This window comes from Schistocerca piceifrons, chromosome 2 (genome assembly GCF_021461385.2).
Source record: "Schistocerca piceifrons isolate TAMUIC-IGC-003096 chromosome 2, iqSchPice1.1, whole genome shotgun sequence".
Taxonomy (NCBI): Eukaryota; Metazoa; Arthropoda; class Insecta; order Orthoptera; family Acrididae; genus Schistocerca; species Schistocerca piceifrons.
In genome coordinates, this window is record NC_060139.1 from 884,146,539 (window position 1) to 884,434,896 (window position 288,358).

Here is a 288,358-nt window from a genome sequence, read left to right on the forward strand (position 1 = left end):
GAAGTGCTTACACAAGCAGGATTCAAAATTCTGGCTTCCCCTCTTTGCAAATCACCGTTAGCGCTTATATTCCCGAGAGTCTCGCCTTTTTATGGAACGAGCCCTATTTCCGAATCACCGCTTTCGCCTTTACTGTTCTTTTCTTTGTTTCCCGAAGTTCGCACCCTACATTCTTCCAATAACTGTAACAGGAGTTTCGGAGAGGGAAGTAATTTTTGCAAGCGACTGTCAATAGAAAACGGAGCTTTACACTGTTACGTATCTCTCTGCAGCTTAAGATCCACGTATTTATTTTCTTTGTACGATCTATATTTCCGGAAAATAATATTATCCCCAAGGACTGCTGCCTGAAGTAGTTTAACTTGTCGTGAAATTGAAGTAGATACTTCCTGTGAGTTAGTATGGGCAGAGGTCATTGTTGGTAACTGGAATAAAATAAAACTGCATCCTTTTATCGACCTGAAAATTCAGATGATACAGTTGCTGAAAGGTTCTAAGAAAACGTGAGTTTGATGACAAACACGTACTCCGGTAGTTGGTGGTGACTTTAGTTTACCCTCGATATGTTGGCAGAAATACATGTTTAATTCCGGAGGTACGCATAAAATATCATCCGAAATTGTACTAAACGCATTCTCTGTAAATTATCTCGAGCAGAAAGTTCATGAGCCACGCGAATAGTTCAAGTGAAAAATGGTTCAAATGGCTCTGAGCACGATGGGACTTAGCATCTGAGGTCATCAGTCCCCTAGAACTTAGAACTACTTAAACCTAACTAACCTAAGGACATCACACATATCCATTCCCGAGGCTAGATTCGAACCTGCGACCGTAACGGTCGCGCGGTTCCAGACTAAAGCGCCTGGAGCCGATCGGCCACACCGGCCGGCACACGTGAATAGTAAACGGTTGTGAAAACACACTTGACCCCTAAGCAACAAATAATCCTGAGTTCATAACGAACATCAAAACCGAATCAGGTATTAGTGAGCACAGGGCTGTCCTAGCGAGATTGAATATTGTAATCCCCAAATCCCCGAAAAATAAGCGGAAAATATCCCTGTTCAAAAAAGCAGATAAAAATTCACTTGACGCCTTCCTGAGAGACAATCTCGAGTGATTCCAAATGAATAACATAATTGTAGACCAGATGTGGCTTAAATTCATAGAAATAGTATCGGCAGCAATTGAGAAATTTATAGCAAATAGATTAACAAATGACGGAGCTGATCCTCCTTGGTATACAAAACCGGTTAGAACACTGTTGCTGAAACAACGACATATACATGCAAAATTTAAACAGACGCAAAATCCCCAGGATCGGCGATGTTCTACAGAAGCTCGATATTTAGCGGGGACTTCAATGCGAGATGCCTATAACAGTTTCCACAATGAAACGTTGTCTCGAAACCTAGCAGAAAATCCAAAGAGATTCTGGTCGTATGTGAAGTATGTTAGCGGCAAGAAACAATCAATGCCTTCTCTGCGCGATAGCAATGGAGATACTATCGAAGACAGTGCTGCCAGAGCAGAGCTACTAAACACAGTCTTCCGAAATGCCTTCACAAAAGAAGACGAAGTAAATATTCCAGAATTCGAATCAAGAACAATTGCCAACATGAGTAACGTAGAAGTAAATATCCTCGGAGTAGTGAAGCAACTTAAATCACTTAATAAAAGCAAGACTTGTGGTCCAGACTGTATACCAATTACATTCCTTTCTGAATATGCTGATGCATTAGCTCCTTTACTTAACATACACAACCGTTCGCTCGATGAAAGATCCGTACCCAAAGACTGGAAAGTTGCACAGGTCACACCAATATTCAAGAAAGGTAGTATGAGTAATCCACTAAACTACAGGCCCATATCGTTAACGTCGATATGTAGCAGGATTTTGGAACATATATATTGTGTTAGAACATTATGAATTACCTCGAAGAAAACTGTATTGACACATAGTCAACATAAGTTTAGAAAACATCGTTCCTGTGAAACTCAACTAGCTCTTTATTCACATAAAGTGTTGAGTGCTATTGACAACGGATTTAAGATCGATTCCGTATTTCTGGATTTCCGGAAGGCTTTCGACACTGTACCAGACAAGAGGCTCGTATTGAAACTGCGTGCTTGTGGAATATCGTCTCAGTTATGTGACTGGATTTGTGATTTCCTGTCAGAGAGGTCACAGTTCGTAGTAACAGACGGAAAGTCATTGTGTAAAACAGAAGTGATTTCTGGCCTTCCCCAAGGTAGTGTTACAGGCCCTTTACTGTTCCTTATGTGTATAAACGATTTGGGATACAATCTGAGCAGCCGTCTTCGGTTGTTCGCAGATGACGCTGTCGTTTATCGACTAATAAAGTCATCAGAAGATCAAAATAAACTGAAAAACGATTTAGAAACTATATCTGAATCGTGCGAAACGTGGCAGTTGACCCTGAATAACGAAAAGCGTGAGGTCATCCACATGAGTGCTAAAAGGAACTCATTAAACCTCGGTTACACGAAAAATCAGTCTAATCTAAAAGCCGCAAATTCAACTAAGTACCTAGGTATTACAATTACGAACAACTTAAATTGGACGGAACACAGAAAATGTTGTGGGGAAGGCTAACGAAAGACTGAGTTTTATTGGCAGGACACTACTAGGGAGACTGTCTATGCTACGCTTGTCCGTCCTCTTTTAGAACACTGCTGCGCGGTGTGGGATCCATAGCAGATAGGACTGACGGAGAAAAGGCGGCACGTTTTGTATTATCGCGAAATTTGGGAGAGAGTGTCACACAAATTATGCAGGATTAGTGCTGGAAATCGTTAAAAGAAAGGCGTTTTTTGTTGCGACGGAATCTTCTCACGAAATTCCAATCACCGACTTTCTCCTCCGAATGCGAAAATATTTTGTTGACACCGACCTACATAAGGAGGAACGGTCACCACAATAAAATAACGGAAATAAGAGCTCGTACGAAAAGATATAGGTGTTCGTTCTTTCCGCACGCTATACGAGATTGGAATAATAGAGAATTGTGAAGGTAGGTCGATGAACCGTCTGCCAGGCACTTAAATGTGATTGGCAGAGTATCCATGTAGATGTAGATATTAATGGACCATTGTGATATGAACACAAGAATATACTCATCAACCGAGGTACATATCAAGGTGCTACACTGCACGGGGTCTGGATATGAAATTAATAACTACAAAGCTTATTCCATTCCATGTTACGCGCCGGCCACCGTGGTCGAGCGGTTCTAGGCGCTTCAGTTCGGAACCACGCGACTGCTACGGTAGCATGGACGTGTGTGATGTCCTTAGGTTAGTTAGGTTTAAGTAGTTCTAAGTTCTAGAGGACTGATGACCTCAGATGTTAAGTCCCATAGTGCTCAGAGCTAATTGAACCATTTGAACAATGTTAAGCTGATGGGTACGGCAAACGGTTTACATAATTACGTAATGAGACAGTCTTCATTGCAGGCGTTTCGTCTGGTTAAGGCCTTTTCAGAAGTATCTAAAAGAAAAGCAAACGCGAGGATATAATTATATAAACTTTTCCAAAGCAAATTAAGTCTCACGAAAGGGCATCAAAGCAAAGCATATTACCGGCTTGTAGGGCGGTTAGTAAGAACGATGGTAACAACCTTATGAAGGAAGAACCGTCGAACAACTGGAACAAAACCAGATATATAAGCACGAAAAATACGAACCAGAGAAAAACTGATGAAGGAAAAAATTAAATGTAGGGGGACCAGGCAAATAAAATAAATTACTTTGAATTAGTCATAGTAACTTAGAGTCACACGTACTTTGAGTAAACCTGGAGAGCAGCTGTGGAAATGGTCTAATGGACGGCCGCAATGAAACTAGAGGTGCCACCTCATCAGCTTTACTTGTTTCCTGTAGCTACTTTCCATAATATTGCGCCTAGATTAGTTTTTACCGACACTGGCGCCTTATGTTGACGTACTGTCCTACTAGCGAGGCAACCATCGTTTTCCTCTGCACTGCACTTTCAATCTATTAAACCGTTTTCGCACCTGCTCTCTACGTTCATTTAGTGTCCCACGAACACGTATACGGCAAACATTACATGCGGAAACTTTGTCCCCATTTCACATACTGTATTTCAACAATGTTCACATTGACAGGAACGCCACACGACTTGAGTTTCGTCACTGGTTAAATGAAAATTGTTCTTGCTTCCATTAAACCATTCACTGATGAAACCACATTTACACCGAACTGAAACAACAACATAGGTAATAGTTATCGATGGTCGCAGGAAAATTCACACACTACCATGGAAACTAATTTCCAAGTTCATCTTTCGATCAGTGTTTGGTGCGGCGTGATCTTTAACATCTCGGCATGTCCAGTGATTTTAAGAGAATGAATGGAAGGACAGTAACATTTGCATTTCGTTTGTTCAACACCTTGAGGACGTTCCTTTGGTTACGTGGACTGCAATGTGCTTCGAGCAGCACGAAATCCCTCTCCATTTGCCAGACTTGTGAGGGGTCATCCCAACCGCACATATCCTAATAGCGGGATTTGTCGTCATAGTACAATTAATTGGCTACCAAAATCGCCAGACCTTACGCTAGTAGACTATTGTTGATGGGATTGGATGGATTTCGAGGTGTACAAACAAAAAGTGAATACGAGAGATGAACTGCTTGGTCGCATCGTCGGCGCTGCTGCCCTTCTACATCTACATCTACATGCTTACTCTGCAATTCAAATTTAAGTGCTTGGCAGAGGGTTCATCGAACCACAATCATACTATCCCTCTACCATTCCATTCCCGAACAGCGCGCGGGAAAAACGAACACCTAAACCTTTCTGTTCGAGTTCTGATTTTTCTTATTTTATTTTGATGATTATTCCTATCTATGTAGGTTGGGCTCAACAAAATATTTTCGCATTCGGAAGAGAAAGTTGGTGACTGAAATTTCGTAAATAGATCTCGCCGCGACGAAAAACGTCTTTGCTTTAATGACTTCCATCCCAACTCGCGTATCATATCTGCCACACTCGCTTCCCTATTATGCGATAATACAAAACAAGCTGCCTTTTTTGCACCCTTTGGATGTCCTCGGTCAATCCCACCTGGCAACGATCCCACACCGCACAGCAATATTCTAACAGAGGACGAACGAATGTAGTGTAAGCCGTCTCTTTAGTGGACTTGTTGCATCTTCTAAGTGTCCTGCCAATGAAACGCAACCTTTGGCTCGCCTTCCGAACAATATTATCTATGTGGTCTTTCCAACTGAAGTTGCTCGTAATTTTTACACCCAGGTACTTAGTTGAATTGACAGCCTTGAGAATTGTACTATTTATCGTGTAATCGAATTCCAACGGATTTCTTTTGGAACTCATGTGGATCACCTCACACTTTTAGTTACTTAGCGTCAACTGCCACCTGCCACACCATACAGCAATCTTTTCTAAATCACTTTGCAACTCATACTGGTATTCGGATGACCTTACTAGACGGTAAATTACTGCATCATCTGCGAACAACCCAAGAGAACTGCTCAGATTGTCACCCAGGTCATTTATATAGATCAGGAACAGCAGAGGTCCCAGGATGCTTCCCTGGGGAACACCTGATATCACTTCAGTTATACTCGATGATTTGCCGACTATTACTACGAACTGCGACCTTCCTGACAGGAAATCACGAATCCAATAGCACAACTGGGACGATACCCCATAGGCCCGCAGCTTGATTAGAAGTCGTGAAAGGTGGCTACACTGAGCCACTGTGCCAGAGATTGCGCCAAAGAGTATTATTAAGCCGCCTACACAGTGCCTATCGAGAGCTCGTAGTAGTCAGTGCCTGTCGAGGTCTCGTGGTAGTCTGTGCTGAGATGTCGTAGCAGAGAGTGTTTGTTGAGATGTGCTAGTAGGCAGTGCTTGCTGAGATGTGATACTGAAGAGTCTTGTTGAGATGTGGTAGTAGAGAGTCGGTGTGGATATATATTGTAAGGATTAGAGTGATTTTCATCAATATAAATGAGGTAACAAACTCCGTTTCTTTTTTTTTTCATTATTTCAATGTCCTGAATAATGCGTCATTACAGGTTCAGTCAACAAAGCATCTGGCGTGTGTTCTTGTATTAGAGTTTAATTCTGCTTTCCTTACGCAATTATAGTATTTCTAATTTTGTTTTATCACGTCAGTAAAATTGGTATTTAAAAATTCTTGTCTTGTTGAAGAAGAACCGTGCCAGATGTGCGTTGAGTCATACTTCCACATACAGAACAGTTATACTTGTGCTTGGTTTCGTAGGTTTCATAGTTGCTGGGGACTTAATTAATTAATTGTGTTAACGAAAATTTTCATTTCATTCTTTGTTGTTGTTCTTTGTAGTCAGATAGCGTAATAATACTAGTCAGGGCCAACCGTTTACGAAACAGCGTAATCGGACAAACAGCTACCAAAAAATATTTTCAAACTAAATAATTAAGCCCCCATGCACGTGGCGACCGCTGCTTCGGATCGTCCCTTGGAATTCTACTGATTGTAAAAATAGTAAACCGTAGTATTGTATTTGAGTTTAGTAATTGTAGTCTGTATTGCATGTGTAGATTTGGTAATTGTCATTCTTCTAATGGTATTTTTCAAAATTTAAATTTTTGTCTTGTCTACGGGTTTGACAATTTAGTGCAATTATTTCAATTGTTCGATTAATCGTGTTTGAGGGAAACTTTTCATGTAAATGGTATTGTCGGAGATAAAGAGTCATTGTGTGTAATTTTCGTACAGTGACGAGTTTTGTATATTTTGTAAATGATTACGCAATCGATGAAAAAGGCAAAAATGATGAATAGTGAGAATGACGAAATTGTTGACATGGCGAACTCGCCAACACAGGACAACAGTATGATGAATAATGGAGTTGAAAACAATTTAATAAGTCGGGAAGACAGTCCGGAACCATTTCAAAATTTTTCTCAATCAGAAAATTCACAGAATACGAGATTAACGATAGAAGATTCTGAAATAGTATTGAACACAGATAGCCTTACAGCTATGACAAAGGAAGTTGGTTTTGTGGGAAATGTTAGGGGCGAAAAGAATTTCGAACAAGTTAGTATGGAGCAGTTGATGAATGCAATATTAAATTTACGATCGGAATTAAAAACAGATAGGACAATGGAAACACAGTTTAGATCTGAATTAAAAACACAGATGGGAACAATGGAAACACGGTTAGACTCATTGGGATCACAAATAGGAACAATTAAAACCGAGATGGGAACTTTGAGATCTGAATTAAAAACTGATATGGCAACACTGGAAACACGGTTAGACTCACGAATAGGGACATGTTTCAAAAATTTGAAAGATGAGTTAAAGAAAGAAATCAGAGAAGAAGTACAACCGATTTTGAATTCTCACAATAATAGATTAATTGCAGTAGAGATTAGACAAAGGGAACAGGATAGAGAACAGGAAAGAGATCGCGTGATAGTACAAAAATTTTCAGAGTTAAATTTACAACGTGCACACGATAAGAAAGAAATATTTGAGAGAATCGAGGAATCCGTACCAAATGACAGAATAAATAATCTAACACAACAATATGAACAGTTAACTACCAAATGTGTCAATACTGAAACCCGAGTCGCGATACTTACGGAAGACGTAAATAAACAGAAAGAAAAAATAGGTGATTTAGCGGAAAGAGTTGAGGAGATATCAGATAAATTGACAAATCTTAGTTTACATGGGGACAGAGATTCGGATGATACAGCTCCATTACCATTCGCAGAAACCGAAGAGTATCAGAACATAAATAAACATGTTGAAAATCAGGGAAAATTTAATGAACGCGTTATAAGGGAAGTTGAGGCATTACGAAAGCAAGTCAAACAGATCGAAGGCGAAATTGTAGAAAAAGACAGCAAAAGAAATTTGGAATCACAGATAGCAGAGGGGTTTGAAGAAAATAATTTGTTTCATTTACGGGATGCAACAAGAGAGCATCAGGCGCGCGAACTTGACAATAATCGTCATTGGGACTGGGACAGACGCGGTAGGTCTTTGTCGCCACGAGGTGAAAACTTTGACTATAAACACTTTTTGACTGTTCGGAAATTTAAGATCTTTCGGAATTCTAAGAATGACATACATCCATGTTCATGGTTAGATCAATTTATGTACGCACTTCCGCCAAATTTGCCACTAAATCACAAACTAGAATTTATGTGCGGCCATTAATGTCCTCAGGGGATTCACTACACTAAGTGAATATGTGCCGTAGCGAGCATAGGGCCCCGAGCTGTAGTGGTGCTATTTCCCTTTTAGTTTTCTGCACCGCTGCCTACTCTTTTACTATTCTTTGCATCTGTCAAACCAACTCTTCGACTATCAATCTATCTAGTGAGTAAGTAAACAATAACCGGATATGACTATTTTACCTAAAAGTGATTTCGGAAATTACCGATTGGACTTACTGTATCTTCAGCAGCATTCATTCGTAGCTTGAATGAAATTTTACCTGTTTATATTCGTGACAATATTATTTCATATGTTGACGATAATCTTATTGCTAAACATTCTTGGAGTGAGCACAACAAAATTTTGGATTCATTATTACGTATCTTTGCAAGAGTTGGCATTACAGTGAACTTAGAAAAATCTGAATTTTGTCGTTCTCAGGTGAAATTTCTCGGTCACATTATTTCTACAGAAGGTATTCTTCCTGATCCAGAGAAACTAGATGCTATTCAGTTCGCAATGACATTCTTTTTAAACGAAAATCGGTCGACAACTCTGTTTGGTTAGTTTGTATTCCTGATGAGTGGGTTAATAAGCTGATTTGGTATACGCATTTTAGTTATGCACACTTTGGTCCCAGAAAATGCTTTCATAAATTACGAGAAAATTGTTATTTCAGTAATATGGAAAAACGTATTCGATCTGTTCTGGCCAAATGCAAATTATGTCAAAAGGCTAAGCCGCCAACAATTTCTCACAGAGCACCGTTGTTTCCTATCATTCCAGCGAAATTAAAGGACATGGCTGCAGTTGATTTGTTCGGTCCAGTGGTTCGATCTACTAACGGTTTTGCTTACATTTTCGTAGCAGTGGAGTTGACATCAAAATATGTGTGTTTTACACCGTTACGCAAAGCAACAGCTCGTTCAGTATCTAACGCTTTCATCAAACATTTTCTTAAAGAAGTTGGTCACGTTGATAAGGTTATATCAGATAATGGATCACAGTTTCGTTGTAAAATTAGGCTTCGTACTCTACGGCGTCCTAAAATTAAACCTATTTTCATTTCACTTTTTCACCCTCAATCTAACGCTTCAGAGAGATGGATGAAGGAAATCAATAAATTGTGTCGCCTTTATTGTCATCAGAATCACAGAACGTGGGATCAGTATCTTCATATTTTTCAAAACATTCTGAATGAACTCCCTAATGATTCAACTTCTTTACCGCCTATACTGACATTAAAAAACAAAGCACAGACAAATCGCATATCTGAAATCGTTCCTTTTCCGCCTTTACCGAAACTGCGGCATTCTGAAGTTGTGAACCTGGCTCTACAAAATATTGCATCTGCGGCTGCTAGAAGAGAGAAATCATCTAAGCGTCCTGGTCGTTCAAAAATCTTGTCAGTTGGTCAGAAGGTGTTAATTAAGTCTCACCGTTTGTCTCACAAAGGAAAAGGCTTGTGTCGCAAATTTTTTCTGCTTTATTATGGTCCATATAGAATTCGTAAAATTATTCATGATAACACTGTCGAAGTAGAAACTCTTAAATCTCGACGCTCTAAAGGAATACATCATATATCTAACGTAAAAATTTTTGTGGAATGACATACTTTAGAGAAACTCACAGCTACATGTAAACATGCAGAGAGTACAAGGATACCGCGCTGTGTTTTGGCGGCGGCACATACTCAAAGCAACAGTTAAGTCTGCGCGCCGCACAAGGCAGTCGTTGACCGCGAACAATTGCTTCCAACGTCACACGCCTACAGCTGATCGAGCGCTCAGTGCGAATGCACTGACAGCCGTAAACAAATACACAGTTTAATTTCTCCGATTAAATTCAGTATAAAGCTATAGTGACTTGATGAATTATGTTATTAACATTCAGTATTTTTCAGGATACGGTTGTATAAAATATTTAAGAACTTCAGGTAAATTCTGTGCGTGTCCGACGTGAAGACGACTTGCTATCGAGAAATTTTCAGGAAGAATGTAATTTCGAAGAAGAAACTAATAAACTAAAAAAAGGTAACTATTAATTGAGTTCATTTTTTAGGTAACAAATTTCCACTTAGGTACGTACTTTAGACGAAATTTGCTGCTCGCGATTACATGATTCATACTTTGTGCTAATTTCATGTTCTATGAAATTACTTGTGAAGCGACGTGCTTGCGTACGTTAACTGATTTTGACAATGATTATTAATGAACTGGGTTGTAACTTGTGTATATTATGCATCGCTTGGCTGCACTGCTTTTTCACTGATGTCATATTTTTTCTATTATGTGCCTGCTGTGATTATTTATTTAAATTATAATTGTCACCTGATTAATTGTGCTGACTGTGGTTATGTATGTAGGTTACACTTTGTTATTTATCTGCTTGCGCCTTCATGTTTACTTATTAAGATTACATATGAACATTTATTTGCTTATGCTGATATGATGCTAATGACCTGTTTATTACGTAAGATATATGTTTACTACTATGCGTAGGGATTGCATATTTACACATTTCTGTTTTGTCGTCACAACTACTCTTTAATTTGGTATATAGAAATGCTGATGTACTGTGTACGAACAGAGAGTTTAGGTCACACTATGGTATTAATTATAGATTGTTCGCTTGGCAGAGCCTCGTTGTAAGAATTGTGCTGCATCCACTTGTTGACATTCTGTTCTCTACTGGTAAGAAAATGAACTGCTATAATTCGATGAACAACATTAGTACAAGAAACTTCATAGAAGTCACATGAGCTGGAGGTTTTATGGAAGCTGTATAAATTTATGCTAATAGGAAGGAAGCTAACGACATGACATACCAACACTAGGTTTAGACCATTGACAGTCATTACACTGCATTTTTCGTGAGCAATTGAAATAGTAAGTGACACATGACACAAAAAGTACTCCACATGTTTGCTTCTGCCATAATTCTTGAAGTGATGTACACACTGTGAAATATTATGATCATTCACACTCCGTTATCGTACTTAATTACTGAGAGTTATCCGAACTAAGTTTGTCAGAGGTCATGTATGCATTTCTTTGTTTATAATTCATAATGAGTAGAAGATTTGGGTCAGATGGATTACACAGAGGTTGTGTGTTGACAATGTGTCTTCGGATTGTATGGGATGATGAGGTTTGCATTAGGATTTTATCTGTACTTGTTCGAGGAGACTGACTAGAGGAGAGAGTTGTTATGGAAGTGAAATGATATTGGTAATAAGGTTTATATGTATCGACGTATTGAAGAGGTATTATTGAGGTAATATTGAGATTATGTAAAGTTGATGATTATTGGAGTTTTGGTGGACAAGAGGTAAGGTAAATGCTATTAATGATAAGGTTTATATGTATCGACGTAAGAGGTATTATTGAAGTATTGAGATTATGTGATGCTAATGATTATTGGAGTTTTGGTGTATAAGAGGTGAAGTAAGTGAGGTGCATATTTTTTTTTGTTGGTCTATATGGAACAAGGAAGATGAAGATAGCAGACTAGAATACTAAAGTGGAAGGAAGATTGTCTACACACACTTTGTTAAATCGCTAAGCGGTATATACTTTTTTTGGAGAGAGGAAGTAATTGCATATCTTGGCTCACTGACAGTTGTTCAGCAACCATACATTTTGATCTGGCTTGGCAAACATTGGTCTTGACATGATGACTATGACGTTGACTTAACTATTGTTGACTGTTATACATTGCTGCCACTACTACTTGATACACATGATGAACATCAAATTTTGACAGAATTGCATTTACACAGTTAACACTATTCAATTACACAGTAGTACTTAATGTGGATGAAAGATGAGTGAGTGTGTTTTGTGTGTTTTCCTTTCCTAATCTTATCCACCTATCTCCTAAATATTATTTTATTTGTTTGTAGTGGCTTGCACTGACACCCATAAATATTATAGGTTTACTGATATTTGAGTATTTGTAATAGTTAATATGACAATTATCTGATAGCATTTGTGTGTTTATTAGGATTTATATGTCTAGTGTGTAAAAGCATTTGTATGTGTATTCAAACTATTGTTCATGCCTGAACTGTCTTATTAGTGATGGTGAATATTATGAACTGTTACCTGCACCTCTTCAACATAATGGGTGCCACTTAGAAACGTTTAATTTCTGTTGATGAACTGTGTGATCAGTGATAGTGAATATTATGGAGTGTTACTTGTACTTTTTCTACTTGATTGGTGCCACTAGGACATGTTTAATTTCTGCTTATAAACTTTGATGAACAGTGTGATCAGTGATAGTGAATATTATGGACTGCTCTCTGGACCTATTCAACATTGCTGAGTGCCACTAATGGAACTGATTCTACTGAAATGATGTCACTTGTTGCTGTTTGCACCTGCTCAACATTGCTGGGTGCCACTGATGAACTGCTTCTGCTGAAATGATGTCTCTTGTTGGTGTCTGCACCTGCTCAACATTACTGGGTGCACAGATGGAGCTACTTCTATGGAAATGATGTCACTTGTCGTGTCTGCACCTGCTCAACATTGCTGGGTGCCACTGATGAACTGCTTCTGCTGAAGTGATGTCACTTGTTGGTGTCTGCACCTGCTCAACATTACTGGGTGCACAGATGGAGCTACTTCTATGGAAATGATGTCACTTGTCGGTGTCTGCACCAGCCCAAATTTACTGGGTGCCACTGATGAACTGCTTCTACTGAAATAATGCGACTTGTTGCTGTGTGTACCTGCTCAACACTACTAGGTGCAACAGATGGAACTGTTTCTACTGAGATAATGTCACTTGTTGGTGTCTGCACCTGCTCAACATTGCCGGGTGCCACTGATAGACTGCTTCTACTGAAATGATGTCACTTGTTGGTGTCTGCACCTCCTCAACATTGCTGGGTGCCACTAATGGAACTGCTTCTGCTGAGAAATGTGACTTGTTGCTGTGTGTACCTGCTCAACACTACTAGGTGCAACAGATGGAACTGTTTCTACTGAGATAATGTCACTTGTTGGTGTCTGCACCTGCTCAATATTGCTGGGTGCCACTGATGGACTGCTTCTACTGAAATGATGTCACTTGTTGGTGTCTGCACCTCCTCAACATTGCTGGGTACCACTAATGGAACTGCTTCTGCTGAGAAATGTGACTTGTTGCTGTGTGTACCTGCTCAACTTTACTGGGTGCCACTGATGAACTGCTTCTACTGAAATAATGTCACTTGTTGCTGTGTGTACCTGCTCAACTTTACTGGGTGCCACTGATGAAACTGCTTTTACTAAAATGATGTCACTTGTTGGTGTTTGCACCTGTTGACCATCGCTGGGTGCTACTACTGGAACTAATCATTGAAAGCATTTTATGTGAACATTTGTATAAACTGATTTTTTGTGTATTGTGTAAACTATTATATAAAGCCACATGTACGAAAGAATTTGTATTGCCTACTGTATTTTATATATTAAGTTATCGAAAGGTCAGTGCAAAGCCAAAATTTTAACTAATTATGTGAAATTTAGGTATTAATATTATCTTTTATTTTTGTCTGTATTTTTGTGAACGAATTTGGTAGTATTTTCACCACCAATGCTGGCAAAAATACCATCAAATTCTGGCCTGTGGAGGAGGGGCATATGAAAGGTGGCTACACTGAGCCACTGCGCCAGAGATTGCACCAAAGAGTATTATTAAGCCGCCTACACAGTGCCTATCGAGAGCTCGTAGTAGTCAGTGCCTGTCGAGGTCTCGTGGTAGTCTGTGCTGAGATGTCGTAGCAGAGAGTGTTTGTTGAGATGTGCTAGTAGGCAGTGCTTGCTGAGATGTGATACTGAAGAGTCTTGTTGAGATGTGGTAGTAGAGAGTCGGTGTGGAGATATATTGTAAGGATTAGAGTGATTTTCATCAATATAAATGAGGTAACAAACTCCGTTTCTTTTTTTTCATTATTTCAATGTCCTGAATAATGCGTCATTACAGGTTCAGTCAACAAAGCATCTGGCGTGTGTTCTTGTATTAGAGTTTAATTCTGCTTTCCTTACGCAATTATAGTATTTCTAATTTTCTTTTATCACGTCAGTAAAATTGGTATTTAAAAATTCTTGTCTTGTTGAAGAAGAACCGTGCCAGATGTGCGTTGAGTCATACTTCCACATACAGAACAGTTATACTTGTGCTTGGTTTCGTAGGTTTCATAGTTGCTGGGGACTTAATTAATTAATTGTGTTAACGAAAATTTTCATTTCATTCTTTGTTGTTGTTCTTTGTAGTCAGATAGCGTAATAATACTAGTCAGGGCCAACCGTTTACGAAACAGCGTAATCGGACAAACAGCTACGAAAAATAAAAAGAGGTATTTTCATTTATATATAATTAAGCCCTCATGCAGTCGCTTGTGGGGAACGGTATCAAAAGCTTTCTGGAAATCTAGAAATACGGAATCAACTTGAGATCCCCTGTCGATAGCGGCCATTACTTCGTGCGAATAAAGAGCTAGCTGCGTTGCACAAGAACGATGTTTCCTGAAACCATGCTGATTACGTATCAATAGATCGTTCCTCTCGAGGTGATTCATAATGTTTGAATACAGTATATGCTCCAAAACCCTACTGCAAACCGACGTCAATGATATAGGTATGTAGTTCGATGGATTACTCCTACTACCCTTCTTAAACACTGGTGCCACCTGCGCAATTTTCCAATCTGTAGGTACAGATCTGTCGGTGAGCGAGCGGTTGTATATCATTGCTAAGCAGGGAGCTATTGTATCAGCGTAATCTGAAAGGAACCTAATCGGTATACAATCTGGACCTGAAGACTTGCCCGTATCAAGCGATTTGAGTTGCTTCGCAACCCCTAAGGCATCTACTTCTAAGAAACTCATGCTAGCAGCTGTTCGTGTTTAAAATTCTGGAATATTCCATTCGTCTTCCCTGGTGAAGGAATTTCGGAAAACTGCGTTCAATAACTCCGCTTTAGCGGCACAATCGTCGGTAACAGTACCATCGGCACTGCGCAGCCAAGGTATTTACTGCGTCTTGTCGCTTATGTACTTTACATACGACCAGAATTTCTTCGGATTTTCTACCAAATTTCGAGACAATGTTTCGTTGTGGAACCTATTAAAGGCATCTCGCATTGAAGTCCGTGTCAAATTTCGCGCGTCTGTAAATTTTAGCCAATCTTCGGGATTTCGCGTTCTTCTGAACTTCGCATGCTTTTTGCGTTGCCTCTGCAACAGCGTTCGGACCTGTTTTGTGTACCATGGGGGATCAGTTCCATCTCTTACCAATTTATGAGGTATGTTTTCGCAACCATTTACAATTCGCGTGGGTTCGTGGACTGACTGCTCGAAATAATTTTCGGAAAAAGCATTTAGGACAATCTCGGAAGTTGTTTTCTGCCTACCACCGGTTTTGAACAAGTATTTTTGCCAACATATCGAGGGAAGGTTGAAGTCCCCACCAACTATAACCGTATGAGTGGGGTATTTATTTGTTACGAGACTCAGATTTTCTCTGAACTGTTCAGCAACTATATCATCGGAGGCTGGGGGTCGGTAGAAGGAGCCAATTATTAACTTAGTTCGGCTGTTAAGTGTAACCTCCACCCATACCAATTCGCACGGAGTATCTGCTTCGACTTCACTACAAGATAAACCATTACTGACAGACACAAACACCCCACCACCAGTTCTGCCTAATCTATCTTTCCTGAACACCGTCTGAGATTTCGTAAAAATTTCTGCATAACTTATTTCAGGCTTGAGCCAGCTTTCTGTACCTATAACGATTTCAGCTTCTGTGCTTTCTATTAGCGCTTGAAGCTCAGGGACTTTCCCAACACAACTACAACAATTTACAACTACAATTCCGACTGTTCCTTGATCCAAGCACGTCCTGTATTTGCCATACACCCTTTGAGATTGCAGCCAACCCCGTACTTTTCCGAGGCCTTCTAACATAAAAAACCGCCCAGTCCACGCCACACAGCCTCCGCTACCCGTGTAGCCATCAGATGAGTGTAGTGAACTCCTGACCTATTCAGCGGAACCCGAAACCCCACCACCCTATGGTGCAAGTCAAGGAATCTGCAGCCAACACGGTCGCAAAAACCGTCTGAGCCTCTGATTCAGACCCTCCACCCGGCTCTGCACCAAAGGTCCGCAGTCGGTTCTGTCAACGATGCTGCAGATGGTGAACTCTGCCTTCATCTCGTAAGCAAGACCGGCAGCCTTCATCAAATCAAATAGCCGCTGGAATCCAAAGAGAATTTCCTCAGATCCAAAGTGACACACGTCATTAGTTCCGACATGTGGCACCACCTGCAGCTGGCTGCACCCTGTGCTCTTCATGGCATCCGGAAGGACCCTTTCCACGTCAGGAATGACTCCACCCGGAATGCACACGGAGTGCAAACTGGATTTCTTCCCCTCCTTAGCCGCCATATCCCTAAGGGGCCCCATTACGCGCCTAAGATTGGAGTGTGCAAAGATACTTAGACGAGTAACACAATTTGTTCTCCGAACACTGCACGAATGCACTGAAGTTGACGGTGGGATATTTGAATATTTATTGTGAACTGTACAATGACTGTAATATGATGTGTACGATGATGCTTGGAGATTAATGTGCTAAAAATACATGTTTTGCAATCGATATTCTGTAAAACGATTGTTGTAATGCTTACTAAACGTTGTACATGTTAATGTGTCAACACGACACCGTATTGAATAATACAAAGAATAAATAACAGTTTACATTAAATGCTGTTATGGTAAATCCCTATAAGAATGAATACGAAATGTAAAAAGCCGAAGCGGCTGAGCGCTCGTCTTGTTGTGATATAAAATGCACACGGCTGGATCAGTGCTCTTGTTTTGACGTCTAGCAAGAGAAAGCCACGAGGCTCGGATCGCGGATTTACTTCAGATTCTGTTGACTTCTGGTAGTCCATTAAGACAATAAAATGTGTATGTAGTAATGCATACTACATAGTTGAGTTCGAGGAAATCGCAAGAGAAGTTTAATGCGTCATTGACGTACCGGTACGTTGAGGTTCTGACCATGAGATGGCGGCGATCTTGTGGATGATCAGTGACTCGCTGGATCGAGTCCCGCTATCGGTTTCTTCAAGTTATATTTTCTTCTACTCTATTCACTATGATGAAAAGACAAGAGTATTTGCACCAACTTGTGCTGAATTTCCAAAGTATTTGGTTGTTTGGTTGTATTTGTTATCACAACAAATATTAGATGACAGGTAAACGATCAAGAGTATCAAGTTTTCCCGAAAATGCATGCCCATCGTGATTTCCAAAATCTCTCATATCTGCAGTTAAGTAAAGCATCGAAAACTGTATTCCACCTGGAAGCTTCGTTCTGCAGTCACAGGTTTGAAGGACGAGAGACTGGCTTGGAAAGCCCAAATCTAACACCGATAAATGTAGGTGTAAATAACTTTATTCGGTATCACAGTGAATTACAAAGTTGACAATACACGACTAAATGTATTTTAATGGCTTCTTCAGTGCAAGCAATTCCTCGTTCGTCTTTAAACAAATATGTGGGTAATGTACGATTATCGTCTGGTGTGCTTTCGACATTACAAGCTGCAAGGTCATATTTTTCATACAGTAACGAAAAACATAAATTAAAATGGCATCTGTTACATCGAATAAATGCAATGTTTACGACTGCCCTAGGAATCTTCAGAGTTTCTCAGGAAAAGCGAAGCTCGCTGACGTGATGAAAAATTTTTTTTTCTTCCGACGCTTTGGATGGAACACGTGTCAACGTAACGTTTTCGTAAATATCGGTGCCGAAAGTTAACAATATACGACTAAATGTATTTTAATGGCATCCTCAGGACAAGCAATTTCTCGTTCGTTTTTAATCTAATATGAGCAAGTCTGAAGACGTTTCATAAAATATTTAACTTTCCTATGGAATTAAAATTCGCTTAATACCTGCTATAACAATAAAAATTAGTAAGCAAACAAATAACGTGAGGAATTCAGTAAAAGTTCATATAGACAGACGTGTCTTTTCCTCGTATTTCATGTGTAATATGTACGAAGTAACAGGAATAGTGTTGATAAAATATAGATTTAAAAAAAAACTTGGATTCAGTCCAGCGACCCACCAAATTTGGAGATCGAGCGGCAACCACATGACCGCCGCCAGCTGGTGCTCGGGTCACAACGCACTATTACTTCCCTGATGGCTAAACTTCTCTTTCGATTTCCTAGAAATTGTCTAAGAAGTAGACCTTACTACTTACGCTTTTTTTTGTCCTAATGGACTACTAAAAGTGTACAAAGTAAATCTGTGATAGGAACGTCTTGGTTTCCCTTTGCAATAAGGCTTGCCAGCCTTGGAAGACTGTGCTCAGTGAGCCAACCAAGTTTCGGGGAGTCGTCGACAGGTGACGGCATCTACGAGTCCTAGTGACTGTCGCTCACAATGAGTATGAGAAATTATTTGAATGCGCAGCAGTGAAATGAGGTATTTATATTGAAGGGGGTCACTGCTTCAGTGGGACATTAAGCGAAGCGCCAACAGCGGCGACGAGCACCGGGATTCGAACCCGGGATCTCCTGCTTATTAGGCATGTGAGTTAACCACTCCGCCACCTGGGACACGGGGTTATCGTAACTGCACGGACTATCTCGGCAAGTCTCATGGCTGATCCACATTCTCACAGAGCGCCACCTTTACGCAGTTTCTGTCCATTATACTCCCTTTCACTACTCTGAGAATCCCACAGTATGTCGAACCCATTTGTGCATCCGCACCGTAGAAGGTATATCCGTTGTGTGGCGTCTGTTCTTTCGGTTCCTGGATTCAAATCCCAGGCCAGTACTTGTTTTCGCTCGTCGCTGCTGATTCCGCGTTATGTCCCTCCGCTGCTGACAGCAGTGACCCTCTTCAATCTACAGCTGCGGATTCTGCGTAGTGTCCATTCTTTTGGGCATTTCTGAAAGAACAGGCATCACGCATTCATGTAATTGATATGTCCAGCTGGGCATGGGGTCTACCTTCTTCAGTGCGGATGCATAAGTGTGTCCAACCTCCCCTGGGAATGTCGGAGTAGCGAACGGGAGAATAATTGACAGGGGCTGCAGATAGATGGCGTTCGGTGGGAATGTGAATCGGCCGTGAGGCTTGCTGAGTTATCCGCGCAGTTGAGATGACACTGTGTTGAGGATGGTGCAGTCTTTGATGCACCTGCCTATTAGAGGAGATCCAGGTTCGTTACACATTTTCACCTATCGCCACTGATTCCGCCTAATGTTCTGCTGCAGGTGACAGCAGTGGTCCCCTTCAGTTTACACAGTATGGGAAATAGGCCTACCATGTCTGCAAGAGAAAGGGCAGGTAATTGCACTCTCGGACAAATGAGCCGTCAAAATCAGAAGATGTTGTTGACTGAATACATGGAACGGGAAACCGCCACCATTGCTGAACTGACTGACAAGCTTAGACCTTAAATAATATTCAATAAAATCTGATCCCCTCTAGCTGCAGAAAAAATAAGATGAGTGCGTGGATGATAACACACTGTAGATCGAAAAAGGAGTTCCTAAATTGTATAACACGAAAGGTTTAGCAATAAAAATGAACTGTGCAAGTTAATATAATTAATGTATGGACCTCAAAACAAGAAATTTGCCTGAGTAGCTATAGAGCAGTTTCCAAACGGTATTGACACAGCGTTTTGCATCCATTTAGCATAGGGAATCAAAGAAAGAAATAAAACACATTACATTGCATTTACTCCCTGTTCCATGACAAAAATAAATTATTTGAAGAATATCCTGTGAAAGGAAAAAGAACAGGATGTGATGCTCTAATTATAGCGCACTGGATCAGAAACAATGAAATTAATTCTGTGCCACATTGATTTATTTCATACTAGTGTAATACAATACTCATCAAATAAAAACGGTTTGTGCCTCCGTTGCTACCGAGTGTGAAACACAAATTGTAGACAGGTTTTATGGGTCACCACTCAACAGCATTACACCATTAAGAGTGAGGAGTGGAGCAGATGTTATCGGCAGAAGGTGAGGCAGTGCAGTGCCTCAGCCCTCCCCGGTAGGCAGCAAACGGGTCCCAGAGAACTCAGACGCATGTGGTGTTCAGAGGCAGATAGTCACACAAGAAATCTCTCGCTAAAATATTGTCGAACCAAACTGTAATTAACAATGTGACAGAAAGTGAAATATATTGTAGATTCGCTTGAATTACATTCATAGCTTCAGCACCGAGAGGGGAGGGGCGACGTGTGCTTTCGGTTGCCAGATGTTGTATTAGCTAGTCTCGCATTTTACCTAAAGACTATTGTCATACTCAAGAGTGATGTACTCAGACTGCAGTCAAGACTTCCTCCGGCAGGTGCTGCAGTTTTCAGTGTTGCCAGTTCGACCATATTGCTGAACATAGAAGTCTGAGGGGAGCACGTCTATGTTGTCCACCTTACGTGAACGACTTGATGTTCAATGTTTTTGTCTAAGGCTGTATCTACAACACATATTGCAGGCTGAAGGCCCAGAAGAATAAAAGAAACAAAATTAGTTTATGAGAGCAACGTTAACTATAGAGTTCGAAGTATTCATAGTATTGTATACGTATGTGTAAACACCTTCCAATGCCAATTCAAGACAAGGATACACAGTCTAGCTTCAATATTATAAACACGCCTCAGATTTTGGATGAACTAAGACTTAGGTTGATAATCATTTTGAATATTTAGGAGTACTGTACCCATTGGTGTTAAACTCGTTTTCAACCAATGATTCCCACAGCGACAGGAACACTACTTGTGATACTTCTTAGACAAAATACTTATACAGTGCTATCAGAAGTAAAGATCGACCTGACACCAACTGTGGAAAGTTTGCTTCACAACCTTCATACCTGGATAAAGAGCTTTTCCTATTTGAGATATCTGTGTACGTTGCTGCATAAGACGATTTAAGCAGAAACTAAATTCCTTCAGCTACGACAATGTTTTAAGATATCGTCTTAACGGCACTAAATCGCGGTTTGTGAATCGTTTACCGGCCGTACTATGCCGCATTTCGCTGGTTGGAAGGCAAAAAGCTTACTGACAAATTTCATAGAAGGAAAAGGAGGACGAAATGTCTCCCACTGGAAGGTCGTGGGTGTTATATTTAAATGACTACAAAATCTGGTAAAACGAACAGTGAGGTTGACAGTGCAAGCACATTACTGTTGTCAGTATGATGTTACACTGCCCAGGGCCTGTAATGATAAAGGGCCGGTTTAGGTCAGGCATATTGTATACAGAAGTGTAATTCTACAATTCGTATGCATTGCATACACACAGAAATTACTGTTATAGTGTACTTATGGAGCCCAATGAGTGAATTGCGTATTTTCCGGTGAGAAAGAGCAGTAGCAAACAGTCTTCGGTACGTTAGGTTACTTAAACTGGTGTCACTCTGAGGTAGAATTTACGGTCTGCGACTAAGTGTAAAGTCAATGACTCGGATGCGGGTTCTGCAACTGTGAAATACTTTTCTACATTATAGAATCGAATATTAAATTTGAACTAATATTGCGAAAATTTTGAACTCGGATGGCTTAGAATGAAAATCTTTATGTTTATTGCAAAGAAAAACAATTGATTTTGTGAAACATTCTCTGTCATAAACAACTTGAGACAGGTTACGTCGACCAAATCATATGGAAGAACTGACAGCGACATACATCGGAAGGTAGTAAGATCCCTTGGCTTTTGGTTTGGCAGTATTCGACAGCCATTTCTAGGCGCAAGTAAATGAAGAAAGGCAGCTCGTTTTTATTATAAAATAGCGTCTTCATCAACTACTTCAGTTTTAATGTAATCTACGAGTAATGGCTTATATTTGATATTAACGTGAAAAGAGAGAGAGAGAGGACCTGTTCTCGGGCAACTACTTCTATAATGACCAAAAGGCATTAAATGATCTTCAAGCACATGTGTTCCAGCAGCGGCATGAAGAAAATGATAGTAATAATGACGGTAATAATCGAAATATCCCGTAGCTTCACCCTTCACACTGGATTTTCTCGAGCTAAGAAATTTTCTGAATTAGTGAAAATTGTAAAATGGCTTCACATCGAGGCTCTGATGCCTAGAAGAGTCTTTACATCCCGCTGACATGAGAACAGCATAATCTTCACGTCAAAAGCTTGCTTCTACTTAACCATTTAACAGACTCGCATTTTTTCCACCGTGACTAATTTTGTAAGCTAAGCACATCATCAGTTACAGCACACTCCTGGGGCTGGGAAATGTGGCCACAATGGTCTGGTGGATCGAACTATCACAGGTGCAATGCGTGGGTTCAGGCATTTACTTTTAAGAGGCACAAACAGATTTACTTTACCTCTGGTAACCTCAAGGGAAAGACGTAATCCAGAATCCCTATCAAACATCACGTTCCTTCATTACCAACTGGGCAGAGCCGGTTCACGTTGGGAAATGACATAGGCGGAAGTCATGGTAAGCATAAATATTGTCGGCAGTAAACTTACTTACATTAGGATATTTTATTTTATTTGATGAACCGATAGCCATTTAATTGAACATTGCTCTTATTTTACTTGTACTTGATTGAACTAGAGACGTTGAAAAATTTGGTGCTGGACTGTGATTTGAATTCGTATCTCCTCTTTCGAGGATCTGAATCTCTCGGAACAGTATAGTTCAGTCATATCGTTCCTTTACCGAAGACTGCAATCTTCTCTAGGACACCTCCAGAGGTAAATGCGTGGGTCCGAATCCTGAGCCAGTACAAACATATTCATAATTTCATTTCAAGCCCTATCACATGCACACCGGCCTGCTAGTGAAAATTACCATCCATTTTTAATGTCTGTTCATGTATTGCCAACAATCGCAATAGGTGTCGTTATTTCCGGTCAAACACAAACACATCTTACTGTTGGTGAGTAAGCAACTGATACTTAAGCTATATTCGTCGATGATAAAGGACGGTAGGTGTGCGGTTCGAATGTCGCTCAGGCACAAAAATTTGTATCCTTACTTTAGAGTCAAACGTCTAGCACTTGGTAAGAAAAACCGATACGTAACATTTGATTTTACTTAGTTAACGATCCGATTATGTGTTGGGTTCGTATCTCCGTCACAGAACTCCACATCTTGCTCTTCATCTTTAAATGTGTGCATACTTTGTTACTTCTGAATGGAGGTATATCAGACATCTTTCATGGACGAAACGGTATTAACAGGAGTCCCGGTTCATTACAAAAACTGTCGTCTTTTATTTTACAAGTTTAGATTTGGTTACTGATATTGGCGAAAATTTCTGTAATTCATGACTCTTCATGGCTAGTCAGCAATATGATGTGATTATATTAGATTAGATTAGATTAATACTTGCTCCAAAGATCGTGAATACGACATTTCATAATGATGTAGAACGTGCCATTTTAATGAATGATTTCTTTACATACCATGATCCAAATTCTTTACAACATTTTTTTTACTCTCTCTCTCATTCCTTTTTATTTATCTCCCTTTCTCTCTCTCTCTCTCTCTCTCTCTATCTCTCGCTCTCTCGCTCTCTCGCTCTCTCGCTCTCTCTCTCTCTCTCTCTCACACACACACACATTTTTTTTTAAATTTTTATTTGCTAGTTGTGCACGACTATCGGCGGCGCACGAAAACTGTGAATGGGTTCCTTAGTTTTGAGTACACTTACCAAAGAAATATAAAAACAACTATGAGAGTTATTGATTTATGATTCTTAGTTTGAAGTCAGTTCTGAGTATTATTAGTAACTACACTCCAGTCCCTAAACCTAGTTACAGAAATGTGAATCAGATGCATTACGTATTCCAGGCCGTAGCAGCCGCGTCTTTGAGAAACCAGCTATAGTTACTTCCCAGCCCGCTGTAGGATCTCATCGATTCTTCTTCTTCCTGGTGGTACTGCTACTGAGAATTGGCAAAAAGGCAAGGTATGTTTGACAACTCTGTGATCGACGAGTTACTTCCTGGTGAGCACGGAATTAAGCCTCAAAATTCACTTGTTTTTTGCTGTCATTTACATTGAATAATCTGAGTTATTATCGCTTGAGGTGTAGCACAAAATTGTAAATTTACGGGTTTCAGCCCAGGAAAGTCGTTCCAAGTGGAAACTAATCTCGTCCTTTAAAAAGCGGTTTACGAGTTCTAGCCACTATTGGCTTGTTAGAGAAACCCAAGACACATACCTCTGTGGTAACGTGCTGACCTTTGAAAAGGCATCTTTCATGGTTCGCGGTTCTAGTCTCGTTGACTGTAACGTTTTTATCCCTTCTGTGAAAGAGCTACAAGCAGTCAGATCAGACATCGATAAGTAAATCCTAATGAAATACTTTCGGCTCATAGTTCAATGGTGAAAAACTTACAAAGATGCACACCAGGTAACGCCTCTTTCGGCTGCTGACATGCAAATTTTGGGTTTCTACGAATACATAACTTTATTTATGAAATGCCACATTTGCATGCCTCTTGAGTATGACACAGCATACCAATCAAACACAGACACAGTCGAAATGTAAGTGAGTAGTATTTTACTAGTTTGTGTCGATAGAGGCATGATTGTGTACAGATACTAAGTTTTATTAAAACAGAAGTTCTTCGCAAGGTTATCGTGGGTAGTTTTATTTCATTTCTTATAATACAGGGCACAATTTTCTACAGGTTTCTTTGAGTGTTGTTAAAACAATACTAAACATGAGAGAGAAATTAATCATCAACGATATATGTGAATTCTCTGATGTTATCTATAAGAGCCTGACAATGGACATACAGTTTATTGATTACATGCATGTAGAAAACTTGTTCTGAGTTAAACCTATCAAACAAGGTTTGAAGAAGAATAAAATGCCACTACCACATGACAGCTAATGTAGAAAATACTTTTCTGACGTATTTTGGCACGATGCGCTCTCCCCATACATGATACAAAAGTTTCGAGATGCATCTGCTGCTTGGCCGTCTATTAAACCTGAAAAGATCAAAATGTCGCGGAAGTTAGCTCTTTTGCCACATGCGGCTATTTTTCGTAGAGAAGTGAAAGGAATTATGTTCAGAGTTCTATTAGATTGATAACTTTAGCTGACAGTACGGGACACTTACCATTATGCTACTAGCTGACACGTAGCTAGAGCAGCTCCAGAAATCAACAAGAATTCTTCGAGAACTTCCGTAGTCCACAGTGCTGTGAGATAATGGATATGGCTGGATCTAGAATTCTGAGAGACAGACAGTTACAGCTTTTCTTTTGCACTGCACGGCGTTTTCAACAAACAGATAGCGCAATAGAGTAGCTCAAGTGGAAAAGAACTCTTCCTATATAAATTTCTGCGTCCTACACTGTTGGCAGTTCTGCGTAGGTGTCAGTTACGTGATTTTATTTCGGTGATTACCAAACAGAGTCGAATGTATGCACTGGGTAGCCGAGGCAGCTAGTTCATGGCGATTCGGTCAACCAAGCAAATGAATGTACTGAGCATGCTGCAAACCACTACAGGGAGCCTATGTGTCAGAATTCTCATCCAGTGTGGCGCAATGGTGTTATGATAGAAAAATGAGTCACAGAGAAGAGGATTTGGTTGAGTTGTTGGATTGATGATAGGTTCATTTACTTATGTTCTGGGTCAATTTCCAACTTCCCCTGATGAATTTTGGTAGGGAGAGACAGATTCTTTTCTCTTCTCACTACGCCAAGTGAAGAAGGTATAATGGTATTGTAGTGTGAAATTCACATTAAACACGATATTCCTTCTCTACCAAGTAGACGTTAGGTTGAAAGGCAATCAAGTCAGGACTGGCGACATATAGAAACAGTATTACCAGTAACCTTTCTTACACTATTTATTTATTGATAGTGACGAAACAAACGCTATGTAGGGTCACAGGAGACTTATTCCATTTTTATTTGGGCTTCCGTATGTCGATAAAATTGGTTCGGAACTGGGAATGCAACTCAGACCGCCATTAACGCGGAATTTGATCCCTTCGTGGCAATACGGCTCGAATACAATGTGTTGTTTGTTCAAAACTGCAGATTCCTCATCTCCGCATATTGCGCGAGAATTGATTAGAATCCTGGCCCGGCACTAAAGTTTTCATTATGTATTACCAAGCTCTAGCATCAGAACACGTATCTGCTGGTGGATAATAATTTTGATTTTTAATGTATTTTCATTCGTAATCAACACTAACGATATCTGACATTTTTGACTCCCAGTGAGACATTGAACTATTTGCGAAATCACTGTAAGTTCGAGGACGTTATTCGGAGCTGTGGTGGAGAATAATTCGGTAGCGGACGTCTCTTTGTGTGTAGTCATCAACGACGGATTCCCAGTCAGCAATGAACTCTTCGTGATATTATTTCTAGTTCATACATGCTGATGGTGCAACAAACTCATATTTAATGTTCGTTTTTTCTCTAGAATGTAACAGCGATAGGTGCCGGGTTGGAGTACTGAAAAGGACTTTCAAATGGTTCAAATGGCTCTGAGCACTACGGGACTTAACATCTGAGTTCATCAGTACCCCAGAACTTAGAACTTCTTAAACCTAACTAACCTAAGGACATCACACACATCCATGCCCGAGACAGGATTCAAACCTACGACCATAGCAGTCGCGCGGTTCCGGACTGAAGCGCCTAGAACCGCTCTGACACCGCGGCCGACCCAAGGACTTTCAGATTCATTCTGTCATTGGTCTCCTTACGTTGACATATGCTTCGTTCAGCTCAAATCTGGGAGGAAGGTGTCTTTGCTTCCGCAGTAGCTTTGGAACACGGCTATTAAACCACGGTGGTTCCTCACCGTCCCTTAAAACATTGCTCGGAACATACTTGTTTTAAGGATGTTGAAATACGCTTTTCCAATTTTATTCATTTGCACTCCACATCTTCGTCCTCAGACCTGAATAGTTGTTGTTGACCACTCAGGTATTCTGCAGTACGGATCCTGTCACTCTTAAATATTTTCCATCGGTCCTAATATTCCTTGTTACACTCACAGTCATTGATGCTCTCTTTTACGTTAACTGATTCGTAAAGTTTGGGTCTCTTTGCGGGTAGGAGTTCTAAGATGGGACCCTCTGTCTGCTCGAAGTAATTTTGGGACAACAAATTCAGAATAACGTAGCCCCAATCCAACTCCCTGGCAACCTGTTTTGAAATGCAGCACTGTCGAGTTTCGACTAATAGCGGTTGGCAACACTGATTAGATAACAACGCTCTCAACTTTTCTGCCTGTCTCCGTATGCGTTTCACAAAGTTTATGTTTTTTGAATATTTTTTAATTTGCCATTGTCTGTAACAGCGATGTAACTTACATGGAACAAAGAGGATGAGCGGTACGCCAGTCTGCTAGTCTTGGCAGTTACCTCAGCGTCGCTCAGTACTGAGTCCCGGCAGCTGTGTAGTGGCGGACAGAGGGGCTGTCTTAGAAGATTGCGAGCAATCTCAGTAATGAAGCGGCCGCGCAGCGCCACGCCTGTCGGAGGCCCACACCAGAGCCACAGAGGTCTGCGCCCTTCTGGGTCCGCTATTGGCGGCCGGCGTTTGAGGTGGCTTCCCGCGGTGGCCCTCCGCCACGCACAAGTTCGTAATTTTCTGCGGACCGTTGCCAGCGCCGCGCACGCGGCAGGCGGAAGGACGGCAAGAGCCCTCCAGGCTTCCTCCGTCCGACATATCTCGGCTCCTTTCCAGCGCCAAACCGCAATAACCAACTAAAAGTGGAACACACTGTTATTTACTCAGGTGTAATTAATCTACTCCCCAAGTGCAAAGTGTGATGAATAATGATTAAGAAGTAAAGTTCTTGTAAGGGAGTCACCGTGTAGATTTTTAGGGATTTTAGGTTACCCTTCATTACTCCCCTGATTTCTTATGAACTATATACTGTGGTGACCTTGGTACTTACGGATTCTAAAGCGCTTAGTAGTTTGTCACTGGCAATGCTATTTCTTAGACTACCGATTTGCAAGGGACAGATCCCTACAACGTATAGTCTCTGCCACTGCGTTAATAACCGCCGCCTTTGACCGATGACTTAATGGTAATGACTGCTGTGACATCCATTCTTGGTGATTTTGAATTACTTTCGTTGCTTTCGAGAGAAATTATGTTACACTACCTGCCATTAAAATTGCTGCACCAAGAAGAAATGCAGATGATAAACGGATATTTATTAGACAAATATACTAGAACTGACATGTGATTACATTTTCACGCAATTTGGGTGCATAGATCCTGAGAAATCAGTACCCAGAACAACCACCTCTTGCCGTAATAACAGCCTTGATACGCCTGGGCATTGAGTCAAACAGAGCTTGGATGGCGTGTACAGCTGCAGCTGCCCATGCAGCTTCAACATGATGCCAGAGTTCATCATGAGTAGTGACTGGCGTATTACGACGAGCCAGTTGCTCGACCACCATTGACCAGAAGATTTCAGTTGGTGAGAGGTCTGGAAAATGTGCTGGCCAGGGCAGCAGTCGAACATTTTCGGTATCCAGAAAGGCCCGTACATGACCTGCACATGCGGTCGTGCATTATCCTGCTGAAATGTAGGGTTTCGCAGGGTTCGAATGAGGGGTAGAGCCACGGGTCGTAACACATCTGAAATGTAACGTCCACTGTTCAAAGTGCCGTCAATTCGAACAAGAGGTGACCGAAACGTGTAACCAATGGCACTCCATACCATCACGCCGGGTGATACGCTAGTATGGCGATGACAATTACACGCTTCCAATGTCCGTTCACCGCGATGTCGCCAAACACGGACGTGACCATCATGATGCTGTAAACAGAACCTAGATTCATCCAAAAAACTGACATTTTGCCATTCGTGCACCCAGGTTCGTTGTTGAGTACACCATCGCAGGCACTCCTGTCTGTGATGCAGCGTCAGGGGTAACCGCAGACATGGTCTCAGAGCTGATAGTCCATGCTGCTACAAACGTCGTCGAACTGTTCGTGCAGATGGTTTTTGCCTTGGGTGGTTCGTGCAGATGATTTTTGTCCTGCAAACGTCCCTATCTCTTGACTCAGGGATCGAGACGTGGCTGCACGATCCGTTACAGCCATGCGGATAAGATGCCTGTCATCTCGACTGCTAGTGATACCCTCGAATCCAGCACGGCATTCCGTATTATCCTCCTGAACCCACCGATTCCGTATTCTGCTAACAGTCATTGGATCTTGGCGAACGCGAGCAGCAATGTCGCGATACGACGATAAACCGCAATCGCGATAGGCTACAATTCGACCTTTATCGAAGTCGGAAACGTGATGGGAAGCATTTCTCCTTCTTACACGAAGCATCACAACAACGTTTCACCAGGCAACACCGGTCAACTGCTGTTTGTGTCTGAGTAATCAGTAGGAATCTTTCCTCATGTCAGCACGTTGTGGGTGTCGCCACCGGCGCCAACCTTGTGTGAATGCTCTGAAAAGCTAATCATTTGCATATCACAGCATCTTCTCCCTGTCGGTTAAATTTCGCGTCTGCAGCACATCATCTTCGTCGTGTAGCTATTTTAATGACCAGCAGTTTATTAATATCTGCTGTGTATGAGAAGCAAAATATTACCTCCTCTATTTCGGAACGAAGGAATTATGATATTTAACCTTTTTATAGCTCTTTTTCTACGGTAAGATTCTTTTAAAATTCCTACAGCTTTACGTCGTCCCTAAATAATCGTAGTGTGTTTTTTATTTTCTACAATACTCGGATCTTTTTCTTTTTCTGATAGCCCGGTTTCGATATACTAACATACACACATATACTTGGTGATTCAGCTATGGGTTTTATTGATCTCGCAACATCTGCCAATAACGTGTGGAATATTTTCATGTTCCCTCGGCCGCCATATGCATATTATTAGTGCTAGAGAAAAAATGAATGGAGCCTTTTTTGTAGAAAATTTAATACAGTTAAACTTTGTACTAGGGTACGTTTTCGCCATAGCCCGTAGATCTCGAATCTAAAGAAAAAGAAAAAGAAACTAAACCCAGTACCAAAATATAGCTTCGTTGAATTCCTACTTGAAGGTACCTACATTTTTCCCATATGACTCAAAGATCGCACTTAGCGAGTGAGAGAATATGAAAATCTCGCAGGTGGAAGGAGGTCCAGGCTGTATAAAAGTCATGTATAGGGTTGTTTAGTTTTAGATAGTAGTGTACGTCATGATTTATGTGATAACGATTTTCAAATACTGCTCAATAATACATATATTTATAACTGCTTATCGTAGTCTCCACTTGGGCTATATTGTTGAAAGGTACTTTTTGGTCCTACTTTAAATTTTTCACGAAACATATTTTATTTTCAGTTCGTGCTGCATATAGATACCTACACTACAGCTGCAGGCCTTCTTCTACGGTACTCGATCCGGCTTCTATCCAACAAACAGTTCTTTTCAAAACCTCTTCTATCTACTATATCAAACTATTACATCAATATTCGAAACTGCGTGTTGCAGACGGCAGTTTAGTTTCACAGGGTAATGGTAAAACTATCAATTTTAGGTCAGAGATCCTCGTCCGGAAACAGCCGAGTCGTAACTGGTAAGAGAAAACCGTTCTGATTCCTATGACAGTAGAACACACGTACTGGTGCTGCTCTTGCTAAGATTATGGAGTAGACATCTTAGAGGGATGGTAGAATGGATCAAAACAAGAAAAACTGTCCGGTAAACATACGCTCTAAAATGCATACCTAAAGAGCTATGAGCACTTGTTTATCTTCGATGCTGTGAAATATATCTCCCCTATTGCAAGCTCCTTGGTGTCATCTTAGGAGGAGCCAGTATGAACCAAAACAACGACAGAGTGTCCAGTGAATATTGGCTTTAAAAAGCTTGCCTTAAGGAGTACGACCACTTATTCACAGTATCGAGATGACGAAGTGCTTATAGCTCCCAAGATATGCAATTTAGAATCCATGTTTACTCGATATTTTCCTTTTTTTTCGTATACTACCACCAGGGTTGTAGCCTCTTCCCGATGTTATTCAATCTGTATATTGAGCAAGCAGTGAAGGAAACAAAAGAAAAATTCGGAGGAGATATTAAAATCCATGGAGAAGAAATAAAAACTTTGTGGTTCGCCGATGACATTGTAATTCTGTCAGAGACAGCAAAGGACTTGGAAGAGCAGTTGAACGGAATGGACAGTGTCTTGAAAGGGGGATATAAGATGAACATCAACAAAAGCAAAACGAGGATAATGGAATGTAGTCAAATTAAGTCGGGTGATACTGAGGGAATTAGATTAGGAAATGAGACACTTAAAGTAGTAAAGGAGTTTTGCTATTTGGGGAGCAAAATAACTGATGATGGTCGAAGTAGAGAGGATATAAAATGTAGACTGGCAATGGCAAGGAAAGCGTTTCTGAAGAAGAGAAATTTGATAACATCGAGTATTGATTTAAGTGTCAGGAAATCGTTTCTGAAAGTATTTGCATGGAGCGTAGCCATGTATGGAAGTGAAACATGGACGATAACTCATTTGGACAAGAAGAGAATAGAAGCTTTCGAAATGTGGTGCTACAGAAGAATGCTGAAGATTAGATGGGTAGATCATATAACTAATGAGGAGGTATTGAATAGGATTGGGGAGAAGAGAAGTTTGTGGCACAACTTAACTAGAAAAAGGGATCGGTTGGTCGGACATATTCTGAGGTATCAAGGGATCACCAATTTAGTATTGGATGGCAGCTGGAGGGTAAAAATCGTAGAGGGAGACTAAGAGATGAGTACACTAAACAGATTCAGAAGGATGTAAGTTGCAGTAGGTGCTGGGAGATGAAGAAGCTTGCACAGGATAGAGTAGCATGGAGAGCTGCATCAAACCAGTCTCGGGACTGAAGACCACAACAACAACAACAACATCCACCTCTGCATTTCCATACTGTACAGTCTTAGCAACAAGGATTCCGGGAAATGTCTCCCGCTGTCAGAGCTATCATAACGATTTTCTCCTGTAATTTAGGAGTAGATCGTTTTCAGACCATGGTCCCTTACCTACAGCTGATACATGTATCTTTCTCATCGTTCCTGAGTGTTTCTAACATTCACAGGTATCACGCTGTACACCTAAAGCTTTTTTCTGAGACCACCTACAATCTATTCACGATACATAATGTTTTAGTTCGTATTGCCTTTTGTGATCTCCCTACAACTGTAGAACTTGTTTTTACTATGTTTTATGGACGCCATGTTGTTTAAGACGTTTTTTGCACTTTGACTGTATTACTGGTAGAAACTGGCGGTTAGTATTGCAATATCTTCTTTCTCCGAGTTATGAGGGCAACCGAAATCTGCAGGGAAGTTTAACCGCACATTCCGCTGTAGAGTGATAATTCATTACAGAATATGAAATACCTGTTAAAATTACTGCCCGTAGCAATGATGTCTAATGTCTACCTCACTGATGGAAAGATTGTACATACACACATCAAAAAAGTTTTGCATCACCTCGGTTCCGAGAGCTCCGGGACTTCTACAGAAAATTGGAATAGAGATCAACATAAACATCATTTCCGCCCACTTTATTGTTCATGAAAGCCACACATTGCATGTTCTACCACCATGCATCGAGACCTTCAGAGGTGGTGGTCCAGATTGCTATACACACCGGTACCTCTAATACCCAGTAACACGTCCTCTTGCATTGATGCGTGCCTGTATTCGTCGTGGCATACCATCCACAAGTTCATCAAGGCACTGTCGGTCCAGATTATCCCACTGCTCAATGGCTATTCGGCGTAGATTCCTTAGAATGGGTGGTGGGTCACGTCGTCCATGAACAGCCCTTTTCAATCTGTCCCAGGCATGTTCGATAGGGTTCACGTCTGGAGAACATGTTAGCCACTCTAGTCGAGAGATGTCTTTACCCTGAAGGAAGTCATTCACAAGATGTGCACGATGACGGCGCGGACTGTCGTCCATAAAGACAATTGCCTCGCCAATATGCTGCTGATATGGTTGCACTACCGGTCGAAGGATGGCATTCACGTATTGTACAGCCGTTACGGCGCCTTCCATGATCACCAGGGGCGTACGTCGGCCCCACATAACGTCACCCCAAAACAGCAGGGAACCTCCACGTTGCTGCACTCGCTGGACAGTGTGTCTAAGGCGTTAAGCCTGGCCGGGTTGCTCAATACACGTCTCCGACGATTGACCGGTTGAAGGCACATGCGACACACATCGGTGAAGAGAACGTGATGCCAACCCTGAGCGGTCCATTCGGCATGTTGTTGGGCCCATCTGTACCGCGCTGTTTGTGTCGTAGTTGCAAAGATGGACCTCGCTTTGGACGTCGGGAGTGGAGTTGTGCATCATGCAGCCTATTGGGCTCAATTTGAGTCGTCCTGTGGCTGCACGAATAACATTATTCAACCTGATGGTGTTACTGTCTAGGTTCCTCCAAGCCATAATTCCTAGGTATCGTTCATCTATTGCAGTAGTATCCCTTGGGTAGTCTGAGCGACGCTTTGGTTCACTCCGAGACGCATGGACACTTCCCTTGTTGAGTGCCCTTCCTGGCACAAAGTAACAACGAGGACGCTATAGAACCGCAGTATTGACCGAATAGGCATGGTTGAACTACAGACAACACGAGCCGTGTACCTTCTTCCTGTTGGAATGACTTTAACCGGTCGGCTGTCGGACCCCTCCGTCTAATAGGCGCTGCTCATGCGTAGTTGTTTACATCTTTGGGCGGATTTAGTGACATCTCTGAACAGTGAAAGTGACTGTGGCTGTGATACAAAATCCACAGTCTAGTCTATTTCAGGAGTTCTGGGAACCAGGGTGATGCTAAACTTTTTTTGATGTGTGTAGTTTTTTCTAAAATGGGATACACACAACCAATCAGTTTACAGATACGTGCTATCGGTGAGTGGTTTCCATGCACAGGCTGTTTTTAATATAATTAAAAAACACGGCGTAAAGAGTCACTGAACTTCAAGTTTTTTTTTTTTTTCAACATTTGTCGGACGCTTTTCTCAATCATCAGGTGGCAGTTCAGCTGTGTAGTTGGTGAATTCTCCACGAAAAGCAACGATGTCGAAATATCTGCAGTCCTATGCATTTTCACCGTGCACGTTCCTCGAGAGCACTACATTTAAGAAAATATCAACAACGCTGACTGAACGTGAACGCAGCTGGAGATTAAATAAATCAGACTCCACCTTTGATGAACATGTGCTCAAAGAAGGACACAAATATCTAACACACACAGAAGTGCTACATATAGCCAAGAAAGGCAGAAACTCAGCCTACTAGAAGCACTTGAAATTAACAGACACATAGCCCTAAATCCCCAGCTGGTCCTAAATGACCATTTGCAACTGAGCATATCACCACTCTTAAACTTTACACAACACAGTAAACCCCGCTACTAACCACAAAGTGTCTCAATAGTAAACAAATGCATACCCTAATGTAATGTAATATCCCTTATGTGTTCACATTCCTAACTGTAACTCAACTGTAACAATGAAGTATTTGGTATTTATTAATGCACAATTTTTCTAGTAACAAAATGCAACCCCCAAAGAAAACATCGCTGTTGTACAACCAACAATTAGTGTCCAGTGCAACTGTTCACAACCAATACAAAAAAATTGTAATTTTGTAATAATGTGTATTCTAAATATTTCTAATTGTTGTCATACATGGTACTCACAAACGATAAAATTTGACTTATTATGTTAAAGAACAGTTTTACAGAACAAAAAGTCAAAAGACTTGTTTGACAATTCCAAAGACAATACCACAACTAAAGATCGTATGTAAGTGCGTTATATCTTAGTCCAGAATGTTTGGTCCGTAAGTACACAGGCTGCTTGTAAACAATAGCCAGTAGTTATCTGAAGATGGCCTAATAAGCCGAAAACTAGTTCATACAAATAAAAATCGGCAGAACAAAGAACCGCTTATGTGTTATTCAACCCTCAACATTAAGTTCTCTGTGTTGGAAGTATCATTACTGAGTGACCTTTCACACGAGAGATCATGACACGAAGGAGGACAGGCTATGTGTCGCATACAATCCCTGAACGTGGACGAGCCAGTCCCGCGCCTCTCCTTTCCACAGTCGGCTGCAGGGTTCACCAAACGCAAGCGGGCCACGGCGAACATCGTTGTATGCATAAGCCAGGCTGCAGCGCCAACAGCAGACTGTGTGTACAAGCTGCCATTCTCATTTGCCAGTGTAAACTAAGCAACGAGCAGCCTTGACCACATGCAAAGTGTTTTCTGCCACCCACAGATCCGAAACGCTGATCGTAAGTACTTCCGGCGACCGTGGAGTAGGGGGTTAGAGATGATTTTCCCAGTCCACTGTAATTAGAAAAACTGTATTTGCTTTCGATAGTCCTATTTTAATGTTGCTGTAGTTTTATGCTCTGTGTCTCAGAACCACAAATCTAATGATCCGAACTTAACGTCACGATCCCAGGGAATCAGACCATCAGCAACGTCACATGTCCTCGCTCTTTGGGACACTGCAGAGACGAAATTTAACTAGACACGACGAAGATTTTTAATATCATATAAGAGACGACGTAAGTAGTTATATAAACACAATTATTTTGTCACATTCTTCGACGTAAATAGACTGTGGCAAATTGAACTTCCTTCGGTTATCATTTTACTGTTCATTAGCTGCAACGTAATCTGCTACATACCACTAAAACAGCAATAATTGGTCGCGTCTGAAAAGTAGCTACTAAAAAATCGAGATGCTCCGTCGTTGCTGTAAAGACAATATTTCGTGCAAACTGTTTATATTTTTGGCGTGTAACTGTAATAATTTCTAAACTACACTTAGTCTATAAATCATGTGCAAGAGGAGAGCGGAAAAATGTACCTCACAAACTACTCCCACGAACACAACACAGGATTTCCAAGATTACAACACCACTACCGAAAGAAAAGTGTACATTTGCAAAGATCCTGCAGTAACAGAGACTGCACTAATTTTACATAGTTACGGCACAAAAACATACATTAGGGACAAATAAGAGATTATGTAAATGATAAGCTGAATGAATAGATGTAATATGAATATATATTAATAAGAAAAGAAAATTCTGGAAAATGTCAGCGCGAAATATCTAGAGCTGCTCTCATTCTGAATGTTGTGTCAATTATGGAATGCTTTAATAACCTTGGTTCTGTTAAAGATAGTTCGCACCTGCCTTTCGCCCTTCCTACCCACCCTGATACTGAAGTGCAAACTGGCATTTTCCTCGTATTACACATAATTATCAGAGGTAACAGAAGCGCTACTTTACCGCAAAGTAGTGAAAACCGGCGGCGCTCTAGGTTGTTAGTGTGGTGCCTAAAACCAAACATCAGAAATACGCGAGGAATGAATGAATGAATGAATGAATGAATGAATGAATGCGTAGGTAGTTGGGGAGTCCTAAGATACAAAATATCGAATTTTTGCCAGTGAAATCGAATAAATGTTTTTATTTGCCCCGACAACGAGAATGACTACAAAAAATGGTTCACATGGCTCTAAGCACTATGAGACTTAACATCTGAGGTTACCAGTCCCATAGACTTAGAACAACTTAAACCTAACTAACCTAAGAACATCACAGACATCCATGCCCGAGGCAGGATTCGGACCTGTGACCGTAGCAGCATGTGCTGTTCCGGGCTGAAGCGCCTAGGAAAAAATTGAAGTTGTCTGTTCTATAAAATGGAAATAATTTCTCCTAGAAGCATATTGAAAATAAAGAAAATACAACACAAAAGTTTTAACCAGGTACACAAATTGTGAATACAGTATTTTAAAATATATCAATTAAAATGAGATTACCATTTTACAGTGGGGCAGTTCAGCTATCACGACTAATGAAGGCATCTATTTCATGAAAAAAACGGTTAAACACAGTCGATAATTGCTTTATAAATATAGGATTGTGATACCATCCAATGGAAGACAAAGTCATAAAGCTGTATTCAGTATAAAAGCATACATACAAAACAGTCATTACATCCTGTCTGTAAATTAGCACTGATGTATTCTTATATTTTACTGTTTACAATATACTGTACATTGATCAGGACATTCCAACCATTCTCTCAAAGTATAATGTGATAGTTTCTGAAAGAAAAACCGACTTTAACGGTACAAATGTATAAAAGATTGAGATATATCTAAATAATAGATTAATGGGACACGAAATAAGTTTTACATATTATGTTAATAACATATTTCGTTGCACAAATTTAGGAAAAATATTAATTAATATCAATCAAATGAAATAGAACTTTTAAAAGAATTACAGATGAACAATTGAAAAGTAATTCCAATTTCACTTAGTAAACTCTTCGCAAAACATTCAATTGCCCCTTCTGTTTATTGATTGTATAGCCACTGAATTGCTATTTATTTATTTAATGGGATAATAATAATTATTAAAAGGTGGCAATTTTATTTTAGCACCGCTTTTACTCTTTCGACTGTTGCGAGTCAGCGATAGTGCAATGCTGCTCGCTTTCGATAATACACATTTTATAAGAATTATTTGGTCCAGGAAACACTTCTGCGATCACGGTTGCGATTTAGACGGTATTCGCGTAATCGTACTGATTAAAAGTTATCGTTTCCGAAAGACGCAGGTTCGATTAAAGCTGTGTGCACTTTTGCGCGTATAATGAAAATATTCATAACACGTCGCGTAACAAAAAGAAACATGCGAATCACAACCGTGGTCAAACGAAGAAAATATATGATAACATAAATGTTCTTCGCTATTATTCAGGACAGGCTCAGATTAGACCTTGCAATTTTTAGTTATAGGAAATGACAAGACGTTACACTTGGGAGATATTTGTTTTGAATAACTAGTATTTTCCTTCTCTCTCTCTCCTTTTTACAGCCTTTCTACCTTCACATCGATTAAGGAACTTTTCTTTTTCTACCGACCAGTACGAGAACAAAATTCAGACTCAACAAAATGCCTTACATCGAATTATTACATGCTTAACCCTTAACAATCATATATAGTTTCGTAGCACAAACAATGCTAATTTATTCCGTGCACTAGAAAGTCTTTGATACACTGAGCACAAAAATGAAAATAATAAAATTATAATTACATTTTTAATATCATGAATACTTCTTTAAATCATGAAAATAAGGTTTGACATCGTCGTAATATTAATTTTCATAGTTGTAGCACTACAACACATAATTCCCGATTATGGTTAACTGAATTAATTGTGAAGTCGCTTAATGGGATGTAACTAGACTTGGCTTACGTGAATAGGTAGTCACTGTTCAAATGTACAAAATAGAAAGTTAACTTAGTCTTTAAACAAACAAATTCGCTATAACATCTTAGAAGATAAAAGTAATTTCATGTGTCAATTTTCTATCACTTACTGAAATGGTTGTATCCATGTCGTGAAACTTTTGAAACCTTACTAACACACACCGACTTAAATCACCCTGTAGTACTTCAGTAGAAGGCTTTTGTGGGCTACACACAATCACTAATTTTCATAAAACGGTAAGATACTAGAGTAAGACGAAAATCTGTCGTGCAAGGACAGACAAGCGAAAGACTTCTGGGGCAACAAATAGTTATAATCATGCTCTAAAAACGTCATAGGTATTTTACAACTAAACAAACAACATGATAGAAATTCATAGGTCGACAAATATCACAACTGACCAAGACTAGGCAATAAAAGAACTAAATAAAGACAACAAAAGTACACTGGAATATTTATTACTTATAACTTTTGAAAATAAGACAACTTACTTTTTGTAATCGGTAGCCTGATGACAAAGCACTGTCCTTGCACTTCTGACTTATCAGAAGTGTAATTTTATGATGTGCGTAATGCGTGAGCCCACAATAGGCATCTGAAACTAACTGTGTGACGATGAGCATTTGTCTACTTTGTAATAACTCTACGTTTGCATCTCTCTTTACTTACAAAATCGTGATAACGATGCTTTTCCTCCCAAAAAGTCAGCCATATACACTGGGGCCGTGTACAAGAATGGTTTATGCAGATACAGCAAATATACAAAAACCTTTAATTTTTTTCGTAGTGTTTCGTATTTGTGAAGGATTCTAGTGTCACCTTTTAGCATGTAAGGAGAGCGATTTCTGAAAAGTAAATGTGACGTCGAACACGTAGCTGAGTAGCCAAACTCATTAGCAGATGACCTATACTTCATTTAGCTGATCAGCCTAGAGACAATACGCTGTAAGGCACTTTCTGCCCAGAGCTCATCACTGCTATGGTTGCAAGTAAAAACGCAAAGCAATCAGTGCAACTCAGAAACTCGATATTTCACAAATGTTTTGATAAACAAGTACGATTTTGCTACTTTGTCTAAAATTGACATAGTGAGACCGTGGCTGTGAACAATTAATGCAAGTTGATTCTTACAAAGAAGAAGAAATATACTTAGAATACTTCGCCACGGTGGAAGAATAAAAATCGAAAACTGACGATTACGTAAAGTGTATCTTGTAAGTCATGTGAACAGCCGTCTGATGATGAACTTGCCAGTTCGAAACCGGTTACGGCGCTATTTACTTAAATAAATAGCAGTATTAATAGTGGCTGGTTGCTGTCTTCTTCTTTGTAAGAATCAACCTACATTAAGTACAGTTTTCAAGTCTTGGTTAAATAAATTACATGTTGCCTTAATTCGTCTGGATAATTCATTGATCAGATACACAGTACGTTTCGTATTTCAACTCTGTACCCTTTATACTTCTTAAAATGAATATGTAGTAAACCATAACTCCTCCGACTAACTTTCATGGTGGAAGTACAAAACAAGAAGAGAACGTCGAATAAAGATGGGCTCTAAAATGCAAAGCGTAAGAGCACTTGTGCGTCTTCGATTCTGTGAAATACATTTCGTCTATTGAACAAGAGCATCTAGGCCTTAACAAAAGCATTTTGGAGCCCAAGATTTCTGAACATTTTTTTCCTGTTTTGGTCAATGCTATCACCTCTGAAAGATTCTGGTGGAAATTCTGGTTCACCCTGAATATGACATGAATTTGGTGATCAAAAATTGAAAGAGGATATTATTGGAAATACCGTATTATAATTTTTACAGAAATGTACAGATAGACAAATGACCCTCATGGGGAGCATATCAGCTTTGCGACTGGAGGAAAGACTGTTGAATAAAGGCTTTTTTTTAGAAACAGCTGTCGAATATGTCTGGTGCTCAACACTGTTAATAATTCCCTAGTGGTGCAGAAATTTTTGTCGGGGATATGGGTAGCTAATATAGTACAAGCGAAGGTTACATCACATACATTACCTTTTTTTTCTATTTTGAACGTTGTCAGTCAAGAAATTCAGTAACGAGCTGTCATCTCTGCATACCTACTACGCTCTTACATTCAACGTTATCAGTATTCTGTTTTACATGTTCCACTCTTTTATTTGTTCCTGTGGTTTTCCCTGTGTGTCGGTCCATTTAAAAGAAGCTACCAATAAGCTCATTTACCTTCCCAACATTTTAATTGAAGAGTAGAACTCCCACGTGCAAAACAGCTCTGAACTTCACGAATGAGTTGCTGTTTAAATATTTGATGTCAAGCATGAAAAAGTATAGGAATTATTTCAAATCATGTATAAATTTTGCAGGAAGTCGTCATATGCTTTCATTATCAAACAGTGGATGAGTGTAGTCTGGATTATTGGAGCTCCGTTTTAAGCAAAACCTAGTTTCTCGCCCAGAGATGTTTATGACGTCACAGTCCCTTAACTACAAGTCGTATAACGATATAATTTTGTAGGTATGTGCAGTAGTACAGTGTGTGCAAACATGTGTTCTGAATAGAGTTAGTACTAAAGAAGTAATAAAGTAATATGTCATGGCACATGCTCAGATCTGACAGCAAGAACAGCGAAAATGTAATAAACTATGAACTTCTTTCGTTTCATCATTTTGTCGGGCGTGTCCTCATATATGTTAATACTCTGCTATTCACAATTAAATGTCCGGTCGAGGGGTCATCGAACCATCTTCAAACTTCAAGTTTACTACTCTTGAACAGCGCGTGGGAGAAACGAATACTTTAATCTCTCCTTGCGAACTCTGAGTTCTCTTGTTTTATTATGATGACCAATTCTCTCTATGTATGTCGGAACCAACAAACTATTTTCGCATTCGGAGAAGGAAGTTGAAATCTCGTGAGAAGATCTCGCCCCCAACGGTACGTCACATTGTCTCACCTATTTCACGATAGTACATAATGAACTGCCCTTGTTTGAACTCAGACCATCTTCCCCGATGCGGAATCCATACCGCACAGTAATAGTCCAGAAGAGGACGGAAAATCTGTGTGACAGTCCCTTTAGTAGACATGTAGCAGCTTATAACTGCCCTGCTAATACAGCCCAATTTTAGGTGCGCTTTCCTCACAATACTATCTGTGTGATCGTTCCAGTTTAACTTATTGGTAATTGTAATCGCTAAGTATTTAGTTGAATTCACAGCCTTTTTATTTACGTGATTTATAGTGTGACTGAAATTTAGCGGATTCTTTTTGGTACTGATGTAGATGAAATCACAATTTTGGAGTCAACTGCCGATAAGCGCACCATATTGTTCTCTAAATACTTTTGCAATTAATTTTGTTCTTCTGTGGTTTTTCGAGACAGTAAAGCACAACAGCATTCGCATACAATCAAAGAGGGTTGCTCATATTTTCTCTTAAATCGTTCATATAGATTAGTAACAGCAGAGAGGTTATAACACTTCCTAGGGGAACGTCAGATATCACTTCAGTTGTACTTGATGACGTTGTGTCAGTCATCACAGACTGTGGCCTTTCAGTCAGAAAATCATGACTAGAGTTACACAGTGACTGTACTCCGTACGCACGCGACTTTATCAAAAGTCGCTTGTAAGAAACGGTGTCAAAAGCCTTATGGTGGAAAATTCGTTTGAGATCCCCTCTCGATAGTAACAGCCACAACCCTGTCGATAGCGAGAGGAAGTTGTGTAAGGGTTTGAAATCACGTGTAAAGTTTGTTGGAAGTCGCTAAGTGCTCACATTCTCAATACCGGATGAATGTAGTCAGAATAACCTGCTACCCCGTGAGTTGCGCGGCCTCAAGACACGTCCTCTTCAGTTCCGAGTACATATTAAAAGTACAAGTCGACTACTATAGTGTCAATTGCTGTGTGTTAATGCTAGTTAACAAAGAATTAACCTTAAAAAAATTTCTTAAATCTTAGATAATGTTTTATAGATTGCGTTATACCTCGGGACTGAAGCAGGAGAATTATACACACAACACTGCAGCTTAATGTGGCTTTATTAAACAAAAACTGTCACATACGTTACACATATTACTCATATCTGCCGTAGATTTCAAAATATGTCAAAATATTTTGCATCAAAAGTTTCAACAACTTTATGTCTTCACCTTTTTTCGCCGAGCGATGATGTGCAGTTGCAGTTTTCAATCGGTGCTGCGACTTAATGGTGCTCGGCAGAACAATGAACAAATGAGTGAACAAGTGGACTGTGACTAGTGCCATGTGTATTGTGCATGATACGACAGGCCAGGAAAGGTTCAGCTGCTGATGCAGCAGCGGAAATGTAAGGGCCTGGTAGTATCATATATGATGCCTCGGGAATGAAATACAGTTTCTGACACATTATGTGAAACTTTTAACGTAATGTAACGTATATGCAGCTAATACGTAACGTTCCTACAGCAAATATGCTTATGTTAGTCTACGAAAATGGACTAGATAAGCAAGCTGAGCTATCAGTAAACGGAATCTAACCTGTATAACGCTGTTTGCGTGTAGTACGAGTATCAGTTTCAAGCTACTGTTTCACCAAAAATGCAGTGTCTCCAGACACTGTACACACCGCTGCATAATTCTACCACACTCTACGTTGAGGTGTTAGTGATATAGACACTAAACACACCTGTACACACAGTTTACAATATTGCTTCTCCTCACATATTTCTACAAGCGTGCAAAGTACGAAACAATACAAAACTCCCTGTGCAGTGAATATTCCCTTTTTCACAAAACAATACCACTGTACATGTTTTTCTCTGGACTTAGCAGGTTGAAATTTTTCGTGTATTAAAATGTGCCTAATTAATGAATTTAAATGGCTCACAAAACGGTCACGAGATAATTGAGCCAATAATGAACAGTCCTAACATTAATAGAACCTTTACATTTTTTGTATTTTGTCTAAATATTTGAACATTTTTAGTAAGCAAGAAATGCTTAGCTACATTCTTTGTAAAAACAATATTTGCGGTCTAACCCACATGCTTATATATACATATCTTTCATAATTAAGAATTTTCAGCTCCTTTTGTTCTATTTGTACATAAGTCCCGTTCAAATTCTTAAAGAAGCGACAGGGATTCTATGTAAGGAGTGTGTCAGCACTCTCGGTTACATTGAAAACAATTTAGTCAACCAAAATCAATTGTTTGCATTGTGTAAGAACTCAGATATCGATAGCAACAATCTGAGGGCGAAACTTGGGAGCGCGATTCTAAGCACTGTTGTGAGACGAGGTCTGTCTCCAAGAGTAGTAGTGTCGGTCGAGAGCTCGGAGACAGAAGACGTGTCATGCTGCCCTCAGGCTGGTGACGGCACATCTTAACACATTCTAGGGCTGATTTCATTTATATAGCCGGGAGCCATTTAGATGGCTTATCTACGCTTGAAGATGCAATTCAAGGTAAAAATTTCTCAAGCATAGCGCAAAAGCAGGTGCACAGTTAGGCTCGCCAATGTTAGTCCGAATTTGCAAAAATCCCATGTTCTGCCTGTCAGGTAAGGAAACCTCCTCCTCCTCCAAATAATAGTAATAATTGTCTACATCTAATTAATAAATAAATACTGTGATTAGTAAATGTTAATGGAACTTTGACATTGAAGTAATTTGTTAATCTGGCTCTCAGCCATCATTGATACTTATACGGTCATTGTGAGGCATTTCGCCATTATTAATACTTCGTCACTGTGTCTGTTAAGTTTTAATTAGACTTAATTTATGAAATCCTTTTGCACAAGTTATTTAGTAGTTAACAGAACCCAACCAAACTCCTTTTGGTTAAATTCATCCTTAGTAACAATAAGCTTTAGCTGCTGCTGCTGCATCCTGCCGCGAATTGCTGTAAACCACACGGAAAAAGACAGTCATCTTAAGACGTGAGTGCAAAAACGTAGGGCCAAAAATGAGAAAATGACACACCACAACATGTCATGTACTCTAAGCCAGTAAATCCTGTTACATAAGTCAGATTCTGTATCACTTGCAAATTCGTACTCAAAAACGCAGTCATATAGCTTAGGTGTTCATTGTTACAGGTTCATTTGTTCCTGTAGATTTTTATATTCAAATATGCAGTCAGATAGCTTATCCAAACGTTAGTTTTATGTTTTTCAGATAAAGATCTGTTGAGGGCTTAAGGGACAGTGAAACTCACACTCATACAACACGCACGCAGTGTTGTGCAGGTTAGATTCCATTTACTGATAGCTCAGGTTGCTCATCATTTTCACATAGGCATATTTGTTGTAGGAACATCACATGTTGGTTGCATATACATTGCAATAAGAGTATAGCACCTTATGAATGGATTAATAAAGCAATTAAAATTTTTGAATTAGATCAATAATTGTCTGAAACTTAAAACAAATTCTTCTTTTTCTGGAGTCCGTTAGATAGGCAACCTGCCATTAGTAATGTGCCTCGAGATAGCCGTTTAGTAATATAGTTATTAAACTTCCTGGCAGATTAAAACTTTGTGCCAGACCGAGACTCGAACTCGGTACACAGTTTTAATCTGCCAGGAAGTTTCATATCAGCGCACACTCCGCTGCAGAGTGAAAATCTCATTCTGAATATAGTTATTATTTGCGGGAATAAACACTTCCGCTCATGATGCAATACGTCAGTCTGGAGCTTACATTTATACGCTGCTCTTTCACATACGATAATGGACGATTGCACTCGCTCTAGTAATGTCCGTACATGTCTGCAGCGCCCAGGCGTCAAAACTGCACGTCGTTGAGCTCGCAGCCGCTACATTGGCGCAGTGCAGCCACGCAAGATCGACTGCAGACCCAAATTGCCCTGCAGCCGGACGCCGACACGTGTCGATGCGGTAATTAGCGACACAAATCAAGCGCTCATTTCGCTAAAACGAATTTATCTGTTTAATCAGTTTTTGGAATGCGCTCTCTCGGCAGAAAACAGGTATTCCGGGGCGTTACGATCTCTTTTCGATGGGTCACATTTGTGTACCGCAGCGGCAGGAGGAAAAAAAAAAAAAAAGAAGAAGAATTGCCGCATTGGCCGAACGGGAGGCCAATAAAAATTGCCCCCGTGCGGCGTTCTCGATTTATGCCGAGCGGCAAACGCGTTGCTCGCGTGCGGCGGCGGACGCAGTAACTCGGACTATCGCCGGACGACGGTGGCGCCGCCGACGGTGGTCACCAGACACTACCTGTCGCTCGGCCCCACGCAGCAGCGGTTTACCGTCGCAGGAGCGGGCTAGAGGCGAGCCGGAGGCGCGCGGCCAGAAATTTATTGCTTTCGCAATGCCGCAGGCAGTGTGCGCCGCGCGGCGGGCACGATTGCTGTCCTTCGCGGTGCAATATTTCACCGATATTAAATCTCGCGCTCCGTGTCGCGTCCCCGTCCTAATAAAATTCCCTCTCTTCTTATTTGTTTGACGGCACACACGTTGCAGACAGTGACCAACTTCTGAAGGATTACGACAAAAGTATAATGTAAGCTATTAGGGAGATTTTGGTTCCGGGAATCGCTAAATTTAATGAATTCTAAGGTATAATGTAAAAGCTATACGCAAAATGTCGCACAGTTTTTCGATATTACGGTAATACGTGCCAGGATCAGGCAACATATGTTACAGGGATGATGTCTTTCGCTTCATTGCCCTCCCCCCTCCCGTCCCCCTAAATCAAAGGAGATATGACTAAAGTAAAGTTCAGGAGTGGGATAAAAACTGAGGTCGAAAGTACATCAACGAATCACTGATACCATTGCTGTGGTGTGCATACTGTAAGACCTTCGGTACACACACCATCAGATAATTTGACTTGTCGCTCTAGCGAAGTAGGCGAGTGTCAGCAATATGTCTCGTGGTCTTATTGTAGCGCATTTATCTTCTGCCGTTAGGTCACACGATAGAAATGCCACTTGCACGCTTAGAGTAGCAGATTGACGATGACCAACTTCAAACAGAACTTGATTAATTTTCACACACATTTATTAAAATAATAAAAAGCATAGATATTACGTAACTTGATTCTGGATGCTGTTTACAATTGACAATCAGAAGTTCCTTTGGTCTTGGTACGTTAATCTTATTCTCACATATCTCTGATACTTGACAAAGTGTCTATACATTTCTCTTAATGGCTATGTACAGGAATATGATAATCTTACTAGGTGCAGACTGAAACTTGACTATAGACTGGTGCAGACAAATGCAGACTGATGCAGACTGACAAATCGGGGGTCTGTACACTCGTTATAATACCTCGAGCGTTCAGGTACCACTGCGCGAGTGTGATCCGCGAGGAGAAAAGGTTCTACTTTAGCAGCAATCTCATTGGCTGCGTTACATATTAATACGCGGATCGGCGGAAGCAGAATTTGGTCCGTCTCGTGTGCGGAGACGGACGAGAGCTGCGCCTGCGCTGTTGTGCTTAGCGAGGCGCGCTCTATTGGGAAACTTGTGTACGCGCTGACTACTCGGAACTATGTACACAATTCCTTTCCTCAGTGAAAGTAAGGAAGAATTTCAGGATGTGTTAAATGGAACGAATAGGCTAATGAGTACACATTATGGATTACTGGTTAACCGACAAGAGGCGAAAGTAGCAAGGGGTAGAAAAAATGTGATTAGTCACAAATTTGACAGAAAATTTGGAAACACGAAGTAGACAAATTATGCTACTTTGGAAGCAGAGTAAAACATGAAGAAGGAAAAGTCAAAGACTGTATGGCTGGTCCCGGTGGAGGTTCGAGTCCTCCCTCGGGCATGGGTGTGTGTGTTTGTCCTTAGGATAATTTAGGTTAAGTAGTGTGTAAGCTTAGGGACTGATGACCTTAGCAGTTAAGTCCCATAAGATTTCACACACATTTGAGCATTTTTTTTTTTTTTTGGAAGGAGGAAACAATGGATATACACAAAGCGTTCCAGCACGTGCAAAGATGACATACCTGACTAAAGGAAGTCTGTTAATATCAAATACAATTCTTAATTTGAGAAACAAATTTCCGAGAATGTACGTTTGTAGCACAGCATTGCAAGGAAATAATCGTGGACAGTGGGAAAATCGAAGCGATCGGGAAGGGGTTAGTAGGTCTAAAAATTCTGTAAAACAGTTTCGATCGTAACAAAAGTTTATTTGGGTTCTTAACAAAATGCTCAAATGTTTATGAATTCCTGTGGGGCCAAACTGCTGAGGTCATCGGTCCCTAGACTTACACACTACTTAGACTAACTTAAACTAAATTATGCTAAGAACAGCACACACACCCACGCCCGAGGGAGGACTCGAACCTCTGACGGGAGGGGCCGCGCAGTCCGTGACATGCCGCCTCAAACTGTGCAGCCACTCCGCGCGGCGGGTTCGTAACCTGTTTGGATCTGCAACTTAGATGGCGGCTGGTGGCAGTGGACGGAGCGAGATCCATAAGAATAGGAACTATGAGTCGTATAACACGGAAATTGCCCTTTGAACTTATTTGTATCCCGAGAGAATTAGTTATTTTAAAGACAAGTGCCACAGCCAATCGTTTTAGCAGTAATGTGGTTGACCCTTTCTTTCGTAAATTACAGCAGTCCAACACCACTCCTGAAGTCCATGGGATCTATTTCAGACAGCATATAGATTATTTAAAAAAACATTGCATTCACTACTAATACTCTAATACAAACTAAACTGAGGCAGACGATTGGCGTACAATAATAAGTATTCAAATTTTCGCCCTAGACTGTGACGAGCAGTTTACTGACAACATTCTCATATCTTTTGGGCCACAGTCATTTAATAATGTTTGAACAGTATTTCCGCCACTTCAGTGTACAAACTTCAAGTAATAGAATGGCCCTACAGGAAGAAATTTTGATTTGCGTTTTAAGAAATGTGCAATTGGTGACTCTCGCATCTAATCAGTATTTCGTCAACAGTTGACGCAGAATAAGCATTCAGAAGCTTCCATGACAATAGCGTGAGAATTCTTCATAACACACCCAAGTGAACAATAGTTTGAGGATTCTTCATAGCGCGTCCAACGTATTACGACTTAACACCTTCGAGAAGAATGATGCGTACTTTAAAAACAAACCACTATCGCTATTGAATAAACAGCTTGATTTTAGGGAAAATTAGTTTTCTTAAGCCTTTGACGATTTACTGTAAGACTCCTACAGCCTTGTCTTTATTCTTTTATACTAAAGAAATCAAAAGCTTCATTAATTATCACTTACCCCTGCAACTAACAACACTTGTAAAGAATGTTATTGTTGTAAGTATTCCAGTGACATAGTTATATTCATAGATCGTCACTTAATTTTTCTCCCCTTTAGCAGAATATTTCATGATTTTGACAGTTTTAATATAAATTCTACACGGTGAACTACTACAACTGTCATAAACGCACAGCATGTGACGTGAGTGAACTTAGAATGTTGTTAAATACCCTGTCATCAGCCGCCATCGTGGTTCTTATGGCCTGAAGGTAGTCGAAATTGTAGACCCTAATCGATTCACAGCCAAAATAAACGTCTTTTGCGATCAAGACTGTTTTACTGATTTTTTTACTGTTTTACACCGATTGCTTTTCACTCTCCATTGAAAGAATGCTTCCTAAAATTCTGTAGTAGGATGCTCACAATTACATGGAGTGTTTTATGAAATGATTTATCTACAAGTAGGAAATAAAATAGATTACAGAAACATTTAACGCGCGTTTGAATGGTCCTCAAAATCACATGCAGGAAATGTAGAGCTGACTGGAAATTTAAATTGGAACGTCTAATGCAGAATTTCGAAACTGACAAACTGCCTACTGGTTTCTGTCTCGGGTTCTTCGGCCGCCGTTCATCTAATGATTTTTCTGACGTTTCGCCAGCACGAGTGGCTGGCATTGTCAAAGCTTCACCCTCCATGTCCAGTTCACCACCGGCAATGGAGGGTGAAGCTTTGACAATGCCAGCCACTCGTGCTGGCGAAACGTCAGAAAAAACATTAGATGAACGGCGGCCGAAGAACCCGAGACAGAAGCCAGTAGGCAGTTTGTCAACAAGTGGCCCCGAAAGCCTCAACAATTTTGGATTTTGAAAACTGCTAGAAGATACTTTTCTGGCGGATTGTGTAGCTCGCGCAGCCTGATGTTGTGTGGCCTTGAGATAGACTATGCGATAAAAAGTATCGGGACACCCCAAAAACATACGTTTTTTATATTAGGCGCCTTGTGCTGCCACCTATTGCCAGGTACTCGATATCAGCGACCTCAGTGGTCATTAGACATCGGAAGAGAGCAGAGTGGGGCACTCCGCGGAACTCAAGGACTTCGAAATTGGTCAGGTGGTTGGGTATCACTTGTCCCATACGTCTGTACGCGAGATTTCCACATTCCTAAACATCTGTTTCCGATGTGATAGTGAAGTGGAAGCGTGAAGGGGCACGTAAAACACAAAAGCGTACAGGCCAACCTCGTCTGTTGACTGAGGGTCATAATGTGTAATAGCAGACATATATCGAGACCATCACTTAGGAATTCCAAACTGCAACAGGATCCACTGCAAGTACCTGACAGACGGGAGGTGATAAAACTTGGATTTCAAATAAATAAATAAAATAAAATATAAATATTAATTATTGTATATGTATGATAGTGATTAGTTGTAATTAATATTTGCTTATCTGGAACGTGGACGTTTAATTATTTGGTATCAGACGCTTGACAATGGCTTTTTCGTAAATGCAATGTTATTCGTAGTTGACCGTGAAATGTGATTCGAATAATCGGACTTCGTATTTAAATCGTTTCCAAAGACTGCTGCGGTAGGTGCGGACTCAAATCTAAATCTCAATATTAGATTAATTTGCCAGCCATGTCAATACGTCGTACACAGGTGACTGTCTACTAAACATAAAAATGTTTCCACAGTTAGTTAAATCAGATATATTCAACGAATAAGCCTACAGTTAAATAATTCAACTTACTTTAATAAATATAAATTCTTTACAGAATCGAGTGCCTAGTAAGATTGCAACTCGCAGTGTTCTTATATAACATCAAATATGGCGGTGTGCCAGTTAATAAAATACACGTGCTTCCAGCCTCAGCTATGCTCCTCGACCTCCTCCTTGTTAATCAAATATAAGAGTGTCATAATTGTATTTTGTTTTATCAGCGGCATAGCGTTGCAGTTCTGTGCCATAGGCTTTATTTATTTGTCAGAGATTAATTATTTAATTAAGATTTCGTGTTTCCGAGGAAACTCACGCACGGCATGCAAATGTGCCTTTATACTAGGTCCGCTGTTACCGATGTGATAGTGAAGTGGAAACGTGAAGGGGCACGTAAAACACAAAAGCGTACAGGCCAAGCTCGTCTGTTGACTGAGGGTCGTAATGTGTAATAGGCAGACATCTATCGAGACGATCACTTAGGAATTCCAAACTGCAACAGGATCCACTGCAAGTACCTGACAGACGGGAGGTGATAAAACTTGTATTTCATGGTCGAGCGGCTGCTCATAAGCCGGTAGGTCAAACGACCCTCCCTTGGTAAAAGGAGCGTAAACAAATGACGATAGAACAGTGGAAAAATGTTGTATCGAGTGACGAATCACGGTACACAATGTGGCGATCTGATGTCAGGGTGTGGGTATGGCGAATGCCCGGTGAACGTCATCTGCCAGCGTATGTAATGCCAACAGTAAAATTCGGAGGCGGTGGTGTTATGGTGTGGTAGTGTTTTTCTTATATGTAGCTTGCACCCCTTGTTGTTTTGCGTGGCAATTTCACAGCACAGGCCTACAACGATGTTTTAAACACCTTCTAGCTTCCCACTGTTAAAGAGCAATTCGGTGAAGTCGATTGCATCTTTCAACAAGATCGAGCACCTGTTAATAATGAAAGGTCTGTGGCGGAGTGGTTACACGACAATAACATCCCTGTAATATACTGACCTGCACAGAGTCCTGAAATGAATCCTATAGAAAACCTTTGCGATGTTTTGGGACGCCGACGTCGTGCCAGGCCTCACCGACCGACATCGATACCTCTCCTCAGTGCAGCACTCCGTGGAGAATGGGCGGCCATTCCCCAAGAAACCTTCCAGCACCTAACTGAACGTATGTCTGCGAGAGTGGAAGCTGTCATTAAGGCTAAGGGTTAGCCATCACCATACTGAATTCAGAATTACCGATGGAGGGCGCCATGAACTTCTAAGTCATTTTCAGCCAGGTGTCCGGATACTTTTGAACATATAGTATACTATTTTCATGTCAAGTCAACCGGTAAAATGTTTTAGCAGTTGAGATACAGTCGCTATGGAAAGTCAAATGTTTAAATATATCTTTAGTAAATGTCATGTACGTATACAAACAATCGACTGCAATTTCAGAAAAACTTTATGTGTTATTTAAGAGAAATATTTCACAAACTGAGCAATTCAATAGCGCGGTTGCCCACCTATAGCCATTATGCGAGATTGACACTGATTGACAGAAATTCTGAATGTCCTCCTGAGGGGTATCGTCTCAAATACTGTCCAACTGGCGCGTTATATCGTCAAATTTCGGGCTTGGTAGAAGGGTCCTGCGTCCTCATTTTGAGGTGAGATCCGGCGACCTGGTCACGTCAGGGTTTTTAAGTGCGAAGACGAGCAGCAGAAACACCTGCCGTACGCAGGCGGGCCTGATCGTGCTGAAATGTAAGCCCAGGCGGCCTTGCCAGGAAGGTCAACAAAATGGGACGCAGAATATCGTCGACGTACCGCTGCACTATAAGGGTGCCGCAGATGACTATGAAAGGTGTCCTGCTACGAAATGGAATGGCACACCAGACAATCACTCCTGGTTGTCGGCCCGTATGGCAGGCGATAGTCAGGTTGGTATCTCAGCACTGTGTCCGGGGCGTCTCAGGATACGTCTTTACTGGCCATCGGGGCTCAGTGAGAAGTGGATCTCGTCACGGAAGACAATTCTAATACAGTCAACGAGACTCCAGGCTGGATGTGGTGTACAGAGGTCAATGGTGGTCGGTGTGAGGAGCACCCTGATATCAGCTAGAGTGTTACTGCCTACTAATGGTGCCTGTGGTCAATGTTGCACTTCATATCGATGATAATAATGAATCCGGAGCTCTGACTGTGTCTCTGACGATTGCTCGGGCCACTCATTCTGTCGTCTCTCTAGATCTACTTCTTCCTTCTTAACGTCGTGTTTAGCCATGGTTCACTCATTCTTACCAGCACCGTCGAATAGCGACATCGCTCTTACCCAAATGTCGAGCAATTCGCCGTTTACTCCAGCCGCCTTCCTTGAGCCCGACTACAAGTCCTCTTTCAGGTGCTGGCATCAAACGTATATTGTTCAGGCGCCTGTTTGCGAGGCACAATTACTGTTCAGCTCAGTACATGGAATGAAACTCGCAAAGACCTTATGCCCTCGTATTAACATGCCCATGATTACTATCTTTGTCAGCTGCGCGATGAAACTGCGCTGCAACTTCACACATCTATCCACCGGCCACCAAAGCTCACCAATTTTGCGTCTTCCGTCGATACCTATATTGCATGAATATTGATTTGCGACCAGATTGCAGAACTCCTTCGTGGTGCGCTACTTTTTATTCTTTATTTATTTACATATTTATTTATTTGTCTGCGGGTGTATTTTACCAATAGGGGAACATTAACCAAAGCGGCTGAGATCCTCGTACGTCAGCGACCTAAGGATACTACAGAGTGTCATTCGGTAATCGATTCGAAATGCTGTCTGATTGAAGGTTACAGTTTTAGTGCATTTTATCTATTAACACTTTTGTAGTGTCAAAGTTTAGTGAACAAGAATAATGTTGTCAACACAGTGGGATTAGTGATCTACCACCAGAAGGAGGTTATTACTCATTGGTCTGAAGATGACCACAGTAGTGGTCGAAACTGGTCACCGTAATAAATAAATTGTGATCAAGATTGTTTTTGATAGTAAACAGTGGGAAGAGATGCGCTACTTCTCTAACTTCACGTATCAATTTTATGTTATTTATACGGTTCCGTAGGGAAAAGTTTTTCACATCTATTGCTTTATATCAAAGGAAAATGTCATACCCACACAGTAGACTTGAGTATTACGAATAATATCCAGGAGGCAAAAATTTCCAAGAACCCACGAATATCACGGTTCGAACATATGGTTGACATTGCTGTGAAAAGTCAAGTATTCAAAAGTTTAAGATCAGACACAAAGTACCTTGCAGTTGGAACGCTCACACCTTAGTGATGTAGCAAACCACTAAGTACTGTGGTCTCACCGCCAGACACCACACTTGCTAGGTGGTGGCCTTTAAATCGTCCGCGGTCCGTTAGTATACGTCGGACCCGCGTGTCGCCACTATCAGTGATTGCAGACCGAGCGCCGCCACACGGCAGGTCTAGAGAGACTTCCTAGCACTCGCCCCAGTTGTACAACCGACTTTGCTAGCGATGGTTCACTGACAATATACGCACTCATTTGCCGAGACGATAGTTAGCATAGCCTTCAGCTACGTCATTTGCTACGACCTAGCAAGGCGCCATGTTCAGTTACTATTGATATTGCAAATAATGTACAGACAAGAGCTACGTTCAACATTAATGGATTAAAGTTAAGTATTCCACCATCTGCGTTCGTTTTTCTAAGTTCTAAATTCCTTGTCCTGTTCCAGACCTCATGCCATCCTGCGTGAGCTTAAACGCGTGCCTTTCGGCTTCCTCTAAATTTAGTGGGTTGGTCTCCTGCCAGCCCACAACAAGTACAATGTACATAACTGCTCTCTGATTTACGTTTCCGATTTTATTCTACTTATTATACTTGTGTCGGGGAAAGCGAGCGTGCAAGGTCAATGATGTCCACAGCACTTGCAAGGGAGACGTTTCTTCTTGCGCTACACTCATTTTTTCGTGACATTTAAGGGGTTCTCTACGAAAAAAATTTTAAACTGAAAAGTTGTTGAACTCTTTTTCCATTTTCATGTGTAGATGATAGAAATGATATGGCCACACATCAACCCATTGCACGATCTACATCTTCTACCACAGAAATATCGTCTATTAGCATTTAAAAAGACGAACATTGAGCTTTGAGTTCTCAATCGGCACTTCATCTGCTGTATATTATTTTGAGCATCATTCAAAGGTGTGCCCAAATATTTATCTAGGCTGTTTTATTTTTTACTTTTCGACAAACCATTTACATGTACATCCACATCCATACTCCGCAAGCCACCTGACGGTGTGTGGCGGACGGTACCTTGAGTACCTCTATCGGTTTTCCCTTTCACAGAACATTTGACCGTGTTTCATCATCGCTTTTCATATTTAACTTTTGTTCACTGTGCTGATAAGAGTAATGGGCTACCTCCCAGTATCGTGTCGTACCACCTTTTGCCCGGCGTAGTGAACAAATCGACTTGACGTGGACTCAACAACTCATTGGAAGCCTTCTGCAGAAATATTGAGCCATGCTGTTTCCACAGTCGTCCATAATTGCTAGAGTGTTACCGGTACAGGACTTTGCGCACGAACTGACCTCTTCATTACGTCCCATAATTGTTCGATGGGATTCATGTCGGACGATCTGGGTGGCCAAATCACTCGCTCGAATTGTCCAGAATGTTCTTCAAACGAATCACGAGCAACTGTGGTCCAGTGACGTGGCACAATGTCTTCCACAAAAATTATATTGTTGTTTCAGAACAGGAGGTCCATGAATGACTGAAAATGGTCTCAAAGTAGACGGACATAGCCATTTACAGTCAACGGTTCTGCTGAATCAGACAACCCAGTCTGTTCAACGTAAACGTGGCTCACACCATTATGTGGCTACCAACGTCTTGCACAGTGCCTTGTTGAAACTTTTAGCAGCTGAAACTGGGATTCATCCGACCAGACAACGGTTTTCCAGTCCTATAGGTTCTAACCGACATGGTCACGCGCCCAGGAGAGGTGCGGCAGGCTGTTTCGAGCTGATAGAAAGGCGCTCGTGTTGATCATCTACTGCCATAGCCAAATAACGTTAAACTTCACCGCACTGTCTTAGCGGATACATTCACCTATTCCCACGTTGAGTTCTGCGGTTATCTCACTCAGTGCCTCTTTTCTGCCAGCGCCGACAACTCTGCACAAACACCGCTGCTGTCGGTAGTTAGGTGGAAGCAGTCTGTCACTTCGTTATCCGTTGTGAGAGGTAATGCCTGAAATTCGGTGCTCTCGGTACACTCTTCTCACTATGGAACTCGGAATATTGAATTCCCTAACGAATTCCGAAATGGAATGTCCCATGCGTCAAGCTCCAACTACCATTCTCGTTCGAAGTCTCTTAATTCCCGTCGTGCGGTCATAATCACGTTGGATTCAGTTGCCATGAATTAGCTGAGTACAAATGACAGCTCCACCAGTGTACTGCCCCTTTTATACCTTGTGCACGCTATACTATCGCCATCTGTATTTGTGCACATCGCTATCCCATGACTTCTGTCACCTCAGTGCGTATTTAAATATCGACCGCTATTGAATTATTATTAGGAGTATAGAGATTAAGATAAACCTGAGAAATTTCAGTTTATGGTGTCATTTGATAGTAATCTAATTTTTCAGCAGGAAAATTCTCACTCTGATCAGAAGTGGAATTCTGGAAATTCAGTTCGTTGGCAGCTGTCCTTCAGTTCTACAGTGCTGCTCTGCTTCAAACGGTGGGAAGTCTCTCAAAAGTGAGTGCTCTTCCACAGCTTCTGGTCGTGCATCGCTGTAGAAAAGTCTGTTTTCGTCAGTGTCACCCAGAATGAAGAAAACAGTCCGAACATCGAAATCTGCTCAACATCAGATAGACAGTACCAGCATTATTCGTCTGCTCAGTTAGAACGCACCTGTTGGCAATGTGACGTCTTGTGGCTTGTGAGCAGTTATTGGTCAGCTAATCGTTAAATGCAGCTGAACTCTGTTATACCTCATTGGCTTTTCTAGTATCTTATGTTCTCGGAATGTCTCGAATTTTGTACTAGATTCGAAGGTAGCAATTTGACAGTTGAATATTACATCACCGCAACACTTATTTTCAGGCAAAAAATACTAGGCCTTGAAGGGCTGAACTTTTTGGCACTTCAATTTCATAGATCGTAGAATCTGTTTCTAAAATATATCAGATTTTCCTTGAAATTACTTATTAAGTTTTTATTAACTACTGTGATCAGTTTCAGGCAATTAAATCTTTTTTTTCCAAAACTAAACCTCACGCTTCCATATTTGATACCTCATTTGCCCATTCACCATTCTTAGTTTAGCTACGAAAATTCGGACTAGACTTCTTTGTCAAATCATTAGCAAAGTCTCTCTTAATTACCCTGAATACATTCGAGGAATTAAAACATTTTTGCAAAGCTACAACACATTGTCCTACGAAAATTTGGAAAACATGTCCATCGTGTAATTTCTAGGGAGCCGAGTTTTCGCTCTGATCAATCATTTGGCCGATGAGAAACGAAGAGATCCTTCAGAACATCAAAGAGGAAAAGAACACGTGGAAAACATGGCAATCATTGACAAGATGAGGGGACACAACTAATGTACAAGGTACGTCGAGGAGTTATGGAGGGTAAAAATTGTAGGGGTAAGACAGGTACTGGGATATATATGACAAATAACTGAGGAAGTTTGGTGCGAAAGTTACTATGTAATTGGAGACTAAAAGAAATAAATGTCTTACGTGCTTTCTGAACCGTGTGTGAATACTGCTGAATAAAATGGTGCAGAATTATTGTGCACTATGTAATGTGGTATATTTCGCTCATATTCAGGGATTGGCGCATTCGATTCCTAATCGGGTAAGTGGGTTCGTTGTTCAGACTGAATTCATTGTGGGGAATAGGATTTGATCATTGTTAACTAACAGATGTTCGTTGACTAATATAATTCGTGCAGTGTTTAAGAAAATGGGAAATTCTGCTCCGATTGACACCTAGACGCACGCGCCTGATCTTACTAATGTTTTCAACGTGGAAGAAGAGATCGCGTCAAGTTAAACGTGGTCTGCATCTTTGCTGGGCGGAAACAGTGCCGAAGGCATATTCAGGTAGTTCGATTATAAAGTTTAAATCAGGTATGTCAAACTTTTTCAATTGGCTCATCCGCAGCCCTGCTGTTGCTGAAGTTGCAAGGAAACTTGAGAAGTATGGCAGTTTGCTAAATCCAGGCAGTGCACATGACAGTCAAATATCCAGTTTCGATCTCTGATCTATCGTACTGTTATAAGTGAAAAACACTGACTTTATATCAACCGGAAACACAAATGCCCCTAGGCATTCTAGAAACTGTAAAGTGTGTAGAATAAGTATGTGTTGTAAATACAACTGGGAAAGGAGCCTGTGGTCACTGTTTCCCAGAAGTGTACATTGAATACAGCCACACATGATTAATTGACTCTGATGCTGGACGCATAATACGTAAGGGAACGGAAAAAAATGTGACTTGCTACAGGAAATAGTATTTGGTGAGGCCTAACATAAAATGCTGCTATTTATAGCTAACCATTTTATGATTTATTTCTAGACAGATGAATCACGTAAAAAACGAACTGTTTGACGTTTTCCTTCTCAGTAACAATGGTGAGGTCGTGGAAAATCTGTCCGTAACAGATTAATTTTCTCATAGGTGATAACCCCAAGCTCTGTGCCCGGCTGTCTGCAGTGTATGGAGAGAACAAAAAGGAATCAACATAACGCATAAAAATACAGATACGGTATCCAGTAAAGAAGGGAAAAACAGAAAGGGGAGGAATGTAGGGAAAAATACGAAGAGGATAAAGTTACTGACGCTACCAAAAGGGAATTGAGATTTTCGAATAAGGGATCAATAAATTGAGTGTACAGTGAAAGTGAAAGGGTACACGCTAAGCTGATGAATAATCACACTTAGATAGGTGCGTCAGTAGAATTTAAAAGATGATGAAGAGCAAAAAGTATTGCAAAACACAACTGCGTGAAAGAACTGAAAGTGATATGAATGTTTGAATGCCATGTATACCATGCACGATAAAAGATGTAAACAAAGAACAGAGAAGGTATGTTTATAAGCTTCTGTGGTACGAAATACGTAATGGATGTGTTGTAACTGCAGCACAAGGGTAATGGATGCGTGACGCCACGCTGCGGTATCTCGACGCCGAGTCACCTCAGTTAATAGCACCTGGGAATGCACCAGCAACGGCGGTCTCTGTGCAGACAGCGTTACGTAACGGCTTGAGGAAGGTCGTCACGCCAGCGGACGTACCATCCGTCACGCATGCATAGCCGTCGCCAGCACCAGGGAAATCTGCGTTTTAGACCAACTACCTGACACAAAAGGCTTCAAATGTAAAACGTATAGGGGATTTCCTAACGTTTGTAGTAAAAGCCGAGTGGCTTGCAATATAAAGAAACGTACCCGGTGGTTACATTTAAAGTGAAGCTACTCATGGAGGTTCAGTGTCGGTTGTAATTGTCGTACGGCAACGAAACTAGGTAGGTATTTTAACGCGTTAATATGGAACCGATTTACGCTGGAAAAAATTGGTTCCAGTTATAGGCACCAGGTGCAAATCTGGCGCTGTACACTGTTGTATGACGGTATGACATTCACGCTGTCAGTTCAAAAGCCATAACGTGAGTTACAGTATGGCTATTGAGAAGAGAGACAGTGCACTGTCACTGAAACTGCTTTATGTGATCGGCAGCAATTACAGTGCTGCGTTGAGAGAGTATCGCAGACTGAAAAGTCTGAGTAGAGGTCCATTGCCATTAAAAGGTTTAAAGATTAATAAGTCACGGCTGCAAAATACTAACGCGTATTCTGTACAGACGAATGGAAAAACTGGTAGAAGCCGACCTCGGGGAGGATTCCGTAGGAATATTGGAACACGTGAGGTAATACTGACCTTACGACTTATCTTAGAAGATAGATTAAGGAGAGGCAAACCTACGTTTCTAGCATTTGTAGACTTAGAGAAATCTTTTGACCATATTGACTGGAATACTCTCTTTCAAATTCTGAAGGTGGCAGGGGTAAATACAGGGAGCGAAAGACTATTTACAATTTGTACAGAAGCGAGATGGCTGTCAAAAGAGTCGAGGGGCATGAAAGGGAAGTAGCGGTTGTGCATTGAACAAGCAGTAAAGGAAACCAAAGAAAAATTTGCAGTAGGAATTAAAATCAAGGGAGAAGAAATAAAAACCTTGAGGTGTGCCAGTGACGTGATTCTACCAGAGACAGCAAAGGACTTGAAAGAACAGTTGAACGGCATGGACTGTGTCTTGAACGGAGGATATAAGATGAACGTCAACAAAAATGAAATGAGTGTATGGAATTTAGTCGAAATAAATCAGGTGATTCTGAATGAATTAGATTATGAAATGAGACCCTTAAAGTAGTAGATGAGTTTTGCTATTTGGGTGGCAAAATAACTGAGGATGGTCAAAGCAGAAAGGATATAAAATGTAAAAGGGCAATGGCAACGAAACCGTTTCTGAAGAAGGGAAATTTGTTAACATCAAGTATAGATTTAAGCGTCGGGAAGTTGTTCTTGAAAGTATTTGTATGGAGTGTAGTCATGTATGAAAGTGAAACATGGACGATAAATAGTTTGGACAAGAAGAGAATAGAAGCTTTCGAAATGTGGTGCTACAGAAGAATGCTGATGATTTGATCGGTAAATCACATAACTAATGAGGAGGTATTGAATAGAATTGGGGAGAAGACTAATTTGTGGCACAACTTGGCTAGAAGAAGGCTTCGGTTGGTAGGACATGTTCTGAGGCATCAAGGGATCACCAATTTAGTAGTAGACGGCAGCTTGGAGGATAAAAATCGTAGAGGGAGACTATGAGATGAATACACTAAACAGATTCAGAAGGATGTAGGTGGCAGTAGGTACTGGGAGGCGAAGAAGCTTGCACAGGATAGAGTGGCAAGGAGAACTGCATCAAACCAGTCTCTTGACTGAAGACCACAACAACAACAAAGAAGGTCATCATGAAATACGACAACGTGGGTGAGCTTGGTGTGGTACCTGGAAGAGGAAGGCGTCCTATCCCGGTGGAAGTTATTAACGAGGTTGCTGATGCTGTAATTGACCATCCAGCACGTGCTTCGGATAGTGCTAGTGGTCATGCGGTGTCAAGAGACCCATTCCATGCTCTACAGTGCGAAACTAGTTACGTTCTATTTAGCGCTGGTACCTGTAGAAGATCCAGACGGTGCAGCAATTGAAACCTCATGATCCAACGCAACGTTCTGAATTTGCTCTTCGGTTTCTGGCAGGGATCGTAGCTGGTAACATGCGTCAGGGCAAAATTCTATGAGGTGACGATGCTCATTTTACACTACAGAGTGCAGTGAATACACCCAACTACCGAATCTGAGGTATTGTTAAACTGCGTGCTCGTTTTATGTGGCTATGGCGTGGATTCATAAGCACCTTTATTCTCAGTCCGTTCTTTTTGGGATAAAAATATACTCAGAGGGTTTATGAGGTGTGCCGTGGCATCTGCACATGACGAGACCTCGTCGTACAGTATGTGATTTCTGCTTTGTAAAAGCGAATCTCTGCGGAAACCACCGTTTTGATGCAAGATGGAGCAATACTTCTTGTCGCTCGCCCTGTGAAAGATCTGCCTGATGCAACCTTCGATGAACGTGTTATCTCCAGGTGTTTTACAGATGCATGGGTTCCAAGATCACTTGATCCGAATCAACGTGACTTTTGGCTCTGTGGATATCTAACAGAACGCGTTTAATAGGGACACTTTCGGTTTCTACCTAATCTGAAGCCAGTGTACAGGAACACGTGGCTCAGGTTGCACGGGAACTGCTTCATCAAGTCGTTTTCCGGATACAGCGTCTCGCCCATGTCTTCACTGCTCGTACTGCACAAACTGTGTAAGCGGTGGTTAATGATAAAATCAACATTATTCCTTACTCACTTGTCTGACCTTTTCTGCCCACGTCCTGTTCCTAGTCCCTTCAAAACACACCAGGAAAATGACGGAAATGTTTTTTTTTTTTTGAAAGGGCACGGCTGACTTCCTTCCCCATTCTTTCCTTATCCGATGGGACCGATAACCTTGTTTGGTACCTCTCCCCCCCCCCCCCCCAAAAAAAAAAAAATTCAACCAATGTACCGACCAACCCTAATCCACTGCATAATCTTTCTTGATTTCACAGCGCGATGTTTTCACCAGGTGGCCAAAGTTCGATCTAATTTTTTTCTGGAGTAATTCGGTTTTGCATTGACGCATTAGTATATCTACTAAGTTTCACTATCGTACGATAATTACAGCCCATCATTGACTTTTGTGAGTAGCTGCAGTGTAATGATAACCACCCCGTATTCGCCTGGCAATACGTTGTTAACGAGGTACAAGTTCTGCTCGAAGTGAAGCGCCGTGCATCCACACCGTATCGTTGTCTTCTGAGACGAGAGCACATCTGGATGGGATAGCATCGCATAGTTATGTGAACAGCTCTGGTCAAATGGTAATCATACGATCGTTCCTAATCTGTGGTGTGATAAAGCTTACCAGCTTCCTGCCCCTAAAGCACAGAACCTTTGGCTGTGGGAACACAGCAATCTGTGACATACGGTACGACAGTCACTGTCACCGTTGACTAGAAACAGTATGCCCATGACAGCAGTGGTGGTGTTTCACTAGACAAAGGTATCTTCGAGAAGCTTCGGCAGTCCATGCTTAGTTTTCAATGAAGCATTACTACTCATGAGCCACACTTTGAGCATCCCCTGCTAAGAGTTTGTTGTACAGAGAACAGAAGATACTGTAACGATCATTTTCACAGTATCATATTGTTTCGATTGGACCCTACGAGTTACACCCTTAGCAATGCTAGCTATAACCATAAATAATAATACACTCCGCCTCATTTTAATTTCATAATTTTTCAACGAATAAATCTACGGTGAAACCAAAATTCTGAAACACACATTCAAATTTCGTAATTTGTGAACAAGCAAATGGAGATGATAGGCAGATGAAAACACATTTTTCTCAGTTGTGCCACAATTTTTGAAATATACGACGGCAGCAGGGAAAAATCATGGCACAAAGTAACTATAGATGTCTGTTTAACCTTTACTTTCTGGATGTTCAGAGATTCAGCAGGTTTACTGGACTATATGCGAAGGAGCTGAAATGAATCGTTGACAAAAGACAAAGAGTTTTTCTAGTCCTTTCTATAGATGGAAATCTTATTCCTGAGATCTACAAAGTCAATCAATTTTCGGTTCATATTTGTCCCGCAAAGGGAGAAAGTCAGGTGCCGCAGCGAAAAAAGAATACCACATTAGTCGTAAAATTCAGCAAACAATTGGCCTTCTCGAACCTGTAAGGTACAAGATAAGATAATAGGCTATCCAGAAAGAAGGCGTACATCAGTAAGTTGAATGAGAGAAAGAAAAGTATACCAAGGAACATGCGAATGGTCTAGGAGTGTACTGTCTACAAAAAGTGTACATCGTGCATTTAAACTTGGCGTAGAGCCTGAAGCGCTAGGAAATGCGGAATATTTCGACCTCCGTCTCAGCAAAAAACTGAAACACTTTGCTCAAAATGTCCATTTGTGACTGCTGCAGCAAGTAAAAATGAAGATGTATTAGAAGCGAAGGTTCAAGAAATCATTTTGTTGTGAGTTTCGCCCATGCTATTTTCTTGTGATTTAGGATCGGCCGTGACACAGTTGTCAGTTAATCATCATTTATTCCAGGGAAAATCTGCATGGTCATCAACAGTAACTGTTCTTTCGAGAACAAGTTACTGTCTTCGTATATATAGTTAAAGGCTACCCAGCCATTGACCTTCTTCTGGGCCGGCCGAAGTGGCCGAGCGGTTCTAGGCGCTACGGTCTGGAACCGTGCGACCACTACGGTCGCAAGTTCGAATCCTGTCTCGGGCATGGATGTGTGTGATGTCCTTAGGTTAGTTAGGTTTAAGTAGTTCTAAGTTCTAGGGGACTGATGACCTCAGAAGTTAAGTCCCATAGTGCTCAGAGCCATTTGAACCATTTGAACCTTCGTCTGTGCGAATGCGCACAGGTTGCCCAAATTCTTACGGGAATCGCCAAAGTGTGCGCGAGTAATGAGTGGGTGGGCAAATGTCTATAAGTTACAACACATATGTAGTATTGTGGACTGTTGGGAATGTGAGTCTCACGGGAAGCGTGCAAGGGATAAGTCTCTGCAGTCGCGCTATTCATCTGTGTCCTCGGTGGCTCAGATGGATAGAGCGTCTGCGATGTAAGCAGGAGATCCCGGGTTCGATTCCCGGTCGGGGCACACATTTTCAGCTGTCCACGTCGACCTGTCGGCAGCTGAGGTTGTCAGTTAATCATCATTTATCCCAGGGAAAAGCTGCACTGTCATCAACAGTAACTGTTCTTTCGAGAACGAGTTACTGTCTTCGTATATATAATTAGTCTGCTGCCTAGACACACTGGAGCTACACCTGTGGTTATGGTCGGGTGTGCGATTTCGTATGACACCAGGAGCACTCTCGTGGTTATCCCACGCACCTGACTACAAATTTGTACGCCAATCCGATGGTTCGATCTGTTGTGCCACCATTTTAGTAGGTGTTGTAGAGCAGGATAACGCTTACGCACATACCACTGTTGTAACAAAACATGTTGCCTTGACCTTCTCGATCACGAGGTTTGTCTCCAATCGAGATCATACTGAACATCATTTCACTACATCTCCAGCATCACCCACAACCACATTAACCGTCCCTGTGTTGACCGGTCGAGTGCAACAATCATGGAACTACATCTCACGAACAGACATCCTGTACCGTAACAACACGTTTGCATTCTTGAATGCAACATTCACGCAGTTACACCTATTACTACTGTACCAGCATTTCACGTTTGCAATGGAGTATCTCGCGATTGCGTTAATCTATTTTCTTGTAATGTTAATGACTTACATTTGGTAACTAGACAGATGTATTCCGGAAATTTCATTACTCTACATTAATTTCTTTGTGATATTTCCCTCAGTGTAAGTTTGCCTGTATAGAAAGTGTCAACTAGTATTTTCTTGTGCAGGAACCGAGGCAAAATACGTGATTTACGGTCAACGTTTTATGTTAATATGTATTACATTTCATTTAGAGAGAATACGTTTCTTCAGTATAGCATTCTTTTGCATTTAATACACCATGTCACAAGAACTGGAAACCTCTGAAAATTTAGCAGATATTCAAAACTAATACTTTCATATAAAAGCGTCTGTGAATATGCGTACATTGAAATGAGAAATTTAAATAAACAGGAATCATCATACTGATTTGATGTTGAGAAAATGTGGGAACATTATGCTGTTCATCCAGAAAATTAATAGTGCAAGTAGTTAATATCTCTCTCAGCGTCAGTTACAGTGGGGACTAAAGTGAGATTTTAAACTCGAGTATTACCAACGAAATACACAAACAGCTCTACGCGGAATTTCGTTCTGTATTAGATATTTATTTAAAATAAGCGTCTGTAATTCATGTGAAGATGTTACCCAGAAAAGTTTGTGGCCGTCTAACCTTTGAAAGAAATTCCAGTTGGTATTTGGAAACTGGGAAATGTGTTTGTTGTGTTTGTAACATTCTTTGTCATTCATGTTCTCCAACGTAATTAGTCCTATTAATTTTATTGAGATCAAATTTTGCGTTTCAAAATAGAAAATGTAGATAAATGTGGGCTTTCTGTTGTTTTATGAATGATTTGGGTCCTGTATTTTATGTATAGATTTAAATTGATGTGTCTGTTTTGTGGGAACATGTTTTGGAGCATATTAACAATGGTTCGTTCAAAAGACTCAGAAAGTGTAACAGCTTTTTTAAACCGCCCTAAAATGGTAGAGCAGCTGCCGGGCTCCAATGGATTGAGATATTCAGCAGAGGCAGAGCCTCTGTATGGTTTAGGAGGGTGTATCAGCGACTGCTCTAGGACATCAACGTGTGTGGCGGTTCTCTCTGGGATGTCTGGTACCTGTAGCAGTGGAACATTCAGGGGATTTCCATTTTTTGCTAGCGGTATCCAGGGACAAAAACATTGGACTGCCGCTACAACGTGGTAACAGATGGTGATCTCTATGAAATAATGATGTACGTTTAAACGGGATGACATTGATATTAGCTTTCTGCGCCTAGAAGAACCGGAAGCAAGTATACGATTTTGGTAGTCGGAAGGTGTACAACTTCGAGAACCTCGTAATATGAAAGCGGTTGATTCCATACAACAGTCTCAGTGTTCAGCCTCCAGAATGTATGAGATAAATTTCTAACAATCTGCGTGATGTCTGTTTGTTCTAAGTCGTGTCTCCCAACCACTTTCACGCAACGACGCTCTGAGCGTGTTTTTTAGGGAGTTGACTAGTTTGAACCTGGGACCTGTCGCTGGTAAGGAGACGCCACACCACACATGACATGAAGAGTTCAGAAGAGTTCAGTGAGACTAGCGATGATATAATCAAATACTTAATGATTTCAGCGTCAGCTCCACTGCACTCCCTGTAAAGAATCTTAATACTAACTAAATTTAGTGGAAGGGGTTCAAGGCTTTCCTATTTTTAGTTAGCTGCTAAAATAACGTCGAAAAAGCAGTTAAGTTTACTATTGGAATTTTTATTCTACTCACAAAACATTGTTTATAAATTGCACTATTGATAAAAGGAAATATTTTAATACAGGATGGTAAAAACCAACTGTGTTCAACAAAAATGTGAACGAATATTCCCTGAATGGGTTTCCAAGTTCTACAATGGATCAAAGGATGACCTATGCCATATCACATCTATAATCTAGGTTTAAGTTAAGTTTCACAAGAGAGAAAACTATCAAAATGGTCTACAGCGACCCTCAATTATCTTTAATTACTTACTTAACTTGTCGTAAATTACAGTGGATGATGTGGCTTCTCAGTAATTATATAACAGAAAAATCAACGCGTTTCAGATTTTAACTTCAAGTGGCAAATGTGAATACCATGAAGTTCAATTGACGATCAACACTAGTATTACGTAAAAAGGGGATCTAACAGATGAGACTTCTGCAGTTATAAGTGAACCCTTATGAGCTCTTATGCCGCATCCCGTGCGTTCATTACCTTGTCAGTGGTTAGGCAGCGTCAGGTCGAAAGGCGGCGCAGCTCCACACACCTCGCCGTCTCGGTAGCAACTCTCTCGAACTTCTCCTTACTACTGTTTACCAAAGTTGGTTTGAGAAAAAGGTATCTGGCTGTGTTTTCAACTAACCAATCAGTGTCCCAATGTTAACCTTAAGCTCCGTCTACAAAAATTCTGTCTATCCAATGAGAAACGTTAAACTTTTCGTGGTGGGGCAATGTTTTTTAATGTTTGTTACGAAACAGAGACGCATATGGTCTCACGCGAAAACTTGCAGCTGGTGTGGCCCTTTTAGTGTTATCGTAAGAGCTGTACTGTTGTTCTGAAGGGCTGTATCTTTTAACATGGGCTGGGGATGCTCTTGGCGTTTGGCCGGCGATGTGGGTATCCCTTATCGTAGGGCCTTCTAGCCTACACGGCTCTGCCCTCGGCTTCTGTTCTCGTTTCTCCCCTCAGAACTGAGTCTGTTTCACGGCGGGAAGGTATGACATGCATTTAGGCGTTCTTGTGTTAGTCTGTGGTATTCCATTTGCTCACTCGTTGATCGTATTACTTTGGTTAATTTAATGTCAGGATTTATTCGGAGCTATGTGACATATTGCCGAATTTGCTATAATGTCAGGGTTTTCATGGAAGGTGTTGAATTTGCCTGACACCTTACAAATTCCTCGGAATATGCTGTATTGATATAAGTGAAACTAGAGCGTAATAGTGAGTAGACGAATTTACTGAAGTAAAAGATTGTTTTTTTGTGATGTCAGTATGGAACTGGCATAATTTTTTGGGACCTTTGCACTTGGATTTCAGTTTTAGTATGGGATCCGCTCTCGATCGCTGTGCAATGTCTCAAACGCCAAATTCGTTGTACCCTTTCGAACACAAGATGACATTTATGCAGATATTTCTACCCCTTCTGGTGAGGTATAGCACAGAAAGAGACTATTTTTTGGCCCGTAATACCACAGAGGAAGATGCGTTTATAGCATAGACATATTCTCTCGCCAAAAAGTACTCATGATATCGTCGCACACGTCATACAACCACCAAGTTAGCTGTGTTTATACAAGTTACGAAGTCACTTCTGTAATCGTGTATGCTGTCTGTATCTCACAGAAGAGGCCAATTTACTAAACATCTCTTTCCGAAACAGTTACACAGAGGAAGGTCACACTGTAGTCGCACAAGCTGCTGAGTTACAAACACAGAAATAAATTACCGTGGGATAGGAAATCAACCAAAATCGCTCCATACAGGAAAGGGAACAGGGCCTGCCGGGGTACCAGTTATACTCTACACAGAGTCTGTTAAAGAACTTGCTCTTCTTCTAGCAGCACAGTACAGTAGGTCTCTTCAGGAGCGAAGACTTCCTAATGATTGGAGAAACCGCTGGTCAATTCCGTTTTCAGGGACGGTCGTCACACAGGCGCATAAAACTATAGGCCTCTATCTCCCACTTCGGTTTCTCTGGAATTTTTGAACGTGATTTATGCTCACGTATTATGACAGTTCTGGAGGCTGAAAAATAGGAATTATGACAGTTCTGGAGGCTGAAAAATAGGAATTAACATGGGTTCAGAATACAACGACCGTGCGAAACCCAACTCGCTCTGTTCATCCGCGAGCCCCAGAAAGCAGCAGTTACAGGCACACATGTACCCATGTAGATGACACATTTTTTGAATTCAGCTGTGTGACTGGGCTGAAGGGTGTCTAGCAAACTGAACATGGCACTTTTCTTCTTTCTTTACGGAGAGAAGTTTTCAGACGTAAAATAACTTCAGACTTGCCCCAGGGGAGTGTTATACGACCATTACTTTTCACAACACACTGATAAGACAGGGCACTATGACCACCAACCCGCTATCGATATAAACCTGTGCAGGCGATAACAGTGTCATCTGGTGAGGAATGACTGCTAGTGTGACTCATGCACGGTGCATGTGGTATCACCGAGTTCGCTGTCAGTGTGTGGAATGGGGAAGGCGCGCTATTTATCTGAGTATCACAACGGCAGGTTCTGATGGCCTCGAGGCTCGGTGAGAGCGTTTCGGAAACTGTCGGCTGTTCGAGGAGTGCTGGAGCGCTGTTGTGAGTGTCTTTAACCCGTGGTGAAACCAAGGCGAAACCACGCCCGTACGTTGTGGCGTTGGGCGGCCACCCCTCATTAGGGTGTCGGACGTCGAAAGCTGGGCAGGCTGGTAAAACAGGACAGGAGGCAGACTGTGGCGGATGTACAGCTGTGTGTGTGTGAACACACACTGCACCGAACACACCTAAAAATGGGTCTCCGCAACTACGGCCCATGCACATGCCAATGTTAACATCACGACCTCGACAACTACGACTGAAATGGGCACGTGACCATCGGCACTGGACGGTGGTACAGTGGTAGTCGCTACGTGGTCTGATGAATCCGAATATATTATTCATCATGGTGATCGGAGGACGCGAATCTGTCGTCTTCCAGCTCCTAGAAACCTGTACTGTGGACATCATATGCCTACAAAGTGTGACACCCTGGTGTTTGTATGAGATGGCCAATTCCAGCAGTGTCTCATTGCTATTAAAGTCGTAGCGGCGGCTCCATTATGCTCAGGAGAACATTCATGACGACATCCATGGGCCCGGTGGAGCTCGTTTAAGGTACCATGACGGCCAAGGAGTGTCGTACACTGGTTGCAGAGAGTATCGCACACTAGTTGCCGACCACGTACACCCTTTCATGACAATCATGTGTCACGACAGCAGTAGCATTTTTCAGCAAGACAATGCGCTATGTCGCAAGGCAAGAAGTGTGATAGCTGGTTCGAGGAACATAGTGGCGTGCTCCAATTGATATGTTTGCGCCTCAACTCGCCACGTCTGGGCCACACATCTGGCATGTGATTGAACGTGGCGTCAGAGCTAATGCCCCTCGTCCACCGTCCCTGCAATCAAGTGACTTGTGTGTGCAGATGTGGTGCCAAAAGAGAAGTCACGACGCTAGAAAACTGTAGCGAAGTGCAGGAAGACTTGCAACTATTCTTCTGTGTAATATTCTTGTCAGCAAGTTGGATGTATGAGTTTTTAAGATGATTGTGCGATAATTCTCGCGTTTTTCGGAATTGTATGGATGTATTTTCCGAAAGTTTGTTGGTACATCTCCTTAATCACAGACTACACACCTACGTGAATAATATTTTTTCCCCATTTCCACCAATAATATCGGAAATTCTGATGGGATGTTATCTATTCCTACAGCCTTATTCGACCTTAAGTTTTCCAAGATCTTTTAATTCTGATTCTACTACTGGATCCCTCATCTCTTCTATATCGACTCTTGTTTCTTCTTCTGGCACGTCAGCAGACAAGTCTTCGCCCTCATAGAAGCCTTGAATGTGCTCAATCCGCCTAACCATCCTCTCCTCTGCATTTAAAGGTAAATTTCCATTGCACTTTTTATGTTACCGTTCTTGCTTTTAATTCCGCCGAAGGTTACTTTGACTTCTCTAGCTGCCGAGTTAGTCCTTCTGACAATCTTTTCTCATTCAGTTTCTTCACATTTTTCATGCATTTATTTCGCCTTAGCTGACTTGTGTTTTTGTATTCCTGAATTTACCGGAGCGTCGATTCTTTCGTCGATTAGCTGATATATTTCTTTCGTTACCCGTGGTTTCTTTACATTAACCTTCCTTGCACCTATGTTTTTCCTTCCAGCTTCTGTGATTACCTCGCCTCTTCACTTGAACTGCCCCCTGAGCAATTCGCAGTTTCTATAGCCTCAGAGAACTTCGTTCCTAAGTACTTCTGTAACCCACTTCTTTCTGCAACGGTTCTTCCTGATTAGTGTCTTAAACTTCAGCCTACTCTTCGTCACTACTTGATTGTATCTGAGTCTATGTCTACTCCAGAATACAGCCCAGAACCCAATTTCGGAATCTCTACCTGACCATGATGTAATCGAACTGTAATCGTCCTGTACCTCCCGGCCTTTTCCAAGTACATCTCTTCCTGTTGTGATTCTTGAACAGAGTATTCTCTATCAGTAGCTACAATTTATTGCAGATTCATTTAGACTTTTTCCTATTTCTAGTACTAAGCCCATGTAACCCTTTCTTCCATTTCTTCCCCTACAAACCAATTTCAATCACTCATGACTATTATATTTTCATCTCACACACTGAACTCCCCATTCAATATCCTCATAAACTTTCTCTATCTTTTCATCTTCAGCTTGCAACGTCAGCATGTATACCTGGACTGTCGTTGTTGGTGCTGGTTTGCTCCCGATTCTGATAAAAACAACCCTATCACTGAACTGTTCACAGTAACTCACCCTCTGCCCTACCTTCCTATTCATAACGAACAATAATGCAGTTATACATTTTCTGCTGTAATCGTTATTTCTCAAGACTCATCTGACCAGAAATCCTTGCCATTCCATTTCACTTTAATGGGTCCCCGCTATATTTAGACTGAGCTTTAGCATTTCCCTTTCGGAGTTTCTAGCTTCACTACCACGTTCGGACATTCTACACCCCCACTCATACAATGTTATTCAGTCTTAGGTTATTCCCGTATCGCGTAGTAATACTTAATCAGATTCAGTTTTATCAATTGTAATGTCTTATCAATTGAAAGAAAGGCGAGCAGGCGATCAACGAAAAATAAAGGGGGGGGGTCTTCAAAGGCTAAAAACAAGTGTTGCAAGATGGCATCAGGTTGCTCGTATGGGTTCCTTCAGTTGGTCGTGGAACATGAACAGTTGCTGAACATGGTAAAAGTGCGGAAAGGAGGGAGGGGGAAAATTTGCACCATAGAAGGGAAATGGCTAAAAAATTTGGTCCACTAGTTTTTTCTCAGTATCTTTACGAAATCAGGAGTACGGACCACGAAGAGTATGAGGGTGACGAGAGAATCTTGGTGAGCAGTGGTCATGAGTAGCAGCGTCCGAGAAGAAAGACCTGGGGGCACTGAGTGGGGAAAGGTGATTAGTCGTGAATTATCAGGTAGCTTAATTTTTAAGAGAACACTGATATGAAATTCTACGTTATTACGGAGAGCAATGGACAGTGAATATCAATAAACAAGATTTTCAGTTACAGTATGAGACTGAAAAGGCGGGAGTTAGCAAGACGATGTCTACCCGTTGCTAAAGGGGCGTGGTGAGACCTGACAAAGGTGCTTAATAATGCTGATTTGAAAGGAGCAGGAAAGCATTCGAAATAAAATTAAGAAGCTTTCGCGCTGGACTATAGAGTTGCAAAATACATTTTCAGTTACTCTTATTCCTTTGCGTATGTAAGTTGCCGCTGCTGTTGCTACGCGTATTATGCTTGTAGGTAGCTAGCTCCATTCCTAAACTCCAAACTTCTCGATGCAGTCTAGGAAAAGACCAGTAGGAACCTTAGTCAATAGTAGTCAGTGGGCGTGGTCTAAAATAGTATCCAGTGCACCAAGACTGAATTGGCATTAATTCGTAGTTGAATGTGGTGACCTTGGTATGCGTAAAAGAAGGAAGTACCGTAAGAATATAAGTGAAGGCTGATTATTCATTATCATCACTAACATTACCGGTACTCGAAGAAATTCACTTTACAACCATCACCTGCTTTCAGCGAATAATGAGCTCACTGTAGCTTTTTATAGAACGGACTAAGTATTTTCCTGACGTTTCCTTATTTTATGCCGATAACACTTTGCTCATGTGTTTCGTGTGAACACAGATAACATTCTTTTTATGTATTACACAGTGAAATTCCTTTACTGTAGCTACAAACTTTCAAATGCAAATTTGTAATATTCACTTGTGCTTTGTGTAAGCACATTTTATTCCCATGACGGAATGTTTAGATCCGCTTGTTGTAAGCTATGAAATTTTTATCATATACTACTTTTCACATAATGTGTGAAACGTATTCATTCTCTTGTGATACGAAATTCAGTGTAAAACACCAAACGTTTATATCTGTGTCAGAGTTCGCATTACAGTCAGTGGGCAGTACCCTCTTTGAAATACTCATGTTTGTAACAGAGCTGTTGTCACGTTTGACAGCAGAAGCCCCATTTTCAAATTTTGGACCTATTGATGTGCGTCGCATTACTGTGCCAGATCTGTGTTGAAATGTGATGTGGAGAACGGTAGTACAGAAAGTAGTTTGTTATTTTACGTAAAGGCATAGTGGCCATTGTGTAACTGATTCAACGGCGCCAGTCGACGAATTTAATAGAGATTCGTTTCCCATATATGTGGTGCAGTGCGTACATATGCTGACCTCTGAACGATGGTTTCTTTCAGCTTTTGATGGAAACTGTCCTGACAAGGCAGCTCTTAACTAGGATATGACTGTTAATGTGTTACTCTGTCGTATCAAAACGTTTTTTACTATAGTGTATTTCTATGTGAGCATCTACATGTAACATTCGGTACGTTATTGTTATGCTTAACCTACACATATTACTAAATTGAAGTCCCCTATCGCGTTTTTCTGCCTCTGTGTGAAGGCTTATCTAGGTAACTGGTGTAGAGATTTTGATATGATTTTCCCTATGAGATACACTGACATACGAGGAAGATTTGCGTACATAATTTGTAATTATAGTATTTACGACTGTGTAATAAATACACTCCTGGAAATTGAAATAAGAACACCGTGAATTCATTGTCCCAGGAAGGGGAAACTTTATTGACACATTCCTCGGGTCAGATACATCACATGATCACACTGACAGAACCACAGGCACATAGACACAGGCAACAGAGCATGCACAATGTCGGCACTAGTACAGTGTATATCCACCTTACGCAGCAATGTAGGCTGCTATTCTCCCATGGAGACGATCGTAGAGATGCTGGATGTAGTCCTGTGGAACGGCTTGCCATGCCATTTCCACCTGGCGCCTCAGTTGGACCAGCGTTCGTGCTGGACGTGCAGACCACGTGAGACGACGCTTCATCCAGTCCCAAACATGCTCAATGGGGGACAGATCCGGAGATCTTGCTGGCCAGGGTAGTTGACTTACACCTTCTAGAGCACGTTGGGTGGCACGGGATACATGCGGACGTGCATTGTCCTGTTGGAACAGCAAGTTCCCTTGCCGGTCTAGGAATGGTAGAACGATGGGTTCGATGACGGTTTGGATGTACCGTGCACAATTCAGTGTCCCCTTGACGATCAGCAGTGGTGTACGGCCAGTGTAGGAGATCGCTCCCCACACCATGATGCCGGGTGTTGGCCCTGTGTGCCTCGGTCGTATGCAGTCCTGATTGTGGCGCTCACCTGCACGGCGCCAAACACGCATACGACCATCATTGGCACCAAGGCAGAAGCGACTCTCATCGCTGAAGACGACACGTCTCCATTCATCCCTCCATTCACGCCTGTCGCGACACCACTGGAGGCGGGCTGCACGATGTTGGGGCGTGAGCGGAAGACGGCCTAACGGTGTGCGGGACCGTAGCCCAGCTTCATGGAGACGGTTGCGAATGGTCCTCGCCGATACCCCAGGAGCAACAGTGTCCCTAATTTGCTGGGAAGTGGCGGTGCGGTCCCCTACGGCACTGCGTAGGATCCTACGGTCTTGGCGTGCATCCGTGCGTCGCTGCGGTCCGGTCCCAGGTCGACGGGCACGTGCACCTTCCGCCGACCACTGGCGACAACATCGATGTACTGTGGAGACCTCACGCCCCACGTGTTGAGCAATTCGGCGGTACGTCCACCTGGCTTCCCGCATGCCCACTATACGCCCTCGCTCAAAGTCCGTCAACTGCACATACGGTTCACGTCCACGCTGTCGCGGCATGCTACCAGTGTTAAAGACTGCGATGGAGCTCCGTATGCCACGGCAAACTGGCTGACACTGACGGTGGCGGTGCACAAATGCTGCGCAGCTAGCGCCATTCGACGGCCAACACCGCGGTTCCTGGTGTGTCCGCTGTGCCGTGCGTGTGATCATTGCTTGTACAGCCCTCTCGCAGTGTCCGGAGCAAGTATGGTGGGTCTGACACACCGGTGTCAATGTGTTCTTTTTTCCATTTCCAGGAGTGTATATTGTTATCTGTTCCATATTTCATTGGCGTTTTGAGTGACACCTTGTAACAGTGATGGCACCTATGAGCTGACCAGCTACAGAGGTGGTGATATCCGAAGGAAACATTGTCAAGGCAACAGCCACCACAACTCCAGAGGGCAGCAAAGCCGGGCCGGCATCTATACGCCGAGGGGACAAGACATATGGAACAGCGATCTGCACATATACAGACGGCGGTAGTATAGCATACACAAGGTATAAAGTAACAACGCATAGTCAGAGCATTCATTTGTACTCAGGTGATTCATGTGAAAAGGTTTCCGACGTGATTATGGAATCACGACGGGAGTTAACAAATTTTGAACCCAGAATGACAGTCGGTGCTCGATGCATGGACCATTCCACTTCGGAAATCATATGGAAATTTAATACGCCGAGTTCCACAGTGTCAAAAGAGTGCCGAGAATACCAAATTACAGGCATTACCTGTCACCACGGACTACACAAGTGGCCGACTGCCTTCACATAACGTCCGAGAGCAGCGGCGTTTGAGTAGAGCTGTCAGCGCTAACAGACAAGCAACGCTGAGTCGATCAGTGTGGGACGGACGACAAACGTGTCCGCTAGGACAGTGCCGGTGAAGTCCGGCGTTATTGGGCTGTGACAGCAGACGACCTACGCGAAGTCCTTTGCTAACAGCACGACATCGCCTGCAGCGCCTCTCCGGGGCTCATCACCATATCGATTGGACCCTAGACGACTGGAAAATGGTGGCCTGGTCAGTTGAGTGTAGATTCCAGTTAGTAAGAGTGGATGGCAGGGTTCGAGTGTGGCGCAGATTCCACAATGCCATGAGCCTAAGTTGTCCACGAGACACTGGCTCCATAATGTAGTGAACTGTGTGTACATGAAACAGACTGTGTCCCCAGGTCCAACTGAACCGATCATTGATTGTAAATGGTTATGTTCTGTTATTCGGATACTATTTGCAGCCACTCACGAATTTTATGCGCTCTGTCATGGGTATGCAATTTTTCGTAATTGGTGTGAAGAACATTCTTGACACTTGGAGCGAATGATTTGGCCTTCCACTGATCATTTGTGGGTCAGTTCGTGCACAAAATCCTGCACCGAGAATACCTTTCCAATAATGGACGGTTATAGAGGCAGTACGGCTCAATATTCCTGTAGAGGACTTCCAAAGACTTGTCGAGCCCTTGCTACGTCGAGTTGCTTTTACTGCGCCGGGAAAAAGAAGGTGCGGCACGATGTTAGGAGGTATCTCATGACTTTTGTAACCTCAGTGTAAATTATTGCTGTTTACACTTGAATACTCAGCCGGTCGAAGTGGCCGTGCGGTTAAAGGCGCTGCAGTCTGGAACCGCAAGACCGCTACGGTCGCAGGTTCGAATCCTGCCTCGGGCATGGATGTTTGTGATGTCCTTAGGTTAGTTAGGTTTAACTAGTTCTAAGTTCTAGGGGACTAATGACCACAGCAGTTGAGTCCCATAGTGCTCAGAGCCATTTGAACCTTGAATACTCATTTCAAGAATCACGGCTGTGATTTTGATACGGATTACATCACACTGATTCGTGTGGCTGGTATGTGGCGTTTACTGCGGCCTCACAAGACAAAGCGTCCGGCCGCGGCTTGGTGCTATCAGTGCGATGCTGGGGCGATTCGCTAGTCTAAAAATAATTATATAGAGATCCATACCTAACTGTGATGGTCTTTTGGTAAATAGATTGACTTGAAAATAATCATCAATAAAGCTTTATTCACTAAAAGCAGCAGACGATGATTACACGAATTTCTTAAGCTATACTAGAGCTGTGGAGTACCTTTAAAGTAACTGATTGCTGTATCATTGGTATTTAAGGCCCCCTACATCAAATTTATACCTGCTTGTGGTATACTGTTCATAACAAGAAAAGACGATGCACCGTCAAGGGTACTCCGAAATTCTTTTACTGTTACACAGGAACGGAAGGCCAGGGTACGGAGGGCCAGGGTACGGAAGGCCAGGGTACGGAAGGCCAGGGTACGGAAGGCCAGGGTACGGAAGGCCAGGGTACGGAAGGCCAGGGTACGGAAGGCCAGGGTCTACAACATGCAGGAAGCGGCTACGCGGATAGCGGGGGATGTATGAAGGGGATGGGCGCTTTTTAGGTTAGTGGATCTCGAGTACTACAGAAAGGGCGTCAATCTGTAAGGATGCAGGGCAAACATTGCAAGGTTGACCTACAAACAAAAGGTATTGTAGTTGTAAATGGTCGCAGCTGTGTTCGGGAAGAACACCAGCTTGAAACCCTGACAGAAAGCAAAGAATCTCAAATCGTGAGAGTTGCTGCAACCTGGCTAAACCCAGAAATAAAAAATAAAAAAACAGACATTTTTAATAAGTACCTAACGGTGTTCTGACAGGTGTCTGAATTAGTTAACCTTGTAGTGAAATTAAAGTAGCTAGGTCCTGTGAGCTAATATGGGTAGAGGTTATGCTTGGCAATCGGAATAAAATAAAAATTGTTTCGTTTTACCGATGCCCTGATTCAGATCATACAATTGATTCGCAGTTCAAACAAAACATGAGTCTTATTTCAAACAGGTACACCACTCATGCAGCTATAGTTGTTGGAAAAATGCCGTAGGCATTAACAGTCATCCAAAATTGTTATGAACGCTTCCTCCGAAAATTATTCTGAACAATTACTCCGGGAGCTCGCTCTAAGTGTAAATAGTTGCGAAAACGTACTTGACCTTTTAGCAACAAATAATCCTAAACAAACAGGGGTCATCAAGACATATGGAGATTAGTCACAAGGCTGTTGTAGTGAGACTGAATAGCGAAACACATAAATCCACCAAAAATTAAAAAAAAAAGACATAAAATCGCTTGACGCTCTTCTAAGAGACAGTATCTACCCCCTACAATCTGACAAGGTAAGCGTAAACAAGATGTGGTTTGAATTCAAAGCAACAGTTTCGAAGGCAATTGAGAGATGTACAGCAAACAAAGTAATAATTGGTTGTCCTGATCCCCCAGAGTATACAAAACGGGTCAAAACATTGCGCTTCTGAAAAACGCATGCCAAATTTAAAAGACATCAATGTCACGGATTATACCACCACTAAGTGACAGTTACTAAATACAGTTTCCCGAAATTCTGCAACCAAAGAGGACGAAGTAAAAATCCCAGGATTCATATCTTTAGCAGTATGCTGATACAATAGCTTGATCTTAGCAGTTGTATACAAACGCTCGCTCGTAGAAAGATCCGTATGTAAAGACCGGATAATTGCATAAGAAACTCCAATCCCCAAGAAAGGAAGTAGGAGTAATCCGCTGAATTACAGAACCATATCACTAGTACCGATTTTTAGGATTTTGGAACAAGTACTGTTTTCGAACATTATGGTTTACTTCGAAGAGAACGGTTTATTTTAACAAACAGCCAACACGGATTCAGAAAATATCGATCTTGTGAAATACAACTAGTTTTTTAATCTTACGAAGTAATGAGAGCTGCCGGCAGGGAGTGTATACTTTATTCCATATTTGTAGACTTCCAGAAGGCTATTGACACCGTTCCTCATAAGCACCTTCTAATCAAATTACTTGGCTATGGAGTATCGCCTCAGCTGTGCGACTGCAGAAGTGAGTTCCTGTCAAAAAAGTCACATTTCATAGTAAACGACGAAAAGTCAGCGAGTAAAACGGAAGTAATATCTTTTGTGGACTGGCAAGACAGCCAATCCACTAGGAGGAAGCCGAAAGTCACGCGTTTAAACTTACGCAGGCTGGCTTGAGGTCTGGAACAGGCAAAGTAATTGAGACTACGTAGCTTCTTGAATACTTAACTTTAATCCATAATTGGTGAACATCGGTTTGACGGTACATGCATCACAAGATAAATAGCAAATGATAATGGCGCCTTGCTAGGTCGTAGCAAATGACGTAGCTGAAGGCTATGCTAACTATCGTCTCGGCAAATGAGAGCGTAATTTGTCTTCAATCACTGATAGTGGCGACATGTGGGTCCGGCGTATACTAACGGACCGCGGCCGATTTAAAGGCTACCACCTAGCAAGTGACACCACATTATCAACGTTCCCCAAGGAAGTGTTAGATATTATCTGCTATTCCTGATCTACATAAACGATATAGGAGACAATCTAAGCTACCTTCTTAGATTTCTTGCAGATGAAACCATCATTTACATTTTTGTTAAGTTATCAGATGGACCATATCAACTGCAAAACGATTTTGACAAAATATCTGCACGGTACGAAAAGTGCGGTTGATTGTAAATAATAAAAGAGTGAGGTCGTGCACATGAGTACTAAAATAAATCTCTAAATTCAGGTTACATGATAAATAACACGTCCGAATTCTGTAAATTAAAGTAAATACATAAGGATTACAATTACGAATAACTTAAATTTTAACGATCAGATAGGTAATTATGTGGGGAAAGCAAACCAAAGACGGTGATTTATTGGCAGAACACTCAGAAAATGTAACAGGTCTGCAGGAAGGACTGCTTATACGACGTTTGTCATCCCTCTTCTGGAGTACTGCTGCGTGGTGTGGGCTCTGCATCGGAAAGGACTAACGGAGGACACCGAAAAAGTCCAATGAAGGGGAGCTCGTTTTGAACTATCGCGAAATAGGGGAGAGAGCGCCGCGGATATGATACCTGAATTGCGGTGGCAATCAAAACAACGGCGTTATTCGTTGCTGCAGGATCGTTTCGTGAAATTTCAATCAACAATTGATAATGGCGCCTTGCTAGGTCGTAGCAAATGACGTAGCTGAAGGCTATGCTAACAATCGACTCGGCAAATGAGAGCGTAATGTGTCAGTGAACCATCGCTAGCAAAGTCGGCTATACAAGAGGACGTAATCGCTCTCAGCATTCGTGCAATTGCGCGTAACTTGGGGATGAATCAGCCGACCGAAAGAAACGTCCATTGTAAGGTGCCAGGCAAATCCAACACCTTCCATGAAAACCCTGACATGATAAGCAAATCCAGTAGTATGTCATATAGCTCCGAATAAATCCTGACATTAAATTAACCAAAGTAATACGAGTAACGAGTGAGCAAATGGAATACCACAGACTAACACAAGAATGCCTAAATGCATGTCATACATTCCCACCGTGAGACAGACGCAGTTCCGAGGGGAGAAACGAGAACAGAAGCCGAGAGCAGAACCGTGTTAAGCGAGAAGGCCCTACGATAAGGGACGGGCCGACACCCACGTCGCCAGCTAACTGCTAGGACCACACCACCCGCAAGTTTTTAGCGTGAGACTTTTTCGCGTCTCTGTTACGTTAGGACCACCCCCCAGCCCATGTTAAAAGCTAGAGCCCTCCAGAAGAACAGTACAGATCTTACGATAACGCTAAAAGGACCACACCTGCTTCAAGTTTTAGCGTGAGACTTTTTCGCTTCTCTGTTACGTTGCAAACTTTAAAAACATTGCCCCACCACGAAAAGTATAACGTTTCTCATTGGATAGAAAGAATTTTTGTAGGCGGAGCTTAAGGTTAACATTGAGACCCTGATTGGTCACATGAAGACACAGCCAGATAGTTTTTTTTTAACCATCTTCGATAAATTGTAGTAAGGAGAAGTTAGAGGAGAGTTGCTGGAGAGTTGCTTCCGAGACAGCGAGGTGAGCGGAGCTGTGCTGCCCGCCGCCCCCTGACGAACACCGACAAGGTAATGAACGCACACGATGCCGCATTTTTGAGCGTATAAGGCTTCTTCACTCAGAACTGCAGAAGTCTCATCTGTTACATCCCCTTTACGTAATACCAGTGTCGATCGTCAATTAAAGCTCATGGTGTTCACATTTGCCACTTGAAGTAAAAATCTGAAACTCGATGTTTTTTCTGTTATATTGTTACTGAGAAGCCACATCAGTCACTGTAATTTATGACAAGTTAGATAAGTAATTAAAGATAATTGAGAGTCACTGTACACCATTTTGATAGTTTTCTCTCTTGTGAAACTTAATTTAAACCTAGATTATAGATGTGATATGGCATAGGTCATCCTTCGATCCATTGTAGAACTTGGAAACCCATTCAGGGCATATTCGTTCACATTTTTGTTGAACGCAGTTGGTTTTTACCATCCTGTATTAAAACATTTCCTTTTATCAATAGTGCAAATTATAAACGATGTTTTGTGAGTAGAATAAAATGTCCAATGGTAAACTTAACTGCATTTTCGACGTTATTTTACCAGCTAACTAAAAATAGGAAAGCCTTGAGCCCCTTCCACTAAATTTAGTTAGTATTAAGATTCCTTTACAGGGAGTGCAGTGGAGCTGACGCTGAAATCATTAAGTATTTGGTTATATCATCGCTAGTCTCACTGAACTCTTCTGAATTCTACATGCTATGTGTGGTCTGACGTCTCCTTACCAGCAACAGGTCCCAGGTTCAAACTAGTCAATTCCCTAAAAAACACGCTCAGAGCGTCGTTGCGTGAAAGTGGTAGGGAGACACGATATAGAACAAATAGACACCACGCAGAATGTTTAGACCATGTAGAATTGTTAATCCATTTCTCTTATAGCAAGTGCACAACCTGGAACCAGGTGATTACCCACTCGGAACAGTTTTCTCAGTGGTACCTGGAACAGTGTCCAATGCATCCTAAATTCCCATACTGCATACTGTTAACAGATGAAGCAACGTTCGGGCGTCAAGCGGTCATCAGCATCTACAATTTTCATATTGTGAATGGGGTTAAACCACATGCCACATATATTCCAGCTCATCAATTGTGGTTCTATGTGAATATATGCGCGAATGTTGATGACTGTTTAAACGGACAATATCTGCTACCTGCGCCTCTAAATAACAAGCGATATTACAATTTTCACTCCCGAGCAATGCCAGAGTTGCTGGATAACGTCCCACGCGCTGCGAAACAACGCATACTGTTCCAGCATGGCGGGGCGCTCGCACCTTTCAGACCTCCTGTGCGTCAATTCTGGAACCGACCATTCCTAGAAAAGTGGACGGGAAAGCGGTGGTCCTGTACCATGGCCTACTCGGTTCCCTAATTTGACACCTCTGGACTTTTTCGTGTAACGAGAGATGTGCAAACTTCTTTCCAAAACCGCTGTTTTATCAGAAGAGGGTCTAGTTGCCCGGATAATAGCATTAGCAGTAGGAATTAAGGAGACTCCTGCAGTCTTTGACCGCTTTAGAAGGAACATGGGCCACGGATGTGTACCGCTATTTACAAGTCAATGGAGGCATTTTTAAATCTGTACTATAACTAATTGTGATAATGTTGTTGGTCCCTGGTAATAAAGAATTGAAACTTGTTTGTGTCACTTTTCGTATTCATAGGAAAACACATTAGAAAAAGTGCTTCCATTGTTACGTGAAATCCCCCAGAGTTTGTTAGTTCAATTAATTTTCATCCAGGGAAAACTACGTCGCAGGAAAACACATTAGAAAAATAAAATTTTGAACATAGCTGCTAAGGCTCAGTGACCGTGTCAGAATTATATTAGAACAAACAAGCCCTCGGTCACAAATATTAAGTCAAAATTGACCAGGTTTCGACGCTACTATGAGCGTCGTTTTCAGAATTAGACTAACTGTTCTAAAACATATTAGGCATATAATACATTAATAAAATTAAAATACTGACAGGAAAAATATGCAGTACTTACAAGTCACATATTAAAAAGGATATAAGCCGGAAAGGCGACATCATGAGTAGTTGTAAGTAAGATGGGGAGCCGCTAAGGGCTGCTCGTACTTTAGTGAACAAGGGTTGCAATATTTTAATTCTTATATGTGATGTCCCTATAACTGAGAAGCTAAAAAGTCTTTTTTTTAAAAAAAAATTGCTGTCATCGTCACTGAATGGCGACAGTTTTTCTATTTGAAGACTTTAGCGTTAATCTGAATATCTCTGTGCTGGGTTATGTTACTAAACTGAAACTGACATGATTTTCTAAAAACAATTCTTCTCTAGAATACTGTTTATTAATCAAAATACCTTAAATTCACAAATAATTAGTCAAAATAACAGGCGTGGATTGGCATTGAAAATTTAGAAAATCCACTTTTTAGACCCAAAAATAAAAACTAATGGGTGATTTCTCATAGTGTATTTTTTTTTTTTTTTTTGCGTAGATATCGTATAGAGCAAGAACACTGACAAGTGTTTCCTTCATTATTTATAACTTTTTGAAATTTGAAAATTTAATTTTTTCAGGTTTGGGGCTTGTTATCTCTGGTAATACTGAATACAAAAATTTTATTTTGTACATTTTGTACACTAGTATGAAAGCAAAGTACTGTAAGAATTTCAACACTGATATTTGACTGTGAACAAAGATACGAGTTTTGAAAATGAGGAAATTAATCATATTAAGCTACAACTAATCTTATGGTAGTTGCCTGTTTAACTTGTTTATGGTGTCACTGTAATAAAATTTAGTTGTAGACTTCATTTTCTAACATCATCACCCTATATTTATTTTGTACTGTTTACTTTAATAACAAAATATTAAGTAATGGGAGCTGTTGCTTTAGCTCTGTGTTAAAAAAAAATCCCTGTTTATATCTAGGTATGTTCTCAATTAGTTAGCATATTGTTACAAGTTGAAAATGTTAAAATAAAATTAATGTGCATAGTAAATTTCTCTGTTGTTGAGAAGACTACAGTTTTGTGCATGAGTTAAGTCTCTAAGACAACTGTGTGCAGGAGCTCAGTGGACAGAGTAACAAGTATGCACAGGAGCCTAGCAATCTGTGACAAGTCTGGACATCAGCTGTGTACCCCCACTACATTTGCTGAGTGTGACATTGTTGTCGTCAGTCTGTCAGAAACCTCTGTTATAGTGGATGTACATACTTCATTGAGAGTGTAGAATATGTTATGTGCTTTTGTCATGAATGTAATTTTTAATTAATTAAAATAATTTTAAAATTAAATAATAAATAAATCTGAAAGACTAATTGTAATGCAGATAGTAATCGAAGTGTATCACAAAAAGGTAGTGGTTTACTTTAAAACCATGTAAAAATGAAATTGACTTTGCTGAAGATAGGAAAACACTATTTAAATCACAAGTGAGTTCTTCTGTATCATCAGTTTGTATCATGAGAACGAATTTATTCTGAAGTACAACCGCATTTTGGAGCAAAAATGCTCTGATCCACTCAAAGCTCATAAAAAGCCAGTGACTATTAAGGATTGAGGATAATAAAACATTGGTTTTGAGGGAAATGAAACTTGAACATTTGTCCTTGTTAAGTTCGAGTGATACCCGGAAATATTCCCTTTGCACTACTTGTTACTCAAAAATATTGTATCCAGAACCCGAATTACGAAACCTTTTTAATGACATTTATATTCCTAATGACAAAGCTAGATTTGGCTTGTTGTAATTTAGAGGTACCCACTGCGTCAAAAACAAGAAAACCGAGTAGTGGAAAAAGTAAAGCTCTATTGAAAGCAAGATACAATGAATTTCAGACAAAATGAGAAAACACTTAGAATCATGCTTTAATAATGCAGATGCCACCAGCATTTCTAAAAAAGGAGAAAATTTTCCTCCAGAATCATTTGAGACGGAATATTTTAGCTTAATAGAGAAATTAAAAAGTAAGTGTTCAGAGACAGCTAAAGAGAAAAATTTTATAATTTTACGTTTGCTCCTTCACTCACGGTCCAGAGAAAATATAGTTCATGAATTCTACATTTCTGATCATTTACTTAGACTAACCTGAAAATTAGTGAAAAAAAGAAGGCATCTACCAGTTTTAGGAAAGAAGAAAGTAGTAGTTACAAGTCAAGAAACAACTGAAAAGATTCAGCAGTTTTTTAAAGACACAAAAATAGTAGAATGGGCCTTGGTAGCAAAGACAGGAAAAGAGTTGATACAAATCGAGTTAAAGTAACAAAGCAGAAACAACTAGTGCTGTCAGATTTAAATGAACTTATGTAGCTTTCAAATATGCTTATCCTTGATTCAAAATTGGATTGTCGAAATTTTGTCACTTTTCCCTTCAGTAGTGTATTTTGGCTGGCACCTGAGGAAGACACTCGATATGTGTTTGTTTATACCATCAAAATGTCAAACTGACGACTGTGGGTACAAAATTCAGTGATGTTACCTACAAAGAGATACTAGATTTAATGGTCTGTGACACTAAAAATTAAGACAATTTGTGTGATAAGTGCCCTGATGTGGAAACCGCTCTTGGATTACTTAGTGGGTCTGAGGAGGAAATGCCCCACACTATTATCTTCAAACACTGGGTCGCAAATAACAGGTCTGAAACGTTAACAGTGGTAAAATCTCAGGATCAATACTTAGAATCGTTAATTGGTAACTTAGAAGTCACCACTATGTATCTAAAATCCAAAGCAAGTTTTTGAAGGACATAAAAGCACAACTTCATGAAACTGAATGGATGGTCCTCGCTGATTTTGCAGAAAACTTTACGTTATCAAGATGAAATACGAGGCTACCAATTGGTCAATGACGAGGCAACAGTGCATCCGTTTGTTCTACAGTTCAAAATGAGGAAGATGAAGTGTAGAGTTCTTCAATTTGCATTCTAAGAGATTGCATGGAACTCAACACTTCCGTGATCCATGTGTTTCAAAAGTATGTAACAAATTACACAAAAGAAAATTTACCCAAGGTTGAAAAGCTCATATGATTTTCAGATGGAAGTGTTAGATAATACAAGAACAAAAAGGAATTTTTCAAATCTTTGCAGCTACAAACTAGACTTCGAGTTGGAGACCGAATGGCATTCTTTTACCTCTTGCCATGGTAAAATGCATGCAATGGAGTAGGAGGTACAATAAAACGTGAAGTGAATAAAGCCAGAGTACAGAGAAAATTCTTACAGTATGCCTTTTGCAAGGATAATTAACGGCATCACTTACTTTCTCATAAGGAGGTAGTTCTTCATATAAAAACAATACTTCAAACTAGAGTTTAAATGTATATAGCAATAAAAGGAATAAGACAATTCCACAAATTTCTTAGCATTGCGGGTAACTTTGTTCGATGTTATGCAAATTTGGAAAACAATGATGTTTTGTGCATTTCTACAACTCTGCTGGCTTCAGAACGTCACTCAAGAAATCTACTAGTGACAAAGTTTGACTACCTATAAAAACGTATTAAGGAAGCTTTCAGTGCTTGCACTTATTACAACATCTGGGACTTCTTATTCCATATCACAAATGTTGTGTGAAGAAATAAGTGTTCTTAACAATCACCATTCGGATTAGGAAGCACCACATCTTAAATGTATGTTAAACGAAAATATTTACTTTAAATTTGTCGAGATAATATAAATGTTCAGTTCAGTAATTTTTTGAGTTTTGCATATAATTCAGTACCTTAACTTCACTAATAATTGATACATCTAGCCAATACCACACATGAATTAGACAACAGCCATAAGATCTTTTGTAGTGTGTTATGAATTACTTCCTCATTTTCAAAAATTCATATCTTTGTTCACAGTCAAACATCAGTGTTGAAATTTCTAGAGTACATCACTTTCATACAGGTGTACAAAATGTGAAAAAAATTTTTTTTTATATTCAGTACTATCAGAGATAACTAACCCCAAACTTAACAAAAGATGAAGATTTTCCAATTTAAAAAATTTATAAAAAATGAAGGAAAGGTTTGTCAATATTCTTGATGTATATCACGCAAGTAGTTTACGATATCTAACTAGACAAAAAAGAATTCACTCTGTAAATCACTCCTTCGTTATCATTTTTGCGTCTAAGTAGTGGCTTTTCTAAATCCATAATACCAAACTTTGGAGGTATTTTGGCTGGTTATTTTTGAATTTAGAATATTTTGGGTAATAATGTTGTATGGGAAACTTTTCTAAAAGTGTAGTGTAGGAGGCCCTCTTCTGTTCCTTATCTGTATAAACGATTTACGTGACAATCTGAGCAGCCCCCATATGTTGTTTGTAAATGGTGCTATCGTTTATCGTCTATTAAAGTCATCAGAAGACCAAAACAAATTGCAGAACTATTTACAAAATATGTCTCCATGGTGCGAAAATTGGCAATTGACCGTAAATAATGAAAAGAATGAGGCCATCCACATGAGTGCTACCATGAATCCGTTAAACTTCAATTACACGACAAATCTGTCAAATCTAATGGCCGTAAATTCAACTAAATACCTAGGAATTACAATCACGAACAGCTTAAACTGGAAAGAACAGACTGAAAATGTGGGGAAGGCGAACCAAAGACTGCGTTTTATTGGTAGAACATTAGAAGCTGCAACGCATCTACTGAGAGACAGCCTAAACTACGCTTGTCCGTCCTCCTCTGAAGTACTGCTGCGATTCTTACCAGACAGGGTTAAAGGAGTTCAAAATGGCTCTGAGCACTGTGGGACTTAACATCTGAGGTTATCAGTCCCCTAGAGCTTAGAACTACTTAAACCTAATTAACCTAAGAACATCACACACATCCATGCCCGAGGCAGGATTCGAACCTGCGACCGTAGCGGTCGCTCGGTTCCAGACTGTAGCGCCTAGAACCACTCGGCCTCCAGCGGCCGGCTGTGCTTCATTACTCATGCGGTTATACACTGATGAAGAAAAACATGACCACTGCACACCGCGAGAATGAATGCGGCCCGGTGCCGTTGCGGGCACGCGTCGCATTACGGAAACTATGTATGCTGGGCAGCAAGGAATGGAGTAAAATTCTGGCGAAGATACGCGCCGGAAACAGGGAAATCCACTGACATAACTGACTTTTACGAAGGGCAGACTGCCATTACCTCTGCGCCTAGGAATGAGCATCTCGGAACTGCAAAGCTGACCGGCTGTCAGTGTGCAACTTGAAACGTTCCCTTAGAAAAATTTATTAAATTACTGTGCTGGTAAACCCCGTAAGTTATTTGATTTTCAAACAGCTGAGCAAAATTGAACGTACTCAGACATTTCTTTCTTTACTTATTCTGATCATCACTAAACTGACACACAATATTTTTTGCGCAACGCAATCTGACTTTGAAAAATCCCTACAAAAGAATGGCGCTGACTAACAATAACCTATACCTTTCAAACTGGTGTCAGCGTATGTGGAAAGAAGTTGGTCAGTGAAACCGAAAGTAGATCAGAAGCTGTAAAGAAACTAAGCCATAAAAATGCTGTGTTACCTAGTCCTGTCACGAACTGAGCCATATGTGAGTCAAACGGTTCTAAGAGATCTACTTCGCTTAATTTTGACCACAAATCTTTGGCTATCTAAACTTAAAAAAGACGCGTTTTACTTTCAAACTAAACAAAATCTACAACATCGGGTTTTGGCAGCTAACACCAAAAGGACTTAAAACACCAAAACTCCTGCAAACATATTCGTAAGTAATTTAAGAAACTGCTTTAATTTTGTTCAGTTATAACTGTAAGAGCCAAATAAACTCGCACTTGGTCGTGAGTATCTCATAATATGACGTCTTATTGAATGTGAAAGCAGTCTACGTAGTTGTCAGATTCTAAATCCCCCACCTACAGCGTGCCTTGCATCAACTGGGAACGAGACCCCTGTGATGGGTCGGCGCTCAGAATTTAATGACAGAAGCGGCAACATGAGCTGGCTGGCACATACCAGAACAAAACACGTAATTGCGACAAATAAGAAACCCTACAAACATGCATGACAACACACCTCTCTAAAAGAAAACGTAAAATATAAGCAATAACCACTAGAACAAAATAAATTAATAAGATAATTATAGTAAAAAGCAATTACTACTGTTTATAATAGGTGAGCAAGTCAACATAGATAGTAAACACGCGTCACTGAAATTACATACATACCTAAGGAATCAAATACTGAGAAAAGTTTCTCACAAAATAGAAAGAAATTACAGCTACGCGAAGTTCTTTGAGTCTTAACAAGGAGAGAGCGCTTAGCTTTTCAGCCTATCCTTTTGTAAACGATGCGTTGTAACTTCAGCGGCTGCTTTGTGATCCTGGTGATGTAATGATTATAGCTCCATCAGCCATGAAATTACAACGGATTTTTTCTCTTGCTTTGCGCATGATTCTCCAGGTGGTGATATCATCATCCGTATCATTCCTTCGGTCACAGGCCGTTTGGACGTAATTGTTGCTGTAAAAATTCACTTTCATTAGTATATATTAGAAAGTTCTTCATAGAAACTTTTCTGTTTCTAATATCCTGTACATACTTTTAAAACAGTATACAATGAATTTTTGCTCGCCGACCGCAAAGTAACAGTCCATCCGCTTTTACCAATCATGATGGTGAATTTACAGTTCTGGTGAAATCAGTCCCACAGCTTTCAAGTGCCCTCGGCAACAGTTATGTTTTATCGCGCGGCAACTCATTAAGTTGCACACAAGATGATAAATCCAAAGTACATTATTTCCTGCGACTCAGTTACGTGCAAAACAAAATGTTGAAATGTGTGTGAATTGCTAAGGGAGCAAACTGCTGAGGTCATCGGTTCCTAGACTGACACACTACTTAAACTAACTTATGCTAAGAACAACACACACACCCATGCCCGATGGAGAACTCGAACCTGTTGGGGGAAGGGAGGGGGGGGGGGGGAGGCGCCCCAATCCGTGGCATGGCGCCTCTAACCGCGCGGCCACTCCTCGCTTCGTACAAAACAGTTCGGTTCTAGCGATGACAATAACAATACATTCATGTAAGCACTGTTTCTGCTGCTTATACTACCCAGTAAAGCTCACAGTATTCACAGTCTAACATTTTGTTTCATGACATCCACGCTGAACTTCATAACGTGACCGAAAAGTAAGAAAGTGACCATAAATTTTCATATCCTTCAGTCTAACACGATCACACAACACGCGAACGTAAGCCATGACCCCCCAAGAAACAAAAAATAGGAAAAGAAACAGTATCTCTCATATTAGCAATGTCTTTACAAGGTGTTGGAAGTCCATATCTCAACACAGAACGAGATCAGAGGCTTGCCCGCTCTGCAAAGTCGGTAAGGTGGCGGTCTGCTCCAGGTCTGACGACAGAGCACAGTTCTAGCGCAGTTCACGTGTCTTTTAGCATACCGTTCTGCACACATCGTTGAAAATGGTTCTCCGCGGCAGGCGATCTGTCGTGTTCTCACGTTGACCCAACAACTTAGTCATTTAGGATTGCAGTCGGCATAGGACCTTCGAGATTGGACGGTGCATTAATGGTCACGTTTTGTCTCGTCGGATGAATTAAGTTTCTTGTTATAGGAGGTCGCTGGTTGTGTCCAGATACTCCATCATAAAGGCATACGACCGCTTGAAACATGCAGTGCGCCTTGGGCGCAGACTGGTAGGATAAGTATTACGCTATGGGGCACACTTCTTACCAAATGACTATGGAAATCTATCAGGGGCTTGTCGAATCCATGCGATACAGAACCGCTGCTCTAAAACGTCCCAAAGGTGGACCACCTACCTAGGTGGTCATAATGTTTCGGCTCCTCGCTACGTCATCACCATGCTGACGCATGAAAACATTTGCAATAAACTTCCTAAGACGTCCATTATTTGTCTGAAATGAACTGAACTCTTATATAAACTAGATGTCACGTTGAGCCACAGCACAAGGAAATAATAAATATGTAATAAAGTGTTTGCTCTCAGTGATCTCTTGACAATGGTGATGGTGCAAATCTCCGACAAGTATATGTTGTGTTCAAATCTGATGCGGCATGAGTAGTGTCAGAATTTGAAAAAAGAAGCCACTGTTCCGTTGCACAGTACGAAATGGGCTGTACCCCAAGTAAAAAATATGACTGTTTTATTCTCGTGACATCATTCACTCAACCAGCTACAATGCATTAAGACCTAAACCTCTAGACAAATTACTTTGTAATTTAAATCCAAAATGCACTCACACACACACACACACACACACACACACACACACACACACACACACACACACACACACACATACACACACGCACGCATACATACACACACACACACACTCTTTATACAAAGGGCGATCAAAATGTTCTGTTCAAAGACCATACAGTCCAGAGCTGGTATGTCAGTCAGGCAAAATCTCTGTGAGCATTACGGCAATCGTCTCACCGACAAACCAGGTTGAAGGTAGCCGTTTGGTAAAACACGTGTCCTGCTGCTTGAAGAAGTCAGTATCTGCCTGCTGCACGTTCTCGTCTGAAAGGAATCGTCGAACCTTCAAGATCTTCTTTAACATGTGGAAGTGTGGTACGTCCGCTGTTGTTTTCTATCTACATAAATGATCTTTTGGATGGGGTGGATAGCAATGTGCGGCTGTTTGCTGATGATGCTGTGGTGTACGGGAAGGTGTCGTCGTTGAGTGACTGTAGGAGGATACAAGATGACTTGGACAGGATTAGTGATTGATGTAAAGAATGGCATCTAACTCTAAATATACACTCCTGGAAATGGAAAAAAGAACACATTGACACCGGTGTGTCAGACCCAACATACTTGCTCCGGACACTGCGAGAGGGCTGTACAAGCAATGATCACACGCACGGCACAGCGGACACACCAGGAACCGCGGTGTTGGCCGTCGAATGGCGCTAGCTGCGCAGCATTTGTGCACCGCCGCCGTCAGTGTCAGCCAGTTTGCCGTGGCATACGGAGCTCCATCGCAGTCTTTAACACTGGTAGCATGCCGCGACAGCGTGGACGTGAACCGTATGTGCAGTTGACGGACTTTGAGCGAGGGCGCATAGTGGGCATGCGGGAGGCCGGGTGGACGTACCGCCGAATTGCTAAACACGTGGGGCGTGAGGTCTCCACAGTACATCGATGTTGTCGCCAGTGGTCGGCGGAATGTGCACGTGCCTGTCGACCTGGGACCGGACCCTAGCGACGCACGGATGCACGCCAAGACCGTAGGATCCTACGCAGTGCCGTAGGGGACCGCACCGCCACTTCCCAGCAAATTAGGGACACTGTTGCTCCTGGGGTATCGGCGAGGACCATTCGCAACCGTCTCCATGAAGCTGGGCTACGGTCCCGCACACCGTTAGGCCGTCTTCCGCTCACGCCCCAACATCGTGCAGCCCGCCTCCAGTGGTGTCGCGACAGGCGTGAATGGAGGGACGAATGGAGACGTGTCGTCTTCAGCGATGAGAGTCGCTTCTGCCTTGGTGCCAATGATGGTCGTATGCGTGTTTTGCGCCGTGCAGGTGAGCGCCACAATCAGGACTGCATACGACCGAGGCACACAGGGCCAACACCCGGCATCATGGTGTGGGGAGCGATCTCCTACACTGGCCGTACACCACTGGTGATCGTCGAGGGGACACTGAATAGTGCACGGTACATCCAAACCGTCATCGAACCCATCGTTCTACCATTCCTAGACCGGCAAGGGAACTTGCTGTTCCAACAGGACAATGCACGTCCGCATGTATCCCGTGCCACCCAACGTGCTCTAGAAGGTGTAAGTCAACTACCCTGGCCAGCAAGATCTCCGGATCTGTCCCCCATTGAGCATGTTTGGGACTGGATGAAGCGTCGTCTCACGCGGTCTGCACGTCCAGCACGAACGCTGGTCCAACTGAGGCGCCAGGTGGAAATGGCATGGCAAGCCGTTCCACAGGACTACATCCAGCATCTCTACGATCGTCTCCATGGGAGAATAGCAGCCTGCATTGCTGCGAAAGGTGGATATACACTGTACTAGTGCCGACATTGTGCATGCTCTGTTGCCTGTGTCTATATGCCTGTGGTTCTGTCAGTGTGATCATGTGATGTATCTGACCCCAGGAATGTGTCAATAAAGTTTCCCCTTCCTGGGACAATGAATTCACGGTGTTCTTATTTCAATTTCCAGGAGTGTAGATAAATGTAGTTCTGCATGGTTCGCAGGAGAGCTTCTGTAAAGTTTGGAAGGTAGGAGACAAGGTACTGGCAGAAGGAAAGCTGTGAGTACCGGGCGTGAGTCGTGCTTCGGTAGCTCAGATAGTAGAGCACTTGCCCGCGAAAGGCAAAGGTCCCGAGTTCGAGTCTCGGTCGGGCACACAGTTTTAATCTGCCAGGAAGGTTCATAGATAAACGTATAGTGATACAGATGAATAGGAAAAAGAATCCCGTAATTTTTGAATACTCCATTAGTAGTGTAGCGCTTGACAAAGTCACGTAGATTAAATATTTGGGCGTAACATTGCAGAGCGATATGAAGTCGGACAAGCATGTAAAGGCAGTTGTGAGGAAGGCGGATAGTCGTCTTCGGTTCTTTGGTAGAATCTTGGGTAGATGTGGTTCATCTGTAAAGGAGACCGCTTATAAAACACTAATACGACCTGTTCTTGAGTACTGCTCGAGCGTTCGGGATCCCTATCAGGTCGGATTGAGGGAGGACATAGAAGCAATTCAGAGGCTGGCTGCTACCTTTGTTACTGGTAGGTTTGATCATCACGCGAGTGTTACGGAAATGCTTCAGCAACTCGGGTGGTAGTCTCTGGAGGAAAGGAGGTGTTCTTTTCGTGAATCGCCACTGAGGAAATTTAGAGAAACAGCATTTGAGGCTGACTGCAGTACAATTTTACTGCCGCCTACTTATATTTCGCGGAAAGACCACAAAGATAAGGTGAGAGAGATTAGGGCTCGTACAGAGGCATATAGGCAGTCATTTTTCCCTCGTTCTGTTTGGGAGTGGAACAAGGAGAGAAGATGCTCGTTGTGGCACGAGGTATCCTCCGCCACGCACCGTATGGTGGATTGCGGAGTATATATGTAGATGTAGATGTAGATCGTATGAGGATATCCAGGATTATAGGGCTCGTGTCTCCCACTCGAGTTGGCGTAACTTTTGCATTACGACGTTTCCTGTATGGCTACGTGCGTTATCATGAAGCAGCAGCACTCCTCGTCACCGGTTTCCCGGACGTTTCGCCTTAATTGCACGCCGTAATGTTTCCAGCATTGTGCAATAGGGCTTCCCCATAACGGAGACATCAGATTCCTTGATTTAGATAAGCAGTGCTCTTCAGCAGTGAGACAACGGGGTGAGAATCACTTTTCCAGCAGATGGTACGCAGCCTGGCACACCATTCGACAACGATTGTTTTTTACAGATATTCTGCACTATACATATTCTTCATTAGCTGATGCATGTCTAGCGGTGTTTGTCCTTCATTTCCTGTTTGGAAGCATTTGTAAATAACGTCGCATAACGTCACATTTCTGCATTTACTACACACACACTGAAACAAGAAACGAATGCCACACTAATAATTTGCTTAGATCTCGGTGCCTGTGTACCCACATCACAGTCACGCTACGTTGCACATACATTGCAACAACGCCCTCAAACAGAAACTTTTTGATCGCCAGTTATATACAGGGTGGGTCACCTAACATTACCGCTGTATATATTTCGTAAACCACATCAAATACTGACCAATTGATTCAACAGACCGAACGTGAAGAGAGGGGCTAGTGTAATTGGTTAATACAAACCATAAAAAAATGCACGGAAGTATGATTTTTAACACAAACATACATTTTTTTAAATGGAACCCCGTTAGTTTTGTTAGCACATCTGAACATATAAACAAATACGTAATCAGTGCCGTTTGTTGCATTGTAAAATGTTAATTACATCCGGAGATATTGTAACCTAAAGTTGACGCTTGAGTACCACTCCTCCGCTGTTCGATCGTGTGTATCGGAGAGCACCGAGTTACGTAGGGATCCAAAGGGAACGGTGATGGACCTTAGGTACAGAAGAGACTGGAACAGCACATTACGTCCACATGCTAACACCTTTTTATTGGTCTTTTTCACTGACGCAGATGTACATTACCATGAGGGGTGAGGTACACGTTCGACGGGCGTTTCATAAGACGTGAAGGACGCATAAATTGGCCAGCCCGTTCTCCTGATCTTACACCTCTGGACTTTTTTCTGTGGAATACGTTAAAGGAGAACGTGTACCGTGATGTGCGTACAACCTCAGAGGATATGAAACAACGTATTGTGGCAGCCTGCGGCGACATTACACCAGATGTACTGCGGCGTGTACGACATTCATCACGACAGAGATTGCAATTGTGTGCAGAAAATGATGGCCACCACATTGAACATCTGTTGGCCTGAGATGTCGGGACACACTCTATTCCACTCCGTAATTGAAAACGGAAACCACGTGTGTGCGTGTACCTCACCCCTCATGGTAATGTACATCAGCGTCAGTGAAAAAGACCAATAAAAAGGTGTTAACATGTGGACGTAATGTGCTGTTCCAGTCTCTTCTGTACCTAAGGTCCGTTCCCTTTGGATCCCTACGTAATTCGGTGCTCTCCGATACACACGATCGAACAGCGGAGGAGTGGTACTCAAGCGTCAACTTTAGGTTACAATATCTCCGGATGTAATTAACATTTTACAATGCAACAAACGGCACTGATTACGTATTTGTTTATATGTTCAGATGTGCTAACAAAACTAACGGGGTTCCATTTAAAAAAACGTAGGTTTTTTGTTAAAAAACATACTTCCGTGCATTTTTTTATGGTTTGTATTAACCAATTACATTAGCCCCTCTCCTCACGTTCGGTCTGTGGAATCGATTCGTCAGTATTTGATGTGGTTTACGAAATATATTCAGCGGTAACGTTAGGTGACTCACCCTGTATACAGCCTCTTCTGTGTAGCTCATGAGCGGGTTCAACACATATACTGAACACACGTCCTCCTCTTTCCTTTACCTCCCAGCCCCCTTTATACATCTGGCCCTTAGCCCTCTACCACTTCCACCAGCCTCCTATAACGTTTTTACCACCCAGTGACAAGTAGGCTGCCATGCAAAGCAGGTCAGTAATTGTAGACGATCCTTCTCCAAAACGATACCACTGTTATGAAGGGCAGCCTGCATGGCACGGGCTGAAGAAAACGTTCATTTGTCAAGATCTGTGCTCCATTCTTATGAGACCTACGGTATTCTAAACCACAAAAGTTACAAAAGTTACTTTATACAAAGCAGGCCTTATGGCTCGCTGGTGATACATCGATTCGCACGTTTGTGCGCTCTTCCGCTGTGCGATAGGTCTGGGAGGCAGCGTCGTCTGCTGGCCGTTTTATTGCAGCTGGGAGGCGTGGCTCCAGGCCGCAGGAGTGAGGAATTGACAACGGTTAACAGCGGACGTCTTCTGCCTGTTGCAACGTCTTCGGTGGCTTCAGCACGTAGCCGGAATGGTGTTCTTCAAAATGGCTCTGAGCACTATGGGACTCAACTGCTGAGGTCATAAATCCCCTAGAACCTAGAACTACTTAAACCTAACTAACCTAAAGACATCACACACGTCCATGCCCGAGGCAGAATGCGAACCTGCGACCGTGGCGGTCGCGCGTTTCCGGACTGTAGCGCCTAGAACCGCTTGGCCACTACGGCCGGCAGTGGTGTTCTTGCGGAGCCGTATCGCCTCGGCTAAGCTGTGGAGATGCAGCAGGGCCTGCCCGCGTGTTCCCTGGGAAGCGGCTAGCGCGGTGCGCCGGAGGGCATTTTCTAACCTCGACATTGCTAATGACACGTTCTTTGCTCATGTGACTGTAATGAGAGCGTGATATTGTGTGTCCAACGTATTTCTGATTCAAATTCCGTGGCTTCTAGCAGTTTAAAAAGGGTATGTTTTGCAGTTAGCCGGTCGGAGTGGACGAGCGGTTCTAGGCGGTACAGTCTGGAACCGCGCGACCGCTACGGTCGCAGGTTCGAATCCTGCCTCTGAAATGGATGTGTGTGATGTCCGTAGGTTAGTTAGGTTTAAGTAGTTCTAAGTTCTAGGGGATGATGTCCTCTGCAGTTAAGTCCCATAATGTTGAGAGCCATTTGAACTTTTTTTTTTCAGTTAAAAGTTGTTGGGTAAACTAAAGGGAGGTTACTGTACATAAAGATTTAAATCTTTATCATACATGATGATATCTTACAAGAGCTCAGGTTTTTCTACCTTAGATAGATAGGTTGATAGATATTCAGGGATCACAGGCCCTGCAGACCACGCGCTGCTTCCACAAACTGTATTCATTCCTTCCTGTTTTGTGCCCGGTTCCACCAGGTGTCTTCAATTCCCAGGGCTGCTAGGTCCTTCGTCAGGTCGTCCATCCAACGCTGCCTTGGTCGTCCAATGGGGAGTTTGGTTTTTGGTTTCCTCGCTAGTGCCATCATCGCCTGTCTTCCATTTGGCATACGGGCTACATGTCCCACCCATTGTATTCTTTTGCTCTTTATCTTCTGTAGGATATTTGGTTGTCGCATCAAAAGGTAGATTTCCTCGTTTTTCCCTCTCCTCCGTTCTCCATTATCTAAAACTGGTCCCCTTAGCTTCCTCATTACTCTTCTTTAAAATATTAATAGTTTTTCCCTTTCTCGCTTAGTCATGCTCAATGTTTCTGGACCGTACATTACTGGTGGGCATATCACTGTGTTGTAGATTTTCATCTTCGTGTTGACTGAGATCGATTTAGAGCCAAGCGTCTCTCTGAGGGTATACATTCATTTCGTTCTCACTGCTATTCTTTCCTTGATGTCCATTTTTATGTAGTTATCCGTGGTAAACCACGATCCAAAGTATTTGAACTGGTCTACTCTCTTGAACCTCTTGCCATCTATCTCACGAAATTCTATTTGCTCTTGTCTTCTTCCTAATAGCATGAACTCTGTTTTGTCTCGATTCACTTTGAGCCCTACCTTCTGTGCATATTTGTCCGTTGTCTGGTACGATTCTACCAACTCGTGCTTTGACTCACTTAATAGTACTATGTCATCCGCATATGCGAGACAATTGAAGTTACCGTCCATCTCTACTCCAGCCCACTCCTGTTGCCTACACTCTTTTATTACTTTCTCTAAGATGACATTGAACAGAACACATGAGTGAGCATCCCCTTGTCTGAGGCCGGTCTCAATGTCGAATGTTTCTGATGTGGCTCCTCGTAAACATACTGCTGCCTTTGACCCTTCCATACAAGCTTGCACCTTTCTCACTAGCTTCTCAGGGATTCTGAAGTCCCGCATTGCATTGTATAGGCTACCTTATCGTGTTGTTTTTTTAAATGGCAAGAGTGAATTTGAGTGTCTTCAGCTGATGCTTGCCATAAATTTTTGATTTCGGAATTTTGGTTGCATGCATACATACGTTGGCTTCCATTGGCTCTGAGTGCTTTCCACTGTTTGCTCTACCGGCTTGCCCGGTTTATTTATTTGCGCTGTTAAGTCATTGAGCTGCCTTTGTGTATTCGTAGCCTGACTGTCTGCTAGCTGTTTGCTTGACTGGCTCCACTCGCTAACTCTTGTATCTCGCTCCCGCCTTGGATTTTCTTAGGTACACACCAAGACTTGAAAAATCTGCTGTCTTTTTACGTGTGTCTGTGACTGAATTTGATCCATTCTGTTCCTCCTTGCTTGTTGCCAATCATAGTTTGTTACAGATGTCTTCCTGGATTTCTGCCACCAGTAGTCTGTCGCGTGTGGCGACGTCACGGTATGTCACACGGAGACGGGAGTAACTGGGCTACCTTACTGGTGAGGCCGCGAACTAAGGTTCCATATCTAGTGACATGTTGCTGTAATTTTTTTAAAATTCATTAGTAGTAGATAATGCTAGAAATGACAAGTTAATATGTCTTAATCCAACTGTCGTTGGCCAGTTCGCTCTCATGTTGAATGTTTTAATAATTTGGTTGTTCCTTGCCCTGGCCTGGAAAATTGTAAGAACTGAAGTCTTATCTTTTAGCTAAGCTAGTGTCTCGATCCATTTAGACACGATAGTGGTTTGCCTTTGAGAATGGCTAATTCTAATGCTAGCGTTTGTTAATCCTTCTATTATTTATGTATTTCTACTTTAGGTAATCCTTGGAGAACCTGCATTTAACTACCTTGCAGAAGCAAAACTATTATTAAATCTCTACTGTGTAACTTTTTCAAAGCCCTGGAAAATTAGCACTATTTGCCCCGGCTGTTTAGGTGTATTTAATTATTTTGTTGTTCTGTCATATTTTAGAGGACTTTAATGAACTTTAATTATTTGTACAGGAAGGGCATTCAATATTTCCACCTCTGTGGTTAAATGAAGTCTCGTCATGACTATGGTTTGCCTGTAAATTTTATTTGCAATTTGAATTTAATACTGTCTACGGGATGCTCTGTTACAGTAATTTTAGCATAAAGTCGCTGAATGAGTACCCGTGGTTATTTTCCCTGATGGGTGGTATCTGTTGCGGAAATTCTTGGTGATTGTCGTATGAAATGTGTTATTTATTGTAGCCATTACAACCAGTTAAGCGGAGTGGTTATTCATCGAGTTCTGACCTTAACTCCAGAGTATATAACTATGAATGCTGCTGCCCATGTATTCCTCCACCCCACAGCCACTTCCACTGCACCTTGCGTCATTTTAGACGCTTCACATTGTTCGAATTCAGTAATCACATGTTCTTTCTGTGCCATCAAAACGTCAGTTTCAGGAGAATTTTTTGTTATAAAAAATAAAAGTCAAATCTAATTGTGATGTAGCATCAATTTGTTTACTACAAGCCATGAAGTGCACTAGTTGGAAATTGGAAATTTTTGGTAAGGTCTGATGGGAACAGACTGCTAATGTCATCGGTCCCCAAGCTCACACACTACTTAATCTAACTTAAACTAACTTACGCCAAAAACGACACACAGGCCCATTGCCGATGGAGGACTCGAACTTCCGACGGGGGAAGCCGCGCGGGCCGTGACAAGACGCCTCAAACCGCGCGGCTACGCCGCACTGTTTGATAAGCTGAATTTTAGAATCACCTGTCATATTAGAAGCCCACTGCCTAGCGGCAGGGGTAACAACGGTTCCCGAAGTTGGCCGTGGCTAACACTAGGATGGGTGACCGTCCAAGTCCGCCTAGTGCTGTTGGTAAACGGGATGCACTCAGCCCATGCGAGGCCAAACTGAAGGTAGAACTTATTGAGAACTAGCGACTTCGGTTACGAAAAGTGACCAGGTCTGCGAGAGTGGTGTGCTGACCACATGACCCTCAATATACGCATCAAGTGACGCCTATCGGCTGAGGTCTGTCGGTCGTTACCGTTGGGACTTCAGAGGCCTGTTCGGACAAAGTTAGTCGTGATAGAAGGCATACCATATACATGAAGAAGTAGTGGTCCCAGCACTAACTCCTGAGGAATCGCGCACATAAACGTGACCCAATCAGACTCAGCGTCATAGCTCTACTCATTACTGAGGAGAATGACCTTTTGCTGTTTGTTCTTGAAGGATGAGAAGAATCAATTGTGAGCTGCTCCTGTTATCCCATAATGGTCAAACTGCTGCAATAATATTTTGTGATCAATACCATGAAATGCCTAATTTAAATCAATCAAGATGCTCAGTATTCGCAACTTTTAGTAAAATCGGTCAAGTGCCTTACAGACAAAAGTGAACATTCCATTTTCATTTTTAAACTGCTTCTAAAACGAAACTGTAAATTTGACGGGATATTATGTGAACTGGAATGATCAACTGCAATGTAAATATACATAGTACAGGGTGATTCAAAAAGAATACCACAACTTTAAAAATGTGTATTTAATGAAAGAAACATAATATAACCTTCTGTTATACATCATTACAAAGAGGATTTAAAAAGGTTTTTTTTCACTCAAAAACAAGTTCAGAGATGTTCAATATGGCCCCCTCCAGATACACGAGCAATATCAACCCGATACTCCAACTCGTTCCACACTCTCTGTAGCATATCAGGCGTAACAGTTTGGATAGCTGCTGTTATTTCTCGTTTCAAATCATCAATGGTGGCTGGGAGAGGTGGCCGAAACACCATATCCTTAACATACCCCCATAAGAAAAAATCGCAGGGGGTAAGATCAGGGCTTCTTGGAGGCCAGTAATGACGTGCTCTGTCACGGGCTGCCTGGCGGCCGATCCATCGCCTCGGGTAGTTGACGTTCAGGTAGTTACGGACAGATAAGTGCCAATGTGGTGGCGCTCCATCCTGCTGAAATATGAATTGTTGTGCTTCTTGTTCGAGCTGAGGGAACAGCCAATTCTCTATCTCCAGATACTGTAGTCCAGTTACAGTAGCACCTTCGAAGAAAAAGGGACCAAAAACTTTATTGGCTGAAATGGCACAGAAAACGTTCACCTTAGGCGAGTCACGTTCATACTGAGTTGTTTCCCGCGGATTCTCAGTGCCCCATATACAGACATTGTGACGGTTGACTTTCCCGTTAGTGTGGAAAGTTGCTTCATCACTAAACACAATCAATGAAACGAAAGATTCATCTGTTTCCATTTGAGCAAGGATAAAATCACAGAAATCGATTCTTTTAATCTTATCAGCTGCAGACAGTGCTTGAACCAATTTCAGACGATAAGGTTTCATAACTAACCTTTTTCGTAGGACTCTCCATACAGTTGATTGTGGAATTTGCAGCTCTCTGCTAGCTCTGCGAGTCGATTTTCCTGGGCTGCGAACAAATGCTTGCTGGATGCGTGCTACATTTTCATCACTCGTTCTCGGCCGTCCAGAACTTTTCCCTTTGCACAAACACCCATTCTCTGTAAACTGTTTATACCAACGTTTAATACACCACCTATCAGGAGGTTTACCACCATACTTCGTTCGAAATGCACGCTGAACAACTGTCGTCGATTCACTTCTGCCGTACTCAATAACACAAAAAGCTTTCTGTTGAGCGGTCGCCATCTTACAATCAACTGACACTGACGCCTAGTCAACAGCGCCTCAAGCGAACAAATGTACAACTAAATGAAACTTTATAGCTCCCTTAATTCGCCGACAGATAGTGCTTAGCTCTGCCCTTTGTCGTTGCAGAGTTTTAAATTCCTAAAGTTGTGGTATTCTTTTTGAATCACCCTGTATTTTCAACAACTTTAGCAAACAGAGGTAGCATGGAAATAATCTAAAACTGACTACATTATGTTTTTCTCCTCTTTCATAAAGCGATTTCGCTACTGAGTACTTTAATCGTTCAGAAAACTGATCATTCCTAAGGAAAAAAATACGAATATGGCTGATTATTGAGCTAATATAATACTTAATATTCTGCTAGGGCTCCTTCATAATCCTGAAAGTCCACTTTCAGGGATTTAATTTTTGCTTCAGTGTCCCCACTGTAAGGTCAAGGAAGTGTATATGACACAGGAGTCCTGGAAATCATTTTCTAAGGAAGTTACATGGCGACGTTCTGAGCTTTCCTGAAGATTTGGTTCCAATGGCTCTGAGCACTAGGGGACTTAACTTCTAAGGTCATCAGTCCCCCATAACTTAGAACGACTTAAACCTAACTAACCTAAGGGCATCACACACACATCCATGACCGAGGCAGGATTCGAACCTGCGACCGTAGCGGTCGCGCGGTTCCAGACTGTAGCGCCTAGGACCGCTCGGCCACCCCGGCCGGACCTGAAGATTTCTTTTGTATCTCACTAGCCAACAGATGTTCCACGAACATAGTTCCTTGTTGCATTATGGCTTACTCAGATTTGTTCAACGGATTGTGAAGGTAAGGTCCAAAGTCTGCGGAAGCCTCAATTTATAATTTGATTACAATAGCTATAAGGCATATACGAAAATGACGAGACAGAGGATGGATTTGCTGATAAATTGGTAGGTTGTCAGAAATTTCTGAGTGAAATGTTCTCGAAATATTAAGAACAGCACTTTGCATATATATTCGAGTCAGCTGTTAGTCTTAGAAGCCACATTGGTTGCTTTACACGCTGCCTGAGAAGACAATGTTCAAACCATTAACAACTTGAGAGTCTGAGTACTAGGATTCTTCACCTGAAAGACGTAACTGTACCTCAGCGTTGCTGATAGGAAGCTTATTATAGCATTTTTGTCGGTCGTAAGAACATTTTTTTTCATATCACAGTCGGATGTGGAGCCCACGCGTCTGGCCTCCCATTGTGCTCACAACATGTTTATATTCTCCTTCTGAAGAGGGCTGCCACAAACATTGACGCGAACGACAGATCGTGACTGGTTTGAAGAAGTCCGCATTGGCCGCGCAGAATGGAAGTTTACAGAAGAGCTAGGCAATCTCCCAAATGACAGCATTTCATCCCCGAAGTAGCGCTCACAGAATGGGAACGTGGTGGCGTGCTTCAGCCGGCGCCATGGGAAGAGAGTAACCGAGAGCCGACGTGACCGGCGTGCTGGAGTACCCTCAGCCAGTCGCTACGCCTTGCTGGAGACGCCGCGCAGTTTTCTCTGGCATCCAGTCAGCAGGAAGCTCCGGTACGGACGTCAGAGTGTGCCAAAAAACTACTATTCTGTCTCTGGTGTTCTTGTGGTTGAAGATGCAAGTTTATCAATTACAATCACACACAAATAGATCCTATGAATTAAAGCCACTGTTCTGAAGAGAAATTCATATAGCAGTCATTAGTTACTGCCTTTCACGTTTCAGTAGTTCATCCAGATATTATCTCTTTACAAACGGAACCTGTCAGTAAACTAAAATCTTAATACGTTTGTTACGAGATATAATAAATTTGTAGGTCGTATCTTCAAACATTTTAAAATAATTACAAATGTCAGAATAGACAATAGTTTACGTCGAGACTTTACAGCTTCATCTGAGAGGAAATTGTAAAAAACTGATACGAAAATAAAGACGCTGTCAAGTGGCACCAGTAGCGGCCAGAGAGTAGAAACGATTCTACTTAAGTAAAACGGCTCACAAAATAAATGCTTTGAGTACACTATCTTAGAATCCAACAAATTTAATTATTTCTGCTGATGAAAATAAATTTCTCGTGACGTACAAAATACCATAAAACATTTATCAACAGACATAGCAAACGGAAAAACGTACCAGCATCTTAGACGCAGGGTATATAGACAACGGTAATATTAGCAATTACTTGTTTGAAGCCTATCAGGGAAAGTGGTCCACAGAACGAGAACTTTATGTTAACGTACCAAAAATATTTACAGTAAAAAGAGCTTCTATAGTGATAGGCCTGCTAGAATATGTCTGAATAGGAGAAAGTGTTGATTGAACACATAAGTTACGCAAGTTATCGGCAATGAAAATTTATATTCTTCCATTAAAAACCACAGAAGCTTGTACGCTAAGAAGCAATGACTCAACTTTTGTCTGAGCGCAACAAAACACGTTTTTCAGTAGCACTGGGAAATTAAATTAACCACAAGCTACATGCTACAAGATAAAATCATCTACAAACATGCATGATGAAAGTAGGAACAACATGGGTTAATAGCTGTACTGTGAAACACTTGAAACTGGGATTATAAAACTGAAAACCCTCCTGATACTTAGCAGACAGCAGAATGTATTTTTCTAATGCCCAAGAGAACGAAGTTAGCAACATGATCTGACTCGGGATGTAAATAGAAAATGTTTATACAGCACACACATTCGTAAATTCAGCAGAACGAAAAGAAATGAGGGCCTGCATATCTATTATGTGTAAATAGCATATAATGACCCTATACCCGCCTTTCCATCCGCAACTATAGCGTTATCTACATTTCTTGTGACTCTACTGAAAACAGTAATATTAAAAATTGAACACTACATTAGACTAGAGTGAACTTTCTGAATAAAATTAACCTGTCTCGTTATTAATTATACGTCTTCCGGCAATCACACGTCTTCCGGAATGTTTTAAAAATGGTTCAAATGGCCCTAGGCACTATGGGACTTAACATCTGTGGTCATCAGTCCACTACACGTAGAACACTAACCTAAGGACATCACACACAGCCATGCCCGAGGCAGGATTCGAACCTGCGACCGTAGTGGTTCCGAACTGAAGCGCCTAGAACCGCTCGGCCACAGCGACCGGCCCGGAATGTTTAGTGGGAAACCTTGCTTATGTTATCATACACTTCATTGTTACATGGAATTATCGCTCTGATAGTTCACGTTTCCCACTAAAACACACTGACAGCATTCAGCTGTGGGCCAACAAACATTACTAACTCACCTTGCGAGTTTTCCTCCAGATAATCAATTATTCTACTTGCTAATACCGTTTGTCAAGTCCAATCACAGAAATGTAGTTATGGCTTTTGTGTACCAGAACGAAACTAACAAGATGTTAAATGATATTTTTCCAACTATTTTTCTATCAGGAAATAAACTTTGCCAAAAGAAATTTAGTCAAGTTCTATAACAATGTAACAAATCAAAATTGTGTGTTTCCACTTCCTTACTTTAATAAACCATACACACATGACATTCGCTATTATTATTTTTCCATAACATAAATAGTAACTTTAAGACAGAATTTAAATAAAGTAAGAGAACTACTTTGAAAAAAAATCGTAACATGGCATAAATTATTTGTCAATGTATTGAACAAAAAGCTATTTCCAACACAGTCGACGTTAACAGCGTCTGGCTTTATATTATATATATATTATGACATAAATATTTATTTCGATATTTCTTGATGTTATATTAGCAAGTAGCATGGAAAGTCAAGGCCCCTATAATGTCACTCCTTAAACACAACAACTAGTAGATCAATAATTTATTCAAGACCATATTTATAAAAACAGCTAACATATACAATGAACACTTGGCCGTCTTAAAACAATCTCCAAAACGACCAATGGCTTCCTTCTCAAGCAAGCAGCGAATTAGAATTACTTAATGAACAATAAATTTGAAGTAATTGAAAAGGGTGGCTCAGATAAAAAATTTTTGGGCATTAACAGAACATAATATAATTGATTGGCAAGCAAATTTAAATTTTTAAAAAAATACGTGAGGGATGTCAAATTTTTATCAAATGGACAGTGACGTCAGGCTGCCCTGGGCAAAAGGTGACTTAACTTTAAATGCTGGAAGCAGAAGACCAGCCGTCCAAAACAACACCTAAACGCCGGGGCCCAACCGGGAGTCACTTCCCATTAGACGACACGTCACAGCTGTGCAAAGAAGCAGAACGTAGCGCCGCTCCCACACACCTCAACTCGCAGAAAAACTGGAACACAAACAGACCGCAGAAAACACGGCAAACACATAGCAAACATCAATTAATGTAAGTTGAGAACCAATAAATAATAATATAATTTTTGAAAAACCAATAAGTGCTTTCAATTAAACGACTAAAATATCAGATTTTTACACTCTCATAGTTAGGCAAAGAATATTTTCACATATCATTAAGGCCGATCATGTGTACAAAGATGAAATGGAAGTAATTTCAAGATAATATTACGTTATTCAAATGTCCAACCTCAGCACAAACTAGGTTTTTTGCACTTTAATTTCCTTGCATAGATCTACTATTTACTGTAAGCTTGGTATGCAGAAAATTACAACTAGACTATGACCTAATATATTCAGTAGCTTACAGTTACTACTTCTTTTGGGGACGCTGATTTCCTTAAAGGAAGTAGTGACTGCTGGTCTCCTTGTGATCACACACCTTGCCGGCTGCCCCACTTCAACAACACATACATTAGGGCAACAATCCAACCAACCAACCAACAAGCGACTGTCGCTACAACGCAAATGGTTCCACAAAACGAAGGCACCAAAACCACTTACACCTCCGACGGAGAGCGTTGGTCGAGATGGTCTCGAGGAAATGGTCTTTTCCTAGAAAACAGGTACCAAAACATAGCGACGAGCAGCTCTCGGAATTGACAGCAGGCAGGTGCACCACAAACTCGAGACCGTCCTGCAATGTAGACCGGCCACGTCGCTGCTAGCCGACCTCGCGTGTTTTGCTCCTTCGTCCCCGTAAGAACTTCTTAGCGCCTCGTAGCGAGTCCCACGGCCGACTCCCCGACCGCAAATACCCGCCGTCGGATCACAACAGGGGCAAAGATCGTAGTACAGGCGGGTAAGCGAAAGTCGTCCAAAGAGCTAGTGTGCCAGAAAAGGCGGACCAGGGCTCAAGAAGCTACTTTAATATTATGTAACACACAACTCATTTCACTTTAGATTTACCGCACCCGTCGCTTCACATCGTTCGCAACACGACGACGGCTCAGTATGAACACGGTATTATCGCATAAGTAAGGGAATCGTTTTCGTTACAATTCGACACCAGTTTTTACGGGGAGAAGTGGAAAGAATTTTTACAGGGTTTGACGTGAGATGCGTTCTCCTTTATTCGTTTGGACTGGTAAGATATGTGTAACACTGATTCCTTTTGCATTAACGATTTTACATTTGTGGCTCTTGTGAACTTGTGAGATATGATACTTAATGGATTTCTAATATTCCGTTGTGTGACATTGATTTTGAGAAAAGTGTAACTTCATTTCAGTTTTATAAATAACTATAAAACAAAGAACAAAGACAAGAAACAAACCTCCAACATACGCGGGTTCTGAGGTGCCAGAGCGTCGTGGCATCAAACCATTTGAAATCTACATTCGGCGAAGAGTCACGGAGTCATGTGTGAGAGAACAATGCCAAAAATAAATGGGGCTTTGTAGTGTTATCGGTCATAAACGTTTATGGTAGGGTGTAAGGGGTCCGTAGGCCCTTACTATAAATTTGCACTCGGCACAGGTCGATAGGGCGAACAATCGATTGTGTCGTGTTGCGAGAGCGAGTGTGGAGTTGAGCCAGTGCCATGTTGCGGGTAGAGGTGTGTGGAGGTCTTTTTTGAAATACAAGGCTTTAACGGAGAAGGGAGTCGCCATCGCCGTGGCTAGACCCCTTTGTACTAGAATAATACCGGGAAGGTGAAGAAGTATTTTTACGAAAATGGTGACATTTCTAGGGCCGATATTTGGTTTCGCGTCTACTGCGCCGGCATCACCTTGGATTGCAGTGTTGGATTGCAGTGTTGGATGCAGTGATGGATTAGCGTGTGACGATAATGGAAAATGAAGAAGCCTGTGCTGAGATTAGCCGTAATTATAGATGTATGACGAAGGCAGTGGCTGTCTCCTTTTTTGTGTTTTTGAGACGAATATAGGTTCGTAATTAGTGAAACTGTGTTGGTGTTTTTCTTGTTACCAGACATTTCATTATTACAGTAGTGAACAGGACGAACTGGAAAATAACAACTTCCGTAGCAATCAATTCCGATTACCAGCCCCATTAGGTACACGGTCATATTAATAATAAATATTGGGCTGCTATTCGATCAGTTCAGGTCGGGATAGATAAATGGAGGTGTTACAAGGGTGCGCATTGAAAAGCGCTAAGATTTCCCCGGCAAAAATATACTAAGTTCTTTGTACGCTCGATTTGCATCCGGAGTCTTATTACAAGGAGATGATAGAAAATTTTCGAATGTCGTAGAGTTCACCTGATGTGAGAGGGGCTAATGAAAGTTCACTACATATAAATGAGATGGTGCTGAAAGGGCTCGAGGCACGGCACCAAAATCCGACACGAACGTCCTTGGAATACACTGATGGGAAAGAAATTGAAGACACCATGAAGGAGCTGTGTGACATAAACGAAAATTTTAAGCGTGTTTCTACATCTGAAAGATGATCTAAATTTAAATTCCGCCCTAATATGACGATGCCAATCAGGTTTGCTTTAAATACACTTTGTAACGGTCGTGAGCGTTAGCTACTTTTGAGATTGGATGTGGTGAGTTGATTTTAGCAAAGAATGTCTGTAAGACGACGAAGACGCCATTACCAATACCTCACATAATTTGAATGTGGTCGTCTAATAGGACTACGAGAAGCTGGATGTTCCTTCTGCGATACTGCAGAAAGACTTGACAGGAAGGTAGCCACTGAATATGGTTATTGGCAACGGTGGTCACGAGAATGTACGGCCACGAGAAGACAGGGTTTTTGGCGGCCACATGGTACTACTGAATGGGAAGACAATCGTGTCACCTTATGGCACTGGCGCATACTGCATCTGCTGCAGCAATGTGAGCAGCAGATGGCACAACAGTGTCAGAACGAAATGATGCAAATCGGTTACTTCATGTGCACTTCCGAGCCAGACGCCCTGAAGCGTGCATTCCACTGTCCCCAAACCAAAGCTATTTGCGACTCCAGTGGAATCAAGCTGGAGCTCATTGGAGGTCTGCGGGTGAGGCTTATTGTGTTTTATGACGGAAGCTGATTCTGCCTCGGTACCAGTGATTGCCATGTCTTAGTTAGAAGTAGGAAACGTCCCCTTTGGAAAATAATTAATGACTGTGCTGATAAAACCTCTTACGTTAGTTGATTTTCAAACAGCTGAGCAAAACTCAACGTACTCAGACATTTCTCTCTGAACTTATTCTGATCAACATTAAACTGATTCACAATACTTTTAGCGCAACGCAATATGACTTTCAATAATCCCTACCAAAAATGACTGACTAACAATAATCTATAACTTTCATGAACCACTTACCTCACAAAAATCTTCGTTACTCGAACTACTGCAATACAGAGAGCGCCAATACTGCCAGCTAAATAAAAGATTCCAACTACTGAAGGCACTAACTACTGATAGTCATCATATATATATATATATATATATATATATATATATATATATCTCGATTCATGATATCCAGTATTGCAAATTTACTCTTTCTGATGGACACACGTCCAGATCGTCCGCTCTCAAAATTATGCCATCTCTCTCCCCACATCCACCACTGCTGGCAGCTCACCTCCAATTTCACAACGCTTAGCGCTGTTCATATCTAACTGCCCAACACTACAATAGCGAATATTCCAACCATGCAGACCAGCCACAGACTGCACACAGCACAGTTAGTGATTTTCGTACAGAGCGCTACGTGGCGTTACCAACATAAAAACCTAAACAGCCGACTTACAGAAGGAAGCTAGATTTGGCCAGAAATAAATATCTCTGCGTGCTAGATAGACTGGATCTACACCTGTAGTTATGGTCTGGGGTGCGATTTCACATGAGCAGAAGCATTCTCGTGGTTATCCCACACATCCTGACTGCTAATTTGTATGTCAGTCTGTCTATTCGACCTGTTGTGCTGTCATTCATGAACAACATTTCAAGAGATGTTTTCATACGGAATAACGCTTCCCTACGTATCGCTGTGCTCTGTAGACAACTTGGTTTGGCCGGTTAGATCACCAGATTTGTCTGCAGTTGAGCACATATCGGACATCATAGGAGGGCAACTTCAGCGTCATCCACAAACAACAATAACCGCCGCTACGCTGACCGACCAATGGCAACAGGAATGGAACACTATCCAACAAATTGACATTCGACACCCGTATAACAAAATGCATACACGTTTACATGATTGCATATAGCGTTCTGGCATGTACACCGGTTGTTATTGCACCAGCATTTCACATTTGCAATGTCTTATCTCACGCTGTGATGTTGCTGACAGCATTGGTAGCCGAAGATTTGCGGCGTAATAAGTCACCCTCATTCTGCTAAAGGCCTTGTCTAAAATGGCAGGGCAGCAGAAAGAGGTTCAGGGCACTCATGGGTTGGAAATTGCCCGTAAAGGCGGATCAGCAATGATCAACGGCATGGGGATGCAGAAAGCAATGGAAACCACTGCATTAAAGACACATTACGTGTACCCTTGGACATATGGCCTGTAACTGAACTAGTGTCATGATGATCTCTCCATTCGGATCTGCGGGAGGGGACTGCAAAGAAGCAGGTCACCACGAGAAAAAGATGGAACAAATAAAATGATTACTTCTACGAGTAGGGGAGTGGAATGTCAGAAGCTTGAACGTGTTACGGAAGCTAGAAATTCTGGAAAAAATAAATGGAAAGTCTCAGTCTAAATACAACTGTGGTAAGTGAAGTGAAATGGAAAGAAGACAAGAATTTGGGGTCAGATGGATATAGGGTAATATGAACAGCAGCATAAAATGGTATAACGGGCGTAGGATTCTTTATGAACAGGAAGGAAGGGCATCCCTGCATTACGGTGAACAGTTCATTGATAGGGTCGTTGTTATTAGAATCGACAGCAAACTAACAACGACAGCAGTATTTCAGGTATACATGCCGACATCGCAAGCTGAACATGTAGAGATATAGAAGGTATATGAGGGTGTTGAAAGAGGTACTGGGATGCAGTTGTAGGGGAACGAGCAGAAGAAGTGGTTACAGGACAATATGAGCCTGGGACAAGGAATAAGAGAAAAACTAATAGAGTTCTGTAATAAATTTTAGGTAGTAAAAGCGAATATTCTATTCAAGTATCACAAGAGGAGGACGTATACTTGGAAATGGCCGGGTGAAACGAGAAGATTTCAGTTATATTACATCACGGTCAGACAGAGATTCCGAAATCAGATACTGGATTATAAGGGTTACTCAGTAGCAATATAGACTCACATCACAATGTAGTAGTGATGAAGAGTAGGCTAAAGTTTAAGGAATCAGTCAGCAAAGATCAATAAGCAAAGAAGTGTGTTAAGGAAGTGCTGAGGAATGACGAGAGACTCTTTAAATTCTTTAAGGCTGTAGATTCAACAACGAGGAATAGCTCAGTAGGCAGTTCAGTTGAAGACGAATGGAAATTTCTAAAAACAGCAACTTCGTAAGTCGGAGAGACAAACATATATGTACAAAGAAGATAACTGCGAAGAAACCGTCGGTAACAGAAGAAGTACTTCAGTTGATAGATGAAAGAAGGAAGTACAAAAATGTTCAGGGAAATTAAGGAACACAGAAATAGAATTCGCTGAGTAGTGAAATAAATAGTTAGTGAAGGGAAGCTAAGAAAAATGGCTGCACGAAAACTGAGAAGAAATCGAAAAAGCAATGATTTTCGGAAGGACTGACTCAGCATGTAGGAAAGTCAAAACAAACTTCAGTGAAATTAGAAGCAGAGATGGTAACACTATAAGTGCAACGGAAATCCCTCTGTCAAATGCAGAGGAGAAAGAGTACATTTAAGGCCTCTGTGAGGCAGAAGATTTGTCTGGTGCGATAGAAGAAGAAACAGCACTCGATTTATAAGAGACAGGAGATTCAATATTAGAATCAAAACTAACGAGAGCTTTTGATGGCTTAAGGGGGGATAACATTCAATCAAAATTTCTAAAATCGTTGGGGAAAGTGGCAGCTTAAAGACTATCCACATTGGTGTGTAGAATGTATGAGTCTGGGGACATATGTTCTGACTTTCGGAAAAATATCATCCACAGAATTCCGAAGACTGCAAGAGTTGACAAGTGCGCTAATTACCATACAATCAGCTTAACAGCTGATGCATCTAAGTTGCTGACAACAATAACGAACAGAAGAATGGAAAAGAAAATGGAGGACGTACCAAATGACAATCAGTTTGGCTTTAAGAAAGGTAAAGGTACCAGAGTACTAAATCTGACGTGGCAGTTGCGAATAGAAGCAATACTAAAGCAAATCAACAGACTAGCATAGGCAAAAAGAGCTTTACTTGGCAAGAGAAGTCTATTACTATCAAACATAGGCCTTAATTTGAGAAAGAAATTTATGACGATGAACGTTTGGAGCAGAACATTGCATAGTAGTGAAACATGGACTGTGGAAAAACCGGAACGGAAGAGAGTCGAAGCATTTGAAGTGTGGTCCTACAGACGAGTGTTGAAAATTTGGTGGACTGATAGGAAAGGAGTACGTGTAAAGCACAGGACGATAGGTTAACTGTTACGATATCAAGGAATTACCTACATTACTAGAGGGAGCCGTGGAGGGCAAAAACTGTAGAGGAGGACAGTGATAGGAATAAAGCCTGCAAATTACTGAGAACGTGGGTTTCAAGTGCTTCTCTGAGATGAAGAGTTGGCACAGGAGATGAATTCGTGGCGGGCCGCATGAAACCAGTCAGAAGACTGATGACCAAAAAAATTGTTACCTAGACAAATAAAATTTCATTATTCTCCCTTAATTATTTTTTGTTGTTGCGATTTCTTTCCGTCAGAGTATGAGTATAATAATTGATGATAAGATGTTTTGAATTGGGTTGTAGTAGTACGTACAAGAGTCGTCTTCTGTTGTGTCAGTCAGAGACGAGATCGGGCATGGCTCGTGTATTGTATCATGCGATGTACGGACGCTGGGGTATTCGAGTTACGAATGAAGTCAGAGGCTCAACTTGGATGCTGCTGGGTGCCTGATTGATGATAACAGAAAGTTTTCTTCAGGCCACGTTATGTTAGAGGTTTGCATTGGGTGCCCCGTAATACTGACATATGACGTGAAAGTCATACTCATTTACTTACGAATTCAAGCGCCCTTTTGTAGCTGAAAGATAATACTTACTTTATAGACGATTTTAACCTTTTGTGTGAAGAGCATTTTTTCTGGTATAATACAGTTTTGTTTTTACATTTGGTACTTTATACACAAAACAGTTCACATCATCACTTTTCACTTGTATGAAACGTACAAGCATCACATTTAAAATCAAGACAATATTATTTCAATAGGAAATCCACCAACGAAAGCTTCAGTACAGAAGCCGAAAGGCGCCACTGAAATGAGTATCAAAAATTGCAACAAGGAAATGGCAGCGTCGCCGCCAATAGATTGAGCCAGATGTTCACAAGAAGAAAAGGGAACCTCATACGTTCTTCAAGAAAATTGCGTGCACACAGTGTTTTAGATCAATGTTTCAATTTAATTCTGAAGTTTGACAAGATGTCTCCTCTAACAATTTTATAAAAACTGATTCTTATTTTTGAATTAATCGCATTACATCTTTTAGCCAATATCTTCTTTACATTTTAATACCACAGAGTATTAGTGCTTTTCCTGTCCTTCTCCCAACTTACAGCCCCCACTGCCAATTATCCATGTCACATGGGCGTGTATGATCCCTTTGGGTTTATTAAAATGCTAGATACAACTCAATGTGGTCAGAAGTGTACTTCAGTGTTATTAATTTTGTTTTACAGTTTAAATTATTTTTTAAAAAAACTGGGCTTTCCACAACTCATGATTCAATCCATGCCCTCTACTTAAATAATTATTTTTTAATGGTTTATTTTATTTTATTTTTGAATATGAAGATGATCATTAACTGTGACTGAAATTTTATCAAATGTGACTAACTGTAACTAAGACAATTACAATAAATTTTTGTATGAGTAATTCGATGTTGGTATATCAGAAACTTCGACACCGTTTGACCGATCACCTTCGAAGTTGGCACATATATGGTTTTTTCATGGAGTATGATGTTATGCTAACTAAGATAGCGCTACAGCATCTCAACTTCTATGCCGTGCACTCGATCTCAAAAATAATTTCGTCGCCTCAGTCCTCAATAAAAACAAGTAATGATTCTGACTGATTAGTGATTGGTGAGTGAGTTTGAAATGGAGCACCATTTTCATTTTGTTAACTTCTGGACGTCGATATGAATAGCTAAAATCCTTTTGTTAATAGCCAAATAACGTTCTGATATTCTTTTGTCTAGAGTCGGAAGAAATTTGGCTCACACACAAGTAAAATGTCTTTGGACGCCTCATCTGTTGCCAAACAGTAAGTAATGAAAACTATTTGAAAAGCCACCCAAAAGATCAAACATTGAAAGATTAACCACACATGCGCGGCAACTGTCAACCACTAGAGTTACTGAAACATGTAAAGAGCGAGACGCTAGGCAGGAACCTGTGAGAATCAGAGTCTGTAATTCAAGAGCTGCTGAAAAATCTGAAGAATGAGACGCATGACAGGAAGATGAACGGATCAGAGCCTCTACTTTAAGAGCTGCTAAATCATTTGATGAGTGAGACGTACGAGTTAAAAATCTGTGAGTGGAAGCTTTTAATTCCAGAAACAATGCACACCCGAAGAGCAAGACACACGGCTTGATGCTGAACGCCCACAGCAGAGTCGACCAAGAACGAGAACCGATGCCAATATAGAGGCATTCAGCTACGGCAAGGACTACGACTGCAGAATGCAAAGCGATGTTGTCGTTGGTTCAATGACTAATTCGTGATTTAAGTACTATACTTTGAAGTTTCACAATCAAACGTGTGGTATATGGGTCCTCGGCCTTGGGCAGCAGCTGGGAACCGTTCTGTTGTTATGGATGTCTTTACTCGTTTTGTGTGGCTTTTGCCAAGTACAGAGGTTACCGTCTCGCTAACTACACTACTGGGCAATGACTAATTCGTGCTTTAAGTACCATACTTTGAAGTTTCACAATCAAACGTGTGGTATATGGGTCCTCGGCCTTGGGCAGCAGCTGGGAACCGTTCTGTTGTTATGGATGTCTTTACTCGTTTTGTGTGGCTTTTGCCAAGTACAGAGGTTACCGTCTCGCTAACTACACTACTGGCCATTAAAATTGCTACACCAAGAAGAAATGCGGATGATAAATGGGTATTCGTTGGACAAATATATTATACTAGAACTGACAGGGGGTTTCATTTGCACGCAATTTGGGTGCATAAATCCTGAGAAATCAGTACCAAGAACAACCACCTCTGGCCGTAATAATGGCCCTGATACGCCTGGGCATTGAGTCAAACAGATCTTGGATGGCGTGTACAAGTACAGCTTCCCACGCAGCTTCAACACGATACCACAGTTCATCAAGAGTAGAGACTGGCGTATTGATACGAGCCAGTTGCACGGCCACCATTGACCAGACGTTTTCAATTGGTGAGAGTTCTATAAAACGTGCTCGCCAGGGAAGCAGTCAAACATTTTCTGTATCCATCGCCCGTACAGGACCTGCAACATGCGGTCGTGCATTATCCTGCTGCAATGTAGGGTTTTGCAGGGATCTAATGAAGGGTAGAGCCACGGGTCGTAACACATCTGAAATGTAACGTCCACTGTTCAAAGTGCCGTCAATGCGAACAAGAGGTGACCGAAACGTGTAACCAATGGCACCCAATATCATCACGCCGGGTGATAAGCCAGTATGGCGATGACGAATACACGCTTCCAATACGCGTTCACCGCGATGTCGCCAAACACGGATGCGACCATCATGATGCTGTAAACAGAACCTGGATTCATCCGAAATAATGACGTTTTGCCATTCGTGCACCCAGGTTCGTCGTTGAGCACACCATCGCAGGCCCTCCTGTCTGTGATGCAGCGTCAAGGGTAACCGCAGTCATGGTCTCCGAGCTGATAGTCCATGGTGCTGCAAACGTCGTCGAACTGTTCGTGCAGATGGTTGTTGTCTTGCAAACGTCCCCATCTGTTGACTCAGGGATCGAGACGTGGCTGCACGATGCGTTACAGCCATGTGGATAAGATGCCTGTCATCTCTACTGCTAATGATACGAGGCCGTTGGGATCCAGCATGGTGTTCCTTATTACCCTCTTGAACCCACCTATTATATATTCTGCTCACAGTCATTGGATCTCGACCAACGCAAGCAGCAACGTCTCGATACGGTAAACCGCAATCGCGATAGGCTACAATCCGACCTTTATCAAAGTCGGAAACGTGATGGTACGCATTTCTCCTCCTTACACGAGGCATCACAACAACGTTTCACCAGGCAATTCCGGTCAACTGCTGTTTGTGTGTGAGAAATCGGTTGGAAACCTTCCTCATATCAGCAAGTTGTAGCTGTCGCCACCGGCGCCAACCTTGTGTGAATGCTCTGAAAAGCTAATAATTTGCATATCACAGCATCTTCTTCCTGACGGTTAAATTTCGTGTCTGTAGCACGTCATATTCCTGGTGTAGCAGTTTAATGGCCAGTAGTGTATTTGCCATTTTACTCAAATATTTTACTGGTTCGGTCCACGAAAGACGCTTTTCAGTGAAAATGCCTCCGCCTTTTATTTTAATTATTTTTTTTAATTTTGAGATGCCGCTAAGCACATTGCGACCACCCGCTATTACTCTAAACCTTCCTTTTCGGAGAGGGTTAATCGTAATATGTACTCTAAACATAAATTCTCAGAAATTTCTTTTTGAAGTTAAGGTCGATGTTTGATTTTAGCATACTTCCCTTGGCCAGTAATGCCCCTTCTGTCGATGCTAGTGTGCTCTTTGTGTGCGCCCTGCTCTGTCCGTCATGGATTATTTTTCTGACATCTCAAATGCTTCGGTTCCCTTGTGTTCTGCCTCTCCCACAGTCCATGTTCGACTACCACAACTACCACACAATGCTCCAAAAATATATTTTCGGAATTTCTTCTTCAAATTGAGTCCTGTGTTTGGTACTAGTGTACTTGTTTGGCCAGGAATACCTTTTGATGTCCTCGTTGCTCTGATCGTCGTGATCCTAATGTTAAGTTTCTCACTTTTCTCATTTGTATGCTCCCATTCTCCCAACAAACTTTATTTGATATATATCGTTATATGTTTGAATTTAGGTATACAGAAACCGTGACTTCATTGAGAACATTACGTTTTTCCATATGTCATGTAATTTTAAGCTTCGTGACAGACCACGTCCATTGATGTTACTTCACTGATTTGGAGCCATAGTTTTACGCTCTCTGGAAAAGAGATGAGGGTTGTTCTTGGGAGTGCTAATACCACATGCAATCAGGGGGATTCATTTTGAGCTTCGGTAGCAGACGTACTAAACAGCAAATGTTTTAAGGCGATTAATATGAGTACTGCGTTGTATTACTCACTGTCAGTGTACAAAAGAATACGTCCTACGTGAGCGCGTCTGCGAAAGAGATATTGTCGACAATTATTGGGGACTGGGATTGTGAATGGTTAAATATCTTTCTTATTCTTCCTTGCTTGATCCTTTTTTTTTTAAAGAAAAAAAGAAACTTCGCCCTTTTGACTGGTCTGATGCAGCCCGCCACGAATTCCTCTCCTGTGTCAACCTCTCCATTTCAGAGTAGCACTTGTCACCTACGTCCTCAGTTATCTGCTAGATGTATCGCAATCTCTGTTTTCCCCTACAGTTTCTACCCTCTACATCTCCCTCTGGTACCACGGAAGTCACTCCATGATGTCTTAGCAGATGTCCTACCGTCCTATCCCTTCTTCTTATCAGTATTTTACTGAGATTTCGTTTCTCGACAATTCTTGGAAGAACCTCCACAGCTCTTACCTTATCGGTCCACAAAATTTTCAGTATTCTTCTGTAGCACCACGTTTCAAATGTTTCCATTCTCTTCTGTTCCGGTTTTCCACAGTCAGTGTTTCATTTATCATACAATACTGTGCTCATGGAATTTCTTCCTGAAATTAAGGTCTAGGTTTGATTTTGAAAAACTTTCCTTAGCCAGGAATGCCCCTTTTGCCAGTGCTACTCTGCTTTTTATGTCCTTCCCGCTCCGTCATTCGTGAGTTACTTTTCTGCCATCTCAGATGCTTCGGTTCTCGTCTGTTCTGCTTCTCCTACAGTCGTTTCACTACCACAACTACCATTCAATACTGTGCTCCAAAAATATATTCTCAGAAATTTCTTCCTCAAACTGAGAACTGTGTTTGATACTAGTAGATTTGTCTTGGCAGTGAATGACCTTCTGGCCAGTGCTAGTCCACTTTTGATGTCCTAGTTGTTCTGACCATCACGATCATAATGTTATTTTCTCATTGTTCTTATTTCTGCAGTTTCTCATTGCTTTCGTTTTTCTTCAATTTACTCTCAGTCGATATTGTGTACTCATTAGACTCTTCACTCGATTCAGCAGATCCTGTAGTTGTTTTATACTTTCACTGAAAATAACATTGTCATCAGTGACTCTTATCATTGGTATCATTTCACTCTTGAAGCTTCCTTTTATTTCCGTAATTGCTTTATGCCTATCAATCCTATTGTTCTCTTGACTTTTGTACATATTTAATATTACCAGTAGTTCCCTACATTTTACCACTACTTATCTCAGAATTTCGAACGTCTTGCACCATTTTACATTGTAGGACGCTTTTTCCAGGTCGACAGACCCTATGAGCGTATTTTAATTTGTCTTTAGTCTTGCCTATGTTACCGGTCGCATCGTCAGAACTGCCCTCTGGTGCCTGGTCGGCTCTTGCAATCTTCAAAGTTACGAGGACGATATTTTTCGATGAAATATCACCATACTACATTCTACAGACCTTCGTGAATAGTCGTTTTGTTGCCACTTCCCCCAATGATTTTTGTAATGCTGATGGAATTATTTGTTGCATGCAGTAGCTGAGGGCGATTGAGCTATGCTGTCCGCCGACATCCGGAATAAAGATAGAAACAGATGTTCACATTCTTGTCTCTCTCTCTCTCTCTCTCTCTCTCTCTCTCTCTCTCACACACACACACACACACACACACACACACACACACACACACACACACAGAGTTAGCATTGGTTGCGAGTGTGCGGTTCTGCCTTATTCGATCCTAAGTCTTCCAAAGTTCTTTTAAATTCCGATTATAGTACTGTGTCCACTTCCTCTTCCATGTTGACTTCTGTCTTTTCTCCTTTAACTTCATCAGATAAGTCTTCCCTTGTGGGGTACAGGTCTCCAGTGTACCGTTTCTACCTATCCGTTATCTCCTCTACACTTCACTGTGAAATTGCCATTGCATTCTTATTTGCACCCTTGCCTTTAATCTCACGAGAGGTAGTCTTGACTTTTCTATATGCTGAGTCGGTCCTTCCGATAATCATTTCTTTTTCGATTTCTTCACATTTTTTCTGCAGCACTCCCTATTTATTTCACTCCTTAGTGACCTGTATTTCTGTATTCTTGAATTTTCCCCAACATTTTTGAACTTTCTTCTTTTATCGATCAACTAGTGTAGTTGTTGCGTTATCCAAGATTTTTTCGCAGTTACCTTCTTTAAACCTATGTTTTTCTTTCAACTTCTGTGATTAACCTTTTTAGATATGTCAATTCCTCTTCAACTGAACTGCCTAATGAGCTATTGCTTATCGCAGTGTCCATAGCCTCAGAGATGTTCAGACGTATCTCTTCATTCCTTAATACTTTCATACCCACTTCTTCGCACATTTATTTTTCCTCGCTAGTCTCTCAAACTTCAGCCTACTCTTCATCACTTTTAGATTGTGACCTTAGTCTATACCTGCACTTGGATACAAACTGATAGCTGATTTCGGAATGTGTCTCACCATGATGTAATAATATAACTGGAATCTTACCGTACCTCTCGGCCGTTTCCAGGTATAGCCTTTTCGAAGTATACCTCCTCCTCTTGTGATCCTCGAACAGAGTATTTCCTAATACTAGTGCAATGTATTGCAGTATTCAATCAGTCCTTCTCGTGTCTCATTCCTAGTACGAAGCCCATATTTTCTCTACTCTTTCCCCTAGAACTTCATTCAAATCCTTCACGACTATTAGATTTTAATGTCCCTTTAGGTGCTGAATTACTCGTTCAGTATCTTCATATACCTTTTCTGTCTCTTCATCTTCAGCTTGCGACGTCGGCAAGTACACCTGAACTGTTATTGTTGAGGTTGGTTTACTGTCGATTTAGATGAGAGCAATCCTATCTCTGAAGTTTTTGCAGTAACTCACTCTTTGCCCGGCTTTGCAATTCTTAACGCATCCTACTCCCGTTATACCATTTTATGCTCCTGTAGATATTACCCTATAATCATCTGAGCAGAAATACTTGTCTTGTTCCCGGTTCACTACGTTTAGATGGAAACTTAGCATTTCCCTCTTCAGATTTTCTGTTTCCCGTACCACGTTCAAACTTGTGACATTACACATTCCGACTAGTATTCCATGCATAACGAAATTTCTCAATGTAAATTACAGGAATGTGTGAAGGATGACGGGTTAGTCGCATTCTGCCCCATAGTACTTTCAATTTTACGTGTTTTTCTAATTATCGAAATTGCACGGTATTGTAAAACATAGCTAAACCCGTTCACTCTCCACGCTGTGCACTGTACTCGCACAAATGTGCGGACTACCTGTATCTTTATCAGCAGGAAGCAATTTAATACAAAAGTAAGCGTTTAGATAAAAACAGTCTCAGCACAGTTACTTTAGCCTTTATGTGGTGTAGACATGCATTGCTGGTTAATGCTGAATTCTCAGTGTAACAATATCCAATTTATTGAGCCCTCAGTATTCAATTTATTGAACCCTCCTGTTACAGAAGTGATAAAATTTCTTGTCATTCACTTATGAAAAGGCAACGAAGTTATTCAAGAATTTTTAAATGAATTGTTAAATAAACATTAGGGTAAAGCTCCACTAATCGTACCACAGCCTAAAGCGATCTGCAGTAATATCTGATCCCAGGTTTGCAACATGCGAAATCAAATAGTGTGAAGCTGAACTAAATAGTCGTGCGAACAATCAAGTACAAGTGAGCGGACCACTGGTTCTCTTGACAGTTAACACGTGACTTTGCTTGCTTTATTTTATTACATCCCCTAGTTCATTTGTAAGCAATTTCTGATAAAGTAATACTTTTGTATCATGTCTATGTTAATTGTTATTTGCCACTAATTTTAACACCATCAAATGATATTAGACTTTTGAGTTATACCTGTAGATCTAGTATGAAGCGGCAAACGTCTGACCGCCTAAGTAGTAGCTGTCAACAATTCGTTAATTGTACTGGTACGACTTAGGCGTTGATGGAAATTAGATATCAAGTAAAATTGTTTGTTTCAGCTGATCAGCATGACTAAGAGAGCGTACAGTAATCGGAAGCAGAAGGATGTGGACGAACTTTTCTGCGAACATCGGGATGGTGCAGTTGGGTTTAATGGAGCATGTAGAAGGCTTGATATACCGAAGTCTACAATGCGTCGGCGTTTGAAGAGTTTAAATAAACCATCAAAATTTGGAAGACGTAGTAATATGATAGTAGACGTGGAACATGAATTAGCACAGCATATAGTTAATATAGAGTCTACTTCCTTCGGAGAACAGGTGTATGAAAGATCATCCTACTTGGTCCCTGCGATTTCCCGAAGCCACATCGATTGCACGAAGGGGTTTAATAAGAAGCCTCTTAAGTTTTTTGATAAATGTCAGTATGAACCAGAGGAAAACAAGTTAACTGCTGACCAAATATGCAGGGTGGTCCATTGATCGTGACCGGGCCAAATATATCGCACGAAATAAGCGTCAAGCGAGCAAACTACAAAGAACGAAACTCGTCTATCTTGAAAGGGGAAACCAGATGGCGCTATGATACGGGTGCAATCGATGTTGATGTAGCATTCGCAACACCGGCGTTTTTGAGATTCGCGATTCTCGCGCAATTTGTGTCCTACTGATGTGCGGATTAGCCGCGACAGCAGCTAAAACACCTACTTGGGCCACATGATTTGTTGCAGGTCGTGGTTGACGTTTCACGTGTGGCTGAACACTTCCTGTTTCCTTAAACAACGTAACTATTCAGCGAACGGTCCGGATACTTGGATGATATCGTCCAGGATACCGAGCAGCATACGTAGCAATGCTCGTTGGGCATTTTGATCACAATAGCCATACATAAACACGGTATCGACTTTTCCGCAATTGGTAAACGGTCCATTTTAACACGGGTAATGTATCAGTAAGCAAATACCGTCCGCAATGGCGGAATGTTACCTGATACCACGTACTTATACGTTTGTGACTATTATAACGCCATCTATCACAAAGCGAAAAAAGTGGTACAACTAAAACATTCATATTTCTTTACGTACTACACGAATATATAATAAAAAATGGGGATTCCTATTTAAAATAACGCAGCTGATATCCGTTTGACGTATGGCAGCGCCATCTATCGGGCCAACCATAGCGCCATCTGGTTTCCCCCTTCAAGCTAGACGAGTTTCGTTCTTTGTAGTTTTTTCGTTTGGCGCTTATTTCGTGAGATATTTGGCCCGTTCACTATCAATGGACCACCCTGTATAACGTGGATGAAACCGAATTATCTACAGTTCACAAGCAATCCAAAGTAACTGTCCGAAAAGGCAAACACCAAGTGGGCACAATAACATGTGAAAGAAGGGGTCTTACAACATATGTATGTGCAGTGAATGCAGCAGACGAATTCATACCACCGATGCTAATATTTAAGCGCAGAAGAATGATTGCTGTCTTAACAAGGGGAGCTCCATCAAACAGAACATTTGGATACTCGACTACTGAATGGAAAGCCAAAACATTAGAGGCAATTCAGCTGGCTCTTGATTACGGTACGATCATGCTATCATTTCCTGCTCATATGATTCATCGTTTATAGCCACTGGACAGACCATTCTTTGAAACACTGAAACGTGGCTATAGTGAAACTGCATCTTTGTTTCAATGTCGTAAAAGAAGCTAACGTTGCGGAACTCCTTGGGAAAAGCTTATCCCAGATCATTTTGTATAGATATAACAATAAACGTTTTGTAGCAACAGGCTTTTAGTTATTAGATAGAAATGTCGTCAAAGAAGAAGACTTCGTAGCTGCTGCTGTGCATATTGTTAACCAATCGGACTAAGTATTTGCTGATGGAAGATGATGGAAGAAAGATGGCGAAAATCTGGAAGGCTGGCTGAAGTTGCAACATTACTCAATCAGAAGCATGGAATTCCTACAATATCTCAAGAATGTGCACCCGAAAATAATGTTGCAAGAGTTGTCGAAATTAATGGTCAACAAATAAAGCCTGACATGAGTACTGTACGACCCGTCCAGTATATAAGAATGGTCATGGTGGAAAATACGAAAAGACTTAAATGAACATTAGAATTAACATCGAATCCTTAGAGAACGGCAACAGAAGCCAAAGAAAAGGTTAACAAAATGAAGAAACTTTTCCAAAAACCTCCAAGAAGATACAAACAGATGGAACTTCTATCAAGAATACAAAAATAAAGGACAGAGTGAACTGGTTATGACAAATATGTAAAGAAGATCGAGAAGAAGACATGATTGAGTGTACGAGCTGTAAAGGTAAAGTACATTACCAATGCGCTGGCGTGGAAAGTAAAACTGACAAATATTTCTTTGATGTGTATTCAAACCTACTGATTTTTGATATGGCAGTATAAGTAGTTAAGGATTTGCATTTTGTTTCCAATGTGTTATTTCATGACGTGTAATCATGGAAGTAAAGTTATATTTATTGTTTGTAATTCGCTAGTTTGACGTTTTGTTTCATTTTTCCTAGGGGAATGTCATCTTTGACTTCTTATTCTAAGTACCACTTAGGTTGTAGGAGGTACGGATTAGGAAACTAGGTGCCTTAATCGTACCGAAGCAACAGATTTGAAGAAGTTTGAAAACTCGTTTTTAGACAGAAGTTTTGCGTTTGTGTGATAGCTGGTTGATAGCTTAAAAATAAAGAGTCAGCGTACGCAGAACGAACTGTTGTTTAAATTACGCTATCAAATACAGTGATATTCCCCTAGGGGGTACGACTTGAGTAACATTACCCTGCTCGCTTGATTCAGAGAGAACCGTAGTGGAAAGAGTATTACGTTCTTTCCCAGTCTTAGGCAGAAGCAATAAAATTATATTCTGAGGCTGAAGTATTTTTGAAGTACAGTTTCCACTACATTCAAGGTCAGCTCCTCTGATGGTTTCAGATTGTTCACACTTATAGTACAGTCCTATATTTCTGTTACTGTAATTACAGAGTAGCCTGTAATGGTAAAATATCATGGCCTTTTCACTACTCAAGCTATAATGAGTTAATCACTTCTCCAGATGGGGCCACCAGTCAATCGAGCAAATGCAACTGAGGTTATGCATGAGGGGAGGACGATATGTTGGTCAAAACTTTGGGTACGACTTTAACAGAGGTATTTGAAAATCGATTTTGCTACAGAAAGTAACAAAATACATTTCTGTATTCTAGTCCCACTAAAACTCATAGACCGTCATCACAGCGGAAGCACATACTCTCAGGAAATGAAGATCGAAATGAACATTTGCTTCTCTGGCCAAACACACAAACTGTTCCACGTTGATTACATGTTTTGTTCGAAAAGCGTCGACTCTTCTGTAGCAGGAATATATAGAGGCCAAATAAATGTATGCGGAAACTGACAACACAGATAATTGAAACTTCAAGCAATTTGACTCGGTTCAGTGACGATCAAAGGGGCATTTGCCACGGTCCCCAATTGGCAGTTGAAAGTGCCGGAATAAAGCTGCGTGTGATATACCAGTTTTACATAAATTTCCATGGAAATTTGGTTGTGAATTTCAGCGCGCACTGGTAGGCTTAATTCACTGCTGATGTGCAGCAAGCTGTCGTGTCTTAGTACTTATTCTTTCTGTGTTTGAAATATCCAATGGTGGTCACGTCGTGTGAAATGCAAAATTGCTTGAGTATGTAACCGATGATTAAGAAAATTTCGTTCCTAAGAAGTTTCTCAAAATATTTCGATGTTGATCAAGAGTGGATCCTGCCTACCATATGTTTGCTAGGTGTAATAGTACGCACAAAAGCGTGCCCATCAGCGCTCAAAAATAAGTAATGTGAAAGAATACTTAAAAATGTTCTAACACTGGAATCGTTTTGTAGATTTCTGGTTGCGACCAGCTCAATGAAAAAGTCATTTCGAGACAATCAGGTTTCCTGTTGCTATACCATAATTTGCGTTTAATATTTATGGAGGATATGGGTCCACATTAAAAGAGTGCACGATGCTTGTAACCACACGAAACTTTGAGGAGCATTATTGGAAAAATCGTTGTTACCCGACAGGAAGGAATTCGAATGTATCCCTGGTGTGTAAAAACCCCGTGCACCTAGAATCGCGCTTAAGGTCGCTGGCGAATGTGAAGCTATTTTTGTTGTCATACAGTCGGATGGAATCGAAATCTGATGATGCAGGTTATGACAAGACATCCAGTCTGATACATATCAGAATATGCTGTACAATTACAAATCATGGGGTTCTGATACAAGTTTTAGTAATGCAACTGGCAATTTTTCTTCTTTATTACTGTCGTCTTGTGGTTTACAACCTGAGTCGCTTATGATGAAATTTTTAACTAAATACTGTCATAATCTTATTGGCCCACAAACTCATTTCAGTGCGTGATTGTAATTGATGTAGATGTTTTCCAAAGCAGCTGTTTTACGATTTGAACTATCTGAGGATCGTTGTACAAAACAACCTAAACTAGTCATCGCGCAGTAATTGTATACCGAAAATAACAATCTAGGCATAAAATGATTTTAGATCAAAATTTATAATTATTCTTCACAAATTTCGTCAAGACCACCTTCTCCTCCCTGACAATATTAGACTTGGCTAAGAATTAGAAAAATTAAAATTAGGCATGTGAGAAAAATAGTGAACATCAAGGTCTACATCTACATCTACATCTACATAGATACTCCGCAGTCCACAGTACGGAGCGGGCGGACGGTACTAATAGTCCTCTCCTTTGCTGTTCCACTTACAAACAGAGCGAGGGAAAAACGACAGTCTATAGGCCTCCGTACGAGCCCTAATTTCCTCGTTTTTATCTTTGTGGTCCTAAAGCGTGATTTATATCGTAGGCAGTAGAATCGTTCTGCAGTCAGCTTCAGGTGCCGCTTCTCTAAATTTTCTCAGTAGTGTTCTTCGAAAAGAATGTCGTCTTCCTTCCAGGGACTGCGATTTGAGTTCCTAAATCATCAGTGTCTCACTTGCGCGTTGTTCGAATCAATCAATAACAAATCTAGCAACCCGCCTCTGAATTGCCTCGATGTCTTGCATTAATCCGACCTTTTACAGATCCCAAACACTGGAGCGGTGTTCGAGAACTGGTCGCACTATACGCGGTATGCCTTAGAGATGAACCACACATTCCTAGAATCCCAATTAAGCTAAGTCGACCATTCGCCTACCCTACCGCAATCCTCACATGCTAATTATACTTCATATCTCCTTGAAACGTTACGCCAGATATTTAAAAGATGTGACTGTAGTACGCAGGACATTACAAATGCTATATCCGAACATTAAGTGTTTTTTTCTGCAACTCATCCGCTTCAGTTTACGGTTTTCCTACATAGCTAGCTACCATTCATCACACCAACTAGGAGCTTTGTATTATTCACCATGTATCCTCCTACAGTCACTCAACTTCGTCATCATACCACGGCATCATCAGCAACCAACGACAGATTGCTGCCCGTCCTGTCCGTCAAATCATTTATGTATATAAAGAACATGTCGTGTGAATAGTGAACTATGATAACTTCCGCCACAATTGTAAGACTGTCGGACGTTTTTCGTAATTTGAATGTGTGCGGCTCAGGAAGACGGTGTAATGATTGACGCAGTACGGTCATGTGTGTTCCTGCAATAGACCCGTTATTTCGGTAGATATTTAGAACTGTCAGCGCACTGACGTCGGAAATCGAACTTATCTCTTTCAGTTCGCCGTCGATAAGCAAAAACGGAGATACAGTGTGAGCTTAGAACAGTGTTGGTATTACCCATAGTGTTTTGTTTCTCTAGATAACCTCAAGTAACTCTTCGTACAGAGCAAAAAAGTATCAAGAAATTATTTTTCTGCTAGCCCGGGGGGGGGGGGGGGGGGGGGCGTGAGGTGGACATTAAACAGCAACATTGCCTTGATTGTAACCTGGTGTCACACGATGCGATAAACACTATTTTAGCTTCTCGCGGCGTAATGAGTAACCCATTAAATTTTTGCCATGCAGCCGCCCAAATATTACTCCTTGGAATAATATTTCGGCTGCCAACCGCTCGTTTATCCTCAGAGAGAGTCGCAAAACTGACGGCACGTTTTTTTTTTCCTTCTTTATTTTTATTTCGATTTCAAAGCCGGCAGCGGATAAAGTCACTCTTCAGCCAAAAGTTACAAAACTAAGTTTAAATAAGTTAAAATATGTATCAATGGTGACAATAACTACTTTGTAAAAAATACGTAAGTTAACGTTTCTTACATAAACAGGAGACAATAAACGACAGTTTTGTAAAATGTACGTAGATGGAAGATACTGATGATTTTAAAACTTGTTTGAGTATTTTATGTACAGTTGAAATACAGTCACTGTTGAATATGAATGATGCCGCGGTCTGATGGTGATTCTAGGTGGCCCATAAAATAATTGTCATCATAATGATGACAATGACCATGGGGCCCTGTAGAGCCGCAGGTAGCGACGAGAAGTCAGCAAGGCAGACGAAGGAGAAGGAAAAAATTGAGGATGGCGTTGTGGTTAGAATTGAAAATATGGGTATATCTTGGGACGGATTTCATCACAGAGGAGTTGGATCTGGTTAATATTCCAACGGAAGAGGATGGATAAGGCTTGGAGGTGCATGGAACGAGGAATGTGGATGTAGTGACGCAAGAGGGTACATGGTTTGGTGATTCGTGGGTGGGATATCGGGTGCTCCGATTGGGTTTTGCGATTAATTTATCGGACCCGAAGGTGCTCTAGTAAAAGAAAAGGGTGTGAGAAGTGGATGAGTTGGTTCAGGATGGGTGCTGGGAAAAGTAGGTGGATGCGGAAGGCGAGGGCGAGTGCACATCTTTCCAAGATTTCAAGGGACTTACAGAATTCAGGCGTGGTAGAGATCCAGGTAACGTTGGCATATATTAGGGTGGGCGGATGAGGAATTTATATGCGATTATAATAGTAAAAGGATGCAGACTGCAAGAGTGGCTGTTAGTAAGTTTACTAGTTTTAGTCGGTTTCGGGCTTTGTATTGAATAGCAAGGAGATGTGAGTTGCAATTTAGTTTTCTGTCGAGAATTAATCCTAAATACTTTACTGTGTTAGTCTTGGGGACACTGCAAAGTGCCAAGCGCGTCCTTGTATACACCACTGCGGCGGTACCTAGCATGTGGGTGACAGATGCTGTTCGGCTGCAAAGAGGTACACACAGATAGCACGAGTCTAAGTGTACGTCTTTGCAGCCAACCTGCATGTATGACCCACACGTGAAATATCGCCTCCGTGGAGTATGCAAGTCCTTGCCGTCAGTCTTGCCACTCACCCTGAGGATGACCGGACGGTAGGCGATCGAAACATCCTTGGAAGAAGTAACGTTTGAGCGGCTGCATGCCCGAAATTTAATATATTACACGAACACCAGAACGTCTTTTGTAAATAACTCATATTTCCTATTCGACAATCCAGTTCATAACCTCAAGACCTGCTCAAAAACGTATCACAATGTACCGTTCAGATAAACAAGTGATTATTAAACACTAATAAATGATACTCCTGTATCAGCACACAATGTAGGTTCCCCAGGTAATGTAACTCGTCTACTTGCTGGAATTGGCAGTAAAGAAACGGAAACTTATGGAATACGTACTCTGGTCATTACTTTCTCCTAAGTTACACTCCCCACAGACGAGCAACGTCTCTATCTTCTGTTAGTTGGTGTTAGCTGTACACCTCCGACCCTTCAGTTACAGACAGCTGTCTGAATAACCAGTGTACTCTCTCCCTGTATTTTGTAACGTATCATTCCTTACCGGAAGTGAATGAAATATTTATTAGGTTTTGATAGAAAGTAGTGGTAACATTGTCGTAACATGAAGGATATGCGTCTATTGTCATGTGCGCTGTGTGTAGCTGACAGCAGATGTTCGATTGAAGTAGCGCAGTGAACGGCAACGGCTGTATTTGAGCCAGTTGCAGTGTGTACTGTCTGGAAGTGAAGGAAGCCAGTTCAAGCGCTATAATAGTGTGTTTAGGAAACACGAACAACACGTAGTCGGAGTTTTCAGGGACGGCAAGAGGCTATGGTGATGCGGCATTGCCATATCGTACAGTGTCAGGACGGGTGAAAGTGTTTTGGGATGGCGGGAATGTGATTTAAGACAGACCCCATTCTGGACGTCCCCCCCCCCCCCTCCTCCTCCCATGGACAACACGAACATGACAATTGAGCATCTTGGCTTCCTGCTGTACGTGGATCGCCGCTTGACTGCATCCCATCACTCTTGCCGCGCGGGATTAGCCGAGCGGTCTGTGCGCTGCAGTCATGGACTGTGTGGCTAGTCCCGGCGGAGGTTCGAGTCCTTCCTCGGGCATGGGTGTGTGTGTTTGTCCTTAGGATAATTTAGGTTAAGTAGTGTGTAAGCTTAGGGACTGATGACCTTAGCAGTTAAGTCCCATAAGATTTCACACACATTTGAGAATTGTTTTGAACCATCCTTCTTCACAACAATGCACGATGCCACACGGTGAACCCCGTGCTGAAGCTCCTGCTATGTGGGGCTGGGGGATACTGGAACGTCGACCGTATTCACCCGATATGACTCCGTGCGAGTACAACCTATTCGTCAAAACGAAGGAAACTCTTCGTAGCATATGCAACAACACAAGAGACGACGTCATCCGTGCCATAGGGCAGTCCTTGTTTGACATCGACAGAGATGGATGCGCTGACTGCGTACGACACCTTCCATCTGTGTGGAGGAAGGTGATAAGCATGTTGGGCGATTATGCTGAGGACACGTAATACGGTGAACGTTTGTCAATTGAGTCTGGTATGAATTACAATAGTGCTGCTACCACTTTTGAACCAACCCTTGCAAATATGGTAAGATCTATGCAAGGCACTAAGAAAGGTTTGTCTCGGGAAGGACAAGCCACAAAACCGAGGGCACGATTTGTTTAGTACTTCAAGTCAAATTGCAATTAATTATCGTATTATATTTCATCACCTGCATTACCCTACCACCGCCTTTACCTCTGCGTTTTGGCGTATCAGGCACCGGTTGATACTACACATCATTGTAATTTGAAACCATTTTGAGCCTGAAGGTATTATAATAAGTACCTCTCAGAAATGGTAGTCGGGCTTCGAAGAAAAGATTGTACAGGTTCGACTTTGTATGTATGTAATATTGAGCGACATGATGAGATGAGCTGTCAGTCTTACTGCTTTTAAACAATGAACGTACCAATATATATATATATATATATATATATATATATATATATATATATATACACGTATGTCCTCCTGAAACATAAAACTCATTCAACAACATTGATGTATTCCCGCTAAGGGTAGTCTACAAATTATTGAAGAAACGTTTACCAGAAAAGTGATGATTATGATGTAATAAATGAGAAAGTACATAGAGCCCTATTAACATACCTCAGATTGCTTCGCAAGATAAAACTGAAGTGAGCACAAAAAGAGTAAGTTTTCGCTTCCAAACTTTTCTTTCAGATAAACTTCAAAGAGTTTTAAAAATTGTCCTTGATAATTATCGTGTGGGCTACATGACATTACATTCATTTTAAATTACATGGTTTTCACAAAAAGTAATTATTTCATCCTAATATCATAACGTACAAAACGAAAAATAAATACATCTTTTACAAGCTATGTTCCAGTTTCCGCCTGGGAACTTCAGCAAGAGAACGATATATGTTACTCGAAGTGCCTGAATTTCGTGCTCTTGTAGAAGAATGTCAGTTTTGTGTTACGATATCGTTAACCCACTAATTACCAGATTCTAATATGGAGCGTTAGTGCAGTAAATTTAAACTCCACAATTAAAGGATTGACCTTTTTTTGAAAATTAACGGCAACGTGATAAAATTTATCGTCATATTTTCTACAATGGCACACTGTGATACGGCTTGAGGAGAGGAAGCGTATTGCTGTTTGGAAAAGCTACTGCGGTTCATATCTTCGCAACGAAGAAAGTTACAAGGAAGACGGTCATAACGTTTAATGTTCCCCTGATAGTTAATATTCCCCTGGTAGCTAAAGAACATTTGCTTCATATATCTTTTCATTTTCTGTCTGGCTAAAAAGTAATTGGATGCGGTCGTGATAAAAAGGACACCATGTATAGCCTGGAAAATACCATGAGTCGATACTGATATCGATGAGGTTACTGTTTACGTCACAGAGAACACCGTGGCATACATTGAACGTATAACGCCAAGATAGAGACATTCATTACCATCAATAAAAGTTGAATCATACAAGTTAAAATGGTTTCCTCGTGCATAAATGACTTCTTGGTCCTATTAGTTGCGTAAAAGCAACTAAAAACCAAACCTGTTGAGAAGGCTCGTGTCTTACAAGTCAGTGCGGCGGTGCGACACGCTATTTACGTCGCGCGAGTAGACCCCGCCTCCCGTTTAACACTGGCTGACGGCAAAAGGCGTGCAAGGGGGCGGCCAGGAAGGCCCGTTGACATATTGAGTCAGGAGGATCGTCTTCCGTGACTTTTATTGCTTTCGTAAGTCATCCCGCGGAAATTAAATTTAGAGCCCGATTGTCGGGCGGTAATGGTGGTACTTAACGTCAAATTCATTTCCTTCCCACGGCGCTGCAGGCTGCTGCCGACCACTTCCGTTCTGTATGGAGCCGGCTTCCCGCCAAAGGCCTAAACGCTGAGCACCAGTGACGTCAGTCACCACAGTTGCCTTGGCGGCGGTTTTCCATAAGCGACGCTTTGACATACACAGTACACTTTGACTACGGCAAGTGAACAAAAAAATGGCTCTGAGCACTATGCGACTTAACTTCGGAGGTCATCAGTCGCCTTGAACTTAGAACTAATTAAACCTAAGGACATCACACACATCCATGCCCGAGGCAGGATTCGAACCTGCGACAGTAGCGGTCGTCGGGTTCCAGACTGCAGCGCCCAGAACCGCACGGCGAAGTGAACACTTTTCAAACTTAACCATTTCGGAAATGCTCCAACTTTGGCCAGGGAGCCAATGATCAAGCCCTTTTTGACATCACATATGCCGTACCAATCCAGAGTTACGATAACGTCTGTATTACAGTACATAACCTAGACTCCTGATGCAGATACCTGCTGTCTGTGTGTAGTTATTGCACATTGACGTTTAAGGTAGGTGTTGGTCACATTAATGTCACTGGACCGTGGACATGTCATGCCTTAGCACAGTGTAATGTCTTTGACTAATTCGCCACATAACGAGATCTACCCTATCTAGAAATTGGGAGACAGTTGTCCCAGCCAAATGTTGAGGTAGATCTCTGACAATAGGGCTATGCAATAGCCCGCGATTATCAAGTGCTGGGTGCGTGACCGGTCACCCAAAACAAGAGGGAAAATAGTTTTTTCTTCACTCATTGGCTGTCCCGGGGCACCGCCTTAACGAAGCACTATCCGTGGGGGCGAGGAGGTTTTCGTGCCCTGGATCCGGAGGGCTATGACGGCGGTAGCTTAGCTACCAGAAGGGTCACCCAAGCCCGACAGGCCGAAGGAGAGGAGCCAGACAAAGTGTGTCACACAGCGTTCTATCCATCCCCATTTTCCTATACTCATCCTGTCCTAGCCTCGTCCTTTTTCCTGCCAGCCCCTGACATAAGTCATCGGTGTGGGAGGTGGGTAATGTCGATAGGCAAATACTCACGTATCCTGTACAGATGCGGCAAGGCATCTGCGATATGCCTTAAGGGCGTATATCAAGATACTCCAACTGGAATGCGGAAGTTTCATGGGCTTCGAGCTTTTCAAAAAAAAGTCCTGTGGTGATGGAGTACTGACGGTGAGGCAAGAGTGTGCCCGAAAGTTAGTTGGTGCTCTGCACGTTAGGCGGTCAGACGGCGATGGTCGTTCTGGAACTCGACAGGGACAGGAGGACTGGTTCGGCAGCTCGTCAGACGACAAAGCAACCCTATTTAGGATCGCTCTGCTTTCTCTAATCCAGTGAGGGCCCTAGAAAAGGTGGGACGAACATAGCCCATCTCAACTCAGTGCAAGTGGCAACCCCCGGTCACTTGTTCACCAAAATCTGAAGTCGAAAAAGTAATAAAGTAAAGACTTGCATTAAACACTTTATGACTGGTTCATGGAACGTCCGTAATTTACTGGATAATGACCATAATCAATGTCCAGAGAGGAAGACAGCACTTACTGCTTGAGAGTTGGCTAGTTACAACATCGACATCGCCACCCTAAGTAAAACACATCTTAGTGACTCTGGAGAGTTGTGTGAACAGCTCGGAGGTTACATCTACTACTGGAGTGGGAAACCATCTACTGAAATGGTCGAGAGTGGCGTAGGCTTTGCAATAAACTAGCGTGTTCATTGACGGAACTTCCAAAAGGCATCAGCGACACAATCATAACGCTCAGACTCAAATAACATCTACCAAATACATTCACCTGATCAGTGTCTACGCACCTACACTGCCATCTCCCGATGACGAGAAGTACAGCTTCTACCAAGAACTCCGATACGTACTTCAGGGCAGTCCTTCTGCGGATAAAGTCCTGTTGCTCGGAGATTTCAATGCTCGGGTTGGCAGTGATTTCAATGCCTGGAATGGAGTCATTGGTCGCATTGGAATTGGAAAATGCAACTCAAATGGTCTTGATTTTTAACTTTATGAGCTGAATTTGAACTCTGACAAGTACATGTTTTCGGATTCCCGATAAATATAAAACGACGTGGATGCACCCACGATCTAAGCACTGGCACCTTCTAGATTATGTGATCGTACGGATAAAAGATCTCGGTGAAGTACTGATCACAATGTTATGAGAGGTGCTCAGGGTTGGACAGACCATCGACTTGTGAGGTCCAGATTAAACATAACTTTGAAAGCACCACGCCGAGCGTCACTCGAAATACCATCAAAATTATCCTCCAAAATCTTGGCCCACGATCAGACTATGAAACAAAAACTGGACGATGCATTCGATTCTGATGGGCTTTTGATATCCGTGTCTGCCTCTGTAGATGATAACCGGAACGTATATGCTACTAAACTGCGCAGATGTGCCACAGAAGTCTTGGGAACACCTCAGAAAAATAACCAAGATTGGTTTGGCGATTCAGATGTAGTGATCAAAAAGCTTATTAATGATTTCAGGGGAATCTCTTGGCAGTCCTGATCTTGACAAGCATAAAGTAGCACACTACAACCTGAAAGTGAAGGTGTGCGCCCTCAAAGACATATCGTTGCTGAATAAAGCCAATCATATGCTGACACAATCCCAACAGGCAGATTCTTCGAGTGCCTGAAATCTATGTTTGGTTCAAAATCAAGGAAGATAGCACCTGTTTATGACGAAGATAAAACCTGTCGGCTGACGCAACAGAGTGATATCCTTGCTTGGTGGGCAGAACATTTTGATGACGTTCTTAATCCCAACCATCAGATGACTGATATTCGATACATAGAATCACTTGAAGGACTGCCAGTCGATGAACAACTTGCTGATGCCCCTTCGTTCAGTGAATTCATTTCAGCATTGGCTTAGCTGAAACTTAACAAATCAGCAGGATTGGACAACTTACCATCAGAGCTTTATAAATTTGGTGGACCAAACATTACGGACCCACTTTTTGTTCTAATTTCAAAGATTTGGGAGTGCGAAGTAATTCCACAAGATTGAAAAGATGCCTGCATTTGCAAGATTTACAAAGGTAAAGGTGACATTTCTGACTGCAGTTCTCACAGCGGGAATCTCTCTTCTCTCAGCAGCAGGGAAAGTCCTGGCTCACAATCTCAACAATCGGCTAACGCACCTAGCAGAAAAAGTGCTGCTAGAGACCCAGTGTGGCTTTCGCCCGAACAAAGGCACAGTGGGTGGCATACTTGTTGTCTAACAAATGCAAGAGAAAAGCTTAGAGCAACATCAGCCTCTGTTCACGTGTTTTGTAGCCCTGGAAAAAGCATTCGACCGAGTCCCACGGGAAGCTCTCTGGATAATACTAAAGAAAACCGGCAGTCCTGACAAAATTATTAACTTGATTAGACAGTCTCATGACAACATGACGGTAAAAATCTGCGATGAAAACTAACTTTCAGACCAGTTTCCCGTGAAATGTGGTGTAAAACAAGGCTGTGTACTGGCTTCCACACTCTTCTCACTTTATTTCGCAGCTGTTTTGAGAGACGCGACCAAAACCTGCAGTGGTCAAACGGGTCTTGACTCGAGAACAGGCAAAAGTGTCTTCACCATCTCTCGCCTCAGTATAAAAAGTCACATAAGTAAAGTATCTAACTCAGAAATTCTTTACGCAAACGACTTATGCATAATGGCTAATATCCTGAATCTCTCTTAAGCATACATGAACCTGCTAAATGACTGCTGCAGATGATTTGGTTTAGTCGTAAGCATCACCAAGGTGCAAGTCCTTCAACAACCATTTGGGGGTTTCAATACTGACGAAAGTAGTATTAAGTTGGACAACAAACATTTGGAAAACATGTCACACTTTAAATATCTAGGTAGCCAAATTAGGAGCTACAACAGCCTGGCAACAGAAATTGCAGGTCTTATAGCCAATGCAGCCTCAGTTTTCGGCAAACAAACACCGAGTATGGAAATCACATGATGTCAGTCAGCAAACTAAAATTGCTGTCTACAATGCAATAATATTACCAACTTTACTCTACGCCTCCGAAGCCTGGTGCCGTTATAAAGCTGACATTAGGAGGCTAGACACCTTTCATCTTCGCTGTCTGAGATCAATTCTCCACATGAAATGGGAAGACCGTGTTCCAAACACGGAGATTTTGCGTCCCGTGAAACTGCTTGGCATTGAAGCTCTTTTAATGAAACACCAACTGAGATGGAGTGGCCATATCATACCCACGGACGACAGTAGATTTCCCAAAGCGGTTTTCTACTCAGAGCTCTCTTGTTGAAAGCGGCGGAAAGGTGGTCATGAAGACACCATCAAACGCCACCTCACACCCTGTGACATTCCGAGTAAACGGGAGGAGCTTGCATTGCACCGATCAGAGTGGCGCTCAGCTATACACAAGAGTGTGGGACAATTCGAGCATATCCGCCTAAAGAACCTGGTCGAGAAAAGAAAGCTCTGCAAATCTAAGCCCAAGCTTAATTACATCTATACGTATAACTCCACTGGGCAACTGTATTGTACTTCGTGCTACCGGGTTTTCAAAGCAAAGCTCGGTTTTGCAAGACACATCCGAGCCCGCCACAATACGGACTAAACGACTGACGGAGTCGCTGTCGCCGGAAACAGCGAGGAGGAAATGATGAGGAAGCATCGCCTCTGCCGTCCTCTCGTGCGTTCATATCGCACTGACAGAAAGGTATGGTATCAATCTGAGGCCGAATTTTCATGGAGAGAGACAGAGTGAGAGGACGTTTTATTGCACTTCAGTCCTGTGTCACTGTTAACTTGCTGGCGACTGTGTGTGGTTCATATTCCAGAATTTTAGGTCTTGTGATGTATAAAAAGTTTCAAAGCATTCTTAAAAATACGTTACCAGTTGCCAAGATGTATACGAAACTTGTAAAGATTTTAATCATAGCTAATGTCAGTGCTATCGACTGATTCACGATCGTGCGATATCTTGGACTAGGGCACGCAGCTGTAGAAGACACACTGGGAGAGGAAAGAACGTTCCCGAGGTGTGCCTGAAGCTTGTATGTCAACCTGCAACAGGTGCACGAAATGTCTGTCTGTTACAACAGGGCAACATCATCACGTTATCACCGGTAACGACGAGCGGAGTTGGTGCAACAAGACCGATGGAGGCTTGAGTCATCATGTCACTCTCTTTGTCATACAGCTGCAGCCAGTGTGTCGACGGCTTCGAGGAGATGCGCCGTATGTTCGGCAAACTCCCACGAAAATTCCTCATGTTCAATGGCATCACGTGGCTAGGTGAATGCGATGTTTCCATCACCCAATTTTAAGCGTGAGTTTAGCCAAGAGGATCACATCATGTCAGAAATAACACTTCTTTTGCGAAAATTCAAGTTAGAGAGGTAATATTTTCAGAAAACAGACATGTGTTATAAGACTTATGTATCAGGAATTAATGTGTATATTAAGCAAACAAGATATGGTGAAAACATTTTCACAATGGACGTACTGAGTAACGTCATGAAGGGATATTAAGTTTTTTCCAATGTTTTATAATGTTGCAAAATATACGTAGTGTATTAGGGGTGTAGGGGCAAGCATTGTGATCATTGATACCTTAATTTGTACTCACATTCGGAAGGACGACGGTTCAATCCCGTCTCCCACCATCCTGATTTAGGTTTCCCTAAATCGTTTCAGGCAAATGCCGGGATGGTTCCTTTGAAAGGGCACGGCCGATTTCCTTCCCAATCCTTTCCTAACCCGAGCTTGCGCTCCGTCTCCAATGACCTCGTTGTCGATGGGACGTTAAACACTAACTTTTTTATTAATTTGTACCAACTTCAGTGGGTAAGTTCTTTATTCTCTGCGCCCAGTCTTCCCACAAACATATTTAATTACTACCTGGTGTTTTCTACACGGTCGTAACTGCACCTCAAAGTGGGCTACTCCCGTCAGTATAGAATATCCTTGTGCCTCCACGCTCCCACACTTCAGTTCCTGAACTACTGCCCAGAGGAAAATAAATTTCAATGGCTTGCTTGTACCATGGGTATTTGGAGGTACTAACCAACCTGAAAACATACTACTCATATTAGGTGTAATGATCTGTCTGCAAATGAATTACTGACGTATTGTTTTTCAATAGACTGTCCTCTGCCACCGTTAGAAATACACCTACTTACACCAGTAACACTGTATATACGATCCGAAACTGACCGTTTTTGGCTTTTGTGCAACACAAGCAAAATGTTGGTTCGACCTTCACTCAAACAAATGTCTACCTGAGAGGCACATTGAAGCTGTGAAACTACTTTCGTTTCAAACATTTATACAACTTGCACTTAGAAACAGGTAAGACGATAATGTTTAAATATCATGGTGTCGCCCTGTCACTTTTCGAAAAGCCATCACTTGTGTATTGCGTATTAAACCGGGGACCTAGAAATGACGGAGAGGCTTCGTCCCGCAGTAGACCACAGTGGTTCACAACCCCACAGCAGCTTCAAATGGCTCTAAGCGCTATGGGACTTAACATCTGAAGTCATCTGTCCCCTAGGCTTAGAACTACTTAAGCCTAACAGCCGGCCGTAGTGGCCGTGCGGTTCTAGGCGCTACAGTCTCGAACCGAGCGACCGCTACGGTCGCAGGTTCGAATCCTGCCTCGGGCATGGATGTGTGTGATGTCCTTCGTTTGGTTAGGTTTAATTAGTTCTAAGTTCTAGGCGACTGATGACCTCAGAAGTTAAGTCGCATAGTGCTCAGAGCCATTTGAACCAAGCCAAGCCTAACTAACCTAAGGACATCACACACATCCATGCCCGAGGCAGGATTCGAACCTGCGATCTGTAACAGCAGCGCGGTTCCCAACTGAAGCGCCTAGAACCGCTCGGCCACAGCGGCCTACCCCAGAACAGGCCACAGCAGTTCGCCCACCTCATCGTCGCCCCATACCGAACCCTGGGTTATCATACGGTTCGGCAAGTGTTATGCCTCTTTCGCTCCAGGGTGCCGCGGAAGACTATAGTATGAACTAGATAAGCTTTTCGTTTCTTAAGAGTTGTGTGAAACATCAACAGCCAGGACGTCTCTCGGGACAGACTAGTAAAACTGTCGTCTCAGAATTCGTCATTACAGATGTAAAGTTACCTGGATGTGTGGTACGAGGCACGTAGAAGCGTAGATAACAGGTGTGACGCTGACCCCACCACTACAGTGGATGAAGGCTGCATCGTAAGGTGATAGGGTCGCAGACATCAATGGGTAGGCTGTATTATCTGAAAATCCAGCTAAAATTGTGTATTTCTTGAGATTCCCGCAATTGATCAGCTGTTTGCCTTGGGGTAAATATGGTGGCCGTCTGCTTCATTGCGTAGAGGAAGGATACCACCACCATCTCGAACAATTAGCCAAACAAAGTCCATGAAACTTCGGGAGAGCGTTTGTAACTGCTGATAATTTTGTACTTGCGCTTCATAGGTTCATTTTAGCACTTTCTGATCTTTACAGAATATAACAGCCCGCGTAAAATCTATGGCTCTTCTAATTTAAATAGCTATTCCCCAATGCCATTGCTAAAATCAAAGTTTCCACTCCTTACGAAACTTTCTGTCTGAAAGCTTAACTGGGAGAAAAGACTGACTATGTAGTGAAGCGTTTGGCGTCGACTCGCCGAGCAGAGAACCAAGAAATGCCTAATAAAACTTGTAGGTCATATACTGTGATATGATTGATTTACTATCCATGAATAGTTAGATTAACTCCTGACTGATAGAAGCTCTGGTCTGTTAAATGAATGTTCGTGGCCGCCGGCAGCTGTGGCCGAGCGGTTCTAGGCGCATCAGCTCGGAACGGCGCTTCTGCTACGGTCGCAGGTTCGAATACAGCTTCGGGCATGGATGTATGTGATGTCCTTAGGTTAGTTAGGTTTGAGTAGTTCTACGTCTAGGGGACTAATGACCTCATTTGTTAAGTCCCATAGTGCTTAGAGCCAGTTGAATCATTTGTTCGTGGCCCAGAAATCAACTTTGAAATACTGTTTGCCTGCAAATTAACCGAAACAAGTGAACATAGTAGCAAAAACGTGCAGAAATTCTATTTTACACGAAGTTGATATGCACTACTCGTAAAATTGAATATCAAAAGTTGAGTAACCAGTTTCAAAGCACTCTCGCAAATACAGGTGGTTATCTTGTAGCTGAACAAAGCGCTGTGGGATGGTTTCCCTTGACTGCGATGACAATTCTTTAATGTGAAAATGATGTATCATAGAAAACAGTTCACACTGAATCATTACGTCTTCCAAGAAAGAAAATATACACATACCACTACAAAAACTGAAGGCCCTGCAACCATATTCTGCAAAAATTATCGCAAGAGAAAAAACCATAAATTTAGGTATTACAAAAACCTCTCACAGCAAAGCTCTGTTCCAGTACCATCGGCAAAATTCGCCTTTTAAAACCTGAAAAGAAAGGGATGTTTATTACTAATTCATTGGAGGAATTGTATCTGGCTGCGGTATTTCAATGTCTGTTTCTCAGATAACCATAGAATTTATGAAGGGAATATTGGAAACAGATATCGCCAAGATAGCATCAGCAACATGTTCTCAGTATTTTGCATGAAAATTAATTAAATGACTAAGGAGTGTATAACTGAGTAGTCACAAATCTGAATAAACTCTTTGTATTTCGGGAGGACGACGGTTGAATCCCGTCTCCAGCCATCCTGATTTAGGTTTTCCGTGATTTCCATAAATCGTTTCAGGCAAATGCCGGGATGGTTCCTTTGAAAGGGCACGGCCGATTTCCTTCCCCATCCTTCCCTAACCCGAGCTTGCGCTCCGTCTCTAATGACCTCGTTGTCAAAGGGACGTTAAACAACACTAACCTAACCTCTTTGTATTTATCTCAAAAGAAACAAACAAATAGATGTACACCACATGGTCTTCATGGTCTTTGTAATATACGTGATTGTTGAATTTCCAGCAAAATCTCATAAAAAGTACTTATCGCCACACACCATTATGTGGCTTGAGAAGTATGATGTAGATTTAGAGTAATACAAGTTTTCTATACATGTATTACAACGATGCTTTAAATAACCTGACAGGCAGTAAAGGAGGACTAAAATGAAAGCATAAAACATTGAATAACTATGGCAATGTCCTGCAATCAACTTCCAACTTATTAAAAGTAGCTTATGAAAAGTAATCGTTTTCTGAGTCTTCGTAATAACACGCGACTGAACACCAATCCAGCTCACAATTCATAACTAAAACCAGCATGCGAAATGACAGTGGCTTAATTCTGGTTCTATTAATATCTCGCTATTGAAATATCATACATGTTGCACATAAATAGTCATTGCAAGAAACTGTACAGATCTCACAAAGTACCCAACTGCAAGCATCATCTCCGTCCAGCTTACAATTCATCGTCGCCGCGTCCACAATGCTCGTGAAGGCTTTTCAAACTTAGTCGGCCTCGTGACTCATTCAAGTGCTCTTGCGTGTGGTTGACTGAGCTAAGCGGAACTCGCATAAGGCGAAAATCTTACTTACAGCACTGTTTCGCAAACAAATAGCTGAAAGAGCATGCATGACCTGTTCGCGCAGGTATACCACTGTGAAATGTCTGCAAAGATTATATTAGAACTACGAGTGAAATTCATAGCTATGTAACCTGCGACTTCCAAACTTGACGAGAATATGATAATTAGGAACAGTGACGCAGCTGAATGCTTCGTTAATTACTCCCTTGTTGTCTTTTTGCTGAACAGGAACAGTGATGCAACTAAATGCTTCATTAATTACTACCTTGCTGTATATTTGCTGAAATAACACTGCTAATTTATCTGTATAAAGTGTATCAGAACGCAAATGATTATGTTCAACCTTTCTTGGAGAAAATACACTCCTGGAAATGGAAAAAAGAACACATTGACACCGGTGTGTCAGACCCACCATACTTGCTCCGGACACTGCGAGAGGGCTGTACAAGCAATGATCACACGCACGGCACAGCGGACACACCAGGAACCGCGGTGTTGGCCGTCGAATGGCGCTAGCTGCGCACCATTTGTGCACCGCCGCCGTCAGTGTCAGCCAGTTTGCCGTGGCATACGGAGCTCCATCGCAGTCTTTAACACTGGTAGCATGCCGCGACAGCGTGGACGTGAACCGTATGTGCAGTTGACGGACTTTGAGCGAGGGCGTATAGTGGGCATGCGGGAGGCCGGGTGGACGTACCGCCGAATTGCTCAACACGTGGGGCGTGAGGTCTCCACAGTACATCGATGTTGTCGCCAGTGGTCGGCGGAAGGTGCACGTGCCCGTCGACCTGGGACCGGACCGCAGCCACGCACGGATGCACGCCAAGACCGTAGGATCCTACGCAGTGCCGTAGGGGACCGCACCGCCACTTCCCAGCAAATTAGGGACACTGTTGCTCCTGGGGTATCGGCGAGGACCATTCGCAACCGTCTCCATGAAGCTGGGATACGGTCCCGCACACCGTTAGGCAGTCTTCCGCTCACGCCCCAACATCGTGCAGCTCGCCTCCAGTGGTGTCGCGACAGGCGTGAATGGAGGGACGAATGGAGACGTGTCGTCTTCAGCGATGAGAGTCGCTTCTGCCTTGGTGCCAATGACGGTCGTATGCGTGTTTGGCGCCGTGCAGGTGAGCGCCACAATCAGGACTGCATACGACCGAGGCACACAGGGCCAACACCCGGCATCATGGTGTGGGGAGCGATCTCCTACACTGGCCGTACACCACTGGTGATCGTCGAGGGGACACTGAATAGTGCACAGTACATCCAAACCGTCATCGAACCCATCGTTCTACCATTCCTAGACCGGCAAGGGAACTTGCTGTTCCAACAGGACAATGCACGTCCGCATGTATCCCGTGCCACCCAACGTGCTCTAGAAGGTGTAAGTCAACTACCCTGGCCAGCAAGATCTCCGGATCTGTCCCCCATTGAGCATGTTTGGGACTGAATGAAGCGTCGTCTCACGCGGTCTGCACGTCCAGCACGAACGCTGGTCCAACTGAGGCGCCAGGTGGAAATGGCATGGCAAGCCGTTCCACAGGACTACATCCAGCATCTCTACGATCATCTCCATGGGAGAATAGCAGCCTGCATTGCTGCGAAAGGTGGATATACACTGTACTAGTGCCGACATTGTGCATGCTCTGTTGCCTGTGTCTATGTGCCTGTGGTTCTGTCAGTGTGATCATGTGATGTATCTGACCCCAGGAATGTGTCAATAAAGTTTCCCCTTCCTGGGACAATGAATTCACGGTGTTCTTATTTCAATTTCCAGGAGTGTATTACGAGAGGCGTTTAGTAATTAACACTACAAAGTTTTCTTTCAAAGAAGGTTGGTTTAATTGAGGATTCCAATACATCATATTATTCTCCACCCTACTGACTACAAAACTCTATTTTTCAACATAATCTCCGTTCAATGCGATGACCGTCGGCCACTTTGCTGGGAGGGCCTGTATGCCCACGATGTACAGCTCTACTAGTCGACGTCGGAGCCGATTACTTGCTGCGTCAGTAATTTCTCCCCAGCATCCACGTACCCATCCACGTACTGCTTCGCACAGAGTGCACACTTCATTGGGCCAAACAGACGGAGGGCGAGAGATCCGGGAGGGCTGTGCGGTGGATGAGGAAGAACAGTCCAATGAAGTTTTGTGAATTCCTCTCGAATGCGTGTGAGCCTTGCATTGTGTTGGAGAAGGAGCATTTCGTTCGCATTTTTGTGGCGACAAACAAGCTGAAGTCGTTTCATCAATTTCTAGAGGGTAGTTTAATTAAGTCTGTAGTATAGTGACGTTAAGGCTGATGTGAAACCTAACCCTATTGTTGAAATTATAACTGTTATAGGAAGAACGAATCTCGATTTTTGGACTTTATTGATCATGACATTTCAGAGTTGATAACTGCATCGTAATGTAGGAAATCAAACAGAAGTGTGTCTGAAGACCGTCGCCATGACTTTGCGGTCTGAGGGCGTGGCTTAGAAATTTTGTTTCGGAGGAGAGATGGTGTGCCATCACTCCATGGGTTGCCATTTTTTTCCCGTTGAAATTAATGAACTAATGTTTCGTTGCCTGTGAGTTAGCCGAGAGCGCTAATGCGCTGCTTCGTGGACTCGGGTAGACGCACCGGCCCCAGATCGAATTCGCCTGGCGGATAAATGACGTGCTCCGGTGTGCCAGCCAACCTGGATGTGGTTTTTAGGCGGTTTTCCACATCCCACTAGGTGAACACCGGGCTGGTTCTCATAGCCCGCCTCAGTTACCCTACCCGCAGACATCGGAAACACGCAGACAGCTGGGGTACAGTGATTCCTTCCCAAGGGGGTATGGGGTGGCTGCAGGAAGGGCATCCGGCCATCCATTTAAATTAACCATGCCAAATCCGATTGTAACAATGCTGACCCTGCGAAAACTGCGGGACAAGGCACATGCAAAAGAAGAAGAAGAAGTTTCGTTGCCTATGACGATGTTGGACCGAAATTCCGTACAGGTGGTCCTTCGTTGCTTTGTATGGTCTTCTGTTAGGCGGCGAGGTACCTAGCTCGCACACACCTCTGAGTGCCTCAGCTGGTGGAGAAGTGTAATAGCTCCTTCAACAGAGACGTGCAGTTGTGCAGCAAGGTGTTTGATTGTGACCCGTCGATCTTATCGAATGATAGTGCCCTCATGATCCACCATCGTAGGAGTCACAGTTTTGTGCGTCCAGCTGGCACGCAGGAGATCGGGCAGGTCTGCGACCTTGATACGATGACAGACGCCTCTCACAAATGATCGTCTTGCTTTTGTTCACTGTCAGGTTGTTGTTGTTGTGGTCTTCAGTCCTGAGACTGGTTTGATGCAGCTCTCCATGCTACTCTATCCTGTGCAAGCTTCTTCATCTCCCAGTACCTACTGCAACCTACATTCTTCTGAATCTGCTTAGTGTATTCATCTCTTGGTCTCCCTCTACTATTTTTACCCTCCATGCTGCCCTCCAATGCTAAATTTGTGATCCCTTGATGCCTCAAAACATGTCCTACCAACCGATCCCTTCTTCTAGTCAAGTTGTGCCACAAACTTCTCTTCTCCCCAATCCTATTCAATACCTCCTCATTAGTTACGTGATCTACCCACCATATCTTCAGCATTCTTCTGTAGCACCACATTTCGAAAGCTTCTATTCTCTTCTCGTCCAAACTAGTTATCGTCCATGTTTCACTTCCATACATGGCTACACTCCATACAAATACTTTCAAAAACGACTTCCTGACACTTAAATCTATACTCGATGTTAACAAATTTCTCTTCTTCAGAAACGATTTCCTTGCCATTGCCAGTCTACATTTTATATCCTCTCTACTTCGACCATCATCAGTTATTTTGCTCCCCAAAGAGCAAAACTCCTGTACTACTTTAAGTGTCCCATTTCATAATCTAATTAACTCAGCATCACCCGACTGAATTTCACTACGTTCCATTATCCTCGTTTTGCTTTTGTTGATGTTCATCTTATATCCTCCTTTCAAGACACTGTCCATTCCGTTCAACTGCTCTTCCAAGTCCTTTGCTGTCTCTGACAGAATTACAATGTCATCGGCGAACCTCAAAGTTTTTACTTCTCCATGAATTTTAATACCTACTCCGAATTTTTCTTTTGCTTCCTTTACTGCTTCCTCAATATACAGATTGAATAACATCAAGGAGAGGCTACAACCCTGTCTCAGTCCATTCCCAACCACTGCTTGCCTTTCATGCCCCTCGACTCTTATAACTGCCATCTGATTTCTGTATACAAATTGTAAATAGCCATTCGCTCCCTGTATTTTATACCTGTCACCTTCAGAATTTGAAAGAGAGTATTCCAGTTAACATTGTCAAAACTTTGTCTAACTATACAAATGCTAGAAACGTAGGTTTGCCTTTTCTTAATCTTTCTTCTAAGATAAGTCGTAAGGTCAGTATTGCCTCATGTGTTCCAACATTTCTACGGAACCCAAACTGATCTTCCCCGAGGTCGGCTTCTACCAGTTTTTCCATTCGTCTGTAAAGAATTCGCGTTAGTATTTTGCAGCTGTGACTCATTAAACTGATAGTTCGGTAATTTTCACATCTGTCAACACCTGCTTTCTTTGGGATTAAAATTATTATATTCTTCTTGAAGTCTGAGGGTATTTCGCCTGTCTCATGCATCGTGCTCACCAGATGGTAGAGTTTTGTCATCACTGGCTCCCCCGAGGCCATCAGTAGTTCTAATGGAATGTTGTCTACTCCCGGGGCCTTGTTTCGACTCAGGTCTTTCAGTGCTCTGTCAAATTCTTCACGCAGTATCTTATCTCCCATTTCGTCTTCATCTACATCCTCTTCCATTTCCATAATATTGTCCTCAAGTACGTCGCCATTGTATAAACCCTCTTTATCCTCCTTCCACCTTTCTGCCTTCCCTTCTTTGCTTAGAACAGGGTTGCCATCTGAGCTCTTGATATTCATACAAGTGGTTCTCTTCTCTCCAAAGGTCTCTTTAATTTTCCTGTAGGCAGTATCTATCTTACCCCTAGTGAGACAAACCTCTACCTCCTTATATTTGTCCTCTAGCCATCCCTGCTTAGCCATTTTGCACTTCCTGTCGATCTCATTTTTGAGACGTTTGTATTCCTTTTTGCCTTCTTCATTTACTGAATTTTTATATTTTCTCCTTTCATCAATTAAATTCAATATTTCTTCTGCTACCCAAGGATTTCTATTAGCCCTCGCCTTTTTACCTACTTGATCGTCTGCTGCCTTCACTACTTCATCTCTCAGAGCTACCCATTCTTCTTCTACTGTATTTCTTTCCCCCATTCCTGTCAATTGTTCCCTTACGCTCTCCCTGAAACTCTCTACAACCTCTGGTTCTTTCAGTTTATCCAGGTCCCATCTCCTTAAATTCCCACCTTTTTGCAGTTTCTTCAGTTTCATTCTGCAGTTCATAACCAATAGATTGTGGTCAGAATCGACATCTGCCCCTGGAAATGTCTTACATTTTAAAACCTGGTTCCTAAATCTCTGTCTTACCATTATATAATCTATCTGATACCTTTTAGTATCTCCAGGATTTTTCCAGGTATACAACCTTCTTTTATGATTCTTGAACCAAGTGTTAGCTATGATTAAGTTATGCTCTGTGCACAATTCTACAAGGCGGCTTCCTCTTTCATTTCTTCCCCCCCAATCCATATTCACCTAGTATGTTTCCTTTTCTCCCTTTTCCTACTGACGAATTCCTGTCACCCATGACTAATAAATTTTCGTCTCCCTTCACTACCTGAGTAATTTCTTTTATCTCTTCATACATTTCATCTATTTCATCTATTTCTTCATCATCTGCAGAGCTAGTTGGCACATAAACTTGTACTACTGTAGTAGGCATGGGCTTTGTGTCTATCTTGGCCACAATAATGCGTTCACTATGCTGTTTGTAGTAGTAGCTAACCCGCACTCCTATTTTTTTATTCATTATTAAATCTACTCCTGCATTACCCCTATTTGATTTTGTATTTATAACCCTGTAATCACCTGACCAAAAGTCTTGTTCCTCTTGCCACCGAACTTCACTAATTCCCACTATATCTAACTTTAACCTACCCATTTCCCTTTTTAAATTTTCTAACCTACCTGTCCGATTAAGGGATCTGACACCCACGCTCCGATCCGTAGAACGCCAGTTTTCTTTCTGCTGTCAGGTCTCCGTTGAAATTCTGCAGCTACCTATGAATACCAGTTAAGCTCTGCTTTTGTCCAAAAGCAACTCAGCTCGCTGCTTCGAACTCACCTCCGTTAGAGGCCATTTTGAAGGCTACGTATAGCGCCGTCATCTGTTACAACTTCATGAAGCAACAGGTCTTAAGCGAGAATATTCCACGGTAACCCACAACAAATTCTGCATTTTTTTTCAACCGAAACTGGCCGAGAAAAAAATGTGTTGAGTGCCCTTTGTGGTTACTGAATAGTTACCAAGTACTACCTCCTGTTTCTCGTGAATGAGGTCAACTTCTCGGAATTTGAGACCCGTCTTTTAGCGTTGTTGACAGAGCACCTCGTGCTGAAGTTGAAATGAAGAAGTGCTATTAACACTCCCTTTTTTACTTTTCGTAGCTCAGTCTGGGATGGTCTCGTCTAGCTTAGATTGTTACCTGCTGCCAGTCAGTCTATGGGGACAGAGGGTTGAAATGTGGGCCAGAGCTTCACACATGCGATGGTGGTAGCTGCAACTGGAACGTCACAGCTGACTTCATATGAAAAACGTTCTAAAATGCTATAAGAAAAGAGTTATGTTGTTGAAAGTTGTTCCAGTGCCATAACGAACATCAACTAGCAGGAAGACAATCACCAATGTCATTTTATCACTTGATAAGGTCAGAAAAATCAAACTATGAGTAAAAGGTTCAGAATTCCTCTGCTCTGTATAAAAATGCATCAGTAACATAGCTATGTGGTAGGGTTACAATTACCATTATTACCTTTTACCATGAACCATGGGCCTTGCCGTTGGTGGGGAGGCTTGCGTGCCTCAGCGATACAGATGGCCGTACCGTAGGTGCAACCACAACGGAGGGGTATCTGTTGAGAGGCCAGACAAACATGTGGTTCCTGAAGAGGGGCAGCAGCCTTTTCAGTAGTTGCAGGGGCAACAGTCTGGATGATTGACTGATCTAGCCTTGTAACATTAACCAAAACGGCCTTGCTGTGCTGGTACTGCGAACGGCTGAAAGCAAGGGGAAACTACAGCCGTAATTTTTCCCGAGGACATGCAGCTTTACTGTATGATTAAATGATGATGGCGTCCTCTTCGGTAAAATATTCCGGAGGTAAAATAGTCCCCCATTCGAATCTCCGGGCGGGGACTACTCAAGAGAACGTCATTATCAGGAGAAAAAAAACTGGCATTCTACGGATCGGAGCGTGAATGTCAGATCCCTTAATCGGGAAGGTAGGTTAGAAAATTTAAAAAGGGAAATGGATAGGTTAAAGTTAGATATAGTGGGAATTAGTGACGTTCAGTGGCAGGAGGAACAAGACTTTTGGTCAGGTGATTACAGGGTTATAAATACAAAATCAAATAGGGGTAATGCAGGAGTAGGTTTAATAATGAATAAAAAATAGGAGTGCGGGTTAGCTACTACAAACAGCATAGTGAACGCATTATTGTGGCCAAGATAGACAAAGCCCATGCCTACTACAGTAGTACAAGTTTATATGCCAACTAGCTCTGCAGATGATGAAGAAATAGATGAAATGTATGACGAGATAAAAGAAATTATTCAGGTAGTGAAGGGAGACGAAAATTTAATAGTCATGGGTGACTGGAATTCGTTAGTAGGAAAAGGGAGAGAAGGAAACATAGTAGGTGAATATGGATTGGGGGGAAGGAATGAGAGAGGAAGCCGCCTTGTAGAATTTTGCACAGAGCATAACTTAATCATAGCTAACACTTGGTTCAAGAATCATAAAAGAAGGTTGTATACCTGGAAGAATCCTGTAGATACTAAAAGATATCAGATAGATTATATAATGGTAAGACAGAGATTTAGGATCCAGGTTTTAAATTGTAAGACATTTACAGGGGCAGATGTCGATTCTGACCACAATCTATTGGTTATGAACTGCAGATTGAAACTGAAGAAACCGCAAAAAGGTGGGAATTTAAGGATATGTGACCTGGATGAACTGAAAGAACCAGAGGTTGTAGAGAGATTCAGGGAGAGCGTAAGGGAACAATTGACAGGAAAGGGGGGAAAGAAATACAGTAGAAGAAGAATGGGTAACTCTGAGGGATGAAGTAGTGAAGGCAGCAGACGATCAAGTAGGTAAAAAGGCGAGGGCTAGTAGAAATCCTTGGGTAACAGAAGAAATATTGAATTTAATTGATGAAAGGAGAAAATATAAAAATGCAGTAAATGAAGAAGGCAAAAAGGAATACAAACGTCTCAAAAATGAGATCGACAGGAAGTGCAAAATGGCTAAGCAGGGATGGCTAGAGGACAAATGTAAGGATGTAGAGGCTTGTCTCACTAGGGGTAAGATAGATACTGCCTACAGGAAAATTAAAGAGACCTTTGGAGAGAAGAGAACCACTTGTATGAATATCAAGAGCTCAGATGGCAACCCAGTTCTAAGCAAAGAAGGGAAGGCAGAAAGGTGGAAGGAGTATATAGAGGGTTTATACAAGGGCGACGTACTTGAGGACAATATTATGGAAATGGAAGAGGATGTAGATGAAGACGAAATGGGAGATAAGATACTGCGTGAAGAGTTTGACTGAACGCTGAAAGACCTGAGTCGAAACAAGGCCCCGGGCGTAGACAACATTCCATTAGAACTACTGATGGCCTCGGGAGAGTCAGTGATGACAAAACTCTACCATCTGGTGAGCACGATGTATGAGACAGGCGAAATACCCTCAGACTTCAAGAAGAATATAATAATTCCAATCCCAAAGAAAGCAGGTGTTGACAGATGTGAAAATTACCGAACTATCAGTTTAATGAGTCACAGCTGCAAAATACTAACGCGAATTCTTTACAGACGAATGGAAAAACTAGTAGAAGCCGACCTCGGGGAAGATCAGTTTGGATTCCGTAGAAATGTTGGAACACGTGAGTCAATACTGACCCTACAACTTATTTTAGAAGCTAGATTAAGGAAAGGCAAACCTACATTTCTAGCATTTGTAGACTTAGAGAAAGCTTTTGACAATGTTGACTGGAATACTCTCTTTCAAATTCTGAAGGTGGCAGGGGTAAAATACAGGGAGCGGAAGGCTATTTACAATTTGTACAGAAACCAGATGGCAGTTATAAGAGTCGAGGGGCATGAAAGGGAAGCAGTGGTTGGGAAAGGAGTGAGACAGGGTTGTAGCCTTTCCCCGATGTTATTCAATCTGTATATTGAGCAAGCAGTAAAGGAAACAAAAGAAAAATTCGGAGTAGGTATTAAAATCCATGGAGAAGAAATAAAAACTTTGAGGTTCGCCGATGACATTGTAATTCTGTCAGAGACAGCAAAGGACTTGGAAGAGCAGTTTAACGGAATGGACAGTGCCTTGAAAGGAGGATATAAGATGAACATCAACAAAAGCAAAAAGAGGATAATGGAATGTAGTCAAATTAAGTCGGGTGATGCTGAGGGAATTAGATTAGGAAATGAGACACTTAGAGTAGTAAAGGAGTTTTGCTATTTAGGGAGTAAAATAACCGATGATGGTCGAAGCAGAGAGGATATAAAATGTAGACTGACAATAGCAAGGAAAGCGTTTCTCAAGAAGAGAAACTTGTTAACATCGAGTATAGATTTAAGTGTCAGGAAGTCGTTTTTGAAAGTATTTGTATGGAGTGTAGCCATGTATGGAAGTGAAACATGGACGATAACTGGTTTGGGCAAGAAGAGAATAGAGACTTTCGAAATGTGGTGCTACAGAAGAATGCTGAAGATAAGGTGGGTAGATCACGTAACTAATGAGGAGGTATTGAGTAGGATTGGGGAGAAGAGGAGTTTGTGGCACAACTTGAATAGAAGAAGGGATCGGTTGGTAGGACATGTTTTGAGGCATGGAGGGATCACAATTTAGCATTGGAGGGCACCGTGGAGGGTAAAAATCGTAGAGGAAGACCAAGAGATGAATACACTAAGCAGATTCAGAAGGATGTAGGTTGCATTAGGTACTGGGAGATGAAGAAGCTTGCACAGGATAGAGTAGCATGGAGAGCTGCATCAAACCAGTCTCAGGACTGAAGACCACAACAACAAACAACACCTTTTACCAAAAAAGTACAAAGTTTTAACATAAAAGTAAGTTCTGATTTACATTACTAAAGAACTGAGTTAGATACTAGAGCATACACATAGCTAACAAACTGACAGAACTTATGAAATGTCTTGTGAGTGATATAGTGGAGTTTAAGTCTGAACGAAGGTGCGTCCTGGTTTGTAAATCCTTCTCAGAAACTCTGAAAATTAATGCATTATGTTACAAAATAATTTATATTAACATTGTAATACTTTTTCTCTTTCCTTTCTTGAAGTCATGTCGATATATTATTAGGAAGGCAAAAAGTATGTGGTATGCAGATTGAATAGCTAAGTCTCAGGATAAAATTAAAACCATATGGTCAGTCGTAAAGGAAGTGGCTGGTCTGCAGAGACAGGTCGAGGATATAGAATCAGTGCGTAGTGGCAATGTCTAGAAAATAGTGTTCTGAGACTCTTACCTGAAATGCTCCTTCATGATACTAACAAGAGGGAGATTGAATTAATGAATAAATCACTAAAGACCAAGAACTCTCATGGATGTGACGGCGTATCTAGCAGAATACTGAAGTATTGTTCAATGTATGTTAGCCCAGTACTTAGACACATCTGTAACTTTTCCTTTAGAAGTGGTCGGTTTCCTGACCTATTAAAGTACTCAGTAGTGAAGCCACTTTATAAAAAGGGAGACAGGGATAATGTTGACAATTATAGACCTATTTCTATGGCATCGGTGTTTGCTAAAGTTATCGAGAAGGTTGTATATACAAGGTTACTGGAGCATTTTAATTCACATAATTTGCTGTCAAATGTACAGTTTGGTTTTAGAAATGGTTTAACAACTGAAAATGCTAAATTCTCTTTTCTCTGTGAGGTTTTGTACTGATTAAATAAAAGGTTGCGAACGCTAGGTTTCTTTGATTTAACGAAGGCTTTTGACTGTGTTGACCACAAAATATTACTGCAGAAATTGGACCATTATGGAGTAAGGGGAGTAGCTTACAATTGGTTCGCCTCTTACTTTAAGAACAGAAAGCAGAAGGTAATTATCCGCAATATTGAGAGTGGTAGCGATAGTTCAGTCCCAATGGGGCACTGTTAAGTGGGGCGTTCCCCAAGGGACGGTGCTGATGCCACTGCTGTTTCTTATTTATATAAATGATATGTCTTCTACTATTACAGGTGGTTCAGAAATATTTCTGTTTGCTGATGAAACCAGCTTGGTAGTGAAGGATCTTGTGTGTAATATAGAAACATTATCAAATAATGTAGTTCATGAAATACGTTTGTGGCTTGTGGAAATAATTTGATGCTAAATCACAGTAATACTCAGTTTTTATAGTTTCTGACTCACAATTCAACAAGAACCGATATTTTGATCAGACAGAATCGGCATATTATAAGCGAGACGGAACAGTTCGAGTTCCCAGGCGTTCGGATAGATAGTAAGCTGTTGTGGAAAGCCCGTGTTCAGGACCTTGTCCAGAAACTAAATGCTGCTTTATTTACCATTAGAACAGTATCTGAAATAATTGACAGTTCAACAACAAAAGTAGCCTACTTCGCATATTTTCATACGTTTATGTCAAATGGTATTATTTTTTGGGTTAATTCTTCTGATTCAAAAAGGGTATTTTTGGCTCAAAAACGGGCTGTTCGAGCTATATGTAGTGTAAGTTCGAGAACCTCTTGTCGACCCCCATCCAATAGTCCGGGAATTCTGACATTTCCCTCACAGTACATATTTTCTTTAATGTCGTTTGTTGTTAGTAATATTAGCTTATTCCCAGGAGTTAGCAGCTTTCACTCAGTTAATACTAGGCAGAAATCAAATCTGCATGTGGAATGCACTTCCTTGACTCTTGTGAAGAAAGGAGTGCACTATTCTCCAGCATCCATTTACAATAAGCTACCACAAGAACTCAAAAATCTTAGCAGTAGCCCAAACACTTTTAAGTCTAAACTGAAGAGTTTCATCGTGGCGCACTCCATCTATTCTGTCGAGGAGCTCTGGAAGAGCTGAAAAATTAAGCAAATTCCAGTGTTACATTGTTGATTTTCTTTATTTAAACTTACGAATAGTCGCCTGAATACGTTTCTTATATTTCATTTTATCTGTTTCTACTATCGTGTTATAATTTCCTGTATAGTCTCGTTCCATGACCATGGAGACTTCTCCTTAATTTGGTCCCACGGAACAATAAATAAATAACAGCGATCCTTATTGCCGTCAAGACGAGTGTCATCAACGTATCATTCTATTTGCAAATATAGAAACTATCGGGTTCATCACGTCTTTAAAAGTTACGCGACGGTGTGACTCACAGCGATCAAATGCCATAATCAGAAACATTGACACTCGCGGCTCAAGAAACAAGCCACAAATGTTATCTTTTCATTAGGGCAGACTGGCAGATATTGCAGGACTTTGTAGTGACGCACGACCTTTCATAGATTGAAGTTAACATTACTACACGTTATATAGACAGACGGAGAACTCGCAAGGCACACAAGGTATAGCCATCCCAACAGTAATAGGTAAGGGTAATAGGAAAAATCCTGCTCTAATGAACTTACCAGACGAAAAAGGGATTCGAAAACCAAACAAAGATTCTACCAGAGGGTAGTAACAGCTAGACAGGGCCAAATACGCATGGAACAGTTCAGGGAGGTGAACCAAATACAAATACCTGTTACTGCAAAGAAAATAAAGCCACTGGGACGAATACGTTGAAACACTGTTATATGGAAACGTATGGGGAAAACCGTGCAAACAAATAACCGAGTGAGTAAAAGCATTGTTGTGGTGGCCAAACTTACATCTACATTCTACATGATTAGTCTGCAATTCACAATTAAGTGCCCGTCAGAGGGTTCATAGATCCACCTTTAAGCTACTTGTAAGGGATCCGTGATCCCACGAACATAGATGCTAGTATCCGACGTCCAGGTCGATAGTAGACAGGAGTCGATTGTCAAGCGCTGCAGGAGGCAGTAAGATGAGTGTCGAGTGCGGAGTAGTACTGGTGAGTGTCGAACGAGCAGTAGTGCGGGAGAGACAGGCAAGAATGGTGGTTGAGTGAGTTGTAAATGGTATAATTTACCGGAGTATGACGAGTGAGCACGTCCCCCTGGTCGTCGTGGGGTTGACCCTCACTAATACCGATTCTCGAGTGATATGAAACAGAAAGTGACAAGTGCCGAATTTCGTGTTTCGCGTCAACCGCGTCGGCCAGCAACAACCATGGATTGCAGTGAGGATTGTTGTGGATGTTGACCATCATCATTGTGTATGACGAAATACCTAAGATCAGCAACCAAAATGAGATGTAACTGTAATTAGACGTGTAAGGCGAAGGTAGCAACTGCCTCAGAATATGTGTGTTCGTAGAAAATACAATACAGTTTGTACATCGCAACATTTGTGGTCCTTAGTAATAGACAAACTTTCAATCATTCCACTATTCAGTTGCCAAACAGCCGCACTCGGTTGAAATACCCCCGAAACCACAGCAGGAAAACCGATAGCTTTCATCCACTGAGCACACAGTCATATAATCATAATAATTAACTGTTTGGCGGCTTTGGTAAATTGCACAGAACCCAATAAAGGAATTTTAAACGGGGGTGTTTCGTCTTGGCTCCCATGAAAAGGACGGTTGCAATCTTCAGATGCGAACAATGATTTATTAAGCACCATTTTTGGTTTCAGTGGAATGACACTTGCAATTATCGGACAATTTTAGTGCAAGAGCAATTCGGTATTGTCGTTACCGTGACTAAAATTAATGTATTCCAACTAGAAACAATGTAATATAACATTTATGGTGAAATTAGAAATCGCGGTAACGAAGCACATTGTTTAGAGAATACAGTGCAAAAGTTACTGAGGAACAGTAAACAATTTCTTTTTACAAGTTCAAGTGACAAAAGGCAGTGTTAACGAACAATATATTGAAGTATGGACACGAAAACCATCATGAAGTACTGTAAAATTCATAGTCTAAGAAAAGGCGCGTTTGTGTATAATCGCGAGTCAACCAGCCAAAATTCCGTTACGAAAGTATGAGGAGCATGTTCTGAAGTGACATTGTATCCGAAATTATCTTTTGAACGGTGCAAATCGCTCAATTTGATGTGGGCCCATAAACTGTTACCGTATTTGCGAGTGTTGAGTGTGGCTGAATTGTTGGATGACGTCACCCAGACTCTGTGAGCTGCTAACCAAAGCATCTGAAGCAGTGAAGAAGTCCCACACGCCGCGACAGCAAGGATTTGGATAGCGAAGATGTACCACACTGACCGGTGACTACAGCGGAGCCAAGTGGTTGAAGTAGAAGCAACGACGACGCGGAGTTCGACATCTAGTGGCGAACCCTCGAAGTATACGATGTCTGCGCCACCTACCCGCCGATCAACGAAATACGTGACAGCAGCTCCATCCCGTCGCCAACCATCGAACTACGAGACTGCGTCAGCGCTATTCGCCGCGGATGCAAACAGTGCACACGGCACCACACCAGCTACAACGACGCTTCGCCTGACAGCTGCCGCGCCGTAGGAGCCAACGCCAACACGACTAGCAGCGCGACTTCAAACGTCAAAACATCGCGACTTCGACGAGCGTCGAGGGGTGAGTGAGGACGATTTGCTGGCGCGAAAGTAATTAATGTTGCACTATCTTCACAGTGCGGAAGGAACTTCAAATTAAATTTGACAATTGCAGATATTATAAAAACGAAATTTTTTAACAGCTCTGCGAATTTGCTCTGAAGCATGGTATGGTAATATGCGCGTGTTTTCATGCTGTACAACACAGAATTGTGCCTCATTTGCATTATTTTTTGTAAACTACATGTTTATATGTCTTCTAAGTTGTGTGTATGTTACTTCGAAATTTTGTGTATAAATGCAGTCATTGATGTTTGGTGTGGATAGGCTTCTGTAATTTATGGTGTTCAACGTAGAGGTCTATTTTGCCAGTCTGGGTTAACAGAATATAGTGAAGGATTATTTCGTTACTAGCTAATTAGTGAGTGTTTGGGTTACTAGGAGATTACTTTATTTTTCTTGTCAGTGCATAGTGAATAATTGAGAATGGATCCTGAAATGAAAGAAAACGTTGTGGAGGAGGTAGTTAGAAAAATGGAGATAGGGCAGGAAGACAAGGATGAGTCAGGAATTGGTAGTAGTGGAATGTCAATGGACAGATCATTGGGTTATTCAACCGTTTACCCTGAGACACCAGTAAAACCCATTAGAAAGGAACTGAGTCTAGAGGATGGAGAATTGCAGTCAGTAATACTTAAGATGCTCCAAGAAATCAACAAGCATATAGAAGACATGTCCAAAGTAAATGACGAAATCAAGAAAGAAAACAAAGAAATCAAGAAAACAATAGCAGAGATGTTCCAAGAAAGACAAGAAAGCTTAAGGAAAGGACTGCAGGAATTCCAGGAACAGATGAGAATAACTCTTCAGGAGGGAGATGAAAAGCCTTAGGTGAAGGTAGATCGACTCCGAGAAGAGATGATGAGAGTAGAGATAATCGGAAAAGCTGAGGGAGATGTGAAGGATGTCAAAACTGAATTGGAAAGAAGAAATGGAAGCACACCAGAACCAACAGGTTCAAGATGTGGTACAAATATAACAGCAGTGCCATGTTAATATTGGTAAATTGGGAAACAAGCAAGTGAAATTGGAGGAGGCTGTGGAACATATAGTCACAAATGAGATCAAACAGCTACATAAGGGAGTCCAACAGCTAGAAACTAAAACCAAAGCGATTGATAGGAAGATAAATAGTGCCACCTTAACAGTAGGGGAGGGAAACTTCGTTACACTAGTAAATGCTGATAATAGGTAAACCCAGGCCCACATGGGCCAAAAATATAAACCCAAAGGGGCATTGCATCCAATGGTTATGAGGAGTTTTCCCAGTACACTTACGAGATGCGGATAAAATTCAGTTCGCAATAGACAGAATGGAAGGTGAAGCTTTCACCTGGGGAGTTGGGAAGAAAGAAGAAGTTACCAGCTACAGACAATGTGAGGAAGAGTTTTTAAAGAAATACTGGTCCAAAAGTCACCAGAGTGCAACACTTGAAGATTTACTGCATCACAAGTCCCTTAATACCTGGAGAGGCACCTTGAGAGAATTTGCTGAGCATCTATGGGAGTTGAATGAAACACTGGAGCAGCCATTGAATGACGACATAATGATATCAGCAGTTAAAAGGAGGTTAAGTCGTAGGAAGCAATAAAACTTAGCTGGAAGCCTGATTAAAGATAAAGATACTTTAATGGAAGTATTGGAGCAATTAGAAACTATTCGTGCACAGGAAAACAATCAGATACATGATCAGAACCAAGGAGGAAATAATTACCGTCAAAGTCAGTTTAATGGCCCACCGAATTACAGAAGTAGAGGTGGGGGTAATGGATACAGGAACCGTGGCAATGGTCGACAGTTTTACCACAATCATAGGGGAGATGATAATGACAGGAATTATGAGAGGGGAGAAGATATACAAAAGGATCATGAGGTACGAATTGAAGAAAGTTAGGTGTAGGGAGCCAGCAATTCTTTTGCTAGTATATCAAGTGGCGACTGGTACACTCCCAGCTGGGTGAGACTTTATTTCTCATTTCAAGTTTCACTCCTCTACCATCTTTCTCTATCCGTAGGTTAAGAAAGTGTAGTAGGATTGGTAGTGGTCATCCAGTAATTCAGTCAGGAATGATGTAGCAAATTTATAGTTGACTTAAAATAAGAATAAGTAATTACTGTTGATGTAGTATGTGAGATGTCAGAGAATCAATAAGTCAAAAATCAGCTTAGTGTCAGTACATTACAAAGTTATTAGTGCCAGAAGTAATAAAATGAGAACCAGATCAGAAAGCCGGTGTTTATAAAATATGGTGGGAAGCTAATTGATCAAACAAGGGTTTGTGTAATCTTATAGAGTTGTTTTATGAGGCATAAAAAGGTCAAGCAATTGTAAGAGAGTTGAAGTAATGTATCAGCTTGTAAGTAGATGAACATATAAAGAAACAAATACATGAGGAGATAGTTGTTCAGATAAATGATGTGAAATATGATGAATGGAGAGGCCAAGGAGCCTGGAGTAGTATTTTTATGTAGTTATTGCAGCGAATATGGACGGTTGATGTAGTTTGAAGATGTATATTTATTTGCAGTAGAAGATGCTGTTAAGCTGAGGGAGTTACGTGTATTGAAGTGTATGGAGTATGAGATGTTTGAAGTATTGAAGTATGTCATTTAGCACTTGAGCAACATCTGTTTAAAAGTTATTTGTAGGTATACATGTTTATCTGAAGTATGCTGAATAAAACAGAAAGTGTAACGCATGAGTAATCGGTAGTTCATGTATCCAATTAGCCATCAAAGTCAAGTATGGTTGTACTTACATCAAGCTTTAGAAGCAGAATTCTGGCACTGAGTAATGAATAATAAATATCCATATAGCAGATTTGGATTAATGTCAGTATAATAGGAAATATTATATTTTTCATCTGAGCATTAGCAATGGCAATAATGCTTGGCAAAATGAAAGGATCAGTAATTTAAAATTTTTCATTGGGTGACCACATTAGTTATAGTGATGCAGATAGTTATGTGAGACATATTTAGTGGTATAATGGAGCATTTAATATTATTGAGTTTGTAGAGGTATGAGGAACTGTAAAATAATTGCATAAGTCGAGATATAAATGGTTTATATTGTTCTCATCTTCAGTTTTGCTTGTGTTAAAGACTCAAATGAATAAGTTGTGAATTTCGTCCTTAAGTTTGATGTGTGCTGGCCAAGTGAGTTATAGTTAGAGTGATAGTAGTATGGACGGCAGGAACCCCACTGAAAGGATGACATACCAAAGGGGTAGTTGGCATTCAACTAGTTTGTTTTCTTGTCTTTGCTGTAGCTAGTTATAAGAGATTAACTAATAACAAATATGTAGTTAACAGCCCAAATAAACCTTTGTAAATGAGGATTTTTGGTAATTGAATGTAAGATAAGTTTATAAAAATATTTACCATGCTATGTTAATTAAGATAGATTGATGTTGTATAATATTTTTTGTAGGGGCAGGTTGCTACCGGAGTCAATGGGGTATTTTTTGTGATATTATGTAACTTTACAGTATGTGAACCAGAACTTATGTTCCTCATTTTCATATATACTATATGAAAGTTATTTTCCTATTATTCTTTTTCGCCTGTGGCTACAAAGAAGGTTTTTAAGGCAGGGATGTAAGGGATCTTTGATCCCACGGACATAGATGCTAGTATCTGACGCCCAGGTCGATAGTAGACAGGAGTCGATTTTCAAGCGCTGCAGGAGGCAGTGAGATGAGTGTCGAGTGCGGAGTAGTACTAGAGAATGTCGAGGGAGCAGTAGTGTGGGAGAGACAGGCAAGAATGGTGGTCGAGTGAGTTGTAAACGGTAAAATTCACCGGAGTATGACGAGTGAGCACGTCTCCCTGATCGTCATGGGGTTGACCCTCATTAATACCGATTTGGGAGTGACATGAAATAGAAAGTGACAAGTGCCGAATTTCGCGTCAACCGCGTTGGCCAGCAACAACCATGGATTGCAGTGAGGGTTGTTGTGGATGTTGACTATCATCATTGCGTGTGACGAAATACCTAAAATCAGCAACCAATAAGAGATATAACTGTAATTAGATGTGTAAGGCGAAGGTAGCAACTGCCTCAGAATTTGTGTGTTCTTAGAAGATACAATACAGTTTGTACATTGCAACCTTTGTGGTCCTTAATAATAGACAAACCTTCAATCATTCCACTATTCAGTTGCAACACAGCCGCACTCGGTTGAAATACCCCCGAAACCACATCAGGAAAACTGATAGCCTTCATCCACTGAGCACACGGTCGTATAATCATAATAATTAACTGTTTGGCGGCTTTGGTAAATTACACAAAACCCAATAAAGGAATTTTAAAAGGGGGTGTTTCATACTTCACTACCGTTCCACTCTCGAACAGCGCGTGGGAAAACGAAAACTTACATCTTCCCGTCCGACCTTTGATTACTCTGATTTTATTACAATGAACATTTTTCCCTATGCAGGTAGGCGCTAGCAAAATATTTTCTCGCTCTGTAGATGAAACTAATTTCATTAGTTTCTGCCACCAGAATTCGTGTTTCATATCTGTGGTACTCTCTTCCTTATTTGGCAAGAGCCACGTGGAGTGGCGGTGCGGTTTGAGGCGCCCTGTCACGGATTGCGCGGCCCCTCCCGCAGGAGGTTCAAGTCCTCCCTCGGGCATGCGTATGTATGTTCTTCTTAGCATGAGTTAGTTAAAGGTAGTTTAAGTAGTGTGTAAGTCTAGGGAGCGATTGCCTTAGCAGTTTGGTCCCTTAGGAGTTCACACACACACACACACACACACAAATTTCGCAATAATATATAACGAGTAGCACTTCTTTGAACTTTTTCGACGACCTCTGTCAATCATATTGATGAGGATCCCACTCCGCACACCAAGACTGCAGAAGAGGGGGGACAAATGTTGTGCAAGCAGTCTCTTTAGCACACCTGTTACATTTTCTAAGTGTTCTGCACAATAAATCGCAGTGTTTGCTTTGCTTTCCTAACAACATTATTATGTGATCGTCCCAATTAAAATTATTCGCAATTGCAATGTCTAAGTATTTCGGTGAATTTACAGCCTTTAGATTCGTCTTATCTATCGTTTAATTCGAATTTTGCGGATTTTCTTTTGTGCCCCGGTAAAGGAAGACAGATAGTGGGATACATCCAAAAAATAATTGGAGACGTAGGTTGCAAGTACTACTCTGACATGGAAAGGTTGGCACAGGAAAGAAATTCGTGGAAGCCCGCATCAAACCAGGCAGAAGACTGACAAAGAAAAAGAGTATATAGTGAGTACAGACAAGCACTACTGCCACACGTTCAAAGTGATATAGAAGACCGCCTGCTGTCTAGTGATAAGGACAGTCAAAGTCGTAAACAGACTGACTGATGTTAAGTGCCCAGGCACATGGGTAAAGAAAGCGCGAGAACGTGGCCGCACACTGCTATAGGTTTTCGAGTAGTGTAGTAGGTAATATACAGTTACACAGTTGCTGCATCGTCCTCGGATGAGGTCTGAACCAGTGGATTAATGGGCAAATTCTCCACCTCAAGCGTCGTGACCGAATCATGTCAATAGGGAGCTAACCCTGAAGCCTGTGAGCTAACAGTAGAGCTGAAAGTGTGGGAGAAGTGCGGAGTGCATCTGTTCTGTACACGTTTTTCGTGGTTCAATTAGGATTTGCTAGTCCAGAAAAGCTACAGTTTGAGTCTCGTCAATGAAAAACTGAAGCTGACGCCGCAGAACTCTCACCAAAGCAGGGACAATGCGGTTGCCCCAATCATGTGAAATTATGGCCACTTCCAGGAACGTGCTTCTAAAAAATTTTGTGTCATAATACACCAGCCATTGCCTGTGTCTTACTTTTTAGTGCCTCTGGCACGCTCTTTTCTAGCGTGGGGACACAAATACAGTTGAAAATGCTAGGTTAGGTGCTGAACTAGTGGCCAAACCAAGTAACCATTATTTTCAGATATTGCAAGTGTCTTTTAGAAAGTTTGTGAGCAGTGCATCCCCCCTAGAAAATTCCTCTTACTAATGGCTCAAGGAACGTCACTGATGTTTAAGAATCTCCTTCCACCATAGAAGCTTATTTGCGGATGTCCATAGCAGTAAAACGTTTAGCTGGAACACCTGATCAGGAAGTGTGCAACACAACATGCCGCTGGTGTGGCAGTGGCAGTCTTCCAAACTTGAGGTTCAGTGCTTTTCCTTATCTGTTAAACACAACAGTAGTTAGGATAACACATGTATCGGAATGCCCTACGTACTCTGTAGCGCACACAGCAAGCCCCAGTCGTTTTAAGTCTTACCCAGTACCTACAGGGTAAATTTTCTGAATTTTATACATGAGAAAAAGAAATATGATACTTGTGCATGTAAAACATTACATGTGCGTTTGGAAATGAATGGGCCTATACCCCCCCCCCCCACCCCCTTGGCAAGCCGCGCGGTCTAACGCTCTGGTCCCGGAGCAGGAAGGCGTGCCGGCCCCTGCACAAATCCGCCCAGCAAATGAGTGTCGAGTTCCGGTGTGCCATCCAGCCTGTGGATGGTTTTTAAGGCGGTTTTCCATTTGCCTCGGTGAATGCGGGCTAGTTCTCAATATTCCGCCTCAGTTACACTACGTCGGCGATTGCGGCGCAAACACGGTCTCACGGTACGTCCATAACCATAATTACTCTACCACGCAAACATCTGGGGTCACACTCGTCTGGTATGAGACGTTGCCACTGGGATCCACTGGGAACCGAACAGCACAATAACCCTAGGTCCGGTGTGGGGCGGCGGTGGGGTGGGCTGACTGCTGTGGTCTGTTGTGGGGCTGTGAACCAAATGGTTCAAATGGCTCTGAGCACTATGAGACAACATCTGCGGTCATCAGTCCCCTAGAACTTAGAACTACTTAAACCTAACTAACCTAAGGACATGATACACATCCATGCCCGAGGCAGGATTCGAACCTGCGACCAAAGCAGTCGTGCGAACCGCTAGGTCACCACGGCCGGCTGGCTGTGATCCACTGAGGGCTACTGCGGGACGAAGCCTCTCCGTCGTTTTTAGGTCGCAGGCTTAATACACACACTTATACATACAAATGAAAACAAACAAAATATTTAGACTAAACAAAAATAAACAAGCAGAAGTAACTCCCTATTTATCAGAACTAAAATGAAAAATAAAAAAGCAAAATCCAATGCACATTCCTCAATTATGGTTTTTACATGTGTGACTTTGAGTGTATTTGTTTAAGTTATACACAATGTATAGATGTGGCAACTTAATTACAAAAGCGTCTCATAAAAGGTTAAAACGTCTACTTGTTAAAATGTGTATATCTTCCATGTTGCTTCATACTCTTCATGAGGGTAATCGGCCGCGGTGGTCGGGCGATTCTAGGCGCTCCAGTCCGAAACTGCGCGACTGCTACGGTCGCAGGTTCGAATCCTGTCTCGGGCATGGATGTGTGTGATGTCCTTAGGTTGATAAGGTTTAAGTAGTTCTAAGTTCTAGGGGACTGATGTGACCTCAGATGTTAAGTCCCATAGCGCTCAGAGCCATTTTCTTCATGAGGGTAATTTTAAGGAAACACACGTATCAAGCATCGAATATAAGCAAAGCGTTAAACGTAACGAAAAATTACAACTTCTGGAAAGAAAGAAATATCAGAAATCGTGTTTCCAGATGACAGACACTTACAGAACGCTGTAAGCATTGTCTTTGTCTAAGTTTGCGGAGAGATCAAAATGGCTCTGAGCACTATGGTACTTAACCTCTGAGGTCATCAGTCCCCTAGAACTTAGAACTACTTAAACCTAACTAACCTAAGGACATCACACATATCCACGCCCAAGGCAAGATTCGAACCTGCAACCGTAGCGGTCGCGCGGTTCCAGACTGTAGCGCCTAGAACCGCTCGGCCACCCAGGCTGGCATGCGGCGAGAGGTATGTGGTTCAGTCCTAGGGAGGCCGAGGATTTGTCGCGCAGTTGGGTTCAGGTGTCATAGAGCTAGCTCATCGGTATGCACATGCGCATGTATTGGACTGTCATCTCTTCATCTTGGTGGTATCACGTTAATGGGGATGTCGTGGTCATTCTCTAGATTGTTGCCGTGAGGTTTCTGAGAATTCGCAGAACACACTGTGTTCTCCTTGCCTCTATCATCCATCACATGTCGTCCTCTGCCAAGTGGGGTGCTTGTCTACTGATCCTACCATTTGAGGCGACTTAAGTTGCTTCATATGGTCTCGTCACACTGCTGCTCGATCAGCAGATAGTGTTTGCTCCAAATTTCAGTTCCGTCATGGGTTTTGGAAAGTATCAAAAGATATGGTAGTGCAAGGATAGGTAAGTGAAGACCATGCCATTTGATCCTCCTCTCACAGTACAGCCTGAAGAAAAGTGTCATTTGTATTCCACATCGATTGTCTGTGCAGCTATGCGGATGGCACAGACTGCCCTAATTGTCTCTATCAAAATAGGTACTGTATCAGGCCGTGTTTTTGTTAGTTAACCTTCTGCCGTCTCAAAAAATATCCTACCACTGCTGTTCATGGACACTCTGTGAAAAAAAAATATCCTGCTTCTCTCAGTACAAAACAATAACGGACCACGTCACTCTTCTTGGGTGCGTACCTCGCTAATCCCGTCATACCTCGCGTTGGTGTCTGGTACGTCTTCACGTGTGGTGGTGGATCCTCTCCACTGTCCTGGTACTTTCTTGTTCTGATACTTATGGGCAATAATTACATTCTCCTACCCGGGACACCCAAACTGGGTCGGGGATCAAACAAGGCACTCCCTAAAAAATTAACGTAATATGATCGATATCTCGGATGTCTCATAAGTTGTGAGTGATGTTCTTGTAGTAAGGCTCAAAAGTCGAGTACATTCTTACAGCCGTCACGGAAAAGATAAAGCACTGTCAAACCTTGAATCAAGTCACTGCATTTGTCTTTGTTCGGGGATAATAGGTCATATCTGGGAGAAGTAGTATCCGTGGTTCTATTGCTTGCGGCACTTTCCGAAGGAGGAAGGCGATCATTTTTTGGACCAAACACCATACGTCCGCCGAAAGCCTGCATGTCAGGCGATGTTCCTCTGTGCCTATAACATTTCACTGCGGACACAGTGGCTCGCCCGCCATACGAGCTGTATGCAACCTGGAACGAGACACGTATTTCCCATTTACCACCTAACACCACAGTGTCTAGGTGTGGGTGATGCACTGTACGCCACACCACTGACCACGTAACTGTTGGTTGGCGGCGTTCTACAGCATTATTCGGCCGTTGTCGAGTCAAGATGCGATAGATATCACGTGCCGTTGCCGTCCTGGTAGTCGGTAGTTCCATATGTACATAACTGTTCCACAAAAAAGGTTCACATATGGGCAAGCGATGGTGAGATGTGAGACACCGCTACCGGAGCCGAACGAGAAGATGCAGCTAGTTCGTCTACCATGGCGCCCGTCAGACTTGTCTGGTGTCGTGTCCACATCTTTATCATGGTGCTTGCATAAATAGTCACTGCTCGGTCGCGTACGTGGACTAGTCCAAGACCTTCATGACTACGAGGAAGGGTGGGGGTTTCGTATCCGAACTTAAAAAGCAGACATGTGCTCACAAAATATCCTAATGCCGCCAGGATTCGGCGCGCCAACACCACCAGCATAGGAAGAACTTGTGCCAGGTGGGGGATGCGAGAAGCTAGATAAGTGCTGGCAAAGGTGACCCGTTGTATCATATCCAGTGCCATTAACCTGTGACTTCGGACACTCACACGAATTGTTTGCAGAAGATGTCAGTAGCTCAGTGCCGCCGTGCGTCGAACGTCTGTAGTGAAGATAATTCCTAGGTATTTCATCTTTTTGATCGGCTGTATGGTGCTACACTTCCTGTCGGGAGTCCTCTCCCGATGTTCATCGCTCCCGATTCTGCCATGTTCATACGACCGTAGCCATACAATACAAATTAATCCAATGCAGGGCCGCTCTTGTCTCGTCGCCTAACTGTGTTAAAAACGCTAGGTCATCTGCGAATGTTCTGCATATAAACTTGTTGTGCCTTATGCTCATTCCTTGGAGTCGATTCCGGAGCCCGCAGAGCAGCAGCTCGACAGCGATGGCATACAATATCGTCGACAGCAGGCACCCTCGTCTGACCGATCGTGAGATGGTGATGGGCCCCGCCAAGCTTACGTTGATGAGCACTCTGGATGCAGCTCTGGGAGTAGTCTCACAACGACTTTGACATAACTTTCTGGAAACTTCATTTGCATCATCACTTCCTTGAGATAAGCAGGGCTCAGCCTGTCAAAGGCGTGATCGAAGTCTATCGATACCAATGCACCCTGGAGACGACTTGTTGCTGCCAGTGCGATAACATCGCGGTAGTCGCTGAGTGCCGTTTGCATATTGCTATCCCCTCCTAGCTGGGTTTGGTCTAGTGATATCACTTGGCATATTACGCGTTTAAAGCGAACTGAAAGTATCCTGGTGTAGAACTTGTAGTCGCAATTAAGAAAGGTCAGTGGCCGATAGGCCTGTATCCCTGTGCCGCCGGATGGTTTGTGGATGGGAATGATCATTTCTTCCACGAAGGCGGGTGGAAGAGGCAAGTTGGGAGACATCAATTCGCAGTACATGGCAGTCCACTGTGGAGTCATGAGATCTTTAAATGTACGATAAAACTCTAACGGAAACCCGTCGGGCCCCGGCGATTTGTGCGACGCTCCCTTACCAAGCACTTCCATTACTTCGTCGACTGTGACTTCCCCTGTTAACTCCCGGTTGGCCGTCTCGTCGAGAGCGTTCGTCGGACCTCATGAAAGGCTGTCGATCGTGTTCCGCTTCTTCATAGAGATTTCCGTAGTGTTCTACAAAAGCGTTGACAATGTCTTTTTCTGTTGTCATACGGCGACCATCTGGCAGTACGACCGTCTCTATTAAGGTTCTGCGGCTAAGTTGTTTTTCTCTGATAACGTGATACATCGACGGTGCTTCTCCACAGAATCGTACAAAGGCCCTTGCACGGATTGCGACGCCCACCAAACGGCGGCGGGTAATGGAAATTATTTGGGCCTGCGCTCGTTTATCACTACGATCCTGTGAAGGTGCTTGTCCAGAAAGTCCCCTGACCATCGTGAAATAAAATTCCTCCACATCATCTTCTCTCTTCCGTAAGCAATTAACGCTCGGCGCAATGCAGGCTTAACGCATTCCAGCCACCACTGCAACGTCGTCAGATATGTCAGGGGGCGTCGTTCACACATGTTCCAAGTGTCTTCGATTAAGCGTCTGCACTCAGGTTCGCTGAGGTGTGCTTTATTCAGTTTCCAAACACTGCGACTCCTCCACACTCGTTGACGACTCAGGGAGACAGTGCATATATATGCTATGTGACCTGAAAAGGCGACGGGCCACAATTTCGCATCGAGGTACGCAGATTCGAGACGATGTGTTACGCAAATGCGATCGAGACGACTTGCAGAGTGACTTGTGATGTAGGTGTATCCGCGTCTGTCACCATGTATCGTCTCCCATGTATCAATGAGATTCATGTCCTGTATGAGTTGCCGCAGCTCCGGGCATGAAGTATAACGTGGGTGTTGATCTTTTAGTGCGAGCACGCTGTTGATGTCGCCTCCAAATAAGACATGTTCATGCCGGCCTAAGAATAGTGCTGCAATCTCCTCTGCGTAAAATCAGGATCGATCGCGCCGAATGTCGGACCCCGACGGTGCGTAAATATTAACGATCCGTACTCCCAGCACTGTGAGCGCCAGTCCTCGCACTGACGGCAGGTACACCACATCCTCGGCTACTATGCCGCCACGTAGAAGTATCTCTGTTCCGCTGCCGCCGTCTGTATTGGGTGTTATGTATGTATCGTACTCACAGAGGTCGGGGAACCTCTCAACACATACTTCCTGCAGAAGAACGATGTCGACGGCTGAGGCATGCAACATGTCTCCTAATAATTGCAATTCGACCGGTGTTTGTATTAATATTAATAGAGGCTGTTCGATATGCCTGCCGCTGTTCTTCAGTGCGTAAAGCGCACATGAACGCTTATGTCAATTTGTGTGCTGCTGCTCGGCGACGTGCTGTCTGTGCCGCAGTCTACGTGTTCTGCGTGGTTAACATCCGATGGACGCAGCACCCGCCATTGCTGCTGCGTCGTCGGTCTGTGCGTCATTATCGGATTCGTCGTCACAGTTCCTGTGCTGGAGGTCCAGCTCCCCTCATGTTTCTGCGGCCTGGCTGACCGAAGGCGGTGGCGTTGCTGCGGTGAGTGGAGGGACTCCTTCCGTCGGCTTCCCGTCCGGTGTGTCTGTATTCAACACCTGTCTCGTATGATTCGTGTCGTACTGCTGTGTGGGAGGTAGAACCTCCCGTTGCGTATCCGGATGCACTGTATCGACGCTACGCGCAAGTCCGACTGACGTGGACTGCAGTAAGCAGGTATCGGACGGCGCTAGCCGTCGTTTCTTGTGGCGCTTCGGCGATCGTTGTTTGCGCATGTGCGCCTCCGTGTCCGAGTGCGGAAGAGTCTCCCGGTGCTCAGGGACGAAAGCAGCTGTCGGCACAACCGTAGGGTCAATTTCCACACCTCCTACCGATCCTTTCCGGTCGGTTAACGGCGTCGTCGGCGCCGGAGTGGCGGAATTGTACGTCGTTTCGTCACAGGTGGCGGTCTCTGCTGCAGTCGGTTGCCGTAAACTGTCAGGATGTTGGAGCTGGTCATTCTTCGGGATGGGATCTGTTCGAAACGTGTCCGCATACGTTACTGTCAGCGGCGTCAACGTGGACGGAGGCACGGGTTCGCCATTTGGAACTTGCACAATCCTACGCTGCATACATTCGGATTGGACGTGGCCCTCTTTCCCGCAGCCTGAGCATGTTTTGGGTTGTCCATCGTAGATGACTACAGCTCTACATCCGCCGATGAACAAGTATGAGGGTACATGTTGTGTCAGTTCTATTCTGATTTGACGCGCCCCATTGAGAACGGGGTAAGTCGTGAAGTGGGACCATTTTTTCTCTACGTGGCTAAGCACTCTTCCATATGGGCGTAAGGCGTCAATGACCAAGTCAGACGGAACCTCGAAGGGAAGTTCGAAAATGCGTATGTTTCGTAAGCCCAGTCCTGCGTGATCAACAGTTACTTCAACATGTCCATCAGAGTGACGAAATTTGAGACATTTTTAGTATCTCGGATGATTGTCACATACTGCATCGTTAATCGTCGTAAACGACACTGCTCACTATGGAGAGGTGCATTCCAATAAGTTCGTTGTAATCAAGTTTAACTTCGTCTCGTAGGAACCTTTCGATTTCATAGGCTTTCGGGCCCGCATATTCATTCTAAAAACTAATCTTGAGAGTCGGCTTTCGGTATGCATGTGCCATTCTATATCGAGTCTTAAAAACGCGCGAGAACGCCGAAGAGGTTAACAACTGCGCGAGCGCGAACTTCACCGGCAGGGACGTAAACAGACGTCCGTGCCGTAGCATTGCCGAAGGCGGATTAACGGAGCTACCCAAGCACGATTCACGCCCCGCCCTCACAGCTTTACTTCCGTCAGTACCTGGTCTCCTACTTTCCAAACTTCACAGAAGTTCTCCTGCGACCTCTGTAGAACTAGCACTCCTGGAAGAAAGGAAATTGCGGAGACATGGTTTACCCACAGCGTGGAGGATGTTTCCAGAATGAGATTTTCACTCTGCAGCGGAGTGTACGCTGATATGAAACTTCCTGGCAGATTAGAACTGTGTGCCTGAGAGACTCGAACTCAGGACCTTTGCCTTTCGCGGGCAAGTGCTCTACCAACTGAGCTACTCAAGCACTACTAACGCCCCTTCCTCACAGCTGGCAGGAGATCTTCTGTGAAGTTTGGAAAGTAGGAGACGAGGCACTGCCGGAAGGAAAGCTGTGAGGACGGGTCGTGAGTCGTGCTTGGGTAGCTCAGTTGGTAGAGCACTTGCCCGCGAAAGGCAAAGGTCCTGAGTTCGAGTCTCAGTCTGGCAAACAGTTTTAATCTGTCAGGAAGTTTCATATCAGCGTACACTCCGCTGCAGAGTGAAATTCTCATTCTGGAAACTCTCTCTTATTATTTAATCTTTCGCAACTGATTAAATGAAGAAAAACATAAATGTATAATCTAACGTTAAAGAGCTGAGAGTTCCTCCATTTATCTTGTTAGAAACTACGCATCATCATTCATTCTCCCCTCATGCAATATTTCGTATTATATTTTACTTTATGCAATTTATGTCTTAATCTAAACACCGTTAACATAATAAGTTGAAAAGAACATGAAACCTCAGCATATCGACTGCACTACCTACTCTGGGTGTCTCCGATTCCTTTTCATTTTTATCACTCTTCTCATCTGTTGTTCAACTTCTCTGCCTGTTATTGTTATACTTTTCCTTTATCCTTTTACTTCTTCTAGCCTTTTGCTCCATCTGTACGTCACTCGAATCCGTATGCAGTACTGTCAGAAGCAAAAACATACATGTATTTTACAGTATAGTATTACCACTCTCATTCGCATCCATACCAGTGAAATAACACATTTAAATCTCTTTCTATATTACCGTCAGATTGATGTAAACCTGACATGAGCGTGTTTTGTACTTTCAATTATTCTGATTCCTTTCTTACAGTTTCCTCCTTTATTTATCCTCTTTGACGTGTTCAAACTACTCTTGAATTAGTTCTCCTTTTCATCATCTCTGTCTCTGTTTTGCAGTGACCATTACGCAGTAGACACAGATTTCCGAATTTATGGAGGTTAGTAATCCCCTGCTTAATTTTCTGTGTATTTACTTTGTGACTATCGAATGGTGTCTGTAAACCTCTCAGCTGAATGCATCACACAACTGCAGGCTGTGGCTGACATTTGTGATCCACATTTTCGGGCACCTTCTGTGTTGCTTAAAGAGAAACACACAAAGAAAGTCAACTTCCTCCTAGTCATGGGGCAAATTCACTAATCTGAAAACTCAGCATACGTACAACATTTCACAACATATAATTCTGACTCTTTAAGAAACCTCATCCAGACGTTGCCGTGGTATGAACGGTGTGGTCAGTAAATACTCCACACTCTACAGTTCTAGCTCTCCTGCAGTGAGAGACCAACTTGCGGGTTTGCCTCACGCCTGCCTCTAATAATATAACTTGGGTTACTGATTCTCTAAAGCCGTCAGTATTTTGGTTTCTTCAATCTTGTGCCTGTCTGAATGAGTAGATTGAATTTCTTCCCATACTGCATCAGAAGCTGTGACTGAGCTGCCTCATCCCGGATCTCTATCGTGCACTTCTCTCACCATCATTTCTTGATTTGCGACTCTAACCGTTCAGTGGCTTCAACTAGTTTGCTGACTATACATTTTTCAAAACTATCGATCCACTCTTCTGTCTTATTCACCGGTACATCTTGCTCTCCCTACTTATATCTAATCTTCCCAAGGTCTCGCTCTGTGAGCGTAAGTTGTTCTAATCGAGCATTCGTTTCTTCCAGCGCTTGTTTAAGTATCATTTTACCCGCTTCAGCCACTTCCTAACCTCTGTGGCTTAATATTTTGCTTTCTTCGCTACTTTTCTGAAGTCCTTCGTTTCTGCTGTTGTGTGTATCAATTTTTCCCTGCTTTCTTTTCTAGCTACAGTAGGTTACTCCCTGGCTTCTTTTCTCGTTTCTAATATTGCCTTCATATCTCCTCTCCTTCTCTCTGCTTCCTTTCTCGCCTCTATTGCCTCTTCTTTTGCCTCTTCCCCCATTTTTATAGTTTTTTCCTTGGATCCTGGTCTTCTCTGTTTCTGCCTCAGCTTCCTATCTTACCTTTTGTCTCTTCCTTTATTTCATTCCTAAATGCTTCAAGTTTTAGCGCCAACATCCTGAAATATTACTTCCTTAGCTTACTGTTCCTTGAAATGATGCGTTTTCCAGGAGCAATGTTGTGGAATAGTGAAGGGCTGGATTCACTATCAAAAGCATAATACGTTACAACACATTTATTAAAGACACAATATTCGAAAGGGTAATCAGGATATTAATTATAGCTTGAACTGATCATGCTCACAATGGCCTCGAACAGGCAAGCATTACAGAAGAAAACTCAATCGTAACTTCTCTTTTAAACCTTCAAACACTCAACAAACTTTAAACTCTTAAACATTACTGTGGCTGCAAGCGCAAGAGTTCTTGTAGTGGTGTTTACTAGCAACTAAAGTGAAATGGCAACACATTAACAAAGATAAATAAAGAATTAAAGGCTTACACAGCACTCTATAAACTTAACTGCTTTCTGAGCCACCTATCAAATTTGACACATCAGAAAGGTTGCATGTTGTCGCAAGAATTACAGTAATAACTGACTCAAGCATTACGTCCAGAATCAGCGGGAATAGCTACTGGCATCAGGTGATGGTATAATTACACATGGCTGTAACAAGGAACCACTCAAGACGTACATAAAGCTCGTCAACCATCAGTACAAGCCCTACGAGCTTACTAAGATACCTGAAACACGTGAAATAAATAAAAGAACAGTGTCAGAGCTACTTGAAACACGTGAAAGAAATAAAAGAACAGGGTCAGAGCTACCTGAAACACATGAAAGAAATAAAAGAACAGGGTCAGAGCAAAGGCACAGACAATATTTTAAAATAATCTATTCAGATTACCACCGTTCAACAAAATTTAACTATTTTGCCTTCAGCAACTATCAACGGCTCCGACCAGTATCTTACATAATTAGCAAATTATGTAACCACCGTGAAAATCTCATTCACCAGAATTGCCCTGGCTCAGCACAATTTAATTAACTCACAAGTATGAGGACAAACTTTATCTTTGGATGAATAATCGCTCTCAATTTGTTCCTGGTCTTCTTCCTTACGGTGGTAGACAAAGAGTGTGCGATATGGCTGGTATGTTACCCTATAAAAATTACAGTAAATAAAAGTTTCGCAATGAAATTTATCAGAGCCCACCATTAAGCAGTCATCGCAGCAAGCGGGCGACAAGATGTTCACTATCCTAGTGAGAAGTCATCATCGCACTGCCGTATCACATCATCTGTGACTCTTCCTGAAGCGTGTAATACAAGTTTCCGTCTGCTATGCCCCAGGCCAGGAAACACTCCGGCCACGACGCGCTTCAGAACACCACAGGAATACAGGCGTGCTCCATCTGTTCGCCACTCAATTACGTAACAAGTGCACAACTGTCCCTACCAGCGCACCAGAGCTCAATCCGTCTCAACAAACTCTTGCCGACCTTGTTTCTCTCTCCCAGTCGCTCACCAAGAGAGCACACCTAACCTTTTGCTTCCCATCATCATACCCTTTGATCGTAATCCAAGAGCGGACCACAATTGATTTATGAAGCAAGGAGAATATTCGCGCAAAGATAAAGTGAACTGTCGCGCGAGGGCTCATTCCTCTCCATATTCCTCAAAAATTCTAGTGCAGTAAAATCTGTGCCTCACGGCGCATCTCTTCTACTTGAAGTTATCGCCCGCGAACTGAATCGACTATACATCTTTGGTGGCGTGTCTGGCCTATCATTTCGCTCCCCGATGAAGTTTCTGTCTTTTGCTATGGTGTCAGCTTATCGTGACGCAAGCCGTGACCTCTTCCTCGCTATCATATCCCACAGTGTCTGCTAACTGCATGTTTTTGTTCCACATCTGTTTCGTTACCGAATGCACTGTTAGCTGTGCGTTCTTTAGGAAAGATCATCTGCTTCACACAAGTATCTATTTCTCCCCTATCCTGATTTTGCGCCATGTCTGTTGATTGATTAACTTTAGGCTGAAAACCTGTTGTGGCTTCTCGTTCTCAGTCAAACCGCAGAATACTCAAATATGTTAGAGACAAATCACCACAGATGACACGACGACGATTATTCAACAGCATGTGGAACACAATCCACAAAACATGAGAAAAGATACAAGAAAAACACATCTGTAAAATACTGACGCCAGCAACTTAATCTAAATCTATGATATAGCTGTTCTATTGTATCTCGAACACTTTGCAATGAAAGAAATGAAGTGTTAAAATGACTATAATCAAAATCTTTGTTACTTGTTGAACATTTCTGACCTAACTGTTTCACAAAAAGATTGCAGTAATTCCCGAAATCCTGGTCATGGACAGCAAAACAAGACCTTCAGTCTGTCAAACAGAGATTAATGAAGCTAGCTAATTGCCTACAATGGAACGCTTCTAATTAAACTGTGCACAACAGAAAACTAAATGCTAATTTTTGACCCACAAATGTCTCAAAGGGCGGCGGTAATCACAAGTTTTCGCTAATTATGCACAGGGATGATTAACTATGATATTAAAATCAAACGTAAATGAAATTCCTGTGTTTATTGACAACAGGTGGTCTCTTAAGCCTTGTCAAGTAATTCAATAAAAGCTTACTGTCGATATGACAAACATTAGTAATAAGATGAAGAAAGATAAGTTCAATGAACTGTGGTTGGCAAAATTTAGGATCGGGAAATATGGCATGGTAAATTCGCCTTCCTGTCATGTAAAAAGTGACAGACCAGAATCAGCGATTCGATCTTTTATCATGCCCAGGAAGCGAGTGAAGTTATTATGCAACTGAGCATGCCCCAGAAGACAAGGTTTCACCCTTATAATGAAATTATGAACGGTTACTAAGTTCATCGTCACCTATATCACCGGCGCTACATGCCGACCTCACCATCACTGAAGTGTGAATGTGTTGGGTGAGGATGGTGTCGATTCCTCCCGAAGTCCACCTGTTTGAACGCATCTGCCTGAAGCGTACTGACCAAAGTGTCTCAACACAGAGCAAACCCCGAGGTGTGTCGCTTGGAAACAGAACCCGAAGTGTAGAAGGAGATCAGAGAACATCTGTTCTGAGAATGTTTTTTTTTTTGTACCTCAATTAGCAATTGCCAATGAGAATATTAAGTTGGCGCCACTGTGCTCCCACTAAATCGGGACATATTTAGCCACCTCAATCAAGTGTAGCGGTGACCCACTTCCAGAAACTCGAATCTAAAAAATGTTACGTCACAAAGTTCCAGTCAGTTCCTGTATTTTACTTTTAGTCCCCTGGCACGCTCTTTTCTAGCGTAGGAACACGAAAACAATAAAAATGTTCTGCTATGTCCTGAACTAGTGCCTGAATCGTGTGACGATTATTTTCAGTAATTGCAAGGTCTTCTATAAAGTTTCTAACATCTGCATCTCCCCTAGAAAGTTCCTCGTAAGAATGGCTCAGAAATCGTCCGTGGTGTTTAAGAATCGTCCTTCCACCAGAGCAGCATTTTGCGGATGTCTATATCAGTAAATCAGTTAGCCGGGCCACCTCACTGACGCCGTCTCTCCAGAAGTGGGCAGCACAACAGGCAGCTGGTGGCCCAGTCGCAATCTTAAAACCCTAGGCTTGGTGCTTTCCTTGTACACTCAATAGGGGCTAGGATAATATCCGAGTTGGAATGTCATATCTGCTCTGGAGTGGACACAGCTCTCCGAAGTCGTTTTCATCCCTACGCAGTATCCAGACAAGGCCTAACTACAGGTGCTGAAATGAAAAAGAAAAGAAAGATAACACCCACTCCAACACTTCATTGTATTCTAAATAGAAATAAACATGTGTTTACGCAATCCAACTGATTTCGGTTGGATTTAATTGAGATGTTATCAACTTGAATGTCCAACTAATTAAGAAAAGTAACTAATATACATACTAAAGTGTCGCGGAATGAGAAGAGACGAAGCATATCGCTTCGACGCTTTTCTGACACTCGGAAAGCACACGTAGCCCAGCATGTGACTCCCAAGCATGGGGACCTTCCTGCATCCACATCATGACTTTACATGTCTCAACTTTGTCAAAGCATTTTCTATTGCATACATTACTATTGTGCCTGATATTGCTTCGTGGACATCAGTGACAAATATAGTTCTCTTGACACGTAACAGTCACCTAAACTCTTGTGTGGAGGAGTTGATGACACATAAATATAGATGCTCCCCATATGATAAGATCGAGGGGGTGGGGGTGGTGGTGGGGGAGGGGGGCTAGAGGAGAGGGGACAAAAACGTGTCTCTTATTGAGTGTACATATGATTTGTCTTTCTACAAAGTTATTTCTCTCCACTAATAAGTCTTCAACTGAGACTGGCAAGTAGTTGGATGATGGTGTAAAACATTATTCTCCCAGTATAGTGTCTGCATGTAGGGTTGAAACCGTTCAATGAAAATTGCAGTGGAGGAAGTGGCTCTGGGTTGGATGAACAACAGTGTTTATATATCCAACCATGCAGTAGTAATATCGCATAGCGCTCACATGCACCAGGTACACGACCGCACGGACAATATGAATATTTAATAGCATCTAGCTCCTTTTTTTTAAAAAAAAAAAAAAAAGAAAAAGACCGCGTAATTAAAAGGCTTTATCGGAACTAGAATTATATATTAATACCTTCAGCTGCTGACGGGCGTTGACAGGGACAGGTGAAAATGTGTGCCCCAACCTGGACTCGAACCCAGGATCTCCTGCTTACATAGCAGACGACTCTCTATCCACTGCTTTTTTTTTTCATTTTGTTCGGTATTGTTCGTTGATTTGGTCTGGGTGAACGTCACAAGACAAGTTGATCGCGTATTCCATAACTCAGTTTTTTATTACAGAGGGCGAACAGCCCTCTGATCGAACACCATATGAGACACCGAGGGCACTGAGGATAATGCGACTGCAGGGACTATCTCGCGCACACCTCCCGCGGGTACCACATTATCACCTTACAGTTATATGTCCACACACTACATTCGTAGTATTCGTACCCAACACACTCATTACTCGTGGAAGACATTCTTACCAAGTCCCGTAAGAGTTCGGGTAATATGTGTGCATCCGCACCGATGAAGAACGTCATGGCCGGTATTGCCAGGACTATATGCTTATATCGATATGTCCGAAAGAACAGACACCATATCCGTGTAAGTAAATGGCTTTATTACACGTATATGTTTTAAAGTCGAAATGTTCACTCATAATGTAGCACCAGTTATGGACATGACTAAGAAACCTTACCCACTTACATACAACCTAGTGAAATAGGTTATGAATAAGATACTTTCGGATTTTCAGCCGTGTTAAGTGGTTAAAATCCAACGAGTTTTCGATCAAGTATTCGTGGTAATTCAGTGTTATGCAGCTAACCCCTGCATTCTTACATCTTTATGTTTTGTCACTCTATTCTCTCATAGAAATATTTCTCCGACAGAAACTGCATCCCTTTCATCTCGTAAATGTATTACTACACCTCGAATTTTAACATTAGTAAATAATCCTTGGATCCATGTAAACGGAGATAACTCACAAAAACGTTTCTGAGGAACGCAGTTGTCGTATTATGTTTATTTTAAATAACTAAATCAACATCAAAGATGGTACAGTACATATGACTCAGGTAACGTTGTAGTAGTTCCCTCCTGGTACAGCCTTATCTTACAAAAAGGGGCACCTGCCTTGCAAGTTCTTGTCCTGACAGTGACCCAACCATCAGTATCCCCTAGTGCTTCTAGGCGTATATCATCTTGCTATTTCGCTTAATCGCTATAATTATGTCGAGCCACTAACAGAAATCAAAGACTGCGCTACGTAGATAAGACCGTAGATAGGCCCACATAAACATGCTGAATAAAGCTGTAAGTTACCTAAACTAGAAATGCACTTGAGCAATTACAGTGATAGCACGGTATTCATGGTTTAAGCTCCAGTTGTTAAAGATTACTGGACCGCCTGTCATTGCTTTGTCGGATGGAGAAAATCGCGCACAATAAATGGCGAAAAGTGTAGGAAATGAAGGTAAGTGAGAAAGAGTCCGTCAAGCAACGATACGATAACAGCAGATTACCTGAGAAGCAGCATGGATGTGTTTGTGTTTCAGCAGCGGTTGTACTTTCGAGCTATCACCGCAACGTTCGTTGATCAAGTTCGTCAAATGATTTCATCGACGTAAAGTTGCAGTCTTCCATAAAATTTTAGCTTTCATTTCTCAGAGGTACTAATGATCGTGAGGATAAAGCTAACGCTGCAGCGCGTATCACCCTGTCTAAGACTGTCCAGAAAAGCCTTGGACGCTATTTAAGACCACTCCTCTTAAGGAAGGAAGAAGGAAGTCGACAGACCACGGTGGCTCTTCTTTGTATGACCATCCCGACTGTGCCTTTTGTAACAGTTCTGGAAGGACCTCTCTGGGACATTATGTTGCCTGGAATTGGTCTGATAATGGCCCAACTTTACTCTGTAGGTGAAAGTCGGCATTGTTGTTGTTGTTGTGGTCTTCAATCCTGGTTTGATGCAGATCTCCAAGCTACTCTATCCTGTGCAAGCTTCTTCATGTCTCAGTACTTACTGCTACCTACATCCTTCTGAATCCGCTTAGTGTATTCATCTCTTGGTCTTCTTCTACGATTGTTACCCTCCACGCTGCCCTCCAATGCTAAATTTGCGATCGCTTGATGCCTCAGAACATGTCCTACCACCCGATCCCTTCTTCTCGTCAAGTTGTGCCACAAACTCCTCTTCTCCCCAATCCTATTCAACAGCTCCTCATTAGTTACGTCAGTACCCATCTAATCTTCAGCATTATTCTGTAGCACCACATTTCGAAAGCTTCTATTCTCTTCTTGTCCAGACTATTTATCATCCATGTTTCCCTTCCATACATGACTACATTCCATACAAATACTTTCAAAAACGACTTCCTGACAAATCTATACTATATGTTAACAAATTTCTCTTCTTCAGGAACTCTTTCCTTGCCATTGCCAGTCTACATTTTATATCCTCTCTACTTCGACCATCATCAGTTATTTTGCTCCCCAAATAGCAAAACTCCTTCACTACTTTAAGTGTCTCATTTCCTAATCTAATTCCCTCAGCATCACCCGACTTAGTTCGACTACATTCCATTATCCTCGTTTTGCTTTTGTTGATGTTCTTCTTATATCCTCCTTTCAAGACACAGTCCATTCCGTTCAACTGCTCTTCCAAGTCCTTTGTTGTCTCTGAGACAATTACAATGTCATCGGCGAACCTCAAAGTTTTTATTTCTTCTCCATGGATTATAATACCTACTCGGAATTTTTCTTTTGTTTCCCTTACTGCTTGCTCAGTATACATATTGAATAACATCGGGGAGAGGCTAAAACCCCGTCTCACTCTCTTCCCAACCGCTGCTTCCCTTTCAATCCCCTCGACTCTTATAACTGCCTTCTGGTTTCTGTAGAAATTGTAAATAGCCTTTCGCTCCCTGTATTTTACTCTTGCCACCTTCAGAATCCGAAAGAGAGTATTCCGGTCAAAGTTGTCAAAAGCTTTCTCTAGGTCTACAAATGCTAGTCGGCATATTGGCGATAATTAATAACATTTTTAATGCAGGCGGCTATCGATCTACAAAAATCGTCTCTTGGCTATCCTCGCCTCACACATAGGACTTATATGCAAATACTTAGTAATTTCGTAACTATCTGAATCAATTTCTATCCCCAAGTCGTTCAATTCCATAATCTACATAATCGTAAATTTTTTGTTTCATCAGCATTGCCTTGAATGTGTGGCATCGAATCATTAACTCTTTCGCTTTACCCTGTACTCAACAAAAGCTCACACCTATAAAGTAATCTATTTATTTAATCCTAATATTATCTGAGGTACAATGCCGATGTTTTGAGTAAAAAATCTACAATGACCCTAGCATTGCTGACATATGGGCGCGCGTAAAATACTCGGAAGAGCTCGCAGGGCCATGCCACTGTTTGACGTCCGTATTCTGTCCGTCGCGGACCCATTCGGAGAGAAGTAAGTGGCTTGTGCGTCTGTGCATAAGTTATGAACAGTGGCTCCGCTCAGCGTGGGCGGACGAGGTGGGGGAAGGTGGAGGTAGGATGGTAGAGGGGCAGTTTCCCGCAAAGAGGCGGACAGACCGCGACCGCAAGCCCTCCGCACGAGAGCGTCCTCCGTTCTTCTGCTGGCGAAAGAAGGAGGGGGTGGGGATTTCGTTGTTACAGTTAGAAGAACGAAACGGGCGAGTTTTAATCACGGAACCCCAAAGGATTATTTTAATCTGAAAGCTGCACAGACGGAAGAACGGCCCGAATGTTTGCCCTAGACGCCGCGTCTTCAGTTTTAACACGGAAATATTAAAATCTCAAAAGGGCGCGCAGCTTTGTTTGATCTCGTAAAGCCGTTGCGTGCGACAGTGTTTTGTTGTACCTGCCTAGGTGAGACCATCGCACGGCCAGCTTGCAGATGTAGCTGTGGGTCGGATTTCCGGCCCAACTGTCACAGTACTGTGGTTTGCCTCCACTTTGTCTTTTTAATATGCAATTTATTATCCAGCTTTCAAAATAAAAGTTGAGTGCCAGTTTTATTTTATTTATAGAGCCTCCTTTTCTCGAAACATTTTGCGTGGACACACAAACGAGCCCCTCTTTCTGCCGTTAGATATATGTATACAATAAGCCTACCATTTCCATTTTCTGACTTTCTAGCCCCCTGCTATATAAAGAAAGCTGCAATTCTCCGCTCCAATTCGTAGAATGTTTACGTTTCATTGAGTTTTTAAAGATTTTCTCCTGGTAGTTCCTTCCCGTTATCTGAAAGGACGACGAGACCAGAGTCTTTTGCGAATGGAAAAATCATTATAACATCTTCAGTAACAGGCAACAGGTTTTCTAGATATATATTATGTGTAAGTGTTTTGCTCCAACTTTTGCTTTCTCAAGCTATTGATTATTCCTAGTACTTAAATCTTTAGGGACAGCTTTCCAGTTTAAGGCCACCTCCTGCCAGTGCTCGATTCTCTTTGAGAAGGCAGCCATCACCGATTATTTGTAATCAAAACCCAGGCTTAGTGCACAGAAAGCTACGCACAGAGCACCATACCAAGTTCCTTCTACAGTACCACCTCTTAGTTTCCTAATCATTTTCGTCATAGGCCATGATTCACTTCCACATCGTGCAATACGGCAAATGTACGTTCTCAGAAAGTGAGGGAAGCTTTTGGAAATTACATCTGGGTAGCTGTTACAGATCAGAAACGGCACCAGTACAAGTCTAATGTTGTGGGTTGCATACTTTACACAACAAGATATCATTGTTACAGAAGTCCTAATAGCCTTTCTTCGTCCCCGTTGTTGTTTCGCGAGTATGACGAGTCTGAGAACTGTGGCGTTGTGGATACTTCATACCCGTCGTTATTTCTTACTGAAGCATAAAGGTGTGTAAGGATAGACATGACTTTCTAGTATTACGGGAGATGAGTACACGGTACTGCTGCTTTAAAGTAGCACTGAGAAAGCGAGATGGCCGATTGTCGGAATCAGAGGGCCTTCAACGATGCTCTGCTTTGTGAGACTGTGGAGGGCGTCGGACAGAAACTAATTACATGAAATGTATTCCAAATTGCGATTATGAATATGAATAAATGTCAGCTGTATAATGGGACGACGATAGTGAAAATTTGTTCAAATGGCTCTGAGCACTATGGGACTTAACATCTGAGGTCATCAGTCCCCTAGAACTTAGAACTACTTTAACCTAACTAACCTAAGGACATCACACACATCCATACCCGAGGCAGGATTCGAACCTGCGACAGTAGCGGTCGCGCGGTTCGAGACTGAAGCGCCTAGAACCGCTCGGCCACACTGGCCGGCTGAAAATTTGTGTCCGACCACTATTTGAACTTGGATTTCCAGGTTAACGTGTGCTGCACCTTACCGTTTTTTATTATATACGTAGCAATATACTTTAGTTGTAATTTTGCACTATATATCACGATGAAAGCAACTGTCAGTACATTATATATGCTAAGCCTACCACCTATCTGTCCGCGGCTTGTGGTCTTGCGGTAGCGTTCTCGCTTCCCGAGCACGGGGTCCCGGGCTCGATTCCCGGCGGTGTCTTTCATCATAATTTCATAATCATTCACTCGCAAGTCGCCGTAGTGGCCCCCGCGAGGGGTCTCCCGGCCACCAATACCATAAGCTCATTATCATTATCATTACCACCTATCTCATCTCCCGATATTTAACTTAAAAAAATATCAAGTGGAAAACAGCCGCGACCAAGAATTAAAGACAAACCAGCATCCCTTCTTATATTTTGTAAGGTGCTAGGAAAGTCCAGGCAACGAGTGGCTTCGGCCAAGACACGCCCTGTATGAACGAAGTTCTATCCCTTTTTTTTCTTTCAAGGATAGTTTGCACCGAAATCTAAACATCCTTGGTCCATCAGAGCTCCAACCCAACAACCTCTCGTTTTTTAGGTACACGTTTTGCCGACCTTTATCCAGTTTCCCCTTTCTTTGGATACTACGTGTCTTTTTTTTTTTAACTTGAGAGAGGACAAGTTACTCTCGCACCTATTTTTCATAAGGATTTTGTTGAAAAGTTACGCAACTTGTGTGGGACTCTAGAAAGTTAATGGCCTGAGCAGACGTTAATGGAGCCTGGTAGGGTGCTTAAGGTGTGAGATATTTTTATGGTTCGTAGTTTGTAGAAACTGCATGTTGGAAGTTGAAAGTAATTGTTGGCCTATCCCTCAGTAAATCTTCCCGGACAGGCCCACAGCCGCACAGGGCAGACAGACCACCTCCTAGTCGAGACAGGTCTCCAGCAGGACAATGCCGCTATACCTACATTGGCGCCAGCCGAAGGCTGGATTGGGGGCGACGGATTGAAGGGATGCATGTACACAGTGAAGTTGTAAACCAGGCATTGTGTGCAGCGCCATGCCTAATAAAAATTCACAAATTTACTTGTTTACGATACTGTGAATATGCATGTGACCCACTTCCATCGGCCACCTTTGTCGTATAAGAAACTCTGGCGTCTGAGAAACGTTTAGAGATAGAATCTTTATGACATCTCATAGCTAGGACTAACATGCTCTGAGGCACAGACGACCTAGATAAAGATCTTTAAGATTGCTGCTGCTGGAAGTGACGCTCCTTCAGAGAAAAACATTTTCTCCCTCTGCAAAAAATTAAAAAAGGCCAGTAACTGGCGGTTTCGTATTTTCCAGGGGCGCAGGTTTCTTAACTCTTGTGGTGGTTCGACATGACTGGACTGATTTGAGGGAAGAGACCAAACAGCGAGGTCATCGGTCTCATTGGATTAGGGAAAGGTGGGGAAGGAAGTCGGCCGTGCCATGTCAAAGGAACCATCCCGGCATTTGCCTGAAGCCATTTAGGGAAATCACGGAAAAACTAAATCAGGATGGCCGGACGCAGGATCGAACCGTCGTCCTTCCGAATGCGAGTCCAGTGTAGGTTCGACATGAGTTTGTGTTATCGTGCAGGAAGGGAGATTTAGCGCCTCTAAATCCCTGTGACTGGCTCAAGACGGTGTGGAGGCGGTGTCGTTCGTGCACTTTACGAGAAAACTGAATTTTCTATCTGGAGAGGTGCGAGGCTCTCGGGCTCTGGACCTCGGTCCGGAAGCAACTTCTGCTGGAAGCTCTGGCATGTGTGTCCAAAGACTGACTTTATTTGCGAGTAGTTAGACTGAGGAGCCTGTGGTGAAGTTCTTACTGTACTGACAGTTTGACTTCAAACTTCTCAGACTACTAGATTTCCGAGGGCACACTTATTCGTTTTTGATTTATCAGTCTTGAAGTTTGGAATCCTTGTGCACTCGGTCGTATAAGTGAGCCAAATTGGTCCACGGTACGACCAGCGAACGGGGAACGGGTGCGTCACACACTTAAACCTACCATGATTTCAGGGCTCTGGTAGAGAGAAAATTGCGATCCGTCTGCTTGGTCCCTAGACCGTGAGATTTTGCATTTATTTCGTGGCTGCGAACGATTGACAGGTGGCGCTTTACTCCTCGCCTCCGCAGCACACATCTCGCCAGATGCAAGTTACATCGCTGCCCAAAGCAAACAGGGTAACGTAATGCAGCTCTGGCCTTGTCATGGCGTACAAATCCCAATCGCCATTTGCTCTCAGCTGCACCAATATAAACTTCTGTAGATTTGAATAGTCAAAGTCTGCTGAGCGTCAGATTAATTCAGATTACGTTAACCACTTTTTTAGGGCCAGAGTACTTGACGCGCTTTTGCCACCAGGATCACTGTTCATTGTGGTCTTAAACCACCTGTGAGTTGTTTACAATATTCTGTCATAACGTGTTTTGCATAAATTATGTTAATCATTGTTTTTTGGGAAAATAAATGTTGTCAGTAAACTAGATTTCGCATACATCAATCATAATTTTATATAGCCCCCAAAGAGGGTGAACTTTCGAACTTTACAATTTGCTACTCAAAATACACTCCTGGAAATGGAAAAAAGAACACATTGACACTGGTGTGTCAGACCCACCATACTTGCTCCGGACACTGCGAGAGGGCTGTACAAGCAATGATCACACGCACGGCACAGCGGACACACCAGGAACCGCGGTGTTGGCCGTCGAATGGCGCTAGCTGCGCAGCATTTGTGCACCGCCGCCGTCAGTGTCAGCCAGTTTGCCGTGGCATACGGAGCTCCATCGCAGTCTTTAACACTGGTAGCATGCCGCGACAGCGTGGACGTGAACCGTATGTGCAGTTGATGGACTTTGAGGGAGGGCGTATAGTGGGCATGCGGGAGGCCGGGTGGACGTACCGCCGAATTGCTCAACACGTGGGGCGTGAGGTCTCCACAGTACATCGATGTTGTCGCCAGTGGTCGGCGGAAGGTGCACGTGCCCGTCGACCTGGGACCGGACCGCAGCGACGCACGGATGCACGCCAAGACCGTAGGATCCTACGCAGTGCCGTAGGGGACCGCACCGCCACTTCCCAGCAAATTAGGGACACTGTTGCTCCTGGGGTATCGGCGAGGACCATTCGCAACCGTCTCCATGAAGCTGGGCTACGGTCCCGCACACCGTTAGGCCGTCTTCCACTCACGCCCCAACATCGTGCAGCCCGCCTCCAGTGGTGTCGCGACAGGCGTGAATGGAGGGACGAATGGAGACGTGTCGTCTACAGCGATGAGAGTCGCTTCTGCCTTGGTGCCAATGATGGTCGTATGCGTGTTTGGCGCCGTGCAGGTGAGCGCCACAATCAGAACTGCATACGATCGAGGCACACAGGGCCAACACCCGGCATCATGGTGTGGGGAGCGATCTCCTACACTGGCCGTACACCACTGGTGATCGTCGAGGGGACACTGAATAGTGCACGGTACATCCAAGCCGTCATCGAACCCATCGTTCTACCATTCCTAGACCGGCAAGGGAACTTGCTGTTCCAACAGGACAATGCACGTCCGCATGTATCCCGTGCCACCCAACGTGCTCTAGAAGGTGTAAGTCAACTACCCTGGCCAGCAAGATCTCCGGATCTGTCCCCCCATTGAGCATGTTTGGGACTGGATGAAGCGTCGTCTCACGCGGTCTGCACGTCCAGCACGAACGCTGGTCCAACTGAGGCGCCAGGTGGAAATGGCATGGCAAGCCGTTCCACAGGACTACATCCAGCATCTCTACGATCGTCTCCATGGGAGAATAGCAGCCTGCATTGCTGCGAAAGGTGGATATACACTGTACTAGTGCCGACATTGTGAATGCTCTGTTGCCTGTGTCTACATGCCTGTGGTTCTGTCAGTGTGATCATGTGATGTATCTGACCCCAGGAATGTGTCAATAAAGTTTCCCCTTCCTGGGACAATGAATTCACGGTGTTCTTATTTCAATTTCCAGGAGTGTAGAATAAATCAAGATCGGAGTTAATACTATATGGCATCGCCACTTTACACTTACAAAAACAGGTTGTTTCCCCTTCTCAGTTATTGCCTGCAACCACTTTTTATTTTTTATTAATTATAAAAAAAGACCAACAGAGTCACAAAAATTAAATAAGCAATGTAACAATACAACTGTAAAGCAGTCGTGGCAAGGATGCAATGACCGGTCAGCTCAATCGATACCCTAGTAACGAAATACGAGGTTCAACATGTAGGCGAATAAGTCATGATACATTGACAGGCACAGAAACTTCCAGTATGCAGAGCCCACATATTGCTGGAAGGCGAGTGGGTTCCAATCGCCACCTCCACCTACAATTACTGTCCATAGCGGCTCAGCAACCAAGCAGTGTTTTTGGCTTTGCCCTCAGGAATTAGGAGTAGTCTGGACGCAATAGGATATCAGTCCAATGGGCAGTCTCAACGGTTCGAGATGGAAAGGCTTATTGTTTTATAAGCAAGCGCAAGTTCACTTCGAGACCATGTCACGTAAATTCATCTTGTAGCGTGTCTTTCACAGAACAGCAACTACACCGATCCGAGACACTAAGTTTAACACAAAACAGGGGTAACTGATAGATAACAACTTCTGTTCCACTTCATACCACAAGGACGCCACCACCATTGGTAGAACCGGAAGTCTAAGATGAAATCACAGCGTCTTCCAAGAAATTTACGGTGCCCTTTAAAGAGGCGCCGTACAGGCAACCCTCTCCCACTCAATAACAGAAATATGGTAATGGAAATATCAGCCCCAAAACAACTGACAGAAATATACAATTCTTGGAAGTTTTAACTGGAAATTTACTCGACCAACATCCACAAGAGGATCGAGGCTGGACAGTAAAATCACCCAGATATGAAAGCGTGAATTGCTTCAGAGGTAGTCAGCACGGTGCGCCGAACTAATAACACAGACACTTTACTCTGAACATCGGGAAGTCACAAACCGACGGGAGAATGCATACGCGCCAACACTTCATAGAGAAAAATGTGACGATACCATAAAAAAACATACCGTCAGTCGTTTTAGTTTCCTAGGGGAAAAATCTGAACGATGTAATACGCTTTGCGCAAGATGCTGGTGCCTGGGATCCAAATTCTCTGAAGCAGGTTAATGCAACGACTCTCAAGTTCCAGGATCCCTCCTTCTCTCAACTCCGTAACCGGCTTTCGGGTAAATGTAGCCATTTCGAGTGGAGAACGACCAATTTTGATTTCTAAATATTTATGTGTATAGACCGCCGTCGCCCACGAAACGACTGCATTACCAAAAACCTGTAATCTCATCAACCAACATTCGTCTTCGTTGATGCAGGCACCAGATACAAGGCAAAAGGCATCCAACGTGACCTTGAGCAATGGAATCTCAGCGTGAGAACGGAGCAACACTATCACACGTCGTCTGCGTATGCGTGCACCGAGATCGTCTTGCCCAAGATTATCCGAGTGAAGATTCTTCGAAGAAGGGCTGAAGCTATAAAACAAGCAACACATTGAAAGTTGACTTCCCTGACAAAAACCGCTACGGATGGTAATCGGATGTGTCAGTTGGCCATTGGCAGCCACAGAAGCTGGGAGTCGCGTAAACAAGTTAGACAAGACCCTGCGCGCGACAATTGTGAAACCTACGGCTTTCGGTATCTGCGCCGGGAAGCCATGACTGACCAGGTCGAACGCCTTATCAAAATCGATGTATTGCAGGAGAACAGAAGCACGTGTGACAGCGGCCTGTAACACTTCCTTGGGGAACGCCACATATTACTTCCGTTTCATTCAATGACTTCCCGCCAGTTACTACGAACTGTTACCTTTGTGACAGCAAATGATGGCTTCAGTCGCACAGCTGAAACTGTAATCCATTGGAACACAATGTGATTAGAAGTCGCTTTGTGAGGAACAGTGTTAAAAGACTTCAGAAAATTCAGAAATGTGGAAGCAATTTGATATCATGTGTCGATAGCACTTATTACTTCACTGAAATAAAGAACTAGTTGCGTTTCACAAGAAAGACATTTTCTGAATTCGTGTTCGTTGTTCATCAATAAATCGTTTTCTCCGAGATAATTCATTATGCTCGAACAAAGTATACTTTGCAAAACTACAAATTGATGGCTCTGAGCACTATGCGACTTAACTTCTGAGGTCATCAGTCGCCTAGAACTTAGAACTAATTAAACCTAACTAACCTAAGGACATTACACACATCCATGCCCGAGGCAGGATTCGAACCTGCGACCGTAGCGGTCGCTCGGCTCCAGACTGTAGCGCCTAGAACCGCACGGGCACTCCGTACAAATTGATGTTAGTGGTGATGATGATGAGGTCCCATACTCCGAGGAGCGTAGGGGACGACACGGGAGACCCGCACCGCCGACTAGGCAAGGTCCTAGCGGAGATGGTTTGCCATTGTCTTCCTTCGACAGTAATGGGGATGAATGATGATGATGATGAAGACGACACAACACCCAGTCATCTCGAGGCTCCGCCGGGAATCGAATCCGAGACCCCGTGCGCGGGAAGCGAAAACACTACCACAAGAGCACGAGCTGTAATTCAGTGGATTACTCGTATTTCCTCTGCTGCGTATTGGTGTGACTGGCGAAACTTTCTAGTCTTTAGGTACAGAGCATTTTACGAGGCAGTGGTTGTATATGATTACTAAGTATGGAGGAATTTTACCAGCAGACTATTAAACGAACCTGACAGGTATACAATCTGGACCGGAGGCCTTGTTTTTATGTAGTGATTTAGCCGGTTCACTGCACCGGGGATGTCTAAGTTACTCATATCGGCAGTTGTTTTTGATACGAATTCTGGAGTATTTACCTCATCTGGGTTGGTGAAGGGATCCCGGAAAACCGTGTTTAGTAACTGTGCTTAAGTGGCCCTATCAACAGCAACTTCACCATTGTTATCGCGCAGTGAATGTATTGACTGCGTCTTGCCGCTGTTGTACTTTACACACAACTATAACATCTCTGGCTTTTCTGCCAGGTTTCGAGACAAGGTTCCGTTGTGGAAACTATTAAAAACTTCCCACATTAAAGTTCGCACCAAATTTCGAGCTGCTTTAAAACTTTACCAGTTTTGAGGGTTTAGCATTCTTTAAAATTTGACACAATTTTTTTCGTTGGTTCTGCAACAGGGATCTTACCTGTTTTCTGTACCTTGTGGGGTCAGTACCATCTCTTCTTAACATATTTCGTATATATTACTCCACTGTCGTCGATAGTATCTCTTTGATTCTAAGCCACATCTGGCTTACGCATACATGGTCAGAAAGAGTTGCTGAGAAAGAGTTGTCCCTCGCAGTCTACTTTCAATTTTTCCAATCTTCCGCCTACAAATTCCTCTCTATTACATCTCTTCCGACTCCTTCTTCCCATGCTGTCTCCAGGCTTTCTCTTCTCTCAGTATTACTTCGAATGCATTCTATCGTATTCTTAAACCATCGCTTTTCACCCAAACAGCATCACAATCGTTTTGCTTCGATTGTATTCACTGCAGTAGACACCATTCTCATTTTCTTACGTTGGTATTCACTTTTCATTTCATCCCGTAGAATCAGCCTGCATCAATACCTCCAAAATCACATTTCCGTTGACAGTACAACGCTCTGTTTTCAGATATGTGTGTAACACGATCTGAGACTTCACCAGTTTTTAAACGCGAATCATACGAGGGCAGTGTCCAGTAAAAACTAACTTCAGGAAGTATCATCTGGAAAGGGCAGTGTAAGCTGATATCACGGTCGTGCTGATTAAATGAATTTAATAACACTTCAGGAGAAAACGTTGTCTTTTCAAAAATATTGCAGGACTCAAACCCAAGTAAACAGAAATGAACCGAGTTTATTTTTCCAAGTCACGGAGAATCTATTTTTTTATATTTCTGTAAAGAGGTAGCGTAACAAATTAGCGCTCAAGAAGCCGTTTAACCACTCCCGGAAGTGTACGAAGCCCGATGGGCAGTGTTATTGCTGACGGTTATTTATATTCGGGTCAAATTCAGTAGTTTTTGTGAAACAGTGCGTTCAGTTAACTGCTCTAGCTTTCGTGTGATGGAAGTGTGTTGCTGTAGTGGAGAAAGTGACAGCTCGGTTGATGCACGTGAGAGGTAAACGTCAGCTTCACAAGCGTTTGACAGGACATACAGCGTGTACGTTATAGTGGTGTCAGTGCCGACACCTGACGTCTATCAGATACGGTAGTTCAGTTATTCTGAAGCAACTGTATGCTCTTTATACGTATCAAGCGGAAGCGCTTTGGTGGAAAAGGCTTCATTCTGAAAAGCGGTGTTGTCATGGCAACTTTCTCACTGCCGAAGCATTGCCGCCATTGACGTGACCAGGTTTATACTGGAAAATTTTATTTTATATGTAGCCTTATATTTTATATCTTGACTTTTACAATTACACATATTTTTTTTAAAAAACAGTAATTCCAGACTTAACAATAAATAAGGAATATCACACGTTATTAATGAGGGAATAAACAAGTGGGTAAATAATAGTGTTTTCAGTGCGTTACAATGTAGCAAATCACCATAAAATACAGATAAAAATTATGTTTTTTTTTTTAAATAAACAAGCCACTGTCATCATGACTGAAGGCCTTACACGCCAAGAATGGCAATACATTAACAATGTTTAAGAACTCGCTGCTACTTACAACTTACAGGTACTGAAATATTAAAAGGTAAGTGGCCAAAACACAGCAGAAGGTATAATATGCCATAAATGGCAGTAAATAAGGATTTAAGGCTTACTGCTAAGATACAAACACCAAATTATTTTTTTTAAATCAAATGACCACAATCACGACTGAAGGTCTTACATGCCAGGAACGGCAATTATATTAAAAAAAATTAGAAACCTGCTGTAAAACAGCAAGTACAAGCAACGGTTAATTAAAAGGAACAAGCAATTGTCCACCAAACGGGTGAAGTAAGGCGATGGAAAACATTGTAACTCAACCCTTACGTTGCTAGATTTATTCCAGAAGGCGACCAGAACTATTAACTAGACATACATAACCTTTAATGTAGGCATTACTAGGTATGGTAATAAATAATACAATAATAAAACACAAGGACCAGTCACAGACGGTGCTCCAGGAATCGACCTCTGAGAAGGTCCGGCAACAAACACCCTCGCGAGCAATGAGATAGGCAGCCAAAGAGTTGCATTCACTTCACAAGGTGGTAACTCAGACTAGTGGTAGTCTAACGAATGACTAACGATAATATTGCTGAAGATACCTGACGTCCAATAAACCAAATTTAATTGTGGATCAACATGCCAAAGCGGGAACCGGAGGACTGCACTATGTCTCAGAAATACTGTGCTTAGAGCGCCGAGAACGAGAAATGAATCACTACCACCAGAGCAGAAGAATCACAAACGGCCTACAATCAAGCAAGCTGTCAAAACTACACGCCTTACCGGACAGCAGCGGCAAGGCGGGGAAAAGTACACTGCCGTTACATCCACTAACCCCCAGGGCAGCTAACTGGGGCGTTAGCGGCCACCAGGTAGGAAGAATACCGCTGGTTGAAATTAACAAATTGTAACAAGTTTAACGCAGTAAATAGTAATAAAAAGGCGAGGATAGCTAATCAGATCCGCTTTCCCCAAGCACTCCATTCAGTCCTCTTCGCCTCAGCGACGCTATAAGCAGCAACACGAACCCGTCACTGGAGAATCGCGAGATGTCAATGGTGGAGGTTTCTCTACTTGAATTGAAATGCACTCACCTTAAAGCATGCAGGATCTGGATTAGGACAAGGTCGTGTACCCTCGTGACCACAGCCCTTCCATCTGGCAGTCCATGTGCGCCGCCAACAGTCCTGGCATGTTCTCGCACTGTGTGGACCTGGCTCCTCCTGAGCCCCAACCGAACTGTCACGCTCACACGACGCTGAAAAACAAAGACGTCGCCCTAAAGATAGGGCAACAGTTACTACATATGGATAACCGCCGCTGCTGCCACTAGCGGACATACAACACTGGCGAAACCGAGTGGCGCCACTCAACACGAGAAGAAGACAAACAACCGCAACCATGCCAACTCAGCGATACGTCTGGTCTGCAAAAGAGGGCGGAAACCTACAAACAGCACCAATGCGAGCCACAGCACGGATAATCAAGCATTATCTAGAGAAAGAAATTTTGACTGTCCCTAAAGGTATATGTGTTGCATAAATGGGCTGACATGTGTAAATCTGCGTTCTAAAATTTTTTCGTTGATAATTGGAGATGTATACAGCTTACTCGTTACTTTGGCACTGAAGAGTGCAGTGGAAGCGATGAATTTGTGATTCAGTGACTTTGTCAAGCACATAATGCAAGCTGTGAGGCCACAGCATCTGTACAGACCAGTTCTCACCACAAAAGAAAAGAGTAATGAAATTAATCCTTTAATTCTGATGACAGATTCGAACTGCCAATAAAATCCTGAGTAAATTGATGCCAAACAAAGATCGGTAGGCTAATTGATTAGCAAGTCAACAAGTCTTAGGATTTCGGCAGGAAATATCTCCCTTACGCACAACGTCTCTTGCAACTCCTAGAATGTGATGAGCGTCGCATGGCGTTCTTTTGTTTATTGAATTAAACAGTGACAAAACACGCAATATCTCTTTAGAGATTCCCTATTTCAAGGCCCCAGACTGATGAAAATATTTGAAAACTGGGGTTTTATATGCTACTTCTTTCGTGGTTCAGTTACGTTAAGTGAAATTTATGTACCACTCGTATCAAAGATCAAACACAAATCTGTAAATTTTCTTGTTAGTCACTGTAGCGGGCAGCGTTTATTGAAGCAACCAAGAACAGTTTACGCATAGAAACGAATTAAAAGTTGGCGGAGTGGCATGTTCAGTGCTTGACAGCATAAAACGTTGCCCAGAAGATTTCCTCTCCAGTCCGTAATCACAAGCCAAGTATGTCCGCAGCGTGTAGGTATAGAGGCTGATGCAAGAAACTATACGCCATCACAACACTACAGTAGCAGTCTGTTCAAAGTTATGGAAGCTTCTGACCTAGCCACGAATTGCAGGTTCCGTCCAGGAGTTCAGCTGACGTACGTCGTTGCCGTGCTGCGAGATCAGACAACCGGAATGCTATAACCTCCTCCGGTGCCATTGCGGACTAGTTTATCCTGTCGTGCAGGAAACGATAAGAACAGGAAGAGGCTGGGTTTGTGAGGGAGGTTAACAATATTTAAATATATATTCATTATTTAGCTTCAACAAGTTCGAGAACACGCACAAGACTTCACAAGCAGGTTATTCAGTGCTCAGTTTAACAAAATACTAAAACCTAATATCTTACACAATAAGTTTCACGATAAAATAATCTGCCTCTTTGAATTTCACCAACTTCAAAATAACAATGGCAAAGAGAATAATATATCAGTAAAAGGAGAAGAAGAAAACACACAATAATCAGTCTTATAATACACCATCAACACCTGAAATGAGCCCAACGGAAAGGTGGTATCTTAACTAACACTAAACGAGCAGCTGACAACAGAGCAGAAATCAGCAATAGAATACACCATCCCAACTTAACCTCTGTTAGATGCAGTAAATATTGTTGTTACAAGACGAGGTTAAAATTTCACTGAAAACAGCAACAATAAAATACAATCTTCGAACATTAACAGAGTCCTACAGCAGTCTCGCCACAGTTGAAAACTTTGATCGTTTGGTACTCAATTTGGCCAACTCAGACACACTCTTGTCTGCATTACAAGATTGCACTGCCTGTAATGTCTCTTGCAGCGGTCTCTCCGCGATATTTTCAGAAATTTTGTAAATTATATAACTCAGTACATATCTCGAAATATCTCTTCTTATCTTATCGATTCCTAAACTTTAATATACGATGATTATCAATGCAAAGTAGTTTCAAGCCCTATTATTCCTTGGTGCGTGCATTTACTCCATGGAATAGCTTCTCTGCTACCTATGTTTTCTCTTATGAAAAGAATAATTCAGATCTTACCGATTAGCCGTGAAAGAACGAAGATGTATATGTATGTATTGTTGAGCTAGTCTCCATCTTGATGAGATTCTGTGTGAGAAGGAATTTAAGACATGAACTAAACTAAAGAAAGTTTGTTCACGTATTATTTAACTGATTATTATTGACAGTGCCTGCGTACTACGCTGTGTTGCACGGAATCGGTGGGGAACGTCTGATTTACACTGGACGAACCTGCCGTTTTGTATGCTCAAGATATCCAGTTTATTACTTTCAATAAATGGGCTAACACGGTCTTACCATCAGATCTCTGGTCTTCCCCATGTGATCACCGGAAGTTAATAATGATCACAAATGCTTTCAGGAGATCGACTGACAATTTTCGTCGCACCGAGACTTCGAAATTGCTTCATGCCTTATGGAATTTAAGTTAAGCTCAATTTAATCAGGATAGAACAGTATTGAACTGTGTGAATGTGATAAGCCTGCTTCGTGAATGAAAATTCCCTAAATATACGCATGTTTTTTACTATCCTGATCAGTGAAGCTAAATCAGGCCGGTGTGAGAGAGGTTTTTAAATTTCAGATCCCATATATATATATATATATATATATATATATATATATATATATATATATATATATATATAGATTAAATGCTCATACAAGTGGCATGTCTTGCTTTAAAAGAAGTAGCCGAAAACACATGGCAGTTAACACACTAAATTCCTGGCCATGCTGCGTTTCCTGAATGCATCACTCCTAGCACTGTCCCTGTTTCAGGCCGGAAAAACGTCCCAAGTTGACAACAAGCAACCACCAGCCTCTACTGCAAGTCCAGCAGGCTGCTTTTCTGCCTTGCTCCTAACTTCCTCAAAGCCTATACCTGTGCTGCCTTCCAACAGGCATTCCTCCAACTGTCTCTGTTCCGTTTAGACCCCCTCTGTGATGACAGCACCCGCACTGTCCAACGTGCATGTGGCCATATCACTAACAACTCCCTGGGCAGCCGTGCTGGGACAGAAACGAGCTTGGCTACAGCACCATGGATGGCCTTGTACCAAACACGAAGGTTCATCTGCACCATCTATGGCACTAGTTGATGTTCCAGTTCACTTCCGTATGCCAGACCGCTCGTTACTATGAGAGCATTCGGCTCCACACCTCGTCATGGCGCTGCTAGTGACTGTTTTATGGGTGTTTTACTGCTGCTGGGGAGCTTTGCCATAGATAAACTAGAGGAGGCTTCTGTACCCTACCATAAATAAGCACAGACTGCGGTAGGTTTCCTGTTAACTTTGGTCAGTTAAGATCGTATCCGCGTTACCTGTATGTTGGGTGTGTAGCATACCTGTTGGGCGTTACCTCCTAACGATCGCTTCCTTTGGCATATACAATAAAGTGTCCTACTAGATTCTCCTAAAAACCGGAAACGGTGAAGCCGCTAGAAATGAGTGAGGATATATAAAGGCCTGGGTAAAACTTTTGTTTTATATATTTATCTTCCTGTCTGCTACTTAAGAATAAAGTTAATATTTATAGCAAAACTGAAAGTTTAGTGTTTAATTCAGATTTCATTCAAAAACAGTTGATTCATAATGTGAAATTGGGGTTCATTTATCATTTAGTATTATAAAGTTTAATTTCCTCAACAAAGAGGTAAATTAAAATAAACACAAAGAAATATCAAACACAGCTTCACTAATTTATGGAACTTACACAGAACATCTTAATGTTATTCACAAACAGCTTTCTCATTTATCAATAATCACAGGAAACTCTTGCCTTTGATGTCGTTGAGTACAAAATAACAATAATGATATATATTTTATTTCTGCAAGTAAACTCTACTTGCATCAAAAGTAATTTCTTTCTTTCCATAAAAGCACAGTAGTTACGCGGTAAACTGCTTTTTTAACTTATAAAATGCAATTTGTATCCTCTAAGGATTCATTTTGAATCACCGGTTTTCAAGGCATACAAGAATAACTATTATTGAACTTTTCGGTTTGCGTCGGCAGCAGTTGACAGAAATTAATCACTTATATTTCTTCCTCTCTGAATGGCAGGTGAACAGTGACTACTGTGTTTCCTGCCTACATGTTACCCGCTGCGCATCCGCACTTGCAACTAGCGTAATAAATCTGTGAGAAACTTCTGAAAATCTGCACGCCTTGAGCAACAAGGTGCAGCGCTAATCACACATTGTAATACAAAACCAGCGACATATGGCACACAAATCACACGACTAAAACTACTACACTCCTGGAAATGGAAAAAAGAACACATTGACACCGGTGTGTCAGACCCACCATACTTGCTCCGGACACTGCGAGAGGGCTGTACAAGCAATGATCACACGCACGGCACAGCGGACACACCAGGAACCGCGGTGTTGGCCGTCGAATGGCGCTAGCTGCGCAGCATTTGTGCACCGCCGCCGTCAGTGTCAGCCAGTTTGCCGTGGCATACGGAGCTCCATCGCAGTCTTTAACACTGGTAGCATGCCGCGACAGCGTGGACGTGAACCGTATGTGCAGTTGACGGACTTTGAGCGAGGGCGTATAGTGGGCATGCGGGAGGCCGGGTGGACGTACCGCCGAATTGCTCAACACGTGGGGCGTGAGGTCTCCACAGTACATCGATGTTGTCGCCAGTGGTCGGCGGAAGGTGCACGTGCCCGTCGACCTGGGACCGGACCGCAGCGACGCACGGATGCACGCCAAGACCGTAGGATTCTACGCAGTGCCGTAGGGGACCGCACCGCCACTTCCCAGCAAATTAGGGACACTGTTGCTCCTGGGGTGTCGGCGAGGACCATTCGCAACCGTCTCCATGAAGCTGGGCTACGGTCCCGCACACCGTTAGGCCGTCTTCCGCTCATGCCCCAACATCGTGCAGCCCGCCTCCAGTGGTGTTGCGACAGGCGTGAATGGAGGGACGAATGGAGACGTGTCGTCTTCAGCGATGAGAGTCGCTTCTGCCTTGGTGCCAATAATGGTCGTATGCGTGTTTGGCGCCGTGCAGGTGAGCGCCACAATCAGGACTGCATACGACCGAGGCACACAGGGCCAACACCCGTCGTCATGGTGTGGGGAGCGATCTCCTACACTGGCCGTACACCACTGGTGATCGTCGAGGGGACACTGAATAGTGCACGGTACATCCAAACCGTCATCGAACCCATCGTTCTACCATTCCTTGACCGGCAAGGGAACTTGCTGTTCCAACAGGACAATGCACGTCCGCATGTATCCCGTGCCACCCAACGTGCTCTAGAAGGTGTAAGTCAACTACCCTGGCCAGCAAGATCTCCGGATCTGTCCCCCATTGAGCATGTTTGGGACTGGATGAAGCGTCGTCTCACGCGGTCTGCACGTCCAGCACGAACGCTGGTCCAACTGAGGCGCCAGGTGGAAATGGCATGGCAAGCCGTTCCACAGGACTACATCCAGCATCTCTACGATCGTCTCCATGGGAGAATAGCAGCCTGCATTGCTGCGAAAGGTGGATATACACTGTACTAGTGCCGACATTGTGAATGCTCTGTTGCCTGTGTCTACATGCCTGTGGTTCTGTCAGTGTGATCATGTGATGTATCTGACCCCAGGAATGTGTCAATAAAGTATCCCCTTCCTGGGACAATGAATTCACGGTGTTCTTATTTCAATTTCCAGGAGTGTATAACAGAATGACCGTGGCATCTCGTAGAGCATTTATGCAACATTTATGACGAACAATACAGTTTGTTTACGTAAGTGGATACACATAAAGCAGCAACGTTAGCTCTGTTGAAAATCGTCGAAAATGAGCTTTTTCCTCCTGGCTTTCTCTTCCTGTCTCTAGTTTCTACTTTCAGTGTTAAACATGTCACGCATATAAAAGCTTCGGCTTTGATGTTCCTTTGGAGTCATTAATTCCGGTTTACCGCAATTTAGTTTTTTAAATACTCAGCAAAGCGCGCCGGCTCCGTAATGTTTGTTGTGACATTCGCTACTTTTAACTTAATGCACACAGTGCTCTTTTGTCTCTGTACCTATTAAACTGCATATTTGCGCTATTCTCGTATGCTGGGCATTCTCTGTCTGTAGTATACACTGCACTGAATTACGAGGTAATCTGCCATTAACATGCATGGAAGTCTTGAAATGGTATCATCCATGCTCTTTGACTCATACACAAACTCGATTAAACTAACTCGTTAACAATGAGCGCTTGTATTTATACATAGCATAGAATATTCCAGAGCATATTTATATTTACTTAATAAGAAAGGCCAGTCTCTTTTAGAAAATTTGAAGGGGTAAAAAGGAAATTGCAAAAGGCTGAAGGTGAACCAGCAGTCACGCAGATCACTGCCCCTGTCCTATCCACTACAGTACAGTTGACATATTTTGTTTGATTCTTCAGTCTAACGATCTCCCAAAGGCTTTAACCTACAATATGTAGTGACAATATTATAACAAATACAAATCTTCAATGATCTGGCGGCTTACGAAAATGCACACTTCCGTGGAACGAACGGCTATAAAATGAAAAGTGTCAAATACAAAACGCTTTTGACAACTGATGGCGAACGGCCTTGTCCCAGTAGTAAAACAAGTCCCAGCTAGAACACCGAAGTCAAGGTCTGTTGGGATTCGGTAGGTCTTGGGTGGGTGACTGCCCGGGTCTACCAAACACTGTTGGCAAGCTGGGTGCACTCAGCCATTTTAAGGCTAGTTGAGGAGCTACCCGACCGACAAGGAGCGGCTCTGATAACAACTGAAAACGGCTAGGAGAGCAGTGTGCTGGTCAGATTGCCCTCCATATATGGATCCAGCGACGTCTATCGCCTGATCCCTGCAATCCCCTAGAGGGGTTGTGACGGGAGGCAGGGTTTCATCGGCGGTGTGGTAAGGTGGGAGGGGGGGGGGGGGTGGAAGTCAATGTAGCTGTCCGGTTGGATTACAGTTTTGTTGCTGTCTCTTTCTACCCCTCGCCAAAAAAACTCTCCATAATCTCATTAAACTGCCACAGATGTTTACGATGTCAGTAATAACAATAAAATGTTTAATATAATAGTAACAAATTGTTTAAATAGCATAAATCTATAGTGTACAAGTATTTTAATGAATTAATAATTACTGAGCAACACATTGCTTTGGCATTACGTCCACGAAACTATAGAGCAGAAAATAACAGCCTTTGGAACACATATGCCTTAAACTTTCAGAAGTGCATGTGTCACGCAATTAATTTAAGAACTATAACACTAACAAACTCTCATAACCTTTAGAACATCATGATTTACACAATGTAAACTCAAAACGTGGAGTATAGCTTGTCAATTTTCCAGTATCACTATTGTGGAAATTATTGCATAACAAGCATACACTAGAGTCTAAATAAGAATTGTGTTTCCTTGAATTGTTGTCACCTGTGCTCGGAAAGTCTATTTCTCTGTAACATTCATTTCTTAGTGCGGGGGGGGGGGGGTTCCTCTTTCTGAGTTGCTTCCCCAGCTTTCATAAAACAAATCGCATGAAACGCAGATGACAGATTCATCGGAAGAACCCTCAGTCTGCCCGCAATCGAGAAGGCCTATAAATCCGTCGTCCGACTAAAACTTGCATTTTGCTAGCCAGGAAGGTATCCGTCCGTACCAGATAGGACTGATACAGGAAACAGAGAAGATCTAAAGAAGAGCAGCGCATTTCGTTACAGATGTATTTAGTGGGAGCGAAAGCATTGCAGAAATTATCGAGGAACTCCAGTAGCATACGCTGTAACACATCCTTCCTTTATTTGGTTGTGGTTTACAGTTAAAGTTTCGAGATCGTACCTTCATAGAAGAGCCATCAAGTGTTTTACTTCCTCCTACGTAAATCTCGCGGAAAGACGATGAAGGTAAAGTCAAAGGTTCGAACCCGCACGGAGGGCTACCAGCAATCGATTCGCGACTCAAACAGAGAAGAGGGAGGTGACAGCGTTATCGAAGTACTCTCCACCACACGCCGCAAGTTGGCTTGCGGACTAAAGATAAAGATGTAGACGTAAGTTACTGTTCATAATCAATAAACAATAGCCAGAGTCTTCACCTGACACCCACAATATCTGATTTCAAAATATCAGTTAAACTATTGGAAACCTTAAAGTATCTGCTCTAATCTTCTATGTATACAGACCTCTATCATGATTTTTAAACCGTAAGGACCTATTAAACTATGCTTAGTGCAGAATTCTCCGAGGCGGCTTCCCATACATGCCTCTCCCTCACTGTAATTCTCCTACATTTTTTTCCATTTCGTTTTTTCCTGCTATCGAATTAAAGTTCCTCGTCACAATAGCATTTTCGTCCCCCTTAACTATATGAGTATCTTTTACGTCTTGATACATTCTTTCAAATTCTTCATCATCTTCGTGTTAATATGAATGGATGGTGCCTTTTGTTTGGACCCAGACAGCACACATTCATATAACTGATTCGCCTCGATGGGCAATAAACTAAAAACTTTCACTGCAGATGCACATTTCGTTTGACCTCCAGCGGGGACCTAAAACAGCTACCATAGAAGATTTGCCTTGACTGTGGGTAGGTGGCGCTAGGTGGGAGTAAGGGACTGCTGGGGAGCATGCTGGAGTACTCCGTGCATTTGCCATAAACAGTCTATCCGGACACTCTGTCCGGGTAGCGCAGTGTTTAACGTAGCTGTCTAATAAGCAGGAGATATTTGGTTCGGGACCCGGCCCCACACACATTTTTACATTTTTACTGATCGACGCTTATTCCGTGCAAAGTTGCGATGCAGCTTATATAATTAGTTTCTTTCCTTTCCTTTCTTTTCTCTCTCCTCTCCACAAAAGTTACATAGTCTCTCCAGTTTTGCTTTCATTAGGAACAGGGTGCTCCACAACGGTATTAATGGGCTCAAGATAAGAAGAAACGTACATTTCATAATCTGTTTATTGCAGATAGATTTCAGCTACTGTGTAGCTATCTTCAGCGCAATTATATGCATGACATGATGACTCATAGAAACTCGAATCGCACATGACACCATATACTCATTACATATAACAGTTAGAAGAATCGAGCTCGAATTTTAATTGTTACCTGTAATGTCTGTGTGCTGCGACGTGCGTTTTTTTTACGATGGGTATCTTGTCTTGGATATGATTGCACCGTAGTCTGCTACACAGTAGCTCAAATCGATTTGCAACAAACGGATTAGAAAATTTTCGTATCTTTGCTGCCCTTCGTCCGATCACATCCTTCATCATCTGCAGAGCTAAGTGTCACACTGATTTTTAATACTGTCATTAGTGTTAGCTTCTTATCTTTCTTGGCTACTATAATGCATTCACCATGCTGTTCATAATAGTTAACCTGCATTCCTCTTTTGGTATTCATTTTTATTCTGACTCTTACGTTTACCCTTACTTGATTTTCTGTTGAGATGCACAGACCATACCGGAAGTCCTGCTCCTTCTGCTACCACACTTCACTAATTCCCAGTGTATCTAACTTCAACCTGTCCATTTCCATTTTTAATTTTTCTAACCTACCTAACATGTTAGAGTGTTCTAATATTCCACACTCTAGTTCCATTTTTCCTGATGCCATCGTCCTCCTAGGTAGTCCCGGTCCAGAGAACCAAATAAGCGACTGTTTTACCTTAGGAATATTTTACCCAAGGGCCCACTATCATGTTTAATCTTCACAACAGAACTGCATGTCTTTGCGAACTCTAACCACTGTAGTGGCACGTTGCACTGAGCAATTCCCTGTGCCAACACAACAAGGCCACGTTGGCTAAGGCCATATGAGTCTATTATATAAGCTGGGTCTCTAGAAAGTTGTAAAAAAGGTACCATTCTTCAACAAAAGCCTCATGTTTGTCTCCATATCCGCACAGATACCCGTCAGATCAGGTTGAACGTGTGGTATGGCTATCAGTATAACGCAGGGCTGTTGCATCCTGGGACGCACTACACTAGGACCTGCGAAAACGCCACGATTACAGCTTCACCGCTCCGTCCCGCAAGGGCAAAGCTCAGTACTCTGTTAGAAAAATGCCTCCCCCGGAAATACTAGGCACGCCTTTCGAAGAAACATGTAAATGGCTCTTTGCACAACTGCTCACCCCGACTGCCCAGCTTCGACTTCCCATCGTTGGAACCTGTCTCTCCCGCCCAGAGTCTGCCAACCAAGGATCCTCTTATGAGTAAAGACAGTGTACAGCTCACCGGACACGAGGTATCGACCACGCCGCACGGCTCAACGTCCTTTAGTGCAAACGTATCCGAGTAGGAAATTTAGCTACATAAAATATCGTACAAAAAGGTCTTGTTCATTTGTTTCTGTGTGAGTAAAGGTTGGCATAGCGAGAGAGAGAATATGGGAATCTTGCGCGTGGTATCTGATGACGTTGCAGGTTGCATAAGACCAACAGGTAGGGCCAGTTAAATCACCATGTACACTGGGTGTTTCAAAAAGGACTTTACAACATTGAAAATTCATATAAGTTAGTTAATTCATAGTACCTACAGAGGTGTTGTATGGTTAATTTGCGGGAATACATCAAGTTTTGTCTTGCGTAGTTCGCTAGTGCCGAATCGCACAGTAAGGAGCGCTAGGAGCAGTTGCGTTAAAGATGGCTGCTTCCACTGGACGCGCGCTTGATCACTGAGTATTTTGGTTTGAAGAATCGAAGTCAACGACAGCAGTTCTGCGTAATTTCCGTACCAAGTACGCTAAGGATCCTTTTAGTGAGGCTATAATTTTGAGTGGCATAAATGTTTTGTAGAAACAGGGTGATCGGTAAGACATGAGAAATCATCTGGTCGTCCAAGTACATCTGATGACATCGTACCTGGATATGACCATGCGAGGTGGTACAGCGGTTAGCACAATGGACTCGCCTTCAGGAGGACGACAGTTCAAACCGGCATCAGACCATCCTGAATTGGGTTTTCTCAAATTCCGGAGTGGTTCCTTTGAAAGGGCAAGGCTGACTTCCTTCCCCATCCTGCCCTAATACGACGGGATCGCTGTTGGGTTCCCTCTCCCAGATCAACCCGTCAACCAACCTGGATATGTTAGAACTATTTCTGATACCACAGATCGATGAGGATGACCGAGAACAAAATATTTACTTCGAGCAAGTTGGTGCACCACCCCACTACCTGGCTGACGTCCGGGATTGCCTCAGTGACCTCTATCCAGGACAATGGTTGGCAGTGATGCGCCAACTGCACGTTCCTCAGACATGACACTACTCGATTGTCTTTATGGGGACTAATCAACACTATCGCATTTGTACCTCCTGTGCCAGCTTCTCTACCTGAACTTATAGCATGAATATACGCCGAAACTGAGTAAGTTACACCTGTAATGGTACAGAAAGTTTGGGAAGAATTTGTCTTCCGATGGGATGTGTGCAGGATAACCAACGGAAGCAACATACAACATCTTTATTTAAAGTAAAAAACGTGATCTAGCTATGTATCTTCTTTCAATAAATTTATATGAATTTTTAAAGCTGCAAAGTCCTTTTTGGAACATCCTGTATACCAGATGAGCATAAGCTTGTACAATAACGCAAAGGCAGTCTGTATTCATAAAATCATGTTTGTATGGGATCAGTAAAGTCTCTGAAACAGTATCATTTCATTTGTGCAAGTACCTGCTGCTGAGTTTCAGGCTGTATGGCACAGTTACGTTCAATACTGAGGTGCTATTCCCGAAGACAGAGAGCCTCGGCAGTTCTGTTCATTTGTAAGGGGGGAATTTAAACTGGACAAGCAGTGAGAAATTTGGAGCTAGGGGGAAGGGGTACCAGTGTAATCCGTATGGGTGAGTGAAATGCTGTGCCAAGACGGCTTACCCTTAGTGACTAACGCACCTGCCTATTAGGTAGGAGACCCGGGTTCGATTCCCACCTCAGTCCATACAAATAAAATCTTGTTTGTATGACACCAGTAATATCTCTGAAACTGTGTCATTTCATTTGTGCTAACGCATATCTTGGGAGGAGGATCATGACCAGGTAACCGCTAGACACTCCAAAAATCTGTCGCGAGCCTTTCATTCTTCGGGAACGCTCCATAACCCGAAATTCCATTGTTACGTCACGAAACTGGTATAGCTCGACGGCCAAGTTCACTGCCACGTTCACTGTGAGGGTGGACTTTGGGATGATTTGAAACACACCACGACCATCTGTGGAGAAACTGACATCCCTTACAGGTTCAAATGGCTCTGAGCACTATAGGACTTAACTTCTGAGGTCATCAGTCCCCTAGAACTTAGAACTAATTAAACCCAACTAACCTAAGGACATCACACACATCCATGCCCGAGGCAGGATTCGAACCTGCGACCGTAGCGGTAGCGCGGTTCCAAACTTTAGCGCCTAGAACCGCTCGGCCACCTCGGCCGGCGAAATCCCTTACAGGATGTACGTAAGACGAGGACATGGTAGTCTGACACGCCGCAGTGGACGTTGTATGGCCGCAGTAATGGCCCCCTATGCCCCGCTACGCTGGCACTGACATTGCGTGACACGCGTTACGTAAGAGCCAGGGGCTGCCGCGGCTTTACTGCCGGCATCGTGTGGCCAGACAGGCAGCGTCACGTCACGCTAGGCGGTGCTGCGCGGCGCAGCCGGCTTTACGACTGCCGGGGGACTGAGTTCCAAGTGCAGCCACCGTTCCGACGTCTACAGTAATTAAAAACGAGGACGCTCCCAGCCGCGCCGGCGCCTGCCACCACGGGGACACAGCCTTCTTCTCGCCAAGTACTCGTTGCCTCCTACACATTACCGAGTCCTAAAGGATATTCCTGGCAGAAAAACAAAAATAATTTGTGCGTGAGGTAACATGACCATCATTATTAACGCCTTGTACGGTTTCCCGCCACTGGCAGTATCTGCTGTGAACACAAGCCTCTCCATCTTCCCCTGACCTCTCTGTAGCTATTCTGGCCCATGTCTCTCCTCAACCATGGATGCTTTCTTCCACGTCTTTTAACCCTTGGATTACAGCTTTGCATCTTCATCTCACGTATCTTCCGAGGCATCTTCGTTTCCTTAATTCTCTTGGAATGCCCATATAATTTTAATATTCATTTCTTAATCTTCTTTTGTAGTGTGCCCTCATATGTTTCCTCCAAAACTTTTCTTCATTTCTCAACTTTTCCATTTCTGTTAGACCTATGTCTCAAAAAGATTACTTCACTTGCTCGTGACTTACTTTTTTCCCTGTCCTTCACTGCCCAGACTTCTGCTGTGTGGCAGGCCGGAGTGGCCGAGCGGTTCAAGGCTGGAACCGAGTGACCGCTACGGTCGCAGGTTCGAATCCTGTCTCAGGCATGCATGTGTATGATGTCCTTAGGTTAGTTAGGTTTAAGTAGTTCTAAGTTCTAGGGGACTGATGACTGATGAGCTCAGAAGTTAAGTCCCATAGTGCTCAGAGACATTTGAGTCTGCTGTGTGCAGCAGTTTGGCACTTAATATATTAGCCATGTCAGCTTCTTACTATTCTGAAGACTTCTTCTTTATATATATATATTCTCGAACTTCTTAGAAACCTACCAGCCAGGTTTGCCCATTTTGTGTTTCTTCCGTTATACTGCTCCGGGTTATGCATAAGTACCGTCGTAGTTTCAGAAGATGACTGCAAGGAAACCACAAAGTATACAGAAAAAAGGTACATTTCGGTGGACAGAACGTCTCTCCCAGTTTTCTACCCACATTAAAGATTTCTAGGATGGGCACCGTATGTGCTGGGACAAGGGTCAATGCGTTCTTGCAATTCATGAAGTCGCTGACATGAATTACCCATGACGGCTTACCAGCAACCTGCGTTGGAAGCCTCTTCACTTGGCTGTCCGTCTACAGGCGCTAACTGAATTCTTTCGGAAGTATGGAGCGGATGATTTGTCTATGGGCAAACTTTCAGTAAACATTCCCCGCAACTTCAGCAAAAAAAAAAAAAATAAATAAATAAATAAATAAAATAAATAAATAAATCTATACTTCTATGTAAAGTCAAAACGTAGCTTAACGATGTCGGAAAATTTCTCAAAAGTTGTCACCGATTTACTTCAGATTTTTACATGATACTTCAACAAATGTTCGGGTGGTCAAAGAATTCACATTTCTTCGAAATATGCATGAACATTAGTATGTACATCGTACATAAAGGAGAAAGGTTTTCAGCAAAAATATTTGAATGTTCTTGGCCAATTTACTTCAAATGTTTACACAATAATGCAATAAAAGTTTGGACAGACATATACTGGATAGTTTTTCAGTATACACATGCGGTATATAAATACATACATAAAACCTGTACTTCTAAATAATGACAAGTTGTAGTTTAATGTTGTTAGCCAAAGCCTGGAAAAATTCTTGACCAATTTTTGATCGATTTTCTTCAGTATTTTATGTAATACTCCAATAAATGTTCAGATGGAGATAAGCTACATATTTTTATTATATTCACTATGCATACACCTATAAACGATTTAAAGAGGGGTAAGTTATTGGTAAAACTCTGGAAAAATTTCTGGGCGATTTACATCAAATTTCACACCGTATTCTAGCAAACATTTGGACGTATGTAGGCTATATCCTTCTTAATATTTGTATTACTTAAGTATGTATGTCCTAAAATACAGAAATATTGAATCTAAGAATATCGAAGAGCCCTCAACTGAATTACTTAATATTTTTGCACAATACACTAATAAAGATTTGGACGGACATCCATACCACTGTATAAAGACAAGGAGGTGTTTCACATTGTTATCAAAACCCTCGGAAATTCTTTACTGATTTACTTCGAATTATTTATATATATATATATATATATATATATATATATATACATAAATTTTTACATGGTATATATATATAGTTTTTACATGGTATGTATATACTTATTTACTTCGAATTTTTACTTAGTATGTATAAAGATTAGAAGTATATATATATATATATATATATATATATATATATATAAACCATGTAAAAAATTATAGTTCGAATTTTTAAATACGTGTGTGTGTGTTTGTGAAAAGAGGAAACATAGATAGTAAGAGATTCCAAATGCTATTCACTGACTTACTTCAATTGTTTGCAAGCTACTCTACGAAACGCCCCGTCAGACATAGGCTACATATTTTAGATACATATTATATAGAAATGTAAGTATATGCGTAAGTACAAGGAAGAAACGTTGCTAGCAAAAACTGCGGATGCACTAAACTGCGGATACACGATACACTAATGAAATCTGGACAACCAAAGACTCTTTATTTTTAAGTAATATGGTACATAGACATATGTAAGATGCAATAATCAAACGTGGTCAGCAAAATTGTCGAAAAGCTCTTGATCTATTAACTTTAAATTTTTGCGCAGTAAGCTAATAAGCCTTCAGCAGGAGAAAGGCTACATATCTTTTAATCAACACTGTACAGTTTTTCTGTTAAACCCGACTGCGGGAAAAGATGCTGTGTTGTGAAAATGTCTGGTTTAAGTCTCTTTCTCTCAGTAAATTTTAACGACAATTTGAAGGCATTTAAACCAGTAGACAAATTGTTTCTCCAATGTATATTCCTTATATTTATACATAATTTTAAGTAAAATTTGAATAACAACAATGTGCTGTTTCGTTTTGTTCCTCACAGTCATTTTTAACTGGAAACAGGAAAACCTTGTTTGTGGCTTACCGACTTACGATTAGAATGCTACTACGGAATGTGAATCATCCTAAACTTTGTAATCCTATCCGTTTGCAGCTTGTCGTTGGAGTTACTATCTTTAAAGGTCCAACACCTAGACAGATCTCTCGCAAAGCCCATACGCCAACTATTCAAACTAATTTACCCATTCATGTTGCGAGACTACAGTTTCCAACCGAGGTGTGCCCTGCAACACCGATAAGCGTGGCTCAGAGTCCGAGAAAAAGAGAAGGTGGACAGACAGAGTGCAGGAAATGAACATAGAGAGGGGGAAGGATGCGATGGTCAGAGACAGGACAGCAAGAGTATGGCAGAGAGGGAGAGGAGGATATGATCGGCAGATAAAGGGTGGGAGGAGGAGGAGATGGATAAACTGGGGAGGATGAGAAAATGGATAGACAGAAAGGAGAGACAGACGGGAGATGTACATCCAATTCCCATACACATTTAGCAGTTGGGGAGCACTGCCGGATTCGCTAATATTTCATATGGGCATGGATGCGGAAACGCCTTATTTCCACGTTACAGGTATGTTTCTACAGCTCTTGAACACGTCAGTCGTCTGCATTGAAACTCTTCTGTTAACAGCACATTTGCACTATAGAGTGAAGAACTAAATGAATCACCCAGAGAAGTGTGTCCATGCATGAATATCAGCTGCTGATACAGCCTGCACACAATATGTGTCGTATGTATACAGCAAGTCCTCAAGTAGCACTCTTCAGACTGCCATGTGGTCAACGTTACTTGTTACATTTAATTATGTTACACTAACACTAGAGGTGTCGGCAGCACGGTGAAGTACCCCCACCAGTGGAAATGTTCTCGTACTTCTAGGCTTCCCCCAGTCGCGACGATCAATTGCTTCCTGTAGGGGCACAAGCGCTACCGCGGCAGACGATTAGCGCCACGGCCATTACCATCTGCCAATCCGTGAAGCATATGCCAACACTCCAATAGAGTACACTTCTATCGTACTGAATCGGAAACCAAATCTCTTAAGAACACGTAACTATTGATACTACGTGCTTGATGACTGTAGAACGGTGAAGTTAGTTGCTTAGTCGCACAAGAAAGGATGTGAGGGCTACCTTCACTCAACTGCCATAACAAGTACTGACGTGAATATAAGAATTACTTCTTGGGTATTAATAACCACTTCAGATGTATTTAGTTCTTTTTTTGGATCACTACCTTTTTCTTGGCACTAAAAGCCACATTTTCAGGTGAACATATCACGCACTGTACATTATAATCAAAAGTAACCAAGTGGGTATTTTGAACGTTTTATCTTAGAAAACGTTTCGTTTAATTCTGTTAAGTTCTGTTTCTGTGTGTTTCTCATGGTTAATGTGATTATATAGAGAATTAGAAAATGAGCTCTAATATGAAAACAAAAACTTTCCCGTCATATGTCCATGAAACGTATTTTATTCCCCTATGTCTGAGTAATGTTGTTGGTATGGCTTTTATGTACGTCTTTTAGTTTTCGACACCCATCTTTTGAAATCCCGGAGATACTTATCAATAATTCTGTATTAAATTCCCGGGTATATAAGATAACATTCCTTTTCCAAGGTACAAATAGTAGTTTCTGTTCGTAAATATTACCTGCTTCTTAGAAATTACTGTAGATTGTGTGTCTTAGTTATTGTTATTATTATTAAGATCCATAACACCTTAATACAATTGTTTACTCCTTTTGTAACTTGTTGTCTCTACAGTAGCGAAGCAGAACATATTACATTTCCTTTTGAAAAATTAATTAAAAAAATGACTACAACAGGATTCTTCGTTTAATGGAAATCCCTAGGTGTAAATTGTCAATTGTAGAGTCGGTTCAATCCTCCGTATGTGTGACAATTCGATTGCGGAGACGACTTTAGTCAATTACACGTTCATGTGCTGTATGTTATAAACACCACGGGGATTTGCACGTTTATGTTCCACAAAGTTTGGAAATATATCGAGAAAGCCAGGGCATTCAAGTTTCGAATGGAGTATGGACCAGGAAACGAAAGTTGTATTATAGTGCGACAAGTTTTCTACCTTCATTACGAAGCAATGTTGCTTTCGTGGTATGAACACACGGTCTGTCAGTACGATAAATGTCAAATGGAGAATGTATAGAAGAAAACGCTTGTATTCTCTCCCACTGGCAACTAAATCCTTTAACAGACTACACACAAACAAGCGGATCCTAAAAGTACTCTGCACGATCTTCTCAAAATGCTGCTGAGGAAGTCAGCATGCAGCGACCATATCACTTAGTAGCTGGCGCCCAGCAAACAGTCCTCGGTAATACAGGGTTATATGTGATATTTCAGCTCAAACTGAAAGAATCTATACCTTTATGAAATAATTTTCTCATATAAGGCCCAGTTTCTCGTTTCTAGAGTCAATGAAATGTCCACGCGAGGAAAGTTAGCAAATAATGAAATTTCAATTACTGTGCGTATACGCTATTAAAATTGTAAGTCATTAAGGCATGGACAGGGAAGGAAATTTAGTACACCGGTCTGGAAACTCTGGCAACAATAATAGCTGCATTCTGCCGGGGAACCGAGTCGAACTGAACTTGAATGGCGATACGGCACGTCATTCCTTGCTACTTCAAATTTATGCTGTGGTTCATTAATCGTAGCAGCTAGCGAGTGGTGGTGTCTTACGTTAAGTTATTGAAAGATAACATCACGGAAACCTCTCAGATAGGCACGTACACCAGGTTTAACACTTTATAAGTGAAATTTCTGATATCTTTATTACCGACTATACGACCCACGTGTGGACTCATACTGTCATGGTACTTGCTAGGCTCGACGATGACGAATGCAGTCGCTCAACGTTCACTGTCCTCCGCGACGGCTACGGGCATGGATGTGTGTGATGTCTTTAGTTTAGTTAGGTTTAAGTAGTTCTAAGTTATAGGGGACTGATGACCTCCGATGTTAAGTCCCATAGTGCTCAGAGCCATTTGAACCATTTCACAGTCCTCGAAGCATTTACAGGCGGATTCCTCCATTACGATGTTGGACGTAGAACTGAAATTCAATATGACCTTACCAAATCCAACTATTCTGCAGTCGTATGAGATACTTGCGATAGACAAGAAATGAAGAGGTTCTCTACAGAACAGGCGAAGACAGGACCATAAGGAAAACACTCACAAAGAAGGGACAGGATTATATAACCAGTGTCAAGATTCTGAGAAATAGCTTCCACCGGTACTCAATGGAGTATTAGGGGGTAAAAAGATCTCTAGGGGAAGACAGAGATTGGAAAACACCCAACAAATAACTAAGGACGATGTGTTGAAGTGCTACTTTGAGATTAAGAGGCTGATACAGAAAAGGAGTTCGTGGCTCGTCGCATCAAACCTGTCAGAAGACTGATGACTCAAATAATAAACGACAGGTGTGTGCTCTCGACCCAAGCATCAGTATTGCAGAAACATAAACCAAGGATTTAATGGCCACGACCTTACCGTTCTAGATCTCTGACATGTGCTGGTAGACGTTTCTTCCATCTTACACGGGGCATAGCACAATATTCTCTAAATAAACATCCAAATGCAACTTGAAGGAGAAATCTGCGGCGCTATAGCCAACTGGGAATTACGTACCTACGTGCTGAAACCAGTCCGGATGGTTGCTGGTAGATGGTTGTTGCTTCTTTGGCCGTGGCGTTCCATAAATTTTTGTGACTCCTGGGTTTACATCAAGGATCTCACTCAGTTTCATGGTCTTGACCTCAACCAGGACTCTTGATGGCCCTCTGTACAGGCTTTCCTGAGATAATGTATGTACGTGTGTATAAATTGTTCTGAAATAGTTACTCTTCATGACACCAAAAGAATGTCCCTCTTCTGATATGAGTGTTACTGGAAAACCATCGTCATACATCTCTGAGTCAAATCAGTGTAAGGCAATGTGTACCCTTTATAATTGAAGCAGTTGGACTGCCGCAAACCACTTACCACAGACTAAAACGTATAACTTTTCTTGATCAGTCACATAAGCGTAATTGCTGTTGCGTCATACTCTACGGTTGTCGAAGAATTTACAAATAAAATCGCTTCACTGTAATGCTAAACGGCTCCGACACATCACTAACAGCCTCCACGCGTTGTCAGGCTAAGCATTCAAGGTTATGTAACTGAACACTCAACACGACAGATACTAGAAATGTTGTTTGGCCGAATCAGTGGAGGAAATTGTATCTGGTCGAATGTGAGAAGACTGTGAGCGGTCGCATTTCGAGTTTGTAAGAAAGACTTTATAGGAGATACATATAATCGAGCTCACTGTTGGTCACACTGTTTCGAAAAGTAAGCATAAAGCACGACTCGCTCACAGCCATCGGTCTCCTAGATTAAATTAAATAACGGGGAACTCAAATGAAAACATATCAATCGATCGTCGTAAAGCATTACTATGTACATGAACTCCTGTCCACAAAGCGGTTCTCACTGAGTGGTGGAATGAAGGATTTCTGGAAAAATTACTTGCCCGTCTTGTAATAAGCACTGAGACATATCGGCCATCAAAAATAGGATCCGTAGTATTAAGGCTCTGCGGATTTTCTCACACGGCTACCTCAAGTATTTACCGTCATTACTTCAACTGGGTGAGTGCCATCACCAACAGAATCAACTGTCCTGGACTACTATAAGTTGATGACATGATCATAACAGGGAAAAGACATTTTCTTTCATCAGGCTTCTGTATGAGTTGATACAGTCCACCTAGGATTTCTCTCTTGTGCCAGCCTCCTCATCTCAGATTGCCACTTGTACAAAACGTCCAGAATTATTTCTTGAATATATTCCAATCCCTGTCTTTCACTGTACTGATTACCCTCTACATGTCATTGAAGCACCAACAAATTTAATTCCCGATGTCTTAAATTCTCATCCTGGGCCTTCATATTGTCAGTGTTCTCTACATGTACCTTTCCTCACCGGTTCTCTAGAGAAGCTCCTCATATCTCATCAGTCCACCTAGTTATCGAAATTATTCTGAAGCACTACATCTCAGAAGGTTAGATTCTCTTCTGTTCCGGTTTTTGATTCTCTTCCATACAATGCTCTACTTCAAAGGTTGATTTCCAGAACATTTTTCTCAAATCAGCCGGCTTTTGATGCTATTAAACTCATTTTGGCCAGGAACGCCCTCTTTGCAGAATGAGATTTTCACTCTGCAGTGGAGTGTGCGCTGATGTGAAACTTCCTGGCAGATTAAAACTGTGTGCCCCACCGAGAGCTTCTGTAAAGTTTGGAAGGTAGGAGACGAGATACTGGCAGAAGTGAAGCTGTGAGGAGCGGGCGTGCGTCGTGCTTCGGTAGCTCACATGGTAGAGCGCTTGCCCGCAAAAGGCAAAGTTCCTGATTTCGAGTCTCGGTCAGGCACACAGTTTTAATCTGCCAGGAAGTTTCAACGCCCTCTTTGGTTGTGTTAGTCTGCATTTTATGTCTTCCCTTTCTTCGTCCATGATGCGTTATTCTGCTTACAAGGCAACAGAATTCCTCCACGTGATCTGATTTGCGTTCGCCAAATTTGGAATTACATTTATCGCTAACATCATTTTTGCTGCTCTTCTTTACCATCTTATTTCTTTGGTTAACCCTCAATCCATATCCTGTTCTCGTTAGGCAATTTACCCATTCATCAGTGCATGTATTTCTTCTTCTTTTTCACTAATTGTGCCAGTATTCTCAGCGAATCTTATCTCTGATATGCTTTCACCCTTAATTTTAATTCCACTTCTGAACTTTTACTTTATTTCCGTCATTGTTTCTTGCTATTTTTCTCGGAATTTCGAAAATCTTTCAACATTTTACATCTTGAAACCTTTCTTCTTAAGTCTTGCTGACAACGCATAGTGCAACGTCAGAATTGCCTCTCTCGTGCCTTTACCTTCCTTAAAGCCAAAGTGGTCGTCAGCTAACACTTCTGCAATTTTCTTTCCCATCCTTTTGTATATTATTCTTGTTGGTAGCTTCGATACCTTATTTTATCTCAAATATTCGAAAGCCCTACCAAACTGACTCTAATACTGAATCACCTATGTCTTCCATACGGACTCGCATTTCGTCTTCTGTCAAGTCATCGGACAGTTCCTCACCTTAGGAGAGGCCTTCAGTACATTCTTTTCATCCATTCGCTCTTTCTTCTGTGTTTAACAGAGGAAGTGCTCTTGGACTATTAATGTTGATGCCTCTGATTTTAATTCCACCGAAAGCCCTTTTGACTTTTCTATATGATAATCCGGCCCTTCCGATGACTATTTTTCTCCTATTTCCAAAAGTTTTTCCCACAGATATTTCACTTTAGATTATGTGTTCAAAAATGTTCAAATGTGTGTTAAATCTTATGGGAATTAACTGCTAAGATCGTCAGTCCCTAAGCTTACACACTACTTAAACTAATTTATCCTAAGAACAAACACACACACCCATGCCCGAGGGAGGACTCGAACCTCCGCCGGGACCAGCCGCACAGAGATTATTTGTAATACGCGTTTATTTCATATCACATACCTTTCCTTTCCTGAGCATTCACCAGAGCAGTAAAATGTATCGTAAGCTCGGGTTACTTGAGCTCTGAGGTATAACTTGAGGGTAAAACTAAAAAAAATTTATTTGTCATAAGAGGCAACAGGAAAGCACGAGAGTGGTTGTACTGTGAAGTTCCGATGAATGGAAGCATTGTCTGCAACGAGAAAAGGTTTGTATTTCATATACTGGCCACCACAGGCGCTATTCGACTGTGGAACTGAAAATTTATTATATTATTTACTCCACAAACTTTCGTTTGTACACGCTACTTCAAAGGGCACAGGATCTTTCTAAGCGATTTATTCTTCAAATATCGTAACTCCTGTAACTTCATACACTGTTAGTTCAGTGTATTTTATAACATAAATGATTTTAAAAGATGAATATGAAGACTGGTGAACATAACCTGTAAATGTGTGCAAATTGCCCACAATACTTTTCCGTGTAATTTGGATACAAGTAACCCTGAACCACATTTCTGTATTTCAAATAGTGTATAACTGTGGCTCAAGTACGGAGTGAAAATCATTTCTTTGAAAGCTAAGCTACTGTTTGTTAAATGTAGTTTATTTAGTGGTTTTGCAACACAGTAAATGTAACAGAGTGGACCTGCAGTACACGTATCTTTTTCACAGATGAGAAGAAGATGCCAATTACTGGAGGCATCCTGGCAGCAGGAAATACTTGATTAATTGGATGAAAAATTGCAAATGTGTATGGATGGTGTAAGGAGTATGTAAATGTCCCAACGACAATCTGAGATTGATTTGAAGATTAGTAGAGCTACAATCAAAAGAAAATGTAAGAATAAACACATGAAGAGTCCTGGATAGTCAAAAATGTTTACAACAGAAGAAGAAAAACTTTTGCTAGTTATCTTGATAAAATATGCAATTTTGTGTTTCTATGTAGTGAACTAGACTTAAGGGTTCACTATAAAATCTTATTTTGCTTGGCAAGGAAGAATTATGACACGTTTCAAGAGCAATACTCCCGGAAGAGATTGGGTGAAAAATTTTCTGGAAAGTTATCCACATTTGTCGGTTAGATTTGCAAGTAATGTAAAAAGAACCGGAGCTGTCATAGACAAAAAGGCATAGTCCACTTTATCGAAAACCTTAAGCATGTGATGAAAGATACTCGTTCAAAAAACGCCTTTAATTATGATGAGGCAAAAACGAGTGATGATCCTGGAAAGAAAAAGATCGCATGCAGGAGAGGCTCTGTATATCCGCAAAGAGCAGTAAATTCTACAAAATTCATCGTAAGTGTCAAGTTTTGTGGAAATGCAACTGGAACCACACTCCCGCCAGATATTATTTACAAGGCTGAACACAACTGGAATACATGGACGGAAAATGACCCAGTGAGGGCACGATACAATCTTAGCAAACATGAGTGGATAAAGTAAAGAAGAGAATGGATATTATGCAACGCTACGTTCATTTTGCCGCAAAACAATAGAAACAGGTAACAGTCAAGTAGACTCAATGCAACGAACAGAACGTAAACAGTTGCAACATTCATAACGGTAGAAGATAAGGTTCGTTTCTTCCAACTTTCACACGAATTCTGACAACTGGTTTATGGGCTCAGTATGAGGTGTGACCACCTCTGGCAGCAATATAGGCGTGACAACGATTGGCTATGCTGTAAATAGTGTCATCAGTCTCATGTTGACAAAATAACGCACGTTCTTCCTGCAGAGCGTCTCGCAAGTCTCAGCGAATCTGATTAGTGCATCGAAGACATGCTCTATGGAATTCAAGTCGGGAGAGCGAGAGTGCAGTATTGTCCGTTTCCAAGGAAATATCAATGCTGTATGAGGCCAAGCGGTATCGTCCATCAGTACGAAGTCTGGGCCCCAGGTCCTCGCAACAACCACATATGAGGTCCCAGGATCTCGGCACGATACCAGACAGCAGTTAAACCGTGCTGATTTACCCATACAATTTCATGGAAACGTTTTCGAGTGGCCAACATAATCCCTGCTCACACCATTAGGGATGCAGCATATGTATCGGTGTCTTTTCGCAATGTCTGGGTCCCGAAATCGCGTTCCACGTTCACTCCAGATGGTAATACGTCGAGAATCACTCTGCAGACAAAATCGGGACTCATCTGAGAAAAGAATATTGGCCCAGTGTTTGACCATCCAACTGGCATATTGATGACTCCACTCTGGACGTTCCCTTCTGTGAAGAGGCGTCAGAGGCACACGTATGGCTAGTCTCCAACAACAAAGGCCACTCTGCCGATGCCTTCTGTACACAGTTTGCCTTGCTATAACACATTCAGTGTGTGCTTTGAGGTCAGATTCCAATTGCCATGCAGTACTCTTGGTTCAAATGGCTCTGAGCACTATGGGACTTAACATCTATGGTCATCAGTCCCCTGGAACGTAGAACTACTTAAACCTAACTAACCTAAGGACATCACACAACACCCAGTCATCACGCATGCAGTACTAAGGCGGTGCCGTCGTGCCCTTACAGCCAGAAACAATTCTCTCATTCTGATGTCACACGTGGTCGGCCCTGCCCTGGTGTTTGAGATACAGTTTCGGTCTCTATAAACCGTCGCCATGTCCGAAAAAAGCACAGAATGATTCCCATTAAGCCATTGAGCCACATCAGTCTGCGACTGTGCTGCTTTCATTCTTCCAAATGCCCTCGATCGCAGAGTGTGGAAGGCGTCTTCTCTGTGTCATAGTGCACCGTCTGTGACTGTGTACAGGGCGATTCTGGCTGTGGGACTAACCCGGCAACTACCCCGTTTGACAGGTTGAAGTGGTTCAAATGGCTCTGAGCACTATGGGACTTAACTTCTGAGGTCATCAGTCCCCTAGAACTTAGAACTACTTAAACCTAACTAACCTAAGGACATCACACACACCCATGCCCGAGGCAGGATTCGAACCTGCGACTGTAGCGGTCGCGCGGTTCCAGACTGTAGCGCCTAGAACCGCTCGGCCACCTGGGCCGGCGTCTGTTGAAAGGAATGCCTCTTTTCGCGCAAAACACAATCGTACGGACATCTGTTAGCGATTTGTATGATTATATCGTAAATGAAGCACACAACGGGGAAATAGCTGCTTGTTGCTTTAAGTTTGGACACCTGTGTAGTATTTTTGAGGAATGGTCGCAAGTCACCCACTGTCCTTCTGAAGAGAACAAGATGGGAAGGAGGTTCTGCTAGAAGATAATCTGAGTTCTCATTTAAGTCTCAGCGTAATCTAAACAGAGGCCCATTTACAGTCAGTTTGGGACACAACAAACGTGTGCTCGAGTGCTTGCAAATTTTGTTAGTGTTAGAGCGTTAGTATTTTTGTGAGGTGCTGCACACTACATTTCAAATTAAAAACATATTTTAAGATCACTTTTCGATATGTCGTCTAAATCATTTCCATGAAATACACGTGTTTTCCCACTTGCTGATTTTTATCTGTACAATAACATTTTAAAGCAGAATATCACTGTATTATAGCTTTCTAGAACGTAGACGCAGCTGTGAGTAGAAACTTCAGTCTCACTTATTTCAAAGCTTATGACTCTTCAGTCATTAACAGAAAACAGGGAAGAATACTTGGGAAACCCTGAATATAATGGAATGATAGATCTACAAGCAGAGAATTACATCCGTTTGGAAATAGAGACAATAAAAACTGCAATAAAATCTTTAAAGAATGGAAGGGCTACAGGCATTGGAGGTATTCCTGCAGAATTATTAAAATTAGGAACAAAGAAATTAATGGAATTGTTAAGAAACGTTTTCGAAAGATGTTTAAATGGGGAAGATGTCCCAAATGATTTGAAAGTAGGATATATTTCAGTGATACATAAAAAAGGAGCGAAAGATGAGTGTAAAACTTGTAGGGGAATAACAGTGACCAATACCTTCAGTAGATTATATGGAAGAATTATTAAATATTTGTTAGAACAAGAGTACAAAGAAAAGGAGGCTGAAGAACAAGCAGGTTTTAGAGCTGGAAGATCAACAATTGATCATATCTTTTGCCTACAACAAATTATTGAAAAAAAATGGTTCGGGCACAACCTATACATTTAGTATTCATAGATATAGAAAAAGCCTATGATAGTGTGCCTTTATCCAGTTTATGGAAAGCTTTAATATCAATAGGAATAAATCCAAGAATAATTAAAGCAATTCAAAATTTATATAAAAATTCTATTTCAAAAATAAAAATTGGTAAATATGTATCACATGGATTCCAAGTCACAAAAGGATTATGTCAAGGATGTAGCATCTCACCTACATTGTATAAAATATATACAGAAGTAACTTTACAGAATTGGAAGAAAAAATGTCACGCTATGGGAATACCAATAAATGATAGAACAATATACTCGTTACAGTTTGCAGATGACCAACTGATTATAGCCTAAGACTATGAGGACATAGAGTATATGACCAGAAAATTGATTCAAGAATATAAAAAATCAGGTCTAAATGTAAACATGAATAAAACAAAGTACATGGTAATTGGTGGAGTGAATGGAGACTTAATATTAGAAGAAGGAATGGGAACAATAACAGCTACTGAGGAATATAAATATTTAGGTGTGGAAATTACAAATGATGGGAAACAGGACAAAGAAATTAGATCAAGAATAAATTTTGGAAAGACGACAATCTCTCTATTGAATGGAATTCTCTGGGACAAACACATAACAACTGATAACAAAATAAGGATTTTTAAAACAATAGTTAGGAGCATTATTACATGTGGTTCAGAAGTGTGGACAACAAAATGGCAACTGAAATCAAAATTATTAGCCACAGAAATGGATTTCTGGAGACGTTCAGCAAGAATATCAAGACGAGAAAGAATAAGAAATGAAGTAATCAGAGACAAGATGAAATGTAAAAATTCAATTATTGATTTCATCGAGCACAAACAACTTGAATGGTATGGACACATCAGACGAATGGAACAGGAAAGGCTACCAAAATGCATGATCGACTGGGTACCAATTGGAAGAAGAAAAAGGGGATGACCACCTGATACATGGATACAGGGAGTTCAGTCAGCAATGAGGAAGAACAACATTCCTGAAGATTTATGGACAAATAGAGAAGAGTGGAGAACAATAATTAGTGACTTACTGTAATCTAGAATAGGTGCTGGAAAAATGTACTCACATTGTAAATCCAGAATAATAATAATAATAATAATAATAATAATAATAATAATAATAATAATAATGACTCTTCAGTAAATCCCTAGGAAAAAGGATTTGGCTCAAGTGACCGAAGTATGAGTCTAACATTACCCTAAAATCACTTAATCATAAAATAAGTTAATACAAGAAAAATAAGTAATTTGTAAGGAAAGTTTACTTAGGAATATTCTGTAATTTTGGGAAAAGCATAACTGATGTACAAAATTTTATTAATTATACCTGCTGTTTCAAAGAAATGAGCAAAAAACGAAATTTTAGGCTAATGTTGCCAAAGTTTACGGTATGCATCATGTGGCTGCTAATTTCATTTCTTATGACCATATTTTTTTATAAAAAATAGGAAGAGACTGTGAGCTGAACTCCAGACTTTTCTCTTATATTTAGAACATTACTCAGGTACACTGTTGTCCAGTATCCCGTTCACAGCTGAGTACTCCATAACAGTGCTCACTTCCGTACGCAATCGGGTCGCTCTATGCGGCAATGCTCACACGTTTTCCAGATGTAGCGCTGAGCACTTTAGTTGTTCTCACCAATATGATCTTAAAGTAAAGCGTACTGTGAATATTATTTATTCTTAAATTTTCTAAAACTAGATAACATAACAAAGTAGCACAATTCTGAAATGTTTTCTGTGTGAGATGTTTCGAAACAAGCCACAACACAGTCCCTCATCACACTGTTTACAGCAGTTACACAATGTGTTTGTTTTTTGTTGTCCCTGTATACTATCACGGACTTTCCCTGTATCACAAAGAGGAACCATATACATGTGGATTTTTTTACGTGTACAGATACAGGTACAGAGCAACCATTGTAAGTGAGATGGAACGTCGAATAATAAATATTATTTTACTCACCTGACCCTAGTATATCCAAGTCGTTAATGTGACTCGTTGAAAAAATGTTTCGCTGAAATGAGTAACTTTTATGTCCGGGCGTTATAATGGGGTTTTATAATTTAAATTTTAACTCTACTGGTTTCACTTTCTTCTTGATTTGCACTCTGCTACAAGCAAAAACCAACTTGCAACTAGAATAGACCACAACTCATTCGTATAGCAACAAGAAATCAGCTCCAATATGAAAAAAGTAATGTGAACAGTCTCAGCTCAATAATCTTACAACATAACAGTTTTACATACATAGAGTTTACTGGTATAATTGATCGTCTATTTTACGAATGTTTTCATCATATATTACAAACGAAAAGTACGTTAACAAAATACAGTATACAAGGAAAATGAAGTTTTGGATATCTTAATCATAATGTGTACACGGATACTAAAAAATTCCAAATAAATCCTAACTAACGCAATTTCAAGCAGCAATTAACGGAAACAAAACATATATTACAATTTTCATAGATCTTAAATTGGAATAGAGCATTACTATTAGCACACAATATTAATTACATGAAATGGAAAACTCAGAAATTTCTCTACAATAATATCACAGTGTCTGTGCTACTATGAAAATGAAGTACTACAGCAGGCAAGTTCATGAAAATTATCTCAGTCTAACTGTACAGCACTTCTTTAGATATAAGATTTTCTTAGGCATAGGCGCATTCCATAAAAGTGAGAGAAAGATGTATTCATGTAATTTTCAAACTTTTCTAAAATTTGGACAACAATTTCAGATGCCTTTCTTCAGTTTTGAATACACTTCATCCTCTTTTTAAACAATCAGATCTATTTCTTATGACCACATTTTTTATAAAAAATAGGATGAGACTGTGGTGGTGGTATGAATTAGTAGTCACTAACTCAACACTGCATTTTCACAACTTGTTCTTCTACTGTTTCCTTGTCTGCATTGTATGAAAGATTGTTTTATCACAGAAGTTGTTAGAAGTTGTCAGTTTACTTCTGATGACTTTGCTAGACGGTAAATGACGGATCATCTGCGAACAATCTAAGAAGGATGGTCAGATTGTCTCCTAAATCATTTATAAAGAGCAATAATAGCAGACTGATAATAATACTTGCTTTGGGAACACCAGACTTTACTCATTGACTTTTCGTCATTTACTGTGGGGTGGCCTTTTGTGATAGGAAATCAAGCACCCAGTAGCATGAGTGAAACGAGAGTCTATAGGTTTAGAAGAGGAACGATGTCGAAAGGCTTCTGGCAATCTAGAAATAATGAATCAGTTTGAAATCCCCTGTCGACTGCCCTAACTACTTCCTATGAATAAAGGACGAGCTGTGTTTCACAAGAGCGACATTTTCTGAATCATTACGAACTATACGTCAATAAACATTTTTATTCGAGGTAATTCATAGTGTTGGAACACAGTAACTATCCCAAAGTCCTACTGGAAATCGACGTCAGGGACTTGTGTCCGTCGTTTAGCAAATTACCCGAAATTCCTTTCGTAACTATCAGTGTGACTTGGAGAACTTTTCAATGTTTACAAACTTGCAGGTATTACACTTCATAATAACTCAAGATCCGGTGATTTAAACTATATTAATATCTGATGATTGGTAAATTCTGTACTTTTAAAAGAGCTTATTTAGTGTTGTAAGTTACAGCAGTTAGCAATACAGCATAACTGCACAAATAAGTAGCAGTAATGACTTTACCAGTTATATACAAGCAAAGAATACACAGCAAATTTTTCATTCAGTAATAACAGTTGTATGCTGATTGTTTTGGAGAGTATCACGTAGCGCCTTGTGTAACGAGGAAACGCCTATCAGCCCGCATCGAAATTCAGCAGCGTTACGATTTTGGCCTACTAAGAGGGAGGGTTATCGTGCAGTGAAATCGTTGCCTGCATTGATTAGGATACTACGACACCATCACAGTGGCACCGACCCGCAAGCGGCCTGCCGTTGTGGGCGAGCGGTTCTAGGCGCTTCAGTCCGCAACCGCGCTGCTGCTACTGTCCCAGGTTCGAATTCTGCCTCGGGCATGGATGTGTGTGATGTCCTTAAGTTACTTAGGTTTAAGTAGTCCTAAGTCAAACCCATTTGAACCCGCAGGTGAATGATAGGGCAGATATGTGTTTTCTCAATCACGCATGACTGAATGCATCACGTGCCTAAAGTCAGAGAATGGGCTTCTTTGTTGCAAGACGGATATCCATGTGGCCACTACGACGATGTACGGAGCACCACAGACTGTCAGCAAGGCGATAGTTTTTGAGCCACTTCTTGTCAAACGAAAATAATGGACATCTGAGCCTCAGTTCTGTGTACAATATCTCGCTGGACGTATCTGAATGTGGAGGCACGGAAGAGAACGTTGGCGGCCAGACTGCCTTTTTCACCGTCAAATCGGTCCAGCGCTTGGTGTATTTGTGTGTAGTGGCATTGGTTAAAGACACAATTACCTGTGGTTTGCATCGTCTGTAATCTGGGCAGCCAGTGCTACATTTCCGACGTGTAAAGTTCAATGGCTGCCCCCTGTCTCTGATATCTCACTACCTTCGAAAAAGCAACGCAGCCTCTCATGTTGACGTACCTCGAAACACAGGACGTTCGACTGGTGCTTTGGCCAACAAATTCACCAAAACTGTCATCCACTGAAATGATCTGATAGTGGACTGCCAGACGATTGCCACACCACCATTCGCCAAACCCTGTGATTGAAGAGGCCTTGTACAGTGTTGAAACAGCAAGGAATGCCGTACCCGTGTCTTACAAGCTAAGTTCATGCCTATCTAATGCATCACCACTACCACCATCGCCACCACCACTACGACCCCCACTAGGTGATTCATTCTGAAACAGAAGGCCCACCAGTGGCAGCCGGGTTGTAATCGTTGTCACCAGAGGGAGACAGCTCTGCGTACTAAGTTTGTAAGCCTCCAACAAATTTTCTCATATACTCTTCTTACTACACTGTATTCACACAAGAAGTAAATTTTTGTTATATCTCACACTTTTGATGTTGTAATTCCATTCATCAGTAAGTATTCTCCAAATAGGTTCTCTGTCCACTTTAATGTATATTAGAAGTGTAATCCACGCTATTAATAAAACCATATCGTCTCATTAAAAAAGTAACACCAGAGCAAATAAAAAATTGCAAATGTTCATTGCAAGCAAAGTCTTCGATTACACTTACTGCCGTGTAGTTGACAGCCAGACGTGCATACATCCCCGGCCACTGACGCCGGTTAGTATACGCAGACTAGTGAAATGCAGAGCAAATCAAATGGTTCAAATGCCTCTAAACACTATGGGACTTACATCTGAGGTCACCTGTGCCCTAGACTTAGAACTACTTAAACCTAACTAACCTAAGGACATCACACACATCCATGTCCGAGGCAGGATACGAACCTGCGAGCGTAGCAGCAGCGTGGTTTCGGACTGAAGCGCCTAGAATCGCTCGGCCACAGTGGCCGGCAATTCAGAGCACGTGGACACATCACGCAGGCGGGAACATAGCGCAGTTACGAAAAAAACAGCTTTCTGGTGTTCCTCAATGGAGTGAAAACTTAAAAACATGTTTCCTCGGGAACAGCCCAGACATGTGGTGAACGTACATCTAGATTTTACAGACTGATTAAAAAACTGAATATGGAAATCTTGTCACATGTTAGAGTCCCCTGTAGGTACACACTAAGTGAAATGTGAATGCCAGAGGCATTAACTTTATTTTAATATGTTAGGTGATACATTAGGCAATTAAATACGAAGGCGGCTGGTAAAGACAGAAGTCATTTGAATTTAGTGTCTCTACTGTAACGTGGACCACTATAATGAGCACTGAGAGACACTTCGAATACATTTGCCAGTCTAGATAAAATATGTGTACTTCATCATTATTCTGAACATTTATTGGTGTGTGCATTCCCCGTGTTTTGTAATTTAATGAGTTATCCCTGTTCCCTTTAACACACGCTGTCGAAAGGATCAGAAAACAAAGCAATTCTATTGGGAGCAATATATCTGATACCATCGAGCACTTAACACATGTATTCATCGTCTGACAACTGACAAAGTCTCATAAAGTAACTTAACAACAACAAATGGTTCAAATGGCTCTGAGCACTATGGGACTTAACTTCTAAGGTCATCAGTCCCCTAGAACTTAGAACTACTTAAACCTAACTAACCTAAGGACATCACACACATCCATGCCCGAGGCAGGATTCGAACCTGCGACCGTAGCGGTCGCGTGGTTCCAGACTGTAGCGCCTAAAACCGCTCGGCCAGCCCGGCCGGCTTAACAACAACAGAAACTGCCTTAGGTTCAAGGGAGAATTGCGGAAATCAGTTACACCTCGTAAGATTCCGAGAAACTTAAGATCAGGATTGTTGGTCACGAAGTAAATGAAAGTAAGGAATTCTACTATCTAGGCAACAAAATAACCAGCGACGGACGGAGCAAGTAGGAAATCAAAAGTAGACTAGCACTGACAAAAAGGGCATTCCTGTCCAAGAGAAGTCTACTAGTATCAAACATAGACCTTAACTTGAGGAAGAAATTTCTGAGAATGTACGTTTGGAGCATAGCATTGCATGGCAGTGAAACGTGGATTGTGGGAAAACCGGAACAGAAGAGACTCGAAGTGTATGAGATGTGGTGCGACAGACGTATGTTGAAAATTAGGTGGACTGATAAGGTGAGGAATGAGGAAGTTCTGTACAGAATCGGAGAGGAAAGGAATATGTGGAAAAGGATAAAGGACAGGATGATAAGACATCTGTTAAGACATGAGGGAATGACTTCCATGGTACTGGAGGACACTGTAGAGGGTAAAAACTGTAGAGGAAGACAGAGATTGGAATACATACAGCAAATAATTGAGGATGTTGGTCGCAAGTGCCACTCTGGGATGAAAAGGTTTGCACAGGAGAAGAATTCGTGGCGGGCCGCATCAAACCAGTCAGAAGACTGATGACTCAGAAGGAAAAAGGTTTCTTCTTGACTTACACTCAGCTGAGAAACCACTCTTCTCAAAAGTGACTAGGTGGTTTTATCCTCTTTGGAGTATGAAGTTAAGGCCTGCTCAGAAAGCAGCGAAATATTTCGATGTGTTGTTGTAAATGTGATTTTCACTGTTGGAAATGTCACAATTAATAAAACGTTCAGAGCTATTAGGTCTTGGTCAAATGGAATCCCGTCGCGCATACGCGAGCTGAGACGGTTACCGGAGCTGCGATGTAGTCGGAGCGGTGGTCGTCGGCCGTTGGCTGCGATCATTCTCCCCTCCAGGTCCACTCGCCGAAGTAAATAGGCCGCGGTGCAATGCTACAAGTTTTCAACTGGCTGCCGTTGCGTCTCCGGTGGAAGAAGATAGTTACGCATACGCTCGTCTTCTAGGATGCGAGGGCCGACGAACCTCCTGGACGACCCGGAGCTGCCGCCATTTGTTGCCTTTACTGCGAGGCAAGAGTGGTCCTCCGAATAGCCGTGGTGTAGCCGCAGCCGCGCGGAATGCGCCGGCCCACGAGGTGCCGTCGGCACGGCGCAGCTGTCGGAATCCGAGTGGGAATGTATTTACTTTTGAATAAAGCAACAGTTTTATTAAATTGGCTGTTAAATGGTTGAGTGGGTGAACCAAAGACCTTACAACGAGTAGGGATTAGTGACTGGTGTCTGATGTGTTTGGTAGTTATTAAGAAAGAACCTGTGTTGGTCGTCACCTACGCACTTTCAAGAATTTGAGGCACGTGTGTGAAATGGTTTTTGTTCCGAGAGTGAAAATTTTGGGTGATCATTGACAAATTTGGCATAATTTTATAATACACTGCGCAAAAAGTTAAGGAATAACTTTTTCGAAACCATGTAATTGCCTCCCATTGCGAAGCATAGGTTTGAATTTTGGATGGAAGATACGTCTGTAATGGCTCTAAACCTGGGGACTCTGCTACGTCACCCTCGGAGCTCGGAGACGCTTCAAACAGCAAGTTGTCAACACACGCGATGAAAAGCCCACAGCTCGGAAGTTCACGTGAGCTGGATGTTGGCTTGACGGTGTCACATTGTCACCAAATTTCCCCACAATTCTACCCAACACCATCGTCGACGTGTCAAGTGATGAAAGACATCATCACAGCCCATCTTACCCATATTTTACTTCTTATTTTGACGTCCCTGCCACGGAGATGCCCTGGGTTGAAAACACGCGTTTTACTTATGGGTGGCTTACGAAAAAATTTGAGACTTATTGCCTTTCGAATCGACACAAAAAGGCTTCAGGGGGTGGCATAAAGGACGTCAATGAAGCCACTCCGTATCCCTGTGATGTTCATTCCACACATTTTGCCGTCGCTAACAGCACTTCGCAGTGACATGAGCGACAGGAAGATATTCTTGACAATCTTTCACATTGCTGACACCCTTGGACGTTTCAACACTACTCTAAAGATGGTGTCGGGTTCCATCGCCTGGAGTGCAGCGCGACCGCTACTTTTGCTTTCATGTACAGGTTGGAACCACTAAGAGCCATTCAAAGAAATTGGATAAAAATGTAAATGTCGTGTGACTAGGGCCTCCCGTCGCGTAGACCGTTCGCTGTGTGCAAGTCTTTCGATTTGACGCCACTTCAGCGACTTCCGCGTCGAAGCCTTTCGATGAAAACGAAAGTGATCCTATGCAGTAAAAGGACTTGGGCTTTTTCAACCCTCCTGTTTTCTGCCCTCTTGTGGCGTGACCACACGGATGTGCAACATTAACATGTGTGTCAATAAAAGACAAAGGGTCACTCTAAAACCCTCTTGTTCGGCAACACTCTCGATGTCACCCACGCAACTTTATTGCTCGCGTTATAATTGTATCTGGCAGTAACTCCAAAACACCAGTTCGGCCTGGTGCGTGCTATCCTTCCTGCTCTATTCTGCCTGGAGGTAGACAAACCTCACTCAAGGGGATGTCCAAGTAGTTGCCTAACACTCGGGCGATACAGCAGCTGCCAGACTCAATTGGCGTCGTGATTTCTGAAGGTACATTCGTAAGGTGTTGAACAAAGGTACATGGGTGGGACGTGAGGTGTTGGCGAATGGGGGTGCGGGGGAGGGGGGGGGGGGTCTTAGAGAGACCATTGCTCGTTTCACTTACACACATGTTACTGTTGCACTCCCGCGTGATCACGCTAGAGGGGGCGGAATTTAAGATGGTTGAAAAGACTTAGTACCTTTACTGCTTCGGATCACTTTCGAATTTAGTTCAGTGGTTTTGAACAATCCCTAATGGTTCTAACTTGCCAACTTATACACAAAAGAAAAGATTGCGAGCACGCTGCGCTCCAAAGGAATGTGATCACTTTCCAAGGGACTGCAGCCCCACAACGTCCTTAGAAAAGGGCTGAAACCCCCGAGGGTGTCAGCAGTGTCAAAAGGTTTCAAGAATGTATTCCTGTTTGCGCACTGCTCTGTAAATTGTAGTTTTCCACCGAGAAATGTGTGGGAATTAGCGCTCCAGGGGACGGGGTAGTTTCATTGACACAATTTATGCCACCCTCTGAGGTCTTCCCGTGTCAATTCTGAGAAGGGGTTGTAATAGTTCTTTATTTACGTGACCATTACGGCACTCCAACCCCAGTACACGGTACCAGTAATATCGTACTAATTTTCTGTGAAGTAACAGACATATTTTTGTGACAATATTCACATTTGGTTTTATTAATGTGTAAGTATTCCGATGTATCGATATATTACAGTGATATGGTTCTTGTGTGTATTCATTTCTATGAGACTGTCATAATCTTTGACTTACTTGTAACCGTTTTGGCACGAATGGGCACAGAGCAATCTTTGTTTCACTTTGCAGGAGTTATGTTGTTATTTCGCTTTGTAAAAGAACAGTCAAGTCTTGTGTTTGGTTAAAGTGGAAATTAAATACATGAAGACTGATACAAAACTGTTTTCTTAATGATGTGACAATTAAGAAGAACTATATGTGAATTTACAAGAAGTTTAATAAAAATAAGGATCGTGAACATCAACTCAAAAATTATTTCTACCATACCATTGTACTGACCTGGGATTGTTTGATCATTAAGAATATCCTGAAAAACGCATTTGTTAGGTTTTCAAATATTGCTAAAATACAGATCTAAACCTTCTAGCAGTCAAAGTGGAATCACCCTAGAATCAACAGGATGAGCCATAACAACTTCGACGAAATCTACGTGGGAATCCATTCAAGATAAGTGCCAAAATTAATGACATTTTTACAGTGACTTCGTTACTTCCATTCTGAAGAAACCATCCACAGTCAATAACTTTGTTGTTGCCCGATGAAGCGAACATATGCTGCGTGAGTATCATTATTAATCTTATTTCTAACCTACTTTGCAAGTGGTGGTATTGTTAGAGGGAGTATCTGAAATGTTTACCTCAGCCACCCAAAATAAAACCGTGGAGATGTCAAAAGAATGAGTGAGATACAGGTAAATGATGCTGTAACGACTTCCTGAATGTGTGGCGTATCCGCAGTGGCGTTGGGCAGGTTTGGGGTGAAATTTGGTGCCCATGTGGTATCATTAACTCACCTTCCAGGTCACATGAACTTCCGAGCAGTGGCCTATTTTCCGCATGTGTCGACACCTAAGTGTATGAAGCGTCGCCGAGCCCGGGAGTGACGTAGGAGGATGCTACGTTCTTTCATTACTACAGAGGAAGCTTGTAGGTACCTTTGAACCAAAATTCTAATTTATACGTTGAAATCGGAGGCCCCTACGAGGTTTCAAATAAGTGATCGCTTAGTACTGTTGCGCAGTATACATTTATCTGCGGAGTTCAGAGTAGAAGTTCACTAGTGTTTTCCAGCGATTGATTTTATCGACCAATAGATACTTGAAATTTTACGAATCCCAAATGGCTCTCACATTTAATTCTAATTCTCTTGATTTACTCAGTTTCGAGACACTGCCTGTATAGTCCGTATATTTCATAAATCTCATCTGTACTTCAAGCCTACATTTACTGAACTCCAATTTTTAAGGCCATTATTCACTTCATACTTTGTATTAATTTGATAAACCTTATTTTGTTTGCAATTTAGTTTTTTTCATATTCTCCGTTAATTCTTTGGGCTTTCTCTCATTCAGTCATTTACAGCGATTATCTTCCTATCAATTAGCAGTTTTGTCTTTATTTTGTGTATGACCATATGGTTCCCTTACGTATTTACCAATTTCAGGTGGTATTACTGCAAGCCGTGAATTTATGCCGTGTGTGCTGCACATCTAAGACCGACAGTGGGCGAACAGCATTAATGAGAGTTCCACCCTTTCACGATTATAGTTATATACTTATTCAATGAAGAAAGAGAGGTATCTCACAATGTGTTAATACCTGCAATAAAAGTGGAAATGCTGTTACGTTATGTACAGGACAAGACTTTGCTGTGGTTGGATGTGTAAGTTAATACCTTTAAATTACTGCTCGTTCTAAACTCCCTGATTTCTTTGTATCCGAGCACATTAAATCGGCGTCAAACAAGTTAAAGATAGTTGGTTTACAGAATGTTTTCCGATGAAATTTTCTTTGCTAGTACTTGAATGGCAGATGCGATGAGTGCTTACAACAGTTTTAGCGTGGTCTCAACCCCAAAAATTGTCATGGTGCGTGTTCAAACGCTACTACCTTGTTGTCCGTCAGACGGACTGGAATGCTCAGATACTACCAAAAACTATCGAAAACACACATCAAACTTAAATCTGAATAATACTATCAGTATAAATTTTGAAAACGTTCTGAAGTTGAAAATACGCAATGAACCTTTCAAAAATAAAATCAAAAGCATACACAGCTAAAAACTGTAGAACAAAGGTAAATATAGACAAAGGTGAAATATTCTAATTTGTTGCCAAATCGACAAATTTCTTCTCTCGGTGGAGCAGGATCGTATAGTCACGTCACATATAGTGAGTCAGGAGTTGGCTTGTTTGCAGAAAAATAATATATCCACACGGAAAGTGCGATGACGCCTGGAGCACCAAAGTCCGTCAGGACGGTGGCCACTGATGGAGTGACCTAGGCCGCGACATCAGTCAGGGTTGCGCCAGCGATAGCACTGCATACAAGAGTAGTAAGGAGTCATCTTTTCCTTGCCCTGTGTTCAGCATCACGATGGAAGTACACCGGTATGGAGGCTCCAAATAGAACAAATATTGCCAGATGGCTTTTTTAGTCCTCACACTGGTCGAACACTAAACATGAAAATACGTGCTGCCATTGGGTACACAACACTATTCCTCTGGTTAACATAGTCGCTGATTTGGACATCATGCTTTATATATCTGATGTTCAAAGGACGATGACTAAGGCCTGCCATTGAGGTCTCTCTGTCGTTACCTTTCAACACTAGAAGGCGAGACGGAACATCGTTCGTGTTATCTTGATCAGCCCTGGCCACCACTTTTTCTTGATCTCTCACTGACTGAGAACATGGGCTAGGGGTTGTCGAGGGTCTAGCATACCGCTACCTGAACTCCATCATAGATCTGAAGCCGCGTGGTATAACGTATCCGTGCTTGGCATCCAACTTCAGTTCTGCTGGATGCGCACTTGGTTTAAAGCAGTTAGCTATCCCCAACAAAGTGTAAACAGTAATTCAAACCTTTATGAAACTTCATGCCACTGACATTCTCCCCTCTCCCCGTCCAATCCCCCCCCCCCCCCATACACAAAATGATGAAAGTGAAAAGTTTATCCGCTATTACATTGCTTCCAAGGCTAGCTTTTTCTTAAAATGGAGAGCAAATTGTCCACACTATATTAATCCAGCGTTTCCATTTTGAGAGCACTTAACAACTTCCAACAAGCTTTAAGCCTAATATCAAACTTTTGCTGCACTTCTTCGCCCTTACATGCTTAACATGAAATATTCAACACGTTGCCGGCCGTTGTGGCAGAGGGGTTCTAGGCGCAGGTTCGAATCCTGCCTCGGGCATGGATGTGTAGGATGTCCTTAGGTTAATTAGGTTTAAGTAGTTCTAAGTTCTAGGAGACTGCTCAGAGCCATTTGAACGATTTAACACATTAAATAATTTGTAATGAGTAGTCTACAGCTGTTTAATACGTGTGAGTTGGATTCACTGTGGAATATGGTGTTGATGAAAGCGAAGAAGCGTTGCTTGACTTCCAGATATATGACACTGCGAAACGAGGTGGTATACGTAAAGTCTCACTGCCTCGTTTTCATTTTCCAACATTACTATGCAGGAACTGATATCGGTTCCGGTTTATAATGGCATCTACAGATCATTGAGAGTATTGTGTTTCGTTTCGCGAGCTATATTTCAGTGTTCTTTTCCGCTAATACTTCCATGTATAACTGTACGGCAATGGCGGAAACTCTCGGTTCTGTTCATACCTGTCTGTCACTAAGATCTCCACCTGATCACCCACAGCCCAGCTGCGTTTATAGCTAAAGCGTGACAGTTATTTCCGTCAGGAACGTAACGTAAATTTCAAAGCTTCTGATTGTCAGGTGATCTGATACTCCACACGCTCGGTCTCTATCGGTCCTTCCACCACTTCTCGCATCTCTTTTGTTCGGCACGTCTGTCATATTTACCATTCATGTCACTGAGAAACGGCGTGTATCAACTATTGTGCAACCCTTACATTCATTGTTCTGTAGAAGATTTATGTCAGCCCACATACAATTGACGTGATCCTCTCATACAAAGTACGCTCAAAACTTCTGGAAACGGCATGGTGGACTTTTATATGTTTCTTGTGCACAATTTGTTATGGAATGATAAATAAACGTTTCAATCTTTTTCTCTAAGCTTAGAAATGTGGAATCGTCTCAGTATTTATATCCTTGAAATCCCCTAGATTCCATAGTACATTATGCTAACTCTTCCAAGTGGCTCATGTATGTTATTCTCCAGTAAACGAGTACATGACTAACAATAAAATATCAATTTCGATTTAATTACCACCCCAAAGTCTTTACAGACGGGGTATTCCCCAATCAGTAAGAGATTTAAACAGTCTTCTTTGGTTAACCGTTTAGGCTTAGCATTTCGTTTTTCTATGTAAGAAAAATAACACCATCCAAAAGTATTTTAAAGGGGAAATCTCACTTAACCGGATAACAGTTCTTCGATTTAAATTTAAAAGTGCCTGGTCAACTAAGAAGAATCCATACACAAACAAAAGGAGTTAGCAACAGATGAGCTGTCAGAAAGGAGTAGAAAGACTTGCCGACATAAACACTAATGACGTTGTCGATTGTACTTCTTCACACAGAGCACGAAGGGTGAGATGATAGTTCTAAGGGAGTCTTAAACGGTAATATTTTGTAGTGAATTACCAATATCGGCTTTTACCTTACGACCTAGGGATGTCTCCCGAAAGTCTTGGTCAAAACTGGGAAATGGGAACAATTTTTAATTTAATTGCATTCTTCATGCACGCGTGCACATGTGCTTGTACCATGAAACAAGCAACCGTGAGAAACGCGAGAATATAACGACATGTGAAGAGTTATATTACGCCATATCCTTCCTTCCATGTGTGACAGCCCTGCAAGGTGTCTGGGGAACCCTCGGAGCGTAAAATGTAGGAGGCAAGCTCTGGTAGGTTGTAGGCAGGAATACTAGGTTTTAGCGGCCCGAGAGCAGCGAGATTCTAGTAGGTGACGAAAAAACTCGGGTGGAAAGAAGGGAACACTAAACCAAACAGGCTTTTAAAAATCTCATTTTCAGGTCTTCATAACTCTTTAACTAAACCAAATCGAAAAATGTCAAGGTAATTTCAGGCGTACCCCCAACGAGTGTAATAGGATTGTTACTGCTTACTATGTATTGTTGTTGTTGTTGTTGTGGTCTTCAGTCCTGAGACTGGTTTGATGCAGCTCTCCATGCTACTCTATCCTGTGCAAGCTTTTTCATCTCCCAGTACCTACTGCAACCTACATCCTTCTGAATCTGCTTAGTGTATTCATCTCTTGGTCTCCCTCTACGATTTTTACCCTCCACGCTGCCCTCCAATACTAAATTGGTGATCCCTTGATGCCTCAGAACATGTCCTACCAACCGATCCCTTCTTCTGGTCAAGTTGTGCCACAAACTTCTCTTCTCCCCAATCCTATTCAATACTTCCTCATTAGTTATGTGATCTACTCATCTAATCTTCAGCATTCTTCTGTAGCACCACATTTCGAAAGCTTCTATTCTCTTCTTGTCCAAACTATTTATCGTCCATGTTTCACTTCCATACATGGCTACACTCCATACGAATACTTTCAGAAATGACTTCCTGACACTTAAATCAATACTGGATGTTAACAAATTTCTCTTCTTCAGAAACGCTTTCCTTGCCATTGCCAGCCTACATTTTATATCCTCTCTACTTCGACCATCATCAGTTATTTTGCTCCCCAAATAGCAAAACTCCTTTACTACTGTAAGTGCCTCATTTCCTAATCTAATTCCCTCAGCATCACCCGACTATGTATATGTCGCCTAAATGGTCTGTAGTATAACGTGGGATGCTCCATGAAGTTGTCTGCAGATGATGACCTTGTCTGCAAGAAGACAGCAAGCCAGAGGGTGTAGCGAAGTACGGGAAGAACTGCATAGGACTTATTTTTGGCGCAGGGACTGGCAGTTGACCCTGAACGAAAATAAATGTAGCATATTGGGCATAAATAGGCGAATAAATCCTGTACTTGATCAGTACACTAGAAATGAATGGAAACAACAACTACCGAAACGGTGGTATTTAATATCCTGAGTAACCATAAGAGGAATGGCGACGTAAATAGTAGGAAAAGTAGATCCCCGGCTCAGATTCACAGGAACGACTTACGGAAATGTAATTCATCTATGAAAGAAGTGGCTTACAAAATACTTGTTCGACCGATTCTTGCTCGTAAGTCCAGAATCCTTACCAGGTTACATTAATAGAAGACAGCGACAAGATCCAACGGAGAGCGGTGCGTTTCTTCACGGGAGCGTTAAATCGATGTTAGAGCGTTACGGAGAAGCACAATAAATTGCAGTGGCAGACGCTACAAGACAGTTGCTGTACTTCGCGGAGAGATTTACTAACGAAATTCAGAGGGAGCACGTTCCGAGAAGAGCCGGGAACATATTACTTCCACCTACTTACGTATTGCAAATTGACCATAAGGAGCAAATTCTAGAAAGCAGGGCTAATACTGATGATTACTAACAATAATTCTTCCTTCGCGCCATTCGCGAATGGCTAACAGACAGTTGGACGTGAACTACCCTCGCTCATACACCGTATGGCAGTATGTGGATTATAGATGTACCGGGTGGTCAAAAAGTCATTATAAATTGGAAAAATTAATAAACCACGGAATAATGTAGATAGAGAGATAAAAATTGACACACATGCTTGGAATGACATGGGGTTTTATTAGAACCAACCATATTGCTAGACGCGTGAAAGATCTCTTGCGCGCGTCGTTTGGTGATGATCGTGTGCTCAGCGGCCACTTTCGTCATGCTTGGCCTCCTAGGTCCCCAGACCTCAGTCCGTGCGATTATTGGCTTTGCGGTTACCTGAAGTCGCAAGTGTATCGTGATCAACCGACATCTCTAGGGATGCTGAAAGACAACATCCGACGCCAATGCCTCACCATAACTCCGGACATGCTTTACAGTGCTGTTCACAACATTATTCCTCGACTACAACTATTGTTGAGGAATGAAGGTGGACATATTGAGCATTTCCTGTAAAGAACATCATCTTTGCTTTATCTTGCTTTGTTATGCTAATTATTGCTATTCTGATCAGATGAAGCGCCATCTGTCGGACATTTTTTGAACTTTTGTATGTCATTCCAAGCATGTGTGTCAATTTGTACCTCTCTATCTTCATTATTCTGTGATTTATTCAGTTTTCAAATTTATACTGACTTTTTGATCACCCGGTAGATCTACAATCAGCATGTGCGAGTGAAAAGGGTGAGTACGATAGTGAGTGCCCTGATAACTCTGCCATGGAGGCCCAGGGACCCTGCTGGAATCCTTGTCAAGCATTGTGCTTTAATCTGTAAGGAAATCTCTAGGATTCTGAAGCGTCCCTCAGCTATTCTGAGATTAACGCGTCCTGTCATTGAATATGGTGATCATATATAGTATCAGTCCTGTCCGGTTGGCACACGTGCAGAGCGCAGCAGACGGCACGTGCAGCAGCGGCCGGGGCGGTCGCCGCGTCGGTAGGCCGTGGCGGCTGTCCCACGCGCCAGCAACCTGCTGACCTCCGGAAGGCGTTTCGGCCGCGGGCAGATCCCACTGAGGTCAAAGTCGTACGGGGAACGCCCCGCCTGCACGCCTCCGCGGCACGTGTGGCTCACTTCACTCGCCTGCAGATGGCTGAGAGTAACGAAACGCTTTTGCTAACAAAATGGGCACGGTAATATGCAAATCTACGCTGACGACAGTAAATAATTAACGGATGCAGCGTTGTTGATTCGCTTCGTGACCTTGTAGCTTTCGTTGTTGCTACATGTGTATATACAGGTGCAGCAAAAGGTATGATCAAACTTTCAGGAAACATTCCTCAAACTTAAAGGGATAAAATGAATCATATGAACCGTTTTCTTACATGAAACGTTCGAAATATCCTCTTGGCTACGTTTGGCTAGAATGTGCATTACGTTGTAAGTCTTAGGTTCACCACCACTGTTTGCTGTTCCAATTGAACTAACGTAATGTTGACATGTGACTCACTATATTGCTTGGTATGTGACTAGCATCAAGTACTTAGAACAATACTGTTCATCATGAGCTTGGTTGCAGGTCTTGCGCAATTGGAGTGTATTCAGATGCGGAGTTGGGAGGTGCCCTTATGCTGTAGGTATTTGTATCGGCAGAGATTTCGAGAAAGACTGTACCCCGGAAGAGAACGTTGGAAGCAACTGATCGTCTTCTTAAGGAGCATGGGACGTTCAAGCCTGCTGCTTGCGACTTGAGGGAGGAAACTTCAGCTGGCGTAGGCACTTCTTCGAGCAGTTAAGTACAAGCCTAATGTCAGCCTAAGACAGTTTGCTTCAATAAGTTACGTTGACCTCATGGGTGTATGGCGAGTACCACATGAGAACCTGATGTGTTCGGACTATGTACAGCGTGTGCAGGCTCTATCAGTAGTCGAAACCCTCGCACAGGTGCTCTTCTGCAACGGTTCATTCGACGAACGGCGATCCTCACTTTAGTGGAATGTGCTGTTCACGGATGTGACTGAGATCAGACGGAAAGCATTCACCAGTAGCACGTTTGGGCTGCGGAGAATCCTCACAGATTGTACAATCGTCTCACCAACAAAGATTTTCTGTCACCGTTTGGGGCGCCTTTGTTGGTGACTGATTGTTAGAGCCTCATATTCTTCCGCCCAGGCACAACGGGGAAACTTACCATGCTTTCTTAGAAAATACTCTACTTCTTCTGCTAGAACACCTGACTTTATGAGTGCGACAAAACCTCATGCACGATGGGACTCCTCCTCGTTTCAATGTTAATATCAGTAGGTTTCTAAAGAACAGATTCCGTTTCAGATGTGTAAGTAGAGTTGCATCAGTTTTTTGGGCTCCACGCCTTTCCGTCGTGAACACATTAGACTTTTATTTGTGGGGGCATTTGAAACGTCTTGTATGCGGAATCACTGTACAAGACGTACAATTCGGCAAGAATCCATCAGCGCATCAGGAATTCACTAGGACGTCACGTTAATGCATATATCTACTTCTACGTCTGCTCAGTACTCTGTCATTCGCACTTAAATTCCTGGCAGAGGGTGCTTCGCGTTCCATTCTCAAGCAGCAGGTGGGAAAAATGCTTAAATCTTCACATCCATGCCCGAGGCAGGATCGAACCTGCGACCGTAGCGGTCGCGTGGTTCCAGACTGTAGCGCCTAGAACCGTTCGGCCACCCCGGCCGGCCATAATGGAATTCCTTTCCTATAAAGATACAGTACATAAATTTCGGAAACCACATTAAAAAATGTCGAGAACCTGTAGTTGAATACTATTCATATAATACTACTGTAAAAGAATAACGTCTTCGGCAAAGCCATGTATAAACCGTTGCAAATCGGCGAGCCGAAATTCAGAACCAACCACGTTAATATTCAAAGTGAGAAAAGTAGATACCTGCATATAGAAAACGAAACCGGAACAAAAGCTACAAAAAATACCATCATCTAATGGAGCTATGTACCGGTATCCTTGACAGAATCAATGGACGAAGCGGACGGAGAAGAAATGTGAACATCTCCCATACCTCCCAACGGTTCTATCTCCTTCCGTGATGCGACTCTCTCAGGCTGCATACGTTGTTTACTGCGGCTCCTTGGAATTACCGTTACCTCATGCGATTATAGGGGGGAGGGGAGTGGGTGACCATGTAGGAAGTATATTTCATACAGAGAGGAAGAGACCTGCATCCCACTCATCGACGGACAGATGTTCGCGTAGAGAGATTTGAATAATACCGGGGTCCTCCTACCATGGAAATCAGTCAGGTTACGCTCATCAAGAGGTTGTGATTTGGAGGTCGCTACAGAAGCTGCAGAATGAGTTTGGGAAGCTTAGATAACAGTAGAGGTTTCCAATGGAGCGGCGAGAGACAATGTGGACCATGAAACAGAATCCGTAACAGGCGGCTTCAGCGGGGCGGCATCGATGACAGCAAAATAGCTAGATGAATTATCAGTAACCACCTGGTCTGCTGCAGAAGCACCCGTGGAAACCTAGTCCGCAAATAGAGGCCGGTGAAGAGAGTCCTTCAATGGAGAGCTATCCGAATGGCCAGCAAAGGGAAAAGTCTTGTAAGCTGCATCATTGTACCGCATTCCGCGACGCTTATTTTAAATAAGTGGAAAAGAAGATGTTAATGCCTTATCCCAAGCCAGCGGGTAAAAATCACGAGCATTATCCATCAAAGGTCCAATCTGATCCTCAATAACCGGCGTTTGATCAGCTGCAGAATCCTGTGGGTGAATATCCGCGAAGTCAATTTTTTAAGCAGCTCGTAAGAGGGTTTTAATACCGCCACACGACGCAGACAGTTGGTACCGGCGTGGATACTCTGATTACAAGTAAAGTAGTCTACTTCCTTGCCAGTGTAAGTAATACGAACTAGATAACCACGTACCCTGCAAGTGAGAGGGAATATTGTTTTTAATCACTATATCTTCTGACCTAAAACGACGATAGACTTATAAATGGTGATGAACAGACCAGTGTGCTCTTCCAATAAGACGCACATCCCCAGAAAGCAGACTGCAACTCCGAAAACTGTCATGAACATCGTGTGGAAGATTAAGAAGCTCCAACATTTGTATAGCTCACTTCTGCATTCGCCAGAAGAACCGTGCTACTGGAACCAACACAATGAGAAGCATGACATGATAGTCTCCTATGAACCTGAAATGGGTCAAGAAATTAAAAATAAATCACATATGATTCTGAATCAGAATACACGTGATCTGTAGTAAACTTAACCTTGTCCACCAACCAGTCGCGTATCTTCAAAGAGCCAGGCTGCTCATGCCTGTAACAGCTGTGTGAAGCATATTGGATATCACGGCATAAAGTCACGTAAGGGAGGGCTGCACAAACACCAAGCCCTAGGCGAGAAACAGCAATGCGATGCACACAAGGAGTCACGTGACACTGAAAGGAAAACTGAGACCACAAGCAAAGCCACGGAACTAAGACATCCAACTCGTCCAACGCGAGAAGCAGGAATAACTGCTAATCTACGGAAATTGACACAAGTAATTTATGTGGTGTCACCGCCAGACACCACACTTGCTAGCTTTTAAATCGGCCGCGGTCCGGTAGTATACGTCGGACCCGCGTGTCGCCACTGTCAGTGATCGCAGACCGAGCGCCACCACACGGCAGGTCTAGAGAGACGTCCTGGCACTCGTCCCAGTTTTGCAGCCGACGTAGCTAGCTACAGTTCACTGACAAATACGCTCTCATTTGCCGAGACGATAGTTAGCATAGCCTTCAGCTACATTTGCTACGAACTAGCAAGGCGCCATAGCTTTGATAAGTAATATTGTGAAGCCTGTATCATCAAGAGCGATGTTCTACAAATGTGGATTAAAGTTAAGTATTCCAGAAGCTACGTACTTTCCTTTATAGCATTCATTACGTATCCTGTTTCAGACATCACGCCAGCCTGCGTGAGTTTAAGCGCGTGCCTTTCGGCTTCCTCTCATTGTGTCTAGGCTGTCTTGTCTAGACACAACAATTTATATGGCAACTAATATTGGTTACCTCAGACAAATAGCGACTGAAGTGCCAGGAAACCAGTCTTGTTGTTTGGTAGACTAAGTGATACCTTCGACTAGGGACTATATTTTTATTACTCCTTCTATGTTAACGACGACGGAAAGGCAGTGGGAAATGCGAGAAACTTGCCTCATTTCAAAAGTTCGTAACGTGAGATGTTCGATGAAAAACACGTTTTACATGATTTTTGAGGGAAAATGAGAACGGAAAATACTCTGCATGCAGTCAATCTATGGTAGTGTCACTTTTCAATGCCATCAGGTCTCTGTAAGCTACCACCGTTTTTTCCACCATCTGTTGACCGTTCTAAGTTTTCCCATTTAGTACGTATTATATGTTCATGCTACATAAGCGATCAGTATATTGATAACGGATTTGGGACTAAGGATGAACCATCCAACCAGGCAACAACAATTAGGCCTACAACGTGACATTTGATCACAGATAATTATCACAGAAGTTCTTTTGTTCCTACATGCAAAGAAGGAAACAAATTTCTCTCTCAGGTTTTCTCAGTGTGGATGATAAATAGTCTGCTTCTGGGCGGTCAACCGAGCTAATGCTTCAATTTTATGCACAATATTTCGACGACTGATGCAGTCAACTTTTTCAGGAGCTCGCTGCCTGGATGTCAACTAGACTGTAAAGTAGAGTTGCACTCTAGCTTCTGTGTATATCTGAATTCGCTTCCTGCAACAGCAACACTTTTTGATACTCTTTCGTTTCGTGCAGACTACACTGATATCCACGAAACACATATTCTCTGAGTGTATCCTAGCTCTGGAGGATGTAATGGCCAGCGAGATCCTTAGCTTTGTTTGAATTGAAACCTCCATCCCAGTTTGTTAATTTTTCCGACCGCTTTATTCCAACAGAGGCGTTTGCACGAGTTTGGTGTTTCTGGAACAGTTTAATCAAGAGGTATATCGAAACAAGGATGTCGGGAAACCCAATAAACCGAGAAGAAGTTTCAATTTATACAATGCTTGGGAGTCTGCACTCAGTTTAATAAGATCTCACCGGCCATACCAACCACCAAATCTGGGAAATGCTGAGACAATATCCATCTCAAGGAAGATCATTGTGAGCATAAAATAACAAAAGAATATCAAAGAGTATAGCGCGTGTTGCTAATTTAAAGCCTAATCTATGTTAATAACATAATTGGCGAAGTAACTCTGTGTTTTGATGAAATTTGGTACGGAGATAGCTTGAGCCCTGAGGAACAACGTAGGCTACTTTACAAAGTGGAAAAAATTAAAGAGAGACAAAGAATCCATTTTTAGGTGAAGTAGGGAATTTAACACCTCTTCCTTTGTATCAGTGAACATAAATCATGTTAAAAATGTATTAAATTTCTTGCAGACTTTTGAGTCCTCAGTCTTCTGACAGGTTTGATGCCCTGAGAATTCCTCTCCTGTGCCAATAGTTTCATCTCAAGAGTTGCAACCGCAACCTGCGACCTCAATTAGTTGGTGGGTGTATTCCAATTTTTGTTTTCCTCTACAGTTTTTACTCCCTAAGCTCCCTCTAGAACCATGGAAATTAATCCCTGATGTCTTAACAGATGTCCTATCATCCTGTCCCTTCTCCTTGTCAATGTTTTCCATATTCTGCTTTCCTAACCAATTCTCTGCCGAAACTCCTCGTTCCTTACCCTATCAGTTCACCTAATTATCAACATTCTTCTAAAGCACCACATTCTGAATGTTTGGAATCTCTTCTGTTCCGGTTTTCCCAAGGCCCGTGTTTGCTACCATGCAGTGATGTTCTCCAAACGCACGTTCTCAGAAATTTCTTCCTCTAACTGAAGCCTACGTTTGAGACTAGTAGACTTCTCTTGACCAGGAATGTGCTGCTTGCATAATGTACATGTTGAATAGTATTTATCGTCCATGTTTCACTTCCATACATGGCTACACTCCATACAAATACTTTCAGAAACGACTTCCTGACACTTCATCTGTACTCGATGTTAACAAATTTCTCTTCTTCAGAAACGCATTCCTTGCCATTGCCATTCTACCTTTTATATCCTCTCTACTTCGACCATCATCAGTTATTTTGCTCCTAATCTAATTCCCTCAGCATCACCCGACTTAATTCGACTACATTCCATTATCCTCGTTTTGCTTTTGTTGATGTTCATCTTATGCTCTCCTTTCAAGACACTGTCCATTCCGTTTAACTGCTCTTCCAAGTCCTTTGCTGTCTCTAACAGAATTACAACGTCATCGGCGAACCTCAAAGTTTTTATTTCTTCTCCATGGACTTAAATAGCTACTCTGAATTTTTCTTTTGTTTCCTCTAATGCTTGCTCGATATATAGATTGAATGACATCGGGGAGAGGCTACAACCCTGTGTCATTCCCTTCCCAACCACTGCTTCCCTTTCATGTCCCTCGACTCTTGTAACTGACATCTGGTTTCTGTACAAATTGTAAATAGCCTTTCGCTCCCTGTATTTTACCCCTACCACCTTTAGAATTTGAAAGAGAGTATTCCAGTCAACATTGTCAAAAGCTTTCTCTAAGTCTACAAATGCCAGAAACGTAGGTTTGCCTTTCCTTAATCTTTCTTCTAAGATAAGTCGTAGCATCAGTATTGCCTCACTTATTCCAACATTTCTACGGTTTCTATCAGTTTTTCCATTCGTCTGTAAAGAATTCGCGTTAGTGACTTATTAAACTGATAGTTCGGTAATTTTCACACCTGTCAACACCTGCTTTCTTCGGTATTGGGATTATTATATTCTTCTTGAAGTCTGAGGGTATTTCGCCTGTCTCATACATATTGCTCACCAGATGGTAGAGTTTTGTCAGGACTGACTCTCCCAAGGCCGTCAGTGGTTGTAATGGAATGTTGTCTACTCACAGGGCCTTGTTTCGGCTCAGGCCTTTCAGTGCTCTGTCAAACTCTTCACGCAGTATCGTATCTCCCATTTCATCTTCATCTACATTCTCTTCCATTTCCATAATATTGTCCTCAAGTACATCGCCCTTGTATAGAACCTCTATATACTCATTCCACCTTTCTGCTTTCCCTTCTTTGGTTAGTACTGAGTTTCCATCTGAGCTCTTGATATTCATACAAGCGGTTCTCTTTTCTTCAAAGGTCTCTTTAATTTTCCTGTAGGCAGTATCTATCTTACCCCTTGTGAGATAAGCCTCTAAATCCTTACATTTGTCCTCTAGCCATCCCTGCCTAGCCATTTTGCACTTCCTTTCGATCTTATTGTTGAGACCTTTGTATTCCTTTTTGCCTGCTTCATTTACTGCATTTTTATATTTTCTCCTTTCATCAATTAAATTAAATATTTCTTCTGTTACCCAACGATTTCTACTAGACCTCGTCCTTTTACCTACTCGAACCTCTGCTGCCTTCACTACTTCATCTCTCAGAACTACCCATTCTTGTTCTACTGTACTCCTTTGTCCCATTGCTGCCAATTGTTCCCTTATGCTCTCCCTGAAACTCTGTACAACCTCTTGTTTAGTCGGTTTGTCCAGGTCCCATCTCCTTAAATTCCCACCTTTTTGTAGTTTCTTTAGTTTTAATATACAGTTCATAACTAATAGATTGTGGTCAGAGTCCACATATGCCCCTGGAAATGTTTTCAATTTAAATCCTGGTTCCTAAATCTCTGCCTTACCATTATATAATCTATCTGATACTTTTTAGTATCATGAGTTAAAAAAATATAAACACTCGGAAGCGTGAGAGAACCTGACGCTATAGCAGGTATAAAAACTGTAAAATTTCTTTGAACAGGCATCCATTTCGTCGTTGAGATCGTGTTCAGCCTTGTTTCATTCAGCTTTGATGATATGGTCAGGTGACTAAGTCAGAAATTAAGCAGTTGTTTATGTATTTATTGTGTTCTTCTTCGCTATCCTTTTTCCTATGAGTTGTACTGATTTTTTTTCTTTTTTGAGGGAGCAGAATTATTTTTCTTATAATTTTACAAAAGTATTGTTGAACAGGATTCGACTTTTACTTGTTTCTTTCTTCTATAACAACCTTTCCTTTTTTTCAGTGTCTATAATTAGGTTTGGAATGGCCATAAATAAAGCTCAAGAGCAAACACTCACGACTGTCAGCACTTAGAAAAACCGCGTTTTTCTCTTTGAAAGCAGTAAATGGCATGTTCAGGTGCCTCCAGATTACAAAATTTTTATGTCCTTGCAGTAGAACTGTGGATTTAAGATCATGCAAATAATAATTAATAAGCGAGAAAATCATTTGCTGTTGTCAATATTTTTTTATTATGACTCGACAGACGGCGAAGTTAAGTAAACACATTCATCATGTACTTATATACCGGCACCATAGACATTTTTAAATACACTTACGCATTTGTACACAAGCCTGTACCCAGATGTTTATAAATTACTAGATTACTTACCATCACTCATTATAACAAAACTACTTATACAAGATAGCAGCTATAAAAAGCGGCATATTACTAACAATAGTTAACAGTGTGGTTAGAGTTCAGACATTGAGTACATAAGTATACTGGAACAACTGGGAGCACGTGAAGAAGTCTGCAGCCTCGGTCGTTGCAGTATTGTGCACAAAATGAAAACAACAACTCAGTTGAACACCCAGAGGCACACCATTAACCATAGAGCCACTGTTGTTGGAATAACTAGGAGAATGCACTCCGGAAATGAGTTCCTTGTATCAGTATACTGCCGCGCGGGGTAGCCGTGCGGTCTCAGGTGCCTTACCACGGTTCGCGAGTCTCTCCCCGTCGGAGGTTCGAGTCCTCCCTTGGGCATGGGTGTGTGTGTTGTCCTTAGCGTAAGTTTCTTGAAGTTAGATTAAGTAGTGTGCAAGACTAGGGACCGATAACCTTAGCAGTTTGGTCCCATAGAACTTACCACAATTTTTTTTATCAGTATATTCATTTATTTTTACCACCTTAGGAAGTAAACAAATCCGGAAGACGGGAGGCATAGAATTCACTTGTGATATTGGAGACATCCTCAGGGCCACATAAACGACGGTTTCACCAACGTAGTATCTGCAGCTCACGTTGTGCGAAACCAGAAGCGCCAGCAGCAAGCGCCGGGTTCGGCCGTGTTGGGCAAGCCGGCTGACGTCAGTCCGGAACCTGCGGGCAATGGTCCGTGTCCAGCGCCGGCGCGCCCGGGGTTGCACAAAGCCCGCCGCCGTGTTTCCATCAGAACACTCACAAAGCGGACGGACACGGAGCGCTTGGCGTTCCACCGGCCGCCGATGAGAGTGAAATAATTTTATCCGGGTCTCTGTGCCGTAGCCAAAAGAGGGCCAATCGTGCACAGTCTTGGTTTGGAAACAAACACACTGACAGAAGAAACGAAATTGTCGTGTTCAAACTGGTTATGAACATCAATATTTACAAAATATCGATGCTGGGAGTTTAGAAAATAGTTTTTCATTATCTGTACTGTTATTTGACACAACGCCGATGTTAAATATAAAAATATAGGCCAACGACGTTACCCGAAGGTTGAATTTATAGCAAAAAGAAACGATGAAAAGACTGAAAAACTGCCAGAGGTGATAACATGTGTGGAAAAAATAAGAATGTGATTTTAAACAAAGAGCGGCAACAACTCAAGAACTAAGAAAAGATTCAGACCTCATACTAGTTTAGAAGTGTACTCTAGAGATAACTCAACGTTCTTTATGAATGAAAAATTTATGCAGCTACGCCATTGATTGATAATATCACTAATGGCAGCAGATATTGTAGATATGGCAGATGGTTGTGACATTCTGTGGTCTATAGAAGTGGTTACTCAAGAAATTTGGAAAAGAACCTTGCAAATAATTCCACTACCTAGTATGTAGAGTATCAGGATATCTGACAAGTAACAATACAGAGTATTAGGGATGATCTATAGAGTAAAACAGACATACCATCATATTTCAGTTATTAACTGAAGGATCGCCTTCGAGGTCTTAAACGTGATCCGTTAGAAGTATAGAATCAAAAACTACTATTAAGCAAACAGTCAACAACGCAACAGACTCAAAGGGTAATATCTTTCAAAAATGTTGTTTGTACAGCATGTATACCAAATGTTATGAGACATGTACTGTTAAATATTGATGTATTTATTAGTTCATAAACGTGGTATTAGATCTATGTTGCGCCGGCCGGAGTAGCCGAGCGATTCTAGGCGCTACAGTCTGGAACCGCGCGACAGCTGCGGTCGCAGGTTCGAATCCTGCCTCGGGCATGGATGTGTGTGATGTCCTTAGGTAGGTTAGGTTTAAGTAGTTCTAAGTTCTAGGGGACTGATGACCTCAGAAGTTAAGTTCCATAGTGCTCAGAGCCGTTTGAACCATTTTTGAAGATCTATGTTGCTTCTTACGCCGTCCTATTTATTCATCATTTAGCATACCAAAATTTATGAAGTATATAATGTTCATCATTGATTAATAAGCGTGATATTAGATCTATGTTGCTTTTTATGCAGTTCTATTAATTTATCACTTAACTACGATTTGAGTCGATTGCTATCGGTCATCGATGTTTAGACATCGACGATGAACTTGATATTACCATAGATGATTTGGCAATGGCGCACATCCATAATTCACACTACTATTTACACTGAAAATCATCTGAGTCAAGGCAGGAGATATTATATAATCGCTTCGAAAAGCTGTCGAACGTTGTAGATCACTGCAAAAAATCAGGATATTCCTCTTAACGGTTGCAACATAAAAACACATATTTATTTATTTATTTACTTATTATTTATTCACTTACTGGTGACTAAAAATAAACGACATTATTTATCACTGCTCTTGGATCGTATGCCACTTGTTCATATATTACTAGTTCCACAAAATCAAAGCACAAGTGATTTGACTCACATTTTCGGTGGATAGTGTTTGTATTTTCTGGAAATGTTTGAGACACCATCAGAGCCTAAGACGGCGGGGTCAGGAATTTTCTCTGCCTCGTGATGACTGGGTGTTGTGTTATGTCCTTAGGTTAGTTAAGTTTAAGTAGTTCTAAGTTCTGGGGGACTAATGACCTCAGATGTTAAGTCCCATAGTGCTCAGAGCCACCAGAGCCTAAGACTGGAAACAAAAATATGTTTCCGAGGAGAGAAATGAGACCTAATCAGCATTTCAGTGATATCTGTATCCGGGGCGCAGGCGGATTGTGGGAAAGTTTTTATGACATTAACTGTCGAAGTTTTTTTAACATCTTCCTATCACTAAACGACTTCATTGTGAACTGGGAGATTCTGATCCTTAGGCTACATGAGACACAGAGTATTCCTATAAGATGTCCGCCTGCTTAGCTGTGTGATAACGTGCTCGCCTCCCATTCAAGCGTGCCCAGTTCCGATTCCAAGTCGGGTTGGAGATTTTCACCGCTCGGGGACTGGGTATTATGTCATCCTCATCAGCGGCGCGCACGTCGCCCAATGTGACATCGAATGAAATAAGACTTACACTTGGCGGCCGAACTTACCCGAATAGGGGACTCCCGGCCAATGATGCCATCCGGTCACTTGCATTTTTTCGCTCTAAGATTCATCGAATTTGATAACTCACTTCTACGTGAACGAGTTATTACTTACACATCGAAACTCTAGCGGCGCACCATATAGGGTAGCTTTAGTGTGAATTTGCGGCAGTGGATTACAGCCGGACCCGTAACTCAGGCGCGGGTTTATTGATGGTAACTTTGTGCAACGAGGAGTAGCAAAGTAGCTGAACTGACGTGGGAGTAACAGATTCCAAAACGGCGGGCTCAGCGGGACTGCGAGTAGTCTTGCCGCTAACTCCCATCGAAACCAACGCAATGTCGCAAACCTGATGTGTGTCAGTACGTTACTTGAAGAGACACATTCGCAAAACATATGCGCACTGCCCAGTATAAACAGGTGGCAGTCAAGTAATACCAGTGCCTTTAGTGTCACAAAGCACTTTGACAAAGATCTGTGCTACACTGGAGGCCAAAGAGGTCGACATTTCAATTCTTCGGCGGGGAGAAGGTTCAATCCTCTGAGTTCGCAAGGGACTCGGAGTCAGACAGCAGCGGGCAAGGCCAGGTTTCCGGCAGCACGGTAGACTTCCGCTCCGAGACAGGGGAGTAGCATTCCGGCTGCTGCAGAGGGCAACCACCCACCAGCGTTCGCCTACTGCCGTTGCGGGGGGCGGGTCGGGGTGGCTCGAGTGCCACTTGTCACTGGAGGCCGGCGCGCAGCGGTCATCGAAGAGTTCGCTGCTTGCGTACCGTGCCTCGCTGTGGCTGTCGCAAGTGGCCCACGGGCAACGAGGCTGTGTCCTCAGCAAAGAAGAGACTAAAGCACCGAGTGAGCAGAATCCGCCTTGAGCGGAACGGTGGACACCTGTATCGCCTTAGGCAAAGGAAGGATCTTGTGTGTAATATTGAAACAGTAACAAATAATGTAGTTCATGAAATAAGTTCGTGGCTTGTGGAAAATAATTTGATGCTAAATCACAGTAAGACTCAGTTTTTACAGTTTCTAACCCACAATTCAACAAGAACTGACATTTTAATCAGACAGAATGGGCATGTAATAAGCGAGACGGAACAGTTCAAGTTCCTAGGTGTACGGATAGATAGTAAGTTGTTGTGGAAAGCCCATGTTCAGGATCTTGTTCAGAAACTAAATGCCACTTTATTTACCATTAGAACAGTAACTGAAATAAGTGACACTTCAACACGAAAAGTAGTCTACTTCGCATATTTTCATACGCTTATGTCGTATGGTATTATTTTTTGGGGTAATTCTTCTGATTCAGAAAGGGTATTTTTGGCTCAAAAACGGGCTGTTCGAGCTATATGTGGTGTAAGTTCGAGAACGTATTGTCGAGCCCTATTCAAAAATCTGGGAATTCTGACATTGCCCTCACAGTATATATTTTCTTTAATGTCGTTTGTTGTTAGCAATATTAGCCTATTCCCAAGAGTTAGGAGCTTTCACTCAGTTAATACTAGGCAGAAATCAAATCTGCATGTAGAATGCACTTCCTTCACTCTTGTGCAGAAAGGAGTGCAGTATTCTGCTGCATCCATTTTCGATAAGCTACCACAAGAACTCAAAAATCTTAGCAGTAGCCCAAACTCTTTTAAGTCTAAACTGAAGAGTTTCCTCATGGCTCACTCCTTCTATTCTGTCGAGGAGCTCCTGGAAGAGCTAAAAAATTAAGCAAATTCTAGTGTTACATTGTTGATTTTCTTCATTTAAACTTACGACTTGTCACCTGAATATGTTTTTTTATATTTCATTTTATCTGTTTCTAATATCGTGTTATAATTTCATGTATCGACTCGTTCCATGACCATGGAGACTTCTTAATTTGGTCCCACGGAACAATAAATAAATAAGAATAAAAAAACCAAATGGGGTGCCCTGTGACCCGCCCCAAAGCCTCCACTCCAGCATCCCCTTACCTCTGCCGACCTCAAAACTGAAAGACCATCTGGAAGCCAGTTATAAGTTGTCGGTACATGTGGTAGCTGCTCGCTGGCTCGTTCGTTCATAGCCCAACTTGCGACGAGTTGGAAAGGAGGTGACATGCAATTAAGGGCGTTTTGAGTACTCTGCTTCAACGAGTTTAGTTCAGTTACACATGCGTGACGTCATTTTCGTCGCGAAGACTGCACCCCACAAGATACAGTTCTAAAGGATGTACAGATCTCACATTATACCATTATCCTCTACGGTCGCTTGTATTTATTTTGTGCGGCTTCAAACTGCTGCGGGTGAACTGCGGCGCCGCATAGCAACAAAAATGAGTGCAATAGGTGCAGACATGCTCACCGGAGGATAAGTCGAGTTGGAGTAGCGTCCCCATTAATTAAAACTTTCGGAATAATAATCCGTGGTCGAACAGTAGAAATTCTTCCTCCTGACGATTTGTTGCCAACTGTGAGCAACATTTTCCATGGTGAATCAACGACAGCAAAATGTCAGGGGGAAAAATGTCTCCTGTTCGACCACAGCCTATTAGCCCGGAAGTTTTAATAACAAAGACGCCAGCCATAAAAGCCTTCACGCTCTGATATGACTATTGTCTGCTTGTCGTGTGTGCATAGAGTCCACTCTGAACATTTGTGAAAGGGAAATGAAAACTTTGATTATAATGTAAATGTAAACGTACCCCAAGGTTTTTTGTACGGTACATCGAATGGTCTCTCCTAGGTGAAGCTGGCACTGTGAGTACTGTGTCTCCTGGCGGTCAGCTACCAACAATACATCTAGGTGCCGCGGGTTGCCGCATTTCCATCTCGCTAACGACACTTGCTTTCTAGTTCAGACAAAAATAATCTGCAGCAACACACCTATACGCTGGGTCGTTAATAATCGAACCTCTTGTGCTAAGGAATGACGAGGTAAGCTTGTAATTCTCTAATGCTATAGGTACAGCAATGAGGAATAGCTCAGTAGGTAGCGCAGTTGAAGAGGAATGGACATCTCTTGATAGGGCAATCACCGAAGTTGGAAAGGAAAACATAGGTACAAAGAAGGTCGCTGCGAGGAAACCATGGATAACAGAACAAATATATCATTTGGTCCATGAAAGAAGAAGGTAAAAGATGTTCAGGGAAATTCAGGAATACAGAAATACAAGCCAATGAGCAATGAAATAAACAGGAAGTCCAGGGGACCTAAGACGAAGTGGCTGCGCGAAAAATGCGAAGAAATCGAAAAAGAAATGATTGTCGGAAAGACTGAGTCAGCATTAGGAAAGTCAACCTTCGGTGAAATTACAAACAAAGGTGGTAACGTTAAGAGTCGAACGTGAATTTCGCTATTAAATGCAGAGAAGAGAGCGGATAGGTGGAAAGACTACATTGAAGGCCTCTCTGAGGGAAAAATATGACTGATGTGATAGAAGAAGTAACAGGAGTTGATTTTGAAGAGATAGGGGATCCAGTACTAATATCGGGGCTTAAGACAGCTTTGGAGGACTAAAGACCAAATAAGGCAAAAGGGATATATAACATTCCAGCAGAATTTCTTAAATCATTGGGGGAAGTGGCAGCAAAACGACTATTTACGTTGGCGTGTAGAATGTGTGAGTATGGCGACATACCACCTGAATTTCGGAAAAATATAATCCACGCAATTCCGATGACTGCAACAGCTGAGAAGTGCTATAATTATCGCACAGTCAGCTTCACAGTTCATTAATCTCAGTTGCTAACAAGAATAATACACAGAAGACTCGAAAAGAAAATGGAGGAGATGTTATATGACGATGGATTGGCTTTAGGAAACGTGAAGGCACCAGAGAAGCGATTCTGGAGTTGCGGTTGGTAATGGAAGCAGGACTAAAGAAAAATCGAGACACGTTCATAAGACCTGTTGATCTGGAAGAAGTGTTCGACAATGTAAAATGGGGCAAGATATTCGAATGTCTGAAAAAATAGGGGTAAGCTATAAGGAGAGACGGGCAATATACAATATATACAAGAGGTAAGACGGAATAACAAGAGTGAACGACCAAGAACGAAGTGCTTGGATGAAAATGGGTATAAGAAACAAATTGACTCTTCAACCTGTACATCGAAGAAGCAATGCCGGAAATAAAAGATAGATTCAGAATTAAAATTTAAAGTGAAAGTATATCAATGATACGATTCGCTGATGACATTGCTATCCTCAGTAAAAGTGAAGAAGAATTACAAGATCTGCTAAATAGAATGAATAGTCTAATGAGTACAAAATATGGATTGAGATTAAATCGAAGAAAGACGAGAATAATGAGAAGTAGAAGAAATGAGAACAGCGAGAAATTTAACAAAATACGTGATCATTAAGAAATTCTACTTCCCAGGCAGCAATATAACCATTGACGGATGGAGCAAGGAGGATATCAAAAACAGACTAGCACTGCCGGAAAGGGCATTCCTGGTCAAGAGAAGTCTACTAGTATATTACATACGCCTCAATTTGAGGAGGATATTTCTGAGAATGAATATTTGGAACACACTGTTGTGTGTTAGTGAAATATGGACTGTGAGAAAAGCGTAACAGAAGAAAACTGAAGAATTTGAGATGTGGTGTTACAGACGATTGTTGAAAATTAGGTGGACTGAAGAGGTTATGCGCAGAATTGGAGAGGAAAGGAATATGTAGAAAACCCTGACACTGAGAAGGAACAGGATGACGGGACTTCCGTTAAGACGCCACCGAATAGTTTCCATTGTACTAGAGGGAGCGGTAGAGCGCAGAAACTGTAAAGGAAGACAGAGATTGGAATACATCGAGTAAATAACTGAGGATGGATGTTGCAAGTGCTACTCTGAGATGAAGAGGTTGGCACAGGAGAGCAGTTCGTGGCGGGTCTCACCGAACCACTCATAAGACCGATGATTCAAAAAGAAAGAAAAAGAGCTGGAAGGATATTTACACCCAACCACTCTGCAGCCATTTAGCACTCTGGGCTGTATTCCCACCGGACGTAGTCCAGAGCTTTTAGCTCCGGCGCAACCGTTAAAGCAACTCAAGCAGCCGCTACTAAGACACAAGAATACATGTGTGGTGTAGCGCAGTAGTTAATGCAGTCCAATATGGGTTTCCGCTAGCCATCAAGCTACACGGCACCAATTCAGCCTGCCGCACAACAGGTTGCGCTATCAATCCAACGTGACTGCAGCATAGCCAGATTTACGTACGCTGACGTAGTTTCACCCCAGCTCATTTTTAGTAACGGTGGAGGGATCAAAATTAACAAACCAGATTTAAAGGAGGTTGCGGAGAAGTTTGGCAAAATCAATATAAAGGCTTCGATATTTGCAGGAAGATTAACCTTTTACTTTGGAATATTTGCGCGCTGTATGTATGCAGTGCTATGAAACTCAATATACCGACAGATGCAGTCAGATGGTACCGCATTTGATGTCAGTAGTTCAGTGTATGACAAGACATCAACAATTCAGGTGATACAGGGTGGATCTCGGTATAAATTCAATCGGCTGTGTGCGGTGTTTGTGTGTACGTGCCTTCACTACAGATAGGAAAGAGGCTGCGTACATTAATCACGATTTTGACAGTGCTACGCGGAAATAATTATCACTTGATGAAAAAGCAAAAATCTCTACGTACAAGGAACTGGAACTCTCTAATCGTCAAATCGCCGAGAAGTTGAACTGTTCAAGTATAGTGACTGATAATTTCTTTAGTCGGGGGTGGTATATGGACAGAACTAAAATTATGGGCAAATGAGAACAGTTGTATAGAAAGAGTTATTTTAGCGCAAACCAAGAACCACAGATTGTTATTCCTCTCAGCTTGCTGCTGATTTACATTTGCCATTAACTGCCAGACGCATACGACAAAATTTGTCACACGACGAACATCTTCCATTTAAGAAACGACTGCAAATACTTGCTCTAAACCCAAACGTAAACACTTTAGAAAAACATATGTCTTGGACTTCAGAATCGGATGAAGTGCTTTTCAGTGATGAGAAGAAGTTTAATTTAGATGGGCAGGGTAGATTTAATATTATGGCATGATCTGAGAAGTAGGTACTAATGAGCAGAAACTTTGGTAAGCCACTATTGACTATTGCTTGGCTGGACACTAGAATGAACTCTGACATGTATACTGAGATGCTACAGACAGAACTCATTACAGTATATGAAGACCTACGGGACGAAACTTCAACAAGATAATGCATCTATTTATGTTAATGCTACAACAAAAAGTCGTTTTAAGATAAAGACATCGATGTCTTGCCATGGCCTGCACGTAGCTCGGATTTGAACAGGTGGAAAACCTTTGGGGAATACATGCCGGACGTGTTTATCCCAGTGGGGTGCAGTCTGAGGCCGTATGGGAGACGAAAAGAGCGATACCAGAAGACTGGGCAACAATTTCGCTGTGAGAACTACAAAACGTAACAAAATCAATGACAAAGAGAATCTTTGAGACATTAGGAACAACAGAGGTTGCACTATAAACCAACAATGCAATAACACAAGACAATAAGCTCTTTCTACCACTTTTCATCCGTGAAATGCAAACGCCTTATTTTGTTAACTGTGTTATGAAAGAAATTTTGTAATTTTATCACAATTGTTTGGGTCTTATATGTATCTACTTCTTTAGTAGTAAACTTGAGACATATATGCTTAAGATATTGTACTTTTATTTTCGTAGAACATTAACTTCATACCGATTGCCACTGCTATATACCAGTCACGAAACAGATTTCAAGTCAACAAGGGAAAAAACTTCGCGTGTTTTATGTGGCAGCATCAAATAAATCGCAAGGTGTATCACAAAGCATATTATGTGGAAAGTTACAAAACACTCATTCGGGAACCTCGAGTGTGTTACCACGTGTAAATTTGACCAGCAGTTTCTTCATTCCATAAATATTTTGAAAGAAGATAAAGTCTAAGGCTGACAAGTGTGTGGAAATGCGTGCAAAGGACTGCAGGCCATTTAGCAGTATATAGGCTTTCTAAATTTAGGGCGAACATTGAAATGGGGGAAAGAAAACATGGCTCAATCCACATTAAACATCACATCAACGTTGTCCGAAGAAAGCTTAATAGGAAAGAAAAGCTCCTTCTTTAGGATATGTATTTTCAGGTTAACACAATATGAAAAACGACCTTTGTGTACGCCAAAATGCATTTTGGAACTTCAGGATGAACTATTTTGGCCATTTAGAATGAATTAAGTGAACCCGCAAAACAGATCCTGGAAAAAAGTAATTAAATTGGCATAACACTGGTCGTATTTGGCTGAAAGCGCTTAGGTTACTGAAACTAGATTTATGAAACCTTGCTTTAGAGGGCATAGCAGTCTAACAGAGATGTTCAAGTTCTTAAGCGTAAAAAATCTCCACTTTCGCAGATGGTGCTGCTCACTAAAAGAAACATGTTTATGAGGTGACCTGATGATGGTTCGAACTAAGAAAATCCAGTACTAGTCGAAAGAGGGTGAAGTTACAGAGAAAACTGTACATATCGAAATAAATTATCCCAGAGTACGCCGAAAATGAACTAAAGGACGCATAAAATCTACCATTTTCTCGTCTACAATGACCCAAATTTCATTGAGTCTCATCCTCTGATACTCGGATAAAAAGACTTTTCATCAACTTACGAACCCTGTTCATAATACTACGATGAAAGCGTACAGAAATAACTGCTACTTGGTGTAGCGCAGCATGAAGACGGGCAGGCACACAGGATTCCTTTAGTATCCTTGGGTTGGGCGTACCTATGTTTGGATGAGAGTAAAGTGCGGCGTTTTCCCTTCCTGGATAATAGGCAAGCATGCCCAGGTTAAAAGCGGAGTTCATACAACTCAGGCCGAGCTGCCCGTCAGTCGGAGTCTTTTCGTCGAGCACGTTCTGCGTTCCGTGCTGAACACCAGCAGCACCTAGGGGTCCTTCGGACAGGAGTTCTTTCACTGCTCTGTCGCCTATACCATCTGCGCCTACTGGTCCATCGGTCAGAGGTCACAACACTGTGCAGACCAAGAAGCACCTCGTCACCGCGTCCAAACCCTAGGCCATTGCCGAACTACGTCCTCCGCCAACGGCTTCGCGGGACGTTGTGTGTTATTCGAATCTCAGCTCACCGCCTCGGGACACTATCATTGTGGACATTATCTACATATGAACATCCCACTGCAACATTAGTGACTATCTACTAGGACGTTCTAGTGCAAAAATGGTTCAAAAGGCTCTGAGCACTATGGGACTTAACACCTGAGGTCATCAGTTCCCTAGAACTTAGAACTACTTAAACCCAACTAACGTAAGCACATCACACAAATTCATGCCCCAGACAGGATTCGAACCTGCGACCGTAGTGGTCGCGCGGTTCCAGACTGAAGCGCCTAGAGCCGCTCGGCCACACCGGCCGGCTTAGTGCAATATCAGTGATTAACTTCTAGGACTTTCCGTGCTTCAGTGATTGCCAATCAGACTAAATGTCAGATGCTCCAAGAAACTGTTACTGTGTTTGTTTACTAGATTCAATAGCCGGCCGCGGTGGCCGTGCGGTTCTGGCCCTGCAGTCCGAAACCGCGGGACTGCTACGGTCGCAGGTTCGAATCCTGCCTCGGGTATGGTTGTGTGTGATGTCCTTAGGTTAGTTAGGTTTAAGTAGTTCTAAGTTCTAGGGGACTTATGACCTAAGATGTTGAGTCCCATAGTGCTCAGAGCCATTTGAACCATTTGAACTAGATTCAATAAAGTTCCTTTGTGATTGCCTACTTGGGCACATAAATCGTAGAGAGTTATTTCCATTGGTCACAAACACTACAAACTGTGTGAAATTGGATTGTATGTAATATTTCAGTTCTCGGTTTGATAGACGTCGGGTGTATCTTTCACATGCACGAGTAGATGTTTCCATGTATCGTAAACAGGCGTTAATTGCTCTTGCGTTCTCTGGCATTCATGTTGGTGAGACAAATGACTGTCAAGCTGAGCACAATTTATGATTACTGGTCAAGTGGAAAATTTTTGCTGTGTTAAAGAACTTAGAGGAAACCGATTAACAACTGACTGCCGATAAAGTCCCGTGAAGGTAGTCGTGAGAGGACCTGGGACGTGGGCACTGTCTGTGACAGATCTCGCCACCGCCACCGCCGCCGCCGCCGCCGCCGCCGCATAGTACCTGAAGTGATACGTCGCTTGAGGGAATGAGCGAGAATTACTTATACCACTTTCACCATTACCTATTTTCTATCAGGTTTAATTAATCAGTCAGTCAATCAATTCCGGGAAACGATAATTACATTCTGATGAGTGCAGTGTATTCAAAACCCACGTGCCCCTCTGCTCCTAGTTTATTACCTTGCTCGTTTAGTACATAAATGCTTTACTGTGTAGTGTCTTACGTGTTTCCGTACATAAAACGTTACGTAAATTAGCATGCCAAGACCTTGGCTGGAGCTTCTTGCCATGTTTCTTTCCTCGAGCTAACCTGCTGTTATCGTGTTCATTTCTCCGCCTCGTATTTCGTAACTATTTGAGAATTTGTTACGTTGTAATATGTGGCGTGTTAGTAACGTGCTGGAAAGGGAGTTCTTGGTGTATTAGAGATTTTGCGTACCGTGTGTTGGTTGAGACTCAGATCCTTTGAGTTATCAGGTAGTTAAAATGAGGTGAGGACATGTGGCATTCAAGAGATAAGCGTGCTCACTGACGATAACGGAAGGTTTAGTTATTTCAGTAAGCTTCGAGGTGTTTTTATTTTATTAACTGTCGGAAACCGTGGCCTACGTGGTCAGTATGTGCAGAGTGCGAGAGTGTCTGAAGGCTCGCCTTTAAGTGTTCTCTATGGACAACTTTCAGTAACTCTTTGACACTGGTATATATAAATACCTCTCGCAAACAACTAAAATTACCATGTGTAATTGCTTTTTCCTGAGCCATTGGTGTAAATATTTACCATCCCACACCTCACGACAGCCTTAAATATATATAACAGATTCAGGACAGGAAGAAGGTTAGCATAGGTCTTACTATCATCTCTGCTTATTGCAGATTTAGATTTAAGTATCCGTCATCAGTGCTATAAACACAAAAACAACATAGGAGCCACACAACGGAAAAACACACTATTCGAGTACCATCACACAGTTGTACAAAATGCCAAGTGCACAATTACATGCTGTTACAGGTAGTCAGCATAGTTATAAAAATATGTGTTACTGTTTAACTGTGGCATCTACAGGCACGTCAAACTAAGGTTGCTGTCTACAGACCAATATAGTTAACTTCGGTTTACGCCTTTTTGGATGGGCAACGCCCTTTATTTCCATTATGTTTATATAAAGATATGTTAGTATAATATTTATACACAAGAATTTAAATAAATACTACTAATCGTTACAGCAAAATACAAATCGTATTAATCTAAAATGTTGTGTATTGGTTTTATCTCAAACAATTTTGATATATGGATAATGCAAGTGGAAGGCGTTGCCCATTCAGCATGACGCAAACCGATGTTAACTCTAAGGATCTGTAAACAGCAGGCTCAGTCTGACTGATGCTTATACACACGAAAGTTATATTGTACTATGTACCGTTATAACTATGCTTTAATTGTATGCAATTGTGCAATTGGCAGTGTTAACTGTAACATGACTGTTGGTTATTGTGCTTTCTCGCGCCTCCGATTCCTATGTTATTTTTGTATTTACTGAGCATATTATAGCTTGGCCTTTAGCTGAATTCTAGATCCACAACATAAACGACGGATGATATTTCGACCGATGCTGACCTTCTTTCTGTGCTGAATTACACCACGGTCGTGGGGGACAGTTCTTCCTATACAATCAAATCTGGTAATAAACTGAGAAGGTTTATTCACTGCTATTCCCAAAGGTATATACTGGCAGTTATTTTACTATTATGTCAAAAGTTCTTTTTATATTACTTAAAGGGTTCAGTTCTGTTTATCACTGCATTATCTGAAAAGTCAATTTAAGTGAAGGCAGACTGCGTAAGATGAGGTTAGACATTTTCTCTCTTGTTGAATGCTTTGTTCCGGGGCGAAAGATATGGAAGATGTGATGAATAAGTGTTTTTGTAGTTTAAAACATTCTAATTTAAGACCATGTGCACTGTGCGACATGATAGGTTAAGTTCAGTGATATGCTTAAATGTGGCTACAGTAAAAGAGGAACAAATGAAGGTAACTATAAAAAAACACAATCATATATATGTAATAGATAATTTAAATGATCTGCCGAGTGTCACTACAGTCTTCCTATCTAGATACGTTCAATTAAACAATTTTCTTAATGTTGCACATTACTGTGGTTTCTAGCACGAGTCAGCGAAAATTTTGTGAAAGAAGAAGTATTCTTCAAACCATTATGATAACTCATTATGATTGCCTATCAAACTTAATCCAACTCTAGATCAGCATCCATAATCTGCAAACCACTGTTATGGCAGAGAGTACATCCCACTGTATGATTAGGGACTCTCCTCGTTCGATTCACATTATAGTCAGTCTAATCTAGTTCTGTCGAAACTGCGAGAGCAATATGTGGGGCCTTTTAGTATTTTTCTGGATTCATAGGTTAAAGTTGTCTTTTGAAGTATGCTTTCTTCGGATAGTTTGTTTCTACTTCCAAGCTTTTTTCAGTTCAGTTTCTTAGAATATCCGTGACACTCTGTAGGGTCAAACATACCTGTAAGCATTCATGCTGTCGTGCTTTGAGTAGTTAATTCTGTCTGGTACGGGGCCAAAATTCTAGAGGAATGTTCTAGAATAGCTCGCACGATTGTTTTCCCTAGTACGCAACCAGCGAATCGAAGTCAGCCATTTGGTGTACCTACTACGTCATCATTCGATTTTACATGCACAGTTTTATGTTTCGTAGCATTTAAAGCAAATTCCCAATACTTTAAAATAAACAATCTCCACAACAAGGAACCTCCATTTTTGTGGCTAGCTGCTTAAGTCAGTTACTGACCATATTCAGACCTCATACCTTGTTGGTGAGTGGTCAGTAACTGACCCAGGTCGGTAACCATGAAAACAAAGGTTTCGTCCGGTGAGGACTGCCCATGTTCATCGTAAATTACGAAGAGAAACCGTTGCTATCCAAGAGAAATACTGTCAGAAATTACGAATTGCCAATATCTTCACTACTTTGAAATATTATCGTGATCCAGTGTCACTTGACTGTACAGACCAGGTAAGCAAGTTCAAAGAACGCTTGAGAATTCGGCTCTATTTATGATCGGGCATTGTCCTGGTAAAATATGAGTTGCTTTGGAAACCTCGGACTCTAATTAGTCCCACACAGTGCTGTTGTTCAGATTGCAGACAATTCTTAGGGCTCGAATTCAGCAGTGCTCTAACCCATCACGCATATCATTTCTCCGTTTCGTCGCTCTGAAATAGAGAGTGTGAGATTGCAGTCAACAAGGACCCGTCCACCAGACAAGTGTGCCATCCTGTAGGATATACTGAACAGAGATATGTCAGCAAACGCTACAGGTTGCAACTGAAACCGTAACAGACGATATTCAAATCTACATTGTATTCAAGCCTACATTTTAGACTGTGGTATTTAAGACATCGTGATTGATGAGGCCATACTATTTTCGCAAATAGGTACAGATCTGTTGAAAAAATCTAGCACCGAGCCAACTCGTGGATGAAGGTCTAGCATCCGTTACGGTCTCGGAGCATAGGCAGACGAGGACCGGACACGCTTTTACTTCTCTCGATTTGAGCTGCAAAACCAACCAAGTCACATTACGGTAGGAAAGACACTGAGTCACTGTCATTACGTACGGTGGGAAGTGGAATAAACAGTTAATTCTTCTGATTTATAGCTGACAAGGAGCGTTGGTTCTAACAACTTAGGGACTTAACTATAAGGAGCAGTCAAATGAAAACGAGGCAGATGGGAAAAAAGTTAGTTATTATGTCGGAGCTAATCGCCATAGACGTTAATAAACATATCCCACTGTGAGACAAGGTGTTCAATGCCGACATGGAAAAATTTTTGAGATTAACTACGGATTCTGGACTGATCACAATTCTGTAATGATGAAGTGTAGGCTGAATTTAAGAGACCAGTGCGCAAAGAAGTGGAATACAGAAGTACTAAGGACTGAAGCGAGACGATTGAATTTGTCTCAGACATAGATATTGTGACAGTGAATAGCTCAGTAGTTGGTTCAGTTGAAGAGGAACGGACATCTCTACAACAGCAGCCGCTGGAAAGATAAGCAAAGGAACAGGGCATATTACTGCAAATAAACCGTGGGTAACAGAAGACATACTTCATCGGATCGACGAAAGAAGGAAGTACGAGAAAGTACAGGAAAATTCAGGAATACAGATATAGAAGTCACTTAATAACGAAACAGTGAGAAAGTGGAGGGAAGGTAAGGCAAAATGGTTGCATGAAATATGTGCGAAAATCGAAAAAGTCGGAAGGACTGACTTAGCACATACCAGAGCCAAAATAATCTTCGGTGAAGCAAGGGTTGAAACATTAAGAGTGCAGTGGGAATTCCTCTGTTAAATGCAAAGGAGAGCAGATATGTGAAAAGAGTACATCGAAGGCCTGTACGACGGAGAGGACTTCTCTGACAACGGGACTGAGGAAGAAACAGGAGTCGACAGAGAAGAGATAGGGAATCTAGAACTAGAATCAGAATTTAAAAGAGCTTTGGATGCCTTACGATCAAATTAGGTAGAAGGGATATATAACATTCCATCAGAATTTCTGAAATCAGTGAGAGAAGTGGCTACAAAACGACTATTCTCATTGGTGTGTAGAATGTATGCGACTGGAGACGTACCATCAGGTTTTCGGCAAAATATCGTCCTCAAAATTCCGAAGATAGCATGGCAATAAGTGCGAGAAATATCGAACTATCAGTTTAACAATTCACGCATCCCAGTTGCTGACAAGAATAATATACAGAACAATGGAAAAGAAAACCGATGATCTGTTAGATGAAGAACATTTCGGCTTTAGGAAAGCTAAAGGCACCAGAGAGGCAGTTCCGACGTTGCGGCTGATGGTGGGAGCAAGGCTGAAGGATACTAAAGACACGTTCAGAGGATCGATCGATTTAAGAAAAGTGTTTAAGAAGGAGAAATGGGTGAACATTTTCTAAATTATGGGAAAAATAGGTGTAAGCTATAGGAAAAAAGGAGGAATACACAGTATGTACAAGAATCGAGAGGGAAAAACAAGAGTGGAAGACGAAGAACGAAGTGCTCGGATTAAAAAGGGTGTGTGACAGGGATGTAGTTTTTCTCCCCTACTAATCAATCTGTACATCGAAGAGACAATAACGGAAATAAACGAAAGGTTCAAGAGTGTAATTAAAATTCAGGGTGAAAGGATATCAACGAAAAAGATACGCAGATGACAAAGCTATCCTGAGTCCTGAGTGAGACTGATATGGAATTACAGTATGTGTTGAACAGAATGAGTAGCCTAATCAGTAATGAGTATAGAGTATGGGTCGATCCTAAACCGGAGAAAGACGGAAGTAATGAAAAGTAGCAGAATTGAGAACAGCGCGAAACTTGACATCATAATTGGTGATCACGAAGTAGGCGCAGTTAAGGAATTCTGCTAACTAGACAGCAAAATGACCCATGTGAGCCATGGTAGAATTTGCTGTTTTGAAGAGCGCGCCGCAGCGCGTAGTGTAAAGTAGTCGCCCTCCGTTTTTGGCGGTGGCGCCGCTGTGGCAATCGCAGCTTTGGTGTCCCCCTGGTGGTAAAGTGGAAAAGTTGCCTGTTCACGTGCTTTGAAAGGGAGCTAAGAGCTCGGCAAGAGGTGATTCTGTCAGTCAGTCGGAGAGAGGCTAGGTCAGTCTCGCGTCACCAGTTGCTGGTCTGTCTCTCGTTTGTATTTGTGAGGCAGTTAGTGTCTGTCTGTCGTCGGAGTGTTAGTATGTCTGTCGGTTGGATCAAGCTTTAAAGCCAGAAAATGAGAGTCTTGCCACTCCGCCAGTAACAGAACTCAGCTAGTGGTCGCCAGGTCGGGGCTGAGTTCCTGCATCTGAGTCTGCGCGTTAGGCCGCCAGTCTGCTCGAGTTGCTCGGGCAACGGTCATTGGCGGTTGGATCGGTCGGTTGGTCGGTTGTACACTGAGACACGAGACGACTGGTCCGCCTTGAGCGTCGGCGCATGTGAGGTCCCCACGTGGGTCCAGTGTGCATCGGCGTATAGAAAGGGGTAGTGGCTTCGCGGTTCACGCGAGAGCTACAGGAGCGAAACCACGACATCGAGCTGACCGGGACGAGCTGCGACGCCGTGCGACGAGATATCGGCGCACCTTGCTGCGTCAGTTGAAGCGGCTGGCAGTGGACGGTTCGGGAGATCGTTGGGTGGTGCTGCGCCAGGTCTTCGCCAGAAATCGCAGTTTGTTAGAAGTTAAGTGATTGCACATATGTTGTTCCATTTACTTGTTAAATTCTACTTGTTTTCTTGGTGAAGTCACCAGCCGCTTTGTTTTGGGGTCGTCCCACCATTCTTCTCCGTTTGCCCACCCACGGGAAGTGGTTATATGTGAATTGAGTGGTCCATTTTTCCCTTATGGAATTGGGGAGGTTTAGAGGAATCTGCGGTTCGGGTTGTTTAGCAACCCCCCCCCCCCCCCTGTCAATCTGCCATACGTTAATAGCTGCCTCTGCCACGTTTGTCGGATTCGGTGTTAACGAATTTATTGCTTAAAGGCCGAATTCTTGAAATATGCTTTTATCTTGCCTATCATCTTGCGAGGTCGTATATGTGTAATGTAGAGCACTTTGTACCTTTTATGTAAGTCTGCACTTTATGGGTTTTATTTAAATAGTCATTTTAGGTTATAAGGTTGCCAGCCTTCCACCGTAAGAGTCCTTAAAAAATTGCACTTTCAGCGGCAAATAATTTGAGTGTAGTACCATTTCCGTCCCTCTTACGGGGTGCATAGTTTACGTGTTTGTGTGAGTAGTTAAAAAAAATTTTCCTTAACGTAATCTGGTGTGTTGTAGATTTCCACCAGTGTACTCTTTCAGAGGTTGTCGTGAGCGGTCATGACTACAGCCGTGTTGAAAGGGAGCAGGCAAGGTTCTCAGCCCGAAGGCTCCTACTGTTAATATTGTTCTTTCAGCCTCTATATAAAATTGTAACTTGACATTAGGAGGGTGCTTTTCTGATTATAATTTTAAATCAGTTTCTGAAAACCTTTTAGGAATAAAATTCACATTTGTTAAAAGTAATTTCATTTTCCATCAGTTACTTCCTGGCAAATACTTCCTAGTGTAATTAAATGTGGTAACGTTCTTGATGAATCGCTAGTAAATAAAGTAAATTCTTTAAGAAAAAATTTGAAAGTAAATTAACGGTTCACCATGATGGACGGAACAAGGAGGACAAAACCAGACTAGCATTTACGAAGAGTACGTATCTGGCCAAGAGAAGCCCGCTAGTATCAAACATTGGCATTAATTTGACGAAGACATTTCTGACAATATACGTTTCGAGGACAGCATTGTATGGTAGTGAACATTGACTGTGGGAAGAGGAAAAGAAGAAAATAGAAGCATTTGGGATGTGGTGCTGCAGAAGAATGTTGAATATAAGCTGGACTGATGAGGTAAGGAATTAGAACGTCCTCCGCAGAATCGGCGACGAAAGGAAAATATGGAAAACACTGACAAGAAGATGGGACAGGATAATAGGACATCTCTTAGAACATCGGAGAATAACTTCCATGGTACTACAGGGAGCTGTACACAGTAAAAATTGTAGAGGAAAACACAGATTGGGATGTATCCAGCAAATAGTTGAGGACATAGGTTGCAATTGCTACTCTGAAAGGAAAATGTTGGCACGGGAATGGAATTTGTGGCGAGCCGCATAAAATAAATCAGGGAAGTGAAGGAAAAAAAGCTGTAACCATGGTTGTATCCAGGCGTGTACCTTTTCGTCTGAAGCAAATGGGAAGAGATCGTCACTGTATGGTGGATGTGTAAGCTCTGCACCGTAGTCTAAACAACAGGCGCCACAAATTACTCACGGAGGTGCGTCGAGTCTTTGCAAAAATTGAAGCGCACCATCAAGTCCACACACCCAGCATTGTTGACGGGTGGCATCATTCTGTTCCAGAATAATACCCGCCCCCATGTTGGCAAGGTTATTTCGACTACCCTGCAGATTTCGATGGGAAGACATTACACCCCCTCCATACATTCCAGGTCCCTCCCCATGCATTTTCCATATTTTTCAATTCCTGAAGAAAGACATTTACGGAGATTAATTTGCTTCGGACAAAGAGCAGCATGCCTGGGTACAACCATGGTTTTGTAGGCAACCGCAAACATTTTTACATGAAGGCACTGACCGTCTTGTCTCACAGCGGGATTAACGTATTAACAATTGTGGTCACTACTTTTGAAATAAGAGATAGTTTATTTACGTCCCTTATATATTCGTATTACCTTTGTAGTACTACGGTTGCAATAGCCTACGATCTCTTCAAGTTTAATTGTGTAGTTAACATTGGAAGAATCGCCTAGCTTACTAATAACAAACAAAGTAGTTAAAACTATTTCCATTGCTCATTATACGGCATGTAGGAGGGCTCAAACTTCTCATAATCTTTTGTTGTTGCAGATAACAGGATTTTTACGAGATTGAGTTCCCCTTCTTCCCGTATCGTGGGCTTAGTATTTTATTGAAGAATGTACACCTGAAGATATAATTTGAAGTTACAAAACCTGCATTTACAGCTGAAAGCGATTTATTTCTGAAACATATATCTGTATGTGCTTTTGGGCTATTAACAGAAATGATACCCTTTTATCCATAAGGTCTATTGTGAAACGAGATCGAAAACTACGTCCAGACAAACAGGCCTATACAAAACAGGGAATGTGGTTTCACTATAAGGACAAAATGACCAAGGTTTTTAAAAAATAATCTTTTACTTTACAAAATGACCAACGTTTCTAAAAAATAATCTTTTACTTTAGTCTTCGTGTCTTTAATTGGTCTTTAACATTATGTAAACCTCGATCGTTTTACCCGTATGCCAATTAATACACGATATGTAGTTATTATTGTGGTCTTCAGTTCGAAGAGTCATTTGATGCGACTCGCCATGTTAACCTCTCCCGTTCTCTTCAACTACAATTCTGCCCCCCCCCACCCTTCGTAAAGAATCTCACCCTCACTCCACACCGCCCAAACGCACATGTCCCTGTGTTATCGAATTGACAAATCGATGTAAATAGATGCCTTTCTTTCAGAATAAGTGTTTTTTTTAATTGTACCTCTGCATTTTATATCCTCTCTCCTTCGACGTTTGTCAACTACTTTGCTGCCAAATTATCAGAAATCTTCTACTACTTCTAATGTGTCATTTCGTAATTAAATTCCCTCGGTATCTTCTGATTTAAATCGACTAGATTTCAGTGCCTCTGAATTACTACTGTTGACGTTTACCTTAAAGCCTCTGTTCAAGGTAGAACATTACAATTTTATGGAAGCACTTGGTGTAATCAATTCGTGCCATGCAGTAATATCTATTTCGACGAAATTGATTACATTCGTCCACCAGTATGGAACGGAAGAATATTAAGAGGTTCACTGTTAGTTCAAGCTGGCTAAGCTTGTTAAGCTCTTTCCACTACGTCGTATTACCACCTGAAACCGCATGTGGTGCTAATAACCCATCCATGTGAGATGGTGGCAAGAAATTGGACTCACATTCGTTACGATGGTTGTTCAAAGCCGTGTCTGAACATCGCCATTCATATTTCCCCCTGTTTCTCTAAAGAGCTTAAGGGAAAAGTCTGTGTATAATGTCATGGCGGACTTCCGTATGTTTCCTGATTATGTTCTTGTGTTTATCTCTGATGAACTTCATGTCAATGGACCTTAAATCCCAAACATCCTTCCACTTATATAAGGTACTTTTATAACATAATGACGCAACCTTTACTTATCAGTAAACTCTCCACTACAGGCCGAAATTAAAGCCTTCACTACGACAGTAAATGGTAGTTTGTTGCATAAAACATATGAGCATCACTTGTGGTTTAAACCCTCGGACACAAAATTCTTCATAATTTGATTCGATAATACTCGTATTTTTTTATTCAAGAACCTCAGCACTGCTTCAGTTGCAATGAATAATTCACGTGAAAAACGTTTAATACATTTGTTTTCCAGAAATACTTGTGTCAGTGTATGACTATTTTATTTCCAGTAATTTAAACTGCACTGAAATGAGACGAAAAATTCATACTCTTTTAGCGCTAGTTAATACTGTATGCAGCTCGTTTGTCGGTTTCTAATGAAACATTACTAATTCAGTGAGGTTTTACCACAACCATCATAGAAGCTCTTTGCTATAAAAAAAGTAATTGCTACCAAAATGTATTTATGAATCGCATAAATATTTACAAGATAATTTGCGAGCTAAAATCCGCTCAAGTATTAAGCGTAGCCTTTACGTACAGAAATGTTTTTCTGCGCACATATGTATACACTCAGGGAAATGGAAAAAAGAACACATTGACACCGGTGTGTCAGACCCACCATACTTGCTCCGGACACTGCGAGAGGGCTGTACAAGCAATGATCACACGCACGGCACAGCGGACACACCAGGAACCGCGGTGTTGGCCGTCGAATGGCGCTAGCTGCGCAGCATTTGTGCACCGCCGCCGTCAGTGTCAGCCAGTTTGCCGTGGCATACGGAGCTCCATCGCAGTCTTTAACACTGGTAGCATGCCGCGACAGCGTGGTCGTGAACCGTATGTGCAGTTAACGGACTTTGAGCGAGGGCGTATAGTGGGCATGCGGGAGGCCGGGTGGACGTACCGCCGAATTGCTCAACACGTGGGGCGTGAGGTCTCCACAGTACATCGATGTTGTCGCCAGTGGTCGGCGGAAGGTGCACGTGCCCGTCGACCTGGGACCGGACCGCAGCGACGCACGGATGCACGTCAAGACCGTAGGATCCTACGCAGTGCCGTAGGGGACCGCACCGCCACTTCCCAGCAAATTAGGGACACTGTTGCTCCTGGGGTATCGGCGAGGACCATTCGCAACCGTCTCCATGAAGCTGGGCTACGGTCCCGCACACCGTTAGGCAGTCTTCCGCTCACGCCCCAACATCGTGCAGCTCGCCTCCAGTGGTGTCGCGACAGGCGTGAATGGAGGGACGAATGGAGACGTGTCGTCTTCAGCGATGAGAGTCGCTTCTGCCTTGGTGCCAATGACGGTCGTATGCGTGTTTGGCGCCGTGCAGGTGAGCGCCACAATCAGGACTGCATACGACCGAGGCACACAGGGCCAACACCCGGCATCATGGTGTGGGGAGCGATCTCCTACACTGGCCGTACACCACTGGTGATCATCGACGGGACACTGAATAGTGCACAGTACATCCAAACCGTCATCGAACCCATCGTTCTACCATTCCTAGACCGGCAAGGGAACTTGCTGTTCCAACAGGACAATGCACGTCCGCATGTATCCCGTGCCACCCAACGTGCTCTAGAAGGTGTAAGTTAACTACCCTGGCCAGCAAGATCTCCGGATCTGTCCCCCATTGAGCATGTTTGGGACTGGATGAAGCGTCGTCTCACGCGGTCTGCACGTCCAGCACGAACGCTGGTCCAACTGAGGCGCCAGGTGGAAATGGCATGGCAAGCCGTTCCACAGGACTACATCCAGCATCTCTACGATCGTCTCCATGGGAGAATAGCAGCCTGCATTGCTGCGAAAGGTGGATATACACTGTACTAGTGCCGACATTGTGCATGCTCTGTTGCCTGTGTCTATGTGCCTGTGGTTCTGTCAGTGTGATCATGTGATGTATCTGACCCCAGGAATGTGTCAATAAAGTTTCCCCTTCCTGGGACAATGAATTCACGGTGTTCTTATTTCAATTTCCAGGAGTGTATGAAGTAAGACTCGTTGATCGAAAAGCAAGAAGATTAAAGGCAGAAGATTATGATGACCAACGGCAACGCTTATACCCTGTATTACTCATGTCCAAGTAACACTACTATCATAAAATAAATATATTGCGCGCACGCTAGTAAGAAAACCACACATGCAGCACTGGTATTATCAGACACCTTCAGTCAAACAATTCTGGTTAATTTGAACATGTGGATTTACACTGAAATAACAAAAGTCATGGGATGCCCCCAACATCGTGTGGGACGTCCTTTTGCCCGGCGTAGTACGGTAACTCGTCGTGGCAGGGTCTCAAAAACATTTTCGAAGACATCTGCAGAAATATTGAACCATGCTTCCTCTACAGCCGTCCATGATTGCGAAAGTGTTGCCGATACAGGATTTTGTGCACGAACTGACCTCTCGATTTTCTTCGATAAATGTGCGCTGGGATTTACGTCGGGTGACCTGGGTTGCAAAATCATTTTTTCAAATTGTCCAGAACGTTGTTCAAACCAGTTTTCAAACCAATGGCGCACTGTCATCCATAACAACCCCATTGTCATCTGGGAGAATGAAGTAGATGAACGGCTGAAAATGGTATCCAAGTAACCGAACATAACCATGTCCCAGTGATCGATTTGGTTGGACCAGCGGAGCCAGGACAGCTCACACCATTATCGAGCCACCACCAGCTTGCACAGTGTCTTGTTGGCAACTTGGGTCCATGGCATCGTGGGATCTGCGCCACAGTCGAAGGATACCATCAACTCTTACCAATTGAAATCGGGAACCATCTGACAAAGCCATGGCACTCCATCTATGGTGCAACCTACATGGTCACAGCGCTAGGATAGACGATGCAGGCGATGTCATGCTGCTAGCAAAGGCACTCGCGTCGGTCGTCTGCTGCCATTGCAAACTGATGTCAAATTTCGTCGCACTGTCCTAACGGATAGGTTCGTCGTAAGTCGCACGTTGATTTCTGCCGCTATTTCAAGGAGTGTTGCTTGGATGTTAGTACTGACAACTCCGCGCAAACGTCGCTACTCTCAGTCGCATGCGACCGCGTTGTCCGTGGTGAGAGGTAATGCTTGAAACTTGGTATTTGCGGCACACTCTTGTCGCTGTGGATCTCGGAATATTGAATTTTTGTAAGGATTTCTTAAATTGGATGTCCCCTGTGTCTAGCTCCAACTACCATGGCGTGTTCATTGTCTGTTTATTCCTGTGGCGCGTTTTCACTTGAATCGCCTGAGTACAAATTACACCTCCGCCAATAAACTATCCTTTTATACTTTGTGTACTGTACATGTGAATATCGCTATGGCATGACTTTTTGACTGTTTGTCACCTCAGGGTATGCTGCGCGAGTCTTTTGGTATCTGAAAAACTGCTCAACCTTATATCCACTTTGACCAGCTTACTGTATTCAAATATTCTTCTTCCTCTACATCTCCACCCCCCCCCCCTCCCCAAACACCCTAACACACACACACGCTTTCCTCTCTTACCAACGTACGTCATTATCTTGCAGGACGTTTCCTATTGTCCTATTCCTTGTTTAATCAATTGTGCTACAGACTTCCTTCTCAGTTAGCATCGCTAGTCCTGTGTACCGTAAGTTCTGGTCATGCTTCAGCGACCACCGTTGGGGTGGCAGTGAAACGTTGTATGTCTCAGTGTACGGGGATCTTGGCTTGACTGCCCTGATCGCAAGCACAGAATAAAGCTCTATAAGTAAACCATCAATCTCAAGGTCTGCCACGCGCTGATGAAATGCCTGGGGAACTTGCCGCACTTCAGTTGTATAAGGCTTACTCAGGCACACGGGCTGTGTCTGAGTGGACCCTTATTTCCCTAGCTGCTCTCAGGACCAGCGTGGATCCTTCGAAATCTCCCATCGGAAAGGATGGGCAGTTGGTAGGTACTAATACCCAATCAAAGAAGAGAGCTCATGTAGCCGATCCTCCAGACTTTACACAGACATAGTCAGCATCGAGAAACTGAACGCATTATGGTGCTCAGAATGTTTTTCTTACAATTAAACTGAATGTCCGCCCCTGGTAGCTAAGTGTTCAGCGCGACGGAATGTCAAACCTAACGGCCCGGGTTCGATTCCCGGCTGGGTCAGACATTTACTCCGCTCAGGGACTGGGTGTTGTGTTGTCCTTATCATCATCATTTCATCCCCATCGACAGGCAAGTCACCGCAGTGGCGTCTACCCGAGGGGAGGCCCCAGCCACACGGCATTTCCATTTCAGCGGAAAGATGGGAGTTTTGGGAAAATGTCAACTCTCTATATACAAAAAAGGTTTATAGGGAATCGCTGGAAGTTTAAAATCTGTCAAACGCTTACGAAATGGGACACCCAATTCCCAAAAAATGAAGAACATCTAGACAACTCAATGCCTCTGGGAGTATGCAATAGAAAGTTAGTTGCACAACACCCTTAACTATAGCGAAGGTGTTCTGACTTAGAGGGTTCTGGTTCTCCGAGAATAACTGAAAGCTGAGTGGTCCGATGAACTGGATGGAGGATGATATAGTAGCATTGTACTCATTTATACTGAGTCAGGAGCACAAAGCTTCCAGAGCCCGTTAAGGCTGGTTTCCTCCACCTCACCGCGTGGCCTTATTTTACTACCCCAATGCGCTGTTTTGCATGCCACCGCGTTTTTCGGGCACACCACCTCAGGTTGTAAGGGAGCAGTCAATTGTGGTAAATATAGTTAGGCTGCCCATGAAGGCGTTGTTTGTAAATCTCCCCCAATGTGTGTAACCTGCGATGGCGGTCACCCTGCTGAAGTTGGGACTGCAGTGTCTATCTTGAAGGAAGGAAGATACAGGAAACAAAAACAACCAGACGTATCTCATATGAAGAAGCTAAAAAGATCTTTAAGACCATGTAGTCCCTAAAGTTCGCTACATCTTCTGTTCGTAAATAACCTCTTGATAAGACCGATGCTGCTACCCAAACTGAGATTGCTAGTGTCAGCACTAGAACCTGTGTTTCCAGTGCATTTGGGTCGATGCAGTTGCTTCAAAGCCTACACTTTCTCCCAAAACATCAGCCGTTGTCGTTAACGTTGCGGACCTCCATGCTCCTCCAAAGGTTCATTCTGGTTCACCGTCCAGTGGTACCTCTACCACTGTTATAGGTTTGGATCCGAAGCCTAACCAGGGCAATAAAATCAAAGGCTAAACGTCCATCACCGACGGAGTCGGGTAGTAAAATGTCAGAAGATGTCGACATCATACTATCTGACGTCTCTCTTGACTCTTCGGTAGAAATAATGGACCTTGATATCGGACTGGGGCAACCATCTCACGCCAGGACTGAGCTCCCACCCATTATGGGCTCCCCTCCCCAGAGGAAAGACGAGGTGAATGTGCAACCCCATGATAGATGGTCCCCATATTACTGTTCAACGTTAATGTGTTCATAACCCGTGTAGAGGAAATGAAAGTGGTAGTGTAAGAAACTATTTTTAAACCCACTGACTCCAATGTACTATGTGGCTATACCCTCCAACGAAAGGACGACTTGACTGACGACAGACAGAAGGGAGGTGTTGTTACCTTTATCAATAATATCCGTCCCTCCTCTGCTCCCCCTGACTGATGACCTACAAACAGTTTCTGTCGAAATTCTTGGGTGTCTGAGGATCGCTGTCTACTAGCTGTATCTACCTATGCAAGATGCAATAAAAATGGTTCAAATGGCTTTGAGCACTATGCGACTTAACTTCTAAGGTCATTAGTCGCCTAGAACTAATTAAACCTAACTAACATAAGGACATCACACACATCCACGCCCGAGGCAGGACTCGAACCGGCGACCGTAGCGGTCTCGCGGTCCCAAACTGTAGTGCCTAGAACCGCACGGCCACTCCGGCCGGCAGATACAATAAACCCTTAGGCTCTCATAGACCATGTGGATCAACTCCCATGCCGAGTTCACCTGCTTAGAGACTTCAATGCCCATCATGACCTCTACTAGACCTCAGGGTAGGGTCATGACGTCTCAAGAGCTGTGCATCCTCAGCACAGGTACTCAAACGCATTGCTGCACTGCTACTGGGTCATTCTCTGCCATCGACCTCTCTTTCTGCACTCCAGTCCTTGCTGACTCTGTTCAATGGATGCTCACTGACGACCTTCATCACAGTGACCATATCCCACTCCGCACTCACCTGCTGGATGGTGCACTACATGAAGAGAAGCCATTAACTTGGATGGTCAGCAGGTCTGATTGGACGCTGCTAGCCAGCTGGCTGTGACTGAACTTCGCAACAGCGTCTAGGAATCGGTAGACCACATCGCGCGAATTACCCATCATGCCGCTGATTTACCCTTCCCAAAATCCTCAAAGCGTCTTGGGAGGCCACCTGTACCTTGATGTACAGATGCAAGCCCTTCAGCCATTCGGAACAGACGTGCAGCGCTACGACGATTTAAATGCCGCCCTAAAGCAGACAACCAAATAGCCTTTCGAGTCGCGAGAGCCAGAGCTCTACGCGTAGTCAAGGAGAGCAAGGAAAGTTCGTGGAAAGCGTTCCTGGACTGTATCAACCATTCCACTTGTTGTACGAAAGTATGGGAAGGCATGAGGAGGATATCTGGTAAACACAATTTACCAATAACAGCAGTACTGAAACAGGGATGTCCCTAAACAGCACCTGGAGACATCGTTTGGACGCTGGCAGAGAATTTTGCCCAAAGTACTGTCAACGCCAGCCAGGATCCGGTGTTTCGGCGCTACTGTGCGACTGCAGAGAGGGGAAAACTTGACTTCAGATCCAACAATTCTGAGTCTTACAACCATCCTTTCTCCATGTGGGAGCTGGAAAAGGTCCTGTGTGAGACTCATTATACTGCACCAAATCATAACCAAATCCGGTACTGCACGCTTCGACCTTTGCCACCAGCTTCAAAGGAAATCCTCCCCGAATGTATTGCCCTTATATGGCAGACAGGTAACTTCATCAAATCTTGAAAAGAGGCCCTTTTGACGCCTCTCCTCAGACCAGGAAAGGATCGAATATGTCCCAGTAGTCATCAGAGTATCGCCTTAACGATCTGTGTAGGAAAGACCCTGCTGTCAATGGTTAGCCGTCGTCTGGTCTGGTTGTTAGAGAACAGGGAACTCGTTAGCCGCTCTCAGTGCGGATTCCGGAGTATTCGGTCCACTGACGACAACCCAACGCGGTTAGAGGTGACTTTTCAGCAGTCTTCCCTACACAGACTTGATTTTATTGGCATCTTATTTGATATCAGTGAGGCATTATACACTACTTGGAGACAAAGTATTCTCACGCAACTACATCAATGGGGCTTTCGTGGCCACCTCCTCATCTTTATACGGTCTTTCCTGTCTCAGGAACCGATTTGGTGACTCGTTGTCTGATCGTTTTGAACACGAGAATGGTGTCCCTCAAGGCAGTGTTTTAAGTGTTACCCTCTACGACACAGCCATAAACAGTGTTACATCTGCGGTAGTCCTATACAGTGCTTCTTATTTGAGGACGATTTTACTGTTTTCTGTTCCTCTTCCAGTGTTGCAAACAGCGAGCCGTCAGTTGCAACTCACACTTCGGAGGATAGAGAAGTGAGCTGCAAAGACGGGTTTTCGCTTTTCCGCCTATAAGTGTGTTTGTGTGTGTGTGAGTTCGTATGTGTGTCCGTTAATATTAATAGTTTTCGTAGTGTTCCTAATTTACTCGTGTTGCATACGAGGGATACTATCCTTCATTTTAGTGACTCTGTGATGTTTGTGGGCCTCATTTTTTACTCCAAATTGTCGTGGTTGCCACACATGGGAGACCTGAAGGTCAGAACCATGAACGCACTGAACATCAAAAAGCGCCTTAGCTAAAGGTCTTGAGGAGCAGACAGGGCGCGCGTCTGCTTCAATTTTATAGGGCCTTCGTGCCTTCCCTACTGGACTACGGGTGCACGGTGTATGGATCGGCGTTCATTTTATTTCTTCTCGTTATCTGACAGAAATATGAAGTCCTTTTCCTTCTAAATCACAGAACTGGATCGGCGAGGCCATCTTATTTGAAGTTCATTGACGCTGTCCAGCACGGGCGGGTTCGGCTAGCCACGCTTGCTAATAGTTCCGGGACCATACCCAATCTCTGTACTGAGGCCGGGAAATCGCTAACCACCATCCGGCACGAGCTCCTCGCAGTGCAGCAAGCATATAAGTTCCTCGCAGCTCCAAATTCACCCGCATACGATTCTGTTGCAACGCCTCTGGAACCGCCAACGAGCAACAATACCGTTTGGTGATCCCTTGATGCCTCAGAATATGTGCTACCACCCGATCCCTTCTTCTAGTCAAGTTGTGCCACAAACTATTCTTCTCCCCAATCCTATTCAATACCTCCTCATTAGTTATATGATCTACCCATCTAATCTTCAGCATTCTTCTGTAGCACCACATTTCGAAAGCTTCTATGCCCTTCTTGTCTAAACTAGTTATCGTCCATGTTTCACTTCCATACATGGCTACGCTCCATACAAATACTTTCATAAACGACTTCCTGACACTTAAATCAATACTCGATGTTAACAAATTTCTCTTCTTCAGAAACGCTTCCCTTGCCATTGCCAGTTGATATCCTCTCTACTTCGACCATCATCAGTTATTTTGCTCCCCAAATAGCAAAACTCCTTTACTACTTTAAGTGTCTCATTTCCTAATCTAATTCCCTCAGCATCACCCGACTTAATTCGAATACATTCCATTATCCTCGTTTTGCTTTTGTTGATGTTCATCTTATACCCTCCTTTCATGACACTGTCAATTCCGTTCAACTCCTCTTCCAAGTCCTTTCCTGTCTCTGACAGAATTACAATGTCATCGGCGAACCTCAGTTTTTATTTCTTCTCCATGGATTTTAATAGCTACTCCGAATTTTTCTTTTGTTTCCTTCACTGCTTGCTCAATATACAGATTGAATAACATTGGGGAGAGGCTGCAACCCTGTCTCACTCCCTTCCCAACCACTGCTTCCGTTTCGTTGCCCTCGACTCTTATAACTGCCATCTGGTTTCTGTACAAATTGTAAATAGCCTTTCGCTCCCCGTATTTTACCCCTGCCACCTTCAGAATTTGAAAGAGAGTATTCCAGTCAACATTGTCAAAAGCTTTCTCTAAGTCTACAAATGCTAGAAACGTACGTTTGCCTTTCCTTAATCTAGCTTCCAAGATAAGTCGTAGGGTCAGTATTGCCTCACGTGTTCCAATATTTCTACGGAATCCAAACCGATCTTCCCCGAGGTTAACTTCTACCAGTTTTTCCATTCGTCTCTAGAGAATACGCGTTAATATTTTGCATCCGTGACTTATTAAACTTATAGTTCGGTAATTTTCACATCAGTCAGCACATGCTTTCTTTGGGATCGGAATTATTATGTTCTTCTGTCTCATACATCTTGTTCACCAGATGGTTGAGTTTTGTCAGGACTGGCTCTCCCAAGGCCGTCAGTAGTTCTAATGGAATGTTGTGACTCCCGGGGCCTTGTTTCGACTCAGGTCTTTCAGTGCTTTGTCAAACTCTTCACGCAGTATCGTATCTCCCATTTCATCTTCATCTACATCCTCTTCCATTTCCATAATATTGTCCTCAAGTACATTGCCCTTGTATAGGCCCTCTATATAGTCCCTCCACCTTTCTGCTTTCCCTTCTTTGCTTAGAACTGGGTTTCCATCAGATCTCTTGATATTCATACAAGTGGCTCTCTTTTCTCCAAAGGTCTCTTTAATTTTCCTGTAGGCAGTATCTATCTTACCCCTAGTGAGATAAGCCTCTACATCCTTACATTTGTCCTCTAGCCATCCCTGCTTAGCCATTTTGCACTTCCTGTCGATCTTATTGTTGAGACCCTTGTATTCCTTTTTGCCTGCTTCATTTACTGCATTTTTATATTTTCTCCTTTCATCAATTAAATTCAATATTTCATCTGTTACCCAACGATTTCTACTAGACCTCGTCTTTTTACCTACTCGAACCTCTGTTGCCGTCACTACTTCATCTCTCAGAGCTACCCATTCTTGTTCTACTGTACTCCTTTCCCCCATTGCTGTCAATTGTTCCCTTATGCTCTCTCTGAAACTCTGTACAACCTCCTGTTTAGTCAGTTCATCCAGGTCCCATCTCCTTAAAATCCCACCTTTTTGCACTTTTTTCAGTTTTAATCTACAGTTCATAACCAATAGATTGTGATCAGAGTCCACGTCTGCCCCTGGAAATGTGTTACAATTTAAAACCTGATTCCTAAATCTCTGTCTTATCATTATGTAAACTATGTGAAACCTGTCAGTATCTCCAGGCTTCTTCCATGTATACAACCTTCTTTTATGATTCTTGAACCAAGTGTTAACTATGATTAAGTTGTGCTCTGTGCAAAATTCTATCAGGCGGCTTCCTCCTTCATTTCTTAGCCGCAATCCATATTCACCTACTACGTTTCCTTCTCTCCCTTTTCCTACTACCGAATTCCAGTCACCCATGACTATTAAATTTTCGTCTCCCTTTTATCTCATCATACATTTCATCAATATTTTCCTCATCTGCAGAGCTAGTTGGCATATAAAATTGTACTACTATAGTAGTCGTGGGCTTCGTGTCTATCTTGGCCACAATAATGCGTTCACTATGCTGTTTGTAGTAGCTTACCCGCACTCCTATTTTTTTATTCATTATGAAACCGACTCCTGCATTACCCCTATTTGATTTTGTATTTATAACCCTGCATCCACCTGACCAGAAGTCTTGTTCCTCCTGCCACCGAACTTCACTAATTCCCCCTATATCTAACTTTAACCTATCCATTTCCCTTTTTAAATTTACTAAACTACCTGCCCGATTAAGGGATCTGACATTCCACGCTCCGATCCGTAGAACGCCAGTTTTCTTTCTCCTGATAACGACGTCCTCTTGAGTAGTCCCCGCCCGGAGATCCGAATGGGGGGACTATTTTACCTGCGGAATATTTTACGCAAGAGGACGCCATCATCATTTAATCATACAGTAAAGCTGCATGCCCTCGGGAAAAATTACGTCAATTACGTCCGTAGTTTCCCCTTGCTTTCAGCCGTTCGCAGTACCAGCACAGCAAGGCTGTTTTGATTAGTGTTACAAGGTCAGATCAGACAATCATCCAGACTGTTGCCCCTGCAACTACTGAAAAGGCTGCTGCCCCTCTTCAGGAACCACGCGTTTGTCTGGCCTCTGAACAGATACCCCTCCGCTGTGGTTGCACCTACGGTACGGCTATCTGTATCGCTGAGGCACGCAAGCCTCCCCACCAACAGCTAGTTCCATGGTTCTTAGGGGGGCACTTGTTAGTTATCGTCAAAGAATTAAACGTCGCGAAATCGTATGCTACAAAGAAACAACTACCAACATTTCGTATAAACGATATATTTCGTTGGATCGCATCGAATAAGTTGCAGGATCGTTTGGTTTGTATTGTGTGTGAAGTTACTTACATGCCATTCCACAGCATTCTCCATGATCAGATAATAAAGACATTATTTAAGCTAAGAAACACGGTGAGACATACGACATCATGGTAAAAACGTGTGTATGAGAAGAAAAATTTAGACATAGTTTCAGATGAAGTGACGAAATAATTGTAATTTTTTAACGCACAATGAAATCATCGTAAGAAATTCATACTGAAACTATGTGATATGCATGCGGGAAGACGGTTCCACAAAGAGAAAAAATAAGCAATACACTGATGTGTGTACACATTAGCGTACGACGTACATACCTGAACAGATATACACATTACACCCTGTACATCGCTGTTACCGCTTGCGACCTCGAGAAATTATGTTGAGACATTACTGCTTACAATGTTAATAAATAAATAATTAGCTGTACCTTATCAGCAGTAAAAAAAATACCAAGTGATACGTCTCAGAAAAGTGCATCTATTGCTGTGTTGTACGTCATGTTCTCCATACTTCATGCAAGGTGCACGACAGAAATCAATTTCCTTAGCACTTACACTGATAGCCTAAAATACTGCGACCACCAGCGTAGTTGTGTGCTGCTCTAACTATCGAACGCTATACAGTAGGGATACTGCGCGGTGGGGATTCGAAAAATATTTAGGAGGTTTGTAGAGGTATGTGCAACAGATATCTACGCATATGTAACGCAGTTTTTGTAAATTACGGGCAGGTGGTTTGTGGTTGTGAACCTGAGGCAGTCGGATTCATATCAGACGGATACACTAATCAACACGTCAACGTGTCTGTATGATAGTGCTCCTGAAACACCTGTATGACGTATGTGGCTTTGTGACATGGAGATGTAGCGTGCTGGAAAAATCATCGCCGTCGGGGAAGACATTAAGCATCAAGCGATGCAGGTAGTAAACAATAATGGTCACGCTGTCAACTACTGTCCTGGTACGTTCGATTGCTACTACAGATCGCATGGAAGACTAGCCGAATGTATCGATTAGCATAAAAATGTCACCATATTCACTCGCCTGTGGAGAGGTGCATTCCTCGAGCAGTCTTTTCTCCTGGATTAAGGTGCATCAGGACACGATCATCGGCTTGGTGTAACAAGAAACGTGATTCGTATGAGGCGTTTTCCTGCGATGCACTCTCCAGTCTCGATGATCCCGTACCCACTGCAATTGTAATTGACGATGTCGTTGTGTCAAAATCGTAACGAGTAGATGTGCTGGTGAGCACCATGTTAAGCAATTTACGCTGAACAGTGTGCTCCGAAACAGTTAAGCCTGAATCACTGTTGCACTCTGTCGCCAGATCCGCTACAGACTGCAGCCTGTCCCGCTTTTTGAGAGTCCTGGAATGTTAGTGAGCTGCACGCTCTGTGATAGGATATGGACGTCAAACATCTACTCATAGTTTTACCGTCCTTCAAACATTTTCCATTGATACGACAGCAGGACGCAGACAACCGATGAGCTTTGAGCTCCGCCGTTTGCGAGACGCTCGTTCCAACGCGCTGGTCCATAACAATCTTGTGCCGTAACAGTCTGTTATTTCTTAAAGTTACCCATCTCAGTGGGTTTTTCCCCATTTGAAGCCCGTGCTGTCTCTACAATGATTCCTCATTCGTGCCCGTTCTGCTTATACACTGAGGAGACAAAAGTCGTGGGATTCCACTTTAAATCGTGTCGGATTTCCTTTTTCCCAGCATAGTGCAGCAACTCGACATGGCATTGACTCAGCATGTCGTTGGAAACCGCTGGAGAAGTACAGAGCAACGCTGCATTTGTAGCGGTCTATAATTTCGAAAGTGTTGCCGGTGCAGGATTTTATGCACGAATTTTCTTGATTATGCCTAACAGATTTTCGCTGGCATTCATGTTGGTCGCAGGTTCGAATCCTGCCTCGGGCATGGATGTGTGTGATGTCCTTAGGTTGGTTAGGTTTAATTAGTTCTAAGTTCTAGGCGACTGATGACCTCAGCAGTTGAGTCGCATAGTGCTCAGAGCCAGCCAGCCATTCATGTCGGACGATATGGGTGATCACACTATTCGCTCGAACTGTACAGAATGGCCGGCCGGAGTGGCCCAGTGGTTCTAGGCGCTACAGTCTAGAATCGTGCGATCGCTACGGTCGCATGTTCGAGTCCTGCCTCGGGAATGGATGTGTGTGATGTCCTTAGGTTAATTGGGTTTAAGTAGTTCTAGTTCTAGGTGAGTGATGACCTCATAGGTTGAGTCCCATAGTGCTCAGTGCCATTTGAACCATTTGTACAGAACGTTCTTCAGAGGGGTCGCGAACAATTGTGACCCAGCGACATTGTGCATTGTCATATGCAAAAATTCCATCGTTGTTTGGGAACATGAAGTCCATGAATGGCTGAAAATGGTCTCCAACTAGCCGAACATCCAGAGGACGCAATACTTTCGATGTAAACACAGTCCACAGCATCATGGAGCTACCACCAGCTTGCTAAGTGCCTTGTTGACAACTTCATGACTTCGTGGGATCTGCTACATAGTCGAACATTACGATCGGCTCTGACCAACCGATATCAGGACTCATGTGACTAGACCACGGTTTTCCAGTCGTCACGGGTCTATCCGATATGATCACGAGCCCCGGAGGGTCGCTGTAGGCGGTGACATGCTGTACACAAAGGTACTCGCGCCGGTCGTCTGCTGCCTTAACCTATTAACGCTAAATTTCGCCGCACTGTCTTAGCGGATGCGTTCTTGTACGTCCCAAATTGATTTCTGCTGTTATTTCACTCAGTGTTACTTGTCTGTTAGCACTGGTAACTCTACGCCAGGCCCACTACTCGCGGTCGTTAAGTGAATGGTTCAAAAAATGGTTCAAATGGCTCTGAGCACTATGTGACTTAACTTCTGGCGTCATTAGTCGCCTAGAACTTAGAACTAGTTACACCCAACTAACCTAAGGACATCACACACATCCATGCCCGAGGCAGGATTCGAACCTGCGACCGTAGCGGTCGTTCGGCTCCAGACTGCAGCGCCTAGAACCGCACGGCCACTCCGGCCGGCTTTAAGTGAATGCAATCGGCCACTTCGTTGTCCGTGGTGAGAGGTAATTCCTGGAATTTGGTATTCTCTACACACTCTTGACACTGTGGGTCTAGGAACACTGAATTCTCTAACGATATCTGAAATGCAATACTCCATACGTGTATCTCCAACTAGCATTCCGCGTCCAAAATCTGTTATTTCCCGTCGTGCGTCCATAACCATTTCAGAAACCTATTCACATGAATCACGTGAGTTCAGATGACTGCTCGGCCAATGACTTTCATGCCTTGTGTACCAGATACTACTGCCATCTGTTTCTGTGTACATCGCCATCCCATGACTAATGTCACCTCGGTGTACAGTTCCCTTACCACATCACGAGTCCACTACGTCACTGTTCGGCATCCAGTCTGCCGATGGACGGTGGTGGTAATGTTTTCACTTATCACGGTGTGTAGGAGAATGCTGGTATTAGAGATACTTGATATCCAATTTAAAATGCCATTGTTTACTGGAAATGTGAAACACACGGGGTTAAATGTTGCTGCACAACTCCTCAGACATTTGCATTTGACAGATCAGTATCTTTCATCTGTGTCGGCGTCGTCTCATGTTCTTCTTAACAAATAATTGAAATATATTTTTTGTAAGTTATATATATTTTCTATCTGTAAGTGTGATTGGAAGTTACGTTGCTTAAAACTGTATGAAGACAAATTTTAGAAATCGAAGTAGTCATAGACCATTATATGTATTGTGTAGATATGAAGGTGTTTAATAATACCTCTAAGATCAGTTATTTTTGGCGAATAGTAGTTGCTAAAGATATGAAGTTGGGTATGGAGGAGTACCTAAAAGAAGCCGAACTTATTTTTTTATCTCATTGATTCACAATAGAAGCACAAACCCTCAACCGCTTCCCATAGCTCTCCACTGTCACTAGCACACTTGTCTAGCCTTTTATTCTGTTTTTCAAAACATTGTTTAAATCCATCTTTGTGGTGGGTGACAGGGCCTGTGTGGTTTCTTCCTTCACCTCAGCAACCTCAGCAAGACCCTTTCCTTTCATATCTCTTCCCATTCTAGAAAACAAATAAAAGTAACACGGGGAAATATCGGGTGAATGAGGGGGGTGAGGAAAAGGTGTCATACCAGTTTTGGTCAAGTATTGTCGTACAGATGGAGAAACCTGTCACCCGACTGCCACAAAGCAGGCTGCCCCGCCGCAGACGTATAATATATTCAAAATTTGTTTTAATGTTTGATTTCACCTGACGAGATTTCTTGGGGCGAGGAGAAGTCTTTCACTTTTGGATCGTTTCAGGACTGTTGCTTAAAAGCACACATTCCACGCGACCATGTTTTCGCTAAACAGTCAATAATCAGCACTCGTGGAAGGAATTCGGCAGTCACCCTCTTCAGTCCCAAATCTTCTCCGCTCTGAACTGCAGCTCCACAGTTTCCTCAATGATCCATCATTTCCTCAATGATCTTCGTTGGTGATTTCTCGAATGTTTTCAATATGTTCATGTGTTGGGACCTTGGAAGGAGTATGAGAAAGAGGTTACTCATCACTTGACATTTGAAACGGGATAACCTCTCGGACACCTGAGATTTCCCCAAAGCATCGTCCTTGTACGCCGCTTTCAACATTTTAATAGTTTCTTTTCCACTTTTTCCGACCAAAAAGTGTAATTCTACCGCCGCACGCTGTTCACGAAAATCAGCCACTGGAAAAACGAAACTCACGCCACTGAAACCAGTCCTAAACTTCAGCGACGGTAATCGACTTACTGGCTGTGGAATGTTCGCTCCACGTGCTCTTATCAGCAAAACGCGGTACTGCAAAAGCTCCGCCCATCATAAAATTAATTCGGTTCCTTTTGGTTACCCCATCGTATACGGAAAATGGAACATAGTGAAACAGAGAAAACTGAAACTCTTAATAAGTGCGACTTTTACAGCATGGCAATAAAGAAGAAGAGCTGACCTGTGTAAGAACGTGGGTTCGAGACAGTAAATAACGTTTTTGTATTAGGTATTTACCAGACAAACGTTTTCAGAGAATATATATGATAATACAGGATGAACGCTATCAGCTATGTATTACATCTGCATTTAATCTTCCGACAAAATTAACACTACTTAAGGCGTAGGGAGCTTTTTGGTGAGTGGTAACGTGCTGGTAAAAGCAAACAGCTTTTCCACACACAAAAATTTGTTATGTATTAAACAAAATAGTCTCTTAACAGAAAAGGATAACAATTAAGGTGTACGAAATAAGGACCTTTAAGCAAACATTTAACTAAAAAAAATATGCACAATTTTGAAACTTTAGAAGCACAGAGCTATTTCAAAAATACGGGAGCGCCTAAAATGAAATACGGGGACGAGTCAACACAACATTAGCACTTTGCGACCAAGCGCTGCATTTCAAGCGATAACAACAACAATAATAATAACAATAATCTTTAACGACTAAATTAGCGGCTTTTAGGCCCAATCACGTTTTTACGGAATATTTCACTAGAATACAAAAAGGGCCACCAAAAATAACACGCCTGTAATTTTAAACCAAATACCGCGTTGCTGGCGGCCAGGCTACAACTTTTTTTTATACATTTAAGTTCCTTGGTCATGGAAATGAAATGTTATAATATGTGAGACCTTTCAAAATGTTAAACATACACAGAGTACTGAACTTAGGTACAGGCGTGGCTCACTGTGAACGGGAAAATCATTTTAAATTTTAAAACAGTCTTCCATCAGCAAATGCAGGAATATGCCAACAGTCACCTGTCGTTGGCGCTATAACTGATTTTCAAAATAGCTTTAACAAGAGGATTTGACGTCAATGGACGTTACTAATTAACCTCGGTGTCATTTCTTCGGACTATTAAGAAAGTTATAAAGTTAACTATGTGCACTACTAGATATTATAGCAAAAGATCACAGAATTGAGGGAAATAAATTAAGATAAATGCTCAATTTTGAACGAACAGCTCAAACAATTAATAGCTGTGTGCCGCCAGTAATACAGGCACTAAATACATCAGCTAAAGTCTACTGAGACAAACGTGCAGCGCGATAATAGCACAAGAGGAGAGCACATTAAAATGCGCTACAACGCTAAAAAGCTTATACTAATGTGCATACATCAAATTAGCCGGCAAACTGTTTTAAAAAGGTATACGAACCCTCCGTACAATGGTGTATAAAAGATTACTCAGAACTCCAAGATGCTTTTTATTCACATTTTTTCCAAATTAGCTGTGAACTTTGCTTCTACACAAGGGAAACAGGGCCAGGCTCGCTTCTGGCCTCCAATCAGTAATTATGAAATAACCCTTAGCTCCCCTGCAACCTGCAAACTGCATTTATCTTAGTACCATTAAAAAAAATATACATGCACCACAGAGTGGGACAAGGTTGGCAAACACAAGAAGCACAAACGTCAAAAACGTTTTAGAGCAATTACAAGAGCATGCAGCTCCGTAGATAATATGAGAATGCGGAACTAGCAAGCCACATCACTTAGTAGTATGACAACAGAACGCAAAATTAGCCAATAGTAAATATACACATTGGTCCTCATCAGCCACAAGTCACGAAACGTACTCAAAACTGCTAGAGGTAGCCCAGTACAGCAACAAACGAGCACATAAGCATTCCTCAGTAAATGAAGCCACCGACAGGAAAATCACTCGACTCAGGCCACAGAATTTGTTTATCAAATTCAAAATTGCTATCTGCAGGTGGGCACCTAGCATAAAATCGACATACCTGAGGTGAGACGGATTCCCAAGTCAAGTTTCCTTCTTCCAAATGGTTGTGTGGTTGACACGTCCGAATTTCAACCACCATCTCGGTGCCAACAACATACACCTGAAGCCATGGTTTCCGAATTCATGTGATGTTCAGTCCATGGAGATGGCAACACACCTACGTAAACAGCGGACTGCTAACTGTACACAGTTCCACCGAAAAGACAGGAATCCCCGAGTATGCCGCTCACGTCACATAATGCCACTCAGCGCTACCTCCTTGCTCCCAGTTACACGTAACTGGTCACATACACTTACAATGAACGACTGCTACCAGTAAAAGTGAGAGGCCTCTGTATGAAATGTCCCACAGCTCAACCAGAACTACTACTCTGCTACTGCTTGTTACCGCTGTCGTGTCTCTTGCTGTTATCATTAGGACAGTATATAAAATACTGTATCAACAAAGCATATCTAGTTATAGTAGAATAAAACATGGAATTGGAGAAGTTAAGGGAAATGTACAGACATCAACACTGAATAACGATTACTATTTCTTATAGAATGAGACAGCTGGTGGTTTGTAAGATACGGAGATCCTTAAGATTAGTTCAAATTCAGTCGTGCAATGTTGGAAATCGTCAGTAAAATACATTTTCTGGTGGCTGATTATTTGGATCTTACTTGCTCACTTAATTTTTTTTCACTACTTGTTAACCACTGATAGTTGTACTTGCCTTGGCCTTACCAACAACTACGGACACAGGACGAACTTACTTTGGACTGCCTACATTAATAAATCATTGTGGTTCGATTGTGGAGCTGTTCGCTTTCTACTGTTACTAAAACAAAGTCCCTGGGAGATAGAACTCTCTGTGTAAATTCTACATCATTTCTGCCTTCATTTAGTAATACTGTAGTGACTTACTCGTGTGAAGATATTTGATTTGAACACTTTCTCTTTCAATATCTGTTGACGTGTCATGCATTAGTACTAAACCTGTGCTGGTTCAGTTGTCATGTATGTGCTACATATCCTGAAATATGCTTATTCACTGGCTGGAAACTGTATGTCCACATTCTTAGATTTCTAATAAATTCAAAATACTATAAAGCTAACACCAGCAATGAAACGTGATGCTCAGAACTGGGGAACAGCACTTAATTAATATATTTCTTAACTCATTTCAAAGAGAGTAAATCTTGTTGATGAAACCATGGTATATTGTCATCTGCTGGTCTTTTGGCCAACTCACCATTCTGCATGTTTTTGTAACCATGGTAAGGTGACAAAAGTCATGGGGCACCTATTAATTTTATGTCGGACCTCATTTTGCCTGGCGTAGTGCATCAGCTCGACAGGATGGACTCGACAAGACTCATTAAGGCGTTACAACACACCTAAAGAAATATTGGGGCACACTGCCTCTATAGCCGTCGATAACAACGATTGTGTTGCCGGTTCAGGATTTCTTGCACGAACTGACCACTTCATTATGCCTCATAAATGTACGTGGTACTCACTAAAATAGTCCACAGTGTTCTTCAGACCAGCCGCGAACAGTTGTGTCCCAGAGACATGGCGCATCATCGTCCATAAAAGTTTCATCGTCGTTTGGGATCTTGAAATTCACGAAGGGCTGCAGATGGTCTCCAAGTAGACGAACCTAGCTATTTCCAGTAATGATCGATTCAGTTGGGCCAGTGGACCCACTACTGTCCATGTTAACACAGCCCATTCCAAAATGGAGCCACACCAGTTTGCAGAGTGCTTTGTTGACAACTATAGTCCATGGCTTAGTGGGGTCTGCGCCACACTCGAACCCTACCATCGGCTCTTACTAACTGAAAAGGGGACTCATCCAACAGGCCACGATTTTCCTGTCGTCTAAGGTCCAATCGATATGGTCACGAGCCCTGGAATGTCGCTGCAGTCGATGTCGTGCTGTTAGAAAATGCAATCGAGTCAGTGTGCTGCGACAGCCCATGAACGACCAAAGTCGCCGCACTCCCCCAAAGGACACGTTCGTTGTATTTCTCACATTGATTTCTGCGCTGATATCACGCAATGTTGCTTGTCAGCACTGTCAACTCTACTCAAACGCCGCTGCACTTGGTTGTTAAGCGAAATCCGTTGGCCACTGTGTAGTCCGTGATAAGAGATTATGTTTGAAAGTTGGTATTTTCGGCTCACGCTTGACACAGTGGTACTTGGAAAATTAAAGCCTCTAAGACTTCAGAAATTGATTGTTCCATGCGTCTAGCTCCAACGATCTTTCCACGTTCAAGTCTGTTAATTCCGGTAGTGCAGCTATGAACACGTCGTAAATCTTTTTACTTGAATCACATGAGTACAAATGACATCTCCACCAACGCACTGCCATTTTATACCTTGTGTGCATGATACTACCGCCATCTGTATAAGTGCATGTCGCTATCCCATGAGTTCCGTCCCCTCAGTGTCCATTTTTCGAAGAAATAATCTTTGTTCGTTGACTCACCTCGTCTTCAGTTAATACTATAACAGGTTCCGATGTATACGACCCATAAAAATATTACTTCTGTTTCTCTTATTATGCTTTTGTACTGTTTTAATTTTATAGTATTTAGAGATCTGTTTTCCTTTCTTTCAATCTTGTTCTGTTTACGTTCTGACGTATTCTCATTTTTCCTGTCTTTTTCTAGGTGTCCATGTATCAGCTACACATAAATGTCTGTGCCTCAGAGATTACAATATGATTGCCTTATTCATTTCTACATTCATGAAGTCAGTATTAAGATTATATTTCTCGGTCTTACGTGTGATTTCATAAAGTAGCTTTTCGTCAGTTCTACTAAAAATATATTTGCTAAACCAAGGTAACACATCTGCTTTACTCATTTCTAGTCATCAATATTTATATTCACTTGAATCTTTTTATTATTTATTATCTGCCATTACTATAGTACGGTGATCGCCTCATTTAAATTTAGTTTTCTTCTTTTTTATAGAAACGGATGATACTATATATTTCCCCGTTATCTGAAGATGCAAGTAATACTTTGCCATCTAGTAATCTGATGCAATGAATGTTTTCGCAATTGACCTAAATTCCATTTGTTTGATACCTCATGGTTTGTATGGGTTCTTCATTTACACAGGTAGATTTTGTCTCGTTTCTGTCTCACTTGAAATAATTTTCATGCTGTGATTTCTCTACACTTCTGTAAATATGACCTCTATGCTCCCAGTCGGTCCTAGTTTTATTTATCATGGCAAATAGCACATCACGATTAACTTTATCGAATGTTTGTTGCAAGTAATTGAAAATCATGTATGCATACATTCTCATATTTAGTATCCTTCTGAGCACCTTTCCTGGTTTCTATGCTCGATCTAACCCTGGACTGGTTGTGCCTTATTACGTTCTGTTTTCCGATTTACTTTGCTTTTCTGCGTTCATTATTTACAGGATGGGATAATATGGGCTGTTATTGCGCAGTGGCTTGCCTTTGCTGTTTTTGTTATTGTTTTTTTCTCTATATGTTAAGAAATATTAATGTAAATTTTGGTTTCACTTTTCGAAAACTATTTTGAACTATTTTTACTGGCCCTCTTTCATTACATATTTTCTGCAGGAAATGCTGAAATTCATCTTTCGTGGTATGTAGACCCCACTCTTCTGCCAAGTTCTCACTTTTTTCCCCAACAATACTCTTCTACCTCTTCTTCTTCTTCTTTGACATCTGGTCACCATTCAGACTTTCCATTTGTTGTTTCCACTGAGTGGCCCGA

The 288,358-nt window shown here is 42.3% G+C and overlaps 1 non-coding gene across 1 annotated transcript; it reads left to right on the plus strand.

Moving 5' to 3' along the window:
* The first annotated feature begins 170,325 nt into the window (after positions 1 to 170,325).
* On the plus strand, positions 170,326 to 170,400 carry Trnas-cga. The gene has a single exon. It is a non-coding gene; the product is annotated as a tRNA-Ser (tRNA).
* The last annotated feature ends 117,958 nt before the right edge of the window (positions 170,401 to 288,358 follow it).